This window comes from Scyliorhinus torazame, chromosome 7 (assembly GCF_047496885.1).
Source record: "Scyliorhinus torazame isolate Kashiwa2021f chromosome 7, sScyTor2.1, whole genome shotgun sequence".
NCBI lineage: Eukaryota > Metazoa > Chordata > Chondrichthyes > Carcharhiniformes > Scyliorhinidae > Scyliorhinus > Scyliorhinus torazame.
The window spans coordinates 251,242,807-251,531,164 of NC_092713.1; the positions used below are offsets into that span (position 1 = coordinate 251,242,807).

The window sequence follows — 288,358 nt, forward strand, 5'->3', positions numbered from 1 at the left end:
ATTACCCCAGACAGTACACCAGAAGTGGAGGCGGCCTACTGCTTGTCACACTCTCTGCACTGTGATGCCCCTTGGCAGACATCCGAGGAGGGCCTGGACATGGATGGACAAGGACAACTTTCAGGTGTCACAGATGACAGCGAGTCACCCTGTTCTACCCGCTGCCCATGGGATGTGCCAGTGTCAGTTGGGGGGGATTCAGAAGGGCTGAAGTGTTCTGACGCCGCATGGGCCCCATCATTTCCTCCTACCTCACTGGCCCCCGGCTACTCCATGGGGTCAAGGGGAGGCCGGAGTGAGCTCTGGAGGAGCCACCATCACCTGGCACTGCCAGTCCTGGAAGCCCGCCCTCGCCTGAGCCATGGTCTCGATGCCCTCAGCCATGACCCTTTGTGGTGAATGGGCCGTGCTCTGGAGTGGTGCAGAAAAGTCCATCTGCACCCGGGACATGTCCACCTTTGACTGGGCTCTCCTCTCCTCAGCCATGGACAGCACAGTTGTGCCCCAAGGCTTGGTTGACCTGACACAGGGCCCTGAGGTCTTGCCCCAGGACTTCCACCATGGTCGCTACCTTTTCAGTGTTGGCCTGGGTGCCAGGCATTGTCAGCACCATCTCTGTGCCTGAACACAGCTAGACTCCCCAGCTGTAAAGTTGCTGACACCCCCTCCTTAGATTCTGACTCTGCTTCTGCATATGCACTTGTGATGGGATCATCTTTTCCAGAGGTGCAACATCTGTCTGGGCGACAACTGTTCCCTAGAATTACATATTGGCACGGTGGTGCAGTGGGCACTGCTGCCTTACCGAGCCAAGGACCCGGGTTTGAACCCACCCCTGGGTCACTATCCATGTGGAGTTTGCACATTCTCCCCGTGCCTGCGTGGGGCTCACGCCCACAAACCAAAAAGTAGTTGGGCGGGAAAGTGGTGCTGAGTCCACAAAAGATCAGCCACGATCTCATTGAATGGCGGAGCAGGCTCGAAGGGCCAGACGGCCTACTCCTGCTCCTAGTTCTTATGTTCTCATATGATCTCAATTACTTTCTGTGGTATTGAATTCCACAAATTCACCACTCAAAATGTCTTCTCCCCTCAGTCTTCAAAGGTTTACCCTTATCCTCAAACTATGACGCCCTAGTTATCGACTCCCACCATTGGGAACATTCTTTCTGAATCTATCCTGTCTTATCCTGTGAGAATTTTATACGTTTCTATGAGATCCCCTCTCACTCTTCTAAATGCCAATGAATATAATCCTAACCGGCTTAGTCTCTCCTTATATGATAGTCCTGCCATCCCAAGAATCATCCTGGTAAACCTTTGCTGCACTCCCTCCATAGCAAGAACATCCTTCCTCAGATAAGGACCCCAAAACTGCACACAATACTCCAGGTGTGGCCTCACCAATGCCCTATACAATTGCAGTAAAACATCCTTATTCCTATACTCAAATCCTTTCGCTATGAAGGCCAACATACCATTTGCCTTCTTTACTGCCTGCTATACCTGCTCACTTCAGACTACAGAAGGAAGATAAATCACTTGGTTGCATGGTGTACTGAAAACAACCTCTCTCTGATGTCAGGAAGACCAAGGAACTGATCATCAACTTCGGGAAGCGTTGCACGACACACACTACCGTCAACATCAATGGCTCTGAAGTGGAGATGGTCAATAGCTTTAAGTTCTTAGGGATCACCATCACCAACAGTCTGTCCTGGTCCACTCACGTTGATGCAACAGTCAAGAAATCCTAACAACGTCTCTGCTTCCTATGTAAGCTAAAGAAATTTGGCATGTCTGCATCGACTCTCACAAACTTCTACAGATGTGCAATAGAGAGAATCCTATCCGGCTGCATCACAGCCTGGTATGGCGACTGCTTGGTCCAAGATCGCAAGAAACTGCAGAGTGTGGTGAACTCAGCCCAATGCATCACACAAGCTTGCCACCCCCATATTGATTCTGTATATACCTCTCGCTGCCTCAGGAAGGCAGACAGCATTATTAGAGACCCCTCCCACCCAGGCATTGCCTTCTTCCAGACCCTTCCATCAGGCAGAAGGTACAGAAATCTGAAGACCCGCACATCCAGACATAGGAACAGCTCCTTCCCCACATCTACAAGACTCCTCAACTACTCCCCCTTGGACTGATCGGTTCCCTGTAAAAACACTATTCACGCCGACCTATGCTGCTCTTGCTCATGTAGTTGCTTTGTTTGGCCCCTTGTTCCGCACTGTAACCAATCACTGTTTGTGAATGTGCCCTGTTGATTATTCTTTTTGTCTACCATGCACGTACTGTGTATGTTCCCTCGGCCGCTGAAAAATACTTTTCACTGTACTTCGGTACATGTGACAATAAATCAAATCAATCAATCAATTACTTTCAGTGACTGATTCACGAGGATACCAAGGTCTCACTGAGTATTCACCTGTCTCAATTTACACCCATTCAAATAATAATCTACCTTCCAATTTTTGCTACTGAAGTGGATAACCTCACATTTATCCATATTATACTGCATCTGCCATGTGTATGCCTACTCACTCAATCTGTCCAAATCCCGCTGAAGCACCTCGGCATCCTCCTCACAGCTCACCCTCCCATCCAACTTTGTATCATCTGTAAATTTGGAAATAATACATTTTGTCCCCTCGTCCAAATCATTAATATATAATGTGAAGAGTTGGGGTCCTAGCACAGATCCCTGCAGTACCCAACTAGTCACTTCCTGCCAATTGGTAAAAGATACATTTATTCCAACCTTTTGCTTCCAGTCTGCTAACCAGTTTTCTATCCATCTCAAGACGCTATCCGCAATCCCATGCACATTGTTCGAGATTCTCCACTCCCGCGTCGGTTGGGAGAATCGCCTGGGCCGCCAAAATTTCCCGGGAGGCCGGTCTGTCGCCCTCCCGCGATTCTCCCAAGCGGCGGGAACGGCCCCGTTGAGTTCCGCGGGCCGCAGGCTGGAGACTCACCGGAGACACCCAAAATGGCGATTCTCCGTCACACCCGCTATTCTCAGGCCCGGATGGGCTGAGCGGCCAGGCCAAAATGGCGGGTTCCCCCCGGCGCCATCCACACCTGGTCGCTGCCGTCGGGAACAGCGTGTGAACGCTGGGGGGGGCGGCCTGCGGGGGGGCGAGGGGGGATCCTGCACCGGGGGGTACCTCAAATGTGGGATGGCCCGCGATCAGTGCCCACCGATCGTCGGGCCGTCCTCTCTGAAGGAGGACCTCCTTCCTTCCGCGGCCCCGCAAGATCCGTCCGCCATCTTCTTGCGGGGCGGACTCAGAGAGGACGGCAACCAGGCATGCGTGGGTTTCCTCCGGGTGCTCCGGTTTCCTCCCACAAATCACGAAAGGCTGTTAGGTAATTTGGACATTCTGAATTCTCCCTCTGTGTACCCAAACAGGCGCCGGATCGTGGCGACTAGGGGCTTTTCACAGTAACTTAATTGAAGTGTTAATGAAAGCCTACTTGTGACAATAAAGATCATTATTATTTTATTATTAGTCAGCTTGGTATCAGTTATGTCTTGTATTAGGTTCCTATCACTTTGAGAATATGCTCAAGAACTTATGGCAACGACCTTGTTAACATTATTTGGTTGAGCCTGCCAAGAACCAAAATGTCATCGTGTTGTATTAATAAATCCTCCAGGAAAAAAACACTTCAGGTGATCTCCGATATGGACGTGACGAGGCATTCCTCCGGCTCTCCCAGCTTCAAAACAGAGTCATGAGTCATCGCAGTCACCCGCGATTTAAATGGGTTTTCCTGCAGTGCAGCTTTCGCCAAGCACACAGGCGCCAGCTCCGGATAGAACCAGGCTATTGCGGGTTTAGAGTAGGTCACCATTAGGAGGGGGGAAACGGCTTAGTTATAAATTATTTGTTCTGTATGTTTACGACACCCTCCTTCCACATTTTTTTTAAACTCTAAAGAGGACAGTCCTCCTTCCAGAAATCCCCAGAGACACAGCCTCCCGTTGCACTGTGGCCGAAAGGGTCAGCAGACCACAGATGGCCAGAGTTTGTCCTTTGAAATGTGTCTCATTTTCTCTCTCTCTCTCTCTCTCTACCCCACCCACCCCCAATAACCTCCTCCCCGCACCGCTCTTTCCGGGCGCTTTTTATAGCAGCTGCCTGCGTCAGCCGCTCGTTCGAAAGGAGAAAGCCAAGAGAAGTAAATAAATACAGAGCGCGGGTGGGGGAAGAGAGAGATAGATGTGCCCGAGCCCAGGCGCAGCAGCGCGCCTGCGCAGTCCGCCTGGCCGGGTCGGGCGGGGTCACGTGCTCCCGGGGCTGGCTCGCATTACGTCATTAGGAAGCTGTGAATGTAGCGAAGCGGTGGTGGCAGGAGGACAGGTGGAGCGGAGACAAAAGCGGAGCGGACAGGTAAGCAGCTCCCAGGCTGACAGCGCCCTGCAGTCCAACACCAGCAGCCCGAGTGCCCACCAGAGCCCGATTGTTGCTTTGGAATCAGAGTTTATCCGTTTATCACGGGAAGGGCCAATTCATTCGAGAATAGGACATCATTTATTCGTTTCATATCCTCCGCTCGGGGGTGTTTAAAGTAGCTTTTTGAACACAAAATATATATTTCTCGTTGGCCCTCTGTGTGTGTATGTGGCTTTTCTAAACCCCCCCCCCCCAAAAAAAAAAAATCGCTGATATTGTTTCTTCACGCGACCCGCTAAGATTTTTAATCTATCGACTTTTTAATCTAGCAATTTATCCGTTCAGTTTGTTTGTTCATGCTTGAGTTTAAAAATCGCGATGGCGTAAATCCGTTTGGTTCCTATTTTCTTCCCCCTCGCTCCCAGTTCTGCTAATTGGGCACATGAATTAGAGACGGCTATTGTATTTGTAATGGTGCTGGAACGGTCAGCAAAAATGTTTCAAAATAATCAGTTTGAAGCCAGTGTGGAATTAATTGTGCCTTCCGACAAACATAGGACACAAATGTACGGCTAACTGCTCTATTTATTTTTAAACGTCAAATTTAAAAATTAAAATGCGTCGAATTGCCTGGAGTCCGGGAGTAACCTGTACATAAGTGCGAGCTCGTTCTTCTCCCTTTCCAGTTCTCATTATAAAGTTCCTCATCGGATTGCCTCTATCATTACTGGCCATTTCAATAAACAAATTGTTCTTGGTCTATTTTATATGTGTTTTTCGTTGTCTTCCATATCCTTTGCCCAGGTTAACAATTGATCTTAAAGATATCTAATAAAATTATTTTATAGACCGAGACAACCTGCAGAATGGATTTAAAAATACTGATCACTCCCTGCACACACTTTCTGTCCCGTCGTCCCCCCCCCCCCCCCCCATTAAAACATGCGTGGAAAAGTAGAATCGATCCACAGATTGTTTACACACAGCCTCAATGAAGCAAATTATATCTCCATGTACTCTGCTTAAATTAAACTGCTCTGGTGGTTGTTCGCAGTTTTTCTGTATTTATGGCAAGTTTTACCAGGCGCTCCCTTATTTGCTTGGGGCCTGTTTAAAAAAAAAAAACAATTTGTCCTTGCTTACCAAATGACTGACCTTGATTAGGTTGAGTTGAATTGGAAAATACAGAGTAAAATAGGCAGAGGCTTCAAATGAAATTATGTATCTTCTGAATGTAAAATACTGCAGATGATGGAAGTTTCAAACAAAAGCATACAATGCTGGTAATGCTCTTCAGGTCAGACAGAAGCTATGGTGATATCAGTGGGATTGACTTTTCTGGTGTGGATCCTTCATCAAAGCTTGGAAATTAACATGAAAAGGAAATGAAAATCGCTTATTGTCACAAGTAGGCTTCAAATGAAGTTACTGTGAAAAGCCCCTAGTCGCCACATTCCAGCGCCTGTTCGGGACATCAAAACAGATTCAAATTTCAGTATTTTCTTTAGCCGTTGTAAGCAATCAAATGGAAAGCCCATTTTCTTTTTGGTGAACTAGTTTTCCTTTTGCTTTCAAGTCACAGAAGCACTTCAGTTTAGCATCCTAAATGAACGAGAATCCGCCGCCTTATCCTGGGCCAGGCCCAACTGGTCCATATCCAGCTTATCCACAACAGTATGGTCCAGGTCCGAATGCTGCTTACGCAGCTTATCCACCTCCTCCAGGAGGACAGCCTATATATCAAGGTTATCCACAACAGTATGGCTGGCAGAATGTACCTCCTCAACCAGGAATGGTTTACTCTGATGCTCCAAAAAACACAGGTATGACTAACTAACTATGAAAATGGGTTTCTTTATTAAATCAATAAATCTATTAATTTTAATTAGTTATTCAAAAGTAAATTCCCTCATTTTCAATCTAATAATTTCAGTTGATCCAAAGTTTTATACATATATAAGTCTTTAAATTGTATTTTTAGATGAAAATGTAAATATTATGTTAAGATTTATTTTAAGTATGTATGCATATGATTGTCAAGAATGTACCAAGAAATCTGGCAAACTGAAGCAAACTCACCAGAACACGTGCCAAAGTATTTAAAGTGTATTTTGGTTCTATGATACCCTGAGTATTTGTTTTTTAAAATTGTTTGATTTACCTAAAATATAAAATTGGTTAAATTTATTGATTTGAACTAGCAGCAGTGTTTTGATGTGACAGAAAATGTTTGATCATATACGTTTTTATGATTTTCATTCACTTATGACATATATATAATAAAAAAAAGTTCCTCTTTTGAATTTTAACCAGTAAAACGTCAAGATTGTCCTGAGATTTTTCAAGTCAAACTATGACAATAACTTGCATTTAAATAGCAAATAAAAGATCCCAAGGTACTTCATAGGAATGTTCTCAAACAAATTTGACACTGAATCACTTATTGGAAACATATCACCGTTCCTTCACTGTTGCTGAGGCAACATCCTGGAACTCCCTCCCTAACAGCACAGTGGATGTATCTTCACCTCAAGGACTTTAGTGGTTCAAGAAGGCAACTCCCCACCATCTTCTGAAGGGCAACTGGGGATGAGCAAAAATGCTGTCCTAGCCAGCCAGTCCTGTAAAATTATTTTTTTTTTAAAAATTAGGGCAGGGCACTGGTCAAAGACCAGAACACACAATGCTGGAAAAATTCTGGCAGCATCTGAATGAAGAGAAAATAAGAGTTAATGTTTCGAGTGCATTTGACTCTCCATCAGAACTATAAAAAGAGAAAATGTGTTTAATATTATATTGTAGCTGGGAAAGATTGCAACAAAGATGGAGCCACCTCTGGAGACAGATGACCTTGGCTGGGGGAAAGTTGCATTGAGCCAATAAATGTATGGGATTTTTTTAAGGGATTATGATGAAGGGGGAAAGGTCAGTCAAAAGCTGTTGAACTCAATGTTGAGACCTGAGGACTGTAATGTGCCTAATTCGAAGATGAGATGCTGCTCCTCCAGCTTGCATCAGACTTCACTGGAGCACTGCATTGCTCAAAGATGTATACTTCAAGGAATGTATTAATGAAGGAGATGAAGAGAGATTTAAGGAAAACATTCCAGATCTTAGGACATGAACTGAATGCAGTGCCCCCAATGGCAGAACAAATAGAACTGATACACTCTTCCAATTATGACCTCTTGGGGATTGAAGGGCTAGAGGTTAGCGATAGGGAGTGTTGATACCATGGAGGGATTTAAAAACCAGGACAAGAATTTTGAAATCAAGGTGTTATTTGATCAGGTACTAAAGTAAGTCAGTGAGCAGAGCGACTTGTTGAGATTTAGGATATCGCAGCAGAGTTTTGAAAGATTTGAATTTTATGTAGATGGGATTAGGATAGCAAATTTGTCAGTCACCTTATTTCATCCAAGGGGGTGGAGTACGTGGCTAGAAAATTAAGTTTGTGGTAAGGACTTGAAGACTGTATAATCAGTGGGAAGCGTAGCTGCTTAGGAATACAAAAAAGCACGAAAAGACAAAACTCAGGAGAGGTTACGATAGTCCCCATCCCACAAAATATGACACAGTGTATGGAAAGGCTCAGTAAACCAAGGTCCACCACACTAAGAAAACAAAAAGGGACGGTCAATAGAGAATTAAAGGTGCTATATTTAAATGCGCGCAGTGTACGGAACAAGGTAGATGAGCTTGTGGCCCAGATTGTGACTGGCAGGTATGATGTGGTAGGCATCACAGAGACATGGTTGCAGGGGGTTCAGGACTGGCATTTAAACATCCAGGGATTCACAACCTATCGAAAAGACAGGGAGGTGGGCAGAGGGGGCGGGGTTGCCTTGTTAATTAGGAATGAAATTAAATCAATAGCACTAAATGACATAGGGTCAGATGATGTGGAGTCTGTGTGGGTAGAGTTGAGGAACCACAAAGGCAAAAAAATCATAATGGGAGTTATGTACAGGCCTCCTAACAGTGGTCAGGACCGGGGGCACAAAATGCACCACGAAATAGAAAGTGCATGTCAGAAAGGCAAGGTCACAGTGATCATGGGGGACTTCAATATGCAGGTGGACTGGGTAAATAATGCTGCCAGTGGACCCAAGGAAAGGGAATTCATTGAATGTTTACAGGAGGGCTTTTTGTAACAGCTTGTGATGGAGCCCATGAGGGAACAGGCCATTCTGGACTTAGTGTTATGTAATGAGCCAGACTTGATTAAAGATCTTAAAGTAAGGGAGCACTTAGGAGGCAGTGATCATAATATGGTAGAATTCAATCTCCAATTTGAAAGAAAGAAGGTGGAATCAGATGTAAAGGTGTTACAGTTAAATAAAGGTAACTACAGGGGCATGAGGGAGGAACTGACGAAAATCGACTGGGAGCAGAGCCGAGTGGGAAAGACAGTAGAACAGCAATGGCAGGAGTTTCTGGGAGTAATTGAGGACACAGTGCAGAGGTTCATCCCAAAGAAAAGAAAGGTTATCAGAGGGGGGATTAGGCAGCCATGGCTGACAAAGGAAGTTAGGGAATGCATCAAAGCAAAAGAGAAAGCCTATAATGTGGCAAAGAGTAGTGTTAAGTCAGAAGATTGGGAAGGCTACAAAAACAAACAGAGGATAACAAAGAGAGAAATAAGGAAAGAGAGGATCAAATATGAAGGTAGGCTAGCCAGTAACATTAGGAATGATAGTAAAAGTTTCTTTAAATACATTAAAAACAAACGGGAGGCAAAAGTTGACATTGGGCCGCTCCAAAATGACGCTGGTAATTTTGTGATGGGAGACAAGAAAATAGCTGAGGAACTAAATAAGTACTTTGCGTCAGTCTTCACAGTAGAAGACATGAGTAATATCCCACCAATTCCGGAGAGTCAGGGGGCAGAGTTGAATATGGTAGCCATCACAAAGGAGAAAGTGCTAGAGAAACTAAGAGGTCTAAAAATTGATAAATCTCCGGGCCCAGATGGACTACATCCTAGAGTTCTAAAGGAGATAGCTGAAGAAATAGTGGAGGCGTTAGTTATGATCTTTCAAAAGTCACTGGAGTCCGGGAAAGTCCCAGAGGATTGGAAAATCGCTGTTGTAACCCCCCTGTTCAAGAAGGGAACAAGGAAAAAGATGGAAAATTATAGGCCAATTAGCCTAACCTCGGTTGTTGGCAAGATTCTAGAATCCATTGTTAAGGATGAGATTTCTAAATTCTTGGAAGTGCAGGGTCAGATTAGGACAAGTCAGCATGGATTTAGTAAGGGGAGGTCGTGCCTGACAAATCTGTTAGAGTTCTTTGAAGAGATAACAAATAGGTTAGACCAAGGAGAGCCAATGGATGTTATCTATCTTGACTTCCGAAAGGCCTTTGATAAGGTGCCTCACGGGAGACTGCTGAGTAAAATAAGGGCCCATGGTATTCGAGGCAAGGTACTAACATGGATTGACGATTGGCTGTCAGGCAGAAGGCAGAGAGTTGGGATAAAAGGTTCTTTTTCGGAATGGCAACCGGTGACGAGTGGTGTCCCGCAGGGTTCAGTGTTAGGGCCACAGCTGTTCTCTTTGTATATTAACGATCTAGATGACGGGACTGGGGGCATTCTGGCTAAGTTTGCCGATGATACAAAGATAGGTGGAGGGGCAGGTAGTATGGAGGAGGTGGGGTGGCTGCAGAAAGATTTAGACAGTTTAGGAGAGTAGTCCAAGAAATGGCTGATGAAATTCAACGTGGGCAAGTGCGAGGTCTTGCACTTTGGAAAAAAGAATAGAGGCATGGACTATTTTCTAAACGGTGACAAAATTCATAATGCTGAAGTGCAAAGGGACTTGGGAGTCCTAGTCCAGGATTCTCTAAAGGTAAACTTGCAGGTTGAGTCCGTAATTAAGAAAGCAAATGCAATGTTGTCATTCATCTCAAGAGGCTTGGAATATAAAAGCAGGGATGTTCTTCTGAAGCTTTATAAAGCATTAGTTAGGCCCCATTTAGAATACTGTGAGCAATTTTGGGCCCCAGACCTCAGGAAGGACATACTGGCACTGGAGTGGGTCCAGCGGAGATTCACACGGATGATCCCAGGAATGGTAGGCCTAACATACGATGAACGTCTGAGGATCCTGGGATTATATTCATTGGAGTTTAGGAGGTTGAGGGGAGATCTAATAGAAACTTGCAAGATAATGAATGGCTTAGATAGGGTGGATGTAGGGAAGTTGTTTCCATTAGCAGGGGAGACTAGGACCCAGGGGCACAGCCTTAGAATAAAAGGGAGTCACTTTAGAACAGAGATGGAGAAATTTCTTCAGCCAGAGAGTGGTGGGTCTGTGGAATTCATTGCCACAGAGGGCGGTGGAGGCCGGGCCGTTGAGTGTCTTTAAGACAGAAGTTGATAAATTCTTGATTTCCCGAGGAATTAAGGGCTATGGAGAGAGAGCGGGTAAATGGAGTTGAAATCAGCCATGATTGAATGGCGGAGTGGACTCGATGGGCCGAATGGCCTTCCTTCCGCTCCTATGTCTTATGGTCTTATGGTCTTACGGTGGTCTTCCTAATATTTAGTCAGAGTAAACTATTAGTGTTCAATTTTAAATTCCCAGGGAACTTTGAATTAATTAAAACTGCCTGCATAATAGTAATGTAGTTAGATGATAGAGTTCTTGGCATCCAGTTAACCTGAAGAATAAAGCCTACCAATTTCTGATATGTCATCAAGGTTGGTCCTGTAAAAATTGACCTTGAAGACAGGATACATAGAACAACATAGAACATACAGTGCAGAAGGAGGCCATTCGACCCATCAAGTCTGCACCGACCCACTTAAGCCCTCACTTCCACCCTATCCCCGTAACCCAATAACTCCTACTAACCTTTTTAGTCACTAAGGGCAATTTATCATGGCCAATCCACCTAACCTGCACGTCTTTGGACTGTGGGAGGAAACCGGATCACCCGGAGGAAACCCACGCAGACACGGGGAGAATGTACAGACTCCACACAGACAGTGACCCTGCAGGGAATCGAACCTGGGACCCTGACGCTGTGAAGATTTTTGAAAGTTTAACAAAAGTGAAATGTAATACTTTTGTTAGTATCTTTGTGTTAAAACTCAAGTTATAGTTAGTCTTCACAGAAGTTTTGATAAAACTAGGCAAAATTGTGTGCGTAACCAGTTATGTAAAAAAATCAAGTGTTTCAGTTACTTTATTACTCTTAATTGATCAGAGGGATCAATTTGTGTTCTTGTATATTGACTAGAATTCAGAAACTCTATATGAAGGATATCTCCATAAACAATCATTCAGATTGTAGTACTATGTAGTGGATAGTCCTATGTAATGGGTAGCTGAACCTTGCTACGTATGGAAAAAAAATTGTTTTTCCAATTCAGTTCCTTGCATTAACATTGCTCATAATGTTACTTATGTAGATTATTGGTAATAATTCTCAGTTTTCTGGATCTATTCCATGGGATGCGTAATTTTGTGGGTGTATGTGCTGCACTTCATTTGCCACTCCATGATGGCCTATTCAACCCATGCACTACCAGCTTTCCATCTCAGCGCCCCATATGGAGCAACCTTCCTGAGGTAGATCTACCAGCAGACATCCTTTAGGGACAAGGAATGGGAAACAGAGGTTCCTTGTGATAAAACCCCATCTGCTGAATGGCAGACTTTGAACTACTACAGCAAGAGTTGTCCTTGCTAAACAGGTTCAGCAGTGGTCATGGCCCATTGAGGGCTGGCACCTGAGTACAAACCCCTTATGTATTTGTGGAGAGAAACGATGCTACTACAGACTAAGTGATGGACTAATCACCTTAAATACAGAAAATGAGACTATCTCTTGGCTTCGGTGATTTGTATCTGTAAAATAAATTTTAAAATAGGATGTAATTGTAAACTGGAAAGTCCCTATCCTGGAGTTTATATTGTGGAATACAATCTAGTAGGCTTAAACTAAGTGAATGTGAGTTGCGAAAGGAGCAGTAACTTTTCCAGTGAACAAGGAATGTACATAATAAAATTCGAACCAGGGTTGGGTATTTGGTAGAGAGTAACTTGCCTCCTCGCTCTCCAATGCCTGTCTACAGGCAAGTGTGATGGAACACTCTCCACTTGCCTGCATGAGTGCAACTCCAACAACACTCCAGAAATTCAATACCGTCCAGAACAAAGCAGCTTTGCTTGATTTACATACCATCCAATGCTTTCAACATTCACTCCCTCCACTACCAACTCACAGTGGCAGCATTATGTACTATCTACAAGATGTACGGTAATGACTCACCAAGGCTATTTTAACAGCACCTTCCAAGCCCACAACCTCTACATGCTTAGGAGGCCAAGGGCAGCAGATACCTGGGAACACCACCACCTGCAAGTTCCCCTCCAAACCATACACCATCCTGACTTGGAACTATATCACTTTTCTTTTACTGTAACTGGGTCAAAATCCTGCAACTTCCTCCTGACCAGCACTGTGGATGCACCTACACCACAATACAATGATTCAAGAAGGCAGATACCACCACCTTCTCAAAGGGAATGGCAATAAATACTGACCTAACCAGCGATGCCCACGTCCCTGTGAACAAATAAAATAAAAATGACTTTAAAACATGGGGTGCCAATGGGAGCCTCACACATGTAATAGGGGGTTGATATTTATTCTATTGGTCATGAAATTTGTTGCTGTTTCCTCTGTTCAAAGGTATATAATAATTGATTAATATTTCTGATTTCTATTCAGAATCATATTGACCATGTTTCATTACAAAATTAGAAAATAACCTCTTGTGCTAACCAATATATTCAGTGGCGCTTTATAATGTGACATGTGTAGTACAATCTGTTGCATTTAGATTATTTGCGGTAACTTGTGTGCCAGCTTTTAAACTGTTAAATAACAAAAGATACTTATTAGCTCTATTTAAAAAATAAATTAAAAATATATTGTTTATCTTGTGCAGAATTGATAGCCAAAAACCATTTTATATACCAGGAAAATTGTGTAGCCCAAACACAACTAGGTGCACAATAAATAGCTAGTAGGTCAAAGAAGATAATTGAAGGAAATCGGATTCAAAAGATGTTTCTTTCTTGTCTTTGATAAAACATTATTTATTCAGAAAATTCCTCTCCCAAAACTGAGCCTTTTAAAAAATCTTGATTTAAACTTAAGTGGCTTGATTAAGAAATCAGCTACATGCTGTTGATAATTCATTACTTCACAATCAATTGAAATGATTGAAAGTATTGAACTGTTCACGCACCATTGGAGCAAATTTCAGCTTTTATTTGAAACTCATAAGATATAAATATCGTACTGTAACCATGAATTGATTTTTGAGGCTGTCATTTTGAGGATTAATGTGATGGTGAATGTGAACTTTGCTCTTGTGGTTATGGCGTTAGGTAACTATGTTGCTAAGATATTAAAGATTAGAAACCTTATTATCCATTATGTATGTTGTGCAATCTGATTCAATCTAATCTACAATTTACTAAACTTATTTGAAAATGTGGCCACTCCAAATTTCTTTCCCCCCCCCCCCCTTATATCCTTTCTAAAAGATACTGATGCAAGAGGGTGATTTCATGGTGGCCAGTATTCCTCCAATATATCACCCACTTGCTATTTTTCTTGTCTGAGCTATGAGGATATTTAACCAAGATGGTCATTACTGCTGTCTTAAGTCTTACTTTCCCCAAGTCTGCACATCCAGCATGAGTCATTGGATGGTGATCAGTGTTGAGGAACCAACTAGGGAACAGGCTATTCTAGACCCAGTATTGTGCAAGGAGTCCAGGTTAATTGGTAATCTTATAGTAAACAATCCTCTGGGCAAGTGGGATCATAAAATGGTAAATCACCTCTATTGCAGTGTATTTGGGATTGAGCAATCATTTTGCTGGTCTTGCCAGCAATGCCCACATCCTGTGAATGAGTTTTTATAAATAAACTGATTTTCCTGTTAAATTTGATTCTGAAACTGAGAGGCAAGTTGACCAAAGTAGATTGGAAAATTAAATTAGAAGATGTGAAGGTGGATAAGCGATAGCACTCATTGGAGAATGGTTTCTTTAAAATGTAAGTATATTCCTGATCTGCACTGGAGAAATTGTCATTGCTAACCGGAGAAATAGAGCATAGTATTAGATTAAAGATCTAAGTAAGATTTACCGGCCATTGAGGACGGGACCCATACTCACTTGAGTATGTCTGTGCCAGATCCACCCAGCGCCCAGAACCTAACCGGCTCATTCGGAGACCCCGCGCAGGCACTGTTTACAGGGCTTGGGCTCTCGGCAGTGCCAGGGTGCCCAGATGACATTGTGCCCATGCCAGGGTTTGGGCCTGGGCTGCCCTGCCCTTAGATGGAGTGCGTGGGGCTCAATTACCCCCTTATTGGTGAGTTGGGGTTGTTGTGGGGGACCGGAGGCCACGGTGGGGGGTCCAGAGATCATATCCTCCTGCACTGGTGAGCGGAGCTGTTTGGTGCAGGAAACGGGACTAAGTGCGGCCTTGGCGGGGCATTCCTCGCTGACGCCCAGAAACAAAGCAAAGTCCCATTTAATAGTGGGCAAGTTCTCGGCGCTTGACACAGGACTCTTTTATTTCCGTTACATCGCGCCCCTAATGTTGCCGGAAAGTAATAAGCCTGCAGATTGAGAGGGTTTCAGAAAAATATATCTGAGGAAGTGATAAAAGGAGAAAAATTAGAATGAGTAAACCAGCAAGAAATATTTTTGTAAAGGATAATAAGAGTTTTTACAAACATGTGAAATGGGGGAGATTAGTGAAAGTAAATGTGGCTCCCTCAGGCAGAGACTGGACAAATTATAACGGGAAATAAGGAAATAGCAGAGACGTTAAACAAAACATTTGCCTGCCTTGACAATAGCAGTCACAAAGAACAGAGGTTGAATGTCTTGTCAAGAGGAAAAAGGAAGAGTATGTAAGGATGAAAAAACAAGGTTCAGTAGGGTCGCTTGAGGGTTACAAGGTAGCAAGGAATGAGCTGAATAAAGGGCTTAGGAGAGCTAGGAGGGGGCATGAGAAGTCCTTGGAGGGTCGGATCAAGGAAAACCCCAAGGCTTTTTACTCTTATGTGAGAAATAAAAGAATGACCAGGGTGAGGGTAGGGCTGAAGGACAGTAGTGGGAACTTGTGCATGGAGTCAGAAGAAATAGGAGAGGTGTTGAATGAATACTTTTCTTCAGTGTTCACAAAGGAGAGGGGCAATGTTTTTGAGGATGAGAGTGTGATTCAGGCGGGTAGGCTGGAGGAAGTAGATGTTCTGAGGAAGGATGTATTAGCAATTTTGAAAAACCTGAGGGTCGACAAGTCCCCTGGGCCAGATGGGATATACCCAAGGATTCTTTGGGAGATAAGGGAAGAGATTGCAGAGCCTTTGGCTTTGATCTTTGGGTCCTCGCTGTCCACTGGGATAGTGCCAGAGGACTGGAGAGTGGCGAATGTTGTTCCTCTGTTCAAGAAAGGGAATAGGAATGACCCTGGTAATTATAGGCCAGTTAATCTTACTTCGGTGGTCGGGAAGATAATGGAAAAGGTCCTGAAGGATAGGATTTATGACCATTTGGAAAGATGCAGCTTAATCCGGGATAGTCAACATGGATTCGTGAAGGGTAAGTCTTGCCTCACAAATCTGATTGAATTCTTTGAGGAGGTAACTAAGTGTGTAGAGGAAGGAGCAGCGCTCCGAAAGCTAGTGAAATCGAAACAAACCTGTTGGACTTTAACCTGGTGTTGTAAAACTTCTTACTGTGTAGATGAAGGTAGAGCAGTTGATGCCGTATACATGGATTTTAGTAAGGCGTTTGATAAGGTTCTCCATGATCGGCTCATGAAGAAAGTAAGGAGGTGTGGGATAGAGGGAAATTTGGCCAATTGGATAAGTAACTGGCTATCACATAGAAGACAGGTGGTGGTTGGAAAATTTTCAGACTGGAGACCAGTTACCAGCGGTGTACCACAGGGATCAGTGCTGGGTCCTCTGCTATTTGTGATTTTCATCAATGACTTGGAGGAGGGGGCTGAAGGGTGGGTCAGTAAATTTGCTGATGACACCAAGATTGGTGGAGTAGTGGGTGAGGTGGAGGGCTGTTGTAGGCTGCAAAGAGACATTGATAGGATGCAGAGCTGGGCCGAAAAATGGCAGATGGAGTTTAACCCTGAAAAGTGCGAGGTGATTCATTTTGGTAGAAAAAATGAATGCGGATTACAGGGTCAACGGCAGGGTTCTGAGGAATGTGGAGGGACAGAGAGATCTTGGGGTTCATGTCCACAGATATCTGAAGGTTGCCAGTCAAGTGGATAGAGCTGTGAAGAAGGCTTATAGTGTGTTGGCGTTTATGAACAGGGGGCTTGAGTTTAAGAGCTACGGGGGTTATGCTGCAACTATACATGACCCTGGTGAGACCACATTTGGAGTATTGTGTGCAGTTCTGGTCACCTCATTATAGGAAGGATGTGGAAGCATTGGAAAGGGTGCAAAGGAGATTTACAAGGATGCTGCCTGGTTTACAGGATAGGTCTTATGAGGAACGGCTGAGGGAGCTAGGGCTTTTCTCTTTGGAGCGGAGGAGGATGAGAGGCGACTTAATAGAGGTTTATAAGATAATGAGGGGGATAGATAGTGGACATTCAGAGACTATTTCCTCGGGTGGATGTAGCTGTTACAAGGCGGCACAACTATAAGATTCAGGGTGGGAGATATAGGAGGGATGTCTGTGGTAGGCTCTTTACTCAGAGAGTGGTTACGGTGTGGAATGGACTGCCTGCTGTGATAATGGAGTCAGACACTTCAGGAACTTTCAAGCGGTTATTGGATAGGCACTTTGACCACACCAGAATGACAGGGAGTGGGATAGCTTGATCTTGGTTTCGGACAATGCTCGGCACAACATTGAGGGCTGAAGGGCCTGTTCTGTGCTGTACTGTTCTATGTTCTATGTAACATGTTGAAAAATGTGGGGAACCAAGAGTCAGCGGTTGGGATTCTCTGCCGGCGGGATTCTCCGTTTTGCCAGCTCCTGGGGGTTTCCTGACGGTGTGGGGCTGCCCCACAATGGGAAACCCCATTGACCGGCCAGCGTAACGGAGAATCCTGCCAGCAGGTCGGGGCAGAAACGTGCCACGGCGGGACGGAGAATCCAGCTCAGCATGTTATATGAAAAGAAAATTATGTTCGACAGATTTGTTTTTGAGACCATAACTAGAAGGATAGATAAGGGTGGACCGGTGGATGTATGTATTTGGACCTTTAAAAAGCATTCAATAAAGTGGCATGCAAGCGGTTGTTACATAAAATTAGGGCTCATGGAAATGGGGCATGGATTGAGGATTGGTTAACAGACCAAAAAAAAAAGAGTAGGAATCAATGGCAAATTATCACGGTGGCAGGGTGTAATTCGTGGGAGTGCCATAAGGATCAGTGCTTGGCCTTCATCGACTTAAAATTAATTTCAATGATTTGCACTCAGACCCCTCATTAAAAAATCCATGTTTATTAATTATACAAAGCTAGGTAAGCTTGGAGGTTGGCATAAAGAAACGGCAATGGTATATAGGCTGAATAAATAATTGGGCAAGAATGTGGAGGAGGTGTATAAGTCTGAAGTTTTCTAATTTGGTAAGAATGGTAAAGCAGAATGCTTTGAAATTATTGTGTGATGGCAACCAGATAGAACTTGACTTCTGAAGTGTTTATTGTATGTCAGCCTTCATTGCAATTGGTTGCAGTATAGAAGTAAAGAACTGAAAGTATGTAAGGGCTTTTGTGAGATCATGCTTGGTATACTAGATACAGTTTTAATCTCCTTACCCAAGAAAGAATTATACATACCTTTACAGGGGTGCAATTAAGGTTCATTGATTTGATTCTTGGCAAGACAGGGCTGCCCCATTAGGAGAAATTGAGTAGGATTGGCCCATATTCAATGGAGCAAAGAAGAATGAGTAATGATCTCATTAAAATGTATAAAATGCTTGGAGGGCTTGACAAGAGGAGTTGCTGAGAGTTTGTTTCCTCTGACTGGAGTCTCCAAATCAAGGGGCTATAGTCTCAGTATATGGGGTTGGCCATTTGGAACGGAGATGAGGTGGAATTTCTTCACTCTGGCTCGTGAGAAGTCTCTACCTCAGTGAGTTACAGATACGTAGTTAATGTTCCAGACTGAAATTGCTAGCTCTTTGGGCACTAGGAAATTGAAGGTTGGGGAGGCGGAATTGGAATTGATATATAAGTTCAGCCAAAATCTTGCTGCAGGAACTGATAGCCTGTTCCTGCTATTTCTTGTGAAATCCTGACTGTAAACAAAATCGTGCATTTATATAGCACCTTTCACTATCTGAAAATATCACAAACACTTTGCAACCAAGTATAATCACTGCTGTAATGGAGAAAATGTGTTATCCAAATTGTGTGCAGCATGCTCTCATTTGTATAAACCCTTAAACCAGCATCGTTGACACTGTCCAGGTTACTAAAGAAAACTGTCTGCTCCTCTTCAAGTAGTACCATGAGATCTTTTACAACCTTAAGAGCTGGCAGATTTTGCCTTGATTTAATCTCTCAACTCAAAAGTAGCACCTCCTGAGTGCTGCACTGAATTGCCAGCTTAGATTAGACTCATCTGCTGAAACCAGTTGTAGGATCTCTACAGCAGCTTGGTAGCACTGTTGCTTCACAGCTCCAGGGTCCCAGGTTCGATTCCCGACTTGGGTCACTGTCTGTGTGGAGTCTGCACGTTCTCCATGTATGCGTGGGTTTCCTCCGGGTGCACAGGTTTCCTCCCGCAAGTCCCGAAAGATGTGCTGTTAGGTGAATTGAATATTCTGAATTCTCCCTCTGCGTACCCGAACAGGTGCCAGAGTGTGGCGACTAGGGGCTTTTCACAGTAACGTCATTGCAATGTTAATGTAAGCCTACTTGTGACAATAAAGATTATTATTATTAATTGCATTACCAGCAGAGATCAGCTAAAACTGTATAGACCAGGAAGCATGCTTAGAACATAGAACATAGAACATTACAGCGCAGTATAGGCCCTTCGGCACTCGATGTTGCGCCGACCTGTGAAACCACTCTAAAGCCCATCTACACTATTCCCTTATCGTCCATATGTCTATCCAATGACCATTTGAATGCCCTTAGTGTTGGCGAGTCCACTACTGTTGCAGGCAGGGCATTCCACGCCCTTACTACTCTTGGCATATTACCACATCAAGGCAGTGCATTTTCCCACAAAACCTTCAAGGAAACTGATTTCCTCTGAAGTACCCCCATTTTGTATTACTATCTTGATAAAGATTGCATTACATATTCAAAAATGTATACACTTGACCAAATAAATGTCATTAATTTATGTTTGTGTGAAATGAGCATTTCAAGTAAATCAAGTTAATTGGAAATTTCACAACTTTTTGGGGTTTAAGTGCCCAAAACAAATGCTATTTCTTCTTTCACTTAAAAATGCTGATTCATGTTGGGTATGTTTCATGGCTTCCACAAGCCGCCTGCCTCATCCAAGTGCTCATTCTTTGTGTATGAGCATGACAGCAAGTGTTTGTAAAAGTTACCTCATTATAAGAGCATTAATTAAGTAGAGAGAAACCTTTTCAGCTGGAAGGAGAGTCTAAGACAAGGGGAGAAACCCTAAAATCAGAGCCAAGCCATTTAGGAAATACTTCATGCAGAGTGGTAGAATTGTGGAACACTTTCCCACAAAGAAACAGAAAATGCTGGCTCAGATGATTCTTAAAATTGAGATGAAAGGTTTTTGATAGCCAAGGATGTTGAAGGGTATGGAGCCAACCCGGATGGATAGAGTTAGGTTATAGATCAGTCATGATTTCATTTAAGTAACAACGGGCTTGAGAAACTGGCCTGCTTCTGTACTTGTGTTGCTGCATAATATATTTCGCCATTTGGGAACACTTTTACATTTGTTTATAGGCGAGTCAACATGAAACTCGGCCTACTTCTGTACTTGCGCTGCTGTATAGAGAACATAATTTGCCATTTCGAATGCTTATTTTTTTCCTTAATATTTGTTCATAGGCAAGTTAACTTGTGAAACTTGGGCTTCTGTTGATAAACATCCACTTTTTCTGGCTTTTTCCCAGGGTAGAGGGGTCAATTACTAGGGGGCATAGGTTTAAGGTGCGAGGGGCAAGGTTTAGAGGAGATGTGCGAGGCAAGTTTTTTTTTTTTTTTTTTTTTTTTTTTTTTTAACACAACAGGTAGTGGGTGCCTGGAACTCGCTGCCGGAGGAGGTGGTGGAAGCAGGGACGATAGTGACATTTGAGGGGCATCTTGACAAATACATGAATAGGATGGGAATAGAGGGATACGGACCCAGGATGTGTAGAAGATTTTAGTTTAGATGGGCAGCATGGTCGGCACAGGCTTGGAGGGCCGAAGGGCCTGTTCCTGTGCTGTACTTTTCTTTGTTCTTTGTTCTTCAGAAAGAAAATTCAACGGTTTTAAAAGCTTATACAAAACAGTTTCTTTTCGTTTGAAGGCTACCTTTGCAAAGCTTCTTTCATGCTTCAATATGACTGCCTTTTTACTGCTTTACAACTAGTGAAATAGTTCAGTAAACTTCATTCTCTGCTATCCATGCAAGTGTCACACCAAGTTTCTCAGCGCTATCTTCACTACTTTCCTCGCTCGGCCTCTGCACCAAATTATTTCAATCTCCATCTCAACTCCTCAAGCTCTCTTCTGAGTTCACTGTCCTCCTTTAATATCCTCCTTCAGTTGAACTGCTCTACCCATATTCACAGCCACCACAAGAACCTTGCCATCTTGCATACCTCTGCATCCTTTGTGACAGGCACAGATAAGGCCATTGCTGATCACTTCCTGGTATCACTGTTCACCCACACCCCATTGTCCTCTCAAACTTGCTTATTTCTGACCGCCCCTGGAAAAGAAAATTCTCACTTTACAACTAAACCTCCAAATTCCTAGCTGTCTACCTTTTAGCGCAATATTCAGCATGACATTTCTGCAGCCAAAGAACAAAGAAATGTACAGCACAGGAACAGGCCCTTCGGCCCTCCAAGCCCGGGCCAACCATGCTGCCCGACTAAAGTACAATCTTCTACACTTCCTGGGTCCGTATCCTTCTATTCCCATCCTATTCATGTATTTGTCAAGATGCCCCTTAAATGTCACTATCGTCCCTGCTTCCATCACCACCTCCGGTAGAGAGTTCCAGGCACTCCACTACCCTCTGCGTAAAAAAACTTGCTTCGTACATCTACTCTAAACCTTGCCCCTCTCACCTTAAACCTATGCCCCCGAGTAATTGACCCCTCTACCCTGGGGAAAAGCCTCTGACTATCCACTCTGTCTATGCCCCTCATAATTTTGTATACCTCTATCAGGTCTCCCCTCAACCTCCTTCGTTCCAGTGAGAACAAACCGAGTTTATTCAACCGCTCCTCATAGCTAATGCCCTCCATACCAGGCAACATTCTGGTAAATCTCTTCTGCACCCTCTCTAAAGCCTCCACATCCTTCTGGTAGTGTGGCGACCAGAATTGAACACTATACTCCAAGTGTGGCCTAACTAAGGTTCTATGCAGCTGCAACATGACTTGCCAATTCTTATACTCAATGCCCCGGCCAATGAAGGCAAGCATGCCGTATGCCTTCTTGACTACCTTCTCCACCTGTGTTGCCCCTTTCAATGACCTGTGGACCTGTACTCCTAGATCTCTTTGACTTTCAATACTCTTGAGGGTTCTACCATTCACTGTATATTCCCTACCTGCGTTAGTCCTTCCAAAATGCATTACCTCACATTTGTCCGGATTAAACTCCATCTGCCATCTCTCCGCCCAAGTCTCCAGACAATCTAAATCCTGCTGTATCCTCCGACAGTCCTCATCGCTAACCGCAATTCCACCAACCTTTGTGTCGTCTGCAAACTTACTAATCAGACCAGTTACATTTTCCTCCAAATCATTTATATATACTACAAAGAGCAAAGGTCCCAGCACTGATCCCTGTGGAACACCACTGGTCACAGCCCTCCAATGAGAAAAGCATCCTTCCATTGCTACTCTCTGCCTTCTATGGCCTAGCCAGTTCTGTATCCACCTTGCCAGCTCACCCCTGATCCCGTGTGACTTCACCTTTTGTACTAGTCTACCACGAGGGACCTTGTCAAAGGCCTTACTGAAGTCCATATAGACAACATCCACTGCCCTGCCTGCATCAATCATCTTAGTGACCTCCTCGAAAAACTCTATCAAGTTTGTGAGACACGACCTCCCCTTCACAAAACCGTGTTGCTTCTCACTAATACGTCCATTTGCTTCCAAATGGGAGTAGATCCTGTCTCGAAGAATTCTCTCCAGTAATTTCCCTACCACTGAAGTAAGGCTCACCGGCCTGTAGTTCCCGGGGTTATCCTTGCTACCCTTCTTAAACAGAGGAACAACATTGGCTATTCTCCAGTCCTCCGGGACATCCCCTGAAGACAGCGAGGATCCAAAGATTTCTGTCAAGGCCTCAGCAATTTCCTCTCCGGCCTCCTTCAGTATTCTGGGGTAGATCCCATCAGGCCCTGGGGACTTATCTACCTTAATATTTTTTAAGACACCCAACACCTCGTCTTTTTGGATCACAATGTGACCCAGGCTATCTACACCCCCTTCTCCAGACTCAACATCTACCAATTCCTTCTCTTTGGTGAATACCGATGCAAAGTATTCATTTAGTACCTCGCCCATTTCCTCTGGCTCCACACATAGATTCCCTTGCCTATCCTTCAGTGGGCCAACCCTTTCCCTGGCTACCCTCTTGCTTTTTATGTACGTGTAAAAAGCCTTGGGATTTTCCTTAACCCTATTTGCCAATGACGTTTCGTGACCCCTTCTAGCTTTCCTGACTCCTTGCTTAAGTTCCAAGCCACTATTCTCAACAACATTGATATGGCTAGGTTAGGAGGAGCTGACTCCACTCTTTGTCCCAATCCTGGGTTGGTTACAGCAGTTTGTATTTTGCAAGATGAGATATTCCCAATTCAATCTGTACTTGACTGTGTATAGTTCAGCGTAAGAATTAAACCAGCCAGATTCCTTGAGTTATCGAGGAGTTTGTTTTATTACGAAACTGGTAAAGATTCGAAAATTATTAACAGAGAGGTTTAGAATGTTTAATTTCTAACTAATGCAAAAAAGCATGCACAACATCCCCCAGGCATACGCAAGAAGAACAGAGTATCAGATGTTAAAACTTGGCCAAGTAGAAAAGGTTAAGTTGGAAAATTATTCACAGATTATCCGAACACTTGTTCACAGGTCAAGAGAGTCACTTCCCACAATGGCTGCTGGTGCTGTGGTTTCTCACCTGAAGTGCTCTCTCTGCAGTCCTGGTTGGTTGCTTCCGTTCTCTCTTGAAAATAGTGGTGTTGAATTAGAATCTTCCTTTAAGAATAATGTGGTGTTCTAGAGGGTTTTCAAACCACAAACAGGGCTCAGCTTTGTTGAGAAGGTACAGACTAGAGCGAGAGAGAGGCAGTATGGCTGTGGCTCCTGCAGTCTGTTAGTTCAAATCCAGTATATTTTACACTGAGCGTATTAATATTCTACATATCGCATCTTTGTAACAACATCTTCACCTCCGCCTTTGATGTCACTGCCCCCCATTAATCTCTGACCCTGGTCATTTCTAGTACAGCTTATCTCCACTCTCAAACTCGGTGCAATCTTGAATATTTAATGCAGAGAACTGATACAGCCATTCACTCCCAAATCTGGCAGGACAAGGTAAAGCACAATCTGGTTCTGCTATCCTCTACCATAAGATGTAGGAGCAGAAGCCAGCCAGTCAGCCCATCATGTCTGCTCCATTATTCAGTGAGATCCTGGCAGATCTGATATAATCCTCAACTCCACTTGCCCACCTTATCCCCATAACCCTTGATTTACCCTCCTGATTAAAAATCTGTCCATCTCGGACTTGAAAGTCTGAATGACCCAGCTTTTACAGCCCTCAGTGGTAAAGAATTCCACAGATTTATTAACCTCTGAGAGAAGAAATTCCTCTTCATCGCTGTTTTAGATGGGCAACCCCCTTACTCTTTGATGCGCTCTAGTCCTAGACTGTCCCACAAGAGGAAACATCCTTTCAGCATCTACCCTGTCAATCCCCTGTGAATCCTATATTTCTCAATAAGGGCTTCTGTTATTCGTCTTGACTCCAATGAGTACAGGCCCAACCTACTTAACCTTTCCTCATAAGAAAATCTCTCCATACCCGGATCAACCTCGTGAACCTTTTCTAGACTGCCTCCAATGCAAGTATATCTTAGATAAGGGGATCAAAACTGTTCACGGTATTCCAGGTGTAGTCTAACTAGTGCCTTGTATAGTTTTAGCAGGACTTCCCTAATTTTATACTCCATTCCCTTTGAAATAAAGGCCACTTTTCCATTTGCCTTCCCAATTATCTGCTGTACTTGCATGAATTTATGCATAAGGACCCACATCCCTTTGTACTGCAGTTTTCTGTGGCCTTTCTCCATTTAAATAATATTGACCTCTTTATTCTTCCAACCTAAGTGTATAACTTTCCCATTTTCCCATATTACATTCCCACATTATACTCCATCTGCCAGATTTTTGCCCATTCAAACTTGTCTATAACCCTCTGTAGACTGTCATCCTCACCACTATGTATGTGTATACTATTGTCAAGTCATTAATATATATTATAAATAATTGTGGTCCCAACATGGACCCTGTGACACTCTACTAGTTACAGGTTGCCATCCTGAATATGCGCCTCTCATCTCAACTCTCCTTTCTGCCTTCTATCAGTTATCCAATCCTCTATCCATGCTAATATACTACCCCAATACCATGGCTCTTATCATATTAAGTAGCCTTTTGTGTGGTACCTCATCAAATGCTTTTTGGAAATCCAAATATATTACATCGACCGGATCTCCTTTATCGATCCTGCTCATTTAACCTCCCAAGAATTCTAATAAATTTGATGGGCATGATTTCCCTTCATTAAGCCATGCTGACTCTGCTTGATTATGTATTTCTATGATCCTTTATAATGGACTCTGAACATTTTCCAATGAAAGGTTAAGCTAACTGGTCTTTAGTTACTTGTTTTTTGTCTCCCTCTTTTCTCCCTCTTTTCTTAAAAAATATTTTTATTCTCATTTTTCATATTTTCTCCCAAATTTACACCCACCAACAATAAACAATAATCAGTAACAAATATGTCAATCTCCATATCAATAACAACAATCCCATCCTCCCACAAACCCCAAACATTAGCCCACATGTTCACACAAACAAATGACAAAAAGGAATTAGGGATCACCCATAGTTGCCGTTAACACACACCGCCCCCCCCCCCTCCCCCCAACCCTCCCACCCACACGCCCCAACTAATGTTTGATGTTATCCAGTTCTTGAAAGTGCATAATGAATAATGCCCATGAATTGTAGAACCCCTCCATCCTTCCCCTCAGTTCAAACTTAACCTTCTCAAGAGTCAAGAATTCCAACAGGTCCCTCCGCCACGCCAGGGCACAGGGTGGAGAGGTTGCTCGCCAACATATATCAGGATCCGCCTTCGGGCGATCAATGAGGCAAAGGCTACAACATCTGCCTCCGCACCCGTTTCCAACCCTGGCTGGTCCGACACGCCGAATATGACCTCCTGGGGGCCCGGGTCCAGTTTCACGTGCACTACTTTAGAAATTATCCTAAAAACCTCCTTCCAGTAATCCTCTAGCTTTGGACAGGACCAAAACATATGAACATGATTAGCGGGGGTCCCCTCTCCCGCAACTTTCACACACATCTTCTACCCCTTCAAAGAATCGGCTCATCCTCGCCCTCATGAGGTGTGCTCTGTATACCACCTTCAACTGTATCTGCCCCAACCTCGCGCACAAGGTGGAGGCATTCACTCTCCGGAGCACCTCACACCAGAACCCCTCCTCCATCTCCTCTCCCAACTCTTCCTCCCACTTTGCTTTGATCCCTTCCAGTGGTGCCTTCTCCTCTTCCAAAATAGCTCCGGAAACCGCTGACACTATCCCCTTCTCCAGTCCCCCTGTCGTCAGCACCTCCTCCAGCAATGTGGAGGCCGGCTCCACCAGGAAGCTCTATCTCCTTTCTGGCAAAATCTCAAACCTGCATGTATCCAAACATTTCCCCCTGCTCCAGCCCATACTTCGCTTCCAGCTCCCTCAATCCTGCAAACCGACGCCTAAGAAACAAATCTTTTAGTGTCTTAATCCCCTTCTCCTCCCATTTCAGAAAATTTCCATCCCACCTCCCTGGCTCAAATCTATGGTTCCCCCGAATCGGCATTTCCCTTGACCCTGCTCCCAACCCGAAGTGTTGGCGAAACTGCCTCCAAATTCTCAATGAAGCTATTATTACCGGACTCCCTGAGTATTTCCCCAGGACTATCTGGAGCAGCGCTGTTGCTAGTGCTTTCAATCCCAACCCCCTGCACAAACTCTCCTCCATTCTGACCCACTGGGAATCAACCCCTCTGACCCAGCTCCGCACCTTCTCCACATTCGCCGCCCAGTAGTAATACATCAGGTTCGGAAGACCCAAACCCTCTGCCTGCCTTCCCCTCTGCAGCAGCACCTTTCTAACTCTGGCCACCTTCCCTCCCTATATGAACAAAGTAATCCTTCCCTCAATCTCTCTGTAAAAAGCCTTTGGCAGTGTGGTGGTATGTATTAGGGATAATAGGGTGCACCATGAATGCCGAGGAGCTATTGGAGGACAGATGCTGGGTCCCGATTGGATCTGCCGCCTACTGGGCTCCACCCAGATAGGCGGGGTATAAGAACCCGGTTTACTCCCCGCAGCTGCATTCTGTGACTGAGCTGCTGGGGAACAAGTCTGAACAAGTTTGCTCAATAAAGCCTCGATTGAAGTTCTCTACGTCTCGCCTCGTGTGTGATCGATGGTGCTACAGGCAGGAAAATCAGCAGGCATTGAAAAACAAACAGGAATCGCGGCAACACATTCACTTTAACCGCCTGTACCCGACCCCCGCCAGTGACAGAGAGAGACCATCCCACCTTGCCAGATCAGCTTTCACTCTCCCCACCAAACTTGAAATGTTGTACCTGCGGTGCCCCCCCCCCCGGGCAAACTGCACCCCCAGGTACCTAAAGTGAGTCCCTGCCCTACGGAATGGAAGCCCCTCCCACCCCCGGCCGAGACACCACAAAATACTCACTCTTGTCTAGATTTAGTTTATACCCCGAGAAAGACCCAAACACTCTAAGCAGCTCCAATATTTCCCCTATCGACACACTCTGTACCGACACGTATAACAGCAAGTCATCGGCATATAAGGACACCCTATGTACTATTTCTCCCCCCCCCCCCCCCCCTCCCCCGCTCTATTTCTTTCCATACCCCCAAACGTCTTAATGCGATGGCCAATGGCTCAATCGCGAGTGCAAACAGCAGGGGGGGGGCGGGGGGGGGGGACATAGGACATCCCTGCCTAGTCCCACGGTGGAGAGAAAAATATCTCGAGCTGATGTTGTTTGTGCGGACACTCGCCCTCGGCTCCTTATATAGTAGCTTTACCAGGTTCACAAATCTTGGTCCAATCCCAAACTGCTCCAGAACTGCCATCAAGTTCCCCCATTCTACCCGGTCTCCCTCCTTTTTTGAATAAAGGTGTTACATTGACAGTTTTCCAGTCTTCTTGAACTTTTCCAGAACTTAAAGATTCTTGGTGGATGCACTGGTAGTAATCTCCCACCTCTGTGGCGGCCACTTTAATATTGTGGGATGCAACCATCAGGTCCAGGGGACTTATTTCCCTTTAGCCCCGTTAGTTTCCTTAGTGATTGTTATTGTGGTGATATGCATCACTGTAAATATACAAGGGGTTTATGTAAATACACTACAACTAAGTAAACACTAGAGGGAGCACCAGAGACTTCATGACATCCAGACATACAGCTAATGAACACATAGACTAGGACACGACCAATGGGCAGTCAAGACACCCAGAGGTGACACTACCACAAGGGGGCATTACACAACCCATATATAAGGACAGGGCACACATGCTCTGTCTCTTTCCACAGGCAACACTTAGAGTAGGGCAGATCTGACTGGTTGGTTAGACCGAGTTACTATAGCAAGATTAGCAGGAGAGTCGAACTCATGGAGAACTGTGCTAATGGTTCAATAAATCACATTGAACTTACTTCAACGTCTGGAGTATCTTTTGGTCAAAGCTGCATCGAGTTGCAGCCTGTGTTATCCCAGAGTACATAACACAACAGTTATTGTATTTATTTCCTCCCTCCTTCTGCCCCTTTATTATTTAGTATTGCTGGAATGTTATTTGTGTCTTCTACTATGAAGACTGGCATGTTATTTCTGTCTTCCACTGTGAAGACTGATGCAAAGTATGGTGTTACTGATCCCGCTACTTCTACTGTTAACTTTTTAAAATTTGCTTTTTCTGTTTAATATGAAAAGCAGCTTGTTTTGCATTGAGTGTGCAGGTTATTTGAAACCCACATGGATAAATTTGGCACTTTGCCACCAAACGGCAAAATGTATTGTGGATTCTTCTGCTACCTGATCTCACAGGCATGTAGTTCTACACTGCTTTGTTTCATCAAAAATAAATAGTCATCCATTGAAATATTTAACTGAAAGCCTGTTTACCACATTTGCATTGATCCTATCAATTTGCAAGGAAACCCTTGCAAATATTTATAATAATGGAGAGCTCCTTTCCGAACTTCCAAAAGGTTATGTCTGCAACTGCAGCAGCAGTAGTAAGTCAACAAATATCGGAAAACATAGAATACAGAATTCATGAGACAATATGTTGATAAAGGACTTCCGGTGGAGGTCATGTATAATCGATCACACACAAAGTAGCTCCTGCCTGGAGATTTGGTTTTAGCCCTTCCTGCCCAATTAATAGGCTCTTGGATTGGAAAGTGTGTGGAATAAGTGGTGGGAATTGAATACGCTCCGAGGTGCAATGTCGTTGGGTTACTGCACCCAATAGAAGTCAAATAAGGTGATGGTGTTGAAGGTGGAGGGTCTGCGCTGTGCAGTTGCAGAAGGCATGGCGGTGCATCGTCGTCATCCACCCCATTGCCAGTGGAGCAATTGGTGGGGTTGATTAAAGGAAAACTTCAGCAGCATTGGCTAGAGATGCAGAACAATTGGTCAAAGGCAATTTGATGGGAGCACTTGCCCCTCTTTGCACTGCCATGGCAGAAGTGGCGATTCTGGGTGTGGTCTGCAGGGAGCTTAAAATAAAGGTGGACAACCAGGAGAAACGGTCCAGGCGGCAGAATCTACGCATTGTAGAGCCAGAGAAGGTGGAGGGAACGAGTGCCACGGTCTACGTTTCGAAAATGTTGGTGAAGCTGGTGGATGAGGGGGTCAGTGAGGAGGCCTCGGCAGTAGATTAGGTGTATTGATCGTTAAGGCAAAGGCTGAGAACTGGAGAGCCACCGAGGGCGGTGATGGTGAGAATTCACTGATTCCAGGTGAAGAAGCAGATCTTGAGGTGAGCGAGGATGGAGAGAGACTGTACATGGAAGGGCCATCATATCCAAATGTGCCAGGACATTGGTGCCGACCTAGCCAAGTAGTGGGCCGGCTTTAATCGGGCCAGGGCAGTACTCTATCGAAATAAAGTCTGCTTCGGCGTGCTGTACCCGGCCAAAGTTTGGGTGACTTTTAAGGGGAAGGAGTACAATGTTACGTTGCCTGAAGAGAGTCACAGCCTTATTAAAGTGCATGGTTTAGAGGAGGATTTATTGGGGGAATGCTCTTGATGTTTTGGGTTTGTTTTGAAATGGTTGTATAATGTTTACTAATGTTTTTTATTTTCACCTGTTAGTCTTGTTGGTATTTTACAACAGTTGAGTGGGGGGGGGGGGGGGGGGGCAGTTGGTGCCCTGGGTGTGTGTTTCCTGTTGGTTGGGGGAGGGTGTAGGTGGTGGTGGGGGGGGGGGGGGGGCGTGAGTCAGTGCTGGGGCCCTTCCAAAGGTTGGAGTTGGGTAGGCATTGTGAAGGGAGGGGCAGTTTGGATGATATGGGTGGTGCCCTTTGTTTTGGGCTTCAGATGGGAGTTGCCACGCTAGCAAGTATGCTACTGACAGAAGCAATCAAAAAATCAAAGAATTTACAATGCAGAAGGAGGTCATTCGGCCCATCAAGTCTGCACCAGCACTTGGAAAGAGCACCTTACATAAGCCGACGCCTCCACCCATCCCCGTAACCCAACAACCCCACCTAACCTTTGGACACAAAGGGGCAATTTTCCTAATCCACCTAGCCTGCACATCTTTGGACTGTGGGAGGAAATCAGAGCGCAGGAGGAAACCCACGCAGACACTGGGAGAAAGTGTAAACTCCACACAGGCAGTCACCCGAGGCCGGAATTGAACCCAGGACCCTGGAACTGTGAGGCAGCAGTGCTAACCACTGTGCCACCATGACGTGTGGGGGAGAGGGCTGCGTCAGAGCCACCCTCGTGGGTGCGGTGAGATTGGTCAGGGGGAGGATTCTGGTGAAGCAGTTGTGGCAGATAGTTTATTGGGTGATGGCAGGGTAGAGGGGAGCTGATCGCCATTTTGAGTTGGCTTGGACAAAGGAAAATTGGGCAGAGACGGTTTTGTGATGTATTGGGATGGTGGATTCAAATTGAGGGAGGGTGGGTGGGTGGGTGAGGATAGTGACTTAGAATGTGCAGGGGTTGAATGGGCCGTTGAAGTGTTCTAGGGTATTTGTACATTTGAAAAGTTTGAAGGCGGAGGTGGTATTTCTTCAGGAGATACACTTGCAGATTATGGATCAAGTGAGGTTTGAAAGGGGTGGGTGGGTCAGACTTTCCATTCGGCATTTAATTCCAAGTTGAGAGGGGTTGCTATTCTATTTAGTAAGTGAGTGACATTTCTGACGGCTGGGGCGGTGCGGGATGTAGGGGGTTCGGTTTTTGTAATGGTCAGTGGGGTTTCGGAGGGGGCTCCGGTAGTGCTGGTAAATGTTTATACACCTAATTGAGACAACGGGGAAACTGTTAAGTGAATGATGGCAGCATAAATTGGTGGGGGGTGTTTAACTGTGTTGGATCCTCAGTTGGACTAATCAAGCCCAAGGACACTAGTTAGGTCGGGAATGGCAAAGGAACTAGGGGTGCTTATGCTCCAGATTGGGGGGGATGGGGTGGATCCTTCCTACTTCTCGCATGTGCATCGTGTGTACTCCCATATAGATTTTTCTGTGGTGGGCAATTCTGTGGCTATGGCTGAGGAGAAGGCATTTGTTCGGGTAGAATGGAGGTATTTGTTCGAGGTTTTGGGGAGGTTCAGGTGTAGGCCCACATTTATTTTGGGCGAGAAGTTATATGCGGCCCCAGAACTAATGAGGACAAATTCAATTAGCTCGGGAGATTTCTGGCTATATCGGGGTGCTCATTATCCCCACTTCTCTTCGCACTGGATATTGAGCCTTTGGCTATTGCACTCCAGGCGTCAGGGAAGTACTTGGGTATTATAAGGGGAGGCAGGGAGCATGAGTGTCTCGTTGTATGGAAATTACTTGTTGCTGTATATTTCCAATCTGTTGGAATGTATCAATAGAATTATGGGGGCTGTTTGGAAACATTTGGAGCTTTTTTGGGCTATAAATTGAATGTGACCAAAGGTGAAGTGTTTCTGGTGAATGCCCTAGAGAGAGGGGCAGATCTGAGTGCCCTGCTGTTTAAGCTGACTAGGAGTAAGTTCAGGTATTTAGATTTTCAGGTGGTTCATGATCTGGCTACTATGTATAAATAGAATCTGGCTGGCTTGGTGGAGGGGGTGAAAGGGGATCTGAAGAGGTGGAATGCCCTCTCACTTTCATGAGCAGGGTGGGTGCAGATGGATAAGATGATCGTCCTGCTGAGATTTCTGTCTGTGTTTCAGTTCTTCCCAATGTTCCTGCCAAAGGGGTTCTTTGGTACAGTGGACAGGTTCATCTTGGTTTTTGCATGGACTGGTTCGGTGGCTGTTTTTACAAAGGAGGTGGGGGGCTATCGCTCCCGAATCGGTTGTGTTATTACTTGGTGGCGAATGTGGAGAAGATCCGGCAGTGGTGGGGTGAAGACTAGGCAGGTGAGGCATCGTGTGAGAGGGTAAGTCTAAAGGCTTTGGCTACGGCCTTGCTTCCGTTTGCCCCAGGGAGATATACGGTGAGTCTGGTGGTGGCTTCATCCCCAAAGGTCTGGAACCAGTTGAGGTGGTATTTTAGCATGGGAGGTATGTCGGTGCTGGCTCCTATCTGAGAATCACCGGTTCACCCCAGAGGGATGGATGTGACATATAGACCGTGGCATAGGGAAGGGGTGGAGCGGAACGGATGAGGAATTTGTTTGTGGAAGGAAGGTTTGCAAGCTTGGGGCTGTTGCAGGAGAAATGAGTTGCTGAGGTTGGGCGGTAGGTGGGGATAGAAAGAGTTCAGATGTACACAGTTGCAACCGAGGGCACCTCCCTTCTTGTTAGAGCACACTCCGGACAGGTTGGTTTCGCTAGATGAGCTGGGGGATGGGCAGATCGAAGACCTCTATGGGTGGCTGCTGGGCTCAGGGAAAGCACCAATCGAGGAGGTAAAGCAGAAGTGGGAGGAGGAGTTGGGAAGGGGAGTGTGGAGTGAGATTATGCACCATGTAAAAGCAACATCGTCCTGTGCCAGGATGAGCTTGGTACAGTTCAAAGTGATGCATAGGGCCCATACGACGAGGGTGTGGATGACTGGGTTCTTTGCAGAGATGGTGGATAACTGCAAGAGATGTGGAGAGGGGCTGGCAAATCATACCCACATGTTTTGGTCATGCCCACGATTTGTGGGGTTCTGGGGCTGATATTTGAAACATTATTGAAAATTGTGGGGGTGGAGATGTCGCTGGGACCGCTGGTGCTGATCTTTGGGGTGTCGGAGCTGTTGGAGCGGAAGGGGGCTGATGGAGTGGCTTTTGACACTCCTCGCCCGGCGGCGAATTCTACTGAGTGGAGATCGGTAGAGCCACAGTGCGTCTCGGCGAGGCTGGAGGATGTAGCAGAATTCCTTAAGCTGGAAAAGATTAATGTTGTCTTTTGTGGCTCCGGGGGGGGGGGGTGTTTCTGGGCAAGATGGAGGTTATTCTTGTCCCTATTTGAGGAGCTGTTCATTGTCAGCTGGGAGGGGGTTGTTAAGGGGATAAAATGTCAAACTGTGGGGAGCATGTTGTGTTTTTGAATGATTGTGCTCATGTTTATGTGTGTCCTAGTTTGAATAAAAATATATTTTTTAAATGTCCATAAACGTATCTGACTTCATGGTTTTGAAAACCTGTGAAATTATGAGTAAGGACATAGGCAATGGTTTAATTTTTTAATACTTTTGTGTTTTGGTCGGTGTACAAGGTTTTTGCACTCTTCTAAGTGTTCTGTTTAATGTTTCTTTAACAGTGAATTCTGTTTGCTTCTCATTACTATTAGAAGTATTACTCAAATTAATTTCAGTCAGGATGTGGAGTCATAGCACATGAGGCTGTTTAGCCTATTGTGCCTGTGTCCAGTCTTTGAAAGATCTATTCACTCTTTCCCCAGTAACAGTGTCAAATATTTCCTTTTCAAGTATATATCTAATTCCCGTGCACAGACATTAGGTGTAGTATAAATATTGTATTTCCCTTCCAGTGCATCATTAATCTAACTTAGCTTCTTACTAAATAAAAACAGAAAATGCTGGATAAACCCAGCAGGTCTGGCAGCATGTGTGGAGATGTCATGGACACATGTTAATGGTGCCATTGAGCATTGAAGAGTGCTAATAATGACACAAAGGTAAAAATAGTGGAATGTGTTATTAGGAGAACAAAGGTCCGTGCTCAGTGAAAGCAAAACTGAACAAGGGACAGATGGCCACGTGTGGGGGGGGGGGGGGGGGGGTTGTGTTGGGGCAAGGCAAAGGGAACCTTGGGCAAAATGTCAAATAAGACTATAATAACACATTTTAACATTCCCAATTTATATATAGGATTAATAATTCACTTGGGAAAGGGATTAAAGTTTGAGGCTGCTTTGTAAATTATTCATGGTGAATATATTGTGTTGTGATAACTTCACTCCTGGTCAGCCACCAGGCCCTGCCACCACTTGAGGCATTTTCTTCTAAATAGCTACTTCCATCCTTCAAATATTGAAAATGTGCCCCATCTAAGGCAATTGGTAATACCAAATTGTTGTCAATTTTTAATTTATATTTCGTCCTTTGCAAACAATGCCTTCATAAAATGTTACATTTGTTCTTCTGGCATTGCTTTCTCTTTCGAAATATATCCTTGTCCAATTCGAACAACAATCACTGCCTTTCCATCAAAACTACTTACAATTAAGGTGGCACAGTGTTTCACACTGCTGCCTCACGGCGCCGAGGACCCGGGTTCGATCGGTCCCGGGTCACTGTCCGTGTGGAGTTTGCGCATTCACCCCCACAACCAAAAGATGTGGAGGGTAGGTGGATTGGCCACGCTAAATTGCCCCTTAATTGGGATTTGTTTTTTAACTACTTACAATTTGTTTTCTTTCTCTCCGTTTTCTGTTCAAAATCGAAGTTCACCATTCGTAAATGAGAAAAATATATTTGGTGTACAAAAATCCAAATACACAGACTCATTGATTATCCTATGAACCCCTGTAGACCGTATTCAATCACGCTGGGGAGAAGCCATTCACCTGCTTCAAGTGTTGGAAGGGATTCACTAGTTTCTCTTACTTGCAGAAACTTTTGCATCCTCCCTCCCTAATGTTCATGCTTCGTCGTCATTCCACCAAACAATTACTTCATCGGTGAGATAAAATCATATCACCAGCAACTGATTGTTTCTCTGCCTTTGTATTAAGCACAGATCTTTGCATATGTTGATCAATAGCTAGAATAGATGTCATTATCGTACAAATTATTGTCCTGTTTTCAAACTGTTTTAGAACTGACGAGCCTTCAATTTGAAGGTCAAATCCTACATTAAAAATGGATTTAAGGGTTTTAAATAAAAACTGATTCCAAAAACCATCAACACTAGCAGATTTATTTTTATTTTGCCATTTCTGTCTAATAATCACATTTAATATAGCCAAGTCCACCTGAAGTATAGAGTACTGAAAAGGAGGTTGTGAATATCTCTGAAGCAACATTAAATGGACCATGTGGTGTTTGTATTCTTAACAAGTGAAAGCAGAGATTGAGATGTGGATATCAGCTTGGAGAATTATTTTAGAATGCAAAATTTTGATTTCATTTAATGCTCAATGTAAGTTTTTGTGTAAATTTGAAGGCTTTAGAATAGAATCCCTACCGTGCAGAAAGAGGCCATTCGGCCCACCGATTCTACACCAGCCCTTGCTCCGATAGAGCACCGTACTTAGGCCCAATCGCCCGCTCCTATCCTGTAACCCCACCTAACTATTTTGGGGGGCAATATTAGCATGACTAATCTACCTATCCAGCACATCATTAGACCGTAGGAGGAAACCGGAGAACCTGGAGAAAACTCGCGCAGGCACTGGGAGAATGTGCAAAAGAATCAGCAGGATAAATTAGAATGAAAATGAGAAAATCCTTATATTTGTGGAATGAAAAGTCGGTAGCCAGTGAGTAGAATTGGAATTTGCAACTGTCATGTAATGAAATGAAATGAAAATCGCTTATTGTCACAAGTAGGTTTCAAATGAAGTTGCTGTGAAAAGCCCCGAGTCACCACATTCCGGCGCCTGTTCGGAGAAGCTGGTATGGGAATTGAACCGTGCTGCTGGCCTGCCTTGGACTGCTTTCAAAGCCAGCGATTTAGCCCTGTGCTAAACCAGCCCCTAATGATATGTATATTGACTGGAATGTAAAGAGTTAACAAATTCATTATGATTCTTACTACTAGAGGGACCCACAGAACGGTCATATAAATATCATGTGATTAGGGGAATCTGGGATTAGATTAGAAAATGATTTAGAAGTTAAGAGTGAGCTGGATAAAATAGGCAGGCACAGAACAGTTGTATACTTGAGAGCTCTGTAAGTTAGAAATAGCATGATTTTTTTAAAATTTAGAGTACCCAATTCATTTTTTCCAATTAAGGGGCAATTTAGCGTGGCCAATCCACCTACCCTGCACATCATTTGGGTTGTGGGGGTGAAACCCACGCAAACACAGGGAGAATGTGCAAACTCCACACGGACAGTGACTGAGAGCGGGATCGAACCTGGGACCTCGGCGCCGTGAGGCAGAAGTGCTAACCACAGCGCCACCGTACTGCCCAGAAATAGCATGGTTTTATACAATAACCTTCCACTTTAAGAATGTGAACAAATCATAATTAGTAGTGTGATATGTTTTGTTTGTTAACAAAGCTTTGTGTTCTTTATTCAACACTACGCATCCGAGCCACCCAGGTAAAGCAGAATAGAGAATACAACATGTCATTACTCCAGTTTATCATTATTTGCCAGTTTTCGGACAAATTAGGAACACTTGTTTGACAAAAGTCCTTGTCAAGTTGCACTAAACCCGAATAATATAAAAACAAAATACTGTAGATGCTGGAAATTTGAAATAAAAACAGGAAGTGATTGGAAAAACTAAACCGGTCTGGCAGCATCTGTGGAGAGGGAAACTTAGTTAACGTTTCGAGTCCATATGACTCTTCTCTGGAAGAGATGTGATGGGTTTTATGCTGTTGATTTGTGGAGGGTGGTGGGGGTGAGTACAACAAAAGGGAAGGTCATGAATAAGTTAGAGGGCAGGAGACATTAAAGGACAAAGATGTCATGGAACAAAAGGCAAATGCAGTGGTAATGGTTACAGTAAAGCAACAAGACGTTGGTCCGGCGTAAGTGTTAATGGAAGAATATATTGGAATTCTGTCAGAAGCAAACACATGAAAACAAGATACAAACTGGCTCCCTCTAACGTATCCCTGACCCTAATCTCCTTTTTTAACGGGCCTAAAACAAATTGCTTTTCTACCTCTCTTCAGTTCCAAAGAAGAGGAATATTGAAGTCAACGTGGTTCCTTGCTCCCCCGATGCTGCCAGACCTGCTGATTTTTTTTTCTACGCTTGTCTTTTTTAAAATTAACTGTGCTTGAGATTCTATTCATTGTCTTTGTTTACTACATCTCCTTCTTCCGAACATAAATTCTGCCTTTTCTGGAGAAACATAAATGAAATTTCATCCAGAGTAATATATTTTACCAAGTAATTGTAGGTGTCACTTCACATAACTTCACATTATTTCACCAAATATGATGCAATGTTTAAATGAATAGTGCTGTATTATACCAAAGTATAGATTGTATGCATGTAAAACAAATAAATTAGAAAGAGCTATGAAACTAATCTAATCTTTTGGGTCCAAAGAACAGAAACTTTGAGCTTTGACTCCCTTTTAGTCCAGATATTAGTCACGTTCTTACCTTCGAGCCAGCATTTTACAATGTAATAAATTCAAATTGACTACAGTTTTGTCTTAAAATTACAACTAATGTTAATCAAAACAGGAGCAGACTGCAGCTACTTTTCACTTTAAAAAAAAAAAAAAAGACTGAATAAGCATCTCTAAAACTCATGGTCTGTATGTTCAAAAATAACCCAGAAGGAATATAAGAAACCTAATTTATCAGTAGAATCATAAAATCCTCTTCTTCGACGATCACATTCTTATGATTGTCCATCTAAGAAACTCCGTGTCACTGGTCTGTGGATCCTTGCGTGGATGATGAGCATGGTCCTAGAGACACATCTCCAAACGCATGCTTGGCAGGTGTTTCTGGGAGCTGGGATTGGTCATTGGACTCGATCGGTGGTATTCCTTTCTCCGGCTCCTTTTCTGGACTTATAATAATAATCTTTATTATCACAAGTAGGCTTACATTGACACTGCAATGATGTTTCTGTGAAAAGCCCCTAGTCGCCTGTTCGGGTACAGGGAGAGAGAATTAGCTCACTGGGCTAAATCGCTGGCTTTTAAAGCAGACCAAGGCAGGCCAGCAGCACGGTTCAATTCCCGTACCAGCCTCCCCGAACAGGCACCGGAATGTGGTGACGAGGGGCTTTGCACGGTAACTTTGTTGAAGCCTACTCGTGACAATAAGCGATTTTCATTTCATTTAATTTCAATTCAGAATGTCCAAATTACCTAACAGCATGTCTTTCAGGGCTTTGTGGGAGGAAACCCCCGCAGATACCTAACCTGCACATCTTTGGACTGTGGGAGGAAACCGGAGCACCCGGAGGAAACCCACGCACACACGGGGAGGATGTGCAGACTCCGCACAGACAGTGACCCAAGCAGGGAATCGAACCTTGGACTCTGCCACTGCGAAGCAACAGTGCTACCGTGCTTCCCTGACTTCCTCTTGCCGTCCAATGTTCTGGAAGAATTTATGTCCTTTCAATCAGGAGGTTCCTCTGAGCAAGGGTCTCCCATGCACTGACAGCTATATTACATTTCTTGAGGTAAGCCTTCAGGGTATCTCTGAAGCACCTCCTTTGTCCTCCTCTTGTTCAGGAACCTTCCTTGAGCTGGGCGAAGATGCTTTGCATTGGCAGTCGGGACTCTGGTATCCTAAGAACGTGGCCAGCACAGCAGAGTTGGTTTTGGATTATCTTGGCCTCAATGCTCTTGGCCCTTTTCAAGGACCCACTAGTGATGTTGGTGCCGTTTTCTTCTTGGATTTTAACAAGTTGAGGCTGAAGCTTTTCTGTCCATCCTGTAGACGATGTCCACTCTACTTTGAAACTTGTTCTTGACAAAAGGATGGTGGCGATGAAGATGGTGAAAAGGGTGGAGGCGATGACACATCCCTGCTTAACTCCAGTCTTAATCGGGGAGGTTGCTGTCTTATTTCCATCAGTCAGGACTGTCACTGACATATTATGGTGGAGGAGTTGGAGGAAGTTGATGAATCTCTGGACAGCCAGCCTTTGACGGGGTCTTCCATAGCACTTCCCGACTGACTGAGTCAAAAGCCTTGGTCAGATCGATAAAGGCCATGTGGAGTGGTTGATGTTACTCCTGGCATTTCTCTTGGAAGTTGTCGAGCAGTGAAAATCATGTCCATTGTTCCACAGTTTGGTCGGAAGCCACACTGGCTTTCTGAAAGGATTTCTTCAGAGACTGGGAGAAAGCGACTAGCGAGAATTTGCAGCAGTCACTACAATTTGTCTTTAAAATTGCAATTAATGTTAATCAAAGCATGGGAGCACATTGTAGCTATTTTTCACATTTTAAAATAACTGATTAATCATAGAATTTACAGTGCAGAAGGAGGCCATTCCGCCCATAGAGTCTGCACCGGCTCTTGGAAAGAGCACCCTACCCACGGTGGAAACCTCCACCCTATCCACATAACCCAGTAACCCCACCCAACACCAAGGGCAATTTTGGACACTAAGGGCAATTTATCACGACCAATCCACCTAACCTGCACATCTTTAGACTGTGGGAGGAAACCGGAGCACCCGGAGGAAACCCACGCACACACTGGGAGGATGTGCACAGACAGTGACCCAAGCCGGAATCGAACCTGGGACCCTGGAGCTGTGAAGCAATTGTGCTATCTACAATGCTACCGTGCTGCCCACGATATTAAGCATCTATAAAACTCGTGTTCTGCATGTTCAAAAATAATCCAGAAGGAATATAAGTAATTATGGGTAAAATCATAAAATCTCATAGCTCAGCCAGAGTCTTTGGAACCACCCAGTGACCTCTGACCGAGTTGTCCATTTAGTACCTTTTCAGTGTTCCCCTCCCCCTCCTCGTAAGTTTTAACTTTTTTCAAATAACTTTTGACAGAGAAGTAAATTTCCTTGCTCCCTGGCTGGAAATATTATTTTTTATTGGTCTCCTCACCATTCCCTCAATTTTGAGCATCTCTATCCGATCTCTGATGACCACCTTTAGATTTAATGAAGAAATCAATGGTTTCCCTAGCTGCTTCTCATAACAAAAACCTGATATTCCTATTAACCAAATCGCTCTGCACTCTATCCCTGGGCTTTGATATCTTTAGAAAAGCCCCTAAATTAATACCAGTTTGCAACTCTGCTTAACAATGATTTAAAGTTCACCGTTACCTCTTCACTATTATACAGAACAAGCCTATTTAATAAAACCCACGTCCCACGTTTCCTTTCTTTTCACATAGCTCTTATTATGCATCTGAACTCCAGTCTTGGTTGCTGCGCTGGTGGGGGGTATATATCCTCTTCTCCTTCCTCCCAAAATATTTCCCCTCTTTGAGGCTTTTCTTATTAAATTCAACTGATGTGCATCTGTCCAATCTACTAACCTATAGATTTTGTTTTTGCCTGACACCACTTGTCCTCGTAGTTAACCATATTTTTGCTGTCTTGAATTTTTGGCATTGTTTCACTCTACCAAAGTCAAGATTAATGTGTGTATACCTTTATTATAAAATTTATTTTTTTATAAATTTAGTGTACCCAATCAATTTTTTTCCAATTTAAGGGGCAATTCAGTGTGTTCAATCCACCTACCTTGCACATCTTTGTGTTGTGGGGGGCGAAACCCATGCAAACACGGGGAGAATGTGCAAACTCCGCACGGACAGTGACCCAGAGCTGGGATCGAACCTGGGACCTTGGCGCCGTGAGGCAGCAGGGCTAACCCATTATGCCACCATGCTGCCCTTGTAAAGTTTATTTTTTGATGTTCATGGCATTGTACAAGTGGAGTCAAAGCCTAATTTAAATGAAATGGGATTAGAGAGTGCTCTATAAACTTCAGAAACTGCTATCAAAAGAATATATTTCCTTGTACTAATGTTCGTTTTGAATCCACTAGTATCTCCCATTTTATTCCATTGGAAAAGATGCACCTTCTTGTGATCTCAAGTATTAGCAATTTAAAAGATGCAAATACGGTTTTTGCCCATTAAAGTGACTGTATTAATAAGTTAAATTTTAAAAACAAATAAAGCAGAATGGTACAGAGAAGTTAAAGGGGTGAGGCAGATAAAAGCAGAAAATACATTATAATGTAGTACAGGATGACAAAAGACAAACCGATCAAATTCTCAGATTCACCCCTACAACTGCATCTGACTTTGTACATAGTTTAACAATGAGCCTGAGGTCATTGCTGATCACATCCCTCATCCCACCAGTCTGAACAGACAAGGCAAAACTTGCATCTATATTGTGCCGTTCGCATCCTCGGGGCATGCCAGCACATTTTACAACCAATTCATTAATTTTGACGTATGATCAGTTGCTCTGCCTTGACGGTGGTGGGTTGAGGGATAAATATTGACAAGTATGCCCTCATCTGTTCTTCTTATAACGGTATGGGACCATTTTAAGTCCACATGACTAAGAGGACGGTGCCTCAGTTAAAATTCTGATTGAGAAATAACACTTTTTCTTAATTTCTGTACTGGTGTAAGCCATTATTGTGCTCCAGTTCTATTTGGCACACTCCACAAGGCTTGCATATCCCATGGTGTGCATGGATGAAACCTTTTTGTGTATTTTGCAAACTTCATTCGTTTGGAACTATAGTCATCCTGGTTGCTGCTGTTGCATCCTTGAGAGTCTTGCGCCAACGTTATTACAATGTACCAAACCAGTCAAATGACTGAGAGATTACTGACTTTAAAATAGCACATATACCTGCTAAAGGGTTGATAGCTGCTCTGCAGCACCATTTCCCCCAACACTTAAATAACACAAAATTGGGAACCAAAATGTAATTAGTAAATGAAGTCTGCAAATTATTTCATTTGAACATGGCTGTTACACTGAATTTGCAGCACAGAAACTGGTCATTTGGCCCAACTGGTCTATGTCATTGTTCATATATAAAACATTTACATGAACTGCCTCCCACTCTTTACTTCAACTCATCCTATTGATCTCTTTATTCTTTTTCCCCTTGAGTACTAACTGTCCCATAGATAGATCTATTTACTTCAATCAATCCATGTGAAGAGTGCATTCCCCTCTCTCACCATGCTTTTGAGTAAAGAAGGTTTTTCCTGAAATCCTTAATTGGATTTTTTGGCAATTACCTTGCTTTTAAGGCCCCTTGTTTTCGACTCCCCCGGATGTGGAAACATTTTTACATTTGCCTTGTTGAATCCCTTCATAATTTTAAAGATCTGTCTTTTTCTCCCCCCCGTTAAGTGCTTTGGCTTGAGTTTATAATCTTTCCTGACAGCTGTAACTTTTCATTTCTGGGATCAGCCTTATAATATCAATGCACAATACTCTGCTCCAACCAAGCCATATAAATGCAAGTTGTTATTTCATACGTTTCGACATAACTTCACTGTTTTTGAATTCAGTTGTTCCGGAAATGAAATAGAGAAAAAAATGACAGAAATATTCAGGTAAGGCAGCATATGCGGACAGAGAAACTGAGCTAATGTTTCAAGTTGATGGCATTTTCAGTTTTTATTTGTGATTTCTAACATCCATGGTGTATTTATGTTCCTCTAAGAATGAGCCTAGAGCTTTGTTTGCATGCTCTATAGCTTTGTTAGCCTACAGTGTAACTTCTGATTTTGTATAACTATATGCCTGGGTCTCTTTGTACCTCTACCCCATTCAGACCTTTTTCTTCAAGGAGTAGGTGGCCTCTTTATTCATTCCTAAAATTCACCACCTCATACGTTGCTACACATTTATGGTGTTGGCTGAGAAGGTAAAAGGGTCAGTCTATCCATTTTATTTTCATCTGCTAAACTATTTCTCATTGCAGTTTACGTTGTAGAAGATCGCAGAAGGGATGACACTGGGGATACATGCTTGACAGCATGCTGGACTGCCCTCTGCTGCTGTTGCCTTTGGGATATGTTGACCTAAAGCCCCACAACTACATGGAAATTCCCCACGTACCAGACTTCCTTGCTGCTCGACCTTCAAATCGAAGCTCGAATACAACTTGCTATTTTTTTTTCTCAAAAGATGCCTGTTAAAAATTTCTGTTTGTTGGTCACATAATGCCACTAGCTTAATAATTAAATAACTGGATGGCAAGTTCTGTCAGTGTGGTGTAATGTCTTCTGATGGTCTGCCCAGATAAAGAGTAAATCTTAATTTATGCAGATAATCTTTTTTAAACCAGCTAAAAGCTCCAAAGGATTCACTTTGATACTTATGAAAATAGGTGCGACTCCGCTTCTGTTTCTGACTACTATACTATGTTAAATGAGTCCTAATATTTCTTGTAGAGCTTCAATTGCTAGAAATGGAGAAAGTAAAGTTAAAAATTGCTGTTTTAGTTTATTATACTTTTGGAACTGTATATTCCATATTAAAGAGAACTTTTCAATTACTACTTATTGAATAAAGTGAATTTATGCATCAGTGCTGTGAATGTCCTTTGCCAGTTAAGCAACTCCAGAATGAGCACGGAAGGTTGAAGAACCTGGGAAATTGGAATAGGAGTAGACCATTCAGCTCTTCAAGCTTCTCCTACCATTTGGTATGCCTCTCAATACTGTTAAGCACTATCGTCATATGCTTTGATCCCCTAAATATCCAAAAATCTAGCAATCTCTATCTTGAATATACTCAAAAGATTGACCGCTTTTTAGGTTAGAGAATTCCAATAATGCACAACCATTTGAATGAAGAAATATTTTCCCATTGCAGTCCTAAATGACCAATTCCTAATTCTGAGACCATTACCCTCGAGGGGGGGACCCTAATTCTGAAACCATAACTCTGAGGCCAAGAGCCGACAGGGAATGCATCCCTGCTGACTCCAGCAGGCCCGATGCCATTTCACGCTCTCCGGGTATTGATTGGCAGAAGGTGGGACTTTCATCCATCACTGGGCGGAAGTCACGCTATTGAGAGCAGTTGGCCAATCATATTGACCGGCAGCTCTCCAGTCATACCAGGAACAGTTCTGCAGTCAACTGAAGAGCTACCTGGAAGTAAGTGCTGGAAATCGGAGAAACGGTAAACGATGGGGAGATTGGGGTCTAACGGGGTTAGGGGTGGGAGATCTGTGGGTCACCAGGCCCTAATGGAAGGGGGCTTCTGATGGCGTCCCCTTCCCACCCCAGATCGAACTTTGTTCAATTTAGAGTCTCACTCTCTTCCTCTCCACCCCCCCCCCCCCCCCCCCTACCAAACAACCTACCCCACCTCAGAATCTGCGGGGGTTGGTGGGGGGAGCACAACATTTTGGCCTTCGTTCCAAACAGGGGTACCATCCTCTCAGCTTCTACCTCTATCAAGCTCCATAAGTATGATGAATGTACAAATTTTAGATATATTGTAATATATGTAGTTGGTGCTGTAAGGATTAAAGCCTGGGTTAGTATGTGACTGCTGCAGTCATGTTTTTAAAAATCCTGATTTGAAAGGCAGCAGGCTTTTTGAAGACATAGGTGCAATTAAAGCATTGTAAAAGTTGGGATGATGGAATCTTGTATAAAGAGAGCTCCTCGGGAGTAGATAATTAGAGACATTTTGTTTTGCTTAGTAAAATGATGTAGCTAATGAGAAGAGCCAGGGGCTGAAGCAGTCGGGTGTTGAGTTTTCAGTTTTGAAATTGAGTTTAGATCCGTCTGAACAGACCAGTTTCTGGAGAAAATTAGTTTTGATCTGTCTATGAACAGACTAGCTGCTTCTGTCAAAGCAGTTTCGTTAAAAAGATTTTGCCTGTGAACAGAACATTGGTTTTCGAAAAGGCTGGCAGATGAAACAGTAGTTTGACGCAAGCAAGAATCAGCAAGCTGCTTCCTGGAGGATCACTCTCTCAAAATAGTTTATCCAAGACATCAAGTATTATTGGGTTAGTTAACTACATTTAAAGGTGGATTTTGAACTGAGATGGGGTTTGCTTGAGTGGAGATAAAAGATAGCAGTTGGGAATTAGTATTTCATTGTCATTATTCAGCTTTGTTTAACTGGTAATTGTAAGCTGTTGCCTTTATGATAAAGTTAGTAATACTGTGTTGGTAATAAAGTTTGCTTTAACATACCATATCCCTTTTTGTGTGTGGAATCACTCCTGGAGCAAAGTGTATTTTCCTGAGTTTTCCAAATTACATAAAATATTGAGGTTTCTGTCTGCGATCTGAACAACTGTTGGGATCTGGTCCAGCATCATTATAATAAGAAATCTGTTTCAATGAAATCATCTTCCAATCTTCTAAACTGTAGGAAAAAACAGGGCTGCTCTAGCTGATTATCCTGTGAGGAGACATTTAAGTAGTGAACTTTTGTTACATATCTCAAAGGCAAATATGTCCTTGGGTGGGAAACCAGAACAGTATGCAGAACTTCCAATTATGGTTTTACTAAGGCCCTATATAATAGTGGTAAATCTTCACTCCAGTAATCCAATCTCATTATGATGCAGACGAACAAACATACTATTTGTCTTCTTAATTGCTTGCTGAACCTAACTTTGATTTATATGTAGAGGAACCAGGTCCCTCGGGAAACCAACATTTTCCCTGGGAGGGATTCTCCGTCCTGCTGCACCCCAATCCTAGGAGTACTAATTTTGTGCAATAATATCTTGCGTGGCACCTTCCTAAATGTTTTTTATTGCACACTGCATCATAGGCTACTGGTCACAGCCACAAAATCATGGAATCCCTACAGTGCAGAAGGAGGCCATTCGGCCCATCTTGTCTGCACCAACCCTCTGAAAGAGTACCTCACCAAGGCACCCCCCCCCCCCTCCCCCAAGCCCATCCCTGTAACCCCACCTAACCTTTAGCCACTTAAGGGGCAATTTAGCTGAGCCAATCCACCTAACCTGCATCTTTGGACTTGGGAGAAAACTGGAGCATTCGGAGGAACTCTGCGCAGACATGGGGAGAATGTACAAAGTCCACACAGACAGTGACCCAATCTAACCTGGGTCCCTGGTGCTGTGAGGCAGCAATGCTAACCATTGTGCCACCATGCTGCCCAGTTTTACCAAACACTATTCTCCTTTTGTAAATCTGGATTGACCTTTGTCAGTCATGACTTTCCACTTGTCCTGATATCCCATCCTTCATCAATTCTAGCAATTTTCCCTACTGTCGATGGCAGGCTAAATAACTTTTAATTCCCTGTTATTTCTCCTTTTTTTTGAATAGTGAGGATAACCTTTATAACATTGGGGCCATTTAGCATAGAGATCATTCTGAACCTGAGCACAAAACATGAATTTCAATAAACCTGAAAATAGGTGTAATTAATTCATACCCATTGCTTGAAAGTGTGTAACCAGCACAAAGCATGCTGTTGAGTGGCTGCTTGGCTGAGTAGTGTGTGCAAAATCATGAGACCAGCATATGTTCAGTTCATGTATGTTGTTTTGGCTGAAGTAGGTGCTGGAAGTCATTGTAAAAATGTTCTTGCATAGATACATAGGAGATAGGAGCAGGAGGAGGCCTTTTGGCCCTTCGACCTTGCTCCGCCATTCATCACGATCTTGGTTGATCATCCAACTCAATAGCCTAATCCTGCTTTCTCCCCATAGCCTTTGATCCCATTCTCCCCAAGTGCTATATCTAGCCGCCTCTTGAATATTCTTGACCTGGTAAAGTCACAAGAATTACACAAAATGGCAGTGAGTGGCTTTCAGGATTTTCTGATACTGCACTGGTGGCCTTGGTACAGGAAATGGAGAGTAGGAGGTATGCCATGAGTGCCAGGAGGCCCTGAAGACAAGCTTCAAGGAGGCAGCAAGACCAGATAGCAATGCTTCGTAAATCCCAGGGATCTAGCCTTGAGAACCTAGACACAGTATCGCAAGGAGGTCAATGTCCTGAATAAAAGTGACCAAGGTCAGTGAATCATAGAATCAACAGTGTAGACAGAGGCCATTCGGCCCATCATATCTGCAGCGGCCCTTGGAAAGAGCACCCTACCTAAACCCACCCCCACGCTCTCCCTGTAACCCCACCTATCTTTTTTTAGGCATACTAAGGGCAATTTAGCATAGCCAATCTCACTAACCTGCCTATCCTTGGACTGTGGGAGGAAACCCAGACAGACATGGGGAGAAAGTGCAAACTCCACACACAGCCGGGAAGCTGGAGCTGTGAGGCAGCAGTGCTAACCACTGTGCCACCATGATACTATATCCCGCCAGACCACTTCACTAACTTCAGACAGTACTTAATGTACCACAACCCCACCACTCACCTACAAACAATCTCTATCAATTACAGCTCAAATGTAGCACTTACAACTTAATCTCGACCTTAATAGTTAGCATTGCTGCAAGCATCATAACCACATCTCTAAACTTGTACATGCTGCAAACTATTCAGCTATTATAGGTAGGTGCCAGTTTGACGCCAAATCGGGATGCTCTGGCACCCTGAAAATGGCGTAAATGTGTCGCTTGCCACGCACTTTACGTACAGTAGGCATATCTTAGCGGGCCTGACACCCTATTCTCTGGGGCCTCCGAGATTCACCACGTCCGATGGACTGAGTTCCCGACAGCGTGGTTCACTTGTGGTTTTAAAAATTGTAAACCTGGCGTCTTGGCTGCTGAGCAAGAGAGAGGAGGTAGGTCACGGAGTGGAGTGACTGCGGGCGGCCGGCCCGGACATTGGCCGAGCAGCCTGGCGAGCCCCCCCCCCCCCCCCAGGGCTGGGGTGGTGCCCAGGTACCGACTGCCATTATGGCGGCCACCTTGCTGTGCACCCACTGACCACCTGCCTCGGCCCCTGGTACTACAGAGTGACACTGGACATATGGGTGTGTCAACCCCCACACCCCATCTCTCCACCGCCCCCCCCCATCTCCCACCCCTCCCCACCATAACACTCCCCACCCCTGGCCCCAAACACACCGCCCAACCGGCCGCCATTCATTGGGGGCCCACCCAGGGCCACACCCACGGCAGCCTCCGGTGAGGACAGTGGCAGCCAATGGTACCCCTGGCAGCAGGGATGGGCATTAGGACCGGGGGCACCGATGGGGTAGAGGTGAGGGGGTGGGGACAGGACATGCGGGGGTGGAGCCTGCTCTGTCAACCGGGGCCACCATGTGGCCCATGGAACCCAGTTGGGCACAGGGGTATGCGACATGCTAACATATTTCATCCCCTGCAGACAATGGCGTTTGGCATTTAACCAGCAATGGTGGCGGCCCTGGTAATGGTCACAGTTCTGCGGAGCTGCAGCGGAGCGGCCAGCAGCAGAACGGGCTGCAGAGGGGCAGGTGGCAACCGCACAGGCTGGAGGGCCGGCCGCCCAACAGGCCGAGGAGGAGAAAGTGCCAAGGAGACACCGCACAAGGCCTCGTGTGTACCGGCAGTGCCTGTCATTCAAGGACCTGCCGGACCAGACATAAGATCATAAGACCATAAGACATAGGAGCGAAAGTAAGGCCATTCGGCCCATTGAGTCCACTCCACCATTCGATCATGGCTGATTTCAACTCCATTTACCCGCTCTCTCTCCATAGCCCTTAATTCCTCGAGAAATCAAGAATTTATCAACTTCTGTCTTAAAGACACTCAACGTCCTGGCCTCCACCGCCTTCTGTGGCAATGAATCCCACAGACCCACCACTCTCTGGCTGAAGACATTTCTCCTCATCTCTGTTCTAAAGTGACTCCCTTTTATTCTAAGGCTGTGCCCCCGGGTCCTAGTCTCCCCTGCTAATGGAAACAACTTCCCTACGTCCACCCTATCTAAGCCATTCATTATCTTGTAAGTTTCTATTAGATCTCCCCTCAACCTCCTAAACTCCAATGAATATAATCCCAGGATCCTCAGACGATCCATGCCATTGGAGACTCTGGCTGAGCAGAGAGACAGTGCAACACATCTAGCAGATGATGGCACACCTGGTACTGAAGGGGTATGGGGGAGGACACCTGCCCCCCCAATAACCATCAACGTGACGGTCACCCTGAATTTCTATGGAACGGGGTCCTTCCAGTCACCAAGTGGGAACCTGTACGGGATCTCACAGACCTCGGCGCACAGGTGCATCCACAGCATTACGGAGGCCCTATATGCCCAGTACACAAACCGGAAGGGGTACCACTCAATGAACATCCAGGTGGTCTGTGACCATCAGCTGTGCATCGCGCACCTCTGCACCTGATAACCGGGCAGTGTGCACAACGCCTTCGTCCTGGCACACTCGGCAATCCCCGACATGTTCGAGGGGCAACCCCCCCACCGGCTGAGGAGTTGGCTCCTGTGTGACGGGTTACCCACTGCAGTAGTGGCTGATGATACCTATCCAGAGGCCACAGACCGACCCGAACACCCGCTACAACGACACCCATACAGCGACCAGGAATGTGATCGAGCAATGCTTCGGCCTCCTGAAGATACAGTTCAAGTGCCTGGATGGGCCCTCCAGTATGATGCTGAGAGGGTCGCCTGCAGCATGGCGATCTACTGCATCCGTCACATCGCGCAGCGGAGGGGCGATGTGCTAAAGGAGGAGAATGAGGAGGAAGGGCAGGCCTCATCCGACGAGGAGGATGCGAGGGAGGGGATGAGAAGGACATGGGGCCCAGGTAGGCAGGGGAGGCTGCACGACGTGTGCGCCAGGGCCAGCGCGCATGGGACGCTCTGATCGCCTCCAGGTTCACCAAATAGGAGGGAGAGGGTGGAGGAGGGGTGCTGGCCAGGGGCACGGACAACACATCCCAGACCCACACCCCCTCACCTCCCATACCACCAAACCGCTCGCTTGTACACCCCTCCATTATACATACTTGCGGCGCTACAAGCTGGGGGCCACGGGTTGGCAGGAACAGTGGGTCTGGTCCATGGGATGGAGGATGATGACAACCCGCTCTGCGATGAGCTTTGGTGCTCCACATCGTATGTCAACGCATGCCCATGGTAGCACCTTCCATCTGGGTGATCCCTGCATGCGAGCTGGTCAGTTCATCACATGGTCCCATCGAATCCCTGGGGTGGGGGTGCTGGGAACGGTCAGGGTGCGGGGGAGGGAGGGTGGAGAGCACGGTCCTTCCACATTGCGAGCACCGAGGCAGGTTTGAACGGTGATAACAGGTGTTTAATATGCAGAGGTACATACAGTCTGTACCCTAGCCCCTATAACTAAACTTTGCCCTGCACCCATGCCGACTTAACTGGTAACCAACTTTCTGGCCGATTGGGCCCTAACGCTACGCCTAGATGGTTCCCCAGACAGTACAACAGGAGTGGAGGCGACCTGGGCAGCACAGTAGTTAGCACAGCTGCCTCACGGCGCTGAGGTCCCAGGTTCGATCCCGGCCCTGGGTCTCTGTCCGTGTGGAGTTTGCACATTCTCCTCGTGCTTGCGTGGGTTTCGCCCCCACAACCCAAAGATGTGCAGGGTAGGTGAATTGGCCATGCTAAAATTGCCCCTTAATTGGAAAAAATGAATTGGGTACTCTAAATTTAAAAAATAAAAGGAGTGGAGGCAGCCTGCTGTGACTCCTGCCCTGTGACAAGGGTCCCCGTTGCCACGCATCTCCTGGGGCGACCAGGCCTGGATGGGCCCTGATGCTGCTCGGGTGTCCCGGGTGGTGTGGTGCTGCTCTAGTTCTGCCCGCTGTCGACCAGATGCACCAGGGACAGGAGGGGGGAGTCCGAGGTGCTGCGGTGTTCTGGCACCTCCCCTGCGGGAGTCACCGGCACAGGCCCCATCATCTCCTCCTCCCTCGGGGTGCCCGATGGCCCCTGGGCTACTGCATGAGGCGGGGTGTGACCGGATCCATTCTCTGAGGCTCCCCATCACCTGGAGCTGCCAGTCCTGGAGGCCCGCTCTGGTCTCGACCAGGGTCTGCATGCTCACGGCCATGGAGCACAGCGAGTGGACCATCTCCGCCAGGGACTGCACCACATCATGCTGTGACTGTGCCATCACCCTGTGGGTCTGTGCCACATCAGCTAATGACTGATCCATCTCACTCTATGTATGTACCACGTCGGCCTACGCCTGGGCAATGTCACCGACCTTCCCAGCCATAGCCTGCTGTGACTGGGCCACACTCAGGAGTGCCGCTGCAATGTCCAGGTGGCTCTGGCACATGACTGCCTGTGAGAGGGCAGCCCTGTCCTGGGCCTCTGCCACTGTCTGTACAGAATGCCCCAGGCCTTGGACATGCTGCTCCATAGCTGAAACCATCGCTCCCCCAATGCCTCCACCACAGTTGCCACCCATGCAGTGTTTGCCTGGGTGGCAAGAATGGCCGGCATCACTCCCTGCCCTGCATGCGGATGGACTCCTCCACCTGAACCTGCCGCCTTCATCCCCTCTTGTAGTCCCTGGCTCTCTGACTGCATCTGCACCGTAGCAGGGGCTGGACGTTCCAGAAACCCGGGACCCGTGCGGACAGCAGCTGTTTCCTGGGTCCGGTCTGCCCTCCGACCATCCGGCCCCTCGGATGCTCCTACCTCCACCTGCTGTACTGGATGAAAGGTGTGGTGCAGGGATGAGGGGGGTGAGGGGATGTGGGACGAGGGGGGTGGGGGATCATGACACAGGTGTTGTGGGCAACCACAACTCAGCAGGGTCTCTCTTGCTCGCCCATGATTTCACTCCACCCCGGCGACATCCCTTTCCTCTGGTCCACCGGCCACGTTCAGGGCCCTCTGCTTGGGCATGGTGAGGGGCCTCTGTTCTGCTGGTTCACGTCCGGTTTTCTCCCGCTCCCGGCGATTGTGTGCGGCCTTCTCCTGGAGGGGGAAACACATACAATGATACCATTAGACGGTCCGACACATGTAGCACAGGGGTTGGGTAGATGGTGGCCTCAGTGGCCAGGGTAACCGGCCATGGCAGATGGCATGGGTCTGGCATGTGGGGCAGGGTGGAGGTTCAGCCGTCTCCCGGCGGGGAGGGGCCAGGTCACGGGTGTGGGGGAACGGGGTTAGTGCCAGGGGCATGGAGCAGCCAACTTACCCTGGCCGCCCTGAGAAGGTCGTGGAGTTTCTTGTGGCACTGCGTGCCAGTCTGGTTGACATTGCCCACGGCGCTGGCCGCCTCTGCTACCTGTGCCCATGCACGGTGAATGGCGGCACCTGGCGACCTTCCTCCCGGGCCGGGGGACAGGGTCATCCTTCTCATCCATGGCTTCCAGGAGGGTCTCCAGCTCAGTGTCCCTCAACCGTGGCGTTGCTCTCCTTCCAGCCATCTTATTGACAGGGATGGTGTGTGGGGGGAAGGATCGTTTAAGTGCAGTTGCGGCGTGTGAGCCTCATGAGTGTCAATCACGGACCTGACGAATCCGGCGTCATTTTTCGTGGAATTGATGGCATTCCACATGGCGACGGTGCTAACCAATTTAAAGTAGCTGAATCGGTGGAGGTGTTCTCTGCTGGCATCAACACTTAGCCTCAGAAACAGAGAATTCAGCCCAATGTTCTTCACTGAGGTTCAAGTAGAAGAATTTCTACTTGAATATTCTGTGCCAATATAGTCCTGCTGATAGCCCACACTCTCTCTTCCTTCTTCCAGCAACTTTTCTTGCTTTATATTACCTCTGCTCCATCTTCCTGTCATGCGGTGAAGCAAAGGTGTTTCATAGTATTGCACCCAAGTCTGAGACCAAGTCACTTGTGCAGAATTTTGAAGTCAGGACAAAGTCCTTCAGCACGTGCCACATCATTCGCTGCAGACTTCAGTAACTTTAAACAACTCTGGAAACCACCATATATTTCTGAAATTGCAGCAATAGCTAGTAAATATCAATCAACAATTAACCAGAAAGTAGTTGATAATCTCTTCAAACAGTGTTGGATGGGACTATATCCTGCTATTGAACACATATTCAGCTAGGCCTCAGTGGAAAGAGCATATAAAAAAGTTTTCTACAATACACTTCTTCTACAAGAATCTATTTTTTAATCTTTTCTTTGGATCAGTAAGTTTGCGGATGGCACAAAGATTGGTCAGGTGGTTAACAGTGACACTGAGTGTCTTGGGTGGCAGAAAGATATCGACGGGATGGTCAAATGGGCAAAAACGTGGTTAATGGAAGTTAACCCTGAAAAGTGTGAGGTGATATACTTTGGAAGGAGTAATGTGACAAGGAAGCATTCAATGAATGGCCTGACACTGGGAAGTTCCGCGGAACAACAGGACCTTGGGATGTTTGTCCAAAGAACTCTGAAGGCAGGTTAATAGGGTTGTGAAAAGGCATATGGGACAGTAGCCTTTATCAATCGAGGCATAGTTTACAAAAGCAGGGAGTTCATGTTGGAGTTGTGTAGAACTTTGATGAAGCCACAGCTGGAGTACTGTGTGCAATTCTGGTCACCACATTATAGGAAGGATGTGATTGCACTGGAGGGGTGCAGAAGCATTTCACCAGGATGTTGCCTGGGATGGAACATTTAAATTATGGAGAGGTTGGATAGGTATTTGTTTTTTTAGCTTGAGCAGAGAAGACTGAGGTGTACAAGATTATGAGGGGCACGAAACAGATGGATAGGGAGTAGCTGTTCCCCTTAGTTGAAGGGTCAGTTACGAGGGGATCCAAGTTTAAGGTCAGGGGCAGGAGGTTCAGCACGGATTTGTGGGAAAACTTTTTACCCAGTGGATAGTGACGGTCTGGAATGCACTACCTGGGAGGGTGGGAGAGGCAGGTTGCCTCACGTCCTTCAAAAAAGTCCCTGAATGAGCACTTGGCACATCATAATATTCAAGGCTATGGCACAAGTGCTGGTAAATGGATTAGGCAGGCAGGTCATGTGTTTTTCATGTGCCGGTGCAGACTGAATGGGCCGAAGGGCCTCTTCTGCACTGTATTATTCTATGATTCCTCTTTACTGGTACGTAAAAAATCACTAATCTATATCATATTTTTGAAATCATGGACTATCAGGAGAACTGACTGCAATATTCTTTAATTGAGCTACATAGGGATGAATGCTCATAAATCAGTAGTTCCCGAACAGTGAGTTCAAATCCTGACGGGGTTACAGAAGTCCCATTTGAGGCTCCCCCTCCTCCAAGCAACAATGGGCGCCTGTGGAGAGAAGATGACACAGTCCGCAGGCTCTGTCAGAACAGCCCTGGCCCTACTGGATCAATGCCATCAAACAGCTTAGAGCAGACAGGGAGCCCAAAGTGCTGCTTACCTTCAAAAAACACTTTTAGCAGCAAGTGCTGAGTGGACCCAGGATGTTGGTGCACTGACTTAGTGCTGGCAAAGACCAGCAGAGAGTGACTGTGTCCAGAGTGTGGGGAAAAAATGACAGGTGGAGGGGCAGAAGCTTCACTCAGTCTTATGTCACCGGGGAATATGCAGAGCTCGGCTGAAACATACATGAATACATAAAATATACGAGAACAGCCAGATCTCTTCATGGGGAGGAGGGCCAACATCCTTGTCTTTGCCTCCCTAATCACCCGCCAGAGAATCCTGCTCTGCTGGCGATCAGCAGCACCACCCAGAGCTGCAGACTGTTTGTCCGACCTATCGGAATTTCTCCAGATGGAGAAAATGTAATTTGCCATCTGGGGGTCGGAGGAGGGATTCCACAGAACATGGGAGCCATTCACCTAGTTGTTCCAAGACCTGTTTGTAGCCAACAGCCAATAAGCCAGAGGAAGGAAAAGGGTAGTCACGGTATAACAATGAAAGGTGGGAAGGGGGAGTGAATAAAGAGGCATGGAGCCCAACCATGTCCAGCAAATAACAAAATACACAGCATCACGCCAACCCAACTGGAATAGGACACAAGAGCTGATGAGGGAAGAAGACCCGCCAGACAACTAGAAGGAGAGGGAGAAGGGAAGAAAAGGGGAATGCGAAGCAGGAGAGCCAACCAGAACTAAACACTTACTGGAGAACGTAAAACGAGAAGCTGTAGCCATTGTAAATAATGAAAGATAACCAATGTAAATAACGGAAGACGACCGATGTATATATATTTTTTCCTTTGGTTTTCAATATACGTTCACACTTACCTTTGTTCTGTATAATATGAAAAATCCTTAATAAAAACATTTTCAAAAATGTGAATATGTAAAATAATAATATATTTATAACGTACTTTAAAAACCCAGAATTTCATATTTCTTATGAAATGTTCTTCTATAAAAAGTGACCTTCAATAATTAGATACTGGATATTATTATGCTTCTTTACTGCTGGTTTGTTCTTGCTGGCATATGGGTCAGGTTAATTTTCAAGTGTTAAAATGGGATCACGTTGAAAAGTAGTTTGGGAAGCACTGCCCTAACCTCTAAATGCCCTCATTTTGAAAAATGGTTTCATTGAAATGTTGAAAGTATTGAAAGCAGACAATTTCTGCTTCTGTAACCAGACTTATTTACTTACTCATTCCTCCTGTCCCAAGTGGGACAATGGGCAGTAAGACTCCGCCATCGGCCCCGGTTCATCGCAATCTCCTTCACTCCAGCCCAGGTGGTGTCCTGCTCTTGGTGGTCTTCCTTAAATTTACTTCTCCGGGTCTTCTTTGACTGGCCCTGTCCTCTTCCATTTGGTGCTGCCGATTCTACTGCCATGTCTGGGAAGAGAAATAGATGTCCTGCCAGCCGTAGTTGTCCCACTCTGTCACATATTCACGCAGCCTCCTCTGTTGTACTTCTGTGTCTGTCATGTGCTGTTGAAAAACGCCCAACCTTACATGGCCCTTTGATGTGTAACCAGAGTGACTCCATAAAACCAACCATCTAGCACCAGAATCCACGTTCTATTGGGCACACCCACAGTAAAAGAGAGCAAGCAGTTTTCAGTTACAAATGTACTTTGAGGGCAGAACGGTGGCGCAGTGGTTAGCACAGCTGCCTCACGGCGCCGAGGTCCCAGGTTCGATCTCGGCTCTAGGTCACTGTCCGTGTGGAGTTTGCATAATCTCCCCGTGTTAGCATGGGTTTCGCCCCCGCAACCCAAAGATGTCAAGGGTAGGTGGATTGGCCTTGCTAAATTGCCCCTTAATAGGAAAAAATTAATTGGGTACACAAAATTTATTTAAAAAAACAAATGTACTTTAACTTGGTGAGTGCATCTGAACTATGTGGAATAAATAAGATACCAACAACTAGAAAAACTGCTGGTTAAAGCTTGGCCCATATCATGATTGCCACCTTATTTGGTTTTAAAAACCTGTATTTGTTTAATTTTTTTTTTTTTTTTATTAAATATTTTATTGAAAATTTTTGGTCAACCAATACAGTACATTGTGCATCCTTTACACAATATTATAACAACACAAATAACAATGACCTATTTTATAAACAAAAAAAAAAAATGAATAAATAATAAATAACAAAAATGAAAACTAGCCCTAATTGGCAACTGCCTTGTCACAAGTAACACTCTCCAAAAATATAATTTAACAGTCCAATATATAATTATCTGTAGCAACGACCTATACATACTATACAGTATATATTAACAACCCTGAGAGTCCTTCTGGTTCCTCCTCCCCCACCCCACCCCCCCTCCCCGCCGCCCCCCCGCCCCCCCCCCCCCCCCCCCACCCCACCGATCCTGGGCTGCTGCTGCTGCCTTCTTTTTCCCATTCCGTCTATCTTTCTGCGAGGTATTCAACGAACGGTTGCCACCGCCTGGTGAACCCTTGAGCCGACCCCCTTAGGACGAACTTAATCCGCTCTAGCTTTATAAACCCCGCCATGTCATTTATCCAGGTCTCCACCCCCGGGGGCTTGGCTTCTTTCCACATTAGCAATATCCTGCGCCGGGCTACTAGGGACGCAAAGGCCAAAACATCGGCCTCTCTCGCCTCCTGCACTCCCGGCTCTTGTGCAACCCCAAATATAGCCAACCCCCAGCTTGGTTCGACCCGGACTCCGACTACTTTTGAAAGCACCTTTGTCACCCCCATCCAAAACCTCTGTAGTGCCGGGCATGACCAAAACATATGGGTATGATTCGCTGGGCTTCTCGAGCACCTCGCACACCTATCCTCCACCCCAAAAAATTTACTGAGCCGTGCTCCAGTCATATGTGCCCTGTGTAATACCTTAAACTGAATCAGGCTTAGCCTGGCACACGAGGACGACGAGTTTACCCTGCTTAGGGCATCTGCCCACAGCCCCTCCTCGATCTCCTCCCCCAGCTCTTCTTCCCATTTCCCTTTTAGTTCATCTACCATAGTCTCCCCTTCGTCCCTCATTTCCCTATATATATCTGACACCTTACCATCCCCCACCCATGTCTTTGAGATCACTCTGTCCTGCACCTCTTGTGTCGGGAGCTGCGGGAATTCCCTCACCTGTTGCCTCGCAAAAGCCCTCAGTTGCATATACCTGAATGCATTCCCTTGGGGCAACCCATATTTCTCGGTCAGCGCTCCCAGACTCGCGAACTTCCCATCCACAAACAGATCTTTCAGTTGCGTTATTCCTGCTCTTTGCCACATTCCATATCCCCCATCCATTCCCCCCGGGGCAAACCTATGGTTGTTTCTTATCGGGGACCCCCCCAAGGCTCCAGTCTTTCCCCTATGCCGTCTCCACTGTCCCCAAATCTTCAGTGTAGCCACCACCACCGGGCTTGTGGTGTAGTTCCTCGGTGAGAACGGCAATGGGGCTGTCACCATAGCCTGTAGGCTAGTCCCCCTACAAGACGCCCTCTCTAATCTCTTCCACGCCGCTCCCTCCTCCTCTCCCATCCACTTACTCACCATTGAAATATAAAAAAAGCCGTCGTGATCACCACCGGGAGGCACTGAAACACAAAGAGGAATCTCGGGAGGACCACCATCTTAACCGCCTGCACCCTCCCTGCCATTGACAGGGATACCATATCCCATCTCTTGAAATCCTCCTCCATCTGTTCCACCAACCGCGTTAAATTTAACCTATGCAATGTGCCCCAATTCTTAGCTATCTGGATCCCCAGGTAACGAAAGTCCCTTGTTACCTTCCTCAACGGTAGGTCCTCTATTTCTCTACTCTGCTCCCCTGGATGCACCACAAACAACTCACTTTTCCCCATGTTCAATTTATACCCTGAAAAATCCCCAAACTCCCCAAGTATCCGCATTATTTCTGGCATCCCCTCCGCCGGGTCCGCCACGTATAGTAGCAAATCGTCCGCATACAAAGATACCCGGTGCTCTTCTCCTCCCCTAAGTACTCCCCTCCACTTCTTGGAACCCCTCAACGCTATCGCCAGGGGCTCAATCGCCAGTGCAAACAATAATGGGGACAGAGGGCATCCCTGCCTTGTCCCTCTATGGAGCCGAAAATATGCAGATCCCCGTCCATTCGTGACCACGCTCGCCACTGGGGCCCTATGCAACAGCTGCACCCATCTAACATACCCCTCTCCAAAGCCAAATCTCCTCAACACCTCCCACAAATAATCCCACTCCACTCTATCAAATGCTTTCTCGGCATCCATCGCCACTACTATCTCCGTTTCTCCCTCTGGTGGGACCATCATCATTACCCCTAACAACCTCCGTATATTCGTATTCAGCTGTCTCCCCTTCACAAACCCAGTTTGGTCCTCGTGGACCACCCCCGGGACACATTCCTCTATTCTCATTGCCATTACCTTGGCCAGGACCTTGGCATCTACATTTAGGAGGGAAATAGGTCTATAGGACCCGCATTGTAGCGGGTCCTTTTCCTTCTTTAAGAGAAGCGATATCGTTGCTTCAGACATAGTCGGGGGCAGTTGTCCCCTTTCCTTTGCCTCATTAAAGGTCCTCGTCAGTACCGGGGCGAGCAAGTCCACATATTTTCTATAGAATTCGACTGGGAATCCATCCGGTCCCGGGGCCTTTCCCGCCTGCATGCTCCTAATTCCTTTCACCACTTCTACCTCGATCTGTGCTCCCAGTCCCACTCTTTCCTGCTCTTCCACCTTGGGAAATTCCAGCCGATCCAAGAAGCCCATCATTCTCTCCCTCCCATCCGGGGGTTGAGCTTCATATAATTTTTTATAAAATGTCTTGAACACTCCATTCACTCTCTCCGCTCCCCGCTCCATCTCTCCTTCCTCATCCCTCACTCCCCCTATTTCCCTCGCTGCTCCCCTTTTCCTCAATTGGTGTGCCAGCAACCTGCTCGCCTTCTCCCCATATTCGTACTGTACACCCTGTGCCTTCCTCCATTGTGCCTCTGCAGTGCCTGTAGTCAGCAAGTCAAATTCTACATGTAGCCTTTGCCTTTCCCTGTACAGTCCCTCCTCCGGTGCTTCCGCATATTGTCTGTCCACCCTCAAAAGTTCTTGCAGCAACCGCTCCCGTTCCTTACTCTCCTGCTTCCCTTTATGTGCCCTTATTGATATCAGCTCCCCTCTAACCACCGCCTTCAACGCCTCCCAGACCACTCCCACCTGGACCTCCCCATTATCATTGAGTTCCAAGTACTTTTCAATGCACCCCCTCACCCTTAGACATACCCCCTCATCTGCCATTAGTCCCATGTCCATTCTCCAGGGTGGGCGCCCTCCTGTTTCCTCCCCTATCTCCAAGTCCACCCAGTGTGGAGCGTGATCCGAAATGGCTATAGCCGTATACTCCGTTCCCCTCACCTTCGGGATCAATGCCCTACCCAGCACAAAAAAGTCTATTCGCGAGTAGACTTTATGGACATAGGAGAAAAACGAGAACTCCTTACTCCTAGGTCTGCTAAATCTCCACGGGTCTACACCTCCCATCTGCTCCATAAAATCTTTAAGTACCTTGGCTGCTGCCGGCCTCCTTCCAGTCCTGGACTTCGACCTATCCTGCCCTGGTTCCAACACCGTATTAAAATCTCCCCCCATTATCAGCTTTCCCATCTCTAGGTCCGGAATGCGTCCTGGCATCCGCCTCATAAAATTGGCATCATCCCAGTTCGGGGCATATACGTTTACCAAAACCACCGTCTCCCCCTGTAGTTTGCCACTCACCATCACGTATCTGCCCCCGTTATCCGCCACTATAGTCTTTGCCTCGAACATTACCCGCTTCCCCACTAATATAGCCACCCCCCTGTTTTTCGCATCTAGCCCCGAATGGAACACCTGCCCCACCCATCCTTTGCGTAGCCTAACCTGGTCTATCAGTTTCAGGTGCGTTTCCTGTAACATAACCACATCTGCCTTAAGTTTCTTAAGGTGTGCGAGTACCCGTGCCCTCTTTATCGGCCCGTTCAGCCCTCTCACGTTCCACGTGATCAGCCGAGTTGGGGGGCTTCCTACCCCCCCCCCCCCTTGTCGATTAGCCATCACCTTTTTCCAGCTCCTCACCCGGTTCCCACGCAGCTGTATCTCCCCCAGGCGGTGCCCCCCCGCCCATCCTCTCCCATACCAGCTCCCCCCTCTCCCCAGCAGCAGCAACCCAGTAATTCCCCCCTCCCACCCCCCCCCCCCCCCCCCCCCCCGCTAGCGTAATTACTCCCCCCATGTTGCTCCCAGAAGTCAGCAAACTCTGGCTGACCTCGGCTTCCCCCCGTGACCTCGGCTCGCACCGTGCGACGCCCCCTCCTTCCTGCTTCTCTATTCCCACCATGATTATCATAGCGCGGGAACCAAGCCCGCGCTTCTCCCTTGGGCCCGCCCCCAATGGCCAACGCCCCATCTCCTCCACCTCCCCTCCTCCCCCATCACCACCTGTGGGAGAGAGAAAAGTTATCACATCGCAGGATTAGTACATAAAACCCCTCTTTGCCCCCCACATTCGCCCCACCACTTTGTTCGAACGTTCTTTTTAATAACCCGCTCATTCCAGTTTTTCTTCCACAATAAAAGTCCACGCTTCATCCGCCGTCTCAAAGTAGTGGTGCCTCCCTCGATATGTGACCCACAGTCTTGCCGGTTGCAGCATTCCAAATTTTATCTTCTTTTTATGAAGCACCGCCTTGGCCCGATTAAAGCTCGCCCTCCTTCTCGCTACCTCCGCACTCCAGTCTTGCTAAACGCGGATCACCGCGTTCTCCCATTTACTGCTCCGAGTTTTCTTCGCCCATCTAAGGACCATTTCTCTATCCTTAAAACGGAGGAATCTCACCACTATGGCTCTGGGAATTTCTCCTGCTCTCGGTCCTCGCGCCATCACTCGGTATGCTCCCTCCACCTCCAACGGACCCGCCGGGGCCTCCGCTCCCATTAACGAGTGCAGCATCGTGCTCACATATGTCCCGACGTCCGCTCCCTCCACACCTTCAGGAAGACCAAGAATCCTCAGGTTGTTCCTCCTTGCGTTGTTTTCCAGTGCCTCCAACCTTTCCACACATCGTTTCTGATGTGCCTCCTGCACATCAGGGTCTTCACCACCAGGCCCTGTATATCGTCCTCATTCTCGGCTGCCTTTGCCTTCACGACCCGAAGCTCCCGCTCCTGGGTCTTTTGTTCCTCCTGTAGCCCTTCGATCGCCTGTAGTATCGGGGCCAACAGCTCTTTCTTCATTTCCTTTTTGATCTCTTCCACACAGCATTTCAAGAACTCTTGTTGTTCAGGGCCCCATGTTAAACTGCCACCTTCCGACGCCATCTTGGTTTTTGCTTGCCTTCCTTGCCGCTGTTCTAAAGGATCCACTGCAGTCTGGCCACTCTCTCCTCCTTTTTCCATCCGTATCCAGGGTGGATTCCCTTCTGGTTTACCGCACAGTGTTTTTAGCCGTCAAAATTGCCGTTGGGGCTCCTATCAAGAGCCCAAAAGTCCGTTTCACAGGGAGCTGCCGAAACGTGCGACTTAGCTGGTCATCGCCGCACCCGGAAGTCCCTGTATTTGTTTAATGATGATCCGTTGAAACATTTCTAATACCTGGCAATCTCTGAAGGCCCACATTGTGGGAAAAGTTTTATTTGAAATGTTACCTAATGATGTTGCAGGTGTCTGTATAAAGCTTTTGCAGATACTACTGATGACAATCTATATTACTCGCACATTAGCTGCAAAATCATAACAATAAACATTTCTGAATGGATACTGAAATAATTCTCAAACAAAATAGCTTTGCTTGATCCACAAATTTCAACCTATGCATAAGCTTTTGGAATACAGTTCCCGGAAGAAATCTGGAATAGGTACAAACAGTTAAGGTAAAAGAGGAATTTATTTGGTATGTACTGTGGAATGAGATAATTCATCATTCGAGGTGACATTTAAGCACAATTCGAAGTCCAAACTTCACTTTGTCATATTACAATTTACAATGCTGACCTGATCTCAATGGTAGCACCCTTACCTGCCTTTTTAAGCCCCACTCCAGGATTTGGGCTTATCTCTGAAGAAAGAGCTGCCAGCGTTTGATTGAGACATTAAAACACAACAGTGATCGAAGAGTAGGTGCGTTTACCTAGAGTCCTAGTCAGCATTTATCACTTAAACAAAGCAAGTTAATTTCATGACTATTTATGGGAGTTTTGTGAAAAGTTTACCCGCACAAGAGACCAGAGGTGGAGGGTTGTAAGGCTGGAGAGGGTTACAGAGATGGTGAGTGGCACAACCATAGAGGATTTGAAAATGATGAGAATAGTAAAATTGAGGTATTCTAAAACTAAAGAAATTCCATACTTTCTTTTCCAATTCTACTTAAAAATCTGTAATATTGAGTATTGCCAGATTTATTTCACATCTCTAAATATCCGTTTCATGAAGTAACAAACTACACTAAGATCGTAAGCCTAATATACTGTTTAACCACTGCTGTACTTTGTATTCGGTTGGTTTACATTCACTGGAGCAAAGGTCATACGTTTTTGCTGTATCTAAGTTAGTTAAGCAAATAGGTAGTGGGTTCAAGTCTCACTTCAGAAACATGAGCACTGTGGTAAACCACTGTGTTGCATTGTGTTGTACATGCCTGGGCTTGTCCCGGCTGGCCCCGCCTGTGGCTCCTCCCCTCGGGCTCATGTATAAAGGTGGCTAGTCTCTGCCTCCGCCCCAGTTCGGGACCAGAGGCCAGGAGGCTTGCTGTTTAGTATATTAAAGCCTCAGTTACATTCATCACTCATCGTGTGCTTATTGATGGTATATCAATTTAATACAGTAAACCTTACGATGAACTCATCACCCAAGCCTGATCGCCTGGAGCTGGACCCACAGGCAGCTGATGCCACAGAAACTTTTGAGCACTGGCTAAGCTGCTTCGAAGCGTACCTCGCATCCTTCACCGAAGACTTCACAGACCTCCAGAAGAAGCAGATCCTCCATGCACGGGTGAGCCCAAGAGTCTTTCTTCTCATCAGGGATGCCCCCTCGTATGCGGAGGCAATAATGCTGCTGAAGGGACAATACGTGAAGTCCGTTAATGAGGTGTATGCTAGGCACCTCCTTGCCACGAGACGGCAACGTCCAGGGGAATCACTTGCAGAATTCCTGCGTGTTTTGCATGTACTCTGCCGGGACTGTGATTGCTGGGTGATATCGGCTACCCAGCACGCGGAGCTGCTGATCAGGGACGCTTATGTCGCGGGCATGAAATCAAATTATATCCGCCAGCGATTACTAGAAGGGGGTACACTTGGCCTCCCAGAGACAGTCCAACTCGCTGGAGGTGGCCTCCCAGAACATGGAGGCCTATACCTCCGACCGCGCGGCACCCTCGTGGGTGCAGCCATCATCCGACCCGGGTGCGACGCAAGCCTGTGCTGTGCAGCGGCACGCCACGCCGGAGGCTCGAGGTGCTACTTTTGCGGCCAGGGCAGCCACCCCAGACAACGCTGCCCTGCATGGAACGCAACTTGCAATGGCTGTGGGAAAAAGAGCCACATTGCAAAAGCATGCCAGGCCCAATCGTCGCCTAAAATTTCTAGGCCCAGCAGCGCTGCCTGCTGCCTGTCGGGGCCGCCCCCAGCTGCCGCGCCACCCGCCATGTGCGAACCGTGGGCCATCTTCAATTTTGCCAGCCACGGCGACCCATGGGGGCCGCCATCTTTAACGCACCCTCCAACCGCCACGCGCGACCCATGGGGGCCGCCATCTTTAACGCACCCTCCAACCGCCACGCGCGACCCATGGGGGCCACCATCTTGGACGCCGTCGCCGATGCTTCCCACCACACATGACTCATGGGGGCCACCATCTTGGGACCACTCCGCTGCCTCCCGGGAGCCTGGCTCACCCGACCACACACTGGCTGCCGCTACCTCCGACCGGCCTACCGACCGCCTTCTGAAGCTCGCTTCCATCACGCTTGACAAGTCCCGGCCGCACCACCTCGTGCTGTCTACGATGACTGTCCGGATCAACGGGCACGAGACGGCCTGCCTTTTCGACTCCGGGAGCACAGACAGCTTCATTCACCCAGATACGGTGAGGCGCTGCTCCCTCCCAATCTTACCCGCGACCCAGAAAATTTCCCTGGCTTCCGGATCCCATGCAGTAGAAATCCAGGGGTACTGTGTCACAACCCTTACTGTACAAGGCGTGGAGTACGCTAACTTCAAACTCTACGTCCTCCCCCATCTCTGCGCTGCCCTATTACTGGGGCTCGACTTCCAGTGCCACCTCCAAAGCCTTACCCTAAAGTTCAACGGGCCTCTGCCCCCCCTCACCGTCTGTAGCCACGCGACCCTTAAGGTCGATCCACCCTCGCTCTTCGCAAACCTCACCCCGGACTGTAAGCCCGTCGCTACCAGGAGCAGACGATACAGTGCCCGGGACAGGGCCTTTATCAGGTCGGAGGTCCAGCGACTCCTGCGAGAGGGGATCATTGAGGCTAGTACCAGCCCCTGGAGAGCACAAGTGGTGGTCGTCAAGACTGGGGCGAAGCACCGGATGGTCATCGATTACAGTCAGACCATCAACCAGTACACGCAGCTCGATGCGTATTCCCTCCCCCGCATATCTTATATGGTCAACCAGATTGCGCAGTATCGAGTCTTTTTCACAGTTGACTTGAAGTCTGCGTACCACCAGCTCCCTATCCGCCCAGAGGACCGTCAATACACTGCCTTTGAGGCAGATGGCCGCCTCTCCCACTTCCTCAGGGTCCCCTTCGGCGTCACCAATGGGGTCTCGGTCTTCCAAAGAGAAATGGACCGAATGGTTGACCAGTACGGGCCGCGGGCCACGTTCCCGTACTTAAACAATGTCACCATCTGCGGCCATGACCAGCAGGACCATGACGAAAACCTCCGGCACTTCCTCCGCACCGCTAAACTGAATCTCACCTATAATAAAGAAAAATGCGTTTTCCGCAAAACGGCCTAGCCATCCTCGGCTACGTCATGGAACACGAAGTCCTAGGGCCCGACCCTGACCGCATGCGCCCCCTCATGGAACAACCCCTCCCCCACTGCCCCAAGGCCCTGAATAGATGCCTAGGGTTCTGCCTGTACTATGCCCAGTGGGTCCCCAATTATGCGGACAAGGCCCACCCACTTATCAAATCCACCGTTTTTCCCCTGATGGCCGAGGCCCGACTGGCCTTCAATCACATCAAGGCAGATATTGCCAAAGCCGCGATGCACGCGGTGGACAAATCCATCCCATTCAAAGTGGAGAGTGATGCGTCGGACGTAGCTCTGGCCGCTACCCTCAACCAGGCGGGCAGGCCCGTGGCTTTCTTTACCCGTACCCTCTATGCCTCCGAAATTCGACACTCCTCCGTCGAAAAGGAAGCGCAAGCCATCGTAGAAGCTGAGCGACATTGGAGGCATTACCTGGCCAGCAGGCGATTCACTCTCCTCACTGACCAACAGTCGGTTGCCTTCATGTTCAATAACACACAGCGGGGCAAGATTAAGAATGACAAGATACTGAGGTGGAGGATCGAGCTCTCCACCTACAGCTATGATATCTTGTATCGACCTGGGAAGCTCAATGAGCCCCCAGATGCCCTATCTCTTGGTACATGTGCCAGCGCACAAGTAGACCGACTCCGGGCCCTCCACAATGACCTCTGTCACCCGGGGGTCATCCGTTTCTTTCACTTCATCAAGGCTCGCAACCTGCCTTACTCCATCGAGGAGGTCAGGTCTGTGACCAGGGACTGCTAGGTCTGCGCGGAGTGCAAACCGCACTTCTATCGGGCAGAGAGAGCACACCTGGTAAAGGCCTCTCGCCCCTTTTGAGCGCCTCAGCATCGACTTCAAAGGGCCCCTACCCTCCACTGACCATAACGTGTACTTTCTCAACATCGTTGACGAGTACTCCAGATTCCCCTTCGCCATCCCCTGCTCTGACATGACCTCTGCCTCCGTTATCAAGGCCCTGCACAGTCTTTTCATCCTGTGCAGGTTTCCTGCCTACATCCACAGCAATCGGGGCTCCTCCTTCATGAGCGACGAGTTGCGTCAGTTCCTGCTCAGCAAGGGCATCGCCTCCAGCAGGACGACCAGCTATAACCCCCCGGGGAAATGGGACAGGTAGAGAGGGAGAACCCAATGGTCTGGAAGGCCGTCCTCCTGGCCCTGCGGTCGAGGAGCCTCCCAGTCTCACGCTGGCAGGAGGTCCTCTCCGATGCGCTCCTCTCCATCCAGTCGCTCCTGTGTAAAGCCACAACGAGTCTCCTCACGAGTATATGTTTGCATTTCCCAGGAAATCCATCTCCGGGGTCTCGCTCCTGTCCTGGCTGACAGTCCCAGGGCCAGTCCTTCTCCGGAAGCATGCAAGGAGCCATAAATCTGACCCCCACGTCGAGAAAGTCCTGCTCATCCATGCCAATCCACAATATGCCTACGTGGCACACCAGGACGGGCGACAGGATACAGTCTCCCTTCGGGATTTGGCACCAGCAGGCTCCCCAGCGACCATCACCACCACCATCCCCGACCCTATCCCGTCTTTCCCCACCCCTGCCCACCTACCTCACGAACTAGCACCTGCAGGCCGACCGGTGACCATTACCACCACCTCCGCCCATCCCCCCCCCTCACCGATTCAACAACTGGGTGAAGAAGAAGACAACACGCTCCCAGACGCGCAGGTCGTGACACCGGTGCCCACACCACAGCTGGGTCTGAGGCGATCACGGCAGAAGGTCAAGGACCCCGACAGACTTGACCTTTAAGACCACTTCACCCCTGCTGGACTCTTTTTTTAAACAGGGGGTGAATGTGGTAAACCACTGTGTTGCATTGTGTTGTGTTGTACATGCCTGGCCTTATCCTGGCTGGCTCCGCCTGTGGCTCCTCCCCTCGGGCTCATGTATAAAGGTGGCTAGTCTCCGCCTCCGCCCCAGTTCGGGACCAGAGGCCAGGAGGCTTGCTGTTTAGTGTATTAAAGCCTCAGTTACATTCATCACTCGTGGTGTGCTTATTGAAGGCATATCAAGCACATGATTCTAGGTTGAGACTTCAGTGTAGTATTCAGGGAGTGCTGCACTGCTGGAGGTACTGTTTTTCAGATGAGACATTAAATTAAGGTCCCATCTGCTTAGCTGGGTGCAAAGTATCCCACAGCAGAATTTCAAAGAAGAGCAGAAGAGTTGTTCCTCGTGTCTTGCTTAATATTTACCCTTCAATCAACATTATTTAAAGTTTACATGGGCATTATCACAGCACTGTTTTGTGGGAGCTTGTCATGTAAAAATTGGCTGTCCCATTTCCTGCATTACAACAGTGACTAGAATTCAAAAGTACCTCATTGACTGTAAGCATTTTAGGTCACCTTGAAGTAATGAAAACTCTATATAACTGGAAGTCTTAATGGAAGTGAAAGAACCAACAAAACCTTTTCATTTTTTTTTGTGCAGCATCTGGCCCGCGGCCTATAAGCGTCCATTAAAACAGATATTTCTTTTACATTAGAAATTAAATCAGGGCGACACGGTGGTGCAGTGGTTAGCACTGATGCCTACACGCTGAGGACCCGGGTTTGATCCCAGCCTCGGGTTACTGTCTGTGTGGAGTTTGCACACTTTCCCCATGTCTGCGTGGTTTTCACCCCCACAACCTCAAACGATGTGCAGATTAAGTGGATTGTCCAAACTAAATTGCCTCCTAATTGGAAAAAAAGAATTGGGTACTCTTATAAAAAAAGAATACCAGTTTTAACGCCTTTCACAGTTTTTTGCACAGATAAAGGACAGCTGCTGTTTGAGGCAGAGAAACAAAAGGAGCCACAGCTGTGGGAAAGCAGGGAGAGCTGTTATTGTGTCAGCGACCAAGTATGATGCTCTTGAGAATTTGATTTCTGTTGAAAAGAAAGGGAACAGACGGGACTCATGGAAATCTAAGGACGGGGAGTGATTGAGGTGCGCCTTGCTGGTAATATTTGGATCCGGAAAACTTGAACGGGGAATGGAACGATTATTAAAGGACTCTGGAAGTTTTGACCAGTTGGGGAGAAGTAAACATTCGCTGGCGAGCTGGGAGTGATTGTAGTACTGTTCCAGGGATGATGTACATCAGCCAAAAGCATCGTGGGTGAACGAGGTTGAGAAACAATTTGAAGGGTGGAAAGTATTAATATGTAAATATTATACAGGCAGTATGATTCATACTGTTTAATTTGTCCATGTTCTACTTTTTCACATCTCTCTCAGCACAGAGCTGCCTTTCTCAAGATTAACTTCAGTATCATCACAACCACTCTGGATCAAACTGCGATTTGTAGAATGATGCACGATCAATTGCACAAAGACTAAAGTTGGGTACAACTGTGGCTTTATTACAGTCAGATGCGTGGCCTCCTGCTGCAGCTGGCGAAATGGCAGGGCACTGGAGGTCATGCATTTTTATACAGTTCTCCCTAGGCGGAGCCAGCCGGCAGGAGCTACCGGCGAACCTGTAGTGCAGGTCCTACCTTACATCTCCTATGACAGTGGATCACCACATTCACCCCCTGTTAAAAATGAGTCCGGCGGGGGTGACGTGAAACTATATACAATTAGTGCAATTATGTACAGTGGTAGGGAAAGAGAAGTCAATGTTGACGGTCCGGAGTCCATCAAAGGTTCAGCCAGTCCGGTGCTTTGGTGCTTCGTTGGGAGCGGCGTAATGGTGGCAGCAAAGTCGGTGCTGGCCGTGGTGGAGGTGGCAGGGATGGCGGTGCTGATGCTTACCAATCATCGGGGAACTCCGGGAGCGTGCAGAAGTCTTCTTTGTCCTCTTGTGCGGAAAAGGGGAGGGGGGGTGGTCTGGTGGAGTCAATATTGGCGGCGCGGTGGGAGGTGGGGGGCGCATTGGTGGGGGGGGGGGGGGGGGTGTTGTGGTGGAACCTGACGGTGCCAGGTCCCTGAGTGAGACAGTATCTTGGCGGCCGTCAGGGAACTCAACGTAGGCATATTGAGGGTTGGCGTGGAGCAGGTGAACCCTGTCCACCAAGGGGTCCGCCTTGTGGAGTCGGACGTGCCTACGGAGAAGGACCGGTCCTGGAACAGCGAGCCAAGTCGGGAGCGACACCCCGGATGTGGACTTCCTGGGGAAGGTAAAAACACGTTCATGGGGTGTATTATTAGTGGCGGTGCACAATAGTGACCGGATGGAGTGTAGAGCGTCAGGGAGGACCTCCTGCCAGCGAGAGGTTGGGAGGTTCCTGGACCATAGGGCCAGCTGGACGGCCCTCCAAACCATCCCATTCTCCCGTTCTACTTGCCCGTTTCCCCGGGGATTTGTAGCTGGTCGTCCTGCTGGAGGCTATACCGCTGCTGAGCAGGAACTGACGCAGCTCATTGCTCATGAATGAGTATCCCCTGTCACTGTGGATGTCGGTGGGGAAACCGAACAGAGCGAAGATGGTGCTGAGAGCCTTGATGACGGTGGCAGACGTCATATCGGGGCATGGGATGGCGAAGGGAAATCTGGAGTACTCGTCGACCACACTGAGAATATACGTGTTACGGTCGGTGGAGGGGAGGGGCCCTTTGAAATCCACGCTGAGGCGTTCAAAGCAATGGGAAGCCTTCACCAGGCGCGCACGTTCTGGCCAGTAGAAGTGCGGCTTGCACTCCGCACAGAACTGGCAGTCCCTGGTGACTGTCCTTACTTCCTCGACGGAGTAGGGCAGATTGCGAGCTTTGACCAGATGGTACAATCAAATGACCCCTGGGTGACAAAGGCTGTGGTGTAGGGCCCGGAGTTGGTCCACTTGTGCGCTGCACATGTACCTCGGGAGAGGGCATCTGGGGGCTCGTTGAGTTTACCGGGGCGATACAAGATCTCATAATTATAGGTGAAGAGCTCGATTCTCCACCGCAAGATTTTATCATTTTTGATCTTGCCCCGCTGTGTGTTATTGAACATGAAGGCTACCGACCGTTGGTCCGTAAGGAGAGTGAATCTCTTACCGGCCAGGTAATGCCTGCAATGCCGCACAGCTTCAACGATAGCTTGGGCCTCCTTTTCGACGGATGAGTGTCGAATTTCAGAGGCATGAAGGGTGCGGGAAAAGAATGCCACGGGTCTGCCTGCCTGGTTTAGAGTGGCGGCAAGGGCGACATCTGAAGCGTCGCTTTCTACTTGGAAAGGGAGTGACTCGTCCACTGCGTGCATCCCGGCCTTGGCGATGTCTGCTCTGATACGGGCGAAAGCCTGTTGTGCCTCGGCCACGAGGGGGAATTGGGTGGACTGGATGAGTGGGTGGGCCTTGTCCGCATAGTTTGGGACCCACTGAGCGTAGTAGGAAAAGAACCCCAGGCAGCATTTGTGGGCCTTGGGGCAGTGGGGCAGGGGAAGTTCCATGAGGGGACGCATGCGGTCGGGGTCAGGCCCGAGAAGTCCGTTTTGGACTATATAGCCGAGAATGGCTAATCGGGTCGTGCTGAACACACACTTCTCTTTGTTGTAGGTCAGGTTGAGAAGAGTGGCAGTGCGGAGGAATTTATCGAGGTTGGCATCGTGGTCCTGCTGGTCATGGCCGCAGATGGTGACATTATCTAAGTACGGAAAGGTGGCCCGCAAACCGTACTGGTCGACCATTCGGTCCATCTCTCTTTGGAAGATCGAGACCCCATTTGTGACACCGAAAGGGACCCTAAGGAAGTGGTAGAGGCGACCGTCCGCCTCGAAGGCAGTGTATGGCCGTTCCGACTTCCGGATGGGGAGCTGGTGGTAGGCAGATTTCAGGTCAATTGTTGAGAAGACCCGGAACTGCGCAATCTGATTGACCATATCAGATATGCGTGGGAGGGGGTACGCGTCGAGCTGCGTGTACCGATTGATGGTCTGGCTGTAGTCCACGACCATCCTGTGTTTCTCCCCAGTTTTAACCACTACCACTTGGGCTCTTCAGGGGCTGTTGCTGGCCTCGATAATAACCTCCTTAAGCAGCCGCTGGACTTCGGACCTGATGAAGGTCTTGTCCTGGGTGCTGTACCGTCTGCTCCTAGTGGCAATGGGCTTGCAATCCGCAGTTAGATTGGCAAAAAGGGAGGGGGGATCGACCTTGAGGGTCGCGAGGCCGCAAACGGTAAGGGGGGTAAGGGCCCACCGAATTTGAGGGTGAGGCTCTGGAGGTAGCACTGGAAGTCCAGGCCCAACAGGAGTGCAGCGCAGAGATTAGGAAGGACATAGAGGCGGAAGTTACTAAATTTTACGCCCTGGACCGTGAGGGTGACTGTACAAAAGCCTCGGATCAGGACGGAGTGGGATCCGGAGGCTAGGGAGATCCTTTGATTGGCAGGGTGGATCGCGAGGGACCAGCGCCTTACCGTATCTGGGTGAACGAAGCTTTCGGTGCTCCCGGAGTCCAGCAGGCACGTGGTCGCGTGGCCTTTGATTTTAACCATCGTCGATGCGGGGCCAGGTTGTGCGGGCGAGATTGGTCCAGCGTCATCGAAGCGAGCTGCGGGTAGCCATCGGATGCTTCGGGTGGCGAGCGTGGGCGGTTCCGATGTCGGGATGCCCGGGGACCCTGTGGGGAACAAAATGGCGGTGCCCATGGTGCGTATATTGCGGGGTCGGGACAAGATGGCGGCGCCCTTTGGTCGCACATGGACCTGGGAGGAGCAGATGGCGGCTCCCATTGGGCGTCTGGCGTGGGGGAGGGGGCGATAGCAGGCGCGATCGCAGCGACTGCGCGGGCCTGGTACACAGCCGCAAAGTGGCCCTTTTTACTGCAGGCTTTACAAACTGCAGTGCGGGCTGGCCAGTGTTGGCGGGGGTGCTTCTGCTAACCGCAGAAACAGCAGCGGGGACCCCCGGGGTACGCGGATCGGCGTGCGGCGCAGGGGTATTGCGAAGGCAGGGCCCCGGCTGAGGAGGTCGTCACCGGGGTCCAGCAGGGGTAGGAAGGGGTAGAAGGGTGGGCAGCGCGGCGGGAGAGGTACGATTGTACGTTACGGGATGCGACCGTCATGGAGAGCGCCAAGGTTTTCGTCTCCGCCAGTTCGAGCGTGGTCCCTTCCAGCAATCGTTCTCGGATGCGGTCCGACGCAATCCCCGTCACGAAGGCATCGCGCATGAGGAGATCCGCGTGTTCGGCGTGACAGCCTGACAGTCACAGTCCCGGACGAGTGGGATTAGGGCCCGCCAGAAGTCTTCAATGGACTCACCAGGTAGTTGCGAGCGGGTGGCAAGTACATGCCTGGCGAAGAGCTTGTTCGCCTTCTGCGCGTAGTGTTCTTTGAGGAGTTCCATTGCTTTTGTCTAAGTCGTGGCGTCTTGGATCAACGGGAACACGCTGGAGCTCAGTCTGGAGTACAGGACGTTTATCTTCTGAGCCTCCATTGGCGCGGGGTCCGCTGCGTTGATGTAAGCCTCGAAGAATGCTAGCCAGTGAATATAGTCTTTCCTGGCGTCGGGCGAGTGATGATCCAGCTGCAGGCGATCGGGCTTAATTCGGATATCCATTCTGTGGAAAATCTGACTGTAATAAATTGATGCACGATCAATTGCCAAAGACTAAAGTTGGGTACAACTGTGGCTTTATTACAGTCAGATGCGTGGCCTCCTGCTGCAGCTGGCGCAATGGCAGGGCACTGGAGGTCATGCATATTTATACAGTGCTCCCTGGGCGGAGCCAGCCGGCAGGAGCTACCGGCGAACCTGTAGTGCAGGTCCTACCTTACATCTTCTATTACAGTGGATCACCACACAGAACACAGCATGTAGACTCTTAACAAAGTTTTAACAATGTTGAGCCATGCTAACCTAGAAAATGAACCTCAATGTTCCATTATTCAATGCTGTATTTGAGTGGTGAAATATAAAATTGGTGTGTCATTAACCAAGCTTTTGACAACATGATAAGTGTTCAGCTGTACTTGCATATTTTACGTAAAAGTGTTTCTGAGTGAGTGAGTGAATGTCAATGATTTTTGTCACTATTTATCAATTTTTTTTTTAACCGGACTTTGTGAAATAGCCAGCAGTTTCTGTTAAACTCACAGATCTGTAACATTTAGCATTGTTTGAGCAGTCATGTGCACAATTGTACATAACTCACATTTTTAATGTAGCATAATAGAATTTTACAGCCCAGGAGGCCACCCCACCCACCGTGTCTGCACCGTGATGCTCCCAAAAGAGCTACCCAGCTAGTCCCATTCCCCAGCCCCATCTCCGTCACCCTCAAAATTAATCACTTTCAAATATATATCCAGCTCTCTTTCGAAACCTCCTTTGGAATCTGCCTCCATCACTGTTCCAGGCAGCGCATCCCAAATCCCAGCAACTCTCTGAGTAAAGACGTTTCTCGTCATCTCACTTGCTGACCATCTTGAAATTGTGACCCCTCATCACTGTCTTTTTTTTAATTAAATATTTTATTGAAAATTTTTGGTCAACCAACACAGTACATTGTGCATCCTTTACACAATATTATAACAACACAAATAACAATGACCTATTTTATAAACAAAAAATGAATAAATAATAAATAACAAAAATGAAAACTAGCCCTAGTTGGCAACTGCCTTGTCACAAGTAACACTCCCCAAAAATATAATTTAACAGTCCAATATATAATTATCTGTAGCAACGACCTATACATACTATACAGTATATATTAATAACCCTGAGAGTCCTTCTGGTTCCTCCTCTCCCCCCCCCACCGATCCTGGGCTGCTGCTGCTGCCTTCTTTTTCCCATTCCGTCTATCTTTCTGCGAGGTATTCGACGAACGGTTGCCACCGCCTGGTGAACCCTTGAGCCGACCCCCTTAGGACGAACTTAATCCGCTCTAGCTTTATAAACCCCGCCATGTCATTTATCCAGGTCTCCACCCCCGGGGGCTTGGCTTCTTTCCACATTAGCAATATCCTGCGCCGGGCTACGAGGGACGCAAAGGCCAAAACATCGGCCTCTCTCGCCTCCTGCACTCCCGGCTCTTGTGCAACCCCAAATATAGCCAACACCCAGCTTGGTTCGACCCGGACTCCTACTACTTTTGAAAGCACCTTTGTCACCCCCATCCAAAACCCCTGTAGTGCCGGGCATGACCAAAACATATGGGTATGATTCGCTGGGCTTCCCGAGCACCTCGCACACCTATCCTCCACCCCAAAAAATTTACTGAGCCGTGCTCCAGTCATATGTGCCCTGTGTAATACCTTAAACTGAATCAGGCTTAGCCTGGCACACGAGGACGACGAGTTTACCCTGCTTAGGGCATCTGCCCACAGCCCCTCCTCGATCTCCTCTCCCAGCTCTTCTTCCCATTTCCCTTTTAGTTCATCTACCATAGTCTCCCCTTCGTCCCTCATTTCCCTATATATATCTGACACCTTACCATCCCCCACCCATGTCTTTGAGATCACTCTGTCCTGCACCTCTTGTGTCGGGAGCTGCGGGAATTCCCTCACCTGTTGCCTCGCAAAAGCCCTCAGTTGCATATACCTGAATGCATTCCCTTGGGGCAACCCATATTTCTCGGTCAGCGCTCCCAGACTCGCGAACTTCCCATCCACAAACAGATCTTTCAGTTGCGTTATTCCTGCTCTTTGCCACATTCCATATCCCCCATCCATTCCCCCCGGGGCAAACCTATGGTTGTTTCTTATCGGGGACCCCCCCAAGGCTCCAGTCTTTCCCCTATGCCGTCTCCACTGTCCCCAAATCTTCAGTGTAGCCACCACCACCGGGCTTGTGGTGTAGTTCCTCGGTGAGAACGGCAATGGGGCTGTCACCATAGCCTGTAGGCTAGTCCCCCTACAGGACGCCCTCTCTAATCTCTTCCACGCCGCTCCCTCCTCCTCTCCCATCCACTTACTCACCATTGAAATATTAGCGGCCCAATAATACTCACTTAGGCTCGGTAGTGCCAGCCCCCCCCCTATCCCTGCTACGCTGTAAGAATCCCTTCCTCACTCTCGGGGTCTTCCCGGCCCACACAAAACCCATGATGCTCTTTTCAATCCTTTTAAAAAAAGCCTTCGTGATCACCACCGGGAGGCACTGAAACACAAAGAGGAATCTCGGGAGGACCACCATCTTAACCGCCTGCACCCTCCCTGCCATTGACAGGGATACCATATCCCATCTCTTGAAATCCTCCTCCATCTGTTCCACCAACCGCGTTAAATTTAACCTATGCAATGTGCCCCAATTCTTAGCTATCTGGATCCCCAGGTAACGAAAGTCCCTTGTTACCTTCCTCAACGGTAGGTCTTCTATTTCTCTACTCTGCTCCCCTGGATGCACCACAAACAACTCACTTTTCCCCATGTTCAATTTATACCCTGAAAAATCCCCAAACTCCCCAAGTATCCGCATTATTTCTGGCATCCCCTCCGCCGGGTCCGCCACGTATAGTAGCAAATCGTCCGCATACAAAGATACCCGGTGCTCTTCTCCTCCCCTAAGTACTCCCCTCCACTTCTTGGAACCCCTCAACGCTATCGCCAGGGGCTCAATCGCCAGTGCAAACAATAATGGGGACAGAGGGCATCCCTGCCTTGTCCCTCTATGGAGCCGAAAATATGCAGATCCCCGTCCATTCGTGACCACGCTCGCCACTGGGGCCCTATACAACAGCTGCACCCATCTAACATACCCCTCTCCAAAACCAAATCTCCTCAACACCTCCCACAAATAATCCCACTCCACTCTATCAAATGCTTTCTCGGCATCCATCGCCACTACTATCTCCGTTTCTCCCTCTGGTGGGACCATCATCATTACCCCTAACAACCTCCATATATTCGTGTTCAGCTGTCTCCCCTTCACAAACCCAGTTTGGTCCTCGTGGACCACCCCCGGGACACATTCCTCTATTCTCATTGCCATTACCTTGGCCAGGACCTTGGCATCTACATTTAGGAGGGAAATAGGTCTATAGGACCCGCATTGTAGCGGGTCCTTTTCCTTCTTTAAGAGAAGCGATATCGTTGCTTCAGACATAGTCGGGGGCAGTTGTCCCCTTTCCTTTGCCTCATTAAAGGTCCTCGTCAGTACCGGGGCGAGCAAGTCCACATATTTTCTATAGAATTCGACTGGGAATCCATCCGGTCCCGGGGCCTTTCCCGCCTGCATGCTCCTAATTCCTTTCACCACTTCTTCTACCTCGATCTGTGCTCCCAGTCCCACCCTTTCCTGCTCTTCCACCTTGGGAAATTCCAGCCGATCCAAGAAGCCCATCATTCTCTCCCTCCCATCCGGGGGTTGAGCTTCATATAATTTTTTATAAAATGTCTTGAACACTCCATTCACTCTCTCCGCTCCCCGCTCCATCTCTCCTTCCTCATCCCTCACTCCCCCTATTTCCCTCGCTGCTCCCCTTTTCCTCAATTGGTGTGCCAGCAACCTGCTCGCCTTCTCCCCATATTCGTACTGTACACCCTGTGCCTTCCTCCATTGTGCCTCTGCAGTGCCTGTAGTCAGCAAGTCAAATTCTACATGTAGCCTTTGCCTTTCCCTGTACAGTCCCTCCTCCGGTGCTTCCGCATATTGTCTGTCCACCCTCAAAAGTTCTTGCAGCAACCGCTCCCGTTCCTTACTCTCCTGCTTCCCTTTATGTGCCCTTATTGATATCAGCTCCCCTCTAACCACCGCCTTCAACGCCTCCCAGACCACTCCCACCTGGACCTCCCCATTATCATTGAGTTCCAAGTACTTTTCAATGCACCCCCTCACCCTTAGACACACCCCCTCATCTGCCATTAGTCCCATGTCCATTCTCCAGGGTGGGCGCCCTCCTGTTTCCTCCCCTATCTCCAAGTCCACCCAGTGTGGAGCGTGATCCGAAATGGCTATAGCCGTATACTCCGTTCCCCTCACCTTCGGGATCAATGCCCTACCCAGCACAAAAAAGTCTATTCGCGAGTAGACTTTATGGACATAGGAGAAAAACGAGAACTCCTTACTCCTAGGTCTGCTAAATCTCCACGGGTCTACACCTCCCATCTGCTCCATAAAATCTTTAAGTACCTTGGCTGCTGCCGGCCTCCTTCCAGTCCTGGACTTCGACCTATCCAGCCCTGGTTCCAACACCGTATTAAAATCTCCCCCCATTATCAGCTTTCCCATCTCTAGGTCCGGAATGCGTCCTAGCATCCGCCTCATAAAATTGGCATCATCCCGTTCGGGGCATATACGTTTACCAAAACCACCGTCTGTCTCCCCCTGTAGTTTGCCACTCACCATCACGTATCTGCCCCCGTTATCCGCCACTATAATCTTTGCCTCGAACATTACCCGCTTCCCCACTAATATAGCCACCCCCGTTTTTCGCATCTAGCCCCGAATGGAACACCTGCCCCACCCATCCTTTGCGTAGCCTAACCTGGTCTATCAGTTTCAGGTGCGTTTCCTGTAACATAACCACATCTGCCTTAAGTTTCTTAAGGTGTGCGAGTACCCGTGCCCTCTTTATCGGCCCGTTCAGCCCTCTCACGTTCCACGTGATCAGCCGAGTTGGGGGGCTTCCTACCCCCCCCCCTTGTCGATTAGCCATCACCTTTTTCAAGCTCCTCACCCGGTTCCCACGCAGCTGTATCTCCCCCAGGCGGTGCCCCCCCGCCCATCCTCTCCCAAACCAGCTCCCCCCTCTCCCCAGCAGCAGCAACCCAGTAATTCCCCCCTCCCACCCCCCCCCCCCCCCCGCTAGATCCCCCGCTAGCGTAATTACTCCCCCCATGTTGCTCCCAGAAGTCAGCAAACTCTGGCTGACCTCGGCTTCCCCCCGTGACCTCGGCTCGCACCGTGCGACGCCCCCTCCTTCCTGCTTCTCTATTCCCGCCATGATTATCATAGCGCGGGAACCAAGCCCGCGCTTCTCCCTTGGCCCCGCCCCCAATGGCCAACGCCCCATCTCCTCCACCTCCCCTCCTCCCCCCATCACCACCTGTGGGAGAGAGAAAAGTTACCACATCGCAGGATTAGTACATAAAACCCCTCTTTGCCCCCCACATTCGCCCCACCACTTTGTTCGAACGTTCTTTTTAATAACCCGCTCATTCCAGTTTTTCTTCCACAATAAAAGTCCACACTTCATCCGCCGTCTCAAAGTAGTGGTGCCTCCCTCGATATGTGACCCACAGTCTTGCCGGTTGCAGCATTCCAAATTTTATCTTCTTTTTATGAAGCACCGCCTTGGCCCGATTAAAGCTCGCCCTCCTTCTCGCCACCTCCGCACTCCAGTCTTGATAAACACGGATCACCGCGTTCTCCCATTTACTGCTCCGAGTTTTCTTCGCCCATCTAAGGACCATTTCTCTATCCTTAAAACGGAGGAATCTCACCACTATGGCTCTGGGAATTTCTCCTGCTCTCGGTCCTCGCGCCATCACTCGGTATGCTCCCTCCACCTCCAACGGACCCGCCGGGGCCTCCGCTCCCATTAACGAGTGCAGCATCGTGCTCACATATGCCCCGACGTCCGCTCCCTCCACACCTTCAGGAAGACCAAGAATCCTCAGGTTGATCCTCCTTGCGTTGTTTTCCAGTGCCTCCAACCTTTCCACACATCGTTTCTGATGTGCCTCCTGCGTCTCCGTCTTCACCACCAGGCCCTGTACATCGTCCTCATTCTCGGCTGCCTTTGCCTTCACGACCCGAAGCTCCCGCTCCTGGGTCTTTTGTTCCTCCTTTAGCCCTTCGATCGCCTGTAGTATCGGGGCCAACAGCTCTTTCTTCATTTCCTTTTTGATCTCTTCCACACAGCATTTCAAGAACTCTTGTTGTTCAGGGCCCCATGTTAAACTGCCACCTTCCGACGCCATCTTGGTTTTTGCTTGCCTTCCTTGCCGCTGTTCTAAAGGATCCACTGCAATCTGGCCACTCTCTCCTCCTTTTTCCATCCGTATCCAGGGGGGATTCCCTTCTGGTTTACCGCACAGTGTTTTTAGCCGTCAAAATTGCCGTTGGGGCTCCTATCAAGAGCCCAAAAGTCCGTTTCACAGGGAGCTGCCGAAACGTGCGACTCAGCTGGTCATCGCCGCACCCGGAAGTCCCCCCTCATCACTGTCTTAACTAGTGGAAACAGAATATCCTTCTTTACCCTGTCAAAATTGTTCATAATTTTGAACATCTCAATCTTCTCTGTTCTAAGGAGAAAAAGCCCAATTTCTCTAATCTTTCTTTGTACCTGAAATTCCTCATTCCTGGTATCATTCTAGTAGATTTCCTCTGCAGTCTCTCTAAGGTTTTAACATCCTTCCTTAAATAAGGTGCCCCAAACTGAACACAATATTTCAAATGTGATCTGACCAATGATTTATACGGTGTAGCATCACCTCCTTGCTTTTATACTCTATGCTTCTATTTATAAAACCAAGGATCCTATATGCCTTCTTAACAACTGTCTTAACTTGCCTGGCCACCTTCAGAGAACTATGCATTTGAACCCCTAGGTCCTTCTGCTCCTGTACTCGCCTCAAAGTTGTACCATTGAGCCTATATTGTCTCCCCATGTTTCTTCTCCCAAAATGCAATACCTCACATTTCTCTGCTTTGAAATTCATCTGCCAGGTGTCTGTCCAATTGGTCAACTTGTCAATGTCTCTCTGAAGTCGCTCAATGTCATTCTCACAATTCAGTATTCTCCGTAGTTTAGTATCATCTGCAAATTTAGAGATTTTGCCCTCAACGCCTATCTCTTAAATTGTTTATATAAATCAGAAAAAGCAAGGATCCCAACACTGGGCCTTGGGGAACACCACACTCAACTCGTTTCCAGTCTGAGAAATGCCCATCAATACTTACCCTCTGTTTCCTATTTCTTAGCCAACTTTGAATTCATGCTATCAATCCCAAACATTTCCAATTTGCTAACCAACCTACATTCTCCCCGTGTCTGCGTGGGTTTCACCCCCACAACCAAAGATATGGAGGTTAGGTGGATTGGCCACACTAAAATTGCTCCTTACTTTGAAAAAAATAATTGGGTAGTCTAAACTTAGTTTTAAAAAATTTGCTAACCAAACTGCCATGTGTCACCATATTAAATTATTTCTGCAAGTCCAAATATACAACATCCACAGCACTACCCTCATCTACTGCCTGTATCACCTCGTCAAATAACTCAATTACATTTGTCAGGCATGACCTGCCCTTGGCAAAGCCATGTTGACTGGCTAGTATTAACTTTTATTTTTCTCTAAGCATATTTTTATCTTATCCCGTATTTCCCACTATTGATGTCAAGCTGACAAGTCTGTAATTTCCTGCATTATCCTTTGCCCCTTTCTTAAACAACGGCATCATATTTGCAATCCACCAGTCCCTCGGCACTAATCCTGTGTTCAGAAAGGCCTGGAAAATTTCTGTCCATAATTTGCTTCATAGCTCTCTCAGCAATCTAGGAAGCATCCCATTCCGGCCTGCAACTTCTCTACCTGGAGTGCTGCCTGGCACCTGTTCTTTATCTATCACCATACTGCTCAGTTGCTCACCACCCTCATTTTCAACTGAGCCATTATCACCATCTTCATATGTGGTAAAGACAGAAGCAAAGTACTCATTTAGTACCTTTGCCCATACCCTCTGCTTCAGTGAGCAGTTTTTTTACCCTGCTTGTCCTTTTTGGGCCCCATTCTATCCTTCATTAAACTTTTACTATTAATGTGTTTGAAGAACATGTTGCTATTTGTTTTATCGCAGCCTGCCAACCTTTCCTCATGCTTCCTTCTAGCCGTCCTTATTTCAGCCTTGGCTTCTCTCCTGCATTTGAGAAACTCTTCCTGATTTCTATTGCTAGTATTATTCCGGCATGCATCATATGCCTCTTTTTTCTTCCTTATTTTCTCCTCAATAACCTTAGTCATCCAGGGTAACCCTAACCCTTTATTTCTCATGGGTATGTACCTAGCTTGCACCTTATTCATCTCTCCTTTGAAAGTCTCCCATTTTGCATCCACTGTTTTAACCACCAAATGCGTTTCTAATCAACCTGCTCCAGTTCAAATTTTAGACCCCTAAAATTTGCCCTTTTATAGTCTGGGATCTTAATCCATGACTGATTGTTATCCTTTTTCAATTCAATATTGAATCTTATTATATTATGATCACTTTTTCCCAACTTCTCCCCCAATCTGATGTTCTCCACCTGACCTGCCTCATTTCCAAAGGCAAGATCGAGCCCATCGTCCTCCCTGATAGGACTGGAAATGTACTGTTCCAGAAAGTTCTGCACACACTGCAGGAATTTCTCCCCTTCCATGCCCCACATTCTACCCTTCTCCCAGTCTACCTTAGGGTAATTGAAATCCCAACTATCACAACCCTACTTGCCTTGCAGATTTCCATAATCTGCCTACAAATGCTCTCTTCTACTTCCTCCCCACTATTTGGAGGTCTATAACAAATACCCAACAAGGTATAGATTCTAATTCATGTAAAACATGTAAAATTTACACAATTTACAAAGAGATCAAATGTTAACTGCACAAGCGATTTACACAAATTCAAGAATTGCCTTCAACTTGTTATTTGCTTTTCAATTATTTTTTTAAATGCTGATCACCGGTGATTCAGCCTCAATATTTATTCCGATGCCGATATGTGAATGGCCATGCTCAAAATTTCATTTGCAAAAAGCAATTTATTCACTTCCTCAATCTAAATAGCTCAGTACCAAATACTTGAGCAATTATAGATATATCAGACATCCTTACCTGTAGGCAGCAGTAATTGCTACTCAACTTCACAGAGAATTCTGATACTCTGCGTAATCAGGATTATGAAGGCTATGAAGGAGTAAGTTGCACATTTGGTGGCTCCCGCTCCGGTCGGACCTTTGGACCTTTCGCCCGTTTTTCTACCGGACTTGAATTGTAAAATGGATGTTAGGAGCAATTGTTTACTAAATTCTCACTTCAGTGCATGGAGAGGAGGACTAGAAGTGTTTGTAAGGGCAGAAACAAAAAGATAGAGAAGGCTTGGGCTGTAGCTGCAACAGAAGACAGCATGGCGGAGGTTCGGACCTCTGGCTTGCCGACCCAGCAGTCTGTGGAGCAGCTGTTGCAAGTCATTCAGGAAGGCTTTGCTACGCAGAAACGGGACTGCTTGGACCCGATAAAAGAGTCGATTGAGCGGTTGGAGAATAGATTGGACGCCCAGGATTGGGCGATCCAGAAGGTGGAGAAGGCGCTGGCTGAGCAGGAGGAACATCAGACTGCGGTGGAGGTGGGGATGCTGAGGGATCAGCAGAAGAAGCTCCTGGAGAAGGTGGAGGACCTAGAGAATAGGTCCCGCTGACAGAACCGAAGAATCGTTGGGCTCCCGGAGGGGTCCGAAGGAACGGACGCTGGGGCATACATCGCAGACATGTTGGTGAAGCTGCTGGGAGATGGGGCATTCTCCCGGCCCTTGGAGGTGGATAGGGCTCACAGAGCACTCGCGAGGAAGCCGCAAATGGGAGACCCCCCCGAGGCAACGGGGTGAGATTCCCCAGGTTCTCGGATAAGGAGCGCATTCTTCAGTGGGCCAAGCAAATACGGAGCTGTAAATGGGACAATAGCATCCTGCGGGTTTACCAGGACCTGAGTGTAGAGGTGGCCAGGAGGAGAGCAGGCTTCAACCAGATCAGCTCGATCCCTTTAAAGAAAAAGGTGAAGTTTGGACTGTTATACCCAGCCCGTCTCTGGGTCACGCATGAGGATCAGCACTTCTACTTCGAGTCGCCTGAGGACGCGTTGGACTTTGCGAAAACGAAAGGGCTGGTGATGGATTGAGAACTTTTGAACTTGGCTGCAACGTTCATGTTTTTCTTTTTTCTTTTTGTTTCTCTGTTTTTTGTAAAATGTTTCTCGTTTTGAGTTTCATGGAAGATGTTTGTGATGCTGTTTGCACTGATTTCGAACCAGTGGTAGAGCTGAGTGAGTTAAGGTTTTCATTTGCACTGTTGGGGGATGGAGGTGTGCTTGGTTTGATCTTGGTGTTTTTCTGTTGGGCAATTATGTGGGGATTATGCACGGGGGGGGGGGGGGGGGGGGAGACGACGACACACAATAGGTAGGAGACTATCTGGCACCTGGGATGGGGGCCACCAAGCTATCTGGGCGAGCTAGCTCTTGGAAGCACAGTGGGGGGGGGGGGGGTGCATATGTTTGGTTTAGTAAAGGGATTGGGTTACAGGGTGGTTACTAGGGGGGGGAGGGGAGAGGAGGGCGAATGTTCTGCTGACGAGGAAGGGACTTGGGCTGAGGGACAGAGAGGAGGGTGGGGGCTGCCTGGGGATGGATAGGTGGAGGCGCAGAGCACGGGCTGGAGGCGGGTCTAAAAAAGGGGATGGCTGATCGGCGGAGGCAATGAGCCCCCTAACTCGGCTGATCACCTGGAATGTTCGAGGGTTAGCTGGTCCGGCCAAAAGGCCACGTGTGTTCGCGCATCTTAGGGGATTGAAGGCGGACGTGGTAATGTTGCAGGAGATGCACCTTAGAGTAATGGACCAGGTTAGACTGAGGAAAGGCTGGGTCAGTCAGGTCTTTCATTCGGGACTAGATTCAAAGACTAGAGGGGTCGGGATCCTGATCAATAAGTGGGTGGTGTTTGAGGCGGGTAGAATAGTCTCGGATGTGGGAAGTCGGTACATTATGGTCAGTGGGAAGCTAGAGGGGGTCCAGGTGGTATTAGAAAATGTGTATGCGCCAAATTGGGATGATGTGGAGTTTATAAAGAGGATGCTGGGGAAGATACCGGACCTGGACTCGCACAGGTTGGTCATGGGAGGGGACTTCAACACAGTTATGGACCCTGGCTTGGACCGGTCAAGCTCGAAAACGGGCAGGGTGCCAGCAATGGCAAAGGAACTAAGAGGGTTCATGGAGCTGATGGGGGGGGGTGGATCCATGGAGATTTGGGCAGCCGAGGATGAGGAGTTCTCCTTCTACTCACACGCGCATAAAGTGTACTCCCGGATTGATTTCTTTATTTTGAGTAGGGCCTTGTTGGCTGGGGTGGTGGACACGGGGTACTCGGCGATTACAATCTCAGACCATGCTCCGCACTGGGTTGCTCCGCACTGGGTTGACCTGCAGGTTAGTAAAGACAGTAACCAGCGCCCGCACTGGAGGTTGGATGTGGGACTTTTGGCGGATGAAGGGGTGTTCGAGCGGCTGAGGAAATGTATTCAGAGCTACCTGCAGGTCAATGATATGGGGGAAATTTCAGCTGCGGTGGTGCGGGAAGCACTGAAGGCGGTGGTCAGGGGGAGCGATCTCGATCCGGGCTCATAGGGAGAAGGTGGACAGGGCAGAGACGGACCGACTGGTAAAGGAGTTACTACAAATCAATAGGAGGTATGCGGAGACCCAAGAGGCAGGGCTTTTAAGGGAACGGCAGAGGTTACAGGCGTAGTTTAGCTTGCTGACCACAGGGAGGGCGGTGGCGCAGCTGAGAAAGGCGAGGAGGGCGATCTATGAACATGGAGAGAAGGCCCGTAGAATGCTTGCACAGCAGCTTGGGAAGAGGGAGGCAGTTAGGGAGATAGGGAAAGTAAAGGACGGAGATGGGAACCTGGTTGGTGATTCAGTAAGGGTGAATAAGGCGTTTAGGGATTTCTACAGCAGGCTGTACAGGTCGGAACCTACGGGGCCGGAGGGGATGAGGCACTTCTTGGAGGAGCTGAATTTCCCAAACGTGGACGGGGAGCGGGTAGAAGGACTGGGGGCCCCAATCGGGCTGGAAGAGTGAGTGGAGGGCTTGAGGGCCATGCAGGCGGGTAAGGCCCCGAGTCCGGACGGGTACCCAGTGGAGTTTTATAAAACGTTCTCGGGGATATTGGGGCAAGTGTTGTTGAGGATGTTCAATGAGGCAAGGGAAAGAGGGGTGCTGCCCCCGACGATGTCACAGGCCACAATTTCGCTGATTCTTAAGCGGGACAAGAACCCGGAGCTGTGTGGGTCCTACAGGCCAATCTCCCTGTTGAATGTAGATGCCAAGTTGCTGGCCAAAATCTTGTCCTCCAGGATCGAGGATTGTGTTCCGGACGTTATTGGGGAGGACCAGACGGGGTTTGCTAAGGGCAGGCAGTTGGTGGCCAATGTAAGAAGGCTGTTAAATGTGATCATGATGCCCCCGGAAGGTAGGGAGGTGGAGGTAGTGATCGCAATGGATGCAGAAAAGGCTTTTGATCGGGTAGAATGGGATTATCGGTGGGAGGTACCGGGATGGTTCGGATTTGGGCGGGGCTTTATTGACTGGGTCAGGTTGCTGTATCAGGCGCCTGTGGCAAGTGTACGGACGAATAGGACAACATCGGACTATTTTAGACTGCACCGGGGCACGAGACAAGGATGCCCCCTCTCCCCACTGTTGTTTGCGCTGGCTATAGGGCCGTTGGCAAATGCTCTGAGAACCTCGAGGGGCTGGAGAGGACTGGTCCGGGGGGTGGTGGAGGACAGGGTTTTGCTCTAAGCGGATGACCTGCTTCTGTACGTTTCGGACCCAATAGAAGGGATGGAAGAAATCATGTGGATTCTAGGGGAATTTGGCCGGTTTTCGGGGTATAAGCTTAATATGGGAAAGAGTGAGATGTTTGTGGTCCAGACGAGGGGGCAGGAGAGGCGACTGGGAGAGCTGCCGTTTAGGTTAGTAGAGGGAAGCTTTAGGTACCTAAGCATCCAAGTGGCGTGGGAATGGGACAGACTGCATAAATTGAATCTGGCCCGGCTAGTGGACCAAATGAAGGACGATTTTCGGAGATGGGATGCACTTCCGTTGTCTCTGGCTGGGAGGGTGCAGACGGTGAAGATGACGGTCCTCCCGAGATTCCTATTTGTATTTCAATGTCTCCCCATCTTTATTCCGCGGTCCTTCTTTAAGCGGGTCAACAGAGTGATCACGGGCTTGGTTTGGGCGGGCAAGACCCCACGAGTAAGGAAGGTAATGCTTGAGCAGAGTCGGGGAGAGGGCGGGCTGGTGCTGCCAAATTTTAGCAACTATTACTGGGCGGCTAATATAGCCATGATCAGGAAGTGGGTGATGGGGGAGGGGTCGGCATGGGTGCGTATGGAGGCGGCTTCATGTAAGGGCACCAGTCTGGGGGCGTTGGTAACTGCGCCTCTGCCATTCCCGCTGGCATGGTACTCCACCAGTCCATTGGTGGTGGCGGCCGTGAGAGTTAGGGGCCAATGGAGGAGGCATGTGGGAGCAGTGGGAGCATCGGTACCGGCCCCAATCTGTGATAATCACCAGTTTGTCCCGGGGAGTATGGACAGCGGGGTTCTGGTTATGGCGGAGAGCTGGGATTCAGAGGATGGGGGATATGTTCATAGAGGGGAGCTTTCCGAGTATGAGGGCGTTGGAGGAAAAGTTTGGGTTGGCGAGGGGAAACAAATTCAGGTATCTGCAGGTGCGGGACTTCCTTCGTAAACAGGTGTCAACGTTCCCGCTCCTACAAGGGGGATTCAGGACAGGGTAGTTTCCAGAGGGTGGGTAGGAGAAGGGAGCGTCTCGGACATTTATAAGGAGCTTATGGAGTTGGAGGAGATGCAGACCGAGGAGCTGAAGCGCAAGTGGGAGGAGGAGCTGGGAGGTGAGGTAGAGGATGGTCTATGGGCAGACGCGTTGAGTAGAGTCAATGCGTCCGCAACATGTGCCAGGCTCAGCCTGATACAATTTAAGTTTGTTCACCGGGCTCACATGACAGTGGCCCGGAAGAGCAGATTCTTTGGGGTGGAGGACAGGTGCGCAAAATGTGCGGGAGGACCGGCGAACCATGTCCACATGTTTTGGACATGTCCAAGGCTTAAGGGATTTTGGCAGGGGTTTGCGGACATCATGTCTACGGTGTTAAAAACAAGGGTGGCGCTAAGTCCAGAGGTGTCAGAAGACCTGGGAATCCAGGAGGAGAAAGAGGCAGACGTTCTGGCCTTTGCTTCCCTGGTAGCCCGGAGACGGATACTATTAGCTTGGAGGGACGCAAAGCCCCCGAAGTCAGAGACCTGGCTATCGGACATGGCTAGCTTTCTCTGTTTGGAGAAAATTAAGTTTGCCTTGAGAGGGTCACTGTTAGGGTTCACCTGGAGGTGGCAACCGTTCGTCAACTTCTTTGCAGGAAATTAATCGTCAGCAGATGGGGTGGGGAGGGGGGTGGGGGGAGTAGTTTAGAGTAGGGGGTTAATAAGGGTGGGACCTGTACCAAAGGTAAATGGCTTTTGCACTATGTTTATGGTTTCATGTATATTGTTTATTTTGTTGTTGTTACTATACCAAAAATACCTCAATAAAATGTTTATTAAAAAAAAGAAAAGAATTAAACTTGAAAATTAGAGTATGTTATTCATATAGCAATACACTCAGTTTTCAGTTTACCTTTTTTTCTGCAAACAACTAAACCTTTAGAATTAAAGTTAATTATGAAAATGGTTTGAATTAGAAATTAATTTGATTTGCTTGAATCAGAACCTTGAAGTTATGTAAATATTTGTGACAAAGCACTTTCAGAGACTTCATTAGTGAACATCAAAAGATTTAGTTGCAAGCATCAACATGAACAGCAGCATGTCTGCAGCTAGTTCCGGAATGATTCTTGCTGAAGAGAACCCCACCCCCTAAGGTGATTCCCCACTTTGAGTCCTGATTCGTCACTCAGGCCAGGTGACCCTTACTCCTGTATTACCTTTAAAGGGACAATTACCACAGTATTATACAAACAAGGAATCTACTTTGCCTCGTGATCAGATCATTTATAATGATAACTAAGTTATTAGCACAACATAATTGTGCATTTTCTTACAAAGGCGATACAATAATCCTGAATACATATTCTCCCATGTATCATATGAGAGAACATACAATAGACTACATGTCCTCCTCCACTGCTTCTTTTCTATTATCCATTGTGGAACTGCCCTGACTTGTTTCCACTCTTATTTATCATAGCCAGAGATTCTCTAGCAATTCTCTGGTGCTGATTTCTTAACCCGCATTCCTCTATCACCCTGTGCTCACAGACGTACATTGGCCCCTGGTCAAGCGATGTCTTGATTTAAAAATTCTCACCCTTGATTACAAATCCCTCTGAGGCCTCACCCCTCCCTATATCTGTAATCTTCTCTGGCCTCACACCCTGAGATACTTTGTTGCTCTATCTCTGGCCTGCTGTACATTTTAAATACTTTAAATATTCCACCACTGGTGACTGTCAGTTGCCTAGGCTCCCCAAGCTCAGAATACCATCCGTACATCTTTCAGTCTCGCTTTCCTCCCTTAAGTCACGTCACACGGAAAACCTAGTTCCATCTTTGGGCCATTGTTTGCCGGTGCCATCTCAATCTGCTGGTGAAACCCTCATCCATGCTTTTGTCACCTCCAGACTCGACCTGTCATGATTTCTTGGCCTTCCTCCCTCTGCAAATTTGGGCCCCTCCAAATACTGCTGCTCATGTCCTTTTCTGTGTAAATTTCACTCAGCCATCATCCTTACCATTGTCCACCTAAATCAGCTCCTGGTCCCCCAAAGCTTCACAATCACCACCCTTGTTTAAATCCCTCTTTGTTCCATTGACTCTGTCCTCTTGTGAACCCCGCTTTCTTTGCCCCACCACTTGCGGCTATGCCTTCAGTCACCCAGCCTCAATTGTCCAAAATTCTACTTAAACCCCTTCAACTCCCATTCCTCGTTTAATACCCTTTTTCAATCTGGCTCTTTGACCAAGCTTCCTAATATGAAGGAGGCAGCTTACCTTCTATGGGGCAATTAAGGATGGGAAATAAATGCTGGCCAAGCCAACAACGAATAAAAAACACGCCTATTCTTCGTTTTGGTGGTGTTCCTTTTCTACGAAGCATCCCATAACAATTTGTTTCTGTTAAATGCAGTACATAAATGCAAGTTATTATTATAACTCAATTTTCTCGCTCATTTTATAATTTAATTAAACAAGCTAAAAAAAGAAAACAATGATCAAAATTCTGGAAACATTCTATGTATTTACAGGCTATTTGAGAGTCTGTGTAGTGAGCACATTATTGGTCATGTTCTTTCTTTGGATTACATCCATTCCTCAGAAAGAAAAAATCAATTATTACAAATATTAACAGTTGTTACCGTGTGCCACCACACGAAGGCACCAAAACATGTTTTAATAGAATATTACTGCAAACCTCTAAAATCTTCCTACTACCTTGGTCCCCTTCATTTTTGTCCATTTTGCTCAAAGATGAATCTCTGACAATTATCTACATGGTGAATGCTGTACTAATTTTAAAATGCACTTCAGGATATTGAACCATTTGATATAATAAATTAATTTTTCTTTCCAACAAACTTGTATTCATAACAAAACTTTGCATCAAAGCTTATTAAAGACTACAATGTATAAAATTAACTTGCATTTACACAATGGAAGAAATTCTCTGTTTGAGAGACATGGGGGGGGTTAACTAAATGAGAACAAAGTCCCATAGCAAACACGTTGAGCCATGTGTTTCTCACTATCAAATGTTACTCGGGTTAGATAGGGGGCCTCAGCGAGGAACGCATGGCCAAGGCCGCACACAGCCCCATTTTCGGCAGTGAGGAGCTCTGCTCACTGGAACTCCTCAGCATAGCGAGAGACAGGGACGCCAATCTCTGGAGCCCCCGAACTCACACCCAATCTCCCACTATGAGGGAGTCCCTGCACCCCCCAAACGACCATGCATGGCACCCCTGACCCGATCGCCACCGCGTGATAAATACCAGCTTGGCACCTTGGCAATGCCAACCTGGTACCCTGTTGGAGCTCTGCCAGTGCCACCTGGGCATCTTGGCCGTGCGAAGGTACCCCTGCCAGTGTGTCAGGCGAGCACTGCCAGTGTGCCCAGGTAGCACCAACAGTGCCAGGGCACCACCCTGCGGGCCTCCAATCCCGTGGGAGATCCCTACGAGTGCCGTTCCATTTGGTCTCCTTTTGTGGAGACCAGTACTGAATGAAATGAAAATGAAATTAAAATTGCTTATTGTCACGAGTAGGCTTCAATGAAGTTACTGTGAAAAGCCCCTAGTCGCCACATTCCGGCGCCTGTTCGGGGAGGCTGGTATGGGAATTGAACCGTGCTGCTGGCCTGCCTTGGTCTGCTTTAAAAGCCAGCAATTTAGCCCAGTGAGCTAAACCAACCCACCAGGAATGGTGTTCCTCCGAGGGGAAGGGGAAAGATCCCAACGCCTCGAGTGCCTCAAGAAATAGCAAATTAGAATACTAGCTGTCTTGCTCTAATATGCAATTTTGCCAAAAGGTGATGTCGCCCACAATGGGCGGGATTCACATCGCAACATAGAGCCGGGTAGATCCCAGGAGTGGGGTCTCCGGCTTTCTACTGGCCATATTTTGGTGTGGCACGCTGCTTTCTGGGTGCAGCTTGGCCATTCGGTCACGCCCTCAGTGTTCGACGCCGGGACTGAGTTGGGAATGTTGGGTGGCGCCAGTCCCAGATCCATTCAGGACATGCTAATGGGCCAGCAGTCTGCCCACACAAAATTAGTGCAATTTCAACTGATGCCAGAGTCAGATTCGCTGGGGCCGGAATTGGCATTGGAGAGTTTGACAAGCTGGAGCTGCATATAAGCACTCTACTCCCCATTCCAGCCAGGAAGATGGCCCGACACAGAGCTACCCTGGGGTTTGCCAACACAGAGCTGGAGACCATGTTGGATGCTGTGGAGCAGAGGCAGGACATCCTCTTTTCCAGGGTGGGCAGGTTACCACCTGCTAATGTAAACCGGGCCTGGGCAGAGGTGGAGAACCCTGAGAAGCGGACTGCAATGCCGCAAGAAGATGAACGATCTCCTTAGGGCAGCCCGGGTGAGACACCACCTGTGTCCCTGGCATCACTCCCCCCACCCCCCAGCGGAGAAAGGATGGGCAACCCCATAGGCCAGCTGCGGTGCGCCACCGTCTCTGTGTCCCTGCCATCACACCCGCCTCGCATTCTGCACACCCCCCTTCTCCCTCGAGGCCAATCAAAACCCATCCACTGGCAGCCCCCTTGCACCAAATGCCAACCCCTGTACCATCAGCCATGGACGGGTGTCCTGGACACACACAGGCCACCAGCTGCAGACCCCTTGTGCATCCCGCATCCAACTATCTTACACTGTCCATTATCTGTTCCCCCAGGAGAAAATCAGCTCCAAACTTGATTTTCGACCAACACTCGATCTCGATCCACATTTATGGCATTGCGGAGCAGGGAATCCACCGCAGTATCTTTCACAACCTCAGGATGTGCAAAGCACTCCACCCTCAAAAGAATACCTTTGAAGTGTACTCACGGTCATAATATATGTGACAGTTAATTTAAGAATCACAAAGTCCTGCAAATTGGAATGAGATAAAAGACTGGATTACTTGTTTTTTTTTTGAAAGATGTCGGCTGAGGAACAAACAATCACCAAAAAACTGGACCCTTCTTCTTTGAATAGAGCTAACCCGCTATGTCCACCTGAGTGGATAGAAAGTCACAGGATATGGGCAGCACAGGCAAGATCAGTATTTTATTGCCCATCCCTAATTGCTCTTGAGAAGATGGTGGTGAAGGAGTATGAATGACATCTTAGCTAAGACTGAAAAGAAAATTTAATTCTTCACATCTTTTGAAACTTTGGAGAAATTGACAGGAAATGTACTCTCTTCTTGTCCAGTTATCCTTATTTTAAAGACTGTAAAAGAGAAAAGACTTTCTTTGTATAAAACCTCAACATATCCCTCAGAAATTCTCAAAATTGTTGCATTATGTAATGAAATATAAAAAATATACTCTGAAGTATTTTCGAACCTCCATTTACGATCCGAATATTTCAGAGATGTTACAAAGTACAAATGCCTCCACAATGGAAGTTAATCTCCAGTATCTTTTTCAAATTCTTTACGATGCAACATGTGGTGAAACTTTGCTTCAGAGCAGACATCATTTGATTCTGAAACGACTTAAGCTTGAAAAAATTTTGAGAGCAATGTAATTGTGTCTCCTGCATTTGTACTTAATATTCATGTAAACACTTCAATCCAAAATTTATTTGAGGAATGGTTAATATTGGCATTGTGACCTCATGGAGTTTATGGTTTTAACTTTCTATAGTTTGAGCTCAGGAATGTGGTTGAAATATAAAATCTCCCTATCTTTCTGTGCCTCATGCAAAATTATCTCCCCGTATACCACCTTCAAAGCCTCTCACATGAGTGCGGGCGGCACTTCCCAATACTTGTTGAACCCCACATATTCAAAAACATACCTATTTCTTGAAAGGAAAGTAAGTTTAGTCTAATATTGGATAACCAACCTTCAAGCATGTGGTGCCCCTTAGGGGGCGGCACGGCGGTGCAGTGGTTAGCACTGCTGCCTCGTGGCGCTGAGGACCCAGGTTCGATCCCGGCTCTGGGTCACTGTCTGTGTGGAGTTTTCATATTCTCCCCATGTCTGCGTGGGTCTCACCCCCATAACCCAAATGTGTGCAGGGTAGGTGGATTGGCCACGCTAAATTGCTCTTTGATTGGAAAAAATAATTGGTTACTCTGGCATCAAAGCAGCATTTGACTGTGTGTGGTATTAAGGAGTCCTAATAAAACTGGAGTGAATGGGAATCGGGGGCATTGGAATCATACTTAGCACAAAGAAAGATGGCTGAGGTTGTTGGAGGCCAATCAACTCAGTTCCAGGACATCAATGCAAGAGTTCCTCAGGGTAGTGTCCTAGGCTCAACCATCTTCAGTTGCTTCATTAATAACCTTCCCTCCAACATGAAGTCAGGAGTACGATGCTGGCTGATGACTGCACAATGTTCAGCACCATTTGTGACTTTTCAGATACTGAAGCAGTTTGTGCCCATTTGCAGCAAGACCTGGACAAGATTCAGGCTTAGGCTGGTAAATGACAAGTGACCACGCAAGTGCCAGGCATGACGAACTCCAACAAGGGAGAATCCAACCATTTCCTTGATATTACAATCACTGAATTCCCCTACTATTAAAACCCTGGTTACCATTAACCAGAAACTGAATTGTGCCAGCCGTGTAAATACTGCGGTTACATAAGCAGGTCAGAGGTTGGGAATTCTGTGGTCAATAATTTGTCCACTGGACAAGTGATCCAGAGACCCAAGATGGGGACCTGGATTCAATCCCACCGCAGCAGATGGTGAAATCTGAATTCAATAAAAATCTGGAATTAAAAAGTCGAATGATGATCATGAAACCATTGCCGATTGTCACAAAAGCCGACCTGGTTCACTAATGTTCTTCAGGAGGGAAATCTGCTGTTCTTACCTGGACTGGCCTACATGTGACTGGCCTACATGTGACAGCAATGTGGTTGACTCTTAAATGCCGTCTGAAAATGGCCTGTGATTGGTATAGGGTAAATTTACATAATGAAGAAACACTGGGACAAATTTTGTCAAAGTACTTCTTGTTGGCAGCATTAAGATGGCTTCAATAGCCACAATAACAACATAATCAAAACCATCTTAATGGCTTGTGGAAGACAGCAAATGCTAATATTACGATAAAATGTGTATAATCCAAGACTTTAAATAATGGAGAATAGGACACCACTTTATATTATGATGTTTATTTTCATTTCAGCAGATTCTTCTCAATATGCAAAACAAATAATGAGACTGTTTCAGAGCAAGACATTTCATGTATTCACAAATGCACATTTATATAATTTTACATTCCAATGTGAAGACAGATGCCAGAATGAGGAAAACAGTGGTAGTATATTATAAACCTGTCTCAATATCAGTTTACCAATTGTACATACTTTAGGAAACCAGATACACAGTAAACACAGGTTTGTTTTCCAAACAACACAGGCTGCCAAAACTTCAGTGTTAAAGTAACTCACATAAAATGAAGTGGGCTGTTTACATTTACCAAATTTAAAAAAAATACATTTTTGCTTTTTTGATGCAGATAATTAATAACCAAACAAAGAAAATAGCTTGGCTGGATCTGAAGATCAAAGCAGTCATGTACTACACAGATCACAGGAACGATGTGGAAGCCAAATACTAATTTGTACAGCTAAATTGTACCATTTCAGTTGCTTTTATATTAACTTATGTTTTAGTTGGATTCTAGAAGATTGTTAGCCAAGAGTCACTTCCTACCAGTTACACAACTAGATCCAACTCCTATCACCCGGCAGCAGAAGCATAAACCTACAAAGAAAACCGGGTCTACAAGTGTGTCACTGGAGAAGGGTGACGGCTTTGGGTTAATGCCGGGAGCTGGCTCATGGACACCAGTCTCGAAGAATCCAACCTAACGGGCACCAATATGAAAGTGGCTTCTGTTTAATTTTGAAACCCAATTCCCAGTCGCGTAAACAAGTTATTGTCCTTTTCTGGCCATTAGCATTTCTCTGATGTTGTCTTCTGCATCTTTCACACTGCGTTCCAAATAGGATTTTCGTTGCTGTCAATAAAATAAAGAGACAATGCATACACAGTTAGTTTGATTTATAATATCCTGATTTAGCTTTTCATGTTTTTTAAAGAAACCACAACAATTGCCAAATCTTTTGGCAATTGAATTATCTGCGAAGAACAACAACAAGCTCTTGGGTCCATACTTGAGAATACTGGATAAAACCAGTTGCCATTTGACACATCAGACAGACACGTATTTAATTAACTGCTGAAGCGCAAATAGAGCCAGCTCAAATATTAATAGTTCTGCAACCACAGGATATGTAACAAATTACTTTGTCAGAGAGGTAAGTTTCTTTTTTTAAATGTTAGCATCAGACTTCATTCTACCCATGCAAACAAACTGGATTTTTGTCAACAGACATTGACTGAATAATTTACCTATGGTACATAACTTTCTGATCATGATTAATATATAAGCGCCATAACAGAAAATCACAAAACATGTTTTGGGTTTTCCTTTGATTTTCCAAAAATGGCAGCCAGAATATACAATATTATCAATATTCTCTTGTGTAATGTTATATTTTTCTATCTAAGTGTATGCTTATTGCTTTATCTTGTAAATCCATGTGACACTTCTCATGCTATCTAAACAACCATGTTGTTTTTCAGTCTCCAACAGCTCAATTTTGATGTTATGCTGGCCACCCAATTCCTGTTTTGTTCACTTAGCAGTTCACTAGTACTGGAAAGTTCCTAAATCCGATATTCCAGAAATAGATTTATTATTAACCAGAGAAAACTACCCACCCACATGACTCTCCTGACACTGTACAAATTTGAACATCTTCATGGGCACTGGAGAAGCAGTTGCTCCAAATGCCTTCATGGGACAGTGTAGATCATTATCTCAGTGGATGAATAACTGAACTTCAAGCTAATGACCGCATAGCACAGTAGCCTGGTTCGCTAATATAGCTTCTTTTTTTTATTTGTTCATGGTAGCACAATGGTTCATGGGACGTGGGCTTCGCAGGCTGCGCCAGCATTTACTGCCAGCCCATCCCTAATTGTCCTTGAGAGGGCATTGCTGTGGGTCTGGAGTCACATGTAGGCCAGATTTCTTTCCCCAAAGGACATTATTGAAGTGATGGGTTTTTACAACAATTGACAAGGGTTTCATGATTCCAGATTTTAATTGAATTCAAACTTCACCATCTGCAGTGGCGGGATTTGAACCTGGGTCCCCAGAGCATTACTATGGGTCACTGGTTAAATAGTCCAGTGTCAATACCACTACGCCACCACCTGCCCAGCTAGCTTCACAAAAGTTTGAATAATGGATTCAACCAAAGACATTGCCAATAACGCAGTAGGACATAATTATCATAACTTTGATTTTTTTTTTTTGTTCAACCTTAAAAAGAGCACAGTACCCACTGCTCACCCCAGTCCAATGCCGCATCCCCACATCATGGCTTCCTAAAGAGGTGTAGTTAATTTTATAATTTTAACTCCATATCATTTTATAGTGGATCTGGATCAATTTCTAAACCAAGTACAAAAGTTCAAAGCACAAAAGGTGGCAAATTCTTTCCAGATAACTTACTCCTATGGGACTTACTCAGACAGAACATTGGGAACAGTAGCACAATGGTTATGTAACTGGGCTAGTAATTCAAAGGCCTGAAATAATTATTCGGAGATACAGTTCAAATCCCATCACAGCAGCTAAAAGGTAGATATTCAATTCATTAAATAAATATTTTTAGATTCCTGACTGAAAGGAATCTTTGCATAGCAACAGTGGTCAAGTGACACAGAAAAGTCAGAAGAGTTAATTGTGTGTCGGAGAGTGAAGACATGGATTTTGAGCTCTCTGCAAAGAAAACATTACAAGGAAATTGGGACAGTAGTTGAATGAATAATTAGTTACAGAACTCAGTGAAGTGATCAGTTTAGCAAAGGTGTGACAGGCAGACTGAGTTTATTTGGGTGTCTTGGGGAGAAATACAGATTGGGTAAAAAGCATCAACTGAATAGTCAGAAATTCACTGGGAAAAAAACATTTGCAACAGCGAGAAGCCTTTATGTATCAAGCACTTGCTCTTCACTGGTTTATGCATTTGTAAAGGCATTGATGCAGAAGTGGGAATTTGAAGTGTCTTCTTGTGTTGTATTGTGATCTTTCCAACCTTTTTCTCTGGTATAATATAGTTCATTTTTATTTTTTGAAGAAATATTTTATTTTGTGTGTTAAATGTTCTCCAGCAGATCCCTATGAGTTAGTTCAGTAACTTTCCTCCGTGATTTCTAAAAACGAAAGCTAAGATCGATCAAGCCAGGTTACCCTCTGGGATCTGACTTGTCCAGTATCAGCTGGGATTGTAACACTTCTTAATAGCACAGTGGGTGTACCTACACCACACAGACTATAGCGGTTCAAGAAGGTAGCTCACCACCATCTTCTCAAGGTCAATTAGGGATGGGCAACAAATGCTGACATAGCCAGTGACACCAACATCCTCTATAAAATTAAAGAAATACTCCCACACAATTTACCCCAGGTATCAAACATGTATAATCTTGATTCAATTATGAAAAATAATCACGAGTGCTCAGTTTTGTATTGCACAGTACACATCATCAGGCCAACAATTATTTTTAATATAATTTCCATATAGATTCAACTAAAATATGAGTGATTGAATTGACTGACATTTTAAGAAGGTGTTTACTGTTTGTAAACAATTGTTTACAGGAAAGTCTTAAGGTACTAAGATCAAATTTGATTGAGAGGAGGAAGTTGCTTTTATGCGCGATCACTATTCTATAAACTACACACAGTAAAGTCTGCAATGCGTTGAAGAGCATTGAAGTGTTGAAGAGCACTATCAGTTAGTCAACCATTCAGTAATTCATCAGAATTCAATTCCACATAGAAATTTATAAGTATTTGCAGTTACACCAATTTACAAAGCATTCTGTAATTAAAACAAATTAACACTGCTACTCTATTGTACATTTCCACACTTCCATCCATCAGAATGTAGATGAAGTAATGTTGGATTTATTAGGCAGAAAGTAAATGGAGTAGGCTTTGTCATCTTAAACAACAGCTTTATTCTGGAGATAAGGGTTCCAAGGTTTCTATGCCTCTCCAAGGAGATTGTGTGGCTGGTGGACAGAAAGGAGAGCATACAAAGGCAATGGTGTGTAGGCAAGACAGAGTTGCTGCACCAGCCAATCCTTTTATATTATTAATTTTCTTATGTTTGTAATTCAGCTGCTACTTATTTTAAAGTGAACTATAAATACATTGAAATGTACGCATCTACGTTTCCTGTAATTTTCAGCTGTGTATATAAACTTACTGCTAATGATATGTCTTGCTGTGCCCATGCAGACACACAATTGGCTCCGACACAATCCCACTCAGCTAATTAATTCAGTTTCCTGCCTGGGAGGCACTCTTCAGGTTCTGTAGCACCATTAACTCAACAGAAAGACATTCAGCAAAGAGAGACTGGTGAGATACATGTTTGGTAGACAGATTCCAGAGAAGCTCAAAAGAAAGACTGACTAAGACAGGGATTAAAGAAAGAGAATTTCAATGCAAAAACATTATCACTATTAATTAAAACATAATGAGTACAATCTGGCTATGCCAAAAATGCAAGATAGAAAATATTATTCAAAGATTTAAATAAATAGTACTCTTCTGCCGTACAAATTTGTCAATTTTTTGTCCCATGCAGAATTCAACAATATCACAGAATTATCCATCGCAAAATAAGGTAATTTGTTCGATCGAGCCTCTGCAAGAACTCTGAAAGAGTTATTAATTAGTTCCACTCCAATGCTGTCTCTTCATAGATTTGCAATTTTTCTTTTCTAAAGAGAGCCAATTCTTTTTCAAATTCATTTCCGGTGTGGGAGTCGCTGGTTAGGCCAGCATTTATGGGCCATCCCTAGTTGTCCTTCAGAAGATAGTGGTGAGTTGCCTTCTTGAACCGCTGCAGTCCCTGAGATGTAGGTACACCCATAGTGCTGTTAGGGAGGGAGTTCCAGGATTTTGACCCAATGACAGTGAAGGAACGTGATATATTTCCAAGTTGTGGTGATGAGCGACTTGGAGGCGAACCTTCAGGTGGTGGGGTTCCCAGGACTCTGTTGCTCGTGTCATTTTAGGTGGTCATGGGTTTGGAAGGTGCTGCCAAAGGAACCTTGGCAAGTTTGTGCGGTGCATCTTGTAGATGGTGCACAAGGCTGCAACTGTTCATCAGTGGTGGAGGGATTGAATGTTTCTGGAAGGGGTAGCAATCAAGTGGACTGTTTTGTCCTGGATGGTGTTGAGCTTCTTGAGTGTTGTTGAAGCTGCATTCATCCAGGCAAGTTGAGAATATCCCATTACACTACTGACTTGTGCCTTGTAGATGGTGGACAGCCTTTGGGGGGTCAGGATGTGAGTTACTAGCTGTAGGATTCCTAGTCTTTTGACCTGTTCTGATACAAAATATTAATATGGCTAGTCCAGTTCAGTTTCTGATCAATGGTAACCCCCAGGATGTTGATTATGGGGGATTTAGCGATGGTAAAGCCATTGAATGTCATGGGGCAATGGTTAGATCCGCCCTTGTGTAGCACAAATGTAACTTGCCACTTGACAGCCCAAGCCTGGATATTGTCCAGGTCTAGCTGCACTTGGACATGGACTGCTTCATTACCTGAGGAGCCGCGAATGGTGCTGAACATTGTGCAGTCATCTGCGAACATCCCCACATCTGACCTTATGGTGGAAGGAAGGTCATTGATGAAGCAGCTGAAGATGGTTGGGCCTAGGACACTGCCCTGAGGAACTCCTGCAGTGATGGTTCTAGAACTGTGATGATTGACCTCCATCCATCACAACCATCTTCCTTTGTGCCAGGTATGACTCCAACCAGTGGAGTTTCCCTCCTGATTCCCATTGATTCTAGTTTTTCTCAGGATTCTTGATGCCATACTTTGTCAAAATTCTCTTTTTTAAGTTAATACTGAATTCACTTCCAATGCATTTCAGGTAGCGCATTCCAGATCATCACAACTCACTGAGTAAACAAAAAATTCAATCCCCCATGGCTTTTTTACATTACCTTTTGTTTCAGGCAGCAGATTCATAGAATCCCTACAGTGCAGGAGGACATTCGGCTCATCGAGCCTGCACCGACCCTCTGAAATAGCACCCTGCCTAAGCCCACTCCCCTGCCCTAACCCCGTAACCACACCTAACCTTTGGATATTTAGGGGCAATTGAGCATGGCCAATCCACGTAACTTGCACATCTTTGGACCGTGGGAGGAAACCGGAGCACCCGGAGGAAATCCACACAGGATAAGGCAGAATGTGCAAACTCCACGCAGACAGTCACCCAAGGTCAGAATTGATCCTGGGTCCCTGGCTCTGTGAGGCAGCAGTGCTAACTACTGTGCTGTCCCATGTAATACATAATTTCCCTACCTGCTGTAACACTCCTGTTATTATGAATCAGAGCATCATAAAAGCTAGAAGAAACACCATACAAGAGAGCATATGAAGGGTGGAATTGTAAAAACCTATTCTTGATCTTTCTCCTTCAAATAACCCATGTAAAGCTCTTTCATCATGGAACGTCCCCACTTATTTAACCTCAAAAAATATAACCATTAATAACATTTCCAAATTTGAAATTTCTCCCGAACTGGTTAAGATAAACAAGCATGTGGGACATCATTATGAATATATTATTTAATCCTCGTCAGTTGCACTCCACAGATGGTGTCATTCCAATAGGACTGGAAGCATTGTGCTATCCAGAGTATTTGATCTTTACAAACTTCAATCCTGTACTTAACCAGATATTCATGCAGCTTTTTTCAAACATAAACACGATGTTTCTAACCACTTTTGATGAATCCATTCTCCATACATATGTAAAACTATTAAAATATTTGGCTGATCTGACAGTTGATGTTGATTTTGTATTTTATATAATACAAGGGTAGGCAGGAATGTAGGCTGAGAAGAGGACACAAAGAGGTTGAAAAGATATGGGTAGGTTAAATGAGTGGATAATAAGGTGTCAGGTGGAGTATAATGTGGGGAAGTATGAAATTTTCCAGAAAAGCCGATTTATATTTTAAAGGCATGAAATTCATATTGTTGATGATTAAAGAGAAGTGGGTGTATTAGTACAAGGAACACATTAAGTTAGCGTACAGCAAGGAACGGCAAGGAAAGTGGCAAGTGGCCTTTATGGAAGGGGCCTGGAGCACAAGAATAAAGAAGTATACAGCTTTGGTGAGATCACACCAGGAGTACTGTGTTGGTTTCCATATCTAGAGAAGGACATACTTGCATTAGACACAGTACTGCGATGACTCGCAAGATTGGCTCCTGGGATGAAAGGTTTGTTCTATGATAGGAGGTGGAGACAGAGTAAATCAGGAATTGAAGGGCGGGAGGAATTCGAGAAAATTACAATTCCCAGGGAAGCAGTACTTCGAAAATTGTTGAAACTGCGGGTTGAAATGTCCCTGGGCCCTGGTGGATTTCATCCTAGGGTCTTAAAAGAAATAGCTAGTGAGATAGTCGATGCTATGAAAAATAAATAAAAACCTCGGGAGGACACCCACTCCAACAGTCCAGACTCTGTCTGACAAGGACAGGGGAAGGCCATTCTACCTCTGCAAGTCAAACCTAACCCCACTCACTAGACCAGCACAATCCAATCCATGGAGCGAGGCCTAGTCGTGGGCTACCCCGGCTCCCTTTCAATGAAAGCCAGATCTGGCCAGGCTTAAAGGCAACACCCCCAGACAGACTGCCCTCCCCGGGGAAAGCACTCGCTCCCCTCCAAACTTAAACTATACCCAGAGAAGGAGCCAAAACTCCCAAGTAGCTTTGCCATCCCATCCACAGTGAGAATTGGGATCGCAATATAAAGAAGCAAATCACCTGCACACAAGGATACCCCATGCACAGAAAAGGTGGGGAATGTTTGTGACCGTGTTTGAGGAGCTGTTCGTCGCAGGGGGGTGGGGGGGGGGGGGTGAAAAAGGGGGAAAATCTGTACAGACTGTATAGTTGATTGTTGGGAAGTATGTTTCCCGGGGTGTTTATTTGTTATAACCTGCTTTGATACATGTTTGTAATAAAATAATTTTTTTTAAAAAGGACACCCCATGCACCCTTCCGTCCTGACCCATCCCCCTCCGCCCACCACGGGATCCCAACGCCATGGCCAGTGGTTCAATCACCAAAGCAAATAGAAACGGAGACATTGGACATCCCTGCCTCACACCCCCACATAATGGAAAATACCCCGACCTCAATACATTAGTGTGGACACGAGCAGTGGGGGCTCGATAGAGCAAATTAATCCAATAAATAAAATTTTGCCCAAAATCAAACCTCCCAAGGATATCAAAGAGATCCCCACTCCACCATATTGAATGCTTTTTTGGCATCCGTGGATACAATCGTCTCTGGTTCGGGTGCAAGAGAAGGGGAAAGAACAGCATTTAACAGCGCCGTATATTGCCGACAACTGCCGACCCTTAACAAAGCCTGCTTGGTCTTCCACAATCACCTCTGGAAGGCAGGGTTCTAACCGCAGCACAAGCACCTTTGTGCGCAATTTAATGACTGTATTCAAAAGCAAAATGGGTTGAAACGGCCTACATTCCGTAAGGTCCTTGTCTTTCTTCAGGATCAGGGAAATACAGATCTGCGCAGTGTAGTGGGTAACAAACCCCAGGACAAGGAGTCATTGAACATGTCCAATATTAATTGGATCAACTGACCCGAAAATGTCTTGTAAAACTCAATGGGGAATCTATCAGGGTTGGGAGCTTTACCCGTCCGCATTAACCCAATACTTTCATAATTTCCTCAGGACCCAACAGATAGTCCAAATCCCCCCACTTTTCTCTCCACCAATTGAAAGGATAACCATTCCAAAATCTCCGCCATGGCCAAATCCTCCTCCAGGGGCTCCGATCTATAGCTATCCCTATAAAATATTTCAAAAGCCGCATTGACTTTAGACGGGGCAGAAACCAAACTGTCGCCTGGGTCCTTTATCTGTACAATCTCCTGGGAAGCAGCCTGACGCCTCAATTGATGAGCCAAAAGACGACTGGCCTTCTTCCGTGTTCATACAATGCCCCCCTCGAGCGTCGCAGCTGGCTCACCGCCTTACCCCTTACCTGTTGACAGTAACTCCAGGGTAAGGTCAAGTGAATACTGATGGTCCAGCTTCTGCCGCTCCACCCACACAGACCTTTTCACATTTGTTTTGTAAGAAATTATCCCCCCCCCCTCCCCCACCCCTCTAATGACCACCTTAAGGGCCTCCCTCAGCACGGAAGGCCACATCAGACTCACTTTTCTAAGATTTTATATACTTCCCAATGGCGGAGGATATACATTCACAAAACCCAATGTCTGCCAACAGCACCGTATCCAATCTCCAAGGCAGGCGTTGGGAGGGACCTGAGTCTAGGGCCAAATCCACAAAATGTAGAGCAAGGTCCGAAATCACAATACCCCACCTTCTTCACCCAGGGAAGGAACAACCGTCCCATCACAAAAAAGTCAATTCCTGAGCAAACCTGATGGACATGAGGAAAGAAAAAAAAATCTTTATCCCTTGTGTGCAAAAATCACCACGGATCTTCACCCCCACCCCCCCCCCCCCGCCGGCCCAACCAATCTGTTCCATAAAAGCCAACAACACCTTTGCCACTCTGACGGAGCATTCCCTCCAAAAATCCTCAAATGGTATTCCGCGGGAGCCCCCCCCCCTCCATCCCGACTGCCAGTGGAGTGGACGGAGCCACAACAGCAGCCCCCACCATCCTCTCCACTGAAGAGCCCATAGAAGTCTCAACTTTCATTGACAAATCTCACTCAACTTTCTTTCCCCTGGTCACCTCCCCCACACCAACAATCAGTGAGATTTTAAACAAAAGCCGCCCTGGAAACTGGGCAAAAAGGGCCAAAAATTCAGTACTCTAGAGGGAGCCACCATGGGTGCGTCATCCCTCTACATACTGCTACCAGATGTCCCAGGTAGACAGATTCTTGGTAAGCAAGGGGGTGAAAGATTATCAGCGCGTAGGCAGGAATGTGGAGTTAAGGTTACAATCAGGTCAGCCATGATCTTACTGATGTTGGAGGCTCGAAAGGCTGAGTGGCCTACTCCTGTCCCTAATTCGTATGTTCAAATTGTTCCTATACTCACTGGGATTTTGAAGTATGAGAGGTGTTCTTATAGAAACATACAAGACTCTGAAGGGACTTGACAGGATACATAGGAACATATAACATAGGACTTGGGAACAGGAGTACACCATTTGGCCCTTTAAGCCTGCTCCGCCATTAAATTAGATCTTTGCTGATCTGGTCATGGTCTCAACTCCATTTTCCTGTCTGCTTTCCATAACCCTCAATACCCTTGACTATTAAAAATGTATCTAACTCAGCCCTGAACAAATTCAATGACCTGGGGCGTAATTCTCCGGTATCGGCGCCCAAAACGGCGCAAATCAGTCGGGCATCGCGCCACCCCAAAGGTGCGGAAGGCTCCGCATCTTTGGGGGCCGAGCCCCAACCTTAAGAGGCTTTCCGCCCCGCCAGCTGGCGGAAAAGGCCTTTGGTGCCCCGCCAGCTGGCGCGGAAATGACATCTCCGGGCGGCGCATGCACGGGAGCGTTAGCGGCCGCTGACGGCATTCCCGCGCATGCGCAGTGGAGGGAGTCTCTTCCGCCTCCGCCATGGTGGAGACCGTGGCGAAGGCGGAAGGGAAAGAGTGCCCCCACCGCACAGGCCCGCCCGCAGATCGGTGGGCCCCGATCGCGGGCCAGGCCACCGCGGGGGCCCCCCCCGGGGCCAGATCGCCCCGCGCCCCCCCCAGGACCCCGGAGCCCACCCGCGCCGCCTTGTCCCGCCGGTAAGGTAGGTGGTTTAATCTACGCCGGCAGGACAGGCATTTTAGCGGCGGGACTTCGGCCCATCCGGGCCGGAGAATCGCGGGGGGGGGCCCCGCCAACCGGCGCGCCGCGATTCCCGCCCCCACCGAATCTCCGGTGCCAGAGAATTCGGCAACCGGCGGGGGTGGGATTCACGCCAGCCCCCGGCGATTCTCCGACCCGGCGGGGGGTCGGAGAATCTCGCCCCTAGTCTCTGCAAAATTACACGTACTAACAAGCCGCAGGGAAAAAAATTCTCCTAATGTTTGACCTAAAATGGATACTTCTTATTCTTAAACTGTGTCCCCTAGTTCTAGTCTCTCTCACAAGAGGAAACATCTGCCCAGTATACACCCTATCAACTCATCTCAGGGTCTTGATCATCTCTCATTCTTCTACAGTCCAGTGGGTATAGGTCCAACCTATTCAAACCTTTCTTCATGAGATCAGCCCTTCATCCCAGGAATAAGTCGATTGAACGCTCTCTGAACGGAGCAGTTTTGGTCTCCTTATTTAAGAAAGGTTATAAATGCGTTGGGAGGCAGTTCAGAGGTTTACTAGATTGATACCTGGAATGAGCAGGTTGTCTTTTGAGGATAGGTTGGAAAGTGTGGGTTTGTTTCCACTGGAGTTTGGAAGAGTGAGGGGAGACTTGTTTGAAGTGTATAAGATCCTGAAAGGTACTGACACGGCAGATGCTGAAATGATGTTTCCTCCTGTGGGCGAGTCCAAAACTAGGAGGTAGATAGATTCTTGTTCGGCAAAGGAATCAACGGCTATTGGGGATAGATTGGGAATGTGGAACTCAACACATACAGATCAACCATGATCTTATTGAATATAGAGCAGGCTTGAGGGGTAAATGGCCTATGTCTGTTCATATGTCATATGCTCACCTGTTTCTAACACAATCATATCTTTTTTTCAAACAAAGGAGACCAAAACTGTACACAGTGTTCCAGATATGGTTGCATCTAGGTCCTGTACAGCTGCAGTAAAAATTCCCTACTTTTATATTTCATTCCTCTTGCAGTAAATGCAAACATTCCATTTGCTTTCTTAATCATTTGCTGTACTTGCATACTAATTTTTTGTGATTCATCTACCGGGACAATAGGACCATTCTATTAGGACCACCGTGTTTGGCAATCTCTCACCAGTTAAAAAATATACAGCTTTTCTATTCTTCCTGCCAAAGTGGACAAGTTCACCATTTTCCTACATTTTACTCCAACGGCCAATTTTTTTTGCCCACTCACTTAACCTATCTATATCCCTTTGCAGACTGTCAACAACTTACTTTCCTACCTACCTTATTGCCATTGGCAAACTTAGCACTGATCCCTGTGGCACTCATAGGATCATGGAATTTACAGTGCAGAAGGAGGCCATTCGGCCCATCGAGTCTGCACCGGCCCTTGGAAAGAGCACACTACCTAAGCCCACACCCCCACCCTATCCCATAACCCCACCCAACCCAACCTTTTTGGACACTAAGGGCAATTTAGCATGGCCAATCCACGTAGCCTGCACATCTTTGGACTGTGGGAGGAAATAGGAGCACCCGGAGGAAACCCATGCAGACACGGGGAGAAAGAGCAAACTCCGCACAGACAGTGACCCAAGCCGGGAATCGAACCTGGGACCCTGGAGCTGTGACGCAACTGTGTTAACCACTGTGCCACCTTGCCGCCTGGTAACTCCACTCCACTGGTTGCAACTTGTTAACATGAAAAAGACCCCTTTATCCCTACTCTCTACTTCCGGTTAGCCTCCACCTAGGCTACTGTGTTACCACACACCATGTTCTCTTTACTTGTGCAGTAACATTTGATGTGGCATCTTATCAAATGTATTTTTGGAAACCCAAGTACACCACATCTACAGGTTCCCTTATATCCACCTTGCCTGAAATTTCCCATAAAACGCAAATAAATTAGTTTCTCCTTCACAAAGCAATGTTGACTCTGCCTGATCACATAATGATTTTCTGAGTATCCTGCTATAACATCCTTAATAATGGATTCTAGGACATCCGGTGACGGCGGGCGGGAGGCGGCCGCACAATGGAGGGCTCCCGTTCGGGAACGGCATTTTCGGGGCTTTAAGCCCGGTCCACGGAGGCGGCAGAAGCAGGGAGAAGGCACAGAGGAGGCACAGTGAAGACACAGGAGGAAATAAAAACAAAGAAAAATGTCGAGGGTGAGCAAAAAAACGGCCGGAAAAAAAACAGCTGAAGGTCCGGCGGGGAGTGGAAAGGTCACCGCGGGGTCACCAAGGAAAATGGAGGCTGGAGCACCAGGGGAGGCCGCACTGCTTACGGCTGAAGAAATAACTAAGGTGATGGCTGCGGAATTTGAAAAGCAGTTGGCGCAGATTGCGAAATGCATGGAGACGGTGAGGAAGGAGATGAGGGAGGTTTTGAGTGTGCTAGTGGAGGAGGCGGTTTCCCCGGTGAGGACGGAGGTGGTGAGCGCAGTGGCGGAGGTGCGAGAGCTAGGGGAGGTGCTGAAGGAAGTGGAGGAGTCGTTATTGCAGCACGGTGATCAACTTGCCTCGATGGGGAAAGAGATGCGGAAGGTGATGGACACTAACAAGGATCTGCGAGGAAAAATGGAAGAACTGGAAAACAGATCCAGGCGACAGAATTTGAGGATTGTGGGGCTGCCCGAAGGAGTTGAAGGACCGAAGCCGACTGAGTATTTTGCCGCGATGCTGGCAAAACTATTGGGGGAGGGGTAGGATCCCTCCCGATATGAACTGGATCGGGCTCATCGGTTGTGGAGGCCTGTACCAAAGGCGAGTGAGCCGCCAAGGGCAGTGACTCTGTGCTTCCGTAGGTACAGTGTGAAGGAGAAGGTCCTGAGCTGGGCCAAGCAGAAGCGGGTGGTGCAGTGGGCTGGAGCTGGTATACGTGTATACCAGGACTTTACGGTGGAGCTGGCAAGGAGGCGGGCTGCCTTCAACTGGGTGAAGAGGGCACTGTACATTAGCAAGGTGCGGTGCGGCATTGTATATCCAGCGACGCTGAGGGTGACTTACAAGCTCAGGGGCTTTTATTTTGGAACGGCGGAAGCAGCGGAGGAGTTTGCGAAAGCAGAAGCACTGTGGCAGAACTGACAAATTGAGGAATGGCCATGTGCCGATGTAAACTCATGACTGTATTTTCTTCTTTTTTGTATCACTGCGCGCGGGTGTAGAGGCTAAAGGAGCCAATGTGGTATATATCTGGACAAGGGAACGGACGGGACTTTCACTCGAAATGAGGGTTCTTTGGGGTGCAGGTGGATATGCGGGGTTTGTGTGCTAAAAGGGGATCTTTGGGCTTTCCTAGGCCTGGCAAGTGGGAAAGGGACCCGGGCGGGGGCCTCCACGCTGGCCGGTTTGTGCCAGCCAGTGAATGGGAGTGAGGTGGGGGGAGGGGCTGCGGCCATCGGAGCCTGGCAGAACAGGGTCCGAGTGGTCTAGTCGGGGTGGAAAGTTGGGGGGAAGGAACCGAGGTTGGGAGGAGGAATTTTACAAGAGGCAGTGGACAGGACAAGCTGGAGACCTGCGGTGGGGGAGAGGGGGGTTGGGGGGGGGGGGGGGGGGGGGGCTGTGTAAGATTAAGGGTGACTACGGGTAATCCCTGATTCCTTTTTGTCATTTGTTTATGTAAACATGCGTGTTGAGGTTCGGGGGTTGGTGGGTAGATGGGGTCGTTGTTATTATGGGGACTGACATATCTTGCTGATTATTGTTTATTGTTGATGGATGTAAATGTGGGAGAAAATGTGAAAAAGGAGGAGAATTTTTAAAAAAATTTAAATTTTTTTTTAAATAAAAAAAAATAATGGATTCTAGTAATTTCCCTGTAATAGGTGTTAGGCTAACCGACCATGAGCTTCCTGCTTTCTCTCTCCCTCCGTTCTTGTCATTTTGCAATCCATTGGGACTCTTCCCGAATCTAAGGAATTTGGGAATATTAGATAGAAACATAGAAAATAGCAGGAGGACGCCATTTGACCCTCTGCCATTCATTATGATAATGACTGATCATCAAGTTCAATACCCTGATCCCGCCCTCCCCCATATCCCTTGATCGCTTTGGCCCCAAGAGCTACATCTAATTCCTTTTGGAAATTACACAACGTTTTGGTCTCAACTACTTTCTGTGGTAGCAAATTCCACAGATTCACCATTCTCTGGGTGAAGAAATTTCTCCTCACCTCAGTCCTAAAAGGTTTACCCCTTATCCTCGAACTATGACCCTTTGTTTTGGATTCCCCCACCACCGGGAACATTCTTTCTTAATCTAGGAACATTCTTTCTGAATCTAGGAACATGCTTTCTAAATCTAACTGATATATCTACTGTCCAACTTCTTTTAAGACCCTGGGAAGCAGGAAATCCAGTCCTGGGGGCTTGTTGGCCTTTAGGTATAATAGCTTTCTCAGCACTATTTCTCTGTTTTAAGTTCCTCCCTCCTGTTCACCTTTGGGAAGTTTCCTAAGACTTCCACAGTGAAAACAGACACAAAATACTTCATAGAATCATAGAATGGGCAGCATGGTAGCAGAGTGGTTAGCACTGTAGCTTCACAGCGCCAGGGTTCCAGTTTCGATTCCCGGCTTGGGTCACTTGTGTGGAATCTGCACGTTCTCCCAGTGTCTGCGTGGGTTTCCTCCGTGTTCTCCGGTTTCCATCCGCAAGTTCCAAAAGACATGCTGTTAGGTGAAACCCCCCCCCTCCCCCCCCCCACCCTTGGGCTGCTGCTGCTGACCTCCTCCTAACGCTCCGCGAGATAGTCTAGGAACGGTTGCCACCGCTTGAGGAACCCCTGCGCAGACCCTCGCAAGGCAAACTTTATCCTCTCCAGCTTGATGAACCCTGCCATGTCACTGATCCAAGCTTCCACACTAGGGGGCTTCGCATCTTTCCGTAGTAGCAAAATCCTCCGCCGGGCTGCCAGGGACGCAAAGGCCAGAATACCGGCCTCTTTCACCTCCTGCACTCCCGGCTCATCCGATTCCCCAAATAATGCCAAACCCCAGCTCGGCTTGACCCGGGCGTTCACCACCTTGGACATAGTCCTCGCAAAACCCCTCCGAAACCCATCCAGTGCCGGGCACGACCAGAACATATGGACGTGATTTGCCGGGCTCCCTGAGCACCTCCCACATCTGTCCTCCATCCCAAAGAACCTACTCAACCTCACCCCTGTCATATGCGCTCTGTGAGTAACTTTGAACTGTGTTAGGCTGAGCCTGGCGCAAGAGGAGGAAGAATTAACCCTACTCAGGGCATCAGCCCACAGTCCCTCATCTATCTCCTCCCCAAGCTCCTCCTCCCACTTGCCCTTTAACTCCTCCACCGAGGCCTCCTCCTCTTCCTTCAGCTACTGGTAAATCGCCGAAACCTTGCCTTCTCCAACCCATACACCCGAAAACACCCTGTCCTGAATCCCACGTGCCGGAAGCAGCGGGAATTCCCTCATCTGCCGCCTCACAAACGCCCTCACTTGCATGTATCTGAAAGCGTTTCCCGGGGGTAGCGCAATCTTCTCCTCCAGCGCCCCTAGGCTTGCAAACATCCCATCGATGAACAGGTCCCCCATTCTTCTAATCCCTGCCCGATGCCAGCTCCGAAACCACCCATCCATTCTTCCCGGGATGAACCGATGATTCTCCCGAATCGGGGATCAAACCGAGGCTCCCACCTCGCCCTTTGTGTCGCCTCCACTGCCCCCAGATCTTCAGCGTCGCCGCCACCACCGGACTCGTGGTGTACCTTGTCGGCGAGAGCGGCAGCGGTGCCGTCACCAGCGCCCTCAGGCTCGTGCCCACACAGGACGCCATCTCTAGACCCCTCTCCCTCCATAACCCATTTACGGATCATCGCCACATTGGCTGCCCAATAATAGCCACACAAATTCGGCAGCACCAGCAACCCCCAGTCCCTGCTACGCTCCAGAAACACTCTCTTCACCCTCAGGGTCTTATTCACCCACACAAATCCCATGATGCTCCTGCTTACCCGTTTGAAAAAGGCCTTGGGGATCATAATGGGAAGGCACTGGAATACAAAGAGAAACCTCGAGAGGACCGTCATTTTGACCGACTGCACCCTACCCGCTAGTGAGAGCGGCAGCATATCCCATCTTTTAAAATCCTCCTCCACCTGCTCCACCAACCACGTCAAATTGAGCTTGTGCAGGGCCCCCCAACTCCTAGCTACTTGGATCCCTAGGTACCGAAAGCTCCTTTCCGCCCTCTTCAGCGGTAGCTCGTCTATCCCCCTTCCCTGGTCCCCTGAATGCACCACAAAGAGCTCACTCTTCCCTACATTGAGTTTATACCCCGAAATGTCCCCAAACTCCCTAAGGATCCGCATGACCTCGGCCATCCCCTCCTCTGGATCCGCCACATACAACAACAGGTCGTCGGCATACAACGACACCCGGTGTTCCTCTCCCCCACGGACCAGTCCCCTCCATTTCCTGGACTCCCTCAGTGCCATGGCCAGTGGCTCAATTGCCAGTGCAAACAACAAGGGGGATAAGGGGCACCCCCTGCCTCGTCCCCCGGTACAGCCGAAAGTACTCCCACCTCCGCCGGTTCGTAGCCACACTCGCCACTGGGGCTTTATATAGCAGCCTGACCCAACTCATGAACCCCTCCCCGAACCCAAACCTCCGCAACACTTCCCAAAGGTACTCCCACTCCACCAGATCAAAGGCCTTCTCCGCTTCCATAGCTGCCACTACCTCTGCTTCCCCCTCCACCGAGGGCATCATAAACACATTGATGAGCCTCCGCACATTTGTATTTAGCTGCCTACCCTTCACAAATCCCGTCTGGTCCTCATGAATCACCCCCGGGACACAGTCCTCAATCCTCGTAGCCAGCACCTTCGGCAGCAACTTAACGTAAACATTGAGGAGCGAGATCGGTCTATACCACCCACATTGCAATGGATCCTTGTCCCGCTTCAAGATCAAAGAAATCAGCGCCCTGGACATTGTTGGGGGTAAGGACCCCCCTCCCTCGCCTTATTAAAAGTCCTCACTAGCAACGGGCCCAGCAGGTCCACGTATTTCCTGTAGAATTGAACCGGGAACCCATCCGGCCCAGGAGCCTTCCCCGCCTGCATGCTCCCCAATCCTTTAACCAGCTGCTCCAGCCCAATCGGCGCACCCAAACAAGCCACCTCCTCCTCCTCCACCCTCGGGAACCTCAGCTGATCTAGGAATCGTCGCATCCCCTCCTCCCCCGCTGGGAGCTCAGACCTGTACAGATCCCCATACTGTACTGTGTGTGGCCATAGCCGTGGGAATTCCACCACCTGCCGTCTGGCAAACGCCCTTACCTGCAAGTACCTGAAGGTGTTCCCTGAGGGGGAGCCCATACTTCTCCTCCAGCTCACCCAGGCTCGCGAACATCCCGTCCACAAACAAGTCCCCCAACTTTCGTATCCCTGCCCTGTGCCACCCCGCAAACCCTCCACCTGTTCTTCCCGGGGCGAACCAGTGGTTGCCCCGTAATGGGGTCCCCGCCGAGGCCCCCATTTCCCCCAAATATTGAGGGCAGCCACCACCACCGGGCTCGTGGTATATCTCCTTGGAGGGAGCGGCAGCGGCGCCGTTGCCAGCGCCCCCAGACTCGTACCCACACAAGACGCCGTCTCCAGCCTCTTCCATGCAGCCCCCTCCCCCTCCATCACCCACTTGCGCACCATCGTCACATTGGCGGCCCAGTAATATCCACAGAGGTTGGGCAGCGCCAGTCCCCCCCTATCTCTACTCCGCTCCAGGAACACCCTTCTCACCCTCGGAGTCCCTCGCGCCCACACAAACCCCATTATACTCCTGTTAACCCATCTGAAAAAAGCCTTCGGGATAAACACGGGGGGGCACTGGAACAGGAACAAAAACCTTGGGGGCACCGTCATTTTGATTGACTGCACCCTACCCGCCAAGGACAGCGGCAATGCATCCCACCTCTTGAACTCCTCCTCCATTTGCTGCACCAGCCTTGTAAAATTAAGCCTATGCAGGGCCCCCCAGCTCCTGGCCACCTGGACTCCCAAATACCTGAAGCTCCTCTCTGCTTTTTTTAGTGGGAGCTCGCCAATCCCCCTCTTGCTGAGAGTTATTAAACGTCTCCTTAAAAGTCTGCCACTCACTCTACTGTCCTACCTTTTAATTAGTTTCCCAATTCACTTTAACTGGCTCTGTTTTCATATCCTTATAATTAATCTTATTCAAGTTTAAAACATTAGTCTTGGACTCACACTTCTCCCCTTGAAACTGAACAGTGAATTTCTATTAGGTTATGATATCAGTCACCTCAAGGCTCTTTTACCATGAGGTTATTGATTAATCCTGTCTCATTACTCCTTACCAGGTCTGGAATAGCCTGCTCCCTGGTTGGTTCGAGAGCATACTTCTCTAAGAAACTGTTCAAATACTATGAATTCATCTTCGAGGCTACTTTTTCCAATCTGAGTCACCCAATCTACATATAGATTAAAGTCACCCAGGATTATTCTTACATGCCCCATTTATTCCTTTCTGTATACTTTTTTCCACTGTGTATCTACTGCTAGGGGATCTATAAACTACTCAGGATAGACACTGAGCGATTGCTTCGCCTGTAGACTGGGTGACTGAGATTTGATAAAGTAGCCTTGAAGATGAATTCATAGTGTATTTGGGACAGTTTCTTAGAGAAGTATGTTCTAGAAGCATGAGATGAGGAGAAATTTCTTCACGCAAAGGGGTGTGAATCTTGGGTATTCTCCACCCCATTAGGTAGTGGATACTCCTTCATTGAGTATAGTCCAGGGCTGAGATAGACCGATGTCTGGTCTCTCAGGAAATCAAGGAATTGGGGGAGCAGATGATCAATTATGATCACGTGGAATGTGACATTGTCTTGCATGAGGCTGAGCCTCATTCAGTTAAAGGTAGTTTTCCGAGCGCACCTTACTAGAGCGAGGATGAGCCGTTTTTTTGAAGGGACGGAAGCTAGGTGCAAGTGTTGTCCAAGGGGACCCACACATCACACGCACATGTTCTGGTCATGCCCCAGACTAGTGGGGTTTTGGCGTCCTTTTTTGACACCATGTCAGTGATCCTGAATGTGGGGGTGCCACCCTGCCCACTGGTGGCAATTTTTGGGGTCTCTGATGTGCCAGAATTGCGGACGGGAGCATGGGCGGATGTCCTGGCCTTCGATTTGTTGGTGGCATGGAAACATATCATACTGGGTTGGAAGATCGCGGCGCCCCCAAAGGCTTCAGCATGGCTGGGTGATTTGATGGAGTTTGTGTGCCTCGAGAAGGTCAAATACACCTTCAGAGGGTCGATTGAGAGGTTCTATCGGAGATGGCGGACATTCATAGTGTACTTGAAATAATTGGTCACTGCTAGAGTGCAAGGAGGGAGTTTGCTTGTTTATGGCGGGGTGGGAGTAGGGGTGAGACAGTCTTTGTAAAAAGTGTTTTTATGGAATTTTGTTTAAAATGGTTATGATTCATGTCTTTTACATTCTTTTGTATGAAACGTTAAACATTTAATAAAAATCATTTCCCGAAAAAATATTATGATCATGTGAAATGGCAGAGAAAGTTTGAGCGGTTGAATGGTCTACTCCTGCTCATATGTATATTTCACAGTTATGCACTCACAACTCAAAATAGTTTAATCCACTTAAACCTGCTTTTGTTCTACATTACCCTGCAAATCACATTCCTGCTTCATTTTCTTATGAAAGAATGTTTAGCTCTGGGAGCCTTCCATCATTTTAAAGAATTTTAGCAGGGATCCTGATTAGTTGGATGATGTATATGCCCATCTCATGTGTGTCAGCAGGGGGCAGACTTATTTCAGGAATATATAATATATAAAACACAGAAATATTACTGCTTACAATTTCAGAAAAAATGTTTGATATAAAATGGGTATAAATGTATCGGTGAGTGTGCTCTGTTATCTACCAGCACACACAATGTTAAAGGACTTCAATGCTAAACGAAACATAATGACTGTCAATGTCTTACAAAATATGTCGCCAACAACTTACAAGGACTATCTATTATGTCCAGCCAGAGCTTGTACAACAGAACTTGTGAAGTGACATTACAAATGAAGCGGATTAAAGAAGGCGTATTTTTGTAACGAGGAAAGGATAAACTTAATCAGTTCTTTACCTTTGTTCCTGGTTTCCCTAAAATTATTCTTATTACTTTTATTTTCCATCATAATTTTCCCATTTCTGCTTCCCATCACTGGAATATGATACATCTGTGTTAAAAGGGAAATTTCCGAATGGTAGAACTTATAATGAATATAGCTGTACTATTCGGATCTGAGCTATTCTAATCAGTAGCAACAATTCAATCTCAATTTATTCAGGTTCAACTTGTACTATCATCAAGCTCCAACAAAATTTAAGATCCCAACTAACTTGCAAGAAATGCTTTCAACTCCAGGATTTTGTGTTTATTGTGATACGCAAGTTGCCTGTATGAATGAGCTATACACAAAGTCCATCTGCAGAAAAGAAAGTGGATGCAAATTGCTTATAATAGTTTTTTTGTTCCCTTTTTCATTTTCACACCCACACAAGCTCTTTGCAGACTCAACACTCCTCCATACTGTAGAAATATAAATGTTATAAAAGCACTGCTTTTTTTGTTTTGAGTCAGAATTAGGCACAATTACTGCATTTATTGTATGAAAATATAAAATTCTCACAATATGGATAGACAAAATAATATATTATTTACAATACCTATTCCCTGACATATTTCAGAAGTATTTCGGCGAGATTTTGTGAACTGCACAAAACTAATGAAACTTGACAGATCCGATTCACCCAGCAGAAGCACCGATCAGATTTGCAAATTAATTTAAATGAATCAAATTATATTTTGTTCCAATGATATTGTAAGTCAGAAAGAAAAACTATTATTTCAAATTGAAACACTACTTTATTCAAGAAAAGTATATAAATTTTTGTCACTTCTAATAATTTCAAGCAATGAATACTGCTCATTAGACAGGTTAAGTTTCTGCAACTGCACTTTCCTTGGTTTTAATGATAATCAAAGAATAATCCAGCTGACCTTTGTCAAAGGGCAAGCAGCTGCACTCAGCTAGAAATTAGCCAACTCAGTCACTGCCAATATATGCGTTCAGCATCTTTCCACACATCAAACTCCCATTTAACATTCCCACCCAATCTTTCTGTGATGCAACTTTACTGACTCGTGACAAAGTCAGGTCCTGAGACGCCAGCCCAACCTACAACCATATATGGAATTTATTTCCTGCTGAAGCCCCGGGACATAGTTCTGATGACTGATCACCAGATGAGTAAAACCTCACATATACGGGTAAGATTCTGTGGCATTCATATTTTGTAACCCAATAATCTGTCAAAGTTTATGACAAGTCTATACAACAGATCCATGCTCACCTGATTAAAAACTCTGTACAGTTGTGATGATCATCTCTAATTTACACCAGCTGCTCGTGTGGTTAAATGAGAAATAGGAGTGCTGTCTACCCAACAGGGACTTACAATGCATATCAATTACATCTCAATCATTGTTGAAGAAAAACTAGCCCAAATTTTAGCCAGTGCATTCCATCACAAATTTAACACATTCATGAATAGTTTGCAAGTCAAACTCAGACTTTAGCAAGTTCACACTTCTGCATATAATGTTGGTAAAGGATGCGGACTTGAATTCAGAATACCTGGGAATATGAAATACTCAGATTTCAGCAATACACTGGAACCTCAAGCAAGCCAATCTCCACTTCAGCCTCAGTTCCGAAGTATAAACTAACTTGCAAAAGCTCATTGCCCATTAAACAGACACCCTTGAATTAACACAACTGATTCCTTCCTATTCATAGCCAGTCCACATATTACACAGGATTTTCATGTACAGTTAGCTGCCATGCATAATGCTTATACATGCTGAATGACTTAAAGAATTGTTAAAAAGTAAAATGCACATTCTTCAGAAAGGTCCTGCAGCCAGCAAGGTAACCAGAGGGAGCTGGGACAGGTAGAACAGTCATGTTGCGGAAGGGCCAGCAGCCATATTTTTAACTCCTAAAGTTGCAGTTTATGACGGTAGACCAACAAGGATACAAAATTCAAGTGAGTTCCAGACTTCAACAGCGTGTGAAACTAGGTTCATTATTCAAAGCTGCATCCACGAACCCAAGTTCATTACATTGCCAACATTAGGAAGAACTGGTTATTTTTTTTAAAAGGAGGATGAAAAAAAAATAGTGGATGAATAATTTTGAATGTGATATTTCTCCTCTGTATCAGTTTTAGTAGGATGGCATGGTGGCACAGTGGTGACACTGCTGCCTCACGATGCCGAGAACCCAGGTTTGAGCCCGGCCCCGGTTCGCTGTCCGTGTGGAGTTTGTACATTCTCCCCGTGTCTGCGTGGGTTTCGGCCCCACAACCCAAAAGATGTCCAGGGTAGGCAGATTGGCCACGCTAAATTGCCCCTTAATTAGAAATAAAAAGAATTGGGTACTCTAAATTATAAGAAAAAGAAGTATCAGTTTTAGTGATTCCATTCTACAATTACCCCAACACCCAGTAAGTTTAACAGTGCCCTTCTGTATTTTGATACTGGTACTTCCACAGAAGTGTTCCTAAAAAAATGTGTAATCGATTTCAATTAGTCAGAATGATATTTTATTCATTATGTGGTGTATGTGGAGGAAGAATGGTTGAGTAGTAACTTAGTCAGTGCATGATTAAAGCCTTCAAACCTAGGTGGTAGTTATAATTGACAGGAAATGATTTATCAACCAAAAGGGACTGAAAAAATGAATAATTTCTGCTTTACGGCACAAGTCGCTCTAATTTTCAAATCTTGGGCATATGTGAATAAAATGAACCCAAGTTTACAGAATAACTCAAATAAAGTACAGTAAATATTGTAAATTCCACTACCAAAGCATACTGTGAATGCTGGAAATAAATAAAAACAGAAAATGCTGGAGAAGCTAAGCAAGGCAAAAAGAATGTTAATGTTTCAGGTTGATGAACTTGCATTCTGAAATGAATGAAAAATGAAAATCGCTTATTGTCACAAGTAGGCTTCAAATGAAGTTACTGTGAAAAGCCCCTAATCGCCGCATTCCGGTGCCTGTTCGGGGAGGCTGGTACGGGAAATATAACTGATTCAAATATAAACTCGGTATCTCTCTCTACAGATGGTGCCTGACCTGCTGAGTATCCCCAGCCTTTTCTGTTTTTATTTGTGAATTCTAATAGGTTTGAATTCATCACGGATTGTCCTAATGCATTCTGTGATCAAGTCTGTCTGTTCAACAAACATTTAAGACACAGCAAGACTTTTCAACTTAGTCCTTAAATGGTGCACTTTTGCTTATTAATGTTTCTCCTTTTTTCTGTCCCAAATTTCTCCCAGCCTCTCCTGCTGAATGCACTGATTCTCATTGGGATACAAGTTTCCATAGGCTGAGAATACTCTCCAGTGCCTTATTTCACATAAGTCGAAGCAGTCAGTATGAGCTAAGTCAATCAGCTGAGTTGAGCTTGGGGTATCTGGATCAATCTTATCACATCCAATGTCCACATAAACATTTTTCAGCACATCAGTGTATGACCAAGAAAGGTTGGTTGATTGAAGTGCAGGACAGGCATGTCCATGCAAAAATGAAGGATAGAAATGGCAGGATTCGGGAACCATGAGTGACAAGGGAAATTGTAAGCTTAGTCAAAAGGAAAAAGGAAGCATATGATAGGTATGGGCATCTAAAAACTGACAAAGCCCTTGAAGAGTACAGTGAAAGTAGGAAGGAACTTAAATGTGCAATTAGGAGGGCTGAAAGGGGCCATGAAATGTCTTTAGCAAACTTGGTCAAGGAGAATCCCAAGGCTTTTTATGCATATATTCGGAGCAAGAGAAAGAATAGGCTCACTCAAGGAAAATGTAGGGAAGTTATGCGTGGAATCACAGGAAGTGCGTGAAATCCTTAATGAGTACTTTGAATCAGGATTCAGCAGGGAGAAGGACACAATGGATGTTGAGGTCAGGGATAGGTGTGTGAACGCTTTTGAGAACATCAATATATCAAAAAAGTGTTGAGTAACCTAAATTGCATTACGGTAGACGTGTTCCCAGGGCCAGGTGGGATCTATCCCAGGTTACTGCGGGAAGCAAGGGGAGAAATAGCTGCCTTAACAGATATCTTCACATCCTCTTTGGCCTCAGGCAAGGTTCCAGAGGACTGGATAATAGCCAATGTTGATCCCTTGTTTAAGAAAGGAAGCAGGGATAATCACGCAAATTATAGGTCGGTGAGCCTGACATCAGTGGTGGGGAAGCTTTTGGAAAGGATACTGAGGGACAGGATATCTGCACATTTGAGGAAAATGGACTAGTTAGCGACAGGCAGCATGGTTTTGTACAGGGCAGGTCATGTCTCACCAACTTGATTGAGTTTTTTGAAGCGGTGACAAAGAAAATTGATGAGGGAAGGGCTATGAATGCACTTTATATGGATTTTAGTGAGGCATTTGACAAGGTCCCACATGGCAGACTGGTACAAAAACTAAAATCACATGGGATTCGGGGTGGGCTGGCTAGATGGATACAGAACTGGCTTGGTTATAGACGACAGAGAGTAGAGGTGGAAGGGTGTTTTTCAGAATGGAGATCAGTAGCTAGTGGTGTTCTGCAGGAATCAGTGCTAGGACATCGTTGTTTGTAGTATATATAAATGATATGGAGGAAAATGTGGGTGGTCTCATTAGTAAGTTTGGGGATGACATGAAGTTGAATCTGGATAAATGTGAGGTAATGCATTTTGGTAGGTCTAACATAGAGGGGAAATATACCATTAAAGTTTAAGGTCCGTGGGGCAAAGTTTAGAGGAGACGTGCGAGGCAGGTTTTTTTTTTTTTACACAGAGGGCGGCGAATGCCTGGAACACGTTGCCAGGGGAGATTGTGGAAGTAGATATATTAATGTCGTTCAAAAGGCATCTTGACAAATACATGGATAGGATGGGTATAGAGGGATACAGCACAAGGAAGTGCTCAGGGTTTTGACCAAGGTAGTATCAGGACCAGTGCAGGCTTGAAGGGCCTATTCTTTGTTCTCTTCTCTAGTATAGCCACCAAATTATCCAAGTAACCAAAGTTCCTGAACCATTCTTATAAGTTGTTTCTGCACCCTCTCTAAAACCTTCAGATATTTCCTAAAGTGCCATGCCCAGAATCACAAGTCACAACCATTCAGCTTTCTTTCTAGAATTTCAAACACAAATCAAAATTAAAGTTCACTGAAAAACAAAATGTAAACCTTCCCCCATAAGCGGAGTTACTGAAGTGATCAAGTTAACAAATTGATTTAATACATAGTAGATTCTAATCCAGTCCAGACTAATAGGATGGAAATCTCTCTCAGCTGACAGTAAGTATTACACACCAAATAAGTTACAGTAATCTCATTCTATGGACATGGGTCCACATCACTAATCTGTCTCCAATTGGCACAGAATTAGCAATCTTGCTCCCAAAGACCACATGATGCCTGGTGTGGCAAATGGGAAAATATGCTGATGCAATAATAGTTGTCTTTCTGAGACAGGGCAGAGGCACATTGGTGAGGCAGAATAGAGAGAGCTCTTTACTCAGCACTGAATTACATCATACCTTTTCTTGGAGTGCTTGATGCTGACATTACGGGGTCAGATTTTGCAGTCCTGAAATGGTAACAGATGGAGGCAGGCACAAAATAAAATGGTGCTCAGGTAAGGATCCGAAAGCTCCCCCCTCCGCCACACAATTTCCGATGCCAGCCATTTTCACCAGCGCAAGAAAGGGGTATGTCAGGAACCACATACGTTGTGATATAGAAATTGCCAGCCTCATTCAAGAAGTGGACATTTCAGGACCGTTACAATTTTCATTGAGAGGGCCATACTTTGGAAGCCTTTCTAAATCATACCTGCAGAGTAGAGGCATGAACTGTGGATTGGAAGTGGTAAGCATACAAAAGTTCAGTTTAAATGTGCTGCTGTCTTGACAATCATCATAGATCATAGAATCCCTACAGTACAGAAGAAGGCCATACGACCCATCGAGTTTGCACCGACCTTCTAAAAAAGCACCCTACCTAGGCCCACTCCCCCACCCTATCCCCATAACACCATCTAACCTTTGGACACTACAAGACAATTCAGCATAGCCAATCCACCTAACCTGAACATTTTTGAACTATGGGAGGAAACCTGAGCAGCCGGAGGAAACCCACGCAGACACGGGGAGAATGTGCAAACTTCACACATAGTCGCCCAAGGTCAGAATCAAATCAGGTTTTCTGGCGCTGTGAGGCAGCAGTGCTAACTGCTGTGCCAATCATATCTGTATTTATTAATATGAGTAATGACAGTGTGTGATTGGAAAATATAAGTGATCATTAAATAATATGGTTGTCAGGTTGTTACTTTTGACAATTAGCAATCTGAGAAGGGAAAGGACAACATTCTAAAAGTAGAAAAATCATTAGCTGTATTAAAATAGATTATCCACTGGATTAAGTGCTATTCTGCATTGTACAATATTGAAAGGCTATCCCAGTTACCCAGCTGGCCTGGAGAAAGAGAGTCTGATGACTTTAACAGATTTATGAGCTTGTTAGAAAAATAATGTTCTGAAGTACAAGTCTTGTTTGTTTATCTTTACAGAGATATAAACTTTTCAAAAGCTTTCAAATGTTATTATGGAGGGCTTGTGAGTGCTGATTATATACTGCATACTGGGTGAGTGAGTGGTGCGGGGGGTACGTGGTGAGCAGGGAGATGGGTTTAGGGATTGAGGGAGGGTAAGGGGATGAAGGAGTTTAAGGGTGAGGGTAACTTTGTACTGATTTGAGGAACTGGGTCCATCTGTCTGGCGTTAAGTCTGGAGGTAGGTCTGTTAACCTTGCAGCTTTGGCGACTGACCACCTCCATTTCCACCCTCCAAGAGATGAAGTCCTGCTGGCCAGCACTACAATGATGGAGCCGGAATTGCAATGTCAGAAAGATTCCAGACTCCCAATTCTCACCTCAATAATTAATATCCGACTCGAAAATGCCTAAAATCAACAGCATTCCATTCTCAGCATTAACAATTCCAATTCTAATAAACATTAATTTTATGATGAACACCTACGCCCAGTGTGTGTGGAGTTTGCACATCCTCCCCGTGTCTGCGTGGATTTCACCCCAGAACCCAAAGATGTGCAGGTTAGGTGGAATGGCCATGCTAAATTGGCCCACAATTGGAAAAAAATAATTGGGAACTCTAAATTTATTTTTAAAAACATCTAAGCCTTTATTATTTCATATGACTTACAGCTTTTTATATATTATCTTTATCCATCTCCCTTCCAACTCATAAATAGCAAACTGCGCCCAACACAGTCCACAATTCTAAGGTAAGAAAGGCTCTATGTTAAATCAAGAATTTGCTGCAAATTCCATCATACAGGCATCTCCAGTTTCTAGTTCCTTGGTCAAACTAAGGAAGTTAACAAGTCATTTCTTCTTAAGAATTCCAGGCCAGCTACGGATGGGAATGGCTGAATTCTGAGAACCAGTCAACATTTGTCATCTCAGAGAAATGCATGTTAGGATGTTGAGGTTTGAGACTCACTTTTCAATAAAATATGTATTAAATTAAGCTTACATTGGTTGAATCATATTTCAATGCATCCCAAAAATGAACTAATGATATGCAGTTTGGAAAATATAACCTGGAATGGTTCTGCTACATCTACAATCCTTGAACACTGACCTGTGGTTACTGACACACTGTCTAGCCTCCGGAAAAAGTGAAATGAAGGTCAGACTAAGATCAGACTATTACATCCTCCACAATTATAAACTTGTTCCACCGGAATTTTCTACCTCACACACTTGAACCACCCACTTTATTGATGATTTAACTTTCTTTAAACCAGTTCCTTAACACAAAGAACCAAAGGTTGATACAGCCCCTGAATTGAGTTTGGCATTAGAAATTTTAATGTCGCTGGGAGTACACCACGGCAAAAACTGACAGCATAGAAATCTGATGAAGTGGACAGAAATCTGACAACTTTACAGACACGTGGGATCCAAGAAAGCTACTTCAAAACGTACATCCTATGTCCAGTCTCTGGAATTATTTTCCAAATCTGCATCCATTGGTTTCAATCCCAATAGGATCCTATTGTGTTTAGAGGGGGCTACTATGTGAAAAATAAATAATCCAATAGGTGTTTCTTAGCAACCTCTGAGCGAGAGAAAGCTTTCATTTGTTCTTAGTTTTAACTGAAAGCCAAGCAGTTGGAGACAGGAGGAGAGCGAAATAGCAGCTCTCATAGCTTTGCTCAAAGCAGGGATGGTTATACAATGGACCAATGCACAAGAAAGCAAGAGCAACTAAAGGACTGTTGGTTCTAGAAACCTGGAAATAGAATACGATACTGTTCATGGGCATCACAGACAAAGCTTAGAAGGAATTGGCTGGTGAGAATCTAAACTTCCAATGTTTTTTAAAGTAATCCTAAAGTTTGGAGTGTCTTGCTAAAGTCTGCGGAACAAATTTTAAAGCAATTGGGAAGACAGTATTGGCTGGATATTAGAGTTTGTGAAACAGTAGAAGTCAGTCAAGACAAAAGAATCCTAAAGGATTGGTGTAAAATCCTGGAGCGAATTTATTGATACAAGTGGAGCAGAAGGTCTGTTCACAAGAGTCTCTTGAAAAACGTGGACTGGATTTCAGAATGCAAACCGTTAATGGAAAGCATAATTATGAGAGAAGAGTTTAAAGCGTGTTTTTAGAAGTAAAGTTTGGAAAGTCTTATGTGGTAATCATCTGGGTGGATTCGGAGGAGACATCCACAGACATTCACTTGGAGTTTCAAAGTGTAGTTTGTATTTCACCAGACATTTTGAGTGCGTCAAATGGACTTTGTGTGTCAATGAGATCATTGTAGCATCAAATGTACTTTGACATCCGTGTTAATCTCAAAACCTGTGTATGTTTGTTAAGATAAGGGAGGAAGCAAAGGAGTATTGTAATCCAACTTTTTTCCATGTGTAATAAATGTTTTGTTCCTTGTTGTTGAAAGTAATTAGCAGTCCTGTTACTCTGTTCCTCCTTGATTTATTGAAGAAAAGTAAAAGTTACAGTCTTTTGAGCCAGAGCTCCATTCTGGGATCGTCCCGTTGAGTTATAACATCAACTGGGGTCATAACAAAAGGTAGAGATTAATGATTCCTGGGGCTATAGTGAAAAGGCTCTGAAACTCCATTTTCTTATAAATGTAATTAATCAAGTCAGAGGTTACAGACTTTCTGGCTCCAATGCAAACAAAGATATTTTTTAATTGCTGGGAAAGATTTGCCATGTATTGCAAATAATTGCTTTTGTTTCTTTATATCTTTTTATTAACAAAAGTCTGGCTCATAATAAGCCGGTGCAAAATATGTGCTGAATGTACAATTTTTGTTCTGTGCTAGAAAATTGCTCCTCACTCCACCAAAGCAATCCTTACAGTGAGTCAACAATTACACAGTGGTAAGGGTGATGCTATGATGTGCCGTGGGAGAGGAGTACAAATTTATGGTGAATTCAGAATGAAATTTATAAGTGTAGCAATGTTTTCCTGATAGGTCTTGAAAAGCATGTTTCCTTTTACTCAATGCAGCTGGATAAATAGTAACCATTACTGCAGAAACAATTTCATTTCTAGTTCTCAAAAGAAAAAAAAACAGGAGCACCCCTGTAGTTTTCCAGCCTCATCCGAGGTTAGCTAACTCATCAAAGACCGGAATAAACCACGGGGAATATTCTTCACCAGTATGACTCAGTACCACAAAATGTAGTCCATTTAAGCGTGGAGCCATCCAAGAAACAAGCATATCATTTGGCACATGGAACTATTTACTTTCTAAGCTCACGTAAATTAAATGAGACATGTTGGGGTCCCTAGTAGCTTTACCTATTTATTTTGGGTATCAGCATATCCATACATTATAGCTCATTCAGCCAAATGCAGGTTAAATGCGAGAAGCTAATGAGCCTCTTTGTCACAAAGATCCCAACTGCCTTGCCTTTGGCTCTCCATTTGCCACAACATTCCTGCAGCTACTGATTTGCTCAACCACTCCTCCTCAACCTTTTATGCCCTAATCCCCAATAAAACCATTACTCTCTCATTCTGGCGATCCCCCGAGTACAGACCTCATCTTCGCTCTCTTTAAGTCCAAGTCGCACAAACCAGAAATTATATGGGAGATTAGTGGTTTAGCCATCCACCGCCAGATCCAGCTGGAACATATAGGGGACAGTTGCATAGTGGCAGTGTTACTGGACTAGTAATCCAGAGTTTGGATTTTGCTCTGGAGGAAAGAGTTCAAATCCCAGCATAGAAGCTGAGACAATCAAAGTGTAATTAATTACTAAATCTGGAATAAAAAGCTAGTTTCAGGAATGATGATCATGGCATTTTTCGATTGTCATAAAAACCCACATTTGGTTTACTAATGTCCCGTCCTTCAGGGAAGGAAATCTGCCATCCTTAGTGGTCTGGACTAAAACATGCCTCCTAACCCATGACAATGTAGTTAAAACTTTTAACTGTCCCCTCAAATTGCCTCAGAAGTCATTCAGTTGTATGGAATCGCTACAGAAAAGTCAAATAAGACAAAACCGTACAGACCATAGCTTCGAACGAGGCACCAGAAATGACAACGCCGCACCTGGCTCGTTGACCTGCAAAAACCTCCTCACTAACATCTGGGGGCTTGTGCCAAAATTAGGAGGCCCATCCCATAGACTAATCAAGCAACAGCCTGACACAATCGTACTCACTGGGGGCGGCACAGTGGTTAGCACTGCTGCCTCACTGCACCAGGGACCCGGGTTCAATTCCTGCCATGGGTGACTGTGTGGAGTTTGCACTTTCTCCCAGTGTCGGCGTAGGTTTCCTCCGGGTGCAAGGGTTCCTCCCACAGTTCAGAGAGGTGCAGGGCAGATGGGGCTATGGGAATAGGGCGGGGTAGTGAGCCTGGCTGGATAGGGTTCAGAGGATCGGTGCAGACTCGATAGGCCGAATGGCCTCCTCCTGCCATGTAGGAAGTATAATTCTATACATTATCGCCAATGTCCCAGAATTTTCCATCCTCCCATCAAACGTCAGCACAGGTTCACCAGATGTGGTGGCACAACGGTATGCAGTAAGGAGGGAGTGCCCTGGAAGTCGTCATCATTGACTCCAGACCCATGAAATCTCAAGGTACCTAGATCAAACATGGGCACAGGAATCTTCAATTGATTAGAACCTACTGCTAATGCCCCAACCTCCCACTCAGCTGATAAATTAGTGTTCCTCCATGCTTAACACCACTTGGAAGAAGCACAGAAAGAAGCCACAGCACAGAATGTACTCTGGGTGGGATATTTCAATGTCCATTACGAAGACTGGCTTGGTAGCTATTACTGACCCAGCTGGTTGGGTGCTGAAGGTCATACCTGCCAGACTGGGCCTGTGTCGGATAGCGCGAGAACCAATACGAGGGAAAAACTACTTGACCTTGCTCTCGTCAATCTTCCCATCACCGATGCATCAGTTTGTGAAAATATTGGTAGATGTGGCTACCACACATTCTTGTCTTTGCACTGAGGACATGCTCCATCATATTGTGTGTCTCTACCGTCATGTTACATACCAAAAAATGAGGTGCCTTGGTGAAGCTTGTCATGATTGGGAGATGTTAGGAAACTGGATCAATTTAGGGGTTAACAGACTGAGGGTAAAGTTGCTAGCACTGAGTCAGAGGTGCACACCCACACCTGGCCTGAGTTACATTGTGAATTTCAGACTTAAACTCGTTAATGGGAATAAACAGGATATCCCTGTTCAGCCAGGGTGATTCATTCAAGGACCAGTGTCCTCTGGGACACACTGATCTGACCAAACATTAGCCTATTACAGAGTCGGATGGCCTCTTTACTCCAAAAATTCATAGCAGGGCAGCACGGTGGCGCAGTGGTCGCACTGCAGTCTCACGGCTCTGAGGTCCCAGGTTCGATCCCGGCTCTGGGTCACTGTCTGTGTGGAGTTTGCACATTCTCCCCATGTTTGCGTAGGTTTCGCCCCCACAATCCAAAGATGTGCAGGGTAGGTGGATTGGCCACGCTAAATTGCCCCTAAATTTGAAAAAAAAAAAAAATTGGGTACTCTAAATTTAAAAAAATAATTCATAGCATGGCCCTGTTCTTTTGTGTAAATGGCAGTGGGCAACCAAAAGCTCAGATAGCAGGCTTGAGAATAGACTTCTTGCAACATCTCAGTTGTTTGACTTTCCACTGGCTTAAAAGCCAAAGTAGGCTGCACTCCCACCTGTGATCCAGCGATATCAATACCTAGGATAAATTGTAATGAGTATTTTTTTCTAATACTCCTACTACGACTTCACCACTTTTCACCAGACTCTAACCTTACCATACATAGTCACACACTACTGCTCTCACCAGTAATCCCACATATTACCACCTTTTCCAACAAGATTCCTTCCAAACCACATTTCTCCTTATCTCTCACCATTAAAGATTGACTTGCTCCTGTATCCCATAAAATCTTAATCTCCTTACCTATTCCACCTTGTACACATGACTAAACTTCTACCTCACAAATAAAATCCTTGAAAGGTTCTGGGCCAGGATTCTACCCTACCCGGCGGGGCGGGGGGTCCCAGCGGGATGGCGTGGCGGGAACCACTCCGGCGTCGGGCTGCCCCTAAAGGTGCGGATTTCTCTGCACCTTTAGGGGCCAAGCCCTCAGCTTGAGGGGCTAGGCCCGCGCCGGAGTGGTTGGCACGCCGCCGGCTGGCGGGAAAGGCCTTTGGCGCCACGCCAGCCGGGGCCGAAGGGACTTCGCCAGTCGGCGGTAGTCCGCGCATGCGCGGGAGCATCAGTGGCTGTTGACGTCATCCCCGCGCATGCGCGGGGGGGGGGAGGGGGGTCCACTTCCGCATTGGCCATCGCGGAGGCTATGGCCGAGGCGGAAGGAAAAGAGTGCCCCCACGGCACATGCCCGCCCGCGGATCGGTGGGACCCAATCGCGGGCCAGGCCACCGTGGGGGCACCCCCCGGGGCCAGATCGCCCCACTCCCCCCCAGGACCCCGGAGCCCGCCTGCGCCGGGAGAATCGCCGGGGGGGGGGGGGGGCGGAGAATCCTGACCCTTGTATCTGTTTATCCATCAGCCTCTGAATAGGTTATATACTCGGTGGCACTTCTGCAACTGGGACAATGTTTTTTCTTGGTACTTTAATAAACCCCACTGGCTTATCCTCTTTTACCCAGTCTGTTTTCCCTGTACTTTTCTTAAAGCCACGAACACTGTGACTTCACATGTCCAACTTTATTACAATGAAAACACTTAAGAAGTCTTATCTCTTTACCACTATCATTGGTTTCCTTTGAGGCGTACTCTCCTTAACATCACCAACTTTTTTAAAAGATTTGTTCATGGGATGTGGGTGTCGCTGGCTGGGCCAGCATTTATTGCCCATCCCTGAGGGCATTGAACGGTCAACCAATTGCTGTCAATCAGGAGTCACATATAGGCCAGGCCAGATCAGGTAAGGATGACAGATTTCCTTCCCTGAAGGACATTAGTGAACTAGATGATACTTGAATTTACAAAACATATTCCTGCTGTTAGCGCAGCTCCTTCAGACCTCTTTCCGAAAGCCTGGGGGTGATTCTCCAATATTGAGCCCAAGTGTTCGCGCTGTCGTGAACGCCGTCGTGAACCGGGCCCGAGTATGATGGATTCTGGCCCCCACACGGGGCCAGCATTGCGCTGGAGCGGTTCACGCTGCTCCAGCCTCCTTACGCGGCGCCAAATGAGCAGCGCTGCGCCAACCCGCGCATGCGCGGGGGACTTCTTCCCCGCGCGCCGGCCCCGACCCAACATGGCGTCGGTGTTCAGGGGCTGGCCGCGCTAGAGGCCCCCCCCCCCACCCGGGTGAAGGAGCCCCCCTGTCTCTCTCTCTCTCTCCCCCCCCCCCCCCCCCCCCGCACAGGCCGCCCCTGACCGTTCCCACAGAGTTATTATTTCATATGACTTACAGCTTTTTATATATTATCTTTATCCATCTCCCTTCCAACTCATAAATAGCAAAAAGTGCCCAACACAGTCCACAATTCTAAGGTAAGAAAGGCTCTATGTTAAATCAAGAATTTGCTGCAAATTCCATCATACAAGCAGCTCCAGTTTCTAGTTCCTTCGTCAAACTAAGGAAGTTAACAAGTCATTTCTTCTTAAGAATTCCAGGCCAGCTACGGATGGGAATGGCTGAATTCTGAGAACCAGTCAACATTTGTCAGGGGTGAACGGCGCCGGTGCAAATACATTTTTATTGGCCTGGACTGCATAAGGATGTAGTTGAATTTTGCCATATGTATCACATGTCAGGTAATAGGGAAACTCAGGCTGTAATCAAAAGATAGAACCAAGTGCATGCTGAATGGTAGAAGTGGCATGCGATAGACAGAGCTGAGAGGTCCCACAACTAACGAATCAGATAATGTTTGCAGTCCTGCCATGAAACGTGAACAACAACTGAACAACTAACCAGAGGAAGCAGCCCCACAAATATCCTCATCCTCAATGATGGCAGAGCTCAACACAACATAGCAGAAGATAAAGCTGGAGCACTTACAACCATCTTCAGCCAACAGTGCTTACTGGGTGATCCCATCTCAGCCTCCTCCCGACGTTCCATCATTACAGATGTTAATCCTCAGCCAAATGAGGTTAATTCCATATAATATTAAGATTGGGCTGAAGCCAATTGACAAAGCAACGGTCATGAGCCCAGACATCCCAACTGTAATGAAAATTTGTCCTTCAGACCTCGAGCCCACAGCCATGCTGTTCCAGTACAGCTACAACACTAGCATTCACCTGACAATGTGGAAAATTGCCCAGGTATGACCATCACCAAAAAGCAGGACAAATCCAATCGAGCCAGTCTACCGTCGATCATCAACAAAATGATATGCGGTATCACTGGCGTGCTATCATGCAGCATGTACTCAACAATATCCAGCTCATCAAAGCTTAAGTTTGGTTCTACCAGAACCAGTTGGCTCCAGAACTCATTACAGCCTTGGTCCAAACATGAACAAAAGGTGTGAATTCAAGAGCTGATCGAGAGTGGCTTCCCTCGATATCAACGCAGCATTTGATTAAGTGTGGCAATAAGGAGTATAAACAAAACTAAAATCAATGAGAAATAGAAGATAAACACCCCATTGGTTGTGTCATATCTAGAACAAAGGAAATTGGTTATCATTGCTGGAAGCCAATCAAGATATTGCTGCAGGAGTTCCTCTGGGTAATTCCCAGGACCAATCATCTTCAGCTGTCTCATCAATGACTTGCCTTGCAACATAAGGTCAAAAGAATGTGTTCACAGCAAGGCCTCGACCCACATTTAGGCTTGGGTTAATAAATGACAAGTAATATTTGTACCACAGAAGCGCCAGGCAATTGTCATATCCAGTAAGGGAAAATGTAATCATCTTCTCTTGATATTCAAATGCATTACCGATGTTAAATACCCCCACCATCAATAAACTGGAGAGAACGTTGACCAAAAATCTAACTGGACCAGCTATATAAATACTGTGGGGAGGTGGTGGCGTAGTGGTATTGTCACGGGACTAGTCATCCAGAGACCAGGGTAATGCTCTGGGGACCCGGGTTCAAATCCCAGCACAGTAGATGGTCAAATTTGAAATCTGGAAAGTCTATTGATGACCGTGAAACCATCAATCGTTGTAAAAACCCATTTAAACTAATTTCCTCAGCCCTGCCTAGTCCTGAATTCTCACCTTTCTCTAGTTTCTTTCCTATATCCCTTCATGTTTTCTCTGAGCTCACCTTGTCCATGACCCATGTCCTTCTCCCTTGATCGTGTTTCTATTAAATCGCTGATCACACACTTCCCTTCCTGGTCCCATAGACTGCAGAAGGAGGCCATTCGGCCCATCGTGTCTGCACTGGCTCTTTGAAAGAGCATCCTGCCCAAGCCCACACCTCCACCCTATCCCCATAACCCAGTAACCTCACCCAACACTAAGGGCAATTTTGGACACTAAGGGCAATTTAGCATGGCCAATCCACCTAACCCGCACATCTTTGGACTGTGGGATGAAACCGGCACCCGGAGGAAACCCACGCACACATGGGGAGAACGTGCAGACTCCGCACAGACAGTGACCCAAGCCGGGAATCGAACCTGGGACCCTGGAGCTATGAAGCAATTGTGCTATCCACAATGCTACCGTGCTGCCCTAATCTTAGCTTTTAACAATTGTCTCTCTTCAAGTGTGTTTCCCTCAGCCCTCATCACCCCGCCTCAAAAATGTGACTCCACCATCCTTGCAAACTATTGCCTCAACTCCAACCTTCCTCTCCTCTCCAAAGTCCGTTAATGCAAATCTGAGTCCATTCTTCCCAGAATTTTGAATCCTGCCAATCAGACTCCAATGACTCAAGGTCAAAACTGTGACTGTGACAAAGTTAAACCACCCCTCCTCTTACTTCACAACCTGTCTACAAAAATACATGGTTAATCACACTATACTCCTCCAACACCTCTCTCCACTGTCACCAATTCGGTGGAACTGCTCTTGGCCGGGCTCCATTCTTATGTATCTGACCGTAGCCAAAGTACCACTTATGTCTTTCTCTGCACCATCCCATAAGGATCAATCCTTGACCTCTCCGATTTCTTATCTACACTGGGCGCCTTGGCAATATCATCAAAGGCACATTAACATCCCTTGGCAGCAGTCTGAGACTAAACAAGTCTGTTCCCAATCTTGATGTCATGTTTGACTCCGTGATGAACTTCCGACCACATATTTGCACCATCACTAGGGCCACTTATTTCTACCTCTGTAACAGCGCCCAACTTCACCCGTCTCAGCTTATCTGCTGCTGAAACTATCATTCGTGCCGCTGTCACCTCTAGACTCAACTATTCCAACACATTTGGAATTTGGATTGGTTTATTGTCACATGTACAGAGGTACAGTGAAAAGTATTTTTGCTGCGGGTAGCTCAAAAGATCATAAAGTACATGAAAAGAAAAGAAAAAGAAAATACATAATAGGGCAACACAAGGTACACAATGTAATTACATAAACACACGCCTCGGGTGAAGCATACAGGGGTGTAGTGGTAATCAGATCAGACCAAAAGAGGGTCGTTTAGGAGTTTGGTTACAGCGGGGAAGAAGCTGTTTTTGAGTCTGTTCTTGCGTGTTCACAGACTTTTGTATCTCCTGCCCGATGGAAAAAGTTGGAAGAGTGAGTAAGCCGGGTGGGAGGGATCTTTGATTATGCTGCCCGCTTTCCTCAGGCAGCGGGAGGTGTAGATGGAGTCAATGGATGGGAGGCAGGTTTGTGTGATGGACTGGGCGGTGTTCACGACTCTCTGAAGTTTCTTGCGGTCTTGGGCCGAGCAGTTGCCATACCAGGCTGTGATGCAGCCCGATAGGATGCTTTCCATGGTGCATCTGTAAAAGTTGGTAAGAGTTAATGGGGACATTCCGAATTTCCTTATTTTTCTGAGGAAGTATAGGCGCTCTTGTGTTTTCTTGGTGGTAACATCGATGTGGGTAGATCAGGACAGATGTTTGGTGATGTGTACCCCATGGAATTTGAAGCTGCTAACCATCTCCACCTCGGCCCTGTTGATGCTGACAGGGGTGTATACAGTACTTTGCTTCCTGAAGTTAATGACCAGCTCTTTAGTTTTGCTGGCATTGAGGGATAGATTGTTGTCGCTGCACCACTCCACTAGGTTCTCTATCTCCCTCCTGTATTCTGACTAGTCATTATTCTAGTTCCGGCCCACTATGGTTGTATCGTCAGCAAACTTGTAGATGGAGTTGGAACCAAATTTTGCCATGCAGTCGTGTGTGTACAGTGAGTATAGTAGGGGGTTGAGTACGCAGCCTTGCGGGGCCCCGGTATTGAGGTCTATTGTGGAGGAGGTGTTGTTGTTTATCCTCACTGATTGTGGTCTGTGGTTGGTCTCTGACATTTAACCCTCCGTAAACTTGAGGTCTTAACTCCCAGCAAGTCCTGTTCACTTGTCAAATCTGTGCTCATGACAAACATGGCTCTCAGTTAAGCAACGCCTCAATTTTAAAATTCTCATCTTTGTTTTCAAATTCCTTCATGGCCTCATTCCTCCCTTCCTCTACATTCTCCTCCAGCCCCACAATGCTTCTTGCTTCCACTGTCTGACTTAACAGGGAAGAAAATTCAGCCCTGTGTATCATACTGAATTGGAAGGCTGGCCCTTCAAGACAATCTACATTCTGTAAATCAATTTAAATTGATTTATCATAAACAGAGTATGAAAACCTGTATTAGGTAGTGTTCTTTGTGAAGCTTCCATTGCAGTGATGATCCCCAACATTTATTTTGACAGACAACAGAACGCATGGTGTAACATTACCCCACAAATTTCTAAGCACTCGTGGCCAACATATAAAAATATAGCTGCACAACATATTTAAAAAGCAGTTCAACTAAAAGACCACTCCAATCTTTCCCCTGATGAAATAACAGAGGAATGTCTCAGCATACTCTTCTTTTTCAAGTATTCTGATGTCACTCTGTCCTGTATGCATGGCATGCTAATAAGTTCTCAGTTTCAGAAGAGTTAATCATAAGTGACAGATGTTAGATGATACAACTAGAATCCATGTATGGCAATTAATAACTGCTTACATTGTACAATGTAATGCACCACATAACATTGACTAATGTAGGAAATATTTATTGCTCTGTAAACAATCTCACCAAAAATGCTTATTTGGGTCCCCTACATGTAATGAGTATGGACAGTCTCAATCCATTTGTGTGACAACCATAGTACGAGCCTGTTTTCAAACAGGAAGCCTCAGAAAAATCATTAGGAATCCTGGTGTGGGACAGGAAGAAGGAGGTGTTATGTCTGATAAACACTCAAGTGTTTGGTAACGGTCAGGTGACGGCTGATTTTATTGCAAAGTCATTGGAGCATTTTCCCAGATAGAACATTCAAAATGAGTGAATCCTGGAATGCAAATGTTATGGAATGCGTATTCCAAATGGGAGATCCTAATTAACTATGCAGGAAGATGATTTACTGAATTTAGAGTTAAGCCACATAATTGAGGTAAAATGGAAGGTATCTTAATTTTCATACAGTCATGTTCTACTTGACAATAGATGCTACAAACCAGGTTGACAAAATTCATAGAGCCTTAATTGTTAGCTCTTCAAACTTTCTCTCAAGTACTTTATATGTAAATCTTGCCTGGTAAATTTAATGCCTACAACTCAATGGCTAAGTGAATCAAAAGGTGACACGTTGATTCTCCGAACTATTCTTTCTGAGATCAGTGAACTTAGCTCAATATCTATGTGAAAGTATCTGATAACCTTTTTCAAAAACGTCCATCCTCACATTTTCTGACTCAATAAAACTCTGATAAATATTTGATTTCTCCAACAGTCTTCCTTACCTCTAAATGTGAACAGCTATTTAAATCACTTTTTTATTTGTGGTTGCATAAAAAATGAATGCTAATCACAATGAGAGCGCTACAACAAGTGGGGGTGGGTAAATGGGTACAGGGAGAAGAATAACCCAAGGAGGTTTCACTCCTAGGTATTATCCAGCAATGTCAGTCTGGGATCAATTGGTCAGCGAAAACTGACTTGTCCATACTTGAACATGAATAACTGCCCTTTCTGGTGTACCGAGGCACGGTGGATGGTAAAATTCCATTTTAGAAAGCAACTTGAAGCAAGCATGGTGTTAATACATTTTGGGTAAAACAACATTGAGCTAAAAATTATAACAGATACTTATTGTAGAATAAGTATTGAGTAATGCAACTATAAATAATTGTGAATAATCAAATTGCCTGAGGTACTGATAAGAATACCAGTTGATCACTTTGTTCGGGCTGTTGGCCATTTCATGAGGGCTAAGGGAAAATGGATGAGATTACAACCATTCGATAATATAAGAATGTTTTCATTTTACAACTGTTACATCATATGGGTGGAACTATGTAAGCAATTTACTGAGCTACCCCAACTCAGTTCCAGAGAGAATACTGATGAGTGTGCAAGATGAGCAAGAGACACAGTTCTAAATATAGTAACCTGATGTGTTATAATTAACAAAGCCGAACCAGAATGGGGAATTTCCAATGTTGTACCATTAGGAGTACTCGAATAGAAACCATAACAACAGTACAAACATAACACATAAATTAGAAAGATCCCTTGTATGCCAAACAATCCACTCATGATACTGGAGAGTTTCTGATACAGGTTGTGGGTAATAATTAAAATGTCTGAGTTGTACATTAAAGTCACTCAAAGGTTAAATAATAACTCTATAAACACCTGTTTCTTTTTAACCGAAACTCGTATTTGGCATACCTTCTCCAGGTTTATCTTTGACCAACTTCTACATATTTACCGTGAAAGTAATAAAGATTTAAATAATAAAACTATCGATACTACGTTTTGATTTTTTTGATTCTTACATCCAACAAACATTATCATGAGAATACCTTCGAACCGTTTGTTGCAATACACAGTCATAAGGGCAAAAAAAGAGGCAATTTACTCCTCTGAAATCCATGGTGGCTCTCTGAAGAACAATCCAGTCAGTCCCATTCCACCTTTCTATCCTTGTAACCCTGCATATTTATTTCCCTCAACTGCCCATTTAATTTCCTTTTGAAATCACTGATGGTTATCACTTCCACTGCCCGCATAGGCAACAGGTTCCAGGTCATTACCACTCACCGCGTAAAATGTTCTGCCTCAGATCTCACGTGTCCAAAACCTTAAAATCTGTGTTCCCCAGTTCTTGTGCCATCAGCTAATGGAAACAGCTTTTCTTTGTCTACCTACCTAAATCTATCATAATCTTGTACACCTCTGTCAAATCTCCCCTCAATTTCCTTTGCTCCAAGGAGAATAGGCACGGCTTTTCCAACCTAAACTTGTAGCTAAAATTTCTTATTCTTGCAACCATTCTGATAAATCTCTTCTGCACTCGCTCATGGATCCTTACACCCTTCCAAAACTGTGGTGACCAGAACTGGATGGAACAGTCCATTTGAACTCAATACCAGTTCAGGATTCCACATGCTTTGCTAATCACTCTCTCAATATGTCCTGCCACCTTCAAAGATCTATGCACATGAAACACCACCACCATCCCTGTGTCCCTGCAAGTTCTTTAGAACTGTGTCATTAAGTCTATTTTGCCTCAGTCTCTCCTGCCAAAATACATCATTTCCCAATTCTTTGTATTAAATTCCATCTGCCATTTTTCTGTCCTTTCTATGAGGCTATCTATGCCCTGTTGCAGTCAGTTGATACCATACTCACTGTTTGCCAACCTCTTGGTATCATTGGCAAATTTTGAAATTTTACTCTGTAATTCCACCAATGTTGAGTTTGTTTTTATAAATTTAGACTACCCAATTCATTTTTTCCAATTAACGGACAATTTAGCGTTATTAATTCACCTACCCTGCACATCTTTGGGTTGTGGGGGTGAAACACACACACACACTGGAAGAGTGCGCAAACACCACACGGACAGTGACCCAGAGCCGGGTTGAACCTGGGACCTCGGCGCAGTGAGGCAGCAATGCTAACCATTGTACCACCGTGCAGCCCCCTACTAATGTTGAGTTGAATGATCAATCCATAGGATCGCTGCATCTTGGTATGTTGGAACATACGAATGAACATATGATTTCCCACATTGCCCAAGATGGTTTTCACATTTGAATGACTGAATAGTGTTGGCTGACCATCCATCCATTCCAGCAGTGAAGAGACGCCATGACTTTGAGGACCCAGCCTCATTTGGATTTGGCAGGCAAGCAGCAAATGCCAAACAGGTGACCCAATAGCTGGATGCAGCTCTCCGTTCTCCAGTCTCACAAGTCTTAGTGTCTGGGAAGCCAGTACAGTTCCACGTACAGGATGGTCATCAGAAGGAAGGGCATATCAATGCAAGGTCATGTCAGCAGCAGTCAAGTTTTTCTGTGGAGCCAGAAAGAAACCGCTTCATCTTCCAGACCAACAAAACCTAATTTTGAAAAAACTTTTTTAGCTATTGCGGCACCCCTTACAAAAACAGTACATATACCTTGCTCATTTATTTTTATACATTTAATTGATCTTCCAATATAATCTAACTCTCCTGTTTGCTTTTAAAACCACCTAGCAGCACAGAGTCATGTTGCAAGTAACATTCACACCACCCAAGTGCTAGGTAATGACCACCCCAACAAGAGAAAATCTAACCAACTTCCATTAACAGTCAATGGCATTACGATCGCTAAATGCCCCGCTATCAACATCCTAGGGGGTAACCATCAATGAGAAACTGAACTGGATCAGTCATATAAATACTGAGCCTTCAAAACCAGGTCAGAGGCTGGGAATTCAGAGGCAAGAAACTAAATTCCTAACTCCGCAAAGTCTGCCCACCAAGCGGCAGAGAGAAGGTCACGCACCCAGCACATACATTGACGCCACACACCCTGTATATCCGTGCTTTGGCCGCGAAATCATGGAGGAGAGTTTCCTCCATTTTGTAGCTGCCAGCAAGCAAACAACAGGACTGTGTGAAGAACTGAAGATGGACTAATTTGTAATAAGGAATAGATGGCCAGAGACACAAACAGGCCAGGATCTCACAACTGAATCTGCTGTAGCGAGCTTCTCAGGAGAGTCCACGGCAGGACAAAGCAGTGCTGGTATGAGCTGTATCCAGAGCTCCAGGGCCTCTGGTGAACCAACAATTAAGATGAAATTGAAATCGGAAACAAAGCAGAAGAAAGATGATTTCCGAGGTATGACTTTAATTGTGCCAGTACAAATCAGGATGCAAAGCTCATGTGTGTTATATGCAGGGAAGTACTTGCAAATGAAAGTTTAAAACCCTCAAATCTTCAAAGGCATCTGAAGCCTAAGCATGGCGGGTTCGAGGACTAACCTCTCGTTTTTGTTCAAAGGATGCAGCGAGAACTTAAATCGTCAGATGAAGTCCTTCGCAGAAATGTAACACTGAATGACGAAGCAAGTGAGATCATGAGGCTCATCTGCCGCATTAAAGTTAAGCAATAATGGTGTGTCGCAAGGTCGGCCGGCATGGGTCACGAACATCGGCCAGCATGGGTCCCGAAGGTCCATCGGTTGGTAAAAGTGGATCTCGGCAAGAAAAGTTTGAAAGACACTGTTCTAGGGTAAATGGATAGGATTGGAGGTTGGGGCGGGGGAGGGGGGTGGGAGGAGGACTCTGCCGCTGCCGCTGCCTCTGGTTGAAAGTCTCGATTGTTCATATTTAAAGGCCAGTTACGGCTGGCCTGCTTTCTTTTTACTTTGAAACTTTATTTCCAATACCTCATTTTTCCACGTTTATGACTTTTTACTTCTGAAAATTAAAACAATTTCAGTTGAACATGCGCATCCTTACATTTACACAAAAACTTTGATTTATATAAATTCCCATTTCTTTAGAATTTAAACAAGTGTAGAAAAAAGTACAATGTTGTTATTACTTTACAAACTATGACTTTAGATAAGATGAAGTAACTTGTCAAACACATGCAATGTTACAATATTTCTTACTGGTTCCACTATCCAAACTATTGCGCTATCCAAACATCCAAGTAATTTCCTTCTCCATTCTCACCCAAAGCACTTACTTCCTCGTTTCCAGAGAGGGGCCACACAAAGCGATGACTATAGGTTTCTTCCAGTGTTGACTTGTGTCAGCCGTATTGACTGGACTACTTTGATCAGTATTCCTTGCCGACATGCCTGGCTTCCCTCTCACTGCCCAGTAGCTGTATCCACCCCAGTCACAAACCACTACCCGACCAGTACTTCAAGTTGTGGGAGTGCAAGCGGACGTTGTGCCGGCCATTGAACAGCATGACCACAGAGCCGCAGGTCACAAACTGCCGATGATTGGCAGAGGACGAGCCAAACAGCGTGCAGAGCACTAGCACCAGAGTGGAGTTCAAAGCTGTGGCCACCGCTGTTAGCATCGCACGCCCACGTGGACGCCCGTCAGCCCCTTTTCTCAATCCCCATCCGTTGCGCGCGCAGTGACCAGCACACAGTCCAGCTCGCGGCTAGCATTTTTAAAAGCCGGTCGCAGTCGTTGGGGACTTTTGCCGCGATCGGGAACGCCACAACGGATCGCCTCCTTCACTTTGACTCTCCCGCACTTCGACACTAGGCTGCAAGGATGCACTGCACTGCCTGGATCTCACCCAGCTTGTGTTGGAAGGTCGGGTGAGATAGGCTTGTGGGGGGGGGGGATCAGGCCAGAAACTGGGCACGGAAATCCAACGCTTATTTCCACTCTGTGGAAGTTTAGCCTCATTGTGTTGGCCATGTTTCTAACAGCCAACATATTTGTAACTTCCAGAGAAAATAAACTTAGGTTTTAAGGGATCTATAAAAGAGGGTTCTGGGGTAAAGAAATGTGTGGACAAATCATCTCAGGTGTCAACACATTTTTTTGCCTACTCATTTTCTTTATGATAATCCTGTTGGAATACATTTGGATCCCATTTAAACCATTTTGTATTGCACAAGCAACTAAAGATATTGATGCAAATACTAGCAAGAAAAATGGATAGTTGCCAGCATGCCTCCTATTTTTTTTTGTTGCAGTGCATAGCTAATTGGTTTAGGTGCACGACCTTAGCATGGCTTAGGTAAGGTTCTCGTTCCAGGGGCCGGTGCAGACTCGATGGGCCAAATGGCCTCCCCATGTACTGTAAATTCTATCACTATTAAATCTGTTTACGGAGCGGCGCACATGCGATAGCTTAAAAAGCTGACGTGTGCATGGCTGCATGGGAATTTTCAGGTTGCAGTGAGATTGCGTAGCTTAGAGGAAACATTGCAGACTGACCAAAGGTAACTAATACAAGCATTAGAAAGTGTTGTAAAACTCGGACAGTGCCTTTAAGAAGCCTATTTAAGTAAGGTGGTCTCATAGGGATTTTCTACGCAGCATCAGCATGCTGCGAGCGGAGCTTTACTCACAATCACAAGATTAAAGCATGGGATCTAATTTTTTTTTTTAAATATGTTTTATTGAAATTTTTTTCCCAAACAACAATTTTTCCCCTCTTACAAAGCAAACGCAACAATAACAATACAGAAATTTTTAACAATACACAAGTAACAAAACCCCTTTATCTTTGACCTGAACTAAACTAAACCCCCCGCCCCCTCCCCCCTCCCCCCCCCCCCCCCCCCCCCCCCCCTTCCCCCTGGGTTGCTGCTGCTGGTCATCTGTCTTCCCTCTAACGTTCCCCTAGGTAGTCGAGAAATGGCTGCCACCCGCCTGGTGAACCCTTGAGCCGATCCTCTCAGGGCAAACTTTATCTGCTCCAGTTTAATGAACCCCGCCATATCATTTACCCAGGCCTCCAGTCCGGGGGGTTTCGCCTCCTTCCACATGAGTAGGATCCTGCGCCGGGCTACTAGGGACGCAAAGGCCACAACGTCGGCCTCTTTCGCCTCCTGCACTCCCGGCTCATCCGCAACTCCAAATAGAGCTAACCCCCAGCCTGGTTTGACCCGGGCCTTCACCACCCGCGAAATCACTCCCGTCACTCCCTTCCAATACCCTTCCAGTACCGGACACGCCCAAACATATGTGCGTGGTTTGCCGGGCTCCCGCCACACCTCCCACATTTGTCCTCCACTCCAAAGAACCTGCTCAATCTTGCTCCCGTTATGTGTGCTCTATGTAGCACCTTAAATTGAATCAGGCTAAGCCTGGCGCATGAGGAAGAGGAATTTACCCTGCTTAGGGCATCAGCCCACATACCCTCCTCTATCTCCTCCCCTAGTTCTTCTTCCACTTTCCTTTTAGTTCGCCCACCGACTCCTCCCCCTCTTCCCTCATCTCTCGGTAAATCTCTGACGCCTTGCCCTCTCCGACCCACACCCCTGAAAGCACCCTGTCCTGTATCCCCTGTGTCGGGAGCAACGGAAATTCCCTCACCTGTTGTCTAGTAAACGCCCTCACCTGCATATATCTCAAGAAATTTCCCCGGGGCAACTTATACTTTTCCTCCAATGCTCCCAAGCTCGCAAAAGTCCCATCTATAAATAAATCTCCCACCCTCCTAATTCCCAGCTGGTACCAGCTCTGAAATCCTCCATCCATTCTTCCTGGGGCGAACCTACGGTTGTTCCTGATTGGGGACCCCACCAGGGCTCCCCGCACCCCTCTCTGTCGCCTCCACTGTCCCCAGATATTCAATGTTGCCGCCACCGCCGGGTTCGTGGTAAACCTTTTAGGTGAGATCGGGAGCGGCGCCGTCACCAGCGCCTCTAAACTCGTCCCTTTACAGGGCTTTCTCTCCAGTCTTTTCCACGCCGCTCCCTCACCCTCCATCATCCATTTACGTATCATTGCCACATTGGCGGCCCAATAGTAATCGCCCAAGTTCGGTAGTGCCAATCCTCCTCTGTCCCTACTACGCTGAAGGAACCCCCTCCTTACTCTCGGAACTTTCCCTGCCCACACGAAGCTCGTGATGCTCCTGTCTATTTTATTAAAAAAGGTCTTGGTGATTAGTATAGGGAGACATTGAAATACAAATAAGAACCTCGGGAGGACCATCATCTTAATTGCTTGCACCCTGCCCGCCAGCGATAGAGGCTGCATGTCCCACCTCTTGAAGTCCTCCTCCATTTGTTCTACCAACCGTGTCAGATTAAGTCTGTGCAAGGTTCCCCAGCTCCTAGCGATCTGAATCCCCAGGTATCGGAAGTTTCTTTCCACTTTCCTTAGAGGCAAGCCTTCTATCTCTCTACTCTGGTCCCCTGGATATATCACAAATAATTCACTCTTCCCCATGTTTAGCCTATACCCCGAGAGATCCCCGAACCCCCTCAAAATTCGCATAACCTCTATCATCCCCCCCCCGCTGGGTCCGACACGTATAACAATAGGTCATCCGCGTATAACGAGACTAGGTGTTCTTCTCCCCCTCTAATCACCCCTCTCCATTTCCTGGAGTCTCTCAACGCCATGGCCAGAGGTTCAATTGCCAACGCGAACAACAATGGAGACAGCGGGCATCCCTGTCTTGTTCCCCTATATAGTCGAAAATACTCCGATCTATGTCGACCTGTAACTACGCTTGCCGTTGGAGCCCCATAAAGAAGTCTAACCCAGCTAATAAACCCGTTCCCAAACCCAAACCTCCTTAACACTTCCCATAAATACTCCCACTCCACCCTATCAAATGCCTTCTCTGCGTCCATTGCCGCCACTATCTCTGCCTCCCCCTCCACTGGGGGCATCATTATCACCCCTAATAGTCGTCGCACGTTAACATTCAGTTGTCTCCCTTTTACGAACCCTGTCTGGTCTTCGTGCACCACCCCGGGACACAGTCCTCTATCCTCGATGCCAGTACCTTTGCCAACAATTTGGCGTCCACGTTCAATAATGAAATGGGTCTATAGGACCCGCACTGCAACGGATCTTTATCCCTCTTCAAAATTAACGATATCGTCGCCTCCAACATCATCGGGGATAGAGTCCCCCCTTTCCTGGCCTCATTGAACGTCCTCACCATCAACGGGGCCAACAAGTCCACATATTTTCTGTAATACTCCACCGGGAACCCGTCTGGTCCTGGGGCCTTCCCTGCTTCCCAGTCCCTTAATAACCTCGTCCACCCCAATCGGTGCCCCCAGGCCTACCACCCCCTGCTCCTCCACTTTCGGGAACCTCAATTGGTCCAGGAACTGCCGCATCCCCTCCTCTCCCTCTGGGGGTTGAGACCTATACAGTTCCTCATAGAAGGTCTTGAACACCTCATTTATCTTTCCTGCCCTTCGCACCGTGTCTCCCCTTTCGTCTCTAATTCCTCCTATCTCCCTCGCTGCTGCCCTCTTTTGCAATTGATGAGCCAACAGGCGACTAGCCTTTTCCCCATATTCATACCTCCTCCCCTGTGCCTTCCTCCACAGTACCTCCGCCTTTCTGGTGGTCAGAAGGTCAAATTCCGTCTGGAGTCGTCTCCTCTCCCTGTACAATTCCTCCTCCGGGGTCTCTGCAAATTCCCTATCCACCCTTAAAATCTCCCCCAGTAATCTTTCCCTTTCCTTGGCCTCGGTTTTCCTTTTGTGGGCCCCAATGGAGATCAGCTCTCCTCTGACTACCGCTTTTAGTGCTTCCCATACCACTCCCACAGGGACCTCGCCGTCGTCATTGACCTCCAGGTATCTCTCAATACACCCCCGCACTCTTGCACACACTCCCTCATCCGCCATCAGTCCCACATCTAATCGCCAGAGTGTTCTCTGCTCCCTTTCCTCTCCTAATTCCAGGTCCACCCAATGTGGGGCATGATCCGAAACCGCCATGGCTGAGTACTCAGCTTCTTCCACCCTAGAGATCAACGACCTTCCCAAAACAAAAAAATCTATCCGGGAGTACACTTTATGGACATGGGAGAAGAAGGAAAACTCCCTAGCCCTAGGTCTAAGAAATCGCCATGGATCCACTCCCCCCATTTGGTCCATAAACCCCTTAAGTACCTTGGCCGCTGCCGGCCTTCTTCCGGTCCTTGAGCTGGATCTATCTAGCCCCGGGTCCAGCACCGTATTAAAGTCCCCTCCTAAAATCAAGTTTCCTACCTCCAGGTCCGGTATACGCCCCAGCATCCGTCTCATAAATCCCGCATCGTCCCAGTTTGGGGCATACACATTAACCAACACGACCTCCATTCCCTCCAGCCTGCCACTCACCATTACATATCTACCTCCGCTATCTGCTACGATGTTCTTTGCTTCAAATGCTACCCGTTTCCCCACCAAAATGGTCACCCCTCTATTCTTTGCGTCCAGTCCTGAGTGGAACACCTGTACCACCCATCCTTTCCTTAGCCTAACTTGGTCCGCCACCTTTAGGTGCGTCTCTTGGAGCATAACCACGTCTGCCCTTAGTCCTTTCAAATGTGCGAGCACTCGGGCCCTTTTTATCGGTCCGTTCAGGCCTCTCACGTTCCACGTGATCAGCCTCACTAGGGGGCTACCTGCCCCCCTCCCGTGTCGACTAGCCATTACCTTCTCTAGGCCAGTCCCATATCCCGCCTCCGCGCTCCTGCTCGCTCCCCCAGCGTCGCACACCATCCCCGCCCACCCACTCTTTAGCCATTTCCTTTTGGATTTCCGCAGCAGCAACCCAGTTGTCCCCCCCCCTCCCCCTCCCTCCCCGCTAGATCTCTTTCTAGCATGATTGCTCCCCCCATATTACTTCCGTAAGTCAGCTGACTTCAACTGACCCCGGCTACTCCTGCTCACTCCTCGACCCCCCCCCCGTGTGGGGAACTCCCATCCGCCTTGCGCCTGTCTTCCCGCCTTATTATGGGATCTAATTTTAACGTTAAGGCTATGTCAATGAGGCCCACATATGCTTGGAGAACCTGTAGGTCTCATTATGACTGCCAGGTCCCACACCGAGAAACAGGGTCTCTTCAGGTGATGTATCTCATTTTTAATTCTCCCAACTGCTAGCAGCAAAACATGAGAGGCTAGATTCTCCAGTCCCCCAGACGCGTGTTTCCCTGTGGTGAGCTGTTCGCTGGCGAGGGGATTCTATACTCCCACCGCTCGTGAATGAGATTTCCCATTGAAGCCAGCCCACGCTGCCAGAAAACCCGCAGGTGGGGCTGCGCTGCAGGCAGGAAAAATAAATCACAATGACCGAAGAATCCCAGCCGAGGTCTCGGCAGGCTGGAACTTTTAATTTAAAGTAATTTCTACAAAACTCTCGTCTTTCAAAATTAAAATAAGAATCTTTGAAATGTATTCCAACAAAAATTGCATTTATGTACTGCCTAAATTGACCCCTAGAGGACCCCTGGCACTCAGATGCACTATTTGAATTACCATTAAATCTTGTTTCAACATGACGTTTGAAGTTCCTTTGGAGCTGGATGGATTGCAAACATCTATTCTTTTGGGTGAAGTAATTTTGGCTTATTTTTTTTAACCCAAGGAAAGTTTCTCTACTTTTCGAGAATGTTATGGTTCTGCTCCTCTTTAGCCCCAACAATTCATGGTCAGTGATGGTGTCAGACCTTTCTTCAGGAGATCACTCCACAAACACCATCAGAATCTGCAAGTCATTTTCAAAATGTTGGTTGCTTTTTGTCCACTGGTAATTACAGCATGGATGAGCAAGTTGGTGACACTAAACCATCCCTGGGGGGGGGTTACATAGTTGCTTTCAATCATGGCCTAGATCTTTTGAATTCATTTGCGAAAACATTTTGACCGTAAAATCAAGTCTGCATTTCCTAAAGGGTAGGTGCTTGACTACATAAAAACAAGTCAAGCAGTCTGAAAAGCCATGCTGAGGTTTGCGCCAAATCCAGAAAGGTACTTCCCCATGAACCTCTTCAGTACCCCTGCAACCTGCTTCCTAAAATAATGTTTCCTGCATCAACTACTTTTATTACATGCTTCATCATGCATTTATTTCATTCACCTTAAATTTGGGGGGGGGGGGGGGGGGGGGGAGAGGCATCATCTAACTAGCATTGCCAAGAATTTATCAGAGTATCCCTTTCAAAAAGTCTGAGTATTCTTTTACTCAAAAGTATTTCCTGACATTGAAAAAGAAATCTATCCTAGGGGTGTACAAAACAGTTTTGGCATACCTACGGCAACAAGATTTATCATCAGTATTTGTGTGAGTCACTGCAGAAAGATGAACAAATATTCAAGAATGTTGTGTCACCTCTATACACCTAAGCTATATAACAACGGGTTCTGTGCCAGAAACAAGTTACAAACTGTCTACAGCTACAACACGGAGGAAAATAATACAGAAACACAGAAGCTGTGTGTGTATATTTTCCAAAACTTAAGCAAAAGACAATTTTTTTAATTGGTTAGCTTCAACTCTAAAAGTACGAAGAATCAATTCCTGTTATTGCAGATGGGTTAAAAGTTAAATAATTTAGCAACATGTCAATGTGTTCCTCAAAACTTTTGAAAAGGGCAAATACAAGTGACATGACATTTTGTCTACCTCACTCCAAGCCACAACCTCCCCTCCCCCTACCCCACCCACCACCTCCAGTTAGTCACTCCTGCTCTTTTAAAGGCTTTAGTTAATATTATGATATAGTTCCATGGATACGGAACCCTCTGGTATTTTTTTCAAATAAATTTTTGAGTACCCAATTTTTTTTTTCCCAATTAAGGGGCAATTTAGCATGGCCAATCCACCTATCCTGCACATCTTTGGGCTGTGAGGGTGAGACCCACGCAGACACAGGAAGAAAGTGAATATTCCACACGGACAGTGACCCGGGGCCATGATCGAACCCGGGTCTTCGGTGCCGTGAGGCAGCAGTGCTAACCACTGCCCCACCGTGCCGCCAACCCTCTGGCATTTAGCGCAAATTACTATTCACCTTTAAATCAGTGATTATCACCACTCAATTAGTGGATACATCTTTCCAGATTTTGATTCTGGTTTCATCAAATACTCACATTCTTTCCAGAGGACAGAATGTAATACTGATCTAGGACGGGAACAATTACTGAGTTTATCTTCCCTAATCTAGAAACTAGGGGCTGGATTCCCCATCCCACCAGCCCCATTTTCCTGCGAGGTGCGCCCCCGCCGGCACCGGGATCCTCCTTTCTGGCAGCCAGCCAATGGGGTTTCCCATTATGGCCATCCCACACCATCGGGAAACACGCGGGTGTGGGTGCGTTGCCGGCAAAGTGGAGGGTCCCGCTGACGGAGAATCCTGCAGCAGATATATTGCATCTCCTGGTGCCTAGAGGAGATGCATCTTCCTCAGCATAGATGAAGGATCTAACCCACACTGCAGTACTGCAATAATAATCAGCTGAGACATATAATGAGACCGAAACAGTCATCATCAGAACACAAATGTGCAGATCGTGTTTCTATAGTCTCTTATATTTTACATTATTCGATCCTAATATTTCCTTACTTCCCAAGTGTCAGAATAAGGGGTTGCCCATTGAAGTCAGAGATGAGGAGGAATTTCTTCTCTCAGGGGGTGGTGAATCTGTGAGATACCTTACCACAAAGGGCTGTGGAGGCTGGGTCGTTAAGTATGTTCAAGGATGAGACAGATTTTTAATCAGCAAGGGAATCAAGAGTTATGGGGATAAGGCGAGGAAGTGAAGTTCAGGATTATCATATCAGATCAGTCATGATCTTGTGCAATGGCAGAACAGATGTGATGAGCTGAATGGCCGACTTATGCTCCTATATTTTATGGTCATATATGATTTCAAACATCCAGCAAAAGTCAGAATTGTACAGGGAAGCAACATAGGTAGGAGACAGTGTAGAATTTGCAAGGAACAGGTAACCTCGCAGTTCGTAACAGAGTCAGCGAAGTGGGTAAAAAATTCAAATCAAGGGCGACACAGTGGCTAGCACTGCTGCCTCAGGGCGCTGAGGACCCGGGTTCGATCCTGGCCACAGGTCACTTTCCGTGTGGAATGTGCACATTCTCTCTGCGTCTGCATGGGTCTCACCCCCACAACCCAAAGATGTGCAGGGTAGGTAGACTGGCCATGCTAAATTGCCCCTTAATTTGGAAAACAAAATTAATCCAAATTAGGAGGATCTGCAGGAGACGATGGAAGTTGAGAGTACGACCAAAGATATAAACTGTGAGATTAGGGAAAGACAAGAACCCGGTAAAGTCAAAGATAGGGGGCAATTCTCCGATATTGAGGCCAAGTGTTCGCACTGTCGTGAACGCCGTCGCGTTTCACGACGGCGCAAACAGGGCCCGGACATGATGTATTCTGGCCCCCACAGGGGGCCAGCACGGCGCTGGAGCAGTTCATGCCGCTCCAACGTCCTTACGCGGCGCCAAATGGGCGCGCGCCAACCCGCGCATGCGCAGTTGGGGCAGCCCAATTCTGCGCATGCGCAGTTGGGCCGCGCCATCCTGCGCATGCGCGGGGAACGTCTTACACATGCCGGCCCCTCACCAACATGGAGCCGGTGTTCTGGGGCCATGCGCAGAAGGAGGCCAGACCCCATCGGAGGCCACCCAGGTGAAGGAGCCTCCCTCCCCCCACAGGCCGCACCCCCCCTCCCCCCAGCGTTCCCGCAGAGTTCCCGCCGGCAGCGACCAGGGGTGGGCAGCGGCGGGAACCTTTCATGTCGTAGCGGCCGCTCAGCCCATCCGGACGGAGAATGGCCGCTCGCCGGTTCTCCGAGCGGCCCGGTGCGAATCGCGCGCCGCTGGTTTCCAGTGGGTGGGAGAATCGTGTGCGGGGGTCAGGATGGCGTGATTCGCGCGGCGCCCCGGCGATTCTCCCACCTGGCATTGGGGGGGGAGGGGGAGGAGAGAGAATAGCGCCCATAGAGTTTGGGTCACCATTGGCAGCTAGCATAACTGAAATGGAGGAGATGCTCACTGAAGAAGCTGAAGGGAGACATGAGGTGGGATAAAAGCTGATAGTTGAATTAGGTGGTTGCGAGAAGCATTTTAAAATAGATGTCAGGGACAGTCAAGAACAAAAGGAAAAAGAACTGGGGTAGAGAGAGAGAGAGGAGAAAGATATGGACATAGGGACACCAAACAGTTTGGGTGCGGTTTGTAGTGAGAATGTAATCAACCAGGGAAGGTTCTATAAAAGCTGATGTTGAGAGTAGGGCAGTAACGGAAAGAATGAGTAAGGCAGAGATTAGGAGTTAACTACATTAACCAGTGTTCTACTAAGCAGCAATGCCATTTATACTTGGCTGCATTTTCAGATTAAAATATCTGATTTTTCACACTTTAATGCAAAGTTTTAATTATGTACTGAAAAAGGTAAAATATATCATAGTACTATATTACTATGGTATAGTACTATGTACTATCAAAAAACTAGATTTGCTGCTTATGTTTAAAAACGTAGTATCCTTCCATTGCTGCAATTTGGTTAAAATATCAAAGGCTGTTCATAATGGACAATAGTTTCTCAAATAAGCTGAGCATTCATCAGTGTGGGTTATCAAATTCCATTCCACCCACACTGCACCATTCAGCATTATCAATGGCAAATGAGAAGACTAAAAGGCATCTTCCTGACTCATGACTTTGGAACTCGGGAGAATTCTCCAAAACACATAAAATTAATTTAGATTTGAAGGTGACAATTTACTTTCCACTTTGCCTCTTGTTCTTCTTCATTCTCTGACAGTAATTTCATAGAATTTACAGTGCAGAAGGAGGCCATTCAGCCCATCGAGTCCGCACCGGCTCTTGGAAAGAGCACCCTACCCAAGGTCAACACCTCCACCCTATCCCCATAACCCAGTAACCCCACCCAATATTAAGGGCAATTTTGGACACTAAGGGCAATCCACCTAACCTGCACATCTTTGGACTGTGGGAGGAAACCGGAGCACCCGGAGGAAACCCACGCACACACGGGGAGGATGTGCAGACTCTGCACAGACAGTGACCCAAGCCGGAATCGAACCTGGGACCCTGGAGCTGTGAAGCAATTGTGCTATCCACAATGCTACCGTTCTGCCCTCTAATTTGATTTACAAGCAAAGAATAAACTGCATCATCCTGACCATACATGAAATCAATTTAGGCCATTCATATTATACATTAAAATAGTATCTGCATTTTTTTTGATTTTCACTGAAGGAGGTTGTCTTACCAGGTTTCTCTGCTGTAAACAGCTTGACATATGGACAAGAAAAATTCAAGTACAATTTTGTTGTAAAATGATGTCACAACCTCGTGTTTTCAAACAATGCAGTGCACATTGTAAACTGGCTACTTTAGAACGGACAAGTAGGCATAAGCTAGTACTGTAGCCATCTGGGATGGACACTTTCAGCATATAAAATGGACACTCGCAGAGCATACAGGGAAAAATGGACAATGCAAAGTAAACAAGCAGGCACAGAGCCTGAATGTGTATTCGGAATCTAGACTGCAGACAGAACCGAAACTCTCGGCCGATTTGCACATTGATGGCCCATCTCCGATAAACAAAAGACTTGTGCTCAAGTAGCCGATACCGTCCCAGACATTCCGGCGCCACCACCCCAGCAAGAAGACACAAACAAAGCAAGGCCAACGGCCACTTAAGACATGCCCAACCATCAAGGCACCCGCCCATTTATTGGCGCAGATCAATGGCAGTGATTGAGAAGCTGCCCAATTAATTGGGACCAAGTTTAAGGCCCGCCTAAAAGCGCGCGAAGCCCCCCCAAGTATAAGAAGGAACCCCTGCCATAGGTTCAGCTCTCAACCGGAGAGACCCTTCCACCTGCACCGCCAGAAGCAAGGAAGTTCAAGTTCAACGCTCGCTACCAGACGGACGACCTTAGCTGTACTCCTGCTACCTCTTCGAACCCAACAGCCTCAGATCCGAGCAACGGCCATTGTTCCTCTGACCTAAGTGGACACCCGAACTTAAGTATAGGTGTTAGTGATAGACATAGTTTTAGCCTGTAGTGTTATTGTGCATGAGTAAATCATACTGTGTGTAAATAAAGTTGCATTGACTTTGAACTAACTAACTGGTGTATTGGCTCTTTGATCGGTATTCGGTTGAAACTTGTGGCGGTATCAAGAGATACCTGGCGACTCTGAAAGCATATTCATAATTAAGATTAAGAGAGGCGACCTTATTAATCACCATATTTAGAGCCACAAAAGAGAGCAACATTACACAAAGTAAAAGTGACAGAGATTGACATCATTCATCCAATATAAAAGAGCTAAGTTGAAAGATTTCTAAGCCTGTCACTAGACTCATCACTTGCCAACAACTTGTATTTATATGGCACCTAAATACCCCATTATGCTTCACAAAAGCACTATGAAACAAAATCAAGCACCAAGCCGCAAAAGGAGAGATGAGAACAGATGGTGAAAAGCTTGATCAAGAAGGTGAGTCTTAAAGGAGAGAGAGTTAAAGAGAGCAGTGGGGTTCACAGAGAAAATTACATTGCTCAATCAGCTCAATAAAAGTCAGATAATAAGGATAAAAAAATAGAAGCCTGTGTTGGCATTTAATGAGATATGACCATTGCTGATCTTTGGCCTCAATTCCACTTTATCACCACATCTTATACCTTTGATTCCTACTGCAATCCCAGTTGGTGTTATAACTGAATGGGAAGATCCCAGAATGGAACCCTGGCTCAACACAGACTGTAACTTTATTATTTTTTTTACAAACTGTGGAGGGGACAGAGTCACAGGACTGTTAATTAGTTTCCACAACAAGAAAAGGCAGCACGGTGGTGCAGTGGTTAGCACTGCTGCCTCACAGCGCTGAGGACCTGGGTTCGATCCCGGCCCCGGGTCACTGTCTGTGTGGAGTTTGCACATTCTCCCCGTATTTGCAGTGTCTCACCTCCACAACCCAAAAAATATGCAGGCTAGGTGGACTGGCCACACTAAATTGCCGCTTAATTGGGGGAAAAAATAATTGGGTACTCTAGATTTATTAAAAAAAGGAAAATATTGTATTAAACATGAATAAAATGTAATTATGATACATACTCCTTTACTTCTTGCCTTTAGCTTAACAAATACACACAGATTTTAAGATTAACACAGATTACAAAGTACATTTTAAGCTACAATGGTCTTATTAACATACAAAGTCCCTTTTAAGCACACAAGATGACCGTGGCAGGTCACACTCCTCTCTGAACACAAGTGAATGTTTGTGGATTTCTCCTCAAAATCCCCCCGATTCTTATACCGTGAGCCACCATGTCTCCCTGAACTCCACTTCCACACGAGTGATTTCAAATTCCTCTTTTGAAAGTCACTTTCAAATCTTCTTTTAAATTCTGTTTTCCCTCCGCTGCTTCCATTAAGGTTTTACTTTCAGGTTTTATACCTCTCCCTTCAGGTTTCCTTTGTCTTAAAGGCTTTTACACAAACTCCGAGGCCCAGCCACCAATTTCCACAATTATTTCAAATAACGTCTCCCAAACTGTATTAAGTTCTCACAAACCTGAGGACTACTGCAGATACCTTTCTAGCCTCTCATGATCCAATGCCTTTTCAGCTCTCTGTGACTTTACTGAACAGTAATCTGTTCTGATTACCAGTTTCCTCTGTTCCATTAATTCCAGACTTCTTGGACATTTCTGTACTTTCTTTAACAAGCTTAACTTTAGATTTACGGCAGCTGTTTTCTTAACCATGGCTTTTCTTATAGCAAGGCTGAGAGAGACGTTCCCTCTTTCGCCTTCTAAAACCAAAGCTTGTAGCAGAGTTATGAGAGCTGCCTTCTCGCACTACTCCAACTGCAATCAAATCAGCTAAACTAAAACTTAAAACCTTCGCTACCTTGCAAGGCCCCAGTTGTTAAGCAACCACTGCTGGTTTATTTACTCTTCATGCCGTCGCCCCCTGTAAGCACAATAGAATCACAGTTGGAACTGAAACCAACCCCCACACATACAAACACCGCTGACCAGCATAAATCTAACTATAGGTTTCACCCTTTCAGGCACAAAAACATTAAACTAAACTCATTTAAAACTATATCTTATTTCTAATGTCTACCAATACAAATATAAATCCCTTAAAACTATCTTTATTTTTCTAACATTCCTTTTGAGAACAAAAATCAATCAATCTCAGCCTTTCAATATCTGTAAGAAGTCTTACAACATCAGGTTAAAGTCCAACAGGTTTGGTTCAAATCACTAGTTTTCGGAGCACTGCTCCTTCCTCAGGTGAATGAAGAGGTAGGTCCCAGAAACATATATATAGACAAAGTCAAAGATGTCACACAATGCTTTGAATGCGAGCATTTGCAGATAATTAAGTCTTTACAGATCCAGAGAGAGGGGTAATCACAGGTTAAAGAGGTGTGAATTGTCTCAAGCCAGGACAGTTGGTAGGATTTTGCAAGCCAACGCCAGATGGTGGGGGGTGAATGTAATGCGACATGAATCCAAGAGCCCCGGTTGAGGCCGTACTTATGTGTGCGGAACTTGGCTATAAGTTTCTGCTCGGCGATTCTGCGTTGTCGCGGGTCCTGAAGGCCGCCTTGGAGAATACTTACCCGGAGATCAGAGGCTGAATGCCCTTGACTGCTGAAGTGTTCCCCGACTGGAAGGGAACAGTCCTGCCTGGTAATTGTCGCGCGATGTCTGTTCATCCGTTGTCGCAGCGTCTGCATGGTCTCGCCAATGTACCACGCTTCGGGACATCCTTTCCTGCAGCATATGAGATGGACAACGTTGGCCGAGTCACACGAGTATGTACCGCGTACCTGGTGGGTGGTGTTCTCATGTGTAATGGTGGTACCCATGTCGATGATCTGGCACGTCTTGCAGAGATTGCCATGGCAGGTTTGTGTGGTGTGGTGGTCGCTGTTCTGAAGGCTGGGTAGTTTGCTGCAAACAATGGTTTGTTTGAGGTTGTGCGGTTGTTTGAAGTATCTGGGTTTCAACACCTGGGCATCGACAGCCCTCTGGGGTAGAGAGTTGCAAATATCCACAACACTTTGAGTGAAGACATTTCCCCACACCGCAGTCAGAAATGGCCATCTTCTTACCTTGAGGCAATGTCTCCTAGTTATAGGCTCTACAAACAGGAGCGACAGCATCTCAGTACCAAACCTGCTAAGCCCTCTCAGATTCGCATATGATTAAATAAGATCCACCTTTCATTCTTCTAATCTCCAAACAGTAATGGCCCATTGTACTCAATATCTGCTCATAAGACAATCAGCTCATCGCAGGAATCAGTCTTGTTAACGTTCAATGCATCTCCTATATTGTAAATAAATCTTAGGTACAGAGGCCAAAATTGTACACAGTACTCCAGGATTGGCTTTATTAAAACTCTACACAACTGCAGCAAGACTGTCTTGCTGTTCTATTCCTTCCAAAAAGACCAACATACCATTTGTTTTCTAATTACCTACATGTTAATTTTGTGTTCTCCGTATACAAGGACACCCAAGTCCCATTTAATAATTTAAAATATTCAGTTTTTCTATTCTTCCATCTCACACTTCCCCACATTATGCTCTATCTGTCACCTCCTTTCCCATTAACCTAGCCTGTCAATCTCCCTTTGCAGACACACTGGGCAAAATTTTCCTTGCCAAGCGAAGGGAGGTTTCGGAGTGTACAGCCTGGGAAGGTCCTGTAAATAGACATTGTGCTGTGACCCTGACCTGATTCCTATCTCTTGCAGTTTTCCTCATGAGGGGGATCCCCTCTGAGTGTAACGGAAGGTCGGAGGGAAAGTTCCCCCGGGAATCGTATGTCTGCTGATTATCAAACCCGGCAGAAGGTGAAGGACTTGGCCAAGGAGTTGGAAGGGACGTGTGGCGCAGCAGCCAGTGGAAGGATGGCAGAGGGGGAAGTGTGAGTAGCAAAGCCGCAGATGGAACAGTTGATAACCTTCATCAGGGAAGAGTTCCGCCAGCAGAGGAAGGAGATGCAGAGGGATCACTTGAAGGCTATCGAAGGAGCTGGGGCACCCCTGAAGAGATCGATGGAGAGGGTGGAGAATTGCTCGGAGGCAGCGGCCGCAGATCTAAGAGATTGAGAGGGTGATGTCTAACCACAGCGATTGGGTGTTGGCATTGGAGGCAGAGGTGGGGCTCTAAGGAGACATTTGCAAGATGTTGAGAGCAAAGGTGGAGGAGCAGGAAAATAGGTTGAGAAGGCAGAATCTGCAGATGGTGGACCTGCCCGAAGGAGTGGAAGGTGCGAGTGCCACAGGGTACATTTTGAGGATGCTGGCGGGGCTGCTGACGAAGGGGGTGCTGGACATGGCCCCTGAGGTGGACTGAGCGCATAAGTCTCCGAGCAGAAGCCTAGAGCAGGGGAGCCATCCGTGGGCGGTGATCATGAGGAGCCTTTGGGCAGGAGTTGCCACGCTGGCAGGTAATGTTGGTGAATGGAAGTGAGGTGGGGAGAAGGCCATAAGAGGTGGCCGTAAGAGGGGAGGGGGCGGGGTAGAGGGGAACGATGGGGGGAATAGAGTGTGATGTGATGAGGCAAGGTTGGAGAGAAACATGGTCGGGGCGGAGAAAGGGCACATCTTGGATGGACCAGATACAGGGTGAAATTAATGGGGGTAGAGCTTAAAGATGAGGATGGTGGACGGTAGAGGGGAATGGAGGCGTATGCCCCTGGTCCAGCTGATATCATGGAAAGTTAATGGACCGGTGAAGAGATCTCGGGTCTTTGCGCACCTAAGGAGTTTAAAAGCGGAGGTGGTCTTTCTGCAGGAGATGCACCTCCGCATGAAGGACCAGGTTAGGCTGAGGAAGGGATGGGTGGGTCAGGTTTTCCACTCTGGGTTTGAGTCAAAGTCGCGGAAGTGGCAATTTTGATGAGTAAGAAAATGGGATTTGTGAGCGCGAAGGTAGTGAGGGACCCGGATGGGAGATATGTGATGAGCGGGGTATTAGGAGGGACGCCGATGGTATTGGTGAATGTGTATGCACCGAATTGGGATGATGTAGGTTTTATGAGGAGGTTGCTGCCAGCAATCCCAGATTTGGTCACGCATCAGTTGATTATGGGAGGAGATTTTAAATGTGTCCCAGAGCCGAGGGTAGATAGGTCGAGCCCCAGGTCAATGGGTAGAATACAAATGGCAAAGGAGCTGGGTGGGTTTATGGAAAAGATGGGCATGGTGGACCCGTGGCACTTCAAGAACCCAGGGGGGAGTATTCCTTTTTCTCACCTGTGTATAGGGTGTATTCAAGGATCAACTCTTTTGTGGTGAGCCTGGAGGTCTTAGTTGGGGTGGAGGGGGCAGAGTATGCGCGGATAGTAATCTCAGATCATGCGCCCTACTGGCTGGAGATTCGGCTTAGATCGGGACAGGGGCCGGGGTGGAGACTCGATTCAGGGCTGTTGGCAGATAGAGGGTTTTGTGACAAAGTGCGGGCTATGATTAAAGATTATGTAGAATTGAACAAAAATGGGGAAGTGTCGGCGGCCACATTCTGGGAAGCGCTAAAAGTGGTGGTCCGAGGGGAGATTATCTCGTTCAACGTACATGCGGATAGGGAAAGGAGGGAGGTGTATGAACGAGATAATGGAGGTAGATAGAGAGTACTCGTGGGCACCCACCATGGAGGAATTGGTGAGGGGGAAAAAATTACACAGGCAATTTGGTAGGTTGACGGAGGGGAAAGCGGTAGAACAGTTGCGCAAGGCAAGGGGGTGCAGTACGAATACGGGGAGGTGAGTCGAATGTTAGCGCATCAGCTACGGAGGCAGGGCACGTCCAGGGAAATATTGAAGATATGGACTGGGGCAGCAAATGTGGTGTCGGAGCCGTGGAAGATAAACAAGGTGTTTAGGGATTATTATAAGGAGCTGTACAGGGCGGACCCGGGGGTGAAGAGGGGTGCATGGGACGGTTCTTGGACAAACTGGAATTTCCACAGTTGGAGGAAGAGAAGAGGCAGACACCAGAGGAGCCCTTGGGGCTGAGGGAGGTATTGGATAGTATAAGGGGTACGAAGTCGGGGAAGGCCCCGGGGCCCGATGGTTACCCGGTGGAATTCTATAAGGAGTTTGCGACAGGCCTGGCACCACATCTCTTGGGGGCATTTAATGAGACGTTGAAGAAGGGGGAGCTGCCGGAGATGATGATGCGGGCAACGATCAATTTAAAATCAAAAAAGGGGAATGACCCATTGGAATGTGGGTTGTATAGGCCCATATCGTTGTTAAATACGGATGTGAAAGTAGTGGCTGAGTTGGTGGCGGGAAGGATAGACGATTGTGTCCTGGGGTGGTTGTGGAGGACCAGACAGGCTTCGTAAAGGGCAGGCAACTTTCTAATATAAAAGGCGGCTGTTAAACATGATCATGACCCCATCGAGAGCCCAAGTGCCGGAGGTAGTGATGTCCATGGGCACAGAAAAGACATTCGACCTGATGGATTGGCGGTTCCTGTTTGAGGTCCTTGGGGAGGTTCGGGTTTGGGCCAAAGTTTGTGCCATGTTATATGTGGAACTGATGGCAAGTGTGAACTTTGAACTGCACAGGGGAACAAGGCAGGGGTGCCCGTTGTCGCCGCTGCTGTTTGTGCTGGCTATAGAGCCTCTGGCAATGGCTCTTAGGGGGTCGGCAGAGTGGCAAGGGATTATGAGGGGATGAAGGGAGCATCGGGTGTCGCTATACGCGGACGACCTACTATTCTATGGAGAGCTGGTTTAGCACAGTGGGCTAAACAGCTGGCTTGTAATGCAGAACAAGGCCAGCAGCGCGGGTTCAATTCCCGCACCAGCCTCCCTGAACAGGGGCCAGAATGTGGTGACTAGGGGCTTTTCACAGTAACCTCTACTGTTTGTGTCTCGTCAGACTGCTGGTCCAACATCCAACATCATCTGGATAAGACACTATTGTCCGGAGGAAAAAACACTGGAAAAACCAAAGCCATTTTCTTCCACCCCCTCCACGTTCCCCCACCCCCTCCACGTTCCCCCATCATCAATTCCATCTCCCTCTCCGGGCACTGATTCAGCCTTAACCAGGCTGTCTTCAACAAACTGCATCCTATTGGACCCATCATTTCTTACTTCCACTTACAGAACGTTGCTGTTGTCTCCACCCTACTCATTGCTCATTGCCTGATGAAATTATCATCTATACTTCTGTTACCTCCAGGCTTGACTGTGCCAAAGCTGCACTTGTATACTTTACTGACTCCCATTGCCTCACGAATGGCGATGACTGCTTCAATTCTGAAATTCCATTGTCACGTACCCAGCTGATATTACTACTGGAAAAGTCAGATCACAGGACGAAACGTGGCTTGTTAGATCCTAACATTTCTTTTTTTTAATGTCATTTTATTTGACAATTCTTAACAAATCTCGCAAACCCAGCAAGGTCCAAAAATGCTTCTATAAACCAGGGTGGGCAAGGGTTTGGGACACTGACACCCCCCTCTTTCCCCCGTCTATCTCTCCTGTGCCGTCATCCAGATGACAAGGGAGCAAAACAGTACCCCTCAGCCAGTCTCTCGATGCCCGGCTATGTGGAGTCTTGCCCACCGTCAAATGACAACTTTCATTTTCAGTGCTGCTTTCTTCTGAAGGAACAGCCTTCTGTTAACCTGGCTTTTCCTCCGGTGGACTGGCAGAGAACAGTGGAGCATCCGACACATAGCACGACAGTCTGTGCTTGGCTGAACACAGAAGTGATTTTGTAGCAACCGGGACATTTGACATCCATGAAGTAAGAGTTGGGACATTGAACCAGACGCTTCTTCTTGTGTTTCTGTTTCAGGGGCATCTTTCGCATGGAGCCACCCGTGTGGAAAAGCGATCCTATCTTTTCTTTTTTGTTGAATGTGTGGATGAACAGTGTCACAGGGCTGCCAATGAACTTGTAACAAATGAATAAAACATTTATTAAACAAGAAAAGATCAATTTTAACACATTACTCCTTCTCCTCTACAGATATATACATAGTTGTAAGGTTAACAAGTTATAAAATCTACCTTATACACAAGGTTCACAATAAATACACAGTCCATGTGAACCAATAGGCGAAATGCGGTCAGACACTCCACACCCTGAAACCGAGTGACAGGTGCCACCCAATACAACGTCTGTGTATTTCTCATCAATTCTCCCCCAAAGGCTCGATACACTGTGAGCCAACTGGTCTCACTGAAATTCTGACTTTCACACAAGCGTTTCCAATCTGCTCTTGAAGACCATGCCATGGAATCATCTCACAAAAAACACTACCTCTTGGATAGCTTCACCAAAGATCCGCCTCCAGGGTTTTCAACTTCTCGGTATTCCTTTGCACTGAATCATCACCTGCATTCAAGCTTCACCTTCCACAGACTATCTCAGGTATCAAGTGATACCGACAGAACACCACTGCTTTAGAGGTCTGCTATAAGAATCACCAGCCTTCTGATTACCTCGGATGTCTGGTTTCTCGCAAGCCAATGTCCCCGTGTCTGCACCTTGCAGCCCTGTCTTTAACTGGGAACCTCTCTCTGCTCCAGGACGTCATACAGATTCCTGTTCTTTGTTCCTTTGACTCCACAGTCTTCCTGGAACTCTCATTTATCCCATTCCCTGGTTTCTAAAGAACTTTCTGTTCTTTAGCTTGGACCTGCCCTCTGCGGTCTCACTTCACGTCTTTCCTGTTCTGGCAGTTGCTGAGAGAGCTGATTTCTTCTGGGCTATCTGGTTCCAACTGACTCAAGTGCTCTTGCTGTCTCAGTGTGGCCCCGGTTGCTATGCAACAGTCTTGTTTTTTTTAAACCCTGTTTGCTTTAATATTGTAAAATCCTCATTACATTGCAGGCATCTCAACAAATTGAAGTTATTAACTCTTTCTTAACACCCAGATACAGGAACCCAAAATCAAGCTTACTTAAAACTATACCTTATTTCTAAACCACAAAAAACAAATATTAACTACTTTAAACCATCTCTAGTTCCTAACTACCATCCACAGACCTTGGGCTGGATTCTCTGCCGGTGGGATGCTGCGTTTTGCCGGCAGCCCCGGGGTTTCCGAACGGCGTGGGGCTGCCCCACAATGGGAAACCCCATTGATCAGCCGGCGTAACCGAGCCTCCCGCCGGCGGGGTAAAGCAGAAATGTGGCGTGGCGGGGCAGAGAATCCAGCCCCTTGTTTCTCAACAGCACTTCCTTTTCTTTGACCAAACTTTTAGACATGTGTTGCAATATATCCTGCAGTTGAGTGTCAACTTTTGTCTAATTAAATTTCTGTCAAGCGACTTCCGGTTGCGGCCATGCAGAGCTAAGTCGCACGTTCGGCAGCTCCTGCCTGGAACGGACTTTTGGGCTCTTTTCAGGACCCCCAACGGCATTTTTTCGACATTTCTCGGTGTGGGAAGAAGACTGCAACATTCCCCCGACAGTGTATGGCTTGGACCAGGAGCGTGGTGAAGCCAAAGAAAGTGCGAGGGAAGAAGAGCAAGATGGCGGCGGGCGGGGATCAGGCAGCGTGGATGCAATGGGCACAGGAGCAGCAGGAGGTTATCCAGTGCTCCTTCAAGGAGCTCAAAGCGGACCTGCTGGAGCCGATGAAGGCTTCTATTGATAAGCTGCTGGAGACCCAGACGGCGCTTGGGGTGGCGATCTGCGAGGTCTGACAAAATTCTCAGATAACGAGGACGAGATCTTGGGCCTAGCGGTAAAGGTGGAGGCGCACGAGGCGTTCCACAAGAAATGGCAGGAATGGTTCGAGGAGATGGAGAATCGGTCGAGGCGGAAGAATCTGCGGATCCTGGGCCTCCCGGAGGGGCAGGAGGGGTCGGACGTGGGGGCCTATGTGGTCACCATGTTAAACTCGCTGATGGGAGCGGGGTCCTTCCAGTGGCCGCTGGAGCTGGAAGGGGCCCATAGAGTGCTGGCGAGGAGGCCCAAGGCTAACGAGCCGCTACGGGCGGCGTTGGTGCAGTTTCATCGGTTCGCTGATCGGGAGTGTGTACTCAGGTGGGCCAAGGGAGGAGCAGCAGTTGGGAGAATGCAGAGGTTCGAGTATATCAGGACTGGAGCGCGGAGGTGGCGAAGAAGAGGGCCGGGTACAACCGGGCGAAGGCGGGACTGCACAGGAAGGGGGTGAAGTTTGGCATGCTGCAGTCGGCGCGTCTGTAGGTCACCTACAAGGACCGGCACCATTATTTTGAGTCCCCAGGAGGCGTGGGCCTTTGTTCAGGCCGAGAAGCTGGACACAAACTGAGGGTTGGGATGGGGGGTCGGGCGTGGGGATGGTCGGGGATTGCTGTTGTTGTGTTACATTTTGAGGGGGGATTCTTTGTTCTTGTTCAGTTTTGGTTCGCTGTGGGTAGTTAGGGTGGGTTGGGCACTGTTTTGGTTGGGGGCAAGTAAACGGAGTAGGGGGTGGATGGCCGGTAGGGGGGATGGGGCCCCACGGGGGATGGTGAGGCCTGAGTCGGGGGTGAGGGGACTGGGCCTGTAAAAGGCGCTGCGACAGAGGAGGCGGGCCGAGCAGGTGGAAAGCGCGGGCTTTTTCCCGCGCTGAAGGCTGGAGGGGGCGGGGAAGCGTGGGTTTTTTCCCGTGCTTGGGATGGAAGGGGGAGGCAGAGAACCTGCTGGCGGGTAATGGAGGGGGAGGCGGAGAACCTGCTGGTGGGTATTGGAGGGGGAGGGGAAGTCCCACAATGGGAGGAGCCGAAGGAGAGGCAGGAGCGGCCGGGGTCAGCAGGAGTCAGCTGACTTGCGGGAGTGCAATGGGGGGAGCAATGCAGCTAGGAGGGGTCCTAGCTGGAGAGGGGTGGGGGACCACCGGGTTGCTGCTGGTATGGCCAAGGGGGAGCTGGAGCGAGTAGAGGGTGTTGGGACGGGGGTCTGCCGCCGTGGGGCGCGGGCGTGTGGCTGGCCGAGGAGGGATTATGGCTAGTCGGCAGGGGAGGGGGCAGGTAGCCCCCTGATCCGGCTGATAACCTGAAACGTAAGGGGGCTGAACAGGCCGGTTAAGCAGGCCCGGGTGTTCGCACACCTGAAGGGGCTGAAGGCGGATGTGGTAATGCTCCAGGAGACACACCTGAAGGCGGCAGACCAGGTAAGACTGAGGAAGGGGTGGGTAGGCCAGGTGTTTCATTCGGGGCTGGATGCCAAAAATCGGGGGGTGGCGATCTTGGTGGGAAAGAGGGTGTCGTTCGAGGCATCGAGCATTGTGACAGACAATGGCGGCAGGTACGTAATGGTAAGTGGTAAGCTGCAAGGGTGGTGCTGGTCAACGTGTACGCCCCGAACTGGGAGGATGCGGGTTTTATGCGGCGCATGTTGGGTCGGATCCCGGACTTGGAAGTGGGGGGCCTGATAATGGGGGAGGGGACTGTAACACGGTGTTGGATCCGGCACTGGATCGCTCCAGGTCTAGGACGGGTAGGAAGCCAGCGGCGGCTAAGGTGCTGAGGGGGTTTATGGACCAGATGGGAGGGGTGGACCCTTGGAGATTTGCAAGGCCGGGGGCTAGGGAATTTTCATTCTTCTCGCACGGTCATAAGGCCTATTCCCGGATCGACTTTTTTGTTATGAGCAGGGCGCTGATTACGAAAGTAGAGGATACCGAGTACTCGTCGATAGCCATTTCGGATCACGCCCCGCATTGGGTAGACCTAGAGCTGGGGGAGGAGAGGGACCAGCGCCCGTTGTGGCGCTTGGAGGTGGGGCTGTTGACGGACGAGGAGTTGAGTGAGCGGGTCCGAAGAAGCATAGAGAGATACCTGGAGGCCAACGATAACGGGGAGGTCCGAGTGGGGATGGTCTGGGAGGCGCTGAAGACGGTGGTTAGGGGAGAGCTGATCTCCATTAGGGCCCAAAAGGAGGAGAGAGCAGAGAGAGAGGGAGAGGCTTGTGGGGGAGATGGTGAGGGTAGACAGGAGGTATGCGAAGGTGCCGGAGGAGCGATTGTTGAGGGAGAGGCGTAGCCTCCAGACCGAATTCTACCTGTTGACCACCAGGAAGGCGGAGGCGCAGTGGAGTGTGGTACCCTCAATAACGACGCTTAGGGTGTAAACGGTTCATCGCATGGCGGAAGGCCCAGGGGGCGATTTATGAATATAGGGAAACGGCAAGTCGGATGCTGGCGCATCAGCTTCGGAAGCGGGACGCAGCTAGGGAGATTAGGGGAGTTAAGGATTTGGGGGGGGGGCGGGGGGGGGGGGGGGAGTGTGGTGCGGAGCGGGGTTGGCAATCAATGGGGTCTTCAGGGACTTTTATGAGGAACTGTATCGGTCCGAGCCCCCACTGGAGGAGGAAGGGATGGGCCACTTTCTGGACCAACTGAAGTTCCCGAAGGTAGAGGAGGGACTGGTGGCGTGATTAGGGGCCCCGATTGGGTTGGAGGAGCTGGCCAAAGGGATAGGGAGCATGCAGGCGGGGAAGGCACTGGGGCCGGACGGTTTCCCGGTCGAATGTTACAAAAAATATGTGGACCTGTTGGGCCCGTTGCTGGTTAGGACCTTCAATGAGGCAAGGGAGGGGGGGCGTTGCCCCCGACGATGTTCCGGGCACTGATCTCCTTGATCCTGAAGCGGGACAAGGATCCCCTGCAGTGTGGGTCTTACAGGCCGATTTCATTGTTAAATATAGATGCCAAGGTGCTGGCGAAGGTCTTAGCCACGAGAATTGAGGATTGTGTGCCGCAGGTCATCCACAAAGACCAGATGGGGTTCGTGAAGGGGAGGCAGTTGAATGCGAATGTGCAGAGGCTCCTGAACGTTATTATGATGGCGGCGAGGGAGGCGGAGATAGTGGCGGCGATGGGCGCTGAGAAGGCCTTCGATAGGGTAGAGCGGGGGTACTTGTGGGAGGTGCTGAAGAGGTTCGGGTTTGGAGAGGGATTCGTCAGGTGGGTTAGGCTGTTGTACGAGGTCCCGATGGCGAGTGTGGCCACGAGCAAATGGAGGACTGAGTATTTTCGGTTGCATTGAGGGGCGAGGCAGGGGCGTCCCTTGTCCCCCCTGCTCTTCGCGCTGGCGACTGACCCCTGGCTATGGGACTGAGGGAGTCGAGGAACTGGAGGGGCTGGTGCGGGGTGGGGAGGAGCATAGGGTGTCGCTCTCTGCGGACGACTTGCTGCTCTATGTGGCGGACCAGGTGGGGGGAATGCCGGGGGTAATGAGGATCCTCAGGGAGTTCGGGGATTTCTCAGGGTACAAACTCAACATGGGGAAGAGTGAGTTGTTTGTGGTTCATCCAGGGGACCAGGAGAGGGGGATTGGCGAGCTCCCATTAAAAAGGGTGGAGAGGAGCTTCAGGTATTTGGGGGTCCAGGTGGCCAGGAGCTGGGGGGCCCTGCATTGACTGAATTTCACGAGGCTGGTGGAGCAAATAGAGGAGGAGTTTAAGAGGTGGGATGCGTTGCCGCTGTCCTTGGCGGGTAGGGTGCAGTCAGTCACGATGACGGTGCTCCCAAGGTTTTTGTTCCTGTTCCAGTGCCTCCCCATTCTTATCCCGAAGGCCTTCTTTAGGCGGGTCAACAGGAGCATAACGGGGTTTGTGTGGGCGCGAGGGACTCCGAGGGTGAGAAGGGTGTTCCTGGAGCGGAGTAGGGATGGGGGGGGGGGGGGGGCTGGCGCTGCCCAACCTCTGTGGGTACTACTGGGCCGCCAATGTGGCGATGGTGTGCAAGTGGGTGATGGAGGGGGAGGGGGCGGCATGGAAGAGGCTGGAGACGGCGTCTTGTGAGGGTACCAGTCTGGAGGCGCTGGCAACGGCGCCGCTGCTGCTCCCTCTAATGAGGTATACCACAAGCCCGATGGTGGAGACTGCCCTCAAATTTTGGGGGCAATGGAGGCGGCACAGGGGGGAAGTGGGGGCCTCGGTGTGGAGCCTGATACGGGGGAACCACCGGTTTGTCCCAGGGAGAATAGATGGAGGGTTTTCGGGGTGGCACAGGGCAGGGATAAGAAGGCTGGAGACCTGTTTGTGGATGGGAAGTTCGCGAGCTTGGGTGAGCTGGAGGAGAAGTACGGGCTCCCCCCGGGAAACGTCTTTAGGTATTTACAGGTAAGGGCATTTGCCAGGCGGCAAGTGGTGGAATTCCCGCTGCTGCCGCCACGCACGGTACAGGACAGGGTGCTCTCGGGGGCGTGGGTTGGAGAGGGGAAGATCTCGGCAACATACCAGGTGATGCAGGAGAAGGAGGCCTCGTTGGAGGTGCTGAAAGTTAAGTGGGAGGAGGAGTTGGGGGACGAGATCGAGGAGGGGACATGGGCAAATGCCCAATGGAGGGTGAACTCTTCCTCTTCGTGCGCGAGGCTCAGCCTCATATAGTTTAAGGTGCTGCACAGGGCACACATGACCGGGACAAGGATGAGCTGGTTTTTTGGGGGTGAGGACAGGTGTGTTCGGTGTTCAGGAACTACACCCATATGTTCTGGGCATGCCCAGCGCTGGAGGAATTTTGGAAGGGCGTAGCGAGGACGGTGTCGAGGGTGGTAGGATCCAGGTCAAACCGGGCTGGGGGCTCGCAATATTTGGGGTTGCAGAGGAGCCGGGAGTGCAGGAGGCGAAAGAGGCCGGTATTCTGGCCTTTGCGTCCCTGGTAGCCAGGAGAAGGATTCTTCTTCAGTGGAAGGATGCGAGGCCCCCCAAGCGTGGAATCCTGGATCAACGGTATGACGGGGTTTATTAAATTGGAGAGGGTTAAATTTGCCTAAGGGGATCGGTGCAAGGGTTCTTCAGGCGGTGGCAACCGTTCTTGGACTTCCTGGCAGAACGGTAGACAATGGTCAGCAGCAACCCGGGGGGGGGGGGTTCTATTTTATTTTTGTCTGTCTATACTGGGGGATCTGAGGGGGTGTATATATTTGCTATGTTTGCTCTGTGTTTCGGCGGGTATTAATATATTATTTCTGTATAGGGGGGACAGGGCACTGGGTTGTTTTGTTTTGTTTTGTATTGAATTCTATTGGGGTCCTTTTACATTTTGTTGTTGCTATTTTGTGAAAACTTTAATAAAAATTATTATTTTTTTAAAATTCTGTCAAGCATCTTGGGGCATTTTCCAACATTAAAGTTGTGATATAAATGCAAGTGGTTGTTGAATTATGATGGGGCAGTAAAAGAATCAAAATGGTTAAAAGTGGGAAAATATGGTATAAAATGAAGATAGTCGAAGTTTTTATAAGCATACAAAAAGCTTTCGAGAGAGACGACTGAAATGAAGGACAAAAATATGTTTTTGGAAAATGAGAACAGTGCAGATATTTAATAACTGTTAAGTCAGCCCTTGCAAATGATGGTGGATGTGATAAGTAAACTATTTTCATTTGTTTCCCAGTCATGATTAACAAGGCGATTTACATGATACAGCATTTTTTGTTTAGTTTAGATCTTCAGCAACTTTTTTAAGAGAGGCACTGTTGATAAATACGCAAACTCCCCTCCCACGAAAAATTAGAAATTGTCAGTTTAAATTAATTTGAAGCCCCTCTATAGAAACATATTCTTAACTTTTGTTTACTCCTGGTTTTGCTATGGAAACATACAAAGCAGGCTTTATCAGCTTCCAAATGTTTACCCTAGAAACAGTAGACGGCCAACGTCATCAATCCACTTTCTCAGGAACACCTTCGGCCTCTTGCCCAACGTGCAAAATACTCAAGCAAAGCTTGTTCTGTCAAGTTATATTGGTACACCATGCATTCACTATTGGTTATCAGCAATACATAAATAATAACCTTTATTATTGTCACAAGTAGACTTACATTAATATTGCAATGAAGTTACTATGAGAATCCCCTAATCACCCCACTCCGGCACCTGTTTGGGTACATAGAGGGAGAATTCAGAATGCCCAATTCACCTAATAGACACGTCTTTCGGGATTTGTGGGAGGAAACCGGAGCAGCCAGAGGAAACACACGCAGACACGGGAGGACATGCAGACTCCGCACAGACAGTGACCCAAGCCGTGAATCGAATCTGGGACCCTGGCGCTGTGAAGCAACCGTGCTAACCATTGTGTTAATAAAAATGGTTTGAATAATTAGGGGGAAAACTGCACATTCTGGAAATCGAAAGTAAAGCAAAAAGTACTGGAAGCATTCAGCAAGTCTGTGACTTTCTACGTTAAAAAGTCAGAAGTCGAACTTCCGGTGGCGGCCATGGAGTGAAAGGTCGCACTTTTGGCAGCTCCCACTCATGGTGGTCTTCTTGTGGCTTACGTTGTAGGAATTTTGTGAAGTAAGGGTGTAGAAGCAGGAACAGAAGGAGGGGACCTCTAGTTTATGGAGCTGCACCCCAGGAAAAATCAGACAAGGAGGAATCAGAAGTTGGTGGCAAGCGAGGACCAGATTTCAAGTGTGGCAATGGCGGATGCGCAGGGTTTGGCCCCGCCAGCTCAGTGGTCGACAGACCAGTTGGTGAGCTTCTTGAATGAGACGTTCTCCCAACAACGTAAGGAGTGTGCGGAGGACGTGGCCTGAGCGGTGGACTTGATTAGGGCAGTGGTTGACCATGTGGAGGGGAGACTGACGACCCAGGGACAGGCGATCCACAGGTTGGAGCAGCAGGCGGGGGAGCATGAGGAGCAGTCCACCTCGATGGCAGCAGAGATCGGGATGCTACAGGACCAGCAGAAGCGATTGTTGCAGAAGGTGGAGGACCTGGAAAACCGTTCTTGGAGGCAGAACATCCAGATTGTGGGTCTGCAGGAGGGAAAAGAAGGATCGGATGCTGGTGCGTATGTGGGGGAGATGCTAGAGAAGCTAATGGGGGAAGGTTCGTTCGCCAAGCCGTTGGAGGTGGACCGGGCCCACAGGGCACTTATGCGTAAGCCCCAGGGGCGTTACCCCCCCCCGAGGGCGATGGTGATACGACTGCATTGGTTCCTAGACAAGGAATGTATTATGAGATGGGCCAGGCAGACCAGGCGGTGTATGTGGAAAGACGCTGAGATCTGGGTGTACCAGGACTTGGGAGCAGAACTTGCAAAGAGTAGGGGGAGTTTCAACAAGGTCAAGTTGGCCCTGTATGCAAAAGAAATAAAGTTTAGACTGCATTACCTGGCCCGTCTATGGGTGGCCTATGAGGGCCGGGAATTATACTTTGGCTCACCGGAGGACGTGGCGGACTTTATGAAAGACAATAAGTTGATGGGTGAATGAAGACCTTGAGCTTTGACTGTGGGGAACTGAGCTATGAGCTATGTTTTGTAAAACTTTAAACCTTCAACGTTCAATTTGCAATGTTTGGAATGACGTTTGAGGCTTTGTATATATATTTTCTTTTTCCGTTTTTCATTCGGTTCTGTGTGGGGTTAGCTGAATAGATAATACTTTGTCAAGGGAGGAGAGGTGGGCCTTTGTGCTCGGACCTTGGGAGGGATTGTTTGTTTGTTCTTGCTTCTTGCCCTGGTTTAGCACAGGGTTAAATCGCTGGCTTTGAAAGCAGACCAAGGCAGGCCAACAGCGCGGTTCAATTCCCGTACCAGCCTCCCCGAACAGGCACCGGAATGTGGCGACTAGGGGCTTTTCACAGTAACTTCATTTGAAGCCTACTTGTGACAATAAGCGATTTTCATTTTCATTGTTTTGAGAGTCTGCATTAAGAGCAGGGGGGAGGGGCTGCCAGGCTAGCTTAGCTGGGAGGGCTAGTTCACAGAGGGGATGGGAGGGGAGGGGGAGCGGTTAGACTGCTGACAGGGAGAGGACTTTTAAGGTAGTGGAGGAGAAGAGTTTATGACGGTAGCTGCCAGAGGGTGGGCCAGGTGAGGTGCGGGGCATGGGCCGAGGACTGGCCTAGGAGAGGCTACGGCTGATCGACAGGGGAGGGGGGAGGGTGCCCCTGGACCAGGTTGGTCACGTGGAACGTTCGTGGACTGAATGGGCCAGTCAAAAGAGCCCGTGTGTTCACACACTTGAGGCAACTGAAGCCGGACGTGGTCATGTTGCAGGAGACGCACTTGAAGTTGGGAGACCTGGTTAGGCTGGGGAAGGGATGGATCAGGCAGGTGTTCATCCGGGATTGGACTTTAAAATGAGGGGGGTGGAAATTCTGGTCAACAAATAGGTGGCATTCAAGGTGAGCAAGATGGAGGCAGACCCGGGGGGTAGATTTATTATGGTTAGCGGGAAGCTGGAGGGAATGGCTGTGGTGCTGGTGAACATATATGCCCCAAACTGGGATGATGTTGAGTTCATTAGGAGGGTGCTATGGAAGATTCCGGGCCTGGACTCGCACCGACTCATTATGGGGGGGGATTTCAACACGGTCCTGGATCCGAGACTGGAGCGGTCGAGTCGCAGGTCTGGAAAGGTGGCAGCAATGGCAAAAGAGCTGCGGGGGTTTATGGAGCGCTTGGGAGGGGTAGCACGGTAGCATTGTGGATAGCACAATTGCTTCACAGCTCCAGGGTCCCAGGTTCGATTCCGGCTTGGGTCACTGTCTGTGCGGAGTCTGCACAACCTCCCCGTGTGTGCGTGGGTTTCCTCCGGGTGCTCCGGTTTCCTCCCACAGTCCAAAGATGTGCAGGTTAGGTGGATTGGCCATGATAAATTGCCCTTAGTCTCCAAAATTGCCCTTAGTGTTGGGTGGGGTTACTGGGTTATGGGGATAGGGTGGAGGTGTTGACCTTGGGTAGGGTGCTCTTTCCAAGAGCTGGTGCAGACTCGATGGGCCGAATGGCCTCCTTCTGCACTGTAAATTCTATGAGATCCATGGAGATTTGGAAGGCCAAGGAGTAAGGAGTTTTCATTCTACTCCCATGTGCACAAGGTGTATTCCAGGATAGACTTCTTCGTGCTGGACAAAACGCTGCTGGCAGAGGTGGTGAATACTGAATACTCAGCAATTATGATGTCAGACCACGCCCCACACTGGGTAGACCTGCAAGTGAGCAAAGGAAAGGCCCAGCTGCTGCAATGGAGATTAGATGTCGGGCTGCTAGCGGAGGATGAGGTGCGTCAGCGGGTGAGGGAGGCCATTCGGGGATATATAAAGATTAATGATACGGGTGAGATCTCGGCAGGTGTGGTATGGGAGGCACTGAAGGCGGTTATTAGGGGAGAATTCATCTTGATTCGGGCCCATCAGGAGAAGACGGAACGGGCGGAGTTGGACAGGCTGGTAGGTGAAATTTTACAGGTGGACAGGAGATATGCGGAGCCTCAGATATGCGGAGCCTCCGGATGGGGGGCTCCTGAAGGAGCGGCAGAGACTGCAAATGGAATTTGGGCTCCTGTCCACTGGCAATGCGGAGGGACAGCTGAGGAGGATAAAGGAGGCGGTCTACGAATATGGGGAAAAAGCCAGCAGGATGTTCATAGAATCATAGAATTTACAGTGCAGAAGGAGGCCATTCGGCTCATTGAAAGAGCACCCTACCCAAGCCCACACCTCCACCCTATCCCCATAACCCAGTAACCCCACCCAACACTAAGGGCAATTTAGCATGGCCAATCCACCTAACCTGCACATCTTTGGACTGTGGGAGGAAACCGGAGCACCCGGAGGAAACCCACGCACACACGGGGAGAATGTGCAGACTCCGCACAGACAGTGACCAAAGCCGGGAATCGAACCTGGGACCCTGGAACTGTGAAGCAATTGTGCTAACCACCATGCGACCATGCTGCCCTAAGGTTGACGCAGCAGCTGAGGAAACAGGAGGCTGCGAGAGAAATTGGGAAAGCAAAGGATATAAGAGGGAAGGTGGTTGTGGACCCAGAGGAGGTGAATGATGTATTTCGGCAATTTTATCGCCGCCTTTATAAATCGCAGCCCCCAGCCGTGGAGGAGGGTGTGAAGCGATTCTTTGGGGGGGGGGAGCTGGAGTTCCCGAGGGTAGACGAGGAGCTGGTGGAAGGCTTGGGAGGCCCAATTGTGCTTGGGGAGGTGATAACGGACAGGGGGCGATGCAATCGGGTAAGGCTCCAGGACCGGATGGATACCCGGTCGAATTTTACAAAAAGCTCTCCGGATTGCTGGGCCCGCTCCTGGTAAAAGTTTTTAATGAGTCCAAGGTGCTGGGGTGCCTCCCCCCAACGCTATCGCGGGCTTCGATTTCTCTTATTTTGAAGTGGGATAAGGATCCAGAGAGCTATGGATCATATAGGCCAATCTCTCTTTTGAATGTAGATGCGAAGTTGCTAGCAAAGATCTTGTCCACACGTATAGTGGACTGTGTCCCGGGGGTAATAGGGGAGGAGCAGACAGGATTTGTGAAGGGATGGCACTTGATGTCCAACATTAGACGGCTCCTAAATGTTATAATGATGCCAACGGAGGGGAGCGAGGTGGAGGTGGTAGTAGCCATGGATGCCGAAAAGGGTGGAGTGGAAGTACTTGTGGGATATCCTAGGAAGGTTTGGGTTCGGGCAGGGATTTGTGGATTGGGTCCAGTTGCTGTACCATTCACCGGTGGCGAATGTAAGGACCAACTGGGTCCATTCAGAATACTTAGGTTTGTGTAGGGGGACAAGACAAGGGTGTCCGCTCTCCCCACTACTGTTTGACCTGGCCATAGAGCCCTTGGCAATGGCCCTTAGGTCATCGAATGTCTGGCAGGGGATAGTGAAAGGGGGGGTGGAGCATAGGGTCTTGCTCTACGCAGACAATTTGCTCCTTTACATGACAGACGCATTGGGGGGATGCCTGGAATTATGGAAATATTGGAAGAATTTGGTCGGTTCTCAGGCTACAAGTTAAATATGGCTAAGAGCGACATGTTCGCGATCCAGACACGAGGGCAGGAAAGGAGACTGAGGGAGTTACCGTTTAAAGTGGTGGGGAAGAGTTTTAGGTACCTGGGAATCCAGGTGGCTAGGGACTGGGGTCAGCTCCATAAGTTAAATCTGGGCAGGGTGGTTGAGCAAATGAAAGGAGACTTCCGTAGGTGGGGCATGCTCCCGCTGTCATTGGCGGGGAGGGTACAGATTGTGAAGATGACAATCCTCCCGAGCTGGTTGTTTTTCAATGTCTTCCAATTTTTATCCCTCAGGTTTTTTTCAGGAAGATGAACGTGGCGATCTCGGGTTTTGTATGGCTGTTAAGACCCCGAGGGTGAAGAAGATACTTTTGGAACAGGGCGCGGGGAGGGGGGCTTGGCCCTTTTGAATTTTATTAACTATTACTGGGCCGCTAACATATCGATGGTTAGGAAGTGGGTAGTGGGGGAGGGGTCAGTGTGGGAGCGAGTGGAGGCGGCATCTTGCAAGGGTACAAGTTTGGAGGCTTTACTAACGGCGCCCCTGCCGTTCTCGCCAGCTCAGTACTCCACAAGCCCGGTGGTGGTGGCAGCCCTGAGGATGTGGGGGCAATGGAAACAGCACATGAGATTGGAAGGGGCATCAGTGTGGTCACCGATCTGTGATAATCACCGGTTTGTTCCGGGGGGACTGGACGGGGACTTTAGGAGGTGGCAGCTGGCAGGGATTGAGTGATTTGGGGATCTCTTCATTGAGGAGGGCTTCCCGAGCCTGGAGGCATTAGAGGAGGAGTTTGAGTTGCCGGGTGGGAACGGGTTTCGGTACCTGCAGGTACAGGACTTTGTCCGGAGGCAGGTTCCAAATTTTCCTCGCCTCCCACTAAGGGGACTACAGGATAAGGTGATGTCAAAAATGGGGGTTGGGGAGGGGAGGGTTTTGGCCTTTGCCTCCCTGGTGGCTCGGAGACGTATTTTGCTGGGATGGAGGGACTCGGAGCCTCCAAAGTCACGAGTGTGGGTTAGTGACATGGCAGGGTTTCTCAGGCTGGAAAAGATTAAGTTCGCCTTGAGAGGTTCAATTCAGGGGTTTGCTCGGAGTTGGCAGCCGTTCATCGACTTTCTTCAGGAAAACTGAACATCAGCAGAAAGAGAGGGGGAGGGGAAAGGGGGGGGAGAAAAATGAGAGGCATGGCAGTGTAAAATAAGAGACAGTGAATCTAATATATGGGTAGTTAGGAGCTAGGGCGGGCGGGTGGTTGGTTAGGTTATTGTAATATAGTTGGGTGTGTCGGGCCGCTAGGCTGTTTAGAATGTTAATTTGTTAAACTGTGAAAATTACAAATGCTTCAATAAAATGTTTTCTATTTTAAAAAATCATAAGTCATAAACATATAAGAAATAAGAGTGGAAGACCATAGGCCCATTGAGCCTGCTCCGTCATTCAATATGATCATGGCAGATCTCAGGCTTCAACTCCACTTTACCACGCACTCCCCAAATTCCTTGATCTGCCAAGATACCAAAAATCTGTCCAACTCAGTCTTAAATATATTGAACAATGGAGTAGCCATAACCCTCTGGGGCAAAATAAAATCCAAAGATTCACAACCTTTGAGAAAGAAATTTCTCCTCATCTCAGTCCTAAATAATCATGCTCTCATCTTGAAACTGTGCACCTTTGTTCCAGATTTCCCAGTCAGGGGAATTATTTTGATGTAGGATTACATCTGAAATGTTAACTTGTGTTCCCTCCATAAATACTGATTGAACTGCTGTGTGCTTTCAGATAAAATTAAGTAAAATTGATAGGGTACCAATGAATAGATTTTCAAAATACAAATAAAACCGTGCAAAAAGAAGATATGAATATGTGTTCATATTTTACAGGTTGTATAGCTCACCAGCTTCATTTTTGAGGGGATTGGAACAGTATTCATAAAATGTGTTAATAGCAGGATGAACTTCCGATTGCAACATACATTTATTACAGGGGAAGGACCAGAGACAGCCTTCAGGTAAAGGATGAAATAAATAAAAGCATAAAGCATCATGAGTCATATAGCAATAAATACACAAATTATCATGAATCATACAAAATCAAACCTCAAAATTCCTTTGCTTCAGCAGCATAAGCCGGGCATGTCGGAGCATTTGAATTTGATGCGAAACCTGCTTCCACTGCGTCTCTAACGTTTCACATACAGAGAAATTTAATTACAAATACGGATGGGCAGTTCTTGTGGCAGTTCTTCTGGCTGCTCCTTCTGTATTGACATCAGATAATGCAGAGGGCTGGCAGCATGACATCACCTGCAAGCTATCCCATCTGTTTCATCTCCTTTGCTGCTTATACATGAATGCCAACATCCTGGCAGATATGGGACTTGAAATGCCAGTTTCCTAATTGCAACGTCCAAATCGGTACTTCTTCAAATAAATCTTTGGAATGTTAATCAGTCAGAACAGTCGCTGGTAATAATGTGGCAATACAAACAACAATATGATTCCTAGGTAAATGGGAGGGAAAAAAATCAATGGAAGGATAAAGCCTTGGACCATAGTGACCATTGCCCACCCAGATTTCTTGGTGACAAGGATTGAATAGGTCAATCAGGTCACCAGAAGACCGTCTAGGTAAACATGTTTGGCAAGTTTTCAATGCGTATGTATGCTAGGGTTAAAATAATGAGGGATGATTCTGAAAATGGCTTAATGGAAATATAAGAATCACATTTGGGCAGAAAATAAAAAATCTATTTCACCAAAACAAAAATCTCTTTAAAGCTAAGGGAGTCAAAAGTGAAGTGACCAGCTTTTTTGAGCATAAAGCTGAAAGTTTGAACCCAAACCACACCAACAAGCTCACATGTTGTCCTCATTTCAGTGCTTAAAATAAATTACATCTGATAACTTAAAACCATTGGAGAGAAAAAAGAAAATCTACCTACAGGATTAGCAGGAAATGTTATTGGGAATGCATTCTGGCCTCATGACTCTGCACTATTCCACATCTCATCTGTTCTGCTGCAGGAGATTTCAGGCCACAAAAAAAGTTTCCTATTTTATCTTCATCTAGTGTAGCAATAGGGGTGGGAGAAGAGAGCATTGAAGCCATAACATTTCTAGGTAATTACAAACATATTCACAATACTAATGTCTGCTAAACTTAAAAAGCATAACATTCCATTAAAAATGACTTTACTGTTCCAGAGCATTAGGCACAATGTGGCCCATATTTCAGATCATCGGTAGAGGACTCAAACAAAAGAGAACTTCGCACAAGTATTGCAGCTTTGTGTAAAAGTTGTAAATCCTCCAACCAATTACAAAAGTTAGCTTTGTTCACTTCAGAAAGGAATCAGCGGGGGAAAACATTCTGGGTCCTGGCTTTTGGAAGAGACAGATACAAACAGCTGAATGTGTCAGCAATTTAAAGAAATGCCATTCCGACCAGAAATGTGTTAGTTCCCCTCTGTCCTTTTGCAAATTCAATGCATTACATCAGTAACCACCAGCAGCCTAAAGCCCCCGCAAAGGAGATTATTTTTGGTAATTCATTCTGCACATGTCTGCCAAATCAAGTGCCCAGCATTGCTTTGTACAGAAAAGATCATGTGAACTGAACCAGCTACTGTATCTACACACTTCAAATATTACAGTATTAGACAGTAACCTAAACATTAAACTAAGGAGGCCCAACATTATAAACGGTATTTATATAGAACAAAGAAAATTACAGCACAGGAACAGGCCCTTCGGCCCTCCCAGCCTGCGCCGATCCAGATCCTTTATCTAAACCCGTCACTTATTTTCCAAGGATCTACTTCCCGCTGTTCCCTGCCCGTTCATATATCTGTCTAGATGCATCTTAAATGATGCTATTGTGCCCGCCTCTACCACCGCCGCTAGCAAAGCGTTCCAGGCACCCACCACCCTCTGCGTAAAAAACTTTCCACGCCCATCTCCCTTAAACCTTCCCCCTCTCACCTTGAAATCGTGACCCCTTGTAATTGACACCACCACTCTTGGAAAAAGCTTGTTGCTATCCACCCCGTCCATACCTCTCATAATTTTGTAGACCTCAATCAGGTCCCCCCTCAACCTCCGTCTTTCCAACGATAACAATCCTAATCTACTCAACCTTTCTTCATAGCTAGCACCCTCTATACCAGGCAACATCATGGTGAACCTCCTCTGCACCCTCTCTAAAGCATCCACATCCTTCTGGTAATGTGGCGACCAGAACTGCACGCAGTATTCCAAATGTGGCCTAACCAAAGTCCTATACAACTGTAACATGACCTGCCGACTCTTGTACTCAATACCCCGTCCGATGAAGGCAAGCATGCTGTATGCCTTCTTGACCACTCTATCGACCTGCATTGCCACCTTCAGGGTACAATGGACCAGAACTCCCAGATCTCTCTGTACATCAATTTTCCCCAGGACTCAATTTTCCCCAGGACTCTTACATTGACCGTATAGTCCGCTCTTGAATTAGATTTTCCAAAATGCATCACCTCACATTTGCCTGGATTGAACTCCATCTGCCATTTCACTGCCCAACTCTCCAATCTATTTATATTTTGCTGTATTCTCTGACAGTCCTCCTCCCTATCTGCAACTCCACCAATCTTAGTATCATCTGCAAACTTGCTAATCAGACCACCTATGCCTTCGTCCAGATCATTTATGTATATCACAAACAACGGTGGTCCGAGCACGGATCCCTGTGGAACACCACTAGTCACCTTTCTCCATTTTGAGACTCTCCCTTTCACCACTACTCTCTGTCTCCTGTTGCCCTGCCAGTTCTTTATCCAACTAGCTAGTACACCCTGAACCCCATACGATTTCACTTTTTCCATCAACCTGCCATGGGAAACTTTATCAAACGCCTTACTGAAGTCCATGTATATGACATCTACAGCCCTTCCCTCATCAATTAACGTTGTCACTTCCTCAAAGAATTCTATTAGGTTTGTGAGACATGACCTTCCCTGCACAAAACCATGCTGCCTATCACTGATAAGTCTATTTTCTTCCAAATGTGAATAGATCCTATCCCTCAGTATCTTCTCCAACAGTTTGCCTACCACTGACGTCAAGCTCACAGGTCTATAATTCCCTGGATTATCCCTGCTACCCTTCTTAAACAAAGGGACAACATTAGCAATTCTCCAGTCCTCCGGGACCTCACCCGTGCTCAAGGATGCTGCAAAGATATCTGTTAAGGCCTCAGATATTTCTTCCCTCGCTTCCCTCAGTAACCTGGGTTAGATCCCATCCGGACCTGGGGACTTGTCCACCTTAATGCCTTTTAGAATACCCAAAACTTCCCCCTTCCTTATACCGACTTGACCTAGAGTATTTAAACATCCATCCTTAGCCTCAACATCCGCCATGTCCGTCTCCTTGGTGAATACCGATGCAAAGTACTCATTAAGAATCTCACCCATTTGAGACTTCCGGTGACGGCGGGCGGGAGGCGGCCGCACAATGAAGGGCTCCCGTTCAGCAACGGCATTTTCGGGGCTTTAAGCCCGATCCAAGGGTCCGCCGAGGTGGCAGAAGCAGGGAGAAGGCACGGAGGAGGCACAGTGAAGACACAGGAGGAAAAAAAGAACAAAGAAAAATGTCGAGGGTGAGCAAGAAAACGGCCGGGGAAAAAACAGCTGGAGGTCCGTCGGGGAGTGGAAAGGTCACCGCGTGGTCACCAGGAAAAATAGAGGCTGGAGCACCAGGGAAGGCCGCACTGCTTACGGCTGAAGAAATAACTAAGGTGATGGCTGCGGAATTTGAAAAGCAGTTGGCGCTGATTGCTAAATGTATGGAGACGGTGAGGAAGGAGATGAGGGAGGTTTTGAGTGTGCTGGTGGAAGAGGCGGTTTCCCCGGTGAGGACGGAGGTGGCGGGCGCAGTGGCGGAGGTGCGAGAGCAAGGGGAGGCGCTGAAGGAAGTGGAGGAGACGTTATTGCAGCACGGTGATCAACTTGCCTCGTTGGGGAAAGAGATGCGGAAGGTGATGGATACTAACAAGGATCTACGAGGAAAAATGGAAGACCTGGAAAACAGATCCAGGCGACAGAATTTGAGGATTGTGGGGCTGCCCAAAGGAGTTGAAGGACCGAAGCCGACTGAGTATATTGCCGCGATGCTGGCAAAACTATTGGGGGAGGGGGAGGATCCCTCCCGGTATGAACTGGATCAGGCTCATCGGTCGTGGAGGCCTGTACCAAAGGCGAGTGAGCCGCCAAGGGCAGTGACTCTGTGCTTCCGTAGGCACAGGGTGAAGGAGAAGGTCCTGAGCTGGGCCAAGCAGAAGCGGGTGGTGCAGTGGGCTGGAGCTGGTATACGTGTATACCAGGACTTTACGGTGGAGCTGGCAAGGAGGCGGGCTGCCTTCAACCAGGTGAAGAGGGCACTGTATATTAGCAAGGTGCGGTGCGGCATTGTATATCCAGCGAAGCTGAGGGTGACTTACAAGCTCAGGGACTTTTATTTTGGAACGGCGGAAGCAGCGGAGGAGTTTGCGAAAGCAGAAGGACTGTGGCAGAACTGACAAATTGAGGAATGGCCATGTGCCGATGTAACCTCATGACTGTATTTTCTTCTTTTTTGTATCACTGCGCGTGGATGTAGAGATTAAAGGAGCCAATGTGGTATATATTTGGACAAGGGAAAGGACGGGACTTTCACTCGAAATGAGAGTTCTTTGGGGTGTAGGTGGATATGCGGGGTTTGTGTGCTAAAAGGGGATCTTTGGGCTTTCCTAGGGCCGGGCAAGTGGGAAAGGGACCCGGGCGGGGGCCTCCACGCTGGCCGGTTTAAGCCGGCCAGTGAACAGGAGTGAGGTGGGGGGAGGGGCTGCGGCCATCGGAGCCTGGCAGAACAGGGTCCGAGTGGTCTAGCCGGGGTGGAAAGTTGGGGGGAAGGAACCGAGGTTGGGAGGAGGAGTTTTACAAGAGGCAGTGGACAGGACAAGCTGGAGACCTGCGGTGGGGGAGAGCTGTGTAAGATTAAGGGTAACTACGGGTAATCCCGGATTCCTTTTTGTCATTTGTTTATGTAAACATGCGGGTTGAGGTTCGGGGGTTGGTGGGTAGATGGGATCGTTGTTATTATGGGGACTGACATATCTTGCTGATTATTGTTTATTGTTGATGGATGTAAATGTGGGAGAAAATGTGAAAAAGGAGGAGACTTTTTAAAAAAAAATTTTTTTTTAAAGAATCTCACCCATTTCCTCTGACTCCACGCATAAATTCCCTCTTTTGTCTTTGAGTGGGCCAATCCTTTCTCTAGTTACCCTCTTGCTCCTTATATGCGAATAAAAGGCTTTGGGGTTTTCCTTAACCCTGTTAGCCAAAGATATTTCATGATCCCTTTTAGCCCTCTTTATTGCGCGTTTGAGATTTGTCCCACTTTCCCGATATTCCTCCAAAGCTTCATCAGATTTAAGTCGCCTAGATCTTATGTATGCTTCCTTTTTCATCTTAGCCAGTGTCACAATTCCACCCGTCATCCATGGTTCCCTAATCTTGCCACTTCTATCCCTCATTTTCACAGGGACATGTCTGTCCTGCACTCTAATCAACCTTTCCTTAAAAGCCTCCCACATTTCAAATGTGGATTTACCCTTAAAGAGCTGCTCCCAATCCACATTCCCTAGCTCCTGCCGAATTTTGTTATACTTGGCCTTTCCCCAATTTAGCACTCTTTCTTTAGGACCACTTTCGCCTTTGTCCATGAGTATTCTAAAACTTACGGAATTGTGATCGCTATTACCAAAAAATCACCGACTGAAACTTTAATCACCTGGCCGGGATCATTCCCCAATACCAGGTCCAGTATGGCCCCTTCCCGAGTTGGACTATTTACATACTGCTCTCAAAAACTCTCCTGGATGCTCCTTACAAATTCTGCTCCATCTACGCCTCCAACACTACACGAGTCCCATTCAATGTTGGGGAAGTTAAAATCTCCCATCACGACCACCCTATTGCTCCTACATTTTTCTATAATCTGTCTATATATTTGTACCTCTACTTCACGCTCGCTTTTGGGAGGCCTGTAGTAAAGTCCCAACAATGTTAGTGCACCCTTCCTATTTCTTAGCCCTACCCATATTGCCTCAGTGCTCGAATCCTCCATCGTGCCCTCCTTCATCATAGCTGTGATATCATCTCTGACCAGTAATGCAACTCCTCCACCCCTTTTACCTCCCTCTCTATCCCTCCTGAAGCATCTGTACCCTGGGATATTTAGTTGCCAGTCTTGCCCTTCCCCCAACCAAGTCTCCGTAATACCAATAACATCATATTCCCAGGTACTAATCCAAGCCCTAAATTCATCTGCCTTACCTGCTATGGTTGCAAAACATAGATTCTTACCATGAATCAATCATGGGATTAGGTTAAAAAAAGATTTAGCAAATTAAGAATAAAATTGAAGTCCATCTGCAACTCCAGCTCCAACTCCTTCTACAAGAACAGGCGCCAGAATGTGGTGACTGGGGGCTTTTCACAGTAACTTCATTGCAGTGTTAATGAAATGAATGAAAAAAATGTAAGCCTACTTGTGACAATAAAGATTATTTATTTATTAAGTTTGCTGACAACACAACCGTAGTGGGTCGGATCTCGAACAATGACGAGTCAGAATACAGGAGGGAGATAGAGAACCTAGTGGAGTGGTGTAACGACAACAATCTCTCCCTCAATGCCAACAAAACCAAAGAGCTGGTCATTGACTTCAGGAAGCAAAGTATTGTACACACCCCTGTCTGCATCAACGGAGCTGTGGTGGAGATGGTTGACAACTTCAAATTCCTAGGTGTGCACATCACCAAATATCTGGTCCATTCACGTCAATGCTACGACCAAGAAAGCACACCAGTGCCTATACTTCCTCAGGAAACTAAGGAAATTTGGCATGTCCACATTGACTCTTACTAACTTTTACAGATGCACCATAGAAAGCATCCTATCTGGCTGATTCACAGCCTGGTATGGCAACTGCTCGTCCCAAGACTGCAAGAAACTTCAGTCATAAACACCGCCCAGTCCACCACATGAACCTGCCTCCCATCCATTGACTCCATCTACACCTCCCGCTGTCTGGCGAAAGCGGGCATCATAATCAAACACCCCTCCCACCCAGCTTACTCACTCTTCCAACTTTTTCCATCTGGCAGGAGATACAAAAGTCTGAGAACAGGCACGAACAGATTCAAAAACAGCTTCTTCCCCGCTGTTACCAGACTCTTAAACAACCCTCTTATGGACTGATCTGATTAATACTACACTCCTGTATGCTTCACCCGATGCCTGTGTCTATATATTTACATTGTGTACCTTGTGTTGCCCTACTACGTATTTCCTTTTCATCTACTAAGTGATCTGTTTGAGCTGCACGCAGAAAAATACTTTTCACTGTACCTCGGTACATGTGACAATAAACAAATCCAATCCAATCCAGTCACTTTACAGATATCAGAAAATAGTCATTTTACCCAAAATAATTACAGGAGAGCACAAATTTAACATAAAAGGTTAAAAAGTTTTCTAAAACTTGAAACTAATTGATGATTACAATGATAATTACATTGTTGTATCCTTCAGTGCAAACAGTGCTATCAAAATTTGATCAGTGGTGAGCAAAGCTATTAAACCGACAAACGTCAATTCACAAAAACCTGAAAAACTCTTTTACAGCATTGAGCATTCAAAATGTAGAGCACTTAAATATTTTGCACAGTATTTTCTTTCCTCAAATGAAGGGGCTGGTTTAGCACACTGGGCTAAATCGCTTGCTTTTAAAGCAGACCAAGGCAGGCCAGCAGCAGGGTTCAATTCCCGTACCAGCCTCCCCGAACAGGCGCCGGAATGTGGCGACTAGGGGTTTTTCATAGCAACTTCATTGAAGCCTACTCGTGACAATAAGCAATTTTCATTTTCATTTTTCATTTTCATGATTTGACACAATCAACAATGTAGTCCTTCCAAATAATCAATATATTTTGACAACTAAATCAGTTAGGATCATATTCATTGGCGTTTAGAAGAGTGAGGGAATCCCGCCTTCCCCGATATCCCTTGATCCCTGTAGCCCCAAGAGATGGATCTAATTCCTTCTTAAAATTACACAATGTTTTGACATCTACTCCTTTTTGTGGTAGTGAATTACACAGATTCGCCACACTTTGGGTGAAGAAATTTCTTCTCACCTCAGTCCTAAAAGGTTTACCCCTTATCCTCAAACTATGACCCCTAGTTCTCGATTCCCCCACCGTCAGGAACATTCTTTCTGAAGCTACCCTGTCTAATCGTGTTAAACTTTTCTAAGTTTCTATGAGATTCCCTCTCGCTCTTCTGAAATCCAATGAATATAATCCTAACCGACTTAGTATCTCCTCATTTGACAGTCCCACCATCCCAGGAATCAGCCTGGTAAACCTTCTCTGCACTCCCTCCATAGCAAGAACATCCTTGTGATATGTGATAGCTACATCTTTCACTCTAGCTCCTTCAATCACTTTCTTCTATCCTATCCTTCAGTTTTTTTATTTCACAAATGTAAATCTGATCATTTCAGCCAGGAAGCAGGGTAAAAAGACAGAACATAGGCAAGGTGAACTTCTCCACAAGAGAGGTGCTATCATAAGATAATTTCTTAGCATGCATCTTCAAAAAGAAAATTCATCTTGAAATTGGTGAAGAGTGGGTCACCAGCATTTCAACTATTGGCAGTGTACTGATAGAGTGACAAGAAGGGGAAAATATAGAGGTGAAACACAGAAAAAGAAAACAAACTCTAACAAAGGGTTTCTTTTTTTAAATAAATTTAGAGTACCCAATTAATTTTTTCCAATTAAGGGGCAATTTAGCATGGCCAATCCACCTAGCCTGCACATCTGTGGGTTGTGGGGGCGAAACCAACTCAAACACGGGGAGAATGTGCAAACTCTACACGAACAGTGACCCAGAGCCAGGATCGAACCTGGGACCTCGGCGCCGTGAGGCAGCAGGGCTAACCCACTGCGCCATCATGCTACCTTGACAAAGGGTTTCTAACCAAATTGTTATCCTATTTTATTCTACCCGCTGTTTCAGAAAACAGCACTTTCCTGTTTTTTATAAAGTCATAAAAGTGTAATAGTTAAAGATAAAAAGCAGAAATACAAGTTTGGATTTTGCATGATCATAAATCATAGTATGGTTAAAGTACAGAGGAGGCCATTTGGCCTGTTGCGTCAGTGCTCATGTTTCTGCAAAAACCACCCTCACTACACGAATGGAGTATTTTTTTCAGTGGCTATTGGCATCAGCACATGCAGTTAAACGTGAAAGTCCAGTAACCTGCTCCTCCCCCACAAGGTGCCCTGTCCACCAATAGACTCTGCACTTAAAATCAATGCAATGCCATGAAGTTGGCGGTTTGCCCACTGGTTCTCCGCTGAAGATGCCAGAGAAAAAATAAAGCTGCTGCATTTAGGAGCAAGTGAGTGTGATAACAAGTTCCAAACAACCTCCTCAGCCTTGAAAATGTAATTTTATAACTAGAGTCTCATCCCTTCATGAGTTAATTAACTACCTGCGATGCCCCAGGTGTGTCATTGCAATGGGGATAGATTGCACGGAGGCAGTCTCTTGTATTAGGATTATCTGTGTGGTTACTCATAGAAACAGTTGGTCAGCTTGGAAGGCTGTAAAATGACAATTGTATGTCTGCCGGCAGCCAGAACAAGGAGAATGGAGGCCCAGAGGAATCTGGGTGTTCCTGATCTGGAGCAACTAAACAGTGATTGCTCCCTTGCTGCCAGTAAAAGTTTTATAAGGATAGGACTGATGCAGGCCAGGATACAATTCATGGCATTCCGGAAAAATTGTACTTGTGGAGGGGGAGGCTAGCAAATTGAGCTTGGGAACAATCTGCTATATATGTCTGGTAATGAAGTATCTTTAAAACTGATTCATTAATTCCTAAGGAGCAGTTACTAAATTTCTTCACAACTAAAATCTTTATATAACTCTAAATTGGTTTTCCATGCCAGAATGCCACCCACATCCAGTATTATTTACAATTTCCGTTACCCAGATAACTTCTGAAATGTAGAGGGGAACTCAAATACATATTTAATGTTAATCTCATGAAATAGCTAGCTATATTTTTGCATATTGTTCTGGTTAATAATCAATATCACAGGATTCTATATCACTTGAGATGGGAAAACAAATTGAAAACTGAGCTGGACAGTTCTGTTCCAAAATCTGAAAAGCTTTACCGTCATTACAACATAATTTCCTCTGACAGGATGCTGGCTTTTGCAAACAACATAATTCAACCATATGATGTGGTGTATTCAAACTACAGATCATGTTTACGGAAAGGAGGTTTAAATTTCAAACCACACCACTGAACATCACAGAATAAAAATTGGAAGAGATTAGTTTTCTGAATGAACTCGGAAAAGGGGCCACATAATAAACTTTTTCAATGAAAATAATGATTCACAAGATGATTATCACAAAGTTCACATTGCAATTAAATGGCTGAAACACAAAGATATGTCATGAGCCTTGCTGGAATAGATTAAATGGCCAAACCAGACCCCCCCCCCCCCCCCCCTTTGCGCCCCCTTCCAGCAGCACCTTCTTAACCATTTTCCCTGCCCACATAAATCCCAAGATCAAAGTATTGACTTTCTTAAAGAATGATTCTGGGACGAAGATGGGGAGGTTCTGAAAGATAAATAGGAGGCTCGGCAGCACCATCATTTTCACTGTCAGCAGCAGCCACCGCCCCCCCCCCCAAACCCCCGCCAGCGACAGTGGCAACACATTCCACCTGCTAAAATCTCCCTTCATCTGTTCCACCAACCACGTCAAATTCAACTTGTGCAGCTGCACCCATCCCCACGCCACCTGGATACCCAAATATCTCAAGCTCGCCCCCACCAGCTTGAACAACAGCTCACCCAACCCCCTCTCATGCCTCCGGCCTCGATTGGGAACATCTCCCTCTTCCCCATATTTAGCTAATATCTGGAAAACCAGCCAAACTCCTCCAGAATACTCACAATTGCCCCGATACATCCCAGTGGGTCCGAAAAACACAGCAGCAGGTCATCCGCATACAGCAAAACCCGGTGCTCAACGCCGTCCGTCCCCCAGTCCGCCCGCCCCCCCCCCCCCCCCCCCCCCCCCCCCACCCGCACAATCCTTCTCCAGCTCCTCGATGCGCTAAGCACCATTGCCAATGGCTCTATAGACGACGCAAAGAGCAATGGGGAGAGTGAGCACCGCTGCCTTGTCCCAAGGTGTTGTACACTAAGCTCGCCCGATTCGGCCGCACGCTCGCTACCACCGCCCTATACAACAATCGGACCCAGTCCACAAACGCCTGCCTGAATCCAAACCGTCCTAACACTCCACCCAATCAAAAGCCGTCTCTGCATCCATATTCTGTCCCTCCAGGGGCATCATTATCACGTTTAGTAATCTCCTAACATTCGCTGACAATTGCCTCCCATTTACAAACCCCGTCTAATCTTTGCCTATTACTCCTGGTGCACAGTTCTCGATTCGCGAGGCCAGGATCTTTGCCAACAACTTAGCGTCCACATTTAATAGCAATATCGGGCGACAGGACCCACACTGCTCCAGACCTTTATCTTTCTTCAATATTAGGCCTGCCATAATGGAGGGGGAAGTTCCCCCTTTTCCCTCGCCTCATTATATGCCCTCACCAGCAGAGGCCCCAGGTTCGCCCAAACCGCTTATAAAATTCTACAGGGAACCCATCCAGGACCTGGGCCTTCCGTGTCTGCATCGTCTCCATGCCCTACATCACCTCCACCAGTCCAGTGGGGATCCCCAACCCCTCCACCAGTTCCTCCTCCAACTTGGGGAACTCCAACCCATCAAGGAATGCCACACTCCCCCTCGGCTGGGGGCTCCTATACATAAAGCCTCCTGTAAAACTCCTCAAATATCCCATTCACCCCCATCGGGTCCAGTACCTCTCTTCCCCGCCCATCCTCCACCCTTCCAATCTCCCTCGCCGCCTGCTGCTTCCTGAATTGGTGGGCCAGCATCCAACGAGCCTTTGCCCCGTATTCATACACTACACCTCTGTCCCTCCGCAACTGCCCTACTGCCTTCCCTGTGGGCACCAATCCGAATTCTATCTGGAGCTTCTGCCTCTCCTTCAACAACTCTGCCTCTGGGGCCTCTGAATACCTCCTTGTCATCTGCAGAATCCCGTCCACCAGCCTATGCCAGCAGCGTGGGTTCAATTCCCATACCAGCCTCCCCGAACAGGCGCCGGAATGTGGCGACTGGGGGCTTTTCACAGTAACTTCATTGAAGCTTACTTGTGACAATAAGCGATTTATTATTATTATTGTCATCGCAGAACAAAGAACACAACACAGGAACATGCCTTTTGGCCCTTCAAGTCTGTTCTGGCCATAATACCACCCATGGCCAAAACCCTCAGCACTTCCTTGTACAGTATCCCTCTATAACCATCCAATCCATGTGTTTGTCAAGATGCCTTTTGAATGCCGTTAATGTATCTATTTCCACAACCTCCCCTGGCAACGCGTTCCAGGCACTCACCACCCTCTGCGTAAAAAACCTGCCTCGCACATTTCCTCTAAATTTGCCCCATGGACCTTAAACCTATGCCTACTGATGACTGACCCCTCCACCCTGGGAAAGAATGCCTGCCCATCCACTCAATCCATGCCCCTCATAATCTTGTAGACCTCTATTAGGTCACCCCTCAACCTCCGTCTTTCTAATGAAAGCAGTCCTTAATTGAAAAAGATGAATTGGGTACTAAAGAAAACAGTCCGAGTCTATTCAGCCTCTCCACATAGCTGACACCCTCCAGACTAGGCAAGATCCTGGTAAACCTCCCTTGTCAAAGGCTTTACTGAAGTCCATGTAAACAACATCCACCACCCTCCCCTCATCAATCATCTTTGTCACTTCCTCAAAAAACTCAATCAAGTTAGTGAGGGATGAGCTCACCTTCACAAAACTATGCTGTCTATCATTAATGAGTCCATTTGTTTCCAAATGGTATAAATCCTGTCCCTGAAAATTCTCTCCAATAATTTACCTACTTCTCCCAATGCGCCCGAGTCGATATGAACGCCCCCCCCTAACCACTGCCATGAGCGCCTCCCACAGCGTATCGCTCAATTTCACATACCCGCGGAAGGCAGATCTCACCCGCTCACACACCTCCTCATCCGTTAACAACCCTACGTCCAGTCCCCATTGCGGGCGCTGCACCCCCCTCCCCATCACAGGTACACTTGCAAGTCCACCCAGTGAGGCGCATGGTCTAAGACCACAATCGCTGAGTACCCTGAGTTGACAACCCTCACCAGCAGCATCTTGCCCACCACAAAAAAAATCAATCCGAGAGTACACTCTATGGGAGCCCCGCATGCGCTCCATGAACTCTTTCAGCTCCTTCGCCACCGCTGACAGACACTCTCCCGGACCTCGGGCTCGACCGGTGCAAACCTGGTTCAATTACCATGTTTAAACCCCCCACCCCCCCCCCCCATAATCAACCGATGTGAGTCTAGGTCTGGGATCTTCCCCAACACCCGCCTCATGAACTCCCCGTCGTCCCAGTTTGGGCCATAAACATTAACCAAAACTACCGGCATCCCCTCCGGGCTTCCCACTCACCATCACAAACCTCCCTCCCAGATCTGCCACAAAGTTTCCCACCTCAAACGCCACCCATCTGTTTACCAGCACCGCCACCCCTCTCAACCCCGAATGAAAGACTTGCCCTACCCACCCTTTCCTTAGCTTTGTCTGATCCCCCACCTTCAGGTGTATTTCTTGCAAAAAGGCCACATGTGCCTTCAAGCTCCTCAAGCGGTCGAACACAAGCGACTGTTTGAATGGCCTATTCAGCCCTCCCACACTCCATGTGAGCAGCCTGGTAGGGGGGCACACCGCTACCCTCACCTGCCGATCAACCAGACCCTTTCCTGGGCCGGCCCGTGTCACATGTGTATGGGCCAGGGCTTAGAAGCTCCAAAGTCCCGGCGAAGGATTCTTCTTCAGTGGAAGGAATCCTGGATCAACGATATGGTGGGGTTTATTAAATTGGAGAGGGTGAAATTTGCCTTAAGGGGATCGGTGCAAGGGTTCTTCAGGCGGTGGCAACCGTTCTTGGACTTCCTAGCAGAACGGTAGACAATGGGCAGCAGCAGCAGCAACCTGGGGGGGAGGGGGGGGGTCTATTTTATTTATTTTATTTAATTTTTATTTATTTTTGTTTGTCTGTACTGGGGGATCTGAGGGGGTGTATATATTTTCTATGTTTGCTATGTGTTTCGGCGGGTGTTAATATATTATTCATGTATAGGGGAGGGGGGCACTGGGTTGTTTTGTTTTGTTTTGTATTTAATTCTATTGGGTTCCTTTTATATTTTGTTGTTGATATTTTGTGAAAACTTCATTAAAATTATTTTTTTTAAATGAAGCTCCAAAGTGTATTCTGAAGTTCACCTGACCTATAACTTTTATGTTAAATTCGGCTAGGATGAGCACAAAAGCCTTCGCTGCAGGTGTGATTCATCAGACTTCCTAGACAATTTAATCAAAACAAGGTTTATTCTAAGAATGTAGTTAACACATATATATCTCTAAACACAGCAGAATTTTTATCAATTACAAACATAAAGACACCACCTAGCTAAAGTGCCCATGTATATAACACTTAATGAATTCCCCCTTTAACTGTTCCAATTCAGTAACAAAATCCAATAAACCAAACCCCTTTTCAAGGGCGTGGCCCAGCACACTGCATTCTCATTGAATGGGACTGGACTGGTCTTTCCCCGAGATTCTGATCCAGTCTCAACGAGCAGATCCAAACTCCTTCCGGAAAGCAAACTATATCTTTACAGTTACTAAGGCAGTTAGCCACAACCAACATGTTTTCTTAATGGAACAGCTTTTAAATAATTCTGTTGTCCAAAACAGTCAAACTGAAACCCCCTCTCACCTCACAGCTACAGCCACAGCCCAGCTCCACCCACAAAATTATATCACTGAAACCATGACAAAACCTTTCTTAAAGGGACAATCACATGCCATATGACCCTCCAGGCCCACACTCAGATGCCCACCATCATCGCTATTTGTCTTGCTGCGCTACGGCAACCACATCTTTGTCAGCAGCTCCCCCTCCCCTGAACAAAATAACAATTCCATCCCTCTCGACTGCACTTACCACCTGGTCACCTCCCACTGCGTTCCTGTTAACTGGCCGATCTCGATAGCCTGGCAGCCTCTGCCCAAGGCGCCTGAGCTTCCGGAAATCCCATGTTTAATCATTTACAATACTCCTTTGTGAATTTGTTCCAGTGTACTTGGAAGTAATATGAATTTTTGACAACTGTTATCTGATGTGGGCTTAAAGAGGTTATACTATGTACATTTTCTTAAATTAAACAAATAAAAAATAGCGGCAACTATGAGGTTCTGATGTGATAACAATAAAATGTGAAAAATAGTTCATGAAATATTGTGCATGCTATTCCCTTGATAGTATTATACCAAAATGTTAAACTATATGAACATGAATGATTTTTTTGTTTTAAATTTAGAGTACCCAATTCATTTTTTCCAATTAAGGGGCAATTTAGTGTGGCCAATCCACCGACCCAGCACATCTTTGGGTTGTGGGGGCGAAACCCACACAAACACGGGGAGAATGCGCAAACTCCACACGGACAGTGACCGAGAGCCGGGATCGATCCTGGGACCTCAGCGTCATGAGGCAGCAATGCTAACTACTGCGCCACCGTGCTGCCCTTGAATGTAAATGATTTGTCTATTTTCAAATGAGCAAGTCTGAATTTAATTACAAATATTTGAGCAATATCTAATGAAAATATTATTTTCAGAAAATTGGACGGTTAGGTAGATTGTTTTTAATTGCGACCTAAAAATTAACAGCAATAGAGAAAGCAAAGAGAAATTGTCCATGTATTAGTGGGTGCAATTCGTAATATAACATGGGGGCAATGCAACAATTGTAATAAATTGGGCATGTTCCACAGACTTCATCCCTTAAAGTTTCATCTCTACTAGCAAGTCCAACCTCTGTATACATTATAGGGTCAAATCATTTCAGGTAGCAGATCATATGGCCACCCTGTATCTTTTTTCCAATGAGACTTACTGTGTAAATACTACACTCATAATCTTTCCAACCAATAAGAGAAATAGCACTCTAGGAACCCACTTATTTTAGGTTACAACTACAAATCAAGTATACAGTCACACTGAACAGAATCAAAAGTGAACAACAGATTTAACCAAGTTCAAAAGTCACTCAATTTATAATCCTGCTTGAAAATACGCATCTTGAAGCTGTTTTAGATCTTGGAAGTTATAAAGCTATCAGTTTGCTGATGATCCAAAACAGTGAGCTACAACTAATATAAATTAAGCAGATCACATACAGAGGAATCAACTTAGTTTGGCAGACTGTGCTGACATATGATTGATGTGGGAAAATGCATGAGGATGTGAATTGGGAATATATGAAAAAGTGGTTATGATGGACTGTATTAGGTTGTAGGGAATAACACAGGGGAGGAATATAATGGTATACATAGATAGCTTGTTGTTCATCTATCATTGAAAACATAGATGGAAAACAGGGTCTTCGTTTAGACCTAAAGAGAAAGAATTGCAAAGGCTTGTATAATAAGGCAACAGTTCCACTGTACCTAGAAATTCAACGTGCAACCTTCTGCTGGTTCCAGGTAACTACACAATTTCATGGAATTATAATGAAGATGGACATGGATTTCTCCAATGCCCTACACATTACTCCCTTAACCATCACCGTACGAAGATTAACCAATCATTTGTCTAATTAGTTGTTCCCAGGACTTTGCTTTGCAGAAATTCGTTGTCATGTTTACCTATATAACAGTGACTGTAGGTCAAAAGTAACTATTGGACATGCAGCACTTTGGAACACCCCAAGGGCATAACAAGGCACTATATAATTTGAAGTTCTTTCTTTCTGTACTATCATTTCAGTTTCACGCCACAACTACATGACCTCCGGAGACCACTGTGTGCATCACAAAGAAAGAAACTTCAATAGCTACTAATGCCATTCTTCCATTTCTCCCACAGAATTAAATATTTTTAAGCAAACACATTTACAAAATTATATTCAAGAAATGTCACCATTTTGAATGTTATTTGCAATACACTTCATATAAAACAGAGCAACTATTACCAAACACTTCACATGTTCAATTTTGTCATCATGATAATCATCGCCATAATTTTATCCAAATAATAAGTCTATGGCAAAAGAATTTTGGTTTATAGCCAATTAACCATACAGTTACTCCAGTAAATAGTGTGACTAATGTTACCACACAAAACTAAGGGCAAATTATAGTGGAACTTCCCTACAATTATAGGCAAGATTAAATAGCTCTGTAAGAACTGAAAAACTCCTACTTTTTGCAAGTCATGTCACAAAGACAAGCAGGAATGAGAAAGGTCATTATGTCCAATAAGCCCATTTCTTTTCAATGAATCACAACCCCACTTAATTGCCATACCCATCAGTGTAGTTATTTCTACAGAAACTCATCTAGTTGCTTCTTGTACTTTTATATATATCCTTCCCTTCAATTACCATTTATGGTAATTTATTCTTCAAGTTTAAAACCTAATTTTTGATGCCTCCCTGTTATTTAAATATTTGAAGAAGAGTAGAAGAACTATCCGTCAATCAGCATCACAAAATAAGATTATCTGGTCATTATCACATTTGTGGGAGTTTGCTGTATGCATATTGGTTGCCGTGTTTCCTATATTACAAGAGCGGCTACACTCCAAAAATTCATTAGATATAAAGCACTTTTTAACACCATATGATCATGAAAGGCATTACATAAATGCAAGTCTTTCTTTTCGACAAACTTTGTTGGATGCTCCATAACTGAAGTTAGTTTGCATTGATATCTGTCCTCCACAAAGATTTAACGACTGGATATGCACAAAGTACTCCATGCTGTGATTCAATCAGTGCCACTTATACAGCATTAATAAGCTCTCTTTTGATCATACTCTTCCTGCCTAATAAAACAATCCCATATCTGATTTGTCCATTTAATTATAGCAGTAGGCTAACAGTTTCATAAAATAATCCAGGCTCCTCATCCAATACCTAAAACATTCAGTCCCTCCACCTGTGCACTGTGGCTGCATCTACAAGGTGCAATGGCCAAATCTACAAGGCCATCTACAAGATGCAATGCAGCATTATGCCAAGGCTCCTTTGATAGCATATTCCAACTTAGAGAGCACCAGCAGCAGGCAAGTGAGAGCACCACCACCTGCAAATTTTATCCAAGTCACACACCATCATGACTTGGAACTGTATCACTGTTCCTTCAATGTCACTGGGTCAAAATCCTGAAAGTTCCTCCCTACAGTACTGTGAGTGTACCTACACCACATGCACTGCAGTAATTCAATTTTTTTTAAAAAGCTACTGAGGAAGCTGTATGAATAATCAAGTCTAAAGGCAGAAAGACATTGATACAGATTTCAGGGACAGTGGAGATGATATACGGCAAGGTTGAAAAATATTACATAGTTCAAAATACGTTGTCAAGATGTGGGATTTGAAATGCAATTTGGGGTCAAATAGGATTCCACAGTTATCAACCTTTGGGCTCAATTGATGCAAGCAGCAGGAAAAAAGATGGAATTGTGGAGCGGCAGAAGCTAAAGATTGGAAATGTTAGCCGTCTTATTGCTGTTTAGCTGACAAAAGTTTCTGTTCATTCACAACGATGCCAACCAAGTATTTTGAATAATAAAACGATGGTTCACAATTCAAGATTGGCAACAAAGGATTGGCTTCAGCATGTGCAAGCTGATGTCACCAAGAAGGGTAGTGTTAATGGTACATTCATATATTACATTATATTGTTCAGATACACAGGTGAAGGGCATTGTTTAATTAAACCCTTTGCAGGAGCAAAGGCGCAGCCATAACAAGAAATGCAAATCACTTGTTTTAAAAAGAAAGTTCTATTTCAGCATTCTTCAGTTCCATGCTGAAAGCAGGATCAATCAGGACTCACCTCAAGCTCTTTGATCTTTTCTTCTGCTAGTTTCTGTTTTTCGAGGAGCTGTCTGTGAATTACAACTTTTGGCTGAAGAATAAACCTAAAAATAATCAGAAACCATGATGTTTTAATTTGCAGTAGGGATAGATTTAAAAATATAAATTAATCATGAAACGTTTTTCCAAACCTGAAAGTTGGCAAACTTCCATAACCAGCGCACAGATGTTCATTGCAACTTTTGCCAACTATATGTAGACGTATGTGTGTGTGGGTGTTGCCCTAATTGTTGTATTACATAAAATTGTCATAATATATTAAATCATTTAATTTGTAGCAGCAAAAAGGGAGTGCAGGAATAACTAGAGCAAAAAAGCAAAAATTAACATCGTTTTGGGCAAACGCAACAGGAAGTAATACGTGGCATGTATGTGTAGAGATCTGCTACTGTTTAACATTGCACCTGATCTTTTATTTTTCGTGGATTTTAATTAAACCCTCTAGCACATGGGAAGTACTGTCGCAACTGAATGAACTGATTAACATTGTGGCCCTTCACATTACCTCAAGTCACTTCTAAGAATTTGTATGTACAGTATGAATGCCTCAATAAACGATAATGCCATGGAGATCCCTTCCCCAATATCCAACAACAAAACCCTTTGAAAGTTTGACAATGTTTTCATAATTTTATCCAAAATGAGGGGTCTTGAATTTTTTTTTAATGATATACAAGACTTTACTAAAAGCATAGAAACTTGGAAAGTAGGAGCAGGCCCTTCAAGCTTGCTCTCCCACTCAAAGTGATCATGGCTGATTATCTTAACGCCATACTCCAGCGCTCTTCCCATACACCTTGATACCTGACGCCTTTGAGTCTAGAAATCTATTTCCTTCTTAAAGATATTCAGTGATTCGACCTCCGCAGCCTTCTGTGGTAGAGAATTCCACAAGTTCACCACCCTCTGAGTGAGGAAATTTCTCCTCATCTCAGTCCTAAATAGCCCGTATGCTGAGACTGTGACCCTTTGTCCTAGAGTCCCTAGCTAGTGGAAACAACATCCCTGCATCCAATCTGTCCAGCCGTGTCAGAATTTTATATATTTCAATTAGATTCAATCATTCTTCTAAATTCCAGTGAATACAGGCACCACAGCTACCAGTTTACCCTTAGCTATTCTACTAGTTACATCCTCTAGAACTCCATTAGGTTTGTCAAACATAATTTCCCTATCACAAATTCATGTTGACTTCTGTATAATCCTGTTGATATTTGGACATTAAGATTCCATAGTTGAAAGAGCAGACATATAAAAGTGAAAAATCAAACTTTAGAAGATTTCTATCATATTCCTACCACCTTTAATTGTATTGTACGTTATAACAATTACTAATATTCCAGATCCCAAATTGCATTTCTGAACACTTCACAGGCAAATAAATTCACTGTGTCAATAGTTCTCAAGGGAAAAGAGACATAGTTACACAGCAAGGAATTTTGATTAAATGTATTAAAAAGCAACATATTAAAATAAATAACATACCGCAAACTATATGGCTATAATACATCAAAAAAGTTGTATCTTTTCATGTTTTATTGCACAAATAATCTGACACTACAGAATTCCACCTTATTTTCTTGGTGATCAAGCAAGGATTGTTTTAACCTTTGTACTTAAGTACTGATTTTGCCCCTAATTTCTCATTTTTCTCAACTATGGAAACGTGTGGTTTGATGGGTTCCCTCAGTCCTCTAGTAATTAGAGTGCAATTCTTCACGAGTGGATAATAAGTAACAATCTATTTGAGTATGTGGGACATCTTCGGCACGCTTGATCCTGTTAAATTGTACATCACAGGATAGTGATCATGAGTGAAAACATTGACTCAATTTTCCTCTCCTTTACTCACAAACCACCAAGACCAGCTAGCCTCGGTCAGTTAATTCACCATAGATCATATTGTTGGTGTGTGTGTCTCAGCGTCACTTCAGAAGGTCCACATCATAAAATCACACGGATACATATGACAAGACCAATCTGCAGACCTTATGTAAGCTGGTTTTACAGTTGACTGTGAAGAAAATATTAAATTCTAATTTAGGTTTGGACACAGCACAAAAATGTTACTGCAGATATTGGATGCCCTCCAAAACACTATAAAAGAAAAAAGAATGCTTAAACATTTTTAGCTGTACTTCAATAAATCACAGAAGATTATTTTAAAATATATGGTTAAGACATAATAAATCATTCATTCTTAGCATGCAAGTTTATTTTAAATAAAAATGATGGGTTGCGTAAAAGAGGATTGTATTACAAATACAAACATTTCACCGAGTATCACTATAACAAAATATGGCCATCATGCAAGATGAGTCAAGTGATTTAGAATCTACTGGCATGTTTCCAGAAATAAGTATACCGTTATTTTTGAGTAATGCTCATTTATCATATACTCTGTAACATACTGACTTCAGGAATTACTTTTCAACCCTAGATCCAATTTGTTTCGTTGTAGTACTAAGTATATATAGCCAGGAATGTCGCTATGTGCACAAGAATAGGAATGTTTTTGTTTACCATCCACTTCTTTCTATTTATAGCATATTCTCAAAGGACATGAATACCATATAATATGTTGTAAGTCTTGCACATTGCATGCACATCCGTATAGGGGACATCCACTATATCTATTCCCCTCACTATGATTTACTTATCTTTCATTGAGTCAATGGAAATTTGTTGTCCATTCACCTGTGTCCCCTCCCCATCAAAAGACTAAATCTTCCATCCCCACATCACCTCAAGAATCTGGCAACCCCAGCAAATGTCAGACTTTGAATCCCTGGTTGTCTAAAACTGTTTTCTCAACCTTGCTGGGCTGCAGGACTCTCGAACCCAGACTAACCTCACCCTAATCCTGGAATCCCATATGTGGACAGAAGAAAGATAAAAAGTAATCGACCTGAAATGTTAACTCTGTTTCTCTTTCCACAGAGGCTACATGTGGAGATGTTATTCCCAATACAGAGGCCTTGGAACCCTATTACAGTCAGAAAAGAATTGTCCAGCACTGATCTCTGGCTCCTATTCCTTTGTAAATTACACACCCAAATTACCATCATCCTTTTGATCTCAGGTGCTTCAAATTTCCAAATAAGTGTGTTATGAGGTACTTTATCAAATGTGTTTTAAAAAGTTTATATGTACAACATTTATTGCGCTAACTTCACCAAGTCTCTTTGTAATTCAAAGAATTTGATCAAGATAGTCAGACGTCGTTACAATCCTGGTAGGGACGGTTGATGTTTAAAAAGAAATCCAGACACCCAATAATTAACTGCCCAAACTACCATTCAGGGAATGCACAAGATTTTACATTTTAAAAACAAAAATAAACTTTATTTTGTATATACCAAAAAAAGTGCTTTTAGCTTAACACTATAGTTTATAAAGGCTTATGCTATAAACTCAGTTCTATATTTTAATTCCCTCTGAAGTTCCTTTATCTTATGAAATCTTGAAGGTTCATTCACTTCTTTCAGGACCGAGCCAAAGGTGTGTCATAACCCTCCAGAAGTCACTTTATTTCTAGTTATTCCAGTTATTCTCGGAGGTTATATTTCATGGGGATCCTTCCATTAGCCTTTTGCCTAAGTGATCCTCCGACTTTTATTTAATGCTCACGAGGGTGGATGGCTCAGCTCCTTGTTCGGGTTGTCGGCAGATATTCAACTCCCTTCGCACAGCTTCCATAAGACCGTAAGACGTAGGAGCAGAAGTAGGTCATTTAGCCCATCAAGTCTTCTTCGCCATTCAATGAGATCATGACTGGTCTGATATGATAGTCCTCAACTCCACTTTTCCACCTTTTCCCCATAACCTTAATTCCCTGACTGATTAAAAATCTGTCCATCTCAGCCTTGAACATACCTAACAACACAGCCTTTACAGCTCTCTGTGGTAAAGAATTCTACAGATTCACTACCTCACCCTAATCCTGGAACGCCACATGTGGACAAAAGGAAGGTAATCGACCTGAAACTTTAACTTTGTTTCTCTCTCCACAGACTCTATCTGACCCACTGAGTATTTCCAGCATTTTCTATCTTTTATTCTGTTCCCAATACAGAGGCCTGGGGAACCCTACTACAATCTGAAAAGCATTGTCCAGCACTGATCTCTAGCTCCTAATCTCTGTTTTAAATGGGTGTCCCCTCTCTCTGAGATTATGCCCTCTGATCCTGGACTCTCCCACAAGGAGAAACAACCTCTCAGCAACGACCCTACCACAGAATTTTTTTAGAATCATAGAATTTGCAGTGTAGGAGACCATTCGGCCCATCGAGTCTTCACCAGCCCTTTGAAAGAGCACCCTACCCAAGCCCACATCTCCATCCTATCCCCATAACCCAGTAACCCCACCCAAACTTTTTGGACACCAAGGGCATTTTAGCATGGCCAATTCACCTAACCTGCACATCTGTGGACTGTGGGAGGAAACCGGAGCACCCGGAGGAAACCCATGCCACACGGGGAGAACCTGTAGACTCCGCACAGACAGTGACCCAAGCCGGAATCGAACCTGGGACCCTGAAGCTGTGAAGCAACTGTGCTAACCACTGTGTTACCGTGCTGCCCACTCAAGTCCCCTGAGAATCCTATATGACCCTATCAAGTCCCCTGACAATCCTATATGTCTAAATACGGTTGTCTCTTATTCTTCAAAACTCCAATGAATAAAAGCCAACCTACTCAACCTCTCCTCATGAGAAAATCACTCCATACCCGGGATCAACCTAGTGAACCTTGTCTGGACTGCCTCCAATTCCAGTATATCTTTCCTTAGATAAGGGGACCAAAACTGTTCACAGAATTCTAGGTGTGGTCTAACTCGTGCCTTGTGTAATTTTAGCAAGACTTCCCTATTCCAAGCCAACATTGCTGACTGCTTTCTGCCATAAGGTTCGATGAGGACCACTGTGGATTCCTTCCGCTATCTGAAAGCAAGAACAAATCTTCCACCTGCTTTTCCCTCATGAAAGCAAACTGAGATTGAGCCCCACCCGAGAACAATAAAGTTAACATTTTTATTGCTTAAATGCAGGCCTGACTCCCATACATTTTATTTGGCAATCCCCATCCAGTGAGTTGTAGCCCACTCATGAACGAATCTGTAACTGCTCCATTCTGTTCCCAAACTCAGCTGTTTGCTTCTGTCAGTGAACATGTACAGCTATTAATAAGAGAACATTCTAACCCCACATGGCATGTTTTGGGATGGTTGTAAACAGAAATGTACACAAATAATATACCTTCAACAAAACTTTGATTCTGTAACCCATATGAAAAGTTTATATTGCTAACTGAGTTTTACAACCCTTTCTCCAGATGACCTGGCTCAATTACAACTTAGAGATGGACCATTCATTGTCCAAGTTTTTTCACGGTCAGTTTTGACCCAGCAAGACAAACACAGGCTACCTTTTAAGTATTTTAAACCCAGGTTTGTTTGAATTTTATTTACAACTGACTTATTTTTATCAGTTTCTCAACCAGATGCACCCATATTCTATTGTTAAAACTTTAATTGCTAAAACTAAGAGTTGTATTCAAAAATATAGAAATTATGAACCAGGTTTCTGTAACAAGGTGATTTTTCTTTCAGAAATCTGTGCTGGCTGTCCCGTCTTCATCCATGCTTCCCTAAGCGCTGATTATAGTCCCCTTGCCAGCCACTCACTCAGACTGATGCACATATGTGAATGTTTAGTACTCTATTTGATGCTTAGCTGAGTTTTAAACCACATTCCAACCATCAGCAACACCACCTATTTCCACCTATACAACACAGTATTCCTCTGCCACTGAAACCCTTATCCATGCGTTGTTATATCTGAACTTGCTTATTCCAATGGCCCCCCAATCTCCAAAAACTACCACACTTGTTCTGTACTCAGACATCATTAACTTTTACTGGCCTCTACCTCAGAACGCATTGGACTCAAATTATTCATTCTATCAAATTTCTTCATGCTCTACAAGGCTTAGATCACCTTCCACAGCATCCTTCAGTAACCTTATTCAAGTTTTAAAAAATATAACTCTTGCCTTTCACATCACCACTGAGGGCACTGGCACCAGTCACCCCATAGCCTTCTCTTCAAGTCTACATTTTACTGCTCCTTTAAAAATCTTCTGATAAACCCATAGTTTTGGGCAACCTTTAACATTCTCTCCCTCAATGTACTGCATGCATCCATTTCCCTGTCGAATTCAATTTGTGAAGTCTTTAGGATATTTTTTCTGTTATGTTAAATGTGTGATGCAAGTGCCTGTTTTTATTTGAACTTGCTATTCAGGGAATGCACACAAATAAATTGAACATTTTCTCATCAATACAATATCCCTCTAAATATTGGAGCAATCATGAAACATTTATATAAAATGTAAATGATATAGGGCGCGATTCTCCAAAATGGAGACTAAGTGTTCGCGCCGTCGTGAATGCCGCCGCGTTTCACGATGGCACGAAACGGGCGCGGCACGGCCTCCCTTCCCGACGGCAAATGGGCACCGCGCCAACCCACGCATGCGCAGTTGGGCCGCGCTAACCCGCGCATGCGCGGGGGACTTCTTCAGTATGTCAGCCCCTGTGCAACATGGCGTAGGGGTTCAGGGGCCGGCCACGCAACAAAGTAGGCCCGGGGAGGGAGAGGCCGGCCCGCCGATCGGTAGGAACCGATCATGGGCCAGACCGCATCGGAGGCCCCCCTGGGGACGGAGCCCCCCCACAGGCCGTCCCCGACCCATCGCGCAGAGTTCCCGCCAGCAGCGACCAGAGGTGAACGGCGCCGGCGGGACTCTGCCGTTTCTGTGCGGCCGCTCGCCCCATACGGGCCGGAGAATCGGTGGCCCGATCGCGGACAGCGGCCCGCGACCAGCGCCGTGCCAAACGCGCTGGTGCAAATGGCGCCGACTCTCCGCACCTCAGAGAATCGCGTGCCGGCATCGGGGCGGCATGCCGCGATTCTCCGGCCTGGCGCGGGGCTCGGAGAATCACGCCCATAGTTTGCTAATGGAATATTATACAATGTTCTGATTTTATAATAGAGAATATGAAAGCTGATATTTGTTGCCTCGGTAAAGTTTTAAAAAAAACATTTTATTAAGGAATTTGTAATGTTTTAACAAGAATTTCAAAAGCAAACATAACAAAGTAACACCCCCCCAACCAACAACCACAGCCAGCCAACATGGCTTGCACCCACAGTTCCCCAGTCCCCCTCCTCCACTCGCTGATCCTGTCTCAACTATCCCTCCCATCCCCCTCCCGCCCTCCCCCCATTTATTGTATCTGCTGACAGCTTAATTTTCTCCAAAGAAGTCGATAAACGGCTGACATCTCCGGGCGAACCCTAACGTCGAACCTCTCAGGGCGAACTTAATCTTCACAAGTCTGAGACACCCGGCCATGTCGCTAACCCAAACGCTCGATTTTGGGGGCTCCCAGTCCCTCCACACCAATAAGATCCGTCTCCGGGCTACCAGGGAGGCAAAGGCCAAAATGTCAACCTCTCTCGCCCCCTGGACTCCCGGGTCTTCTGACACACCAACAATCGCCACCTCTGGACTCGGTGCCACCCGTGTCTTTCATACAATGGACATCACATCAGCAAATCCTTGCCAGAATCCCCTAAGCTTCGGACATGCCGAAAACATGTGGTCATGATTTGCGGGTCCTCCCGCACAGGCCCACACCCGTCCTCCACCCCATCAAAGAACCTGCTCATACGGGCCACAGTCATATGCGCCCTGTGGACCACCTTAAATTGTATCAGGCCAGGCCTGGCACAGGACGAGGACGCATTTACTCTACTCAGGGCATCCTCCCACAAACCCGCCTCTAATTCCTTGCCCAGCTCATCCTACCATTTATGTTTTACTTCCCCTATCAGGGTTCCCTCACACTCCATGAGCTCTTTATAAATTTCTGAGACCTTCCCTACCCCCACTCCCATTTTTGAAACTACCTTGTCCTGTATCCCCTGGGGCGGTAGGAGTAGAAAGGTCGAAACCTGCCTCCGTTCAAAGTCCCTCACCTGCAGGTAGCGGAACCCATTCCCACCTGGCAGCTCAAACTCCTCCTCCAAGTCCTCCAAGCACGGAAAGCTGCCGGAAAAAACAAGTCCCCTAACCGCTCAATCCCAGCTCCCTGCCACCTCCGAAGCCCCCATCTAGGCACAAACCGGTGGTTGCCACAAATTGGAGTCCATATTGATGCTCCCTCCACTCCCCTATGCTTCCGCCACTGTACCCAAACCCTCAAAGCCGCCGCCACCACCGGGCTTGTGGAGTACCGAGCCGGCAAGAACTGCAGAGGTGCTGTTACCAGTGCCCCTAAACTTGTGCCCCTACACAATGCTGCCTCCAGCCGCTCCCACACCGACCTCACCCCCACTACCCACTTCCTGATCATTGCTCTGTTCACCGCCCAATAGTAGTTCCTGAAATTCGGTAGGGCCTGCACCCGCCCCACCAGGCCCCCTCCAGTAGCACATTTTTTACCGACGGGGTTTTACCCGCCCATACAAACCCCTGGATCACCGCATTCACTCTCTTAAAAAAAACTTTCCGAATAAAAATAGTGAGGCACTGGAATACAAACAAAAATCTCGGGAGAACCATCATCTTTACAGTCTGTACCCTCCCCGCCAGTGACAACAGCATATTCCACCTCAGAAAGTTCTCCTTCATCTGCTCCACTAACCGAGCCAAATTCAGCTTGTGTAGCTGCTCCCACCCCCGTGCCACCTGGATTCCCAAATACCGGAAACTCCCTCCCACCACCTTGAACGGCATCCCCCCCAATCTCCTCCTCTGCCCTCTCGCCTGAATCGCAAAGACCTTGCTCTACTCTCATTCAATTTATACCATGAAAACCGGCCAAATTCCCCAGGATCCTCATAATCGCTCCAATCCGCCCCAGCGGGTCAGAAATATACAAGAGTAGGTTGTCCGCATATAACAAAATCCTGTGCTCCCCCCCCCCCCACCGCACTATCCCCTGCCAGTCCTTTGACACACTCAGTGCCATCGCCAGTGGCTCTATGGCCAAGGCGAACAACAGTGGGGAGAGTGGACATCCCTGCCTCGTGCCCAGGTGCAGCCTAAAATAATCCACGCTCACTTGGTTTGTCCGCACGTTCGCTACAGGTGCCTGGTACAGCAACCGGACCCAGTCCACAAAACCCTGCCCAAACCCATACCGCCCCAGGACCTCCCACAGGTACTCCCATTCCACCCAATCAAAGGCCTTCTCTGCATCCATGGCAACCACCACCTCCACCTTCCCTCCCTCGGAGGGCATCATAATCACATTTAAAAGCCATCTGACGTTGGCCGTTAACAGCCTCCCTTTTACAAATCCCGTCTGGTCCTCCCCGATCACTCCTGGCACGCAATGCTCTATTCTCGAGGCCAAGGTCTTGGCCGGCAATTTGACATCCACATTCAGAAGGGAGATTGGTCTGTATGACACGCATTGTTCCAGATCTTTCTCCCGCTTCAGGGTAAGGGAAAACAAGGCCTGTGACAGCTTTGGGAGAAGTACCCCTCGCTCGCTAGCTTCACTAAATGCCCTTACCAGCAAGGGCCCCAGAACCCCTGAAAACTTTGAATAAAACTCCGCCGGGTACCCGTCCGGCCCCGGGGCCTTGCCCGACTGCATAGCCTCCAGCCCTTCCACTACTTCAAACAGCCCAATCAGGGCCCCTAGGCCCTCCATCAACTCTTCTTCCACCCTTGGAAACTCCAGTCATTCCAAAAACCGTCTCATTCCCTCCACCTCGGCTGGGGTTTCCAACTCATACTGTAAATTTCTGTAAAATTCCTTGAACACCCTGTTCACCCTGCTGGGTCCAAGATCATGTTCCCCACTCTATCCTTCACTCTCCCTATCTCCCTAGACACCTCCCATTTCCTAAGCTGGTGTGCTAAAATCCTACTGGGCTTCTCCCCATAGTCATACACTGCTCCTCTCGCTTTTCTCAACTGCCCCACCACCTTCCCTGTAGATAGCAACCCAAACTCTATCTGCAACTTCTGCCACTCATTTAACAATCCCGCCTCCAGGGCCTCCGAATACCTTCTGTCAACCTGAAGAATCTCCTTAACTAGTCTATCCATCTCTGCCCGCTCAACCTCCCTGTGTGCCCATATCGAGATAAACTCCCCCCTCAACACTGCCTTCAACGACTCCCATACTGTAGCTCCCCTGTATTGTTTATCTCCACATAACTCCGAATGGCCTCCCTCACCCGCAAACATACCCCCTCCTCCACGAATAGTCCTACATCTAATCTCCAGTGCGGGCGCTGACCCCCCTCCTTGCTCACCCGTAAATCCAGCCAGTGTGGGACATGATCCAACACTACTGTTGGTGAGTAGTAGGCATCTACGATCTCCGCCAACAATGTCCTATCCATAACTAAAAAAATCAATCCGGGAGTACACTTTGTATACATGGGAGTGTCATGTGAGAGTACCTTTAAGAAATGGGTGTTTATAAATGGGTGTGTATATAAATAACTGTAGTGAGAGTACCTTAAAGAAATGGGTGTTTGTTACTGCAGTGATGTCAGAGAGTGGGTGGAGCTGGGCTGTCTGTCAGCTTTTACATTCGTTTTAGGCTGTTTGCTGCAGGGTGTGTTTTAGTTTCGTTTTCAGAGCTGGATAGCTGCAGTCACAGCCAGAAGGTGTATTAGAGTCTCTCTCTGTAATTGAAAGACTGTAAATCAATCCTGGTGATTTAAAACTAATAACAGTAGTGACTTTAACTTGATGTGCTTCTGGTAAAAGGTGTTTTAATCTTATGGATGTTAAAAGGACATCTTAAAGGATTACTTAGTGTTGTATTCTTTGAGGGTTGTATTTGAATTAATGGTTGCTAAGATGTTCACTGTATGTTTTAAAAAGGTTAACATGAGTTCATAGAATAAACATTGTTTTGCTTTAAAAAATACTTCTCCATTTCTGCTGTACCACATCTGTAGAGTGGGCCGTGTGCTCCCCATACCATAATCTATTAAAACTTGTGGGTCAGGTGAACTCCATGATACACTTTGGGGTTCTCTAAACCCTGGCCCATAACAAATTGGGGAGTCGTCCGGGATAATAGTCGATCTATTGGATTGGCTTTGGGAACTTAAAGACAGTGAGGGGTGAGAATATTGCGGGTGCCTTTCAGGTGTGGTATTATAGTTTAAGTAGGGAGTGTGTTGTGGACAATGGGTCTTTCAGAGGCTCAGAAGTTTTTGGGGGTGGAGACGGTCATACGCAGTACCTTACGGACAGAGACTAAAAGCAGACTGTTAGATTTGGCAAAAACATTGCAATTAACATAACCTGACAAAATGCGAAAAGGTGAGGTAATTATGGCGGTGGCTAAGCATTTAAAGTTGCCTGAGGTACAGTTTGACTCATTGGAAATGGCAAAAATTCAGTTACAAATTAAACAAATGGAACATCAGAACAAAATTAAAGCAGCTTGAATACGAAAGAGAGAGGAAAAAGAAAGAGAAAGAGAGGAAAAAGATAAGAAAGGAAAACAGAAAGAATAGCCCTAGCAGAACATAAAGAAAGAGAAAGGGAGATACAGATCAGAAAAAAAGATAAAGAAAGAGTTTGAACTTCAGAAAATGGCCATGAAACATGTCAGTTAAAATTGGCAGACGTAAAGAGAAACGTACAGTTGGAGGATAGTGATGAGGATAGTGAGAAAGAGCATCAAAGTCGAAGGCTTGGTGGGAATCTATTTAAATATGTCCAAGCATTGCCATAAACCCTGGCCCATAACAGGAGAAAAAAGAAAACTCCTTCGATCTCGGCTGCCCAAACCTCCATGGGTCCACCCCTCCCATCTGCTCCATAAACCTCTTTAATTCCTTCGCTGCCACTGACACCCACCCTGTCCTCGAACTCGACCGATCCATGCTCGGATCTATGACCGTGTTAAAGTTCCCCCCCATGATCAGCCCATGCAAGTCCAGATCAGGATGCCTCGGTAAAGTTGTCAACAGTGGGTCACAGCTCCACATTATAATGGTATTGGAAACTGTCCAGCCTAGTCGGCTACTTGTGTGCCGATCAGCAACAGTGGGATCCTGAAGAAATTGGCTTCTTCTTGGGGTGTAGTGATTCCCCCATGGGGCTGGACAACACGCTGCTATTATTCCAGAGGAGCCAGTCCGCTGGAGGGAGTCTCCAAGTGGAATGAAGCTATTTACTCTCTCCTCCACCAGAGTCCCACTCCAGTCAACAGTTCTGCACTCTTCAGAAACAGTCAGCTGTGTCACTTTTCCAAGTAAAAAGGCAAATGGGGGTGATGGTCTCCTCCTCTTGGAAAGTGCATTGCTGCATGTGTTTGTGCCTGCTCCAAGTAGAGCTCAAAGCTCCTCGACCCATGCTAGAAAGCTCAAAGAACAAGCTGAGAGGGAACAGCAACCAAATGGCAGAGACCTGTTCCCCTAGGACAAATATGCCAGCCTGTCCCACGCCATTTGAAAAAACAACATAAAGAACAACATTCACCGCTAAGTATCTTAACTTTTTTTTTGCACCAACTCACAATGGAAAACAAGTACATTTTTCTAAATTCGAGAAATGATTAAATGTTTGCATTAGGCCTTAAAATCCGCCATTAGATAATTTATTCCGTGAACCCAGAGATATTTCCTGCATGCGAAAGGTACACATACCAGTGTTGGGAATTCTGTTCTACACAGTAGCAACTGATTGTGAAACTTTCAAATTGTGAAACGAAAAAAATAACCAGTGATTTAAGTCAATTTTATTAAAGGGTTTTGGAAAATAGATTGGGGCGGTGAGGGCAAATTGAGACAACTTCATTCCATTGAAAATGAGAGGATCAAAAAATCACTCACTTTAACAAAAATCTATTTCCCTCCTTATGTATGATGGACCTTTTTAATGATGTTATAACGATGACCATTCGGATTAACTCCAAAAAAAGGACTAATTAAAATGTCAAATTTGCTTACTCATCAACAGGAGAAAATCAGAGCACCTAGCTTGTATCCTCCAAAGTTTTGATGGCATAATCATCAATATGAATTGTCTCTAAGCCATCATTCTCTGAAATCTGGCAGACTGTAGCCTACTATATCATGGCTGCCTTTGAGAATATTTTGTTTATTAAACGGTCAACTGTAACAAAGATTTTAAAATCAACGACGTAACATTCCACATATCACGCTAACCATTAAACAACAAGGAAACGTCACCGTTCCATATTGGTGGAAAGCTGTATCAGCTCGTTTTCACACAGAAAAAGCAAACACATGGTATCACCCCTCGCAGGTTCCTCAATAGAAACAGATGATAATCCCGAGAATGTGTTATCATGTCCAGATCTTTGTCATAGAAATGATCTGTCCATCAATGTGTGACTTGTTCCATCTATCAGTGCCATTCTCCGTCCAGGAGCCACTGTGCAGACCCTCCCACATGGCCCAATCTCACCGGAATCAAATCCTGACATCCACATATTCCCCTGCTGCTCAAGATGCAGTTGAACACCCTTGACTACTAGCGTATTTAACCCACGGTGATGTGCCAGTTACATGTAGCATGGGTCAATTAGAAGTCCACATGCAGGACACAATTATTTGTTGACTGAGACAGGGCAATTGTTTGGGCATCAAAGTCACCCTCAGTGTCTCTGAATTGGGAGTGCAAGTCCCTCCTTCCAAGGAAACTGATGACTTATGGTACTGTACCACTTTACTGTCTGAAAATAAGTGAATCAACACAGACCAGTTATCAAACATGAGATCTTTCTTGTCTGTATGACTTGGTATCAAACACATAAACTGTTTACTACTGGGCTATCTGAAGAATGTTCAAGCTATTTTTCTCCACTATGATAATGATTACAAATGAAAAGTTTACTTTTGCGCCTTGAACTGAATTTCATATGCACCACTTATCCTGGCACACAAGTCTTTTTCAGATTCACTTTTTCAGATTCACTAATATCTGGAACACTCCTGTTGGTCTTTTAATTTAAAAAACTACACCAACAACAAAACAATTAGATCAGTACAATAGGTGATAAAGAAATACAGCTATTATGAAAAATGAAGCCACCAAACATTGCTAAAAGTTTACATTTTTTGGCTGCGTTATTTAATTTACAATTCATCATACATTTCGCCATAATTTGATTTCCAGACATATCCATTTCACTGTTTATGATAAATTTATCAAATGTCTGCAAACATTTTATAAAATATTGTAATGATCTTTGGTAGTGAACACCACCACGTAATAAGTTACTTTTCAAATCCTGTCTGTCCTTTTGCTGTCTACCCTCCAATCTTTGAATATAGCTATGGTATGGCCATACAGATTAATGCAATGAAGCATCATTTTCTTAGTATAGCTGCAGTGATGTAATCATCTCTCTGAATAGAATATTCCCAATTGGAGTGCAGCCAACGAAGATGACAAGCACATCAACTTCATATTATGTTTCGTAACATTTGTTGCAACTCTATATCCTTCTACATGTTCTGCAGCCTTCAGTCACTCACTATTTTATGATTTTTATTCTCCCCACACTTTTATTTCTATCTTCAATTAATCACGAGTGGGGCATCTCCAGGGAAATGATCAACTGGACAGTGACCAGCCCATAAAGAGGGATGATACATATGCACTTTTCCTTCCTATGAGTTTCTTTCCTGCCTAAACTAACTGAGCATCCATAAAAAGTGCCACTTCAAAATGGAGGGTGTTTCAAACTGGATTGGTATAGCAACTATAACTGTAATTCATGCAACCATTACCATGAGCAGCCCTAAATGAAAAAAGACTTGAATCTATTTAGTGCTTTTCATAATCACCAGAACTTTCCAATCACTGAAGTACTTTGAGAAGTGTAGTGAAAGAAATGCTTCCTCAGGTTGTATAAATCATGAAAGAAGGCAAAATAATATAAGAATCAAATGCGCAAGGATCTAAGTGGTCCTGTAAAGGCTGTCCTGTTTGGGGGAGTGCAAAATATGTTATTTGATTTTTCTGCACAATTTTGAATTGTAAAACCTATACAACCGTTCCAATATTCAAAAAGATATGATTGCACTATAAGCAGAACATAAGAAGTTAGTCCTTCATATCCAATTGAAATGTATTCAAAATATTGTTTATAAACTTTAATGAAACATTTTCAGTTGACAAGTTAATTTTCAGAAAGACAAGAGACAGGCACTGGCAGAAGATATATCCTCCTCTGTCATACGGGCTTAACCTGAAACAACTAGCAGTTCAAAACATTTATAGAAGTTAGTTTTTTTATAAGAACAGTTATTTCTTTATTCATGTTATTTTAAATTTTCATTATTTATTTGTACACAAATGTTACATCCTTAGTTCCAGCATGCTCATTCTTTAAACAGGAACTAAGTAATGAGAGGAGGCTTCTTACCGTATCTATTTAAATGTAGACAATATTTTGTTTGGTGCGCTAAAATGTATGCAAATAATCTGCAGAGGATATAAAAATAAAATGTGCCTGCCCCAAGATACGTTGGAAAACAAAGATAATAACTATAGCCGCCTTGTTCCTTATAATCCTCAATTGAATTGAATTTCTGGAACTGGAACCCAGTTCCTCAAGCTGATAAGCGCTAAACAAAAAACACATCCTCAAAACACCAATCAAAAGGTATCAATTAAAAGTTTGTAATCACATTTTAGCTTTTCAACAAATATGTTTTCAGCCTGTAACCCAAAGCATTGGAATAATTTTGCACTCATTAAGGTGAAGGATGCTAATATAGGCATTGGGAAAATTTAAGCATTGTAAATCCAGTGCCTAAATCAAACATTCAACCATCCCAAGCTACAGAGTAGCTAGGCACAGAGTTTCCTCTGCAATTCCCCAAAATTGGTCATAAACTCCAAGCTCAGTGAAAACCCATCCTATCCAAATTTCCTATTTTCCCATCCCCTCACCTGTGAACAACATTGCCATCACTTAGTGTCAAATTATGGATAATTTTGTCAGTTAAGTCCACACCCACATTGCGCAAAAACAATCCAAAAACTAATTTCACCTCGCCGTTCTTACAGATAGAGGAAACATTCAAGTCCTCAGTTTCAATGTGAATCCAGATTTATAATGGTCCCGTACACTCTAGGTTCCATGTGATTTCACGTGATGTGAATTTGTTGCCCATAACCGTTGTCCTTGAATTGAGTGGCTTGTAAGGGCATTTCAGAGGGCAGATAAGAGTCAACCCGTGTGCCTGGAGTCACATAAATAAGGCTGACAGATTTTCTTCCCCAAAGGACATTAGAGAACCAGATGGGTTTTTACAAATGGTTTTTGTGGTCACCATTAGACTAGCTTTTAATTCCAGATTTTTTATTAATTGAATGTAAATTGCACCAGCTGCCACGGTGGGATTTGAACCCATGTCCCAAGAGAATTAGCCTAGACCTCCGGATTACTAGTCCAGTGACATTATCTTTTTTTTTGTTTATAAATTTACAGTACCCAATAATTTCTTTTCCAATTAAGGGACAATTTAGCGTGGCTAATCCACCTAACCTGCACATCTTTGGGTTGTGGGGGTAAAACCCACACAGACATGGGGAGAATGTGCAAACACCACACAGACAGTGAGTGACCCAGTTCCAGGATCGAGCTTGGGTCCTCAGCGCCGTACTGAGCCACTGTGCCGCTGTCAGTGACATTATCACGACACCACAGTCTCCCCATGGAATTCCCCACTGAAATATTTTTTTCCCCAGAATGGACATGTGCAGTTTCTCCAGAATGGACATGTGCAGTTTCTCCAGATGGCTTAAGAGGCAAACATACATTTCTACTTCAATATCTGCAAGCTATTCATGGACTAATTTCTCTTTCATTGTTTTTATATTTCACAACATGAATTAGTGTGAGATAATACATAGATATACAGCTGGATTCTCCGTTGGCAGGATCCTCTGCTTTGCCAGCAGCGCACTTAAACCTGTGGATTTCCCGACGGTGTGGGGGGCAAGTCCCATTGGTCGGCTGCCGGGGCGGAGGATCCCACTGCCGGAGGGGGCGCGTGGGACGGAGAATACCACCTATAGTTTCCTTCATATTAGCCGCAAAGATAAATTTCAATACCACTTCGAAACAAAAAGACTGGTACAAGCATGACACTTTGTGCACAACTGAGAATCCATGATCTGTCCCAGATAGCCATAACACACATCAACAGAGAAAAAGTATGAACTTGAGCTAAGTAATTGATACAATTCTGTGCATTCCAAACAACACACTCCCGCATATTCGAAAATAGCACTAAATTTCAGGGTTGAGTTGATATTATTACAACAGCTTGAAGTATTATTACCAGCGAAATGCTATCCCCTCAGTCGCCCACAGGCCCCAACCCCACCACGGCAGAGCCTCATCCAAGTGATCATATTTCATTTGTGAGCTCAGACCATACATCTAGTAATTCAAGGGTATTAGACATCACAGTCAAACTCATTCTCATTTTAAATTGGCAGATAAATGCACACCTCAGCAATTAGGAACTGGAAGCATGGCAGTATTGTTATTCCTTTTACATCTCGCCCAACCCCGCCATCAACATTTCTAGTCAAGGAGGCCCATTGTAATGCCCCCTGCTCCTCTAGCTGTAATTTAACAAAATATTTTTATTTGGCTTTTCATTTTATATAATACACAATTGTACAAAATATCAAGACAGAATAAAACACTGGTACAAACAAAAGCCCGCAAAACATAGCCTACCCCCTCCCACCTAACCCTTCTCCCCTTCCCTTCTCCTCTTCCCCCACCTTTTTTAACATTGTTTTCTATTGGTTATTTACATTTGGTTGGCAGTAGCATTGTGACATTAATGTTTACATTCACAAGAAGTCCAAATAACAAGGGATATATTGAGAATGTATAGTATAAAATATAGTTCAAACTGTGAGTTAACATATTTTGTTGCAAGTAGCCAGAGAACATATGTGCAGGTTGGGGCCTGATTGCTTTAGTCCCCTGGTAGTCGGGTACTCGACTTATCTGTGCTACTAATTATGTATGGCTTCCTGGTATTGGAACATACCTGGGGCGTGCTTGCGGTCCCCCTGGTGTGCCCATTCTGTTGCTTTTCTGGGCATCATTTCTGGGCTGTCCACCTCTCCTCTGTGCCCTTTTGGCCCCTCTGCCCTAACTCCCCCGTGTTCTGGGTTGTATCTTTCCACACCCCCACTTAGATCCCTCCGTCTTCTCCCCACACCCCCGCCTTGTTTGTCTATATTGCCTCCCCCCTCCCTTATTGGTTGCTGGTTACGAACATGTCCTCAAACACGTTGGTAAATTGCTTCCATGTTTTGTGAAGCCCTCTTCCGATTCTCTGATGGCAAATTTTATATTTTCCAATTTGAGAAATTTGGCTAGGTCGGACAGCTAGTCCATAGCTTTAGGTAGTGCAGTTGATCTCCAGCCAAGCAGGATTCTCTGGCAGGTGACTAGGGAGGCAAAGGCTAGGGCGTCTGACCCTTTCCCTGTGAAAAGTTCTGGCTGTACTGATGCCCCGAAGACCGTCACCTTTGTGCACAGCTCCACCCCCACCACCCCAGACATGGTCTGAATGAAGGCAATTAGTACTCGACAAGTCTGGAACATGACCAGAACATGTGGGCATGGCTGGCCGGGCGTCCCTGGCACCATTCGCATTTGTCCTCCACCTCCGGGAGGAACTCGCTCACCCACTCAGTTCCCACGGGGTCGCTATCCTGCCGACTATGTATAGGTCCCCTGCTGTCAGTCTCCCTTCGTCCTTACTCCAGCTTTTGAAAGGCGGCATCCAGTATCGCCGGGGTGAATTTATGGTTCCTACAGACGAGGGCCGTGGCGGACATTGCTATCAATCCATAGTGCTGTCTTAGTTGGTTCCAATACCACCAGGTTTGTCGGGTATTTGGCTGGGGTGAATGGGAGTGCGGCAGTGGCCACTGCTCAGAGGGATGTCTTCATGCAGGAACCCATTCTGCTCCCAGGTCTCTGAGCCAGCCTTGTACTTTCTCTGCGGTGGGTGCCCAGTGGTAAAGTTGGAAGTTCCCCCATGCCTCTCCCCCTTTGCAGGACGCTCTCTTGGATGCTAGGATTCTTTTTCCCACACACAAACGCCATGATTTCTTTGTCTAGGTTGGTGAATAAGGTCTTGGGATGAAGATCGAGAGGGATCTGAACGATAAGAGGAACCTTGGCAGGAGGTTCATTTTGATCGTCCGCGCTCTCCCTGCCAGGGAGAGCATGAGTGCAGTCCACCTCAGCAGGTCCCTCTTTACCTCCTCCATTAGACTCGACAGATTCCATTTGTGGATCTGTGTCAAGTTGGCGCTATTTGGATCCCCAGATATTGGAATCTGGTTTGGGCCAGCTTTTCCCCTGCTCTGTTTCCCCTCCCCGCAGAATTCAAGGGAAATATTTTGCTTTTACTCAGATTGAGTTTGTAGCCCGAGAAACTCCAAACTCTCTTAGGTGGTCCAAAGGATGTATGAAGACCAAAGAGAAAATGCTAGAAAATCTCAGCAGGTCTGGCAGCATCTGTATGGAGAGAAAAGAGCTAACGAGGCCAGATGACCCTTTGTCAAAGCTGGTTTCTCTTTGGTTTCAGAATCCAGCATCTGCAGTAATGTGCTTTTATATAGGATGTATGAAGAGATGCTGTTGGGAGGAATCTGGAGTGTAGGTTGATACAAACTGTTGCTTGATTAATGTGTAGAGCAATTCTCCCACTTAGACACCAATCCATTGATGCCAGTATGAGGATTTTGCACAGTCAACTGAGCCCGTTGAGGACTTCCGGTAGCGGCTATGAAGGAGTAGGTCGCACATTTGGTGGCTCCCGCTCGGGTCGGAACTTTGGACCTTTTTGTCGGATCTGAAGTGGAAAATTGATGTTGGATACAACTGTGACGAGGAATCCTACATCAGTGCATGGAGAAGCGGTCCAGATGTGCTCGCAAAGGAAGAAATAGGCGAACGGAGAAGGCTTGGGCTAAGGCTGCAATGGGAGAAAGCATGGCGGAGGATCGGAGTCCTGGCTCGACAACCCAGCCGTCGACGGAGCAGTTGATGCAGTTTATACAGGGGGGCTTCGCCAAGCAGAAACAGGATTGCTTGGACCCGATTAAGGAGTCGATTGCGCGACTGGAACTCAGACTGGATGCTCAAGATCGGGTGATCCAGAAAGTGGAGAAGGCACTGACTGAGCAGGAGGAGCACCAAGCTGCAGTGGTGGTGGAGGTGGGAATGTTGAGAGACCAACAAAAAAGTCTCCAGGAGAAGGTGAAGGATCTAGAGAACAGGTCCCACCGGCAGAACCTGAGTCTCCCGGAGGGATCCGAAGGTACGGACGCAGGGGCATACATAGCGGCTATGTTTGAGAAGCTATTGGGGGAGGGGACGTTCTCCCGACCCTTGGAGGTGGACAGGGCACACAGAACGCTAGCGAGGAAGCCGCGTGTGGGTGACCCCCCGAGAGCAATGGTGGTGAGATTCCACAGGTACCTTGACAAGGAGTGCATTCTACGGTGGGCCAGGCAGATGCGGAGCTGCAAATGGGAGACCAGCGTCCTGCATATATATCAGGATCTGAGCGTGGACGTGGCCAGGACAACAGGGTTTAACCAGATAAGATCGACCCTTTTTAAGAAGAAGGCAAAGTTTGGACTACTGCACCCGGCCCGTCTTTGGGTTACGCACGAAGAGCAACATTTCTACTTGAAATCGCCCGAGGAAGCGATGGACTTCGCGAGAAGGAAAGGGCTGGTAGCGGACTGAGGTGTTTGGACTGAATTTTGCTGCAGTGCTCATGTGTATTTTTTTTCTCTTCTCTTCAGTTATTTAAAAAAAGGAGCCCCCCCCCCCCCCCCCCCCCGCCCCAAACCAGGCTGATCACATGGAATGTAAGAGGGCTAAATGGGCCGATTAAGAGGGCACGCGTGTTTGTGCATTTGAGGGAGCTGAAGGCGACAATGTTGCAGGAGTCGCACCTTAGAGTAACTGACCAGGTCAGACTAAGGAAGGGATGGGTCGTACAGGTTTTCCACTCGGGTCTGGACTCTAAGACTAGAGGGGTCGCGATCCTGATTAATAAGCGAGTGTCATTCGAAGCGGGAAGAGTAGTTGCGGACGTGGGGGGGGCTCGGTCCATATGGTCAGTGGAGATCAGTGGCGGTCCCATGGAGATTTGGCCGGCCGAGAGTGAAGGCGTTTTCCTTCTACTCGTACATGCATAAAGTGTACTCCCGGATTGACTTTTTTATCCTGAACAGGGCTTTACTGACAGGGGTAGTGGACACTGAGTACTCAGCGATCACGATCTCGGATCACGTCCCGCACTGGGTTGACCTACAGGTGAGCAAGGAGAGTAGCCAGCGCCCGCACTGGAGGCTGGACATGGGACTTTTAGCTGATGAGGAGGTGTGTGGGCAACTGACGAAATGTATCCAGAACTATCTGGAAGTCAACGACTGCGGTGGTCTGAGAGGCGCTGAAGGCGGTGGTTAGAGGGGAGGTGAACTCGATACAGGCCCACAGGGAAAAGGCAGACAGGGCAGAGACGGACCGACTGATAAAGGAAATACTACAGGTCGACAGGAGGTCTGCGGAGACCCCAGAGGCAGGACTTCTAAGGGAACGACGGAGGCTACAGATGGAGTTTGGCTTGTTAACTATAGGGAAGGCAGTAGAGCAGCTGAGGAAGGCGAGGGGGACGATCTATGAATATGGGGAGAAGGCCAGTAGAATGCTTGCGCAGCAGCTTAGAAAGCATGTGGCTGCCAGGGAGATTTGGAAAGTAAGGGACAGAGATGGGAACCTGGTCGGAGATTCAGCTGGGGTCAATAAGGCATTAGAGGAATCCTACAGCAGGCTGTATGAGTCGGAACCCCCAGCTGGGCCGGAGGTGATGAGGCAATTCTTAGGGGGGCTGAAGTTCCCGAAAGTTCATGAAGACTTGGTAGAAGGGCTGGGGGCCCCGATCGGGTTGGAAGAGATAGCAGATGTGCTGAAGGCCATGCAGTCAGGTAAAGCACCGGACCGGACGGGTACCCCGTGGAGTTTTACAGAAGGCATTTGACCAGGTGGAATGGGATTATCTGTGGGAGGTACTGGGGCGGTTTGGATTTGGGCGGGGTTTCATTGACTGGGTCAGGCTGCTGTATCAGGCGCCCGTGGCAAGTGTTCAGACGAACAGGCTGACATCGGGCTATTTTAGGCTGCACAGGGGGACGAGGCAGGGCTGCCCCCTCTCCCCGCATTGGCCATAGAACCGCTGGCAATTGCGTTAGAGAGCCTCAAAGGGCTGGAAGGGACTGGTCCGGGGGGGTGGAACACAGAGTCTCACGATACGCGGACAATCTGCTCTTATATGTGTCGGACCCATTGGAAGGGATGGAAGAAATTATGGGGATTCTGGGGGATTTTGGCCAGTTTTCGGGTTATAAATTGAACATAGGGAAAAGCGAGATGTTCGCGATCCAGGCAAGGGGGCAGGAGATGCAATTGGGGGAGCTGCTGTTTAGAGTGGTAGAGGGAAGCTTTCGGTACCTAGGCATCCAGGTGGCACGGGAATGGGAACGGCTGCACAAGCTTAATCTGGCCCGACTAGTAGAGCAAATGAAGGAAGATTTTTTGGAGGTGGGACATGCTCCCGCTGTCACTGGCTGGGATGGTACGGACAGTGAAAATGACGGTCCTCCCGAGATTTCTTTTTGTGTTTCAGTGTCTCCCCATCTTTATTCCTCGTTCCTTTTTTAAACGGGTCAACAAGGTGATATCGGGCTTTGTATGGGTGGGTAAGACCCCGTGAATTAAAAAGGGGATGTTGGAGCGCAGCCGGGGGAGGGGGTGGGGGGGATACTCCACCAGCACCGTGGTGGTCGCGGCCCCAATTTGCAATAATCACGATTTTCCCCGGGGAGTTTAGATGGAGGGTTCCGGAGGTGGCAGAGAGCGTGGGATCGAGAGGATGGGCGATATGTTTATAGAAGGGAGCTTTCCCATCTTGAGGGAACTGGAGGTGAAATTTGAACAGACGGGAGTGAATGAATTTAGGTACCTGCAGGCGCGAGACTTCCTCGCAGGCAGGTCTCAACCTTCCCGCTCCTACCACCAAGTAGGATACAGGACAGGGTAGTTTCCAGAGTGTGGGTGGGAGAAGGGTGGGTTTTGGACATTTATAAGGAGCTTATGGGGTCAGAGGAAACACAGACCAAGGAACTGAAACACAAATGGGAAGAGGAGTTAGCTGGAGAGTTGGAGGATGGTCTCTGGGCGGATGCGTTGAGTAGGTTAAAGGCGTCCACAACATGTGCCAGGCTCAGCCTGTTACAATTTAAGGTTGTTCACCGGGCTCACCACCGGATCAGCAAGTTCTTTGGGGTGGAAGACAGGTGCGCACGGTGTGCGGGAGGGCCAGCAAACCATGTTCACATGTTCTGGACATGCCTGAAGCTTAGGGGATTCTGGCAGGGTTTTGAGGACGTCATGTCCAAAGTTTTGAAAACAAGGGTGGCGCCGAGTCCAGAGGTGGCGATTTTCGGGGTGTCGGAAGATCCGGGATTCCTGGAGGAGAAAGAGGCAGACGTTCTGGCCTGTGCCTCTCTGGTAGCCCAGAGACAGATATTATTAGCTTGGAGGGGCTCAAAGCCCCCGAAGTAGGAGACCTGGCTTACTGAAATGGCTAGCTTTCTCTGTCTGGAGAAAATCAAGTTCGGCTTGAGAGGGTCAATAATAGTTTCGGCCGGAGGTGGCAGCCGTTTGTCGACTTCTTTAGGGAAAACTAACCGTCAGCAGAAGGGGGGGGGGGCTGTGGGGGTAGTTTAGTGTAGAGTAGGAGGCTAGAAAAGGTGGGACCTGTGAGAGAGGAAGGCGGATTTTGCATTATGTTCATAATAGTATGTACACTGTTTCTTCTGTTACTGTTATAGAACCATAAATACCTCAATAAAATGTTTATATTTTTAAAAACTGAGCCTGTTAATTGTTTGTCATGTCCTGATTCAATGCCTTGGTGTCAACCAAGTGCTGTGTCCAATTTTGCATCAAATTATCAGAAAAGGAAACAACTAAGTGACTTTCTAGGTCACTTCAGAGGGTAGTTTAAGAATCAAAAATAATGATGATGATTGGTCACAAAAAGGCCAAACAGAGTAAGGACAGCAGATTTTATCTCTAAAGGCATTAGTGAATGAGATGGGTTTTTGCAACCATCTAACACTTTCATGGTCACTTTTAACTGGTACCAACATTTTCCTTCCAAATTTTAATTTCTTGTAATAAACTTGAATTGCTTGCAGAACATTTTATTTTCTTTAGTTTGCCATACATTTTGCACATCTCCTGTCAAGAAGACCTGGTGTGAATCCCTGTATATCCTGTTCTCCACCAAGAGATGTGCAAGAAAGAGCATAAATGGCCCACTAATTTTCCCTATTCCTGCCATGAAATACCTATCCTGTTCTTTGCAGCATGGATGGAGCTTGGTTTTGGAGAGATGTTGCAAAGTACACGAAATACCAAAATGGGGAGAAAACCTTTAGAAAGGTACAGTAGGATTGGAGATAATTGGATCTAATGTTAACTTCATTCTAGGCGAGCAAGAAAAAAGTACTTACATTCTACCAACACCTTCATACATGCGTGCTTCTTCTGGCATTGTAGATATTTCTCCATCTGTTAAATGTGCATGTTTCTTGGTCCTATTTAATTGTTCAATCTGCAAATCTGCGAGTTTCACCTTCTGTTGCGTATCAAGTACCTTAGTCTGCAATTCAGCAAAAGCCTGAGGAAAGAACACAGGTATTAATTTGAAGTGTGACTGCAATTAGTTTTAACATCTGTTATGGGCCAGGTTTTAGAGAATCCCAAAGTGTATCATGGAGTTCACCTGACCCACAACTTTTAATAGATTGTGGTATGGGGAGCACACGGCTCACTCTACAAGTATGGTATAGCAGAAAATGGACCAGTGGTTTTTAAAACAAAACAATGTTTATTCTATGAACTCAAGTTAACCTTTCTAAAACAAACAGTGAACATCTTAGCAACCAGTAAATCAAATACACCCCCAAAGAATACAACACTAAGTAATTTGTATGCTGTTCTTTTAATATCCAAAAGACTTAACAAACCTCCAAACAGGAGCACATAAGAGTTTACATTCAAGACTGATGTAATGACCTCCAATTGGCATTATTGGTTGGCCAATTGGAGTATGAGCTCCCTCAATGATAGCTCATTGAGGGGGCCCATATAAGCACCTGTGTAGGCTTTGTGAGGGAGTCTTAAGTTGACTGGAATGCTAGCAGCACTGTTTGGAGCTGCTCTTGTATATAGTTATTACAAATAAATACTGGTGTAGTGACGGAACCTCTGCCTCCTGTGGATTATTACAGTGGCGACGAGATAAACAAAGAACCTTGCGGAGACCAGCTGCCGCACTCGGAGGGCAAGCCTTGCTATTTCACAAATGCCGTTTTTTTGGGAGGTTAGATGCATTTGACCCGACTATTGAGGACTGGTCCCAGTATGTGGAGAGAATGTGTTACTTCTTTCAGGCCAATGAGATAATGACGGACAAAAGGAAACGGGTTATCCTGCTGTCGTCGTGCGGACCCTCAGCCTTCGCCATTATACGTAGTCTAACTTATCCCGTTACGCCGGACACGATACCTTTCCAAGAATTAACAAAATTGGTGGAAGAGCACTATGACCCAAAACCACCCCTCATTTTGCATAGGTACAGATTCTACACAATGAAGCAGGACGACAGAGAGTCAGTCACAAATTTCTTGACCCGCCTGAGAAGGCTGGCGGAAAAATGTGAGTTCGGCCCGACGCTAAATGAAATGCTTCAGGACCGGTTAGTGTGTGGCATAAACGACCTCACAATACAGAAGCGCCTGTTGGCGGAAACGCAGCTAGACTGCAGGCGGGCGTTACAGCTCGCACTGTCCCTAGAAAAGGCAGCAAGTGGGGCACAGGAACCACAGGGCACGCCAATGGAGGTAGATACCTGGGAGAGGGACTACCACAACGGGTCCGGCTACCAGATAGCCGCCCTCAGGAAAAGCCTGAGGAATAGAGGGCCAAAGGAAAACCCCAGAACTGCCCCCAAGTCTGCTAGGACTAACTGGAGACAGAGGGAACTACAGGCTGAGGCTCCCCCAGCAGAGAAGGACCGTTTCTGGCACCAGACAGTGTGGGGTAACAGCGACAGAAACCCTAGAAGGAGGTGGCAAAAGAGGAATAGCAGGTGGGGACGCAGGGAAGTACACAACCTAGACGCCCCACCCTCCTCCAAAGGGGAACAGTTATATAATGTTTCGACAAAGAAAGCAGAACCTATTAAGATTACCCCACGGGTGAACGGTCGGCCGACAATAATGGAAATAGACACAGGTGCAGCCGTATCAGTAATGGGAGTGGCAGCATTTTAAAATATCAAAGATGGACTCCAGCCACTAACCCTAACAAAAACATCGATGAAACTTAAAACCTACACGGGGGAACCCCTGGAGGTTCTAGGCACGACTCATGTACCCGTGGAATATGACAAACAATTGCTCAGATTACCGTTGACGATAGTAGAGGGCCGATCCCGACCGAACTTAAAAGGACAGAACTGGCTGAAAGACCTAAAATTACATTGGATGAAAATTTTCCAGAGTGGAAGCGGGCAGTTGAGTGGAGTACTCCAAAAATACCCGGAGGTCTTCCAAGAAGGTTTGGGGGAAGTTATAGGCACCAAAGCAACTTTGCACGTGGACCCAGAAACCCTTCCGAAATTTTGTTAGGCCAGGCCGGTACCTTTTGCATTAAAGAAGAAAGTAGATGTCGAAATAGAAAGGTTATGGCGCGATGGTATTATCAGACCAGTACAGTTCTCGGAATGGGCAGCGCCGGTGGTACCAATTTTGAAGCCAGACAGCTCGATACGTCTCTGTGGAGATTTCAAACAGACGGTAAACATACTGCTGGACAAATACCCAATCCCGAAAATAGACGATCGATATGCCAAATTGGCAGGTGGGCTTTTGTTCACAAAACTGGACATGAGCCACGCCTACCTGCAGTTAAAACTGGACAAGGACTCCCAGATGTTCGCTACGATCAACACCCTGAAGGGACTTTTTCGTTATACTAGGCTACCTTTCGGAGTGTCATCAGCCTGCACTATATTCCAGCGTACGATGGAAAATATTCTGCAGGGACTACCGCAGGTGGTGATTTATTTGGACGATGTCTTAATCACGGGTAGGACAAACAGGGAACACTTAAGGAACCTGGAGAAGTGCTCAGGCGTTTTGCAAAGGCAGGCGTACGGCTGAAAAGAGAAAAATGTGTTTTTCTGGCCCCACAAGTGACGTACCTGGGATATAAAGTAGACGAGTCGGGCTTACACCCATTGGAAGACAGAGTAAGGGCAATAAAAGAAGCCCCAGCTCCCACCACGGTCCAGGAGCAATGATCATTTCTAGGGTTGGTAACCTATTATGGCAAATTTATTGAAAATAGGGCGTCCATCCTAGAACCCCTCCACCAGCTACTAAGGGACAAAAATGGAAATAGTCCGCCTGCCAAAACCGAGCATTTAGGGAAATTAAGGAACAGCTGTCATCCGAAAATGTCCTAGAGCATTATGACCCAAGGAAGGAGTTGGTGATCACGTGTGATGCATCACCTTACAGGGTAGGAGCCGTCTTAGCCCATAGAGGAAGGAATGGGGAAGAATGGCCAACAGCCTATGCTTCGAGGACCTTGGCGATGGCTGAGAAAGTACGCCCAAATCGAGAAGGAAGGACTGGCAGGGATATTTGCAGTAAAAAAAATTCACCAGTATCTGTATGGGCGGAAATTCACCATAGTGACGGACCATAAGCCGTTGTTAGGGTTATTAAAAGAAGACAAGTCAATACCCCCGATTGCATCAGCTAGAATCCAATGCTGGGCATTGCTAGTGGCGGAGTACAGATACGTTCGGGAGCACAGACCGGGAACGCGAGTAGCAAATGCAGATGCTTTGAGCAGACATCCCCTCCCAGACACCCCGCCGCTAATACCGAAAGTAGAGGAGACAGAAATGACTCTAAATTTTTTGGACACCCTACCAGTGGACGCACAACATATTCGGTTGTGGACACAAAAAGACCCAGTTTTAGCCAAGATGAAGCATTTACTGCTAACAGCGGAACTGGAGAGACCAGTGGAGCCCCAGATGCACCCATACTGGAGCAGAAGGTACCAAATAACCAAAGAAGACGGTATCCTATTATGGGGAGCCCGGGTAATAGTCCCAGCTCAGGGCCGTCGGGCAATCTTAACCGAGTTACATCACGGACACCCAGGGGTGTCTAAAATGAAGATGCTAGCTCGAAGCTACGTTTGGTGGCCAGGATTGGACACAGACATAGCAGCCTTGGTGAGTCGGTGCCAGGATTGCCAACAGGGGCAAAGAGTGCCACCAGCTGCGCCATTGCATCCGTGGGAATGGCCAGACAGACCGTGGACCCGCCTGCATATTGACCACGCCGGCCCTTTCATGGGCTCAATGTTTTTGGTGATAGTGGACGCCCACTCCAAATGGTTGGACGTCCACCGGGTAAACGCGGCAAGCACAGCAACGACAATTGAAAAGCTCAGGGCCTCGTTTGCAACACATGGGCTTCCGGAGGTATTGGTGTCGGACAACGGAACGGCATTCACAAGTGGGGAATTTGGAAAATTCCTAAAGGGAAACGGAGTCCGCCACATCAAAACAGCCCCTTACCATCCAGCATCCAACGGCCTGGCAGAGAGAGCGGTCCAGACACTAAAAGCAGGACTGAATAAGCAGCCGGCAGCGTCAATGGACACAAAGCTCTCCCACTGGCTGTTTGATTACAGGACCACACCGCATTCCACAACGGGCATACCGCCAGCTGAACTCTTAATGGGAAGGCGGCTGCGAACGAGGCTGAGTCTCCTTTTCCCCAATTTAACGGGGAAAGTGGAGAAACAACAGGAGGTCCAACGCAGGGGGCATGATAATAGTCAGCAGCAGAGACATTTCCAGGTGGGGGCACCGGTTTGGGTCAAGAATTATGGGAATGGACCAACTTGGGTCAAAGGCACGGTAGAATCCCAGACAGGGCCCATATCCTATGAAGTTTCGATAGAAGGTAAGGTGCTGAAGAAACACCTAGACCAAATAAGGGCAGCGGAACCACACCTGGAGGCAGGCGACGCAGGACCGCCTCAAGCTGGGATAGCCCAGACGGAAAAGATACCCACACGCCAGCCCCGAGCAAGTTCTCCAGACCCCGTCATCCAGTCGTCAGAGTCGGAGATGGACACGTTCGGCGAGGCCGCCACGACACCTCTCCCCGAGGAGGAGGAAGAACAACTTCCAAGGAAAAGACGGGCACCTATAAGGTACACACCACCCACGTCAGAGAACGACCTGGCGGACGACACAGAGGTGACAGACCCGGACATGAGGAGCAGGAAGAAGCTCAGAGGAATGCCAGCTGGCAGGTGTGTAATGACTTCCAATTAGCATTATTGGTTGGCCAATTGAAGTATGAGCTCCCTCAATGATAGCTCATTGAGGGGGCCCATATTTGCACCTGTGTAGGCTTTGTGAGGGAGTCTTAAGTTGACTGGAATGCTAGCAGCACTGTTTGGAGCTGCACTTGTATATAGTTATTACAAATAAATACTGGTGTAGTGACGGAACCCCTGCCTCCTGTGGATTATTACAACTGAAAACATTTATACTTCTTCTGAATTCACCAAATGATCCATAGATAGGTCTTGGATGGCAGAGATCAACAGCAGTGCAGTTCACTTTTAACTTCAGATTCAGCTCACTGAAAAAGACGCACCCAAGTTTTCTCAAACTGAAACTAAAAAGCAGAAGTGGAGCTCAGCTCCACCCACACTCTGACATCACTGCAGTAACATAAGCAGCCAAACATTTCTTAAAGGTACCTTTCTTAAACACCCATTTCTTAAAGCTACTCTCACATGACACATCAATACCAACATTATTTATTAAAATTACAGATTAATTTAAAAGCAAAATCTTCAGCCTGATAAAAAATTACAGATTAAGATATTATCATGTTTAATGGGCCTGATTTTAACTTTGTACAAGTGAATAGATTTTGAACAAGCCCATAATCTGCCCATAATTTTCTTGTGGTCAACATGAATCTCTAAATATCAACACAAAAATAATTTTTGAGCACACCTAACAGGTTCTATATATTCTTACTTTCTGTGGAAGGTAACAACCCTCTCTGCCACCTCCTCAATTTAATCCAGCAAAACACATCATGTCATGCACATGCCATGGCCTTGCTGTCTTATTGCCCATAATCAGTATTTGTTTGGAAAGAGGGGTGTCTTTTCTTACCCTTGGAGTGTGTAATCCAATTAAATCATTCATAGGCAAATTTTTGTGAGTTTAAAATAAAGGTTAATTATTCTCACATATTTACTGCGAATTAATGCAATGTCACATTCTCAGTCTCATGCATGCACCCACATAAAGAGTGGATATAGATAAAATAGTACACTTTTACAGATTACAGTTAATTCAGTCCCTGGTTTGTGCTTTCTGGTCTCCAATGTAGCAGGCATGTGGATTCTTGAATGATTAGATGATATAAAGTTGAAGTGATGATCTTGTAAAGCGAAGGGTTCACAACAGGTTATGAAGTTTCTCAAAGTCAAATATCTAGGAGGTTGGTTCTCAGGGGAGTTGATAATGGCCATTGAATGTTGACCCTTTTGTCCATATAAAACATAGAGACAGGTAGTCTGGAAACTCCACAATCTTTAGGTATTGGCCCATCCTTAAACAATGAGAAGCATGAATTCCACAAATGGCTGTGAATACCCTCACCTATGCCTAATTAATTAGCTTTGAGTCAGAGACCTAGTACTGTCTTTCGTCCAAATGGTAAAAGTCACATTCTTCGCAGCAGCCATCTTAATTTGTATCCAATTTTTAAAGTACTGACCGAAAGTTCAGAATATTACATGCCTGTACTGGGCACAACATGCTTCACTGAATAAGAAAATAATCATTTTAATGTTTTTTTCTATATGGGTTCTCTGTGAAGCAAGAAAAAATGTACACATACATTCTGCACACATTCTGACATTCATACAGAAATCTAGTACTGCTACAGTTTTCCCTATTTGTTGCATTCTCTTATTGGTTTATATTCTGGATAATGTGTTAGTGATGATATTATTCTTTCCAGCAATGTGTGCAATCTTTAGACTAGAAGGCAGAGTAAACTCTAGCAGAACAAACTGGAGTTGGTCACTTTATCTTATTTTTGGAACTTAAGGGTTATGGTCTGTGTATATTAGGATCTCTCGATGCCTTTTGCTAAGATAGATGCTGAAATGGTGTAGAGCTAACAAAAGTAAGAAAAATACATTTACTTCTTAAGAAATAAAGTAAATGTGTAGAACAGGTGTGGGTATAAGTTTAGATTTTCAATTTACATTAATTTAAAGGACATATATTGCTAAAACTGTTTAAAGGAATGAGGGCAGAGTTGGCTGGAGTGTACTGGGAAAGGTTTTTAGCAGAAAGGATGGTTGACCAGCAATGGCAGGTCTTCATGAAAATGGTTCATGACTGACAAAGATATATCCCAGTCAGGAAGAAGGATTCTAAGAAGGGGATAAATCAACCATGGTTAACCAAGAAAGTTAAAGATAGTATTAAACTGAGAGCAAAAACATACAATGTTTTTAAAACCACCAAAAGATTACCAAAAATATATAGAGGGAGAAGCTAAACTGTGAGGGGATAAATTATATGGGACATGGACAAGGTGGATAGGGAGCAGCTGTTCCTCTTAGTTGAAGGGTCAGTTACGAGAGGATACAAGTTCACGGTGAGGGGCAGAAGGTTTAGGGGAGATTTGAGGAAAAACGTTTTTACCCAGAGAATGGTGATGGTTTGGAATGCACTGCCTGGGAGGGTGGTAGAGGCTGGTTACCTCGCATCCTTTAAAATGTACCTGGATGTTGGCAAATTGGATTATGTCGGCAGGTCTGGTGTTTTTCATGCATTGGTGCAGCCTCGATGGGCCAAAGGGCCTCTTCTGTGCTGTATTATTCTGTGATACGAGGGTGAACTCGGGAATAATGTAAAAACATCAGTCAGAGCTTCTTTAAATATATAAAAAGGGAGAGGCCAAAGTGAACATAGGCCCCTTAGAGAACAAGACTCCTTAGAGAACAAGACTGGAGAAATAATAATGAGGAACAGGAAATGGCAAAGGAGTTAAATAAATACTTTGTGTCAGTATTCATTGTAGAAGACACTAATAACATTCCAAATATACGAAATACTCAAGGGGCAAAAGCGGGGATGGGGAGAAACAAATATAATTGGATTGGATTTGTTTATTGTCACGTGTGCCGAGGTACAGTCAAAAGTATTTTTCTGCGAGCAGCTCAACAGATCATTAAGTACATGAAAAGAGGACAGCACGGTGGCGCAGTGGATAGCACTGCTGCCTCACGCCGCCGAGGTCCCAGGTTCGATCCCGGCTCTGGGTCACTGTCCGTGTGGAGTTTGCACATTCTCCCTGTGTTGCATGGGTTTCGCCCCCACAACCCAAAGATGTACAGGGTAGATGGATTTACCATGCTAAATTGCCCCTTAATTAGAAAAAAATGAATTGGGTACTCTAAATTTAAAAATTTTAAAAGTACATGAAAAGAAAAGGAAATAAAAGAAAATACATAATAGGGCAACACAAGGTACACAATGTAACTACGTAAGCACCGGCATCGGATGAAGCATACAGGGGTGTAGTGTTAATGAGGTCAGTCCATAAGAGGATCGTTTAGGGGTCGGGCAACAGCAGGGAAGAAGCTGGTTTTCAGACCTCTGCGTGTTCTCAGACTTCTGTATCTCCTGCCTGATGGAAGTTGGAAGAGTGAGTAAACAGGGTGGGAGGGGTCTTTGCTTATGCTGCCCGCTCTCCCCATGCAGCAGGAGGTGTAGATGGAGTCAATGGATGGGAGGCAGGTTGGTGTGATGGACTGGGCTGCGTTCACGACTCTCTGAAGTTTCTTGCAGTCCTGTGCCGAGCAGTTGCCATACCAGGCTGTGATGCAGCCTGATAGGATGCTTTCTATGCTGCATCTGTAAAAGTTGGTAAGAGTCAATGTGGACATGCCGAATTTCCTTAGTTTCCTGAGGAAGTATAGGCGCTATTGTGCTTTCTTGGTGGTAGCATCGACGTGGGTGGACCAGGACAGATTTTTGGTGATGTGTACCCCGAGGAATTTGAAACTGCTAACCATCTCCACCTCAGCCTAGTTGATGCTGACAGGGGTGTGTACAGTACTTTGCTTCCTGAAGTCAATGACCAGCTCTTTTTCACTGTACCTCAGTACACGTGACAATAAACAAATCAAATCCAATCCAATGCTTGGCATTGAGGGAGAGAGCACCATTCCACTGGGTTCTCTATCTTCCTCTTGTATTCTGACTCATCGTTATTCACGATCCAGCCCACTATGGTCGTATCGTCAGCAAACTTGTTAGCACAAGGTTAAATCGCTGGCTTTGAAAGCAGACCAAGGCAGGCCAGCGGCACGGTTCAATTCCCGTACCAGCCTCCCCGAACAGGCGCCGGAATGTGGCGACTAGGGGCTTTTCACAGTAACTTCATTTGAAGCCTACTTGTGACAATAAGCGATTTTCATTTCATTTCATTTCAGATGGAGTTGGAACCAAATTTTGCCACGCAGTCATGTGTGTACAGGGAGTAGAGTAGGGGGCTAAGTACGCAGCCTTGTGGGGCCCTGGTATTGAGGACTATTGTGAAGGAGGTGTTGTTGTTTATTCTTACTGATTGTGGTCTGTGGATCAGAAAGTCGAGGATCCAGTTGCAGAGTGAGGCCGCAAGTCCTAGGTTTTGGATCTTTGATATAAGCTTGGCTGGGATTACGGTGTTGAAGGCGGAGCTGTAGTCAATAAATAGGAGTCTAATGTAGGAATCCTTGTTGTCGAGATGCTCTAGGGATGTGTAGGGCCAGGGAAATGGCGTCTGCTGTGGGCCGGTTGCGGCGGTATGCAAATTGCAGTGGATCAAGGCGTTCTGGGAGGATGGAGGTGATGCGCTTCATGACCAACCTCTAGAAGCACATCATTACGACTGAAGTCAGGGCCACCGGACGGTGGTCATTGAAGCACGTTGCCTAGTTCTTCTTTGGCAACGGTATGATGGTGGTCTTCTTAAAGCAGGTGGGGATCTGGGAGTGGAGTAGGGACAGGTTAAAGATATCCGCGAACACATATGCCAGCTGGTCCACGCAGGCTCTGAGTGCACGACCAGGGAACCCGTCTGGGCCCATCGCCTTCCGAGGGTTCACTTTCAGGAAGACCGATCCGACTTCGGAAGCTGTGATGGCGGGTATGGGTGAGTTATGGGCTGCTGGGGCACTCAAAAGCAGTTTGTTGGTTTAACTAATAACTAATAATAACTATCACAAGAGAAAAAATACTAGGGAAACTAATGGAGCTGAAGGCTGATAAGTCCCCTGGATCTGATGGGTTGCATCCTAGAATATTAAAGGAAGTAGGTACAGAGATAGTGGATGCACTGGTAGTAATCTTCCAAGAGTCCTTTAATTCTGGAAAAGTCCCAGAGGATTGGAAAATTGACAATGTAACACATTTATTCAGAAAAGGAAGGAGACAAAAAAACAAGTAGGCCAATTAGCTTGATATCTGTCATTAGGAAAATTTTAGAGTCCATTATAAAGGATGTAATAGCAGAGCATTTAGAAATGCAAAATATAATTAAGCAGAATCAGCATAGCTTCGTGAAGGTGAAATCATGTCTCACAAATTTATTAGAATTCTTTGAGGTGGTATTGAGAAGAATAGATAAAGGGGAATCAGTGGATGCAATATACCTGAATTTCCAAAAAGCGTTCACTGAGGCACCGGAAAAAAATGTACTTAATAAGAGACGTATGGCCCCCATGGTGTTGGGGGCCATATATTAGCATGGACAGAGGATTGGCTAAATAATAGAAGACAGAGTTGGGATAAGAGGGACATTTTCAGTGTAACTAGTGGAGTGCCACAGGAATAAGTACTGGGGTTGCAATTATTTACAATATATATTAATAACTTGGACGAGGGAAGTGACTGTACTGTTGCCAAGTTTGCGGATGACACAAAGATAGCTGAGAAGGAAAGTGGCGAGGATGACACAAAGAGCATATAGAGGGAGATAGACAGGTTAGGTGAGTGGACAAAAACTTAGCAGATAGAACATACTGTAAGAAAATGTGACGTTATGCACTTTGGTAGGAAGAATAAAGGAGCTGAATATGATTTACATTGAGAAAGCTGCAGCTCCGAAATCTTGGGGGTCCTCGGGCATTAATCACAAAAAGCAAGCATGCAGGTCCAGCAGGTAATAGGGAAAGCAAATGGAATGTTCATTTCAAAGGGAATGTAGTATAAAAATAGGGAAGTCTTGATAAAACTATAAAGGCACCAGTTAGTCCACAACTGGAATACTATGAACAGTTTTGGTCCCCTTATTTAAGCAAATATATGCTGGCATTGGAGGCAGCCCAGGGAAGGTTTACTAGGTTGATCTCGGGTATGGAGGGATTTTGTTATGAGGAGAGGTTATAAGGAGAGGTTGAGTAAGTTGGGCCTGTACTCATTGGAGTTTAGAATAATGAGAGGCAACCTTATTGAGATATATAGGACTCTCAGGGGGGTTGACAGGGTAGGTGCTGAGAGGTTGTTTCCCCTTGTGGGAGAGTCTAGGACCAGAAGGCATAAATCTCAGAGTCAGGGGTCACCCATTTAAAACAGAGATGAGGTGGAATTTCTTCACTCATAAGGTAGTGAATCTGTGGAATTCTTTACCACAGAGTGTTGTAGAGGCTGGGTCATTAGGTATGTTCAAGGCTGAGATAGACAGATTTTAATCGGTAAACGGTTATGAGGAAAGTGGATTTGAGGATTATCATATCAAATCAGTCATGAGTGACGCTCAACAATGGTTTCATAGTCATCGTTAAGACTTTTAATCCTAGATAGTTTTTTATATTGAATTCAAAGTTCACCAACTGCCCTGGTGGGGTTTGAACCCAAGTCTCCAGAGCAATACACTTTAGATTACCAGCCCAGTGATAGTACCACTGCTCCATTTTCTCGGCACTTTTGAGACTTTATTATTGCAGCTGTATTGTAATCAAATCAGTGACCAGATGTTTTGCAATCTACTACCTACAGAATCATAGAGTTTACAGTGCAGAAAGAGGCCATTCAGCCCATCGAGTCTGCACCAGCCCTTGGAAAGGGCACCGTAATTAAGCCCACACTTCCACTCTATCCCCATAATCCAGTGACCCCACCTAGTTTTGGACACTAAGGGCAATTTAGCATGGCCAATCCACTTAACCTGCACATCTCTGGATTGTGGGAGGAAACCAGAGCACCCGGAAGAAATCCACGCAGACACGGGGAGAATGTGCATACTCCGCACAGTTAGTGACCCAAGGCGGGAATCGAACCTGGAACTGTGAGGCAACTGTGCTAACCACTGTGCTACTGTGCACCCCATAGAATAAATGTCTATTCTAAAGTACTTCTGTTAACTGGAGTATCCCATTGCGTGCTATGGTTCACTAAATGGGGCCCCTGTCACTGGAAGTAATATGCACCTGCTCCATCACTGGCACCGTGTGGCTTCAATATGTATAATCTACAGAATGCACAACAACATCTCGTCAAAGTTACATTAACAGCGGTACCTCCCCCACAACGTCTCCACCAAGCACAAAAGCATATATATATATATATATCTACTACTGGTTAATATTTTGGAGTTCTCTATGTGACACCAGTGTGGATGCACCATTACCAATGGACTGTAGCAGGATTTTTTTTACTTATTCATAGGATGAAGGTGTGCCAACAGGACCTTTCTAGAGCAGTTAGAATGAGCAAAATGCTGGCCTAGCTAGCAAAGCCCACATCCTGTGAACAATTAAAAAAAAGGTTAAAGGGGAAAGCCTCCAGCTGCTCAAGGCAACATGGATGAGCAATGAATGCAGCCTTCCTGGTATCACCCACATCCTAAATAGAGTTTTCTTTTAAGTTGAGCAATCTGTTATTGTTACATAATTTATTTGATTCTATAATTCTCCCAAATATAATCCTAGCAGGTCCAAGGTCATTGAATTGCATAATGAGCCATTAAGAGTATAAGATTCAGAAGTGCAAATTGTTATGGTGCCAGAGGACATTTGGCCCGTCATGTCTGCACCGGCTCTCCAGACAAGGTTCTTAACTGATTTAGTGCCATTTCCCCGCACCCTTGCATACAGTTTCTATTCAAGTAATCATCTGCCCTCTTGAATGCCTCAATTGAACCTCCCTCCACCACACTTCCAGGCAGTTCAACCCAGACCTGAACCACTCATGGTGTGAAAACGTTTTTTTGTCACATCACATTTGAAAATCACCTTAAATCTGTAACCTCGCATTCTCGATCATTTTCGAGGGGGGATAGTTTCTCCCTATCTAATCTGTCCGGCCCCCTCATGATTTTGAACATCTCTATCAAATCTCCTCTCAGCTGCCTTCTCTCTAAGGAGAACAGTCCTAACCTCTCCAATCTATCCTCATAACTGAAGCTTCACATTCCTAGAACCATTCTTGTGAAATATCATGATAAATATTTTTTCTTTATCATGATAAATATTCTTCCTTTAATCCAGGTGATAAAAATACTGTGAACACTTTAATAAAAACTGGAAATGTGTCAGACGTCATTCAGCAGACGTCTTGAAGAGTCAGTCCCATCCAAAATGATCCGTATTTGTCTTTCAGATCCTGATCATACTGAACGAATGGCTATATGCTTTCAAAATTTTACATGTAACAGTAAACGTTTAGTCAGCAACGCTAACATGAAATTGATGCATGTTTTTCAGTGATCAAAACGTGGCAAACCTTTTAAGCTTAAAGTCTTAGAAATATCTCGCACCAAGAAAGTCAGAAATAATATTGCTGCTGCCTATTGATTATACACATGTGGAATCTTTTCAACTCGACAGGGTAAGTGTTCACTTTAAACGGGACCACAGCTACTACACGTTTCTAATGCCTACTGAACACGGAACAAACGGTAAAACCCTCCCTGACGTGCTTTTTACTCTTAGAAAGTTAAAGCCAACGATCAGTCATCGAAGGAAGGTAAAAACGCGAAGCTATGAGCCTCCGCTGCCTCTCTGTACCTTCTTCAACTCCAGGTCCACGGGCGCCGCCATCTTTAGAGGATGTGAGCATGCGCAACTCGCACCTTCCCCACAGCTGAGCTTGCCCCAAAATACATCATCAGTGAAGAAATCATCCTCCACCTAGGAGAATGCATTGAGCTCTACATTGATGGTAGAAAATGTATGTAAAGGTGTATATTGCCACGCTCAAACTCCTTGAGGGATCTGAGTGCTATTTCCCTGTCCCCCCCCCCACACCCCCCTTGAGGAAAAAAACAGTAAAAGCTGGGAAGTAAGAATACTGGTCCAAACCGGTCTTGTTTACATTAAACCAGAACACCAGTAAAAACTGGAATATAATAATACAGGTCCAAATAGGACACCAAAAAAAACTGGGGAGTAAGAATACTGGTCCAAACTTTTTTTTTTTTACCATTCTTTACCCAACCTCGTGTATATTAAGTGGCCCAGCCTCCACTCTTTCTGGGGAAGACATAGCCACAGACTAGTGACCCGCTGAGAGAATTTTTCTTTGTCTTCATAGAGCTTTTGTTAAGCTTTTTTGTGGTGTTTACTCTTTTCCCGTTAAGAATAACACACAATTGTGCTTGAAGTAAAAAAACTTCCCAGATTCCATTTACCAATCTGGACCGGGATATACTCAGGTTACCAGCCTCCAGGATCGGCCTGGAGTCTCCGGGGATTGATGATTAACCCCCAGGGCATTGCTGCTTGCAGAACTGGAAGGAAATATCATCAGAGCATTTTTTTAAAACACTTTGTTTTCTAAATTTTCTTGGAACACTTCATTTTATTAGTTCTAAAAATATCAGAGATAGGGAAGAAGGCAGTTTGACTGTTAGCCAAAAATAATTCCAATGAATAACAAAGAATCTGTTTCTGCTTGGCTGTGGGAATATGGTGCCCCATGGGAATGGACCTATCAGGTGACCAATGGTGGGGAAGTAGTGGGAAAGTCAGAGATTATAAGATGAAACCTCCAGAAATGCATCCAACCAGATTTGGAAACCCTAGCTTCAACTGAGGCATTAGTCATGTGGCCTTCAGATCTTCCGAGCTAGCAAAAGGAGAAAAGGCAGCATTCTAGTAGCCCCTGGGTGCGAATGTCATTCTTATGTACAGGGACAGGTTCAATTGTGAAGTCCCTGAAGGTTAATAACCTGTAGACATTTACGGTTTAGGAAGCTTATATAAAGAATAGAACACTCATATGAAGTAAATTGGCCTTCATATATATGCAATTTATTCTTTCAACATGCTCTAATGGCAGGGGGTGAGACTGGTAGAGATTTAGAGTCATAGAATTTTACAGCATGGAAAGAGGCCCTTTGGCCCATTGCGCCCCCGCTGACTATCAAGCACCTAACTCTTCTAATTCCATTTTCCAAGACTTGGTCCGTAGCCTTGTATGCAGTGGCATTTCAAGTTCTCATCTAAATACTTCTTAAAAGCTGTGAGGGTTCCTGCCTCTACTGCCCTTTCAGGCAATGAGTTCCAGATGACAACCACCCTCTGAGTGAAAATGATTTTCCTCACATCTCCTCTAAACCTCCTCTAAACCTCCTACATGAATAGGATGGGAATAGAGGGATACGGACCCAGGAAGTGTAGAAGATTTTAGTTTTGACGGGCAGCATGGTCGGCACGGGCTTGGAGGGCCGAAGGGCCTGTTCCTGTGCTGTACTTTTCTTTGTTCTTTGTTCTTTGCTCATTACCTTAAATCTACGCCCCTTAGTTCTGGCCAATAATGTGATGGAAAGAAATTGGGAGCTCCACCATCACTATCCATCATTCCAAGTTACAAATGCATGTAAAACTGTATATCACCACAGCATCTCAAAATCCTTGAGGGATCTGAGTGGTCTTGGCCTCAACTCCACTTTCCTGCCTGCCCCTCATAACCCTTGACTCCCTTATTGAGCAAAAATATATCTGACGCAGCCTTGTATAGATTCCATGACCCAGCCCCCACTGCTTTCTCGGAAAGTGAATGCCACAGACTAACGACCTCTGAGAGAAAAAAATCCTTATCTCCATTTGAATTTTTATAAACTGTATCCACGAGTTTGGACACTCCCACAAAGGGAAAAGATCCTCTTAGCATCCACTCTGTCAAGTCCCCTCAAAATCTTATGTTCCTGTAAAATCACCTCTCATTCTTCTAAAGTTCAATTGGTATGTGCCCAACCTGCTCAGCCTTTCCTCATAAGATAATCCCTTCATCTCAGGAATCAGTCAAGTGAACCTTCTCTGAACTGCTTCCAATGCAATTACATTATTTCTTAAGTAGGGAGACCAAAACTGTACACAGTTCTCCAAATACGATCTACCTCCAATTAAGTCAGCTGAAGTCAGCATATTTGGCTGCTACCAAGAATAGCATAACATTGCTATTGATCCAACTTTTGTCTATTGCTCCTCATCCTGAATGACACAATCTGGAACCCCAATGTCCTACAGCACTGAGCTTCAAACCAAAATCCTCGCCACCACCAAGCCTTTGTGATATTGCCTGCTTCCACCCCCATCTCATTCCCAGAATACCCTGAACTTTTATTTAAATTTCTGTCAGCTCCACAACTTGAATTGTCTATCTCCCTAGCATCTCAAACTCGCCCACTGGATGGATTCCATTCCACTGGCTGCATTCTGTCTTGCATGAAGTCCCATTTTTCTTTCAAGCCCATCTTAGCTCCCATAATCCCAATGCATTAATTTTAAAACGTTTCTCCTCATTCCCACTGTCTCCACATCCTTGCCCCTATGCCATCTCTATAATTGTCTCTACTTTTATGCCCTTTTATTCTTCCACATCTTGGCTCCTGTGATTTTCCCCTCTCTACAGCAACATGTATTTAGGTACAAGTTCATCAAGAGCAATATAGTACATAAACAACGTGTAGATTGGGACACTATATCTAAAACAATGACAATATCTTGAATTTAAACCATGCCTTTGACATTGTAAAACATTCCAAGGAGTATTGTCAAATAAAATTTGACACCAGGTCGCATTAGGAGATGTTAGGACTTGTGTCCAAAAGCTTAGCCAAACAAGTAGACTTCAAAGAGCACCTCAAAGGCAGAGAATGAAGTGGAGAAGCAGAGAGGCTTAGAGAGTGAATTCCAGAGCTGAAGGCCAAAGCAGCTGGAGGCATGGACAAAAATGGTGAAGCAATTAAAATTGGGGATTCATAAGAAGACAGAACTGTAGGGCAGAAGGAGGCTACAGAGAAACGGAATGGTGAAGCTATAGATGGCTTTGAAAACAAAGAAGGAAATTTTAAGATTGAGGTATTGCTAGTCTATGAGCTAATCAAGCATAGGAAAAAATGAATTAATGTTAACTGGTGCAGAGCTTTGGATGAGTTCAAATTCATAGAACATGGGACTGTGTGAGATGGGAGGCCAGCCTTGTCACTGGACTAGTAATCCAAGATACAGGCTAATGCTCTGGGGACACGGGTTCAAATCCCACAATGGCAGTTAAATAAATCTGGAATTATAAAGCTGGTCTCTGTAATGGTGACCATGAGAACGATCACCAATTTCTGCGAAAACCCAACTGGATCACTAATGCTCCTTAAGGAAGCAAATCTATTCCCCTTACCTGGTCTGGCCCACATGTGATGCCAGACCCATAGCAATGTGAGTGACTCTAAATTAGTGGTGAACAATCCGGGGACCACATGCGGCCCATCTGGGTTCTGAGTGCGGCCCACGAGGCATTTTGTTGACCATTGCCCATGTGCAATGGTCAACCCATGTGGGGGGCGGGGGGGGGGGGTTGCCATCAGGGGGGGGAGTGGCAGGTGGGGCTGTTGCCAGGGGGCCCATTCCAACTCACCCGTGTGGTCCGGTGGACATCGTTAAGCTTCTTGCAGCACTGTGCACCGGTCCTCCTGGTGACACTCCCCATGCTGACGGCCACTGCCATTGCCTCATACGTCCAACAGTCTGGCCAGGTCAGCATCTTTGAATCTTGGGGATTGTCTGCGCATTGGCCTGGCTGCGTATTGCCTGAGATTTGCTCTGCGGGATTGATTTAAGTGGTGCTCTCCCTCGTTAGCGCGGAGCTGCCCAGCGCATTCCAGGTGAATCAGCTGGCAGGACAGTCATTTCCGGCGTGAAGCCCGTGGGGTATCGTTAAGTGCCCTAATTAACGTTAGATACCGGTGACGCCCTCACCAGGTCGGCTGTCGGGAAACATCTGGCAGTTCCCGCTTGCTACCACACTTAGAAACTTTTCCGTTAGCTCATGTCCTAGAGTACAAGAGAAATCTATCCAGAAATATAAAGATGGGTATTAAGACTTGTTGTAGATATTTAAATAAGAAAAGAGTTAACAAAGTGAGCATTGATCTTATAGAAAGTGCATCTGGGGAATTGATAATGGAAAACAAAACTATGGCAGATTAATTAAATAGGTATTTTGCATTGGTCTTCACTATGGAGGACGCAAATAACATCCCAGAAATAGCTGTAAATCAGGAAATGGAAGAAAGGGAGGAACTCAGGAAGATTACAATTATCAGGAAGTGGTATTAAGCAAATTGTTGGATCTGTGGGCTGACAAATCCTCAAGGCTGGATGAACTTCACACTAAGGTCTTGAAAGAAGTGGCTAATGAGATATTTGAATTGATGGTTTTAATTTTCCAAAATTTTCTAGACTCAGGAAGGTAGCAAATGTAACTCCAAAAAGGGCGGAGAAAGAAAACAGGAAATTACAGGTCAGTTAGTCTAACATCTGTCACAGGGAAAATATTAGAAGCCATTATTAAAGATAACAGAGCACTTGGAAAAATTCAAGACAATCAGGCTGAGTCAACATGGTTTTGTGAAAGGGAAATCATGTTTCATCAGTGTACTGGAGTTCTTTGAAGGAGTTACATGTGCTATGAATTACGGTGAACCGGTGGATGTACTGTACTCAGATTTCCAGATGGCATTTGATAAATTGCCACATCAAAGATTATTGTGTAGGGGAAACATACTGGCGAGAATTGAAGATTGGCTATCTAACAGGAAACATAGAGTAGACATAAATAGGTATTTTTATGTTTGGCAGGCTGTGCTGAACGGTGTGCCACAGGGATCAGTGCTGGGGCCTCAACTCTTTACAATTTATGTAAACAACTTGGTTGAAGGATCTGAAGGTATGGTTGCTGAATTTATATGATGACAGATCGATAAGTGGGAAAATAAATTGTGAAGAGGATGTAAGGAGGTTACAAATGGACATAGATAGGTTAAGTGAATGGACAAAAATCTAGCAATGGAGTACAATGAGGACAAATGTGAAATAATCCATTTTGGCAGGAAGAATAAAAGAGTCGCTTATTACCTAAATGGTGAGACATGCAGAGCTTTGAGGTACAGAGGGACCTGGATGTCCAAGTGCATGAATCGCAAAAGGCTAGGATACAGGTGCAGCAAGTAATTATTCCAAAATTTGGGAAGTTATGCTTTAGTTGTACAGGGCATTGGTGAGACCACATCTGGAGTATTGTGTACAGTACTGGTCGCCTTACTTAAGGAAACATGCAAATACCAGGAATGGGAGGCTTGTCTTATGAGGAAAGATTGGAAAGATTAGGCTTGTATATGTTATATTTCTTTGTTGGCGCAAAGGGAAAAGATATGGAGGTGCCCACATTCTGGATTCTTTCAAAACATGATGACAGGTTTATTAAGAGGTGTTGGTCATACAATCTAAGATGGAGAACTCTGAAACGTCCACGGAAACGCTCTGGTGACATCACTGCACATCATGTGACACTGAACCAGCAGGCAGGAATATATTCTCTGATACATAACAGCATTGTCTAGAGTTTAGAAGAGTAAGAGTTGACTTGCTCGAAGCCTTTAACATCCTGAGGGCATTGACAGGGTGGATGTGGAGCAAATGTGTCCTCTTGACAGAGAATATGGAACCAGAGGTCCCTGTTTTAAAAAATAGGGGTCTCTCATTTAAGACAGATATGCGGAGAATATTTTTCTCTCAGAGGTTTGAGAGTATCTGGAACTCTTTTCCTCCAGAGGCAGTGGAAGCAGACCCTTTAAATATTTTTAAGGCAGAATTAGATGGATCCTTGATTAACAAGGAGGTGAAAGGTTATCAAGAATAGACAGGATCAGCCATGATCTTATTGAGTGGCGGAGCAGGCTCGAGGGGCCAGTGGCCTACTCCTGCTCCTAATTCATATGTTCATATGAGGGTTTCAGCATCTAATAAACTGAGGCAGAGATGGGGGACAAGTGACGTTACAGACGTGAAAGATGCCTTTGTGATGAAGCAGTTATGTGCTTGTGAACCCATCTCGGAATGTTAAGATTGCACATTGAGTTGGCTCAACTCAGACAATGACTGGGTGAGTGTTGGAATTGGTGGCTAGGGAATGGAGTTTGTTGTGTGGATCAAACATAATGTCTACTGCCTTCTCAATATTTAGTTGATGGAAATTCCTGCTCATCCAGGATTGGATGTTGGACAAGCTGTGTGAGAAATCAGAGACAGTTAAGAGGTCAAGCATGGTAGCTGTGAGGGGAACTGAATAACATCAGTGCACATATGGAATCAGATATCATCAGTTCAGATTATGTCATCAAGGGCAGCAGGTAGATAAGGAATAAGAGGGGAGTGAAGGACAGATCTTAGGGGGAGTCCAGTTGTCACAGTGTGGGAGCAGAAAGAGAAGCCATTGCAAGTAATTCTGTGGCTACAATCAGATAGACAAAAGTGATACCAAGGGAGGACAGTCCCACTCAAGGGGATGACTTTTTAAAAAATATGTTTATTCAGAATTTTTCAACAAAAATTTTCAACCATTCAAACCGCCCCCCGACATAAACATATCAATCCAACATAATACAGAACTTGTACAATGGGTTCCTCCCGCACATATTGACTTTCCCATATATTTATGTTTTTCCTTTTACAAGTGCCCCTAGGAAAACCCCCTTCCCCGCCCACCCATATACACCCCCCGCCCCCGAAGGATCTCAAGGGGATGACTGAGAGTGAGGCTGCAGACAGGTCAAGCAGGGATAGTTTACCACAGTCAAATTGGATGTCATTTGTGATTTTAATAAGTGCCATTTCAGTGCTGTGGCAAGAGTGAAAACCTGAAGGGTGGATTCAAACAAGGAGTTTTGTGAAAGATGGGCATAGATTTGGAAAGCATCAAGACATTTAAAATATATTTATTAAAGTTTTTTAACACAATTTTTCACCCTTACAAACAATAAACCCCCTCCCCTCGTAACAAAATAGGAAGAAATCGCACATAGCAAGATACATACATGGTAAAACGATATGTTACATAGCTTTGTACACTGGCTCTCTCACGCACGTGGCAGTTTCCCAAATCCTTCATGTGTTCTCTTGCTCAAACACCCCCTAGGCAAACCCCCCTTCCCCCTTCCTTCCCTCCCCCCCCCCCCCCCCTTCACAGGACATCCCCCTCCACCCCCACCCCCCCCGGGTTGCTGCTGCTGACCGACCTTCCTCTAACGCTCCGCGAGATAGTCTAGGAACGGTTGCCACCGCCTGTAGAACCCCTGCGCAGACACTCTCAAGGCAAACTTTATCCTCTCCAGCTTAATGAACCGAGCCATGTCGTTTATCCAGGCCTCCACGCTGGGGGCTTCGCCTCCTTCCACATTAGCAAGATCCTTCGCCGGGCTACTAGGGATGCAAAGGCCAGAATACCGGCCTCTTTCGCCTCCTGCACTCCCGGCTCATCCACTACTCCGAATATTGCTAGCCCCCAGCTTGGCTTGACCCGGACTTTCACCACCTGAGATATTGCTCCCGCCACTCCTCTCCAGAACCCCTCCAGTGCCGGGCATGACCAAAACATATGGACATGGTTCGCCGGACTCCCTGAGCACCTTCTACACCTGTCCTCTACCCCAAAGAATACTCAACCTCGCCCCCGTCAAGTGCGCTCTGTGAACCACCGTAAATTGTATCAGGCTGAGCCTGGCACATGAGGAGGAGGAATTAACCCTACCTAGGGCATCAGCCCATAACCCCTCCTCAATCTCCTCCCCCAGCTCCTCCTCCCATTTACCCTTCAGCTCCTCTACCAATGCTTCCTCCTCTTCTTTCATCTCCTGGTATATTGCCGACACCTTGCCCTCCCCGACCCATACACCCGAGATCACCCTGTCTTGAATTTCCTGTGCCGGGAGCAACGGGAACTCCCTCACCTGCCGCCTCACAAACGCCCTCACCTGCATGTATCTAAAAGCATTTCCCGGGGGTATCTCAAACTTCTCCTCTAGTGCCCCTAGGCTCGCAAGCGTCCCATCAAAGAACAGGTACCCCATTCTTCTCATCCCCGCCCGATGCCAGCTCTGGAACCCCCCCGTCCATCCTCTCCGGGACAAACCAGTGGTTACCACAATCGGGGACCACACCGAGGCTCCCATTGCACCCCTGTGCTGTCTCCATTGGCCCCAGATCCTTAGCGTTGCCGCCACCACCGGGCTCGTGGTATACTTTGACGGCGAGAGTGGCAGCGGTGCCGTCACCAGCGCCCCCAGGCTCGTTCCTTTACAGGACGCCATCTCCACCCTTTTCCATGCCGCCCCCTCTCCCTCCATCACCCACTTGCGGATCATCGCGACATTTGCTGCCCAGTAGTAGCTCCCTAGATTCGGCAGCGCCAACCCTCCTCGGTCCCTACTACGTTCCAGAAACGCTCTCCTTACCCTCGGGGTCCTATTCGCCCACACAAACCCAATAATACTCCTGCCTACTCTCTTAAAAAAGGCCTTGGTGATCACGATGGGAAGGCACTGAAACACAAAAAGAAACCTCGGAAGGACCACCATTTTGACCGACTGCACTCTACCCGCTAGCGAGAACGGTAACATGTCCCATCTTTTGAAGTCCTTCTCCATCTGCTCCACCAACCTCGTCAGATTCAGTTTATGTAGGGCCCCCCAACTCCTGGCTATCTGGATCCCCAGGTACCGAAAGCTCCCCTCCGCCCTCCTCAGCAATAGATCGCCTATCCCCCTTTCTTGGTCCCCTGCCTGTACTACAGAAAGCTCACTCTTCCCTACATTGAGCTTATAGCCCGAAAAATCCCCAAACTCCTTTAGAGTCTGCGTGACCTCCACCATCCCCTCCACTGGATCCGCCACATACAGCAACAGGTCATCCGCATAAAGCGACACCCGATGCTCTTCTCCCCCTCGGACCACCCCCCTCCATTTCCTAGACTCCCTCAATGACATGGCCAAGGGTTCGATCTCCAATGCAAACAACAGGGGGGACAGGGGGCACCCCTGCCTCGTCCCATGGTACAGCCGAAAGTACTCCGACCTCCGCCGATTCGTCACCACACTCGCCACCGGGGCTCTGTAAAGGAGCTTAACCCAAATAATAAACCCTCCCCCGAACCCAAACCTACGCAGCACTTCCCAGAGGTACTCCCACTCTACTCGGTCAAAGGCCTTCTCCGCGTCCATAGCTGCCACTATCTCCGCCTCTCCCTCAACCGATGGCATCATTATCACGTTTAAGAGCCACCGCACATTGATGTTTAGTTGCCTGCCCTTTACAAATCCCGTCTGGTCCTCGTGGATCACCCCCGGGACACAGCCCTCGATCCTCGTAGCCAGCACTTTTGTCAGCAAATTAGCATCCACGTTGAGGAGCGAAATCGGCCTGTACGATCCACATTGCAGTGGGTCCTTGTCCCGCTTTAGGATCAAAGAAATCGTCGCCTCCGACATTGTCGGGGGCAGGGTCCCTTCCCCCCTTGCCTCATTAAAGGTCCTCACTAGTATCGGGGCCAACAGGTCTACATACTTCCTGTAGAACTCCACCGGGAACCCGTCCGGTCCCGGGACCTTCCCTGCCTGCATACTCCCCAAACCCTTGCTCAGCTCCTCCAACCGAATTGGTGCCCCCAAACCAGCCACCTCTTGCTCCTCCACCCTCGGGAATCTCAATTGGTCTAGGAATCGTCTCATCCCCTCTTCCCCCGCTGGGGGCTGGGATCTGTCCAGCTCCTCATAGAAGGCCTTGAATGCCTCGTTTATTTCCGTCGCACTCCGCACCGTGGCTCCCCTTCCATCCTTGACTCCCCCTATTTCCCTCGCTGCTATCCTCTTACGGAGCTGGTGTGCCAGCATCCGACTCGCCTTCTCCCCATACTCGTAGGTCGCCCCCTGCGCCTTTCTCCACTGTGCCTCTGCCTTCCCTGTGGTCAACAGATCAAACTCCGTCTGGAGACGTCGTCTTTCCCCATGTAATCCCTCCTCAGGGGCCTCTGCGTATCTCCTGTCCACTCTTAAAATCTCCCCCACTAACCTCTCCCTTTCCATGCCCTCTATCTTCTCCCTATGAGCCCTGATGGAGATTAGCTCTCCCCTGATCACCGCCTTCAGCGCCTCCCATACCACCCCCACCCGCACCTCCCCGTTGTCGTTGGCCTCCAAGTACCTTTCGATGCACCCCCTCACCTTCCCACACACCACCTCATCTGCCAGCAGTCCCACATCCAGCCGCCACAGTGGGCATTGGTCCCTCTCCTCTCCCAACTCCAGTTCCACCCAGTGCGGGGCGTGATCCGAAACGGCCATGGCCGAATACTCCGTTCCCTCCACTTTCGGGATCAGCGCCCTGCTAGAACAAAAAAATCTATCCGGGAGTAGGCTTTGTGCACGTGGGAGAAAAAAGCAAATTCCCTGGCCTGCGGCCTGGCAAACCTCCACGGGTCCACTCCCCCCATCTGATTCATAAACCCCCTAAGCACCTTGGCCGCCGCCGGCCTCTTTCCTGTCCTCGATCTGGAGCGGTCCAGTGCTGGGTCCAACACCGTATTGAAATCCCCACCCATTATCAGGCCTCCTACCTCCAGGTCCGGAATGCGCCCCAACATGCGTTTCATGAATCCTGCATCATCCCAGTTCGGGGCGTATACATTTACCAATACCACCCACGTCCCCTGCAACTTAACCCTTTTCCCCCCCCCTTCCCCCCTCCCCTCCCCCCGCTCGACCCATGTCTAACTTTTTTGCTCCCCCCATGTAACTCCCGTAAGTCAGCTGACACCTGCTGACCCCGGCTTCCCCCGCCGTCCCATTGACCTCCCCGTGTGGGAATCTCCCAATCAGTGTGCGTTCCTCCATTCCCCCTCCCGCCTTTCTTCCCTAGCGCGGGAAAACCCCCGCGCTTTCCTAAGCATACCCCGCCCCCTCTGGCGCAGCTCCTGTCGCGGCCTTGTCTCTCTCCCCTAGCCCATGTAACATTTCCTGCGCATGATTGACCCCCTGTATACAACAACCATCAAACATCCCCCCCACCCTCACAAACCCTCAGTTTGAGTCCAACTTTTCGGTTTGAATAAAGGTCCACGCCTCTTCAGGCGTTTCAAAATAATGGTGCTGATCCTTGTATGTGACCCACAGTCGCGCTGGCTGCAGCATTCCGAATCTCACTCCTTTCCGGTGCAACACCGCCTTGGCCCGGTTGAAACCCGCTCTCCTCTTTGCAACCTCCGTGCTCCAGTCCGGGTATATTCGGATCTCCACATTGTCCCACCTGCTGCTCCCCTCCTTCTTGGCCCATTTCAAGACCCTCTCTCTCTGTCTGTGAAACGGTGAAACCTCACCACCATTGCCCTTGACAGCTCATTTGCCTTGGGCCTCCTCACCAGCACCCGGTGTGCCCCATCCAGCTCCAGCGCCCTCGAAGGGGCCTCCGCGCCCATCATCGCCTCGAGCATCGTGCTCACATATGCCCCGGCATCGGCCCCCTCCACTCCTTCAGGGAGACCCAGAATCCGCAGGTTCTTTCTCCTCGACCTGTTCTCCAGGTCTTCGAATCTTCCCGCCCACCTCTTGTGCAGCGCCTCGTGCTCCTTCACTCTTACCGCCAAGCCCAAGATCTCTTTTCTGCACCTCCTGGATCTTTACCTCGTGGGCCTTCTGGGTCATCCCTAATTCTTCAATCGCCGACAACATAGGCGCCAGCATCTCCTTCCACAGCTCCTTGAAGCAGCGCTTGATGAACTCCTGCAGCTCCGACCCGCATTCCGCTTTGTCCCTGGCCGCCGCCATTTTGTTTTTCTTCCCTCGCTTCTCCCGCTGCTCCAATGCTGCTTTTTTGGCCGTTTCACTTCTGGTCCGGTCCATAAAAGTTGAAGGGGGACTTGGCTCTTCCCTTCCCCACAGGTCGTCTTCAAACAAATTCCCGTTGGGGCTCCTCTAAAGAGCCCGAAAGTCCGTGATAGCGGGAGCTGCCAAATCGTGCGGCTTAGCTCCGCATAGCTGCAACCGGAAGTCGCATCAAGACATTTAAGAACTTTGACAATGAAAAGGAGGTTAGAGAGGGAACTAGAGGTGCGAAACGTTAGGTTCAAGAATGAGTTTTTTGAGGAGAGAGGTGATAACAACAGATTTGAAGGGGCGACAGCATCTGAGGAGAAAGATTCATTAACAATGCTTACTAATCTTGGGGGCTAGGAAGGGAAGTTGGATGGTCAGCAGTTTGGTGGGAATATATTCAAAAGAGCAGAAGGTGGGTCTCATGGACAAGATGAGCTTAGAAAGGGTATGAAAGAGAGTGGAGAGAAATTAGAGCAAAATTCACATTCAGAACTAGGGCAGGGGGAACTTTGATGGGAAGTTTGATTTATTGGATTAGGCAAAAGCATGGGGGTGGGTGAGGAAGTAAAACATGCAGCTGAACTGTGTGTTCATTTGTCTATCTTAGTGACAAAGAAATGCATGAACTCCTCACACTTGTTCTTGGAGGTGAGGATGGAGGAGGCACCGGTGAGGATCCTACTCCACCAAGAATGGCTGAACTACCAATGGAGCACCTTTCTCAACTTCAAGTGCTCACTACTGTAACATCTCAAAACTTATTCTATTGGATTTTATTTTGGTTACCATTCATACCTTCACCACCTAAGATGATGTTTCTGTTTTCTGTAAGCATTTGGGATTTTTTTTTACCTTAAATAAGTTATATAATTACTGTTGCTACACTCTCCTAAAGCTAATGCTTTCATGCTTAACTTCATAGATAAATAATGTCCAAAATAGTTACAATTTGAAAAGTTAATGAATTAAGATCTATTCATAACCAAAATCTTTTCAATGTCAAGGAACACCATTTAAAACAACAATTTTTCAGTGTGGCAGGAATGTTTTCCTGTATCTCACAACCTTAAACAGGGCATGAGTAGGTCCGATCTCATTATTACAAATTTCGAGACCAACAAACAAATTCTTATCAAATGTTCATTTTAAAAGGGTTCCCTTCCTGTGATAGTTTATATTAAAGATGGTGCCAGCAAAGAAAAGAATGACTGAAATAAGAAATTTCTAATTTGCTGTAACAAATAGGAGGTAATGAGGGCATGTAAAAAAGACAGCACATTATGGGAGACTTAAATCTTCATGCGGATTGGGAAAATCAAATTGGCCAAGGTAGACAGGAGGAAAAATTCATAGAATATTTTTGGGACAGTTTCCTGGAACAATATGTTGGGGATACTAGCAGAGATCAGGCTATTTTGGATCTGGTAATGCGTAATGATGCAACCGGAGAGTAAAAGACCCCCCCAGGAAATAGTGACCATACATGATAGAATTTAACATTTAGGTTGCCGGTGAGAACTTTGTGTCAGAAACAACCATGCTAAACTTAAATAAGTGTAATTACAAAGGAATGAGAGCAAAGTTGGCTGGAGTGGATTGGGAAAGGAGTTTAGAAGAAATGATGGTTGATCAGTAATGGCAGATGTTTATGAAAATCGTTTATCACTCACAACAAACATACATCCAAATGAGGAAGAAAGATTCTAGGAAGAGGATAAATCAACCATGGTTAATGAAGGAAGTTAGGGATAGCATTAAACTGAAAGAAAAAACATACAATGTGGCAAGGATTAGTGGGAAGGCAGAAGATTGGGAACATTTTATAAACCAACAAAAGATAGCCAATAAAGAGGGAGAAGATAAATTATGAGGGTAAACACACAAGAAATATAAACATGGACAGTAGGAGCTTCTTTAGATATATAAAAAGGAAGCGAGAGGCCAAAGTGAACATAGGCCACTTAGAGAATGGGACTGGGGAAATAATAATGGGGAATCAGGAAATGGCAGAGGAGGTAAATAAATACTTTGCATCAGTCTTCACGATGGAAGACACTAATAGCATTCCAGAAAAATTAAATAAGCAAGGGGCAAAAGTGGGGAAGGGAATAAATACAATAACTATCACTAGAGAAAAGGTACGAAGGTAAATAATGGGGCTAAAGGCTGATAAGCCCCCGGAACTTGATAAGTTGCATCTTGAGGATGTTAAAGGAAGTAGCTGCAGAGATAGTGGATGCACTGATAGTAATCTTCCAAGAACCCTTAAATTCTGGAAAAATCTCAGTGGATTGGAAAACTGCCTTATTCCAAAAAAAAGAGGGAGATAGAAAACAGCTGGTCACTATAGGCCAGTTAGCTTAAAATGAAATGAAATGAAAATCGCTTATTGTCACAAGTAAGCTTCAAATGAAGTTACTGTGAAAAGCCCCTAGTCGCCACATTCCGCCGCCTGTTCGGGGAGGCTGTTACGGGAATTGAACCGTGCTGCTGGCCTGCCTTGGTCTGCTTTCAAAGCCAGTAATTTCAGTAAATAACGTCTGTCATTGGGAAAATGTTAGAGTCCATTTTAAAGGATGAATAGCAGAGCATTTAGAAATACATAATATAATCAAGCAGAGTCAGCATGGCTTCATGAAGGGAAATCATGCCTGCCAAATTTATTAGAATTATTTGGGGTGGTAACTGTTGTACCTTTAGATGAACAGTACAAAAAATTAGATTCCAAATGCATGTGGGTTGAAAGCAACATTAACAGAGGTTTATTAAATAGGTCTTCACTGTACAAAGGCTGGTACTAGACTAAGGGCAAAAGCCCGTGAAGAAACCAATGTCAGCACACATGTCATGTGACTGGGTTCTTAAAGGGACATTGCACACAACTACAATAACCCATATTATATAACAGTAATGAGTAGGATTGATAAGGGGAACCAGTAGATGTAATAGACTTGGATTTCCAAAAAGTTTTCAATAAGGTACCACACAAAAGGTTACTTAATAGGATAGGAGCCATGGTGTTGGGGTAATATATTGGCATGGGTAGATGATAGGCTAACTAATAGAACAAAGAACAAAAAAAAGTACAGCACAGGAACAGGCCCTTCGGGCCTCCAAGCCTGCACCGACCAGGCTGTCCGTCTAAACTAAAATCTTCTACACTTCCGGGGTCTGTATCCCTCTATTCCCATCCTATTCATGTATTTGTCAAGATGCCCCTTAAACGTCACTATCATCTCTGCTTCCACCACCTCCTCTGGCAGTGAGTTCCAGGCACCCACTACCCTGTGTAAAATACTTGCCTTGTACATCTCCTCCAAACCTTGCCCCTCGCACCTTAAACTATGCCTTGGTCTGCTTTCAAAGCCAGTAATTTCAGTAAATAATTGACCCCTCTACCCTGGGAAAAAGTCTCTGACTATCCACCCTGTCTATGCCCCTCATAATTTTGTAGACATCTATCAGGTCGCCCCTCAACCTCCGTCGTTCCAGTGAGAACAAACCAAGTTTATTCAACCTCTCCTCATAGCTAATGCCCTCCATACCAGGCAACATCCTAGTAAATCTCTTCTGCACCCACTCTAAAGCCTTCACATCCTTCTGGTAGTGTGGCAACCAGAATTGAACACTATACACCAAGTGTGGCCTAACTAAGGTTCTATACAGAAGACAGAGAGTTGGGATAAGAGGGGCATTTTCAGGATGGCAACCTGTAAGTTGGAGTGCCATAGGAATCAGTGCTGGGGCCACAATTATTTACAATATATATTAATGAGGTAGGCGAGGAAGTGAATATACAATTGCCAAGTTTGCGGATGACACAAAAATAGTGAGAAGGTAAGTGGTGAGGATGACACAAAGAGTCTACAGAGGGATTCAGACAGCTTAAGTGAGTGGGCAAAAAATTGGCAGATGGAATATAATGTAGGAAAATGTGAAGATATGCACTTTGGTAGGAAGAATAAAGAAGCTGAATATGATTTAAATCGAGAAAGACTGCAGAAAGCTGCAGCACAGAGGGATTTGGGCACCCTCATGCATAAATTACATAAAGCTGGCATGCAAGTTCAACAGGTAATTGGGAAGGCAAATGGAATGTTGGCCTTTATTTCAAAGGAATGGAGTATAAAATAGGGAAGTCTTGTTAAAACTATACAAAGCACTAGTTGGACTGCACCCGGAATACTGTGAACAGTTTTGGTCCCTTATCCAAGGAAAGATATACTGGCATTGGAAGCAGTCCAGAGAAGGCTCACAAGATTGATCCTGGGTATGGAGAAATTTTCTTATGCGGGGAGGTTGAGTTTGTTGGATCTGTGTTCACTGGAAGAATGAGAGGTGACCTTATAGAGACACTAGAGTCTCAGGTGCTTGACAGTGTAGATGCTGAAGGGTTGTTTCCCCTTGTGGGAGCATCCAGTACCAGGGGGCACAATCTCAGAGTAAGGGATTGCCCATTTAAGACAAGAGATGAGGAGTTTCTTCTCTCGGAGAGTAGTGAATCTACCACAGAAAGCTGTAGAGGCTGAGTCATTAAGTATGTTCAAGGCTGAGGTAGGCAGATTTTTAATCAGTAAGGGAAACAAGAGTTATGGGGATATGACGAGTAGTTGAGCGTCATCATATCAGGTCAGTCATGATCTCATTGAATGGCAGAGCAGACACGACGGACCAAATAGCCTACTTCTGCTCCCAGCTTGTGGTCTTATGGTTCAGTTTTACTATAATAATAATCCATATTAGTGTCACAAGTCGACTTACATTAACATAGCAATGAAGTCACTGTGAAAATCCCCTCGTCTCCACACTCCGGCGCCTGTTCGGGTACACTGAGGGAGAACTCAGCATGTCCAATTCCCTAACAAGCAGTCTTTTGGGACTTGTGGGAGGAAACCGGAGAAAACCCACGCAGACACGGGGAGAACGTGCAGACTCCACACAGATAGTGACCCAAGACGGGAATCAAACCTGGGTCTCTGGCGCTGCGAGGCTACAGTGCTAACTACGGTGCTACTGTACCGCCCTACTCCAAGCCCAATTGACCTCAGGCAAGCAAAATGTTCTTGGGGCAGGCAATTTCTATGTAACAAATTAAAATAAATTTGGTAAAGCCATTCAAGAGATATATCCACCCACACAAAGTTGATTGCTGCTGGACTTCCTGATGGTTAGAAGTCATTGCTAAGCAGTTTCACTGTCTCAGTGGCACTGAAGTTGTAAATTCAGAGTTAGAACTGACTTGGTTTGATACTGCATAGGGTGTAACTTCAGCGCAATGTCAAATTGGATTTTAAAAATCTTTTGAAACCTATGTGCATTCAATTTAAATGTTTAGACAATGCAGATCCTGTTGCCTATATGCACATAACATTTTCCTTTTAATTGCTTGTGGAGGAGGTCTGTCTGCAATTAGGAACCAAAGTTCCAGCTAGGCTATATGAAAAGGATATTGTCTGGCTGAAAGGCATGAAGGAATGAGTAGGTGTAGTACAAATGTCATATTTGACATGACAAAATGAAAAGGTTATCACAGACTGTCTTAAAGTACCAAAATATGAAAGCTGCAAGTTCTGCTCAGAAGAGAGCAGCCATAGGGCATGATATTCCAAAGGTTGGTGAACACATTCAATAAGTGTTTTGTATTAAATGCATTTTTCCTCAGTCTTTTTCCCTTTGTTCTTGGCGACATTAACTCAGACTGTAATACAGTTTATGTAAATCTGTAACTTCCAACATTTCGCCTAAGTAATCATTCTTCTTTGAAGCTGGACAAAAGTAAAGGAACCTTTGAGCCACAAAGATGTGTATTGTGGAGCTTCAGAATCAAAGAAAAGTCCATCATTCTATTAATTTACTTATATCTCAAGATGCTGACACTAACAAAATTTGATCGGATTTGAATTAATCCATCAGCGAAGCAACAAAAACCCTTTTGAAAACTTTAAGCTCATAAAATTTGAACAGGACATACAGGTGAATCAGATATATACGTGAAATTAGAGCCATGTTTTCTGGGCTTCAAGAACTGAGTTTCCAGGGCTTGTGTTGCATGTGCCTGTGGAACAGTTTGGGAACCCCCAGATTGGCTGATGAGTATCAGTAGATTATTGAAGCATGAGGCATAAGGCTAAACCTAATTGTGTCCTCCTCAGATGTCCCCATGCAAACACATTCCAGCAGGAATCATTGGAAAATGACCAGGAGTGGTAACCCTCCCTGCCTTTTCTATTTACTAGCCAAGGAGACCAATACTTCTACAGCTATCCAAGGTGAGGTCAATAATTTCAGCATGGACAAGAGATTGAATCGTGCTTTTGCTTCAAGTACCGTTTCTGTTGAAAAGTTACTGATAGTTTCTAACATTTTCATGTGACATTTTATACTGACTTATATTATGTGACATTCATCATAACATGCAGCTTATTTTAAAAAAAATTTAGAGTGCACAATTTTTTTTCTCAATTAAGGAGCAATCTAGCATGGCCAATCCACCTACGCTGCACATCTTTTAGGTTGTGGGGGGTGACACCCATGCAAACACGGGAGAATGTGCAAACTCCACACAGACAGTGACCCGGGACCAGGATCAAACTGGGTCCTCGGCGCTATAAGGCAACAGTGCTAACCCCTGCACCACCGTGCCGACATGCAGCTTATTACGACAAAGTCTTGAACATCAAAGGCCATATTATAAGAATGCACAGTAACATGCTTAACTCCTGCGATTATTACTACTGTCGAATTTGAATGCATTAATCCCTGGACAGCAGTTCAATATGGTCATTTCCTACATTACATTAGTGACTGCACTTCAAAAATTCTTCATTGCCTCAAAAGTACTATGCGATGGGGCAGCATGGTGGCGCCGAGGTCCCAGGTTCGATCCCGGCCCCAGGTCACTGTCCGTGTGGAGTTTGCACATTCTCCCCGCGTTTAAGTGGGTTTCGCCCCACAACCCAAAGATGTGATTAGGCGGATTGGTCACGCTATATTGCCCCTTAATTGGAAAGAATGAATTGGATACTCTAAATTTATGGGAAAAGAGGTACTATGCTATATCCAGTGGTTATGAGAACTGCTATATAAATGCACGTTTTTCTTTATTTTAGATATTCTTCCAAGCAAGCCAAATATAAAGTCATCTTCAATAGGAACCCAAGCACATAGAATCATAGAATTTACATTGGAGGCCATTCAGCCCATCGAGTCAATTTACAGTGCAGCAGGCCATTCAGCCCATCGAGTCTGCACTGGCCCCTGCAAAGAGCCCCCTACCCAAGCCCACACCACCACCCCATCCCCGTAATCCAACCTTTGGACAATAAGGGGCAATTTAGCATGGCCAATCCACCTAACCTGCACATCTTTGGACTGTGGGAGGAAACCGGAGCACCCGGAGGAACCCACAGAAACACAGGGAGAATGTGCAAACTCCACAGTCACTCAAGGCCGGAATTGAACCTGGAACCCTGCCGCCCCTTTAGACTTTAATTTCCAGATTTTTATTGTATTTAAACGTCATCTGCCATGGCAGATTTGAACTCAGGCCTCAGAACATGACCCTGGGTCTCTGGATTACTAGTTCTCTGACAATACCACTACGCCACTGCCTCCCACATGGGAGTGTTTATTTATAATGTAGGATCAACAGACTGCAAACGTGAATACTTGCATTTTCACTAAGTGACTATTAACATGTGTTTTGCATTTTGCAGACAATAATAAGCTTCTCTTCTCTATGTCCTCTGCCCCACCCCCACTATTTCCACTTCTATTTTAACTCTATGTCCTCCTCTGCGGAAGATGGCAACTGTTACTGGTGATGATCCTACAGGCTCCACTAGTAGTCTGGTATCTCATCTAAGTGACCATTCTTCATGCCTAAGTCTAGACAGTGAGTGCTGGAAGGCTATTTGAATCTTGGATCCAAGAGAGGGTGCCCAATTCTATCCTCACCCAACATCAAATCATGTGCTGTTCCAATAGCAGCTACTGCATAGCAAACCGGGTATGAACTTTGGCTGCATTTTTCCCTCTCCCTATCCTGTATTTATTGTGGCCAACAATAGGGTCCCAGCTTTGTGTGACCAATATAGCACTGAATCAGAGATTGAGCTTTCTTAGCCTCTTTGACTAATGATCATGCTAAATTGTGCATTACCAACTGAGCAAATGAGAGAGGATACTTGCTCACTTCCTTCAACTATAACAAGCAAAGAGTTACATTTACATTACTTTATTGAAAATAACCAATACAAAAAAAGCTCTGCGTATATTTCAATATCCAATATTATGATTTAACATTATAACAAAATAATATAAACCAGTGGTTTTCCCTTCCTGCACTTGTATTACAGATGCATTTTTGTTCAATGATTTCTTAAATTGTTGTAAGTAAAAGAAATCCATACAATCAGACTCATACAAAAGAACACATTTATTTTACACAAGTAATTCATACTGAGAATTCATTTGCTGTTTACTTGTTTTAGGATGGTCACGTTGCTTGAGAAACATCTTTAAATATTTTGAAAGTACACATTTTAAACAGGCAGCAGCAGAAATCACATGCTTTAAATAATAAACTGCAAATAACCCAAAATAAGTTAAAATATAAAATAATACTAAAATAAATATATACTGACAATTTAAGAATGTGAATATAAATAAGTTGCTTTAAATATTAACAGTATATTAAGGAAATGCGAATGGTGGATACACCTATAATTTTCAGTCTCCCCAGCTGCTGGGGAACAGATATGCACCCAATGGATGCAGTCGTTTTATTCATTCAGTACATGATATTCGTTCAGTACATGAACAATTTGACTTTTTGTCTGTTGTCTCTGGTTATTTTTTATTCTTTTGTGATTTCTTCCATCATTGAGGTAGGTTTTGTAGACATTTTGTACCTGCAATTAAAAAAGTGCCAATTGAATTGATCATTCTAAAATACTGACTTGTACATATTGTTGCCCTAGGAACATAGTTATGGGTGTAGCTAGAAGAATAATTTTATCACCCCATCCACACTAGTAGCACCCCGCCCTGCAGCAATAATTTTTGGAGCTACAAGTTTTCATGCTGTTGCAAAATATGAGCCCTGTCAGGGTAGAAAGTGGAAACCATTATTACTTAAAACTGGGATCAATCAAAACACAAAAAGTCCTCCATTACTTTTTATGAAAGCAGTATCATCCTTTGCTTTATTTCAAACATCTATAGGTAACTTTGTAAGAAAAGGTACTTGGGTAAATCCTAATAAAACAATTTGTATTTGTGTAGTTTTACTGTAACTTTAAATTAAACAAGACACCTAAAGCTTGACATTGGACTGGAGAACTAAAAGTAAGGCATTAAAAGGCATTGCTCAGATTTCAATGACATTGCAATCCAATACAAATGAGCTGATATTATCCCACATAAGCAAAACTGTTCACTATATAACTATGTGTCAAAAGAGGAGAGTGGAGATCATAAGTCCAGTCAATATATCGGAAATGGTTGATTTGGACTGTACCGATTTTGCCACTGTATCTCAAAAGGAAACACATGTTGACAGATGCATTTTGGGCTGTGGGTCACAAGTTCCACATTGCTAATTCTAATCTTTCAGAACTCTGTTTTAGGGTATGCATGACATTGTTTGTTGATGTGACATTTTTAATTACTTTCTTTGGACAAGATGCCTGCTTTATAACTTTCCTGCACTGACGGTAAGGGGTGCTATCAATGGGCAATCCCATTGAAATTGGCAGGGGCCGCCTCCCCCACTGAAAAAACATGCTGCGGGGACATTGATAAATTCCGCCCATTATCTTGTATGCAATTTCTTTAATGATTAACACAAAACAGCCAACGAATTCATGAATCACTTACCATTTCTTTTGAAATCAGTGACTGTTATTATTCCCAAGTTTAATCTTTTCTTCATTTTTTACATCATAACTGGCAACTCGCCTGTGATATCTATCAAAAAACAGACTGTAAAGATTTATAAGGCAATAACAGTAGCATGTCAGAATATGGCTCAGTTACTTCACACAGATATTGCTTTTACCATGCTGATATTTGATGCCAAATCCATTTTAAGAACCATTGTTAAGTATAGTTACCAGAAACTATTTTGACACAAATTTTTCAAATGATTAAACAGGTTTATTGACGGAGATTTATTTTAATTTTTGACAGTTAAACAGTACATTATAGATTGCAATGATCATATTATGATGTACTGGAATTAAAGGTAGTTTTAAAATCCTAAAATTTACATAGAAAAACACATCTATTTACTGATAACTCACCCAAGAACCAAAAGGACAAGGATTACAGTGAGACTAAGGGAGGACAACACCACTGCCACAATAGCCAGAGTTGTTGTGTTGTCATTTGGATCTTTTGGATGTTCCACAGCTAAAATGAAAGTACCACATCTTGCTCCTTCATATCCTGAAAAACACCTATAAAGAAATTAAGAAATACATTTTAATTGCTTTACCAAATATAAAATAAAAATGTAACAATTTCAAAGAAATGTCAAGGCTAATATATGCAACTGTGACATGTATTTATCAAAAAAAAGAATGATTTTAAATATATCCAGTAAGTAAATCAAGTAAGCAAAACTTTGAAACTTTGTGTGGTTATGGTGGCAAATCATTAACTAAAATAGGCTTGATGTTTGTCTTATGTACATGTTCATATATTAATGATGTAACATTTTACATTAAATATCAAACTTTAATAACGTAACATTGGAGTACATTAAATAATATGATTAAAAATGATTTGAACAAAACTAAAAAAAAAAACTAGCATTTAACAAAGGATACAGTTAAACTTAAATGAGTGAATTATGTGGGCAGCAGCATTTCATTCTGCTCACAGTAAAGCAACGTTTTTATTTCAACAACTGTGAAGTTTGATTTCAATTTTCAGAGGCTAGACTTTTCAGAGGTTAGGCTTGTGAGAAGCAAAATACGGCGGATGCTGGAATTTTTTTAAACTTGAAAACGAAATTGGCGTTGTTAAACTTCAATGGTTATCCGTTTCCTTCTTTGCTCCGGAGATTCTTAAGATATCCGCCTGGTCTAGACACGCAGGGGCTCAGGTATGTGTAATGTTAGCGATTTATTGTCGTCAATGTTTTGCGCACTCATTTGAGACCCTTTGATGTTACCTACGTGGCCAGATTTACCTGAACTCCACCCACCACCGCTCGACTACACGATATCAGCACTTCACCCGCAGATTGAAAAAAAATTAAATACCTGCATGATACCTCTTTAATATGCTTCAAGTACTGACATTCCCCATGAATGCAAAAATCCTTGTATTTTCTGTAGCATGGATTCTTTTTACCCTTTCGCTTGCCACGTCTGTTGTTCCTTTGGCGTTTTCCTTTGCCTTTACCCACTTCAGTCGCCGTTGAGTTTCCCCCAGATTTATAGGTCACTAGTTTAAAATAAACAAAGCATTCATGGTACACTTAAGAGAAAAGGTACAAACGGCTCGAATTTCCCGGCTCTACCAATAGGGCGCCCCCCAGATTACACTCTCCTCTCCCCCCCCCCTCCCTCCCCCAGTACGAAGCGCTTTGTTCAACTTTCTTCAGGCAAAAAAAAGAGACATTCTACCAGCAGAGAAAATAAAACCCGAAACTTCTGCCCTTGTATGTTTACCACTGGCGGGCATGAAGGGCGCGGAGGTCTTCCTCTATCTGACATTACCTTCTGGTGTTTTAGGGGTTCGGCCACTGGGTGGATGCCGGGCTGTCTGCACAGTCGGTTCCCCTTCGACAACCTCTCCGAGGATGGTCAGAATGTCCTTCTCCCCTCTCCGGAGACTCCGAGTTGCTTCACTCTCGTAGCCTTCGATCGCCGCTCCCATCCCAGTCCGCCAATAAACTGCGCGAAAAGAATTTGATCGTGAAACACCCGACAGAAATTCAATTTTTAAAAAATACCCCTTTAATATCAGGCAGAGAGAGAGGGGCGGCGCTGCAACACGGACTATTAGCCATTAAACAAAGTTATGCCGGAGATCCACAGAAGAAGCCACCGATGATACGGCCACTGCCACGTTACGAGCTACATTCAATCATTCCAGCCTCACCCGGTCTGTTTTACTTTCCTACTTTTGTTGTTTTGTTTTGAAGGCGGGCGGGTGGAGCTCGAGTCAACAAGTCACTTACCGGCGGCGAGAAGAACAAGGAGAGTTGCTGCTGTGGAAACCCTCATGTTGAGCTGCGACCACTTGGAAACGACAAATCTGTCCACTTGCTCCTCAGTCGTCCCAACACAAAACACTGAGCCGAGCCTGACTGGAGCCTTTCTTCAGAAGTGACCGGCAGAAGTCCAGCTCCTGAACAACCACTGCAGCTCTGGCGCCTTAATCTAAAACGAGTTGGTGTCGGCAGTCAGGGGGGCCAAATCCAGACAGGCGATTATGTTAAATGTCTCGGGCACTACTTATGTTCCTTGCAGACTGGCGGCGAGTTAAGAATAACTGCAGTCCCCTGGATATATAGGCAGCCAGCCGACGAAAATGACGCCAAACACGTGGCTTTTTTGAGTACACTGAGAATCTTTGTTGGGACTGGTTAGCGGACACACCAGCGAATAAACTTTTACACTGTCAAAATAACTTCAGGCAATGAAGCTAAAAAAAAATAGAATCGTTGCAATTTAAAAACTATATTTTCCAAATAGTATGTGTAAAGGTTATTGTTTAGCTTGTTATTATTCGTTTCCTTTATATTTTTTAAATGCACTATAGCTTTCCAGACGTAGGGCAGCCCACTGCTGCTGAGTGGGAGTAATGTCTGCACTGAGTAATTGGGAGTCAGGGATGTGTGTTGATCCTGCGCAGTGCAAAGTTTAACCAGGGTTTTCCTGTGCATTTCTGTGGTGCCCTGTTACAGTTTATCCAAGATTATTTTGTGAATTGTAGTTTTGCTATTTATTTAGATACACAATATTTTCCAGTTTACTGTGAGCATTGGCACGGGAAAAGCTGGACACACTTTTTCTGAAGCCCCGCTCCACTGCTGCCTTGAAGGTTTCAATTAAGCCAGCATTCAAGACCTTTTGACCAAATAAATTCTGCTCTGTGTGGAAGTGTTTCCTGATTTCACTCCTGAATGGCTTAACTACTTTTCAGATAGTGTCCCATGTTGTGGAATCCCCCCCCCCCCCCCCCGAGAAAATAATTCTAAGCACCCCAATTGGATCATCCGCAACACTCGAGGGAAGAAGATGAATTCAGGCAATGGGGAGTAGTAGGACATTGAAGTGGTGGGCAAACAATGGGAGTGAGCAGGAAGAATGTGATGGGGGGAGGGAGGGGCGGAGCTCCTATTTTCCATTGCCATTACCTCAATAACAGCCTGCAACCTTTGTTTTGTAACCCCAATGGAGGTCCCGGGATCAGGACGATACGATTTCCCATGACCTCCCTGGATTATGAACTTCCCTTTTAAGGGGGTAGGGCTTCCCCTCTACAAGAGGAGCCCCAGCTGTATTAAAAACCCTGGCCTAGGTAGGTGCAGGTTGGGAGTGGAGGAGTATTGGAATTGTATTGAAATAAACCATGTTCGTAATTTCTACTATCGTCTATGCGTTCTGCTTCAACAGATCAATTGAATCTGCTTCAATCTATCGCAGATTCAACACTTTGATAACTGCTTTCACAACCACATTGCACTACATTACCTACCACCTTGCACTTGAAGAAATGAAAAAGACATAGAATTATATAGGATATCCAGCACAGAAACAGACCATTAAGCTTAATATTTATGTTACACTCAAATCTCCTATCTTTTCTCATCTAAATTTACGATTATAACCATCTATAACCTACACCCTCAAATATTTGTCTAACTTTCCTTTTAAATTAATCTATACGGTTTGTTTCAATCACTTCCTGTGGTTCCACATTCTCATCACTCTTTGGGTAAAGAAGTTTCTTCCAAGTTCCCTATTAGGTTTCTTGGTGACTATCTTATATTGGTGGCCTCTCGTTATGTTCTTGCCCACAAGAGGAAACAGTTTCTCTGTTTCCACTCTCTCAAAACCTTGCATAATTTAAAAAACCTGTAACAGGTCACCCCTCAGTCTTCTTTTTTCAAGAGAAAAGAGACCTAACTTATCAATCCTTTCCTGATATGCATATTTTTGTGAGGGCCATAAAGATTCCAGCACGAGTTTGTAGAATCAAAAGAAATAACTTTATTTACAATTGCATATGTGCAGCAGTACGCCACCACTGCTCACTCCTCTCTAGCTGGTTCCACACTGGCCAGCTCTATGCAGGTGACTGCTAATGATTTCTCTGCCTCACCCCCCTCATTGGGGAAGCTCATACTCACTAAAGGATTGTGGGATTGCCATTAGTCCCCAGCCAATAGTAATCTGGCATACCCATGCATTTCTGATATTGTCCCTGTAAATCTTCTCTGTACACTCTCCAGTGCCTCTACATCCTTTTTATAATATGGGGCACAACTACTGGCAAACTCAAAGCGTGGTCTAACCAAAGAGAGAAATAAAGGATAGAGGATAGGGTTCCCAATCCTCATGGAATGCCCAAGAGTTTCTTCAGTCAGGGTTCCATCCAGCAGCCAGGAGGATAACGGATAGGCAATTTAAACATCCTGATGCACTGCAAACCCCCTCCACCCACTCCATGATGTCACTAGTTTCTATTAGAGTAGCCTCTCTCCTATTATGTCCCCTAACCACCATGGACAGCCACAGCTGTATGGAGTGCCATTAGGAAGGGGCTGGAGAATTAGGATTCAGGGTGTTGGGAATCGCGGGTATGCTTTGAAATCAGGGGAGGTCTATGAAATTAAGGGGACATGGCATTATGGGGGTCTGTGAAATTAAGGGGTCCTTGAAATTGGGAGGGTTCAGAGTGAGAGAAGAGGAGACTGGGAAATTAGGACTTGAAGGAAGAGGGAGAGAAAAATAATATTGGCAGCAGAAAGACATCAGAAACTGCTAAGAGTGTTTACAATTCATCAAGGCTCCTTTGACGGCACCTTCCAAAACTAAAATCTCTATCACCTAGAGGAATAAGAGCAGCAGCTGCTTGGGAGCACCACCAACTGCTAGCTCCCTTCCAAATCAAAAACCATCCTGACTTCGAACTATATTATTGTTCTTTCCTGTCACTGGGTCAAAATCCTGGAATACTCTCCCTACCAGCATATGGGTGTATTTACAGTAAATAGACTGCAACTGTATGAGAAGATGGCTCACCACCAACATCTTAAGCATAATTAGGGATGGACGATAAATACTGGCTTTGCCACTGAAGCTCGCATTCTTTGAAATAAAGAAAAATTCTCCAACTTACCTCGTACTGTCCCATGAGAGATTAAATAACATATAAATCAATACATTTACCATGTATTTATCGGTGATATTCTAGGCATCAGACTTTGTTGCAGATACAAAACAAACACCTACAACTAGATCCTGCTGACTTGCAGCCTATAATTTCCAAGCATTTTCTAGCCATCACCGCCAGAGGTTACCAGAGAATTAAGCTTGTGACTGACCTGGCACTTTACTTAATAACAATTGGACATTTTACATTCAAGGGGCACATTTGCATCATAGGAAAATATTATCCATTGTATTACCTGGCATAATGCTGCTTTCCTTACAAATTTACACATCACCTTCTAATGTTCTGTGTACAGTGCTACAGGAGATTTATTAATATATATAGAAATGGTCAGCTGTGGGAAGTGTTAATTTTCAGTACCTATTTATACCCAATATTGATATTAAACGTGCTAATGTAGTCATCATGCATTAAATTGTCTCAATAGAATTTGAGGCTTCAGCATTGATTTCCAAACAAAATCAAATCCATGTTTGGTCAGCTTCATGAGAAATAAAGAAACTGACTGTTCTCCCACATTTGATAAGACTGTAATTAAAGTAATTAATTATGTAAAGTAATTAAATTATGATATAATTCTAATGGTTGTCGCTTTTAATTTAGCACCTTATTTATGTTTCGGCACAAATTCTAGCTTGGCATTTCAGTACGTTCCTGAGGGAGTGCTGAACTGTCAGCGGTACTTTCTTTTGGATGAAATGTTAAACCTGCATTTTCAAGTGGATGTAAAAGAAGGACAGGGGAGTTCTCCCAGTGACTTGGTCACTATCTTTTAAACAACATCACTAAAACAGATTATCTAGCCATTATCACTTTGCTGTATTTGGAAGATTGCTGTGTGCAAATTGACAGCTGGATATTCTAAATATAAACAGTGACTACACTTCAAAAGTCACGACTTTGGGAAGAACCTGAGTTTCTGAAATCATTTTATAATGGAAAGCCTTTTTACATCAGAAAAGTCCATATACAGTGTAATTGGAACTGTTAAGTTCTGGACAGTTATACTAATGACAATTCATTTCTAAAAAGGTTTTCGAATTTCCAATATCATGGATATCATTGCATGATGAATTGTGTGGTTTACAATCTAGAAAATGGACCAGTTTACATTTACTCCTTGTAATGCTAGAGGAATACCACGACAGTAAGCTTCAGTATCTCCCAGGTTAAATTGGTTATTCTAAGGTAGAGGGACAGGCCGCAGTCATTGGAACCTCTATGGGCAGATTTTGATGGGTCTGGGAGGTGTGAATGGTAGGGGGATGGTGACAATACTGGGTGAGGAGTTTTCAAGAGGAAGTGGATTGGGAGTTTCTGGGAGGGGGGGTGACGGTGACTAGGGCCGGGCTGGGTCTTGCCTGCCAGGCGGAACCTAGGTGCATGGTCATTGCAGGTAAGAAGGAGGGGGGTGGTGGGGGGGGGTGGTAGTGAGAGACCCCAGGTGCGAGTGTGACATGGAACTTGAGAGGGCTGGGGGTACTGGTGAAGAGATCGCAAGTTTTCTCGCACTTGAAGGGCCTGAAAGCGGACATTGTGCTGTTACAGGAGACCCATCTGAGGGTAAAGAACCAGATGAGGCTGAGGAAGGGCTGGGTGAATCAGGTGTTTCATCCGGGCTTCGACAGCAGGGCCCGGGGGTGGCGATACTGGTGGGTAAATGCGATGGAGAACCAGATGGTGAAGGTGGTGGCAGACCAGGGTGGTAGGTAAGTGATAGTGACAGGTGCCTTGGAAGGGAGGCAGGTGGTGCTGGTTAGCATGTCTGCCCCAAACTGGGACAATGCTGTGTTTGTGTGGAGAATGCAAGAGACCATACCGGATTTGGATACTCACCAGTTGATATGGGGGGTGGGGGGGTGGACCCATGGAAGTTTTTACATCCACGGGATAGGGAGAATTAGTTCTTTGTGCCAGTGCATAAAGTGTACTCAAGTATCGACATTTTCGTGGTGGGCAAAGCGCTGCTAGCTGGGGTAAAGAAGGCAGCGTGTTCGGCGATCGTGATATCAAACTATGCTCCATACTGGGTGGATGTGATCTTGGAGAAGGGTCCAGCCCAGAGGCCGGCGTGGAGGCTAGATATGGGGTTGATGGCAGACCTGAACTTCTGCACTAAAATGGGGAAAGTGATTGAGGAGTATGTGGAGTTTAACTGGAATGGGGAGGTCTCACTGTCGGTTGTCTGGGAGGCGTTGAAGGTGGTAGTGCGGGGTGAGATCATTTCATATAAGGCGAAGGTGGATAGAGGTATGGGAGGAACAACAGTGGCTGATAGAGGAGATTTTGGAGGTAGATGGGATATATGCGAAGGACCTGGAGCCAGGACGTTTGATGAGGAGGAAGGATTTGCAGGTGAAGTTTGATCTTCTATCCATGGGAGGGCGGTCCGGCAGCTCAGGCGTGTGAGGGGGGTTGCCTTTGAGTATGGTGAGAAGGCCAGTCGAATGGTAGCGGGCCAGCACCGCCGGCAGGCAGCAGCGAGGGAGATCGTGTGGATTAGTAATGGAGCGGGTGGGTTGGTGGTGCGTCGGAGCAGGTGAATAAGGTGTTTGACGACTTTTATACGGACCTGTACAAGTCGGAGCCATTTGTAGATAAGTTGGAGATGAGGGAATTTCTGGAACGACCAGAGTGTCTGGAGGTGGGGGAGGAGGAGGATGGGATTGGAGGAACCAATGGGGATGGAGGAAGTGCAGACGATAGGGAAGATGCAATCGGGTAAGGCGCTGGGACTGGATGGGTTCCCGGTGGAATTTTATACAAAATTCAAAGAAAGTTGGCACTGCCAATGGTAGAAATGTTTGAGGATGCAATGGTTAGGGGAGTATTGCCGGAGATGATGGGGCAAGCATCCATCTTACTATTACTTAAAAAGGAGAAAGAGCTGATGGAGTGTGGTTCATACAGGCCTATTTCTCTACTGAATGTGGATGCTAAGATATTGGTGAAGGTGTTGACAGTGAGGTTGGAGGAGTGCCTTCCGACGGTGGTGGGGGAGGATCAGACGGGGTTCGTCAAGGATAGGCAGAATGTGCAGCGGCTGCTGAATGTGGTGTTTTCTTCCGCAGAAGGAAGGGAGCTGGAAGTGGTGTTGGCATTAGATGCCTAGAAGGCGGTTGACAGATTGGAGTGGAGTCATTTGTTTGCGGGCTGGAGAAGTTTAGCATTGGGCCTAAGTTTGTGGCATGGGTGAAATTGTTACACAAAGATTCAACAGCATGTGTGCAGATGAACGATATGAATTTGGGGTACTTTCCACTATTTCGGGGAACGAGACAGGGATGCTCCATTTTCCCTTTCTGTTTGAGCTGGCGATTGAGCCCTTGGCCATTGCGCTGAGCGGTTCGGACACATGAAAGGAGATAGTGGGGGTAGGGGGTGGAACATAGGGTGTCTCTGCACATGGACGATCTGCTGATGTACATCTCGGACCTGTGGAGCTTGGAGGGGTTGGGGGTGAAGTTTGGGCTCCACCGTGAGGAGAGCTTCAGGTATATGCAGGTGCGGAACGTTGCAAGTAAAGTCTTCCCGAACTTTCCGGTGGCACTGTCCTCTGAGCTGATGGCGGAGGTGCTGTCGCTAGGGGAGCTGGAGGGTGGGGTTGTTTCGGCGATTTACGGTAGGATCATGGAGGAGGATAGGGTGTCCATGGACAGGATTAAAGTCAAGTGGGAGTGGTGTTGGAAGAGGGATTATGGTGCGAAGTGCTGCGAAGGGTCAATGCCTCAACCTCATGCGCGAGTTGGTCTTGGCAGAAGTTGGAGAAATTTTGGGTGCCGTCTAATGGAGTTCCTGTATTTGGAGAATGTGAAATTTGCTCTGAGAGGGGCAGATGAGAGGTTCCACAAGAGATGGGGTTTGTTTATCTGCACTTTGGGGATCTGGTTGCCATCAAGTTCAGGGGGGCAGATGTGTTTATTTGTTGTAAAAAGGTGAAAATATTCAAAATGTTGAGAATTTGAATAAAATTCTATTTTTAAAAAAAATTGGTTATTCTATTCATTTCATCAGGTGTTCGAACATCTGAAAATACAGAATAAACTGGGTATATATCATTACTCGTCCAGAAGCCACATGACAATGAATATGGGATTGAAAGTGAATCCATAAACTGAATGGTCAATGGCAAGCATTTAAATTTAAAACATATCGTCAAAAGAAGAACACTGTTAATGTGTATAATCATTTATGCTTTACTTAATTTTTAATTTACTGAGACTATAAATAGCATGGTGTTTTACTGGCATTATCCACTAAGAATACGTCATTCAACTGAATTCAATTGATAAGGGACCAGCAAAATATCTTGACACAGAATCTAAGGTATATCTAAGATTTGAAGTTTTTAATGATTCACTTCAACCATTAGGTCATAGTTGTAAGAAGCATACTGTTACAAGTTAGTTTGATACTTCAGGCAGTTAATGATATGACTTCATGGGTCGGCACGGTGGCGCACTGGTGTGCACTGCTGCCTCGTGGTGCCGAGGACACAGGTTCGATCCCGGCCCCGGGTCACTGTCCGTGTGAAGTTTGCACATTCTCCCCGTGTCTGCGTAGGTCTCACCCCCACAACCCAAAGATGTGCAGGATAGTTGGAGTGGCCATGCCAAATTACCCCTTAATTGGCAAAAAAAGTAATTGGGTACTTCACATTTTTTTAAAAAATGATATGACCCCCAACAAATAAATGCTGAGCCTGAATTACAGAGTTGCCTGGCATATATGCTTGGCTTAATGAAGTGAGGTTAATTTATTTTTTTACAACCACTATTTTGGCATGCCCAATATATGGAAGGCAGCTGTGAAAGTACTTTTCAGTATTAGTTATTTGGCTTGAGCAGTTTATCCAACCAGAAGTTCAGATGAAACTAGTGCTGTTGATCAGTGTATGAATCACCTTGGTTCTTCGGTTTCCTAATGACTTGGAAGTGGTGTGACTGATGCCTGGTGAAAGATGACTTTATTGACTGTACTAGTGGCAAAGGAAGAAGTAGGATTATGTGTTGGTATTCACAGCAGCTGTGTCCAGTCAAGTTAGACTGTATTGACCAGAGGAGGATGATAACATCTTTGTAGCAAGCTGGAAGATGAGATAATATGCCTGAAGTGCTAATTTTTAGTATAAGTGCAAAATCATTGGAATCTCAACTGGAAGATCTAAGACTGAATCCAGTCACTCTCAGTATTCTTGTGGAAGCAGGTCACAGTTGGCTTCAAATTTATTTGAAACGTAAGTGACATTTCTTCTTGTGCAAAAGCACATGAGCATTTCAGTAGGAAGTGCAATTGATAACTAACTTTCCTATCCTCCCAATAAAGGTGTTAGAGAAGATAAAATATAATGGATGAAATTCCAATAAATGATTCTTTGGGATTTAAAATTGTTCAATATTTAATCTGTGAAAATAAATGGCATCAAATATATATTTGTATGTAAACAGTCACTTGGTAGTATATTGAATATTGCTGAAAAGAGAGACCTGTTGTTGAAACTTTTTCATCAAGCACTCATCACGACAAACACAAAAATGATAAATTTCAAATCACCACAATTTATACTACAGGAATGAAGGATGCTAGTTGTTTGGCAAGTCGACTCTAATTGGCTGAGGTGTTACCATGGAGAAAACAATTGGGAACTCTAAGCTTCCAAAGCTCCCAGGTAATTCAAAAAAGGTGCAAGGTTTGAACATGTTCCTTTCATTTGCAGAGAGTGGGTCATTGTGTATGTATATGTGTTGTTTCTAGCAAGTGTAAATGAACCATGTTACAAGCTTAACTGAATATCTTAATCCGGTTGTTAGTGTAGCTAATAATGCACTCAGGATTATTCAGCCAGTGCTGCTCAATTGCAGAATCACATTCAGCAGTAAAAGTTTTGTTTTGGGTTTTGTAGGCATGGGCAGGTTGAATACAGTCTGCACTCTGCCTATTATGAACAGCCAAAGGAACTTGCAGTTTGATTTTATCAGCCAACCAATAGGACGTACCTGGCATCACATTGTTTCATACTGCCACTATGCAAGTAGTATTTTCTACTAACAGGATGCTATCATCAGTCCAAAAATATATTTTGCCTACCACACCATTGAATAACATTTTGTAAGAATTTCAGTGACAGACCCTCTATTGGCACAGATCAAACCTTTTGGTTGCTGTATCAATACAAATAGAAAGCTTTGCTGGAATAAAACAAATGAGAAAACACAAGCTGCAAATTAGTTTTAAAGACCATTTACAACAAAAGCTTGCAATGAATCTGGAAAACATCTCCCTCAGTGCACATAAACAAGAACCAAAAAATAAATATTTTAGGCGTGACTAAACCTTGATCCAGAAGATGTGTTTTAAGAAGTGACATAAAGAAAAAGAGTGATCTGAGGAGGTACAAGATCCAGTCAGAGAGGGGTTGGGGGACAGGAATCCAGTTAAGGCAACAATAGTATGGATAATACTTTAGCAGGACATTGAGCAGGATAGGACACATGTAGCAGATTGAGCTGTAGATTCTGTAGGGTGGAAAATGAGAACCTGTCCTGGAGACAACTGGAATAGTTACGTCTGGAGGGTGATGTATGTTTCAGCGTGGTTGTGGGTGATGTGCAAAGTCCGAATAGGCAGTCATTGGGGTGGATAAGATGCAAGTTCAACTTGGGATCAAATAGGTCACCAAGATCATGAACCATCTCGTACAGCCTGAGTTAGTGGGTGGGGACGGGGTAAAGTCAGTCATAATGTTACAGCATAATGAAGGGCCAAAGGCAGTTGCTTCCCGATTGTCAATATTTGTTGAATCTAACAGCTCTGGACGTCTGAGAAGCAGTCTAACAGCAGAGGCTGATGAAATAGATGATGGGGGGATAGGGTTGAATTTCATCAATGTACGTATGGGAGTTGAACCTATTTGCACAGAGAATGTTGTAAGGTGAATTAATATTGATAAATAAACTGTTATTTATTGTTTGGCAACATGTATAAATTACTTAAGGGACTAAAATACTGGCTTTAGACCCAGTTTAGCAAGAAAACGTCAAAGTGTATTAGCGGGCAGCACGGTGATGCTGTGGTTAGCACTGCTGCATCACGGCACCAAGGACCCAGGTTCGATCCTGGCCCCAAGTCACTGTCTGCGTGGAGTTTGCACATTCTCCCTGTGTCTGTGTGAGTCTCGTCCCCACAACACAAAGATGTGCAGGGTAGGTGGATTGGCCACGCTAAATTGCCCCTTAATAGGAAAATTTAAGAAAAACATTTTTTAAAAAGTGTATTTGATGACTGATAAGACTGGAGCATTGGTGGACGTGGTGGGACGTCACCTTGTGTTTGTAATCCCTTATTATTGGTATCTTAACCTCAGTCTGTTGCATGGAGGAAGCATTGACGGCAGTTTGGATGGCAGGAGGAGAACAAGTGTTTGGGAGAATCAATGCGCGGCCTGTATTACCTCTGACAATCAGATCAAAGTGGCAAAGACTGCTTTCCTATCTTGTCAGTTACAAGTTTAAAAAACCTTTATTAAAAATGTTCATATTAAACAAAACCATCCAAGACAACTAGCCAAAAGTACATAACAGAAGAAAGAGACAAACAAACAAATACACATATTATCTTTAACCAAAAAAAACCTAAACTAAAACCCCCTAACAGCTGATGGTGACTAGCACCTTAAAAAAGGAAATGAATGGCTGCCATCTTAGGTAGAACCCTTCTATTGACCTCCAATTGTGTACTTAACATTCTTCAAATGTAGAAAAGACAGAAGGACACCCAACCAAGCTGAGGCACTAGGGGGAGTAGGAGACCTCCACACAAGCAGAACTCGTCTCCAGGCAATCAGCAAAGTGAAGGCGAAGACATCTGTCTTCACCCCCAACAGAAGTCTGACTCCCCAAATATGGCCACCAGTGGACACAAATCCAAATCTGCATTGAGTATCTCCGACATGGTGTTAAAGGAAGAGGCCCAGAAGCTTACCAACCTGGGAGATGACCAGAACATATGTGCGTAGTTAGCCGACTCCTGAGAGCAACGCTCATGCTTAACCTCCACCGCAGGAAAGAATCCGCTTATCCTCGCTTTAGTCAGATGTGTCCTTTGTACCACCTTGAATGTGATTTGACTTAGCTGACCACATGAAGACATGGAGTTGACCCTGTGAAGGGCCTTATTCTGTACCTCATCAACCAGAATGGGATCCAACTCACCCTCCCATTTCATCCTCACCTTAATCAACAGAGCTGACTCCACTGAGAGGATCTGGCCACATATGCCCAAAATAGTTCCCCCCACCCCCCGCCCAAACAAACCCGGCCAAAGCCAAAATCCTCCTCAACAGGGAAGTGGGTGGTGTCAAGGAAAGGAGGGAAAGCCGTGCGAGGAAAATCGCAAATCAGAAAATACATGAAAAGACTGGAGCCAGGCAGTTGTAATTACTCCACCAACTCCTTAAAACTAGCAAACCTCCCTCCAACAATCAGGTCTCCAAACCTATCCAGACCCTTCCCTCCCATAACTTTAACGTCAAGACCAACCCTGCTGGCAGAAAAAGGTGTTTTTTGCAGATGGGGGCTAGTGAAGATAGGGAACAGAGCTTAAAATGCTGCATGAACTGCTTCCAGATTCTCAGGTTGGAGACCACCAATGGATTCAGCGACAATCTTACCAGAGAGAAAGGCAACAATGCAATAATTATTGCGTGAAGACTAGAAACAGTGCAGGAGTTTGCCTTCATTTGTCCCCACATGGAACCAAAATCGCTAAACAATAACAATATTTTCTGATTTTTGGCTGCCCAATAATACAACAATAAAGTGGGTCGAGCAAAGCCCCCGACTGAATGTCTCTTTGGAGCAAAGTCCCTTGGATTCTTGGAGTCTTACCCACCTAAATAAAGGAGGATATTAATTTGTTGACTTTAACAAAAATGGTCTTGGAGAGACAATAGGGAGACACTTGGCGAGATTCTCTGTTTGGGGGACTATGTTCTCCCGCCAGGGCTGAATTGCAACTGATTTGTGTTTCTGCTGCGAGTGCAGATCTGGAAGCGATTTCCAACCCCTTGCCATATAGATTTATACATGGCAAGGATTGTGAGGGATTTCCAAGGGAAACCCACTATCCAACCGCCATTCTGAGAAGGAGGCCTAAGAGCAATGTCCCGTGGCTAACCACACATCCCCAACCCCCTCCCCCCACATTGCAATTCAGTCCCCCACACCTGGATTATCTGTGTTCGCCCCTATCCCCAAGTATGGGGTGACCGGATCCCCCCCCCCGGCCCCACACACACAGAGCCCTCTAAATAAGGAGACCCCCACAGAGCCCAACAACGTCTCTACTTTCTACAGAAGCGAAAGACATTCGGTATATCTGCATCGACTCTCACAAACTTCTACAGATGTGCCATAGAGAGCATACTATCCGGCTGCATTACAGCTTGGTATGGCAACTGCTCGGCCCAAGATTGCAAGAAACTACAGAGTGTGGTGAACTCAGCCCAACGCATCACACAAGCTGGCCTTCGTCCCATTGATTCTATACACCTCCCGCTGCCTCACATCCAGGCTTTGCCCTTTGCCAGACCCTTCCATCAGGTAGAAGATACAGAAGTCTGAAGACCCGCACAGCCAGACATAGGAACAGCTTTTCCCCCACAGCTACAAGTTTCCTCAGCCACTTTCCCTTGGACTGATCCGTTCCCTGTAAGAACACTATTCACAACGCCCTATGCTGCTCTTGTTTGGCCTTGTTCTGCACTGTAACCAAACACTATTTGTTGATGCATCACTGTCAATGTACTCAGTCAATTATTCGTTTGTCTACTATGTACATACTGCGTACGTTCCCTTGGCCGCAGAAAAATACTTTTCACTGTACTTCGGTACATGTGACAATAAATATCAATCAATCAATCAGAGACTCCCGAAATAAAGAGACCCTCTGGAACCCAACTAAATAAGGTGACCCCCTCCAGAAGCTCCCTAATAAACAGGCTCCTCAGAGACTCCCTAAATAAAGAGATTCCCCAGAGACCGCCAAATAAGGAGAACCCCAGAGACTCCCTACATAAAGAGGCTCACCCAGAGACCCCCCCGATACCCTTGAATAAAGAAACCCCCCAGAGACTGCCTAAATAAAGAGATCCCCCAGAGACTTCCTAAATAAAGAGATCTCCCAGGAACTCCCTAAATAAAGAGACACCCCACAGACAACACAGAAAAGAGACCCCTGCCAGGAAGCCCCCTCAAGTAACGAAACCATTGTCTGGAAGATAGAGAGCAGTCCAGACAGAGGTGATAAACAAAATTACTGTTGTAACACTCACCTGGGCAAACACCTGCTGGTCAGACACAGAAAGTGCCACATGTCAATTCCTGGAAAGAGAAACGGGCAGCTGTGTTTAAACTCCTCAGATCCTTGAGCTGCAAGCCATTCATTCATTTCCCTTACTAGCTGTGATTGACAGCTTCCACACATGCACTGCTGTCAGCCTTGCCTCATTCATCTTCCTTCAAGGTTGAGTAACTCTGAAGTGCTCTGACCACAATGTTCATAAATATCAACCACCTCAAAGAGAGTGCTTTCCAATCACCCTCCTTCACACTTGAGTGCTTTTGAAGTTGTCAGCTGGAAATAGACAGGCTTAACTCACTTTGAAATGGTTGATGGTCTTGCATTGGGGGGACAGGAGGGTGGCCCTTGGATGGACTTTGGGGGCAACTCTCTGAAGGAGTTCCCCCCTTGCCCACCACAAGGTCCACCATGTCAGGGCCACATTTGTCCATAATTTGTCCACATTTGTTGTAATCCTCGCCCACGTGATTCCTGACCCAGAGGACCGGAGAATCATGCGGGCCCAGAGAATAGGGAGACTATTATGCCCAGTCCGCTGCCATGCGGTGCAAACCTGGATCCCGCCGCAAGTCGGGGGCTGGAGCATCAGAAACTGATCAGTGCTGTTTTCTTCACTAATGCGGGATTCTCCGTCTCATCGGGATCTCCGCTACCGGCGGGGGGAGGTGGAGAATCTCACCCATTGAAAAATAAATCGAAATCTCGGGAGCTTACTCATTTTAGTAGCCTGAACCCTACCCGGCAAGGATAAGGGAAGGTTATCCCATCTCTGCAAGTCTGACTTGAGACTGTCAACCAGATTACTTTATGAAGCGAGGCCCAACTGTGGGCCACCCGGGCCCCCAGATAACGAAAGCTAGTCTTGGCAAGGCGAAAGGGTAACATCCCCAGCTCGGCTCTCCTGCCTGGGGGGTTGACCAAGAAATATTCACTCCGTCCAAGTTCAACTTGTAACCAGAGAAAAAGCCAAAAATACTAGGTAGCTTCATAATCTTGTCATGGAGGGCACTGCATAGGTAATATAGAGAAGTAGGTCATTTGCGTAAAAGGACACCCAATGCTCCACCTCTCGCTGTGTTACCCCACTCCACTTAATAGAGGACCTTAGCGCTATAGTGAGCGGTTGTATTACCAAAGCAAACAAGAGTGGAGACAGTGGACACCCTTGTCTCGTACCCCTATTCAACTGAAAGTAACCAGAGTTCAGGGCATTCATATGAACATTAGCAGTGGGGGCCCTATACAGTCGTCGAATCCAGGAAATAAACTTGTGGCCAAATCCGAACCTCCCAAGAATCTCAATCAGATACATCCACTCCACTTTATCAAATGTTTTTTCGGCATCCAGGGAAACATCACCTCTGGTTCAGGCACCGAGGAGAGGAAAAGGACAACGTTTAGCAGGTGACGTATATTGGCCGACAACTGTCGACCGTTAACGTAGCCTGTCTGATCCTCCGAGATTATCTCTGGAAGGTAGGGCTCCAGCCGCAGCGCCGGCACCTTGGAAAGTAACATGACATCAGCGTTCAGGAATGAGATAGGACGATACAACACACACTCTGTTGGGTCTTTGTACTTCTTGACAATCAAGGAGATAGAAGCCTGTGTGAGGGTTGATGGCAACAAACCCCGGGATAAGGAATCATTAAACATATCCAGAATTAAAGGCACCAACTGCTCCGAGAACGTCTTATAGAATTCAATGGGAAAGTCATCCCAGTCAGGGGCTTTGCAAGTCTACATCAAACCAATGCATTTTATAATTTCCGCTGGGTTCAACAGGGATTGTAACTCATTGCTCCTCTCCACCTCCACTGCTGGGATGGATAAGCTGTCCAAAAGGTCAGTCTTGATCGATCCCTCTGCCGGATGCCTCGATCCTAAAGATCCCAATAGAACGATTCAAAAGCTGCATTAACCTGAGGTGGGGTGGAAACCAGGAAGGAACAAATAGACCTTTCTGCACAGTCTTAAAACTTAAAAAACGTTACATGTCTGGTTCAGTATCTTAGCCATTGTTGAGAGTTGACAAGGTGTCCATAACACCTCCCCCCCCCACCTCATCCACATTTGCTCCATGAAAGACAACAGAGCTCTGGCCACCCCTTATGGAGTAAGAGGTTTGGGCCAAGAACGATCCAGACTAGGGTCCAGCACACAGTTTAGGTCTCCACCCAAAATAAGTGTAAATATTTGTGGTGAACTTTTTGCAGTAACCATTCACCATGTTCTCCCAGTGAGCCAGAGAGAAGACAGCCAGAGTGAGACAGCAAAGAGTGAGTTTGGGAATTTGAATCTAGGTGGGAATTGAATTGAATTGAATTGAATCAGTAAGGCAGCTCTTTTTAAATTTCAGGAGTTTAAATTAATTTAAATTAAGCTAGTATTGTGCAGTGTAGGTTAACAAGGGCTGCCCCGTCCACTCACATAACTGGTTGGCAGTTAAGTGTCAGTCACTTTAATCTACTTTGATCTAAAAGCAGGTGGGGGAGGGGAGTCAATTCAGGACAGTTTAAAAAGAGCAACTTGTAAACTCACTCCCAGTGAGTTCTCCCAGTGAGCCAGAGAGAAGACAGCCAGAGTGAGACAGCAAAGAGTGAGTTTGGGAATTTGAATCTAGGTGGGAATTGAATTGAATTGAATTGAATCAGTAAGGCAGCTCTTTTTAAATTTCAGGAGTTTAAATTAATTTAAATTAAGCTAGTATTGTGCAGTGTAGGTTAACAAGGGCTGCCCCGTCCACTCACATAACTGGTTGGCAGTTAAGTGTCAGTCACTTTAATCTACTTTGATCTAAAAGCAGGTGGGGGAGGGGAGTCAATTCAGGACAGTTTAAAAAGAGCAACTTGTAAACTCTCTCCCAGTGAGCCAGAGAGAAGACAGCCAGAGTGAGACAGCAAAGAGTGAGTTTGGGAATTTGAATCTAGGTGGGAATTCGAAGCTGGGTGGGGAGGAAGTGCTTTTTGTGACTGGTAAGTAGTGTTTCTGTTTTTCTGTTTCTTTTCATTGGTATATATATATTTTTTCTTCTTCGTTGTTTATTTATTTATTCAAATTTTTTGGGGGGAAATTGTAATTGTTGAAGTTAACCGAAGGTTTAAGACATGGCAGGAGATCTCAGACCCGTGTCATGCTCCTCGTGTGCGATGTGGGAGCTCAGGGACACGTCCACTGTCCCTGGCTCCTTCACGTGCAAGAAGTGTGTCCAGTTGCAGCTCCTGTTAGACCGCTTGATGGCTCTGGAGCTGCGGATGGACTCACTTTGGAGCATCCGCGATGCTGAGGACGTCGTGGATAGCACGTTTAGCGAGTTGGTCACACCGCAGGTGAAAGGTACTGAGGGAGATAGTAAATGGGTGACCAAAAGACAGAGCAAGAGTAGGAAGGCAGTGCAGGTGTCCTCTGCGGTCATCTCCCTGCAAAACAGAGAGACCGCTTTGGATACTGTTGAGGGAGATGGCTCACCAGGGGAAGGCAGCAGCAGCCAGGTTCATGGCACCGTGGCTGGCTCTGCTGCGCAGCTGGGCAGGAAGAAGAATGGCAGGGCTATAGTGATAGGGGACTCAATTGTAAGGGGAATAGACAGGCGGTTCTGAGGACGCAATCGAGACTCCAGGATGGTATGTTGCCTCCCTGGTGCAAGGGTCAAGGATGTCTCGGAGCGGCTGCAGGGCATTCTGGGGGGGGAGGGTGAACATCCAGCTGTCGTGGTGCACATAGGCACCAACGATATAGGTTAAAAAAAAAGACGAGATCCTACAAGCTGAATTTCGGGAGCTAGGAGTTAAACTAAAAAGTAGGACCTCAAAGGTAGTAATCTCAGGATTGTTACCAGTGCCACGAGCTAGTCAGAGTAGGAATGTCAGGATAGAGAGGATGAATAAGTGGCTCGAGAGATGGTGCAAGAGGGAGGGATTCAAATTCCTGGGACATTGGAACCGGTTCTGGGGGAGGTGGGACCAGTACAAACCGGACGGTCTGCACCTGGGCAGGACTGGAACCGATGTCCTGGGGGGGGTGTTTGCTAGAGCTGTTGGGGAGAGTTTAAACTAATGTGGCAGGGGGATGGGAACCGATACAGGAAGTTGGAAGGTAGTAAAACAGAGACAGAAATAAAAGGCAGTAAGGGGGAAAGTGTAAGGCAGAGAAGCCATAGTCAAAATTCAAAAAGGGCGACAGTACAAGGTACAGTGACTGAGGGGAGCTCAGTGAATAGGACCAGGAATACTAAAAGAAATAAAACGGGAAGTGAAAACATTAATGGTAAGCGACGCGGCAGGTTGTTACATGAAGATATGGGTTCGACGACAAGGAAAATTAGGAGAAAGGTTAAGAGGAAATATAACTTAGGAGAGGTTACTGATCGAGGTGTTAAGATTCAGAACAGAGGTAAAAAAGCCAACATAAATGTACTTTACCTGAATGCTCGTAGTATTCGGAATAAGGTAAATGAGTTGATGGCGCTAATCATCGTGAATTACTATGATTTAGTGGCCATTACTGAAACATGGTTAAAGGATGGTCACGACTAGGAGTTAAATATCCGAGGGTATCAAACTTTTCGGAAGGACAGAGTGGATGGTAAGGGAGGTGGTGTAGCTCTGTTATTTAAGGATGATATCCGGGCAACAGTAAGGGATGACATCGTTGCTATGGAGGATAAGGTTGAATCCATTTGGGTGGAAATCAGGAATAGTAAGGCGAAAAAGTCACTGATAGGAGTAATCTATAGGCCACCAAATAGTAACATTATGGTGGGGCAGGCAATAAACAAAGAAATAACAGATGCATGTAGAAATGGTACAGCAGTTATCATGGGGGATTTTAATCTACATGTTGATTGGTTTAACCAGGTCGGTCAAGGCAGCCTTGAGGAGGAGTTTATAGAATGTATCCGCGATAGTTTCCTAGAACAGTATGTAATGGAACCTACGAGGGAACAAGCGGTCCTAGATCTGGTCCTGTGTAATGAGACAGGATTGATTCAGGATCTCATAGATAGGGATCCTCTCGGAAGGAGCGATCACAATATGGCGGAATTTAAAATACAGATGGAGGGTCAGAAGGTAAAATCAAACACTAGTGTTTTGTGCTTAAACAAAGGAGATTACAATGGGATGAGAGAAGAACTAGCTAAGGTAGACTGGGAGCAAAGACTTTATAGTGAAACAGTTGAGGAACAGTGGAGAACCTTCCAAGTGATTTTTCACAGTGCTCAGCAAAGGTTTATACCAACAAAAAGGAAGGACGGTCAAAAGAGGGAAAATCGACCGTGGATATCTAAGGAAATAAGGGAGAGTATCAAATTGAAGGAAAAAACATACAAAGTAGTAAAGATCAGTGGGAGACGAGAGGACTGGGAAATCTTTAGGGGGCAACAGAAAGCTACTAAAAAAGCTATAAAGAAGAGTAAGATAGATTATGAGAGTAAACTTGCTCAGAATATAAAAGCAGATAGTAAAAGTTTCTACAAATACATAAAACAAAAAAGAGTGGCTAAGGTAAATATTGGTCCTTTAGAGGATGAGAAGGGAGATTTAATAATGGGACATGAGGAAATGGCTGAGGAACTGAACAGGTTTTTTGGGTCGGTCTTCACAGTGGAAGACACAAATAACATGCCAGTGACTGATGGGAATGAGGCTATGACAGGTGAGGACCTTGAGAGGACTGTTATCACCAAGGAGGTAGTGATGGGCAAGCTAATGGGGCTAAAGGTAGACAAGTCTCCTGGACCTGATGGAATGCATCCCAGAGTGCTAAAAGAGATGGCTAGGGAAATTGCAAATGCACTAGTGATAATTTACCAAAATTCACTAGACTCTGGGGTGGTCCCGGCGGATTGGAAATTAGCAAACGTGACACCACTGTTTAAAAAAGGAGGTAGGCAGAAAGCGGGTAATTATAGGCCAGTGAGCTTAACTTCGGTAGTAGGGAAGATGCTGGAATCTATCATCAAGGAAGAAATAGCAAGGCATCTGGATGGAAATTGTCCCATTGGACAGACGCAGCATGGGTTCATAAAGGGCAGGTCGTGCCTAACTAATTTAGTGGAATTTTTTGAGGACATTAACAGTGCGGTAGATAACGGGGAGCCAATGGATGTGGTATATCTGGATTTCCAGAAAGCCTTTGACAAGGTGCCACACAAAAGGTTGTTGCATAAGATAAAGATGCATGGCATTAAGGGGAAAGTAGTAGCATGGATAGAGGATTGGTTAATTAATAGAAAGCAAAGAGTGGGCATTAATGGGTGTTTCTCTGGTTGGCAATCAGTAGCTAGTGGTGTCCCTCAGGGATCAGTGTTGGGCCCACAACTGTTCACAATTTACATAGATGATTTGGAGTTGGGGACCAAGGGCAATGTGTCCAAGTTTGCAGACGACACTAAGATAAGTGGTAAAGCAAAAAGTGCAGAGGATACTGGAAGTCTGCAGAGGGATTTGGATAGGCTAAGTGAATGGGCTAGGGTCTGGCAGATGGAATACAATGTTGACAAATGTGAGGTTATCCATTTTGGTAGGAATAACAGCAAAAGGGATTATTATTTAAATGATAAAATATTAAAACATGCTGCTGTGCAGAGAGACCTGAGTGTGCTAGTGCATGAGTCGCAAAAAGTTGGTTTTCAGGTGCAACAGGTGATTAAGAAGGCAAATTGAATTTTGTCCTTCATTGCTAGAGGGATGGAGTTTAAGACTAGGGAGGTTCTGCTGCAATTGTATAAGGTGTTAGTGAGGCCACACCTGGAGTATTGTGTTCAGTTTTGGTCTCCTTACTTGAGAAAGGACGTACTGGCACTGGAGGGTGTGCAGAGGAGATTCACTAGGTTAATCCCAGAGCTGAAGGGGTTGGATTACGAGGAGAGGTTGAGTAGACTGGGACTGTACTCGTTGGAATTTAGAAGGATGAGGGGGGATCTTATAGAAACATATAAGATTATGAAGGGAATAGATAGGATAGATGTGGGCAGGTTGTTTCCACTGGCGGGTGAAAGCAGAACTAGGGGGCATAGCCTCAAAATAAGGGGAAGTAGATTTAGGACTGAGTTTAGGAGGAACTTCTTCACCCAAAGGGTTGTGAATCTATGGAATTCCTTGCCCAGTGAAGCAGTAGAGGCTCCTTCATTAAATGTTTTTAAGATAAAGATAGATAGTTTTTGAAGAATAAAGGGATTAAGGGTTATGGTGTTCGGGCCGGAAAGTGGAGCTGAGTCCACAAAAGATCAGCCATGATCTCATTGAATGGTGGAGCAGGCTCGAGGGGCCAGATGGCCTACTCCTGCTCCTAGTTCTTATGTTCTTATGTATATAACTGTATCACGCTGTTGCCCATGTGGGCTCCACCTATGGACCATTGTAAGGTATTACCTGTAGTGTATCATGTTGGTGCCTTGTGGGCTCCGCCCCTGGCTCCACCCCTTGAGGGGAGGTATAAAGAGCAGTAGCCCTGTAGGCGGCTCTCACTAGCAGACCAGCCACAGGCAGTCACTGTTCTAGTTGATTAAAGCCACAGTTTATTTCTACTCCTGATTTTGCGTTAATTGATGGTCGCATCAATTTAATCAACTACAACACCACAATGGAATCGGCCCTCAAACCTGACCGACTGGAACTCGACCCGCAGGGCCAAAGGGATTTTTTCGCACTAGTTTCGCTGTTTCAACGCCTAACTCGCCGCCTCCTCCTCGCCTTCCGTTTCCGACGATCAGAAGCTGAGCCTCCACCACGCCTGGGTGACCTATCGAATCTCTGTGCAACTCGAGGAAGCCTCCACTTACGCAGATGCCCTCACAATGCTAGAGCGCCTCTATGTAAGGCCCGTGAACGAGGTATACGCGCGGTCCTCACTACTCGACGCCAACGCCCCGGGGAATCGCTGGAAGAGTACCTACTATCATAGTCATAGAATTTACAGTGCAGAAGGAGGCCATTCGGCACATCGAGTCTGCACCGGCTCTTGGAAAGAGCACCACACCCAAGGTCAACACCTCCACCCTATCCCCATAGCCCAGTAACCCCACCCAACACCAAGGGCAATTTTGGACACTAAGGGCAATTGATCATGGCCAGTCCACCTAACCTGCACATCTTTGGACTGTGGGAGGAAACCGGAGCACCCAGAGGAAACCCACGCACACACAGGGAGGATGTGCAGACTCCACACAGACAGTGACCCAAGCCGGAATCGAACCTAGGACCCTGGAGCTGTGAAGCGATTGTGCTATCCACAACGCTACCGTGCTGCCCCGTACGTGACCTCAAAGTCCTTGAGCGAAGTTACAACTATCAGGCCGTTACAGCCACTCAACATATGGACCTCGCCGGCCGGGACGCCTACGTGGCTGGAGTCAAGTCCAACTACGTGAGACAGAGCCTACTCGAGAAAGGTGCCCTAGACCTGGAAGAGACGGTAAAGTTAGCCTTCTCTCTAGAAGTAGCGTTCCAAAGACTCAACGCATTCCCATCTGATCACGCGACCCCCTCGTGGACCCCCGACCAAAGAGTACCCCAGGCCTGTGCCGCGCGGCTGCCCGCCCACCATGGGGGCTACCCTGCTATTTCTGCGGCCAGCATCAGCACCCCAGGCAGCGCTGCACGGCCCGGAACGCAAACTGCAGACTGCGGAAGAAAAGGGCATTTCGCTAAGATTTACCTGGCCAGGTCCAAACCCTCAAAATCGCAGGCCTGACCCTCAGACTCACAGGTCCGCAGATCCCGCGGTGTAGCAGCTTGCCTGCCGGCTCCTCCCCCACCGGACGCGTCATCGGCCTCGTGTTGTCCGTGGGGGCAGCCATCTTCCAGCCTGCACAACATGGTCGACTCACGGGGGCCGCCATCTTGGCCATCCTCGCCCACGCGGCCTGCCATGTGCGACTCATGGAGGCCGCCATCTTGGACGCCATCTTCCTCACCGCCCGACACGTGCGAACGATGGGGGCAGCCATCTTGGGACCACCCCAGCACCTCCGACCATGCCGGCTACCCGCAACTCAGTGCAGTCACCCTTGACCAGTCGCGACCCAAACACCTCCGGAGCTCCATGATGACCGTCCGGCTAAATGGACACGAAACGCCCTGCCTGTTCGACTCCGGGAGCAGGGAGAGCTTCATTCATCCCAACATGGTAAGACGCTGCTCGCTCCCAATCTTCCCGGCACATCAAACCTTCTCCCTCGCTTCTGGGCCGCACTCGGTGCAGATCCGGGGGTGCACTACCGCAACCCTCGCAATACAGGGCGGCGAGTACGCCAATTTCAAGTTATATGTACTCCCCGACCTCTGAGCTCCTCTCTTGTTGGGACTGGACTTCCAGTGTAACCTCAGGAGCCTAACCCTGAAGTTCGGCGGGCCCCTACCCCCACTCACCGTATATAGCCTCGCGACCCTAAAAGTCGACCCTCCCCCGCTCTTCGAAAATCTCACCACCGACTGTAAACCAGTCGCCACCAGAAGCAGGCGGTACAGCATACAGGACACGACTTTCATCTGGTCCGAGGTCCAGAGACTCGTGCGGGAGGGAATCATCGAGGCCAGCAATAGTCCCTGGAGAGCTCAGGTGGTGGTCATCAGGACCGCGGAAAAGAACCGATGGTTGTAGATTACAGCCAAACCATAAACCGGTACACACACCTCGATGCGTACCCCCATGATTAACCAGATCGTACACTACCGGGTGTTCTCCACGGTGGATCTGAAGTCTGCGTACCACCAGCTCCCAATCCGCCCGGGGGACCGCCACTACACGGCCTTTGAGGCAGACAGCCGCCTCTTCCACTTCCTCCAGGTCCCCTTCGGTGTCACAAACGGGGTTCTGGTCTTCCAAAGAACGATGGACCGAATGGTGGACCAGTACGGGCTGCGGGCCACATTTCCGTACTTGGACAACGTCACCATCTGCGGCCATGATCAGCAGGACCACAATGCCAACCTCCAGAGATTTCTCCAAACCGCCCGAACCCTTAACTTCACTTACAACAAGGAGAAATGCGTTTTCCGCACAACCAGACTAGCCATCCTCGGCTACGTCGTGGAAAACGGGGTTCTAGAAGCCGACCCTGACATTATGCACCCCCTTCTGCAACTCCCCCTTCCCCACTGCCCCAAGGCCTTGAAAAGGTGCCTCGGGTTCTTTTCCTATTACGCCCAGTGGGTCCCCAAATATGCGGACAAAGCCCGCCCACTAATCAAGGCCACCATCTTCCCACTGGCGGCTGAGGCCTGCCAGTCCTTCACTGCATCAAGGCGGATATCGGCAAAGCTGCAATGCGTGCAGTGGACGAGTCCATCCGCTTCCAGGTGGAGAGCGACGCATCAGAGGTCGCCCTCGCCGCTACCCTCAACCAGGCAGGCAGGCCAGTAGCATTTTTTTCACGAACCCTCACCGCCTCCGAAATTCGACACTCTTCGGTCGAAAAAGAAGCCCAAGCCATCGTGGAAGCCATGCGGCACTGGAGGCACTACCTCTCTGGTAGGAGGTTTACCCTCGTCACCGACCAACGATCGGTAGCCTTCATGTTCGATAATACGCAGCGGGGCAAGATCAAGAATGAAAAGATCTTGAGGTGGAGGATCGAACTCTCCACCTGTAACTACGATATAGTATATCGTCCTGGGAATCTCAACAAACCCCCAGATGCCCTGTCCCGCGGCACATGCGCCAGCGCGCAAGATGACCGACTACAGGCTATCCACGATGACCTCGGCCACCCGGGGGTCACCCGGCTTCTCCACTACATCAAGGCCCGCAACCTGCCCTACTCCACTGAGGACGTCAGAGCCATGACCAGGGACTGCCAGATCTGTGCGGAGTGCAAACCGCACTTTTTTCGACCGGATAAGGCCCACCTGGTAAAGGCGTCCCGGCCCTTTGAGTGCCTCAGTATCGATTTCAAAGGGCCCCTCCCCTCCACCAACCGCAACACATATTTACTCAACATTATTGACAAGTTCTCCCGCTTCCCCTTTGCAATCCCCTGCCCCGACATGACCGCAGCCACCGTCATTAAAGCCCTACCTAGTGTCTTCACCCTGTTTGCTTTCCCCACGTACGTTCACAGTGACTGGGGCTCGTCGTTCTTGAGCGATGAACGGCGTCAGTACCTGCTCGGTAAGGGCATCGCCTCGAGCAGGGCTACCAGTTATAATCCCCGGGGAAACGGTCAGGTGGAGAGGGAGAATTCGACGGTTTGGAAGACCGTCCTCCTGGCCCTACAGTCTAGGAATCTCCCAGTTCCCCACTGGCAGGAGGCCGTCCCCGACGCACTCCACTCTATTAGGTCCCTCCTTTGCATGGCCACAAACGAGACCCCTCATGCCTGCCTGTTTAATTTCCCCAGGAAATCCACCTCCGGGGCCTCGCTTCCGTCCTGGCTGAAGACACTGGGGCCCGTCCTGCTCCGCAAACACATCAGGAGCCATAAGTCCGACCCCCTGATCGAGAGGGTCCAGCTCTTACACACCAACCCTCAGTACACACACATAGAACACCCCGACAGCCGATAGGATACGGTTTCCCTCTGGGACCTGGCACCCGCAGGTTCCACCACCACCGCCACCCCAACTTACCCCGCCCAACCTACGCTGACCAGCGCCCCCGCCCCTCCATGGCACCAGCACCCCCTCCCGCTCTCCATTCCCCCTTCACCGACCCACAGGAATGAAGCTCCAGAAGACACGCTCCCGGAGTCCATGCCTGTGCCCGCACCGGCGACTTCACTACCATGCCCGCATGGATGAGTTCGACACCCAGGCCAGCTGCGATACCAGAGCTTCAGCGATCACAGCGCACGATCCGTGCGCCGGACAGGCTGAACTTATGAACCCTTCACCCCCGCCGGAATTCTTTCTTTAACAGGGGGTGAATGTGGTGAACGTATTGCAGGAACCATTCACCATGTATGTAACTGTATCACGTTGTTGCCCATGTGGGCTGCACCTATAGATCATTGTAAGGTATTACCTGTAATGTATCATTTTGGTGCCTTGTGGGCTCCGCCCCTGGCTCCACCCCTTGAGGGGAGGTATAAAGAGCAGTAGCCTTGTAGGTGGCTCTCACTAGCAGACCAGTCACAGGCAGGCACTGTTCTAGTTGATTAAAGCCAGAGTTCACTTCTACTCCTGGTTTCGTGTGAATTGACGTTCGCATCAATATTAACCATAACCACCGGGGTGCCCACCAGACAACCACAGCCAATGACATGTCTGCCATTAGGGTTGACAAGATCTTAGAGGCAGAAAACGGAACCCATGTACTCATTAATATTGCCGCACCCCTGGCCTTACCATTGAAACTCGAATTAAAGCAATGTCGTAACCAACCCTTCCACAGCCATGTCTAATCTCTGACCCATAATTAGTCTCTTGCAAAACACACTGGAGTATTAACTCTTATGGTGAGCAAGTACTCTCGATCTTGTCACTGGGTCATTCAACCCTAGGTTCCAGGTGACCAACCGAATTGGGGGCCCAAAAGATACGTAAAAGGTCCAACGAACAGGCCCAAGATGGCCACTGAACCAAATCAAAAGACTGAACAAAGAAAAATCTGCAGGCACCTCAGCAAACTATCCCCACGACCCCTCCCCCACGCCATCGTCCTTGAATATTGAGGCACAATCAATTTGACTGGAGACGAAGTTGAATTCAAACTGAGGCTTTATTAGTACCAGATGTGTGGCCTCCCATAGCAGCTGACAAAATAGCTGCGAGCTGGAGGCCACGCATATTTATAACCCGGCTCCTGTGCGGAGCTAGCATGCAGGGGCCCCAGGTGAACCTGTAGTGCAGGTTCTACCGTACAACCTCTAATATCAGAACACAGTGGTTTACCACATTTACCCCCTGTTAAAATTGAGTCCGGCGGGGGGTGGTGGATAACTATATACAATTAGCAATTTTTAATATTTACAGAGCAGTAAAAAAAATGTCTCTGGTCATTCGGCGGGCCGGACAGAGGTTCAGCCGGTCCTCTTCATCAACAGGGGTGGGCAGGGGGAGGACGGACGGTCCTAGGGGGGGGTGATGGGGGCGGCGGGGGAGGGGAGGGTGGCGCCGGGAGTGGTGTGGGGGTGGAACCTGCTGGTGCCAAGTCCCTGAGGGAGACGGTATCCTGGCGGCCGTCGGGGAATGCCACGTAGGCGTACTGTGGGTTTGCGTGGAGCAGATGCACCCTTTCCACCAATGGATCCGCCTTGTGGAGCCGCACATGTTTACGGAGAAGCACAGTTCCCGGAGCTGTGAGCTAAGTTGGGAGTGATACCCCGGATGTGGACTTCCTGGGGAACATAGAACATAGAACAGTAGAGCACAGAACAGAAGGCAAAAAGACGTTCATGCAGTGCAGAGTAATGAGCGAATGGAATGTAGTGCATCAGGGAGGACCTCTTGCCAGCAGGAGGCCGGGAGATTTCTGGACCGTAGGGCCAGCTGGACGGCCCTTCATACCGTCCCATTCTCCCTTTCTACCTGTCCGTTTCCCCGGGGGTTGAAGCTCGTCGTTCTGCTGGAGGCGATACCCCTGCTGAGCAGGAACTGACGTAGCTCATCACTCATGAATGAGGATCCCCTGTCACTGTGGATGTAGGCGGGGAAGCCGAACAGAGTGAAGATAGAATTAAGGGCTTTAATGACGGTGGCAGACGTCATGTCGGGGCATGGGATGGCGAAGGGAAATCGGGAGTATTCATCGATCACACTGAGGAAATATGTGTGTCAATCGGAGGAGGGGAGGGGGCCTTTGAAATCCATGCTGAGCCGCTCAAAGGGACGGGTGGCCTTCACCAGGTGCGCGCGGTCCGGCCGGTAGAAGTGCGGCTTGCACTCCGCACAGACCTGGCAGTCCTTGGTGATCGTCCTTACTTCCTTGACGGAGTAGGGCAAATTTCGTGCCTTAATGAAGTGGTACAACCGAGTGACGCCTGGGTGGCAAAGGCTGTCGTGCAGGGCCCGGAGACGGTCTACCTGTGCGCTGGCACATGTACCTCGGGATAGGGCATCTGGGGGCTCGTTGAGTTTGCCAGGGCGATACTTAATCTCGTAATTATAGGTGGAGAGCTTGATTCTCCACCGCAAGATTTTATCATTTTTGATCTTGCCCCGCTGTGTGTTGTTGAACATGAAGGCTACCGACCGTTGTCAGTGAGGAGAGTGAATCTCCTGCCGGCCAGGTCATGCCTCCAATGTCGCACAGCCTCAGCGATAACCTGGGCCTCCTTTTCGACTGATGAGTGCCGAATATCGGAGGCATGGAGGGTGCGGGAAAAGAATGCCACGGGCCTGCCTGCCTGGTTGAGGGTGGCGGCGAGGGCGACGTCCGATGCGTCGCTTTCTACTTGGAAAGAAAGTGTTTTGTCTACAGCGTGCATTCCAGCTTTGGCAATATCAGCTCTGATCCAGGCAAAAGGCTGTTGGGCCTCGGCCGTCAGGGGGTAATGAGTGGACTGTATGAGTGGGCGGCCTTGTCCGTATAGTTTGGGACCCATTGCGCGTAATATAAGAAGAACCCCAGGCAGCATCTGAGGGCCTTGGGGCAGTGGGGGAGGGGGAACATGAGGGGACGCATGCGGTCGGGATCGGGCCCCAGAACTCCGTTCTGGACTACGTAGCCGAGGACGGCTAAGCGGTTTGTATGGAACACACACTTCTCCTTGTTATACGTGAGATTGAGGAGAGTGGCGGTGCGGAGAAATTTAGCGAGGTTGGCGTTGTGGTCCTGCTGATCATGGCTGCAGATGGTCACATTGTCTAGATACGGAAACGTGGCCCGCAAGCCGTACCGGTCGACCATTCGGTCCATCTCCCTTTGAAAGACCAAAACTCCATTGGCAACGCCGAAGGGGACCCTAAGGAAGTGATATAGCCGGCCGTCTGCCTCGAAGGCGGTGTATGGCCGGTCCGATTTACGGATGAGGAGCTGGTGGTAAGCGGATTTCAGGTCCGCCGTTGAGAAGACCTGGTACTGTGCAATCTGGTTAACCACGTCAGATATGCATGCGAGGGGGCACGCGTCGAGCTGCGTGTACCTGTTGATGGTCTGGCTGTAGTTAACGACAATTCGGTTTTTCTCCCCAGACTTAACCACTACCACTTGAGCTCTCCCAGGGCTGTTGCTGGCCTCGATGACTCCCTCCTGAAGCAACCGCTGGACCTCGGACCTGATGAAGGCCTTATCCTGGGTGCTGTACCGTCTGCTCCTGGTGGCGACGGGTTTGCAATCTGGAGTTAGATTGGCAAAGAGGGAAGGAGGATCGACCTTTAGGGTCGCGAGGCCGCACACAGTAAGGGGTGGTAAGGGTCCGCCGAATTTAAGGGTCAGGCTCTGGAGATTGCACTGGAAGTCCAGGACGAGGATAAGTGCAGCGCAGAGGTTAGGGAGAACGTAGAGGCGAAAGCCGTGGAACTCTACGCCTTGGACTGTGAGCGTGACCGTGCAGTACCCCCGGATCGCTTCGTGATGGGATCCGGAGGCCAGGGAGATACTTTGATTGGTAGGGTGTACCTTAAGGGAGCAGCGCCTTACCGTATTGGGTGTACAAAGCTCTCGGTGCTCCTGGAGTCCAGTAGGCAGGAGGTCACATGACCGTTGACATTCACGCTGGTGGATGCGTTTGTCAGAGTGTGTGGTCGGGACTGGTCAATTGCCATGGAGATGAGCCGTGGTTGATCGTCGGGTAGTGAGGCGGCCGTTGAGTTGGGGTCCTGATACACCGTTGGTATCCATGTGCTGCGGGGTGGACAAGATGGCGGTGCCCGGAGGTCGTGGGGATTACAAAAGGGCGGCGCCCATGGAACGCACGTTGCGGGGGTGGAACAAGATGGCGGCACCCATGAAACGCATGTGTTGTGCGGGGGAGAAGATGGCGGCGCCCATTGGTTGCACATGGCCTGGGGAGGAGAGGAGGATAGCGGCGCCCATTTTCCGTGACCGGGGAGGGGGTGGGGGCGACCGCTGCCGCTGAGCGGGCCTGGCACACCGCTGCGAAGTGGCCCTTCTTCCCGCAGGTCTTACAAAGGGCAGCGCGGGCCGGGCAGCGTTGGCGGGGGTGTTTTTACTGGCCGCAAAAATAGCATCGGGGCCCCCCGGAGATCACTGGCTGGCGCATAGCGCAGGCGTATTGGGTGGATAGCGTCCCCGTTGGGGCGGCTGCCTGTGGGGCCCATGAAGCGTAGGGAGAGTGGGCCGCGCGGTTGGGGGCGTAGGACTGGACATTGCACAGGGCGATCGTCATGGAAAGCGCTTGTGTTTTAGTCTCTGCGAGGTCGCCCGTGGCCCCTTCTAGGAGCCGCTGCCTGATAACATCAGACCCAATCCCAGTTACAAAAGCGTCCCGCATAAGGAGATCTGAGTGCTCCTTAGCTGTAATGTCCTGGCAGTCACAGTCCTGAACTAGTGGGACCAGGGCCTTTCAGAAGTCCTCGATTGACTCACCAGGTAGTTGAGTACACGTTGCGAGCGCGTGTCTGGCGAAGAGCGTGTTCGTCTTCTGCTCTTAATTTTCTTTGAGTCGAGTCATGGCATCAGCGTAATTGGGCACATCCTGGATCAGCGGGAAGACTTGAGCTGAGTCTGGAGTACATTATTTGAATCTTCTGAGCCTCTGGAACAGGGGTCGGCGCCGCGTTGATATACGCTTCAATACAAGCTAGCCAGTGCTGAAAGTCCTTTCTGGCGTCGCTTGCGTGTGGATCCAGCTGCAGTCAATCTGGTTTAATCCAGAGGTCCATCTTCTGAATCTGATACTAATAAATTGAGACACGATCAATTTGACTGGAGACGAAGTTGAATCCAAACTGAGGTTTTGTTAGTATCAGATGTGTGGCCTCCCACAGCAGCTGACAAAATAGCTGCGAGCTGGAGGCCACGCATATTTATAACCCGGTTCCTGGTTGGAGCTAGCATGCAGGGGCCCCAGATGAACCTGTATGCAGGTTCTACCATACAACCTCTAATATCAGAACACAGTGGTTTACCACAAATACTACCACAGCCAAACACACATACAATAGAGACAAGGCAAAGACAAACAACTAAAATCTACTAACACTTTAACTCTAAGCTCATTATCTAAAAAACGACTATAATGGGTTGCGGCCACCCTTTATAAGTGCTCCTGTTACCTAACTCTTAGGTTAGCAGTTAGGCTCCCAGTTGGAGTAAAGAAAAATGGTTACAAACAACAAAATTCTAAAACCCCACGAACCATTGCATTCCGAAAAGTAGCTATAGAACATAGAACAATACAGCGCAGTACAGGCCCTTCGGCCCACGATGTTGCACCGAAACAAAAGCCATCTAACCTACACTATGCCATTATCATCCATATGTTTATCCAATAAACTTTTAAATGCCCTCAATGTTGGCGAGTTCACCACTGTAGCAGGTAGGGCATTCCACGGCCTCACTACTCTTTGCGTAAAGAACCTACCTCTGACCTCTGTCCTATATCTATTACCCCTCAGTTTAAAGTTATGTCCCCTCGTGCCAACCATTTCCATCCGCGGGAGAAGGCTCTCACTGTCCACCCTATCCAACCCCCTGATCATTTTGTATGCCTCTATTAAGTCTCCTCTCAACCTTCTTCTCTCCAACGAAAACAACCTCAAGTCCATCAGCCTTTCCTCATAAGATTTTCCCTCCATACCAGGCAACATCCTGGTAAATCTCCTCTGCACCCGCTCCAAAGCCTCCACGTCCTTCCTATAATGCGGTGACCAGAACTGTACGCAATACTCCAAATGCGGCCGAACCAGAGTTCTGTACAGCTGCAACATGACCTCCTGACTCCGGAACTCAATCCCTCTACCAATAAAGGCCAACACTCCATAGGCCTTCTTCACAACCCTATCAACCTGGGTGGCAACTTTCAGGGATCTATGTACATGGACACCTAGATCCCTCTGCTCATCCACACTGTCAAGAACTTTACCATTAGCCAAATATTCCACATTCCTGTTATTCCTTCCAAAGTGAATCACCTCACACTTCTCTACATTAAACTCCATTTGCCACCTCTCAGCCCAGCTCTGCAGCTTATCTATATCCCTCTGTAACCTGCTACATCCTTCCACACTATCGACAACACCACCAACTTTAGTATCGTCTGCAAATTTACTCACCCACCCTTCTGCGCCTTCCTCTAGGTCATTGATAAAAATGACAAACAGCAACGGCCCCAGAACAGATCCTTGTGGTACTCCACTTGTGACGGAACTCCATTCTGAACATTTCCCATCATTCCCATCAATTGGTTACCTTCTTTCAGCTAGCCAATTTCTGATCCACATCTCTAAATCACCCTCAATCCCCAGCCTCCGTATTTTCTGCAATAGCCAACTGTGGGGAACCTTATCAAACGCTTTGCTAAAATCCATATACACATCAACTGCTCTACCCTCATCTACCTGTTCAGTCACCTTCTCAAAGAACTCAATAAGGTTTGTGAGGCATGACCTACCCTTCACAAAGCCATGCTGACTATCCATGATCATATTATTCCTATCTAGATGATTATAAATCTTGTCTCTTATAATCCCCTCCAAGACTTTACCCACTACAGACGTGAGGCTCACCGGTCTATAGTTGCCGGGGTTGTCTCTGCTCCCCTTTTTGAACAAAGGGACCACATTTGCTATCCTCCAGTCCTCTGGCACTATTCCTGTAATGTGGAGATGCCGGCGTTGGACTGGGGTGAGCACAGTACGAAGTCTTACAACACCAGGTTAAAGTCCAACAGGTTTGTTTCGATGTCACTAGCTTTCAGAGCGCTGCTCCTTCCTCAGGTGAATGAAGAGGTCTGTTCCAGAAACACATATATAGACAAATTCAAAGATGCCAAACAATGCTAGGAATGCGACCATTAGCAGGTGATTAAATCCTTACAGATCCAGAGATGGGGTAACCCCAGGTTAAAGAGGTGTGAATTGTATCAAGCCAGGACAGTTGGTAGGATTTTGCAGGCCAGATGGTGGGGGATGAATGTAATGCGACATGAATCCCAGGTCCCGGTTGAGGCCGCACTCGTGTGCGGAACTTTGCTATAAGTTTCTGCTCGGCGATTCTGCCTTGTCGCGGGTCCTGAAGGCCGCCTTGGAGAACGCTTACCCGGAGATCAGAGGCTGAATGCCCTTGACTGCTGAAGTGTTCCCCGACTGGAAGGGAACATTCCTGCCTGGTGATTGTTGCGCGATGTCCGTTCATTCGTTGTCGCAGCGTCTGCATGGTCTCGCCAATGTACCACGCTTCGGGACATCCTTTCCTGCAGCGTATGAGGTAGACAACGTTGGCCGAGTCGCAAGAGTATGTACCGCGTACCTGGTGGGTGGTGTTCTCACTTGTAATAGTGGTATCCATGTAGATGATCTGGCACGTCTTGCAGAGATTGCCATGACAGGGTTGTGTGGTGTCGTGGTCACTGTTCTGAAGACTGGGTAGTTTGCTGCAAACAATGGTTCGTTTGAGGTTGCGCGGTTGTTTGAAGGCAATTAGTGGGGGTGTGGGGATGACCTTGGCATGATGTTCATCGTCATCAATGACGT

The 288,358-nt window shown here is 46.5% G+C and overlaps 3 protein-coding genes and 2 long non-coding RNA genes across 7 annotated transcripts; 2 read left to right on the plus strand and 3 right to left on the minus strand.

The window, feature by feature from the left end:
- Positions 1 to 14,289: 14,289 nt before the first annotated feature.
- LOC140426944 (uncharacterized) lies at positions 14,290 to 45,485 on the plus strand. Its single transcript, XR_011948352.1, has 2 exons — positions 14,290 to 14,498; positions 43,243 to 45,485. It is a non-coding gene; the product is annotated as an uncharacterized lncRNA (long non-coding RNA).
- Positions 45,486 to 94,150: 48,665 nt separating this feature from the next.
- pfdn1 (prefoldin subunit 1) lies at positions 94,151 to 231,057 on the minus strand. 2 transcript variants are annotated; one of them, XM_072512249.1, is made up of 4 exons: positions 230,911 to 231,057; positions 217,227 to 217,393; positions 192,514 to 192,598; positions 94,151 to 95,017 (listed from the first exon to the last, which is right to left on the minus strand). In XM_072512249.1, exons 1-4 carry the CDS (start codon positions 230,941 to 230,943, stop codon positions 94,934 to 94,936), a joined length of 369 nt encoding a protein of 122 aa, XP_072368350.1. In that variant the 5' UTR covers positions 230,944 to 231,057; the 3' UTR covers positions 94,151 to 94,933. The 2 variants fall into 2 exon arrangements, with proteins under 2 accessions (XP_072368350.1, XP_072368351.1); XM_072512250.1 differs by lacking the exon at positions 230,911 to 231,057 and adding an exon at positions 219,421 to 219,444.
- LOC140427470 (small ribosomal subunit protein eS27-like) lies at positions 158,042 to 158,520 on the minus strand. The gene has a single exon (XM_072512990.1). The coding sequence runs from the start codon at positions 158,459 to 158,461 to the stop codon at positions 158,234 to 158,236; it is 228 nt and encodes a 75-aa protein (XP_072369091.1). The 5' UTR covers positions 158,462 to 158,520; the 3' UTR covers positions 158,042 to 158,233.
- Positions 231,058 to 249,204: 18,147 nt separating the features above from the next.
- LOC140426947 (uncharacterized) lies at positions 249,205 to 255,551 on the plus strand. Its single transcript, XR_011948353.1, has 2 exons — positions 249,205 to 249,313; positions 255,202 to 255,551. It is a non-coding gene; the product is annotated as an uncharacterized lncRNA (long non-coding RNA).
- LOC140426946 (proheparin-binding EGF-like growth factor) lies at positions 251,265 to 255,398 on the minus strand. 2 transcript variants are annotated; one of them, XM_072512252.1, is made up of 6 exons: positions 255,238 to 255,398; positions 254,774 to 254,950; positions 254,315 to 254,498; positions 253,349 to 253,504; positions 252,924 to 253,013; positions 251,265 to 251,956 (listed from the first exon to the last, which is right to left on the minus strand). In XM_072512252.1, the coding sequence occupies exons 1-5, from the start codon at positions 255,281 to 255,283 to the stop codon at positions 252,938 to 252,940; spliced, it is 639 nt and encodes a 212-aa protein (XP_072368353.1). In that variant the 5' UTR covers positions 255,284 to 255,398; the 3' UTR covers positions 251,265 to 251,956; positions 252,924 to 252,937. The 2 variants fall into 2 exon arrangements, with proteins under 2 accessions (XP_072368353.1, XP_072368352.1); XM_072512251.1 differs by having other exon boundaries at positions 252,924 to 253,028.
- Positions 255,552 to 288,358: the final 32,807 nt, after the last annotated feature.

What these genes read in the sequence shown, in the direction of transcription:
- LOC140427470 (XM_072512990.1), bottom strand. Translation starts at nt 158,461, where the DNA reads ATGCGAAAGATGCCCCTGAAACAGAAACACAAGAAGAAGCGTCTGGTT.
- pfdn1 (XM_072512249.1), bottom strand. Translation starts at nt 230,943, where the DNA reads ATGGCGGCGCCCGTGGACCTGGAGTTGAAGAAG. An exon ending in TGGACCTGGAGTTGAAGAAG is followed by an intron (nt 217,394 to 230,910) that starts GTACAGAGAGGC and finishes TTCTTTCCTCAG; the next exon opens with GCTTTTGCTGAATTGCAGAC. An exon ending in AAAAGATCAAAGAGCTTGAG is followed by an intron (nt 95,018 to 192,513) that starts GTGAGTCCTGAT and finishes TTTTATTGACAG; the next exon opens with CAACGAAAATCCTATTTGGA.
- LOC140426946 (XM_072512251.1), bottom strand. Translation starts at nt 255,283, where the DNA reads ATGAGGGTTTCCACAGCAGCAACTCTCCTTGTTCTTCTCGCCGCCG. An exon ending in AACCCCTAAAACACCAGAAG is followed by an intron (nt 254,499 to 254,773) that starts GTAATGTCAGAT and finishes ATTTTAAACTAG; the next exon opens with TGACCTATAAATCTGGGGGA. An exon ending in CTTGTCCTTTTGGTTCTTGG is followed by an intron (nt 253,029 to 253,348) that starts GTGAGTTATCAG and finishes AAATCTTTACAG; the next exon opens with TCTGTTTTTTGATAGATATC.